Source organism: Anser cygnoides, chromosome Z (genome assembly GCF_040182565.1).
Source record: "Anser cygnoides isolate HZ-2024a breed goose chromosome Z, Taihu_goose_T2T_genome, whole genome shotgun sequence".
NCBI lineage: Eukaryota > Metazoa > Chordata > Aves > Anseriformes > Anatidae > Anser > Anser cygnoides.
This window is the reverse complement of record NC_089912.1, coordinates 42,721,150-42,978,539: the sequence shown is the minus strand read 5'-3', so window position 1 is coordinate 42,978,539 and position 257,390 is coordinate 42,721,150. Positions and strand designations below refer to the sequence as shown.

The 257,390-nt window shown below is 39.0% G+C and overlaps 2 protein-coding genes and 2 long non-coding RNA genes across 15 annotated transcripts in view; 3 read left to right on the top strand and 1 right to left on the bottom strand.

Annotated features, from left to right (window-relative positions):
• The window catches only part of LOC125184934 (uncharacterized), a 10,939-nt gene extending 3,497 nt beyond the window's left edge, over positions 1-7,442 (top strand). Inside the window, exons 2-3 of the long non-coding RNA XR_007169605.2 lie at positions 1,458-1,626; positions 2,839-7,442. This is a non-coding gene — a long non-coding RNA (uncharacterized lncRNA). The remainder of the gene's footprint in view (positions 1-1,457; positions 1,627-2,838) is intronic.
• A 23,209-nt stretch (positions 7,443-30,651) lies between these two features.
• Positions 30,652-76,556, bottom strand: SLC28A3 (solute carrier family 28 member 3). 2 transcript variants are annotated; one of them, XM_013195789.3, is made up of 18 exons: positions 76,249-76,556; positions 69,037-69,138; positions 64,302-64,384; positions 60,000-60,091; positions 58,337-58,526; positions 55,656-55,800; positions 53,889-54,002; positions 52,282-52,359; positions 46,758-46,838; positions 45,602-45,682; positions 44,420-44,545; positions 43,110-43,240; positions 41,614-41,782; positions 39,635-39,832; positions 36,813-36,894; positions 35,903-36,001; positions 34,047-34,170; positions 30,652-32,308 (listed from the first exon to the last, which is right to left on the bottom strand). In XM_013195789.3, exons 1-18 carry the CDS (start codon positions 76,303-76,305, stop codon positions 32,194-32,196), a joined length of 2,067 nt encoding a protein of 688 aa, XP_013051243.3. In that variant the 5' UTR covers positions 76,306-76,556; the 3' UTR covers positions 30,652-32,193. The 2 variants fall into 2 exon arrangements, with proteins under 2 accessions (XP_013051243.3, XP_047936518.2); XM_048080561.2 differs by lacking the exon at positions 69,037-69,138.
• On the top strand, positions 56,714-138,611 carry LOC125184935 (uncharacterized). 2 transcript variants are annotated; one of them, XR_010827990.1, is made up of 6 exons: positions 56,714-56,752; positions 58,380-58,521; positions 85,955-86,050; positions 129,402-129,481; positions 137,146-137,310; positions 138,475-138,611. It is a non-coding gene; the product is annotated as an uncharacterized lncRNA (long non-coding RNA). The 2 variants fall into 2 exon arrangements; XR_010827989.1 differs by lacking the exon at positions 85,955-86,050.
• Positions 138,612-169,455: 30,844 nt separating this feature from the next.
• The window catches only part of NTRK2 (neurotrophic receptor tyrosine kinase 2), a 202,410-nt gene continuing 114,475 nt past the window's right edge, over positions 169,456-257,390 (top strand). For 4 of the 10 annotated variants that reach the window (XM_048080553.2, XM_048080555.2, XM_048080558.2 and 1 more), the window contains exons 1-12: positions 169,456-169,821; positions 187,060-187,134; positions 187,372-187,443; positions 193,421-193,489; positions 197,152-197,306; positions 211,279-211,415; positions 214,417-214,549; positions 216,114-216,413; positions 221,357-221,389; positions 225,988-226,088; positions 227,580-227,679; positions 249,650-249,721. In XM_048080553.2, coding sequence (XP_047936510.1) covers positions 169,601-169,821; positions 187,060-187,134; positions 187,372-187,443; positions 193,421-193,489; positions 197,152-197,306; positions 211,279-211,415; positions 214,417-214,549; positions 216,114-216,413; positions 221,357-221,389; positions 225,988-226,088; positions 227,580-227,679; positions 249,650-249,721 — 1,468 coding nt within the window. In that variant the 5' untranslated portion in view covers positions 169,456-169,600. Of the gene's footprint in view, positions 169,822-184,919; positions 185,028-186,147; positions 186,167-187,059; positions 187,135-187,371; positions 187,444-193,420; positions 193,490-197,151; positions 197,307-211,278; positions 211,416-214,416; positions 214,550-216,113; positions 216,414-221,356; positions 221,390-225,987; positions 226,089-227,579; positions 227,680-249,649; positions 249,722-257,390 lie in introns of those variants that run through there. The other 6 variants (XM_048080554.2, XM_048080556.2, XM_048080560.2 and 3 more) reach the window with 3 other exon arrangements.

Below are 257,390 nucleotides of genomic sequence, written 5' to 3'. Positions count from 1 at the left end.
CCTAGTTCTCACCAACAAGGAGGGGCTGGTGGGAAACGTGAAGCTCGAAGGGCAGCCTTGGCTGCGGTGACCGTGAAATGGTGCAGTTTGGGATCCAGAGGGCAGTGAGGAGGGAGCACAGCAAGCTCATTACTCCGGATTTTGAGAGAGCAGACTTTGGCCTATTCAGGGATCTGCTTGTAGAGTACCATGGAACAAACTTGTGGAGGGAAGAGGGGCTCAAGAAAGCTGATTAATTAATATTCAAGGATCACCTTCTTGAAGCTCACGAGGGATGCATCCCAAAGAAGAAGCCAGGCAAAAATGCCATGAGGCCTGCATGGATGAATGAGGAGCTCCTGGAACACAAAATCAAACCAAAACAAGCAAACAAACAAAATGGTTATCTTGTGCTTGAATTTTTAAGAGTAAGATGGAATTTTTATTACATTCCAGGAACAATTTACATATTAGGTAAAAGACAAGGCAGATAGTTTAATTCTGGCAGACACATGAATGGTAATAAAGTAAGGGTGTTCTAATTAAATTACAAATCCTGTGTTTAAAGACCTTAATTAAAGAAAGAAATGATTGTAACATTCACTTTTCAAAGCAGTCTATTATACAAAAAAGTAACTGGAAACAGTCAATGTCAAAATTGTCCCTGCTACAGAACGCCGTTGCAGCTTTGGGCTTCTGGAGCTTTTTTTTTTTTTTTTTTTTTTTTTTCCCTTTCTTTAGAGGTTGAGCTGTGTCCCTGCTGCATAGTGTGGTTTGCATAGGGTTAGGCATGCCCGGTGGGTGAAGCTAGGGATGGAGAAAGCCTTCTGCTCTCTGTACCCAAAGAGTCTCAAGAATCATTGTGGAGAATAGAAAGGAGAAGAAAAGCACGAGTTACACAGAGATAGTCAAGCAAGATATTGCATGCTGTCTTTTCTCAGCAACTTCACAGGAAAAGGCTCTTCTTGGCAGGTGCATTGAAGTGGCATTATGCCACTCACTGCTGGGCATAACAAATTTACTAGGTCATTCCTACCATAGAAAAGTGGATTAGGATGGTTCACTGGGATAATGCTGGATTTTTTGGCAGGAAATATGAGGTCTGTGGCAGAACTGATGCATCAAATATTTGCTTGATTACACCTTTTAATTCTTAGGTTACACCTCTTTAATTCTTAGGTTACACCTCTTTAATTCTTCACATTCTATGAAGAATCTCTCTCTCTCTCTCTCTCTGTCTCTCTCTCTCTCTCTCTCTTCTCTTACACAAATAAAATGTTGAGTTTTATAAAAACTGGATGAAATATCAGAACTCCTCCTTTCTCCCTTCATACATTCCTGCTGTGAACATGCCACTCTCTCTGGACCATAGTGCAGGACCTCGGCCTCAACAAGTCTCCTGATCCCCAGTTAGTCTCTGCGCCTGAGCTATTATTCACACTTAGTCCTACATCCAGCCATCTCTTCTCCCATGACAGGTTACAGCTGGGACATGAGCTCCTGCTCTTTGGCTTCCGTCCCTGCATCCTGTTCTTCTGCCTCCAGTGACTCCTGCTGCTGGTTTTTCCCTGCTGCCATTGACTTAGGTGATCTTCATCCTCCTGTGTCCCGCACCAAAAGAAACAGTCTAGCAGGTTCAGATGTCAGGTATGCAAGAGAACTGATGCTCCAGCTTTCTGTCTTGTGATGATCTCTGTGGTGCCAGATAAGTAACTCTGGATCATTTTCAGAGTATAATCACATGGAAGGTCATTCTTCACATCTATTAATTTTCTCAAAAGGATCTAGAAGATCCCAGCCATCCTTAAGATCACCCCCTGTTATCTCCCAAATTACTGAAAGGGCCTCAGAGGACATCAAAGTCTTAATTCTCAGGCAAAAGCCTATATATGTTCTTTAGACAGGAAAGGGGCTGAGCTACATGATAGAATCTTGTTTGTAAAAACTTGGCTTAGAAGTCACAGCAGCGAAAGATATGGGAAAGATATGGGAAAATGTATATTCTAGAAACTCTTGCAAGAGCCAGCTGTCAAATTTTGTTGTGTTGTGCTTGAATATGCTTTGTTGCCATTGTTCTTTTTGGATCAGTGCAATAACATACTGTATAATCCTAAAAAGAACTACTTTACTAAAATTAATTTCTCTCATTTTTCCCATGCAGTCCTGCTTCAGATTATACTGAGGAAAAGTACAACTATCATAACAACAGTAATTGAAAAAAAAAAAAAAGGTTTTTAGATATCAAACTTTAAAACTCTATGAATTCTTTGGATTTATTTTTTTCCCTAGAGTTGTCAAAGCTTTCCTAAATACTAAATGAGCTGTAAAACAAAACTATATGAATCCCACTTACACAATGGTTAACAGTGATTCAGAAGACAATTCAGGAACATAATATAGATCTCTATTCTAAAATTATTTCAGAATTAGTTAGCTGCTGGAACACTTAAAGACAAGTTATAGTTCTTGTCCAAACTCTTAACATGATTTGGGAAAAGTTCTGCTTTAATTTCAGAAGAAGAGTAATTTAGTGATCCTTAAGTAGAGATATTTCAGTGGACCATGAGGGTTAAAACGAATCTTTTTCTTCTTTCCTTTCTTTTTCTTTAACAGATTAGAGAACACCTGGGTTTGGATTTGCATAAATTGAAAATTAAAGATCCATAGGGCTGTGTTTGTCATTAATGTTTATTTTTTCAACTTCAGTGCATCTGAAGAAGTAAGAGATGTCTCACCTTCATTATACTTGGTGAAACAGCAACTTTGACATCCTGACATCAGTATATGTAAAAAAAAATACAAATCTGCCTCCAATGTACTATAATCATCTGCAGGTAATTTTTGTCTTTCTTTTTACAGAAGAGAAATGAAGAGCCTATGAATGATTGCACCTTCAGATGAACTCATCACCTGCACCTGCCTTTATTTGAATGTGCAATATAAAATTTAAATTAATTCATATTTGGGTGAATATATTGTGTATATATAGCTATTTACATACTTATATAAAAATCAGTGATTGCTTTCATCCTATTTCTCCACTTTATGCTTATGATTGACTGGCAGGCTGCTAATCAAGACCCTGAGAGTGTGGGGCCCCTGTTTTCTTTTGGCAGTGTAGGCCTCACCCCTTTCCAACAGCTTGGCTTGAAAAGTCAAACAGATAAACAAAACTCAAACACAAAAATGAAGCATACAGAGAGTGAAAGAAAGGACAGGTTACCTGGAAGGAATACAGAGTCATTGTCTGAGCATCCAGGGATGAAGTTATGAAAGCTAAAGCCCAAATGCAAATGAATCTGGCCTGGGATGTCCAGGGCAACAAGAAAGGTGTATGTACACACCTAAATGACAAAAGGAAGACTAGGGAATACTTAAGCAAATTGGACATGCATAAGTCTGTGGTCCCTGATGGGATGAACCCACGTGTGCTGAGGGAGCTGGCAGATGTTATTGTGAGGCCACTCTCAATAATCTTTGACTGATTAGGGCAACTGGGAAGAGTGCCTGAAGACAAGGAATTGTCACTCCTATCTTCAAGAAGGACAAGAAGGAGGACCCAGGGAACTACAGGCTGGTCAGCCTCACCTTGATCCCTGGGAAGGTGATAGAACAGCTAATCCTGAAACTCTTTGCAGGCACATGAAGAAGAAAATCATCAGGACTAGTCAGCACAGATTCACCAAGGGGAAGCCATCGCTTGACCAACCTTCTACAATGAAATGACCAGCCTGATGGATGAGGGGAGAGCAGTGGGTATAGTCTTCCTGCACTTCAGTAAGGCCTTTGACACTGTTCCCCATAAGATGCTCATAGACAAGCTCTTGATATATGGATTGGATGGGTAAACAGTGTGATGAATTGAAAACTGGCTGAACAGCCAGGCCCAGAGTGTGCTGATCAAAGTCTAGTTGGAGGCCAGTAACTTGCAGTGTACCCCAAGGAGTTAATACTAGGCCCAGTCCTGTTTAACACCTTCATTAATAATCTGGATGATGAGGCCCACATCAAATTTGCAGGTGACACAAAACTGGGTTCAGTGGTTGGTACACCAGAGGGTCACGCTGCCATCCAGAAGGACCTGGACAGGCTGGAGAAGTGGGCTGACAGAAACCTAATGCAGTTCAATAATGCTTTCCATCTGGGTGACCCCCTTCATGCTGGGGGCAACCCGGATGGCAAGTGGCCTGGCAGGAAAGGCCCTGGGGATCCTGGTGGACAGCAAGTTGAACATGATTCAGCAGTGTGTCCCTGCTGCAAAGGAGGCTAATGGTATCCTTAGCTGCATTAGGCAAAGTACTGCCAGCAGGTCAAGAGAGGTGAGCCTTCCCCTCTGCTAAGCACTGGTGAGGATATCACTAGAGTACTGTATCCAGTTCTGGGCTCCCCAGTACAGGGGAGAGATGGAGCTACTGGAGAAAGTCCAATGAAGGGTCACAAAGACAACTAAAGGACAGAAGTACTTCTCTTGTGAGGAGAGGCTGAAAGGGCTGGGACTGCTCAGATCGGAGAAGAAGAGGCTCAGGGAGGGTATCATCTATGTATCAATATCAATACCTGAAGGGTGGTCGCACAGAGGATGGAGCCAGGCTCTTTCCAGCGGAGCCCACTGACAGGACAAGAGACAACAGGCACAAACTGAAACATGGGAGGCTCCTCCTGAACATCAGGAAGCACTTCTGGGAAGTTGGATTAGAAGATCTTTGAAGGTACCTTCCAAATGAACTATTCTATCTATTTCTTTACTGTGAGTGTGACCGAGCACTGGCAACAGGCTGCCCATGGAGGTTGTGGGATCTCCCTCCCTGGAGATAGTAAAAAGCTGTCTGACATGCACCTGGGCAATCTGCTCTAGGTGTCCCTGCTTGAGCAGGGGTGGGACCAGATGGCCTCCAGAGCTACCTTACAAGCTAAACCATTCTGTGATTCTTTGATTCTGTGAAATGCAGATAAACTGATACTGCTACACCAGGGTTCCTAGGCTCCACTCCTTCAGAACAAAAGCGGTTTGCAAAGTATCACTTCACCCACTTCAAGCCCTGCCATGGATATGCGCTAATGGCCAGTGATCAAACACCTTACAGACCTTATATTTCTACTATAGCCTGTCTCTTTAGGTGTTTCCTTCTTTGCTGGTTATGAAAGAACTATGATTTCATACAAATTAATTTTCTTTATGAGCAGACTCCCACTATCTTCAACCTTAGAAACTCCTGTATCAGATTACAAAGGTCCTCCAACAACCAGCTGTGTTTAATTGCAGCCAGCCCAGATCTCATTTTTTCTATTGAGTGGTTTGATTTCCTCAGACTTACTACCAGTCGGCTGGACAGGCAGCAGGGCTTAATGTTTTTCAGTTACTAGCTTTACATTATGGTGAAGTTGCAAAACACAATCTTTAATAAAGATAGTGCTCAGAAAGCTAACCTAAGGTTTTTGTTTATACTCTAAGTATAAATTAATCCATTAGTGAAGATAAGGAGGATTTGGCTGTAGCAAGGAAATAAAATTGCTTGTAAAAGATGTTATATCCCCTAGGATAGATACTTGAAGATGCACTTCAGAGAGAAATCATAGAGAACTCACAGTTACAGAAATATTTTTCCTTCTTTTCAGTCTGACAAGCAAAGGAAAAAATTGGTACCATTTTACTTTGGGAGATTTACCTTACTTCCCACAGTAAAAGTTCATTTTTGAATTTTAGAACCAGCAGGAAAAGTCAAGCTAGTTTCATCTGGGAGATTTTAACAAGTTGAGAGATTAGCCCAGAATAGTTCAAAAGCTGAAGCAGTTAATGGTTGAAGTAAGGCACAAGTTCAGCCTAGCTCGCTGGTGCAATGCAACACCCTCGCTGTTGTGTTTGGGGCTCACTGCATTTCTCTTTTGGTGAACAAGCAGTTGATGGTGCACTGCTAACATATAGCCTTTTAAACAAAAGTTTTGTGGGGAGATTATACTACCTTTACTTTCAGAAAAATTGGGAGCTTGTGGAAAATGCACTTCATAAAACGAAGACCTGAAACTCGAGCTGTCTTTTTTAACAGATACTCTTATTTCATGGAAGGATTTTTCAATATAGTAGCATTTATAATGTGCCTTTGGCTTGTCCATTTGTGATCTATTCCCATCAATACCTGCCACCTGTATAGATTGCACAATGAATATTTTAGAGAGAAAATTTACTTAGGAGTTTAATCCCTGGGTAGTAAATATTAATTAGGCACTTAAATTATTGTTTTTAAACAGCTTTTGTGATATGGAGGGCATGTTTTCCTGTCAGCTGCTCCACATTTATTTTAAGCATATTAAACTACCTCAGGAATATTCAGTGCATGAAAACCTTTTTATGTTTGAGTGGATTAAATATACAAGTCCAAATTAATGCTACAAATTATATTTACATAATTCATTCTCCACAAAGGAGAATTTGTTTTGCATGTGTAGCTGTTAATATATGCAATTGAAGATGAAAACACAACACAATATTGTTGCCCACATTGCTAATTTGGACTAAGCAGAGTTTACAGACCATTTCAGCCCCTTACTTGCTTGGTTGCTGGATCTTTCTTTCTGTAGCTGTGTTTCACAATTAAGCAGCATGTACATGTGTTCCCAAATAAAAAGGGCCTTGCTAAGTAAACTCAAATAGGACTTGCTGTGGTTCTTAAGAACATAATAATGTTTAAAAAGCTATTATTAGTATTTTGGTATTAGCATAAATAGGAAAAAGCAACTGGGGAGAAGTAAAGTAATTGAACAGAAGGCTAGACACTAATGTTTTTGCTTGTTGATATGAAACATCTGCAGGAAAAACTAAGCTGAGATAAAATACTATTCAGTATTGGGCTTTGATTTAAAAAGACAAAAAGTTTTACAGACTTAACAAGGGCATCCAGTCATTAATCTAACATTGAAATCAATGGAAGTTATGTGGCTAAATCCCTTTGCCATTCTGAAGCCCCAAATCCCTTTGTAATTTCCAACACCTGAAACCACTTGTACATTTGGCACGGTTAATGTTGTCAATTTGTTTTGCAAAATAGAACACCCTTATTACCCTAATACTTGATTTTAGAAAATGTGCCACGTATCATTCTAATTACCAATGATGGTCATAAAAGCCATAAGTGTAAAGTATACAGGCACTTTATATGACATCTGAAGGCCTTATCTTAAATGATTTGTATTTGTTTAGTTGTTCTCAAGAAATCAGACTCCCTTTTTTCCCCTGTTGTTCACTATTAGCTTTATCAATGAACAGAAACATTGAAATTGTCTTCTTCTTCTTACTTTAACTTCTTTGTTTATTAAGGAGGAGGAGAAACCTAATCCAAAAGCACCTACAAGAACCTGCCTGGCAGTCAGATAAAACAGTGGAAGGCCAGGCATTATTTGAGTGTTTCTGAAAGTGGTCTTTAAGCTGAAGCGTATTTTTGTCCCTTTGTTGACCTCTGTCTTTTTCAACACAACGTAAGTACACAAATAGAATAATTTGAATAGAAAATTATGCCGTGCTATTACAGATTTGTTTCCTGTTAACTCACACAGACAGATAAATCAAACTATGGCTTAACATGTATATAGTTAAAAGTTCTTGAACTGTAATTATTACTACTATTATTATTTGTTACCCCAGCAACCCCTGCTAGAGCTTTCATTCTCCTGTATTGCATTGCTCCAGTGATGGCACAGTTTTATTATTATTGCTAACTCTTTATCTGTAATTTCTGACTTCATTGAAAAAAAAAAAAAACGAAAAAAAAAAAGAGTGCCTTCCCCTCCCGAAAATAATAAAGTCACCTATAAAAACATAATAAAAGAAAATTAATTTAGGAAAACTCATTGCTTAGCATTGGTCAATCCAATCTCAAAAAAGAAATGAACTGAAACTGGTGTAGACACATCTGAGTATAAGCTATGGATCATCAGTCTAAATAATGAGAAGGTCAGAGCAGATACACGCTAGTACCCTGACAAAAAAATTTCCATCCTTGAATGCCCTTCCACAACATTTGAGAAAGTCAGGTCACCAGGCCACCATAGTCCTTCCTTGCTGCCCTACTTATCCACTGGTCCCAGTAGGGAATTATTATCAGGTTTCAGCATACACTTCCACCCATGACTGTTTTTTTTTTGTTTGTTTTGTTTGTTTGTTTGTTTTTAAAACAGCCACAGCAATGACACTGATGAAATGTGCTGACATTGGCAGCTTGGGGTCATCTCAAAAAAGACACTGTTAAATACAAAGTAGATATATTTATAGCCAGAGCTTATTTGGAGAATATTCAGCAATGCCTGCCTTAAGTCAGACTCTCTTTCCTCCAAGAAATGGCATAGTGGAAGATCATTCAGACCTTTCTAAATTTGGAGGAACTATCAGCAGCAGATGCACCTTGTCCAAGCATGTTTCAGTTTAATTCTTTTGAGGTGACCAAGAATATCTGAGGGTGTTTGTGCTGGGTTCATGCAATGCATGCCTACCCCTTACCCTGGCAGTCCCATGTGAGCATGGTATGGATTTTACAATGTTGGAGCTTGGTCATGTGGCTACTGCGCTAGAACTTGTACCATGACTTCTGGAGGGACCAAAGCAGCTTTATGCTTCTGTCCATTCCCCTTAGTCATCGAGAGGGTGATGGTTCTTGCCTTTCAAATAGAGATCATGGCTATGGAAACCAAGTCAAGGAAATTCACACCAGAGACAGAAGACAAAACCATTAGTACTGTATCTGGCTAGGATGGAGTTAATTTTCTTAGCAGCGGCCTGTACAGTGCTGTGTTTTAGATTTGTGACCAAAACAATGCTGAAAGTACACCAGTGCTTATATCTGCTGCTGAACAGTGTTTGGGCAGCATCAAGGCTTCCTGTTTCTCACTCTGTTGACTCAGTTGGTAGATCAGGGGGTGCGCAAGAGTATGGGAGGGAGCACAACCAGACAGATGACTTGCAGAAACCAAAGAATTATTCTATGCCATTAAACAGCATGCTCAGCAAGGAAACAGAGAGGATGAGGTTTCGGTGGGTTAGCCATCTTTTGCTGGCTCAGCATTTGGCTTCCTAGGGCAAGTGGTGAATGAATGCCTTTGCATCTCTTGTTTTACTCTTTTCTTTCACTTTTTCATTGTGTATTAAATGCTTTTTGTCTCAGCCCAATATTCTTTTGCTTTTACTCTTTCCTATTCCCTCATCCCAGTAGGGGAGGTGGAGTGAGTGGCTGTGTGGTGCTTAGCTGCCTACTAGGGTTAACATACATAATAATAATTCAGTTAAACTCAGTAATATATGATATTAAAAAGCTGAAAATTCTGTTATTGCTGAGCTGAGTACACTAATAACACCATGAGTTATGAGAAATATATAGACTTTAAACTCTCTGATATTACTCACCTTGAGTGATTCTATTTAAATCCTGCCTTTTTTTTTCATGTTAATTACATAGAAATCATCAAGTCTTGCTCATAAATACTTACAATATGAGTGTACAAGAGTGGCGTGTTGTTTTCAAAGATTTTAATGATGTTGACTGCGATAATTTTCAAGTAATGACTGCAGGACAGTCAAGGAACATGACTCCTTCTGTAAAGGTTTTCTCTGGCAACAGAAAGGATTGAGAACTCATGTCTGCTATGTAGAGCTGTGTGGAGGTTCCTAAGCTGAGACCAGACTTGGAAGCTCTAGATGATAATGTCAAGTGGTGTGTCATCACCACAGTCAAGTCAGATTGTTTCTACTTGAATTTGAGCATGCAAGTCAGCCCAGCCCAGGTGTGAGCAGTGGCATCGTGGTAGCTGGTGTGTGTTACTGAGAAGTAGAGACTGACACATCCTGGAGCCTTCATAAACTTAGGAGTTCTGTGATTCCTCCATGCTGACTCATACAAGAGCACATTTCTTCTTTGGGCATGAAGCAGGAGGCACCAGAGGCCTACCTGCAGCTGAGTGACACAGGCTGCAACCTCACTGCAAAGCAGATGACTTACAAAACAGCCAAAAACCTCTCAAAGTTTAAAATCTTGCCTAGATAGCAAGATACCACAGCTTGAGAGCTACAGTGAAGCTGCCTGAGAAGGTTTTAGCTGGAACAGGAAGAAGGGGAGGACTTAGGTCAGCAGTGTAGTAAATGCCCTGTTTAACTCTATGGTAAAGGTAATTGCAGGAATACAATTATGTGGGAAGTTTTCTTCCAGGTCAGCTGAAGAGATATGAAATCAGAAAGTATATCTGAGTCAGTAAATGTGAAGCATTGTGAGCATGTTTTGTTAAAGTCTAGTACTAGGAAAAGTACTAACATGGGGCTATCACACAAAGTGCTCCTGCTTTTTGTCATTCCTCATGAGAAAGATCTGTATGGTTCTTCTCCTTCACTCCTGTCTTGGAGGACAGTTTGACTTAAACTGGAGCTGTTCAAGCCCTTATTTAACAAGCTGTAAACAATAAGCACATCCATTACACGCTTAGAGCTTAAAAGGAGCCTGTTGGACATAAGCTGGTTATCAGCCAAATCATGTTTTTGTACAACTTGTGCTGTCTCTCAAACCATACAGAAAATACAGGCTGTGCTCTGAGTGCCATTCAGTTCTCTGATCCCCTGCATCCTGCTGATGCTCTCTCTCTCTTTCTCTGCACTGAAATATCGGATGGCTCCCACTCTCAGTAAAACTGCTGGCAGTCGGCCATTTGGAACAGACAGCCACAACATGCAAAAAAGAGGCTTGCCCAGCTTGTCGTTTAATGGATTTCACTGCACAAAGAGTGATCAAAAGCAGGAATTTTCCTGGGCAGTGGAGTATTTTAAAGAGGTGCCCTTGTCTGGGGTGAATGCTGTTTGTTGAATAATCTCTGTGTCTCCCAATCCCACCTCAGTTTGTTAGTTTACTAAAAAGAGCTGCCCCTGCACTACGATTGCTTCAAAATTTTTAAACTTCAGCCAGAGTGCTCCTGCTGTTTGACGAAAGAACATACACACAAAGGACAAGCTATCCGTCTTACAGTTTTCATAACGCAGTGTGAGCAATGTCAGTATTGGTACTGGAGGCTGTTTACAGTGGTGTCAGGAGTAGCAGAAATGAGGAAATCTATAAACACTGGACCCTCAGGAAACAATCGGAGGTTTGCTCTTTGATCTGTGCAGGGTCATCCTCCAGTCTTTCTGCAGGAGCACGTGGGTACTAAAAGAAAGTAAATTCACCAGGAAAAAATGAGTTCAGCATAAGGGCTACTTAAATCATTGCTCAAGAAACCACAGCTATAAAGCTAATGGAAAGTTTGTGTTAGGATGAAGCAAGAATGTTCAGGTGCAAAAGTGTGGATTTCCTGAACCTCATCACCAAGCTCAGCTCAACAAACATGATAATTTAAAAGCAATGCAAATGAACTAACTTGTCACCAACAGACCTAGTTTAAGGTGTAATCACTCCCATTCTTAAGGCCATGTCTTTCTTTTCATTTGCCAAACATAGGAGCTACATTACACAACCAACACTTTCTATTCCAGATCTGTGAATTTATTCAGGCTAGAGAAATATGACCATGAAAAAAAGAAATAAGCTGAATCTCCCAAGCATCTCAACCCCTCACAAAACACACCTTTTTTTTTTCTTTTTTTTTTTGGGGGGGGGGGGGGAGGTAGGAAACGGGGGACTCTGTGGATCCAGATTCTTGTACCTTTAGCAGATGTTTTCAAATTAAGGAGTTAAACTAAATAAACAATTTATTTTTTCCCCCCTACCCCTATATTTTTTCAACCAAAACATTTTTTATCTGAGGTGTGGATCAGCTCTTGTTTGGAAGCTCCTACTGAAACTTTTTGATGTTCCATGGCAAGTCAAAATAAACTGTGGAGCTCAAGACCCTGAGTAAAAGTGTACAACAACTTAAAGTTTTATTTAAAGCAAATACGCAAAAAGGGCTGGGCCTCAAAATAGAACATAGATATGGCACAGATATACTACAAAATAATGAGGAAGGCTTAATGGAAGGATTTTGCTAAAGTAATATTGTTCTAACAAATGACTTAGCTATGTGTGTCTACAACTGTTTTTCCTTACTCTGCTGCTGTTGGTTAATATCCCTGTTAAAAATCCTCAGCTCTTGCATCTGATCCTGACATGTCCTCATCCCGATAAGCCCGCTAGGGAACCTCTCTAGCCCCCTTCTTAGCTGCTCTGGTTGGACAATTGACAGTAACATCGGCATGTTCTGCTTCCCTCCTAGTACTGCAGCCCAAGTGTGAGAAGCTCACAATTTTATTTATTTGTTTGTTTGTTTATTTTGTTGTTGTTGTTCTTTTGAAGTATTGTGTTTATGTAGCCCAACAAGTGGGAGAAATAACACACTATAGAATTAGTAAAACTTTACAGGACATTCTCCAGCTCCGGTAATGTTTATAAGTACTTTTATTTCCTGAGATGTAGGTTGTTATATAAATGGCAACTATTATTGATCCATCTCAAATTGTGATTTGTGAAAAATCAAACCTCAGGACACATTATTTTGGTAAAGTGATGAATCTTCTATTTCACTGCTTTTACAGATAAAAAGATCCACAGTACAGAGTACGTTGTACATTACCATTTAAGGGAACGACACTGGAAAATGGAGAACAGGCAAGGAAAAATATCTGGAATGTACATTTAGAAATAATAAAATAACTTCAATTTAAATTCAAGATAATGGAAAGTAACTTTAAACAAACAAAAAGATAAAGCCTGTAGGCAGCTCTGTGAAGGTATATGCTTGGAAAATGACTACCCTGATGCACATAAAAACATTAATGGATGCCTTAACAACCTCCAAATGCCCACATGCCCAGATACACAAAGGGTTGTCTTAGAAAAAGCATTCACTGAGGAGGCCATTAATTCTCTAAATAATGGAAAAACAGCTGGCTTGGATGGTTTCCCAAATAAATTCTATAAAGCCTTTAAAGGAACTTGGGGATCCATTTTGTTTGCAACATTCAGCATGGACTTTGAGCATGGTGAAGAGCCAAGACATTTGGCAGAATTCTTGTTGAGTCTGCACTTATCCAACAGCCTTTCATCTTTTTGCAAAGGCATTTCCAAAGGACTTAAGCCTATATTTCCTGCTACAGAAAATCATGATCATAATCTTGTTAACAGAGATTATTTGATTATTAATAACTTATTTATGGCTTTATCATATTAATGAGAGAAAGTAACAGAAGGTTCATTACTCATGAAGTATAAAAAGGATTTAGTTTCCTTAGCTTTTAAGCAGTGATAATAGGCCTCTACATCTAGAGCAACAAATCACATTAGTATTTTGAAGGAAACATTGATTCTAAATACCAGGGAGACAGGAATTAGTCAAAGCTCACTTTTTCCCTCCTAAAAAGCTATTTCTTTCTCTCTCTCTCTCTCTTTCTCTCTCTCTCTCTCTCTGCTAGGAAAGCATTTCTTTCAACAAATTCATGTGCTTGAAAAATGTTTGGAAAAGTTTCAAAATCATCAATATAGGCTGTCCAAAATGCAAAATGCAAGTCTTTTTCACTAGGGTGCAAAATGCAAGATAGATATAGCAGCAGTTTTCATAGATTGTTCAAGCATATCAGAGAAATGCTTTAACTGATGTGAAACATTTTTTTCTTCAACTGGAGGGAAGGACACTCAGACCAAATCCTTTCACTATATTTCTCTGTTACCTGTTTGCAAAGATGTTCCTTATACCCTGAGACAATCAGCTCCTTCTGGCCTTGGACTGAGAATGAGATCTATGGATGGTCCATAGCAAGCGACTGAAGATTTTCTTTGCACTTTGTGCAGACCAAGATTATCCCAAGATTTTTTTAATCTGGACCTCTGTCTGCCTTTTTTTTTTTTTCTCTCACAGGGAAGTATAAACACAACAAGAGATTAATGCAGAGGGGAAAAAAAAATCCATTTGTGTAATTGGAGCTTGTACTTTATTTTCCTTGGGTTTTGAATTATTTAATATCCTGATAGTTTCTTATATGATTTTCATTTTCACTTCACCATCAGATGAGTTCTATCAATTTCATTCTCATACTCTTTCTTCAACCCTCCTGTCGCTCTGACCACTTTGTTTTCTTTTCTGTTTCTTCTTCCTGCTCATTGTCTTTTCCCTAATTCTTTTATCCCCTTCCATTCCTCTCTCTCACTATTATCTCTTTCTTGACCCCTAACTTCTCTCTTCTGCTTTTATTTCTTTTCCTGTCCTCTGGCTCTAACTTTACTTCTTTGTGCTTCAGCTCACAGTTTTCTCTTCTCGTCACACTATCCCATGTTATTCTCCCTTGGTGAGGTATAAATCTTCATGGTAGTTATCCATTTGTTTCCATTTTCTTTTTACTTTTTTCCCCCTCTAGTTATCAGTGTATTACAAGAGAAGCAAAATTACAAGTGACAAATACCCACGTTTCACACACCTTTAATACACTTTTTTCTTTTAATATTACCTATAGCTGTTTTTCTTTTTAATAATACTTGTACCTTTCTAAATATTTGAGACTGCCTGGTAGGTGGCAACTTAACTCAGTGGTTGCAGAATATTTGTGCCTAAGAATATGCATCTTATACGAACACTGAAAAAGTATGATCTAGGTGATTATGAAGAAAGCCTTACAAATACCTACGGAATCAGGCCAAATGCAGCAAGATCAACCTGTACCACCAGCAGATAGCATGAAATAGAAACTATGTCTCCTGAATTTGTGAGCTCTGATGCTTGAAGAAAATTATTTGTATCAATATTCTTATATTTCTTTTTACCAAGTGTTTAACATTCAGTTAATATCCTTTTTCTACAGTCGAAACCCCCATGCATATCTCATATTGCATTTTTATGATCTTTGCATAAAAAGGTCCCTTAGCTTCCTTGTCAAACAGAATTGAAAGTAAAAGCAGAAAGAGCAAAAACAAACTATAGTAGCAAGACTGAACTGGCCTGTAGAGAACATATGTACAGCTCACACCAGAGGGAAGAGGGACAAGCATGTCTTCTTAAAACATGACAAAAGCCACCAACCCATGAACTGCACTACCAGTGAGGCTAGCTATATGCCGACAGCCTCTCAAGATTTCGGTGTGGCAAGGCACTTGAGAGTCACCCTTCTGCTTACCACATCATCAAATCCTCAATATGCTTTTGCATTGCTATAGCTCCCAGAAAAGATTTTTCTCTTTTAATAAAACACAATCAGCTGCTGAAAAGTTGCAATTTAATAAAACTAACGGAGATTAAAAAGGAAAAGCTTAGTTTTTCAGAGCTTGATATAATTCTTTGAGATTCTCCAGGGAGAAAGAATAAAAATGTAAGTTATTACAAATTATAAACGACAGATAAATTGATCAATATTCTAAGTATACAAATCTATTACTTCATTATCTTACAATGATGCATTGCACCTCAGGTACTATGAGTCTAATCCAAAACATCACAAGAACTGGTGGGACTTCACCTTCATACTCTGCTTGCATTTGAAACAAACCCTAAATTTCTGTGACCCTTTGATGGGGCAGTGGACTGGAAAACTTGCTAATGTTCATCATGGTGACACCCCCCTTCCCCCTCTGCTCCCCGTCTCCCCCAGCCACCCCATTGTTGATAGGTATTAGTTGCATAGATTTTTAATCATATCTTTACAGGGGAGCTAAACAAGTAAACAAGTACTCCGTACTTAACAGCACTCAGAAGTTGGCACTAGGAAAACAGGAGGAGGAGGAAATTCATTAGTGAGCTGAGGAAGGACCACTACCAAGAGACAAGTGTGGCTACCTGGCTGTTAAGGATGTTAGCCGAGGAAGGGCTAATGAGTACTTAGTTGTCTGAAAGGCTGAACTGTGCGCTGGACTTGTGAGAAGGGACTAGAAAATAGAAGGCAGTTAATCAGGGCTCAGAAAAAGTAGGGATTCAAACTGTACATAGCTGAGTCAGGAGGACACGAGTGGAACAACAGCTTGAAGTTCACTGTGGAAGGGGAACAGGTGGAGATGGGTAAAAAAAAGAAGGAAGTTTCAGAAAGTGGCAGGAGTTTCTCAAGGAAATGAGTTTTGCCTTCTTTTCAGAGAGTGATGAGTATGGAAATGAGTATTAAATCAGCCAGGGTAGCAACAGGCCAAGCAAGCCTCTATGAGTCTAGACAAGTTGGAAAGACTATTTAGCTGTTGTTGAAGCTGAGGGTTTTCTAGTGATGAGTGTTTTCAATAATAGCTCTCTGGGTTCACGAATGATTACTGCGGGAAACCTACTTGATGAAAAATGAGTGCACTTAATATTCTATCATTTTCTCTCAGATGTTGCATTTTTCAATTCTCTGATGACTGGAAAGTCTGAGCTTGGAAAACTAACAATGAAATACCAGGAAGCACAAAGTGAGATCACTCTGACATTGATGCTGGCATACAGATACAAACCAGTCTCAAGCATTTCTGGAGCATTCCTCATAACAGCACATAAAGCCTAGCTGTGCGTTGCTGTGGTAGACCAAAAGAAAATTCTGTGAAGTAGTAGTGTTAAAAGAGGAAAGATTAATTCTACCTTTGAAGAACATTCCCAGTAGTTTCTCTCTCTGTATTTCATGTAGTAATATTTTTGGAAACTACGGAACACTAGAACTGGGGAAAACATCAGACAACAAAATTAAATATATACAAGCACGATAGATTCACAATGAGAGATGGAACAAATTTTCAACATTGATGTGAACTATTACACATTTTCTGGATGTATATGCCATTAAAAATTGTCTGAATGCTAATTTTTAAAATGCAAACTTTTGTTCCTGTTGCCATAATTTTATTTCAATAAATTGAAATTGCCAGTTGTCACTGTTGTGGTTTAACTCTAGGAGGCATCAGAGACCCACAGAGCCACTTGCTCCCTGTCCCAAATGGGATGGCAGAGAGAACTGGAGAGGTAAAAAGTGATAAAACTCATGTGTTAAGAAAAAGACAATGTAAAGCAAAAGTTTGCACACAAATTAAAGTGAAATAAGGAATTAATTCACTACCTCCCATTGGAAGGTAGATGTTTAGCTATTTGCAGGAAAGCACTGCTCGTCATATATAGCTGTTACTTGGGAAAAAAAATGTAACCTTGAATGCCCACCACCGCCCTCCTTCTTCCTCTCAGCTTTTATTGCTGAGCATGGCATCACATGGTATGGGATGTGCCGTTGGTCCATTTGGATCAGCTGCCCTGGCTGTGTCCCCTTCCAGACTTGTGTGCACCCCCAGCCTCCTCGCTGGTGGAACAGCGTGAAAAACAGAGGAGAGCTTGACTCTGTGCAAGCACTGCTCTGCGACAGCAAAAACATCAGGGTATTATCAACACTGTTTTCATCACAAATCCCAAACATAAAACCATAGCTTTTTTTTTTCTTTTTTTCTTTTTTTTTTTTTTAATGAAGAAAATTAGCTCTCTATCAGCCCAAACTAGTACAATCTCCCCCAGTTATGCCACAGCAATTTTGTCATGCTCAGGTCCCACGCTATCTAATATATCCTTATTAACTACCCCGGCCCCTTCTCATCCTTTGATATGTACACAGCTATCATTCCCTCAATGGTGGCCACCCTTGTTAAATGCCTATAAAATAACAATAAAATGCCCACTGTGCTCTTTTAGTCCATGTCTGGTTTCTGTCTGTTACAGTGGTCCCTCAGGACAGGAGAGCCAGTGTGTTGCATGGAGTTACTGGGTGACAAAGCCAGCTTAGGTCAGGTCATTGCCGCATTTGCACTGCTTCTTGTAAGGTTCATCCTTTATTGGATTACGTGGTTCCTGCTACAGTACTTCCTATAACGTACAATTCAGACAGTTTAAAGGCATATCCATTACAGTCTCCACCCCTGGTCCATCTGGACCAGGCTATAGGGTTTAACATTTCAAGGAACTCCTCCTCTTGCCCCTCCTGCTTGTCCACAGTCCCTTTGGGTTGCACCTGCTCTGCTATGGCCCATCCCCATGCCACAGTTCCTTCAGAGGTATACCTGCTGCCTTGTGGGCCTGTCCAAATCCACAGATGCGTAGAGGTGTACCTGCTTCTGCCTGTAATTATCCATGAACACTGTCCCTTCAAGGGTGTACCTGCTCTGGAGTGGGCTTATTCATGGCCACAGACATTTTGGGGTATCCATGCTCCCATGTGGACTCATCCACATCTCTGACTTGTGTTCACTATGGAGACCCAGCCTGTCCAGTACAGCAGCACAGGAACAGCAGCAATGCCTTGTCTGTCTACCAGCCCAAGTACATGGCCAGCACTGCTATCAAAATGTTCCTAGGCACAGCAAAATAAGATGATAAGCAGATCAGCAAACAGCAAAAGCAAAAAGCAGCTGCTAACCAGAACTAGACTCTAATATAAAGCAAGGCAAGCAAGACCAATGGCAGACATAGGAACCTTGCCAATTAGTAGCTACAGAGCTGTAACAGCTATAAAATTTGGTCTAGCACACTCCAGTCAAGTTATCATTATCTTGAACCCCTTGTGCCTCACACTGAGTGTCGTAAAAGACTTTTGTAGTTTGACCCCAGAAGGCAGCTAGCACCGCACAGACACTTGCTCAGTCCCCTGCACTGGGATGGGGGAGAGACTCAGAAGGGTAAAAGTGAGAAAACTCATGGGCCAAGATTAAGACAGTTTAATAGGTAAAGCAAAATCTGTGGGAATGAGCAAAGCAAAAATAAGGAATTCATTCACTACTTTCCATTGGCAGGCAGATGCTCAGCCATTTCCAGGAAAGCACTACTCGTAATGCATAACTGTTGCTTGAGAAGAGAAATACTGTAACTCCAGATGTCCTCCCTTCTCTTTTTTTTTTTTTCTGCCAGCTTTTATTGCTGAGCATGACGCCATATGGTACAAGCATTCCCTATGGTCTGTTTGGGTCAGCTGTGCTGGTGTGTCCCCTCCCAACATCTTGTGCACCCCCAGGCTCCTCACTGGCAGGACAGCACAAGGAGCAGAAAAGACCATGCTGCAGTGCAAGCACTGCTCTGCAGCAGCTAAAAACATGGGTGTGTTACTGCCACTGTTTTTATCACAAATCCAGAACACAACACTATAGAGGTTGCAATGAAGAAAATTAACTCTACCCCAGACAAAATGAGTCATTAATCAACCTCTTGAATGTCAAATGTGTGACATATGTATATTTCTTAGCACTAGGGAGTCCAAACACAGAACAGGAAAAATCACAGTTGCAGCATTAAAAAGTCTTAGCCAAAACAGAAAAGAACAAAGCATGTTCCTGTTTCAGAAAATAGTACTGGCATGGAAATTCTGCAGGCAGCACTTTTAAGTTTTTAAACTTCAGCTGTTTTGTGTTTCATATTTTAGCTCCACCTTCCAGGTTTTCTTAAACATTTTCATCTTTTACCTCTGTGTTGGTGAGAAATGGCAGATCGTTTTGTGTACACCTGGAGAACACGGTACTGAAAGCCCTGTTTGGGCTTTGGCAGTCTGCAGTTCACAGGCCAGCCTTTGTTCACCAACCTGTGCCAAAGGCGGCGGCTTGGCAAGCTGCTTCACAAGAGAATCAGAAGAGAGGGGAAGGGCGGAAAAGAGGTTGGAAAAGCTCAAAAAGGTGGCTCGGAATCAAGTGAGCATCTGCCACAAACATCTGCCTCAAACTCTGTCAAGTAACAGGTGGCATCCTTCATGCCCAGAGAGGTGCGGGTCCTGCATGCCCCTTCACCTTCTCACTCCTTAGGGGAGTACTGTGGCATGTATGCTTTCACAGCATATGTCACGACACATGTCAGTATGTCACCAATGCCTTATGTATTTCTTCATTGTCACAACACAAACAGCATGAGGGGTAGATTTTTCAGATCTTTAGTAAAAGTTTGGGAACAGCCTCAAAAAACCATACTTTTGGGGTGCTAGTGGTTAGGATCCAGCAATCTGGAGATTTCACCTTTTTTTTTTTTTTTAAGCTGTTAGCATTTGCCATAGGATTCCACTGAACAGATAATTTGAAACAACTGTTAAGATAATGTAAGCAGATGAATACTAGAGAGGAAGGTACACAATTTTAAAACAAACAAACAAACAAACTAACAAACAAAACACCTGACTGACTTCAGAGCCCACTATGGCTCAGAAGCGCATGTACTTTGCAGAGTCTGCTCTGAAGAGCTTACCAGTAGCTGGTACACAGTCAGTTTTGAGGGGGCTCAGTTCCAATTTCAACATCAGAAAAGAAATTCTTACAGTGTTTAAGACGCTGGATGCTGACCTCTCTGGACATTTTAGGTACAGGTGTCGGGATGCAAACAGCTTGATACGGAACATGTGGAGGCTCTCTGTAAGCATTACATGCTTGAAAAGCTGTCCCCAAAACAGCCCCAAACTGCTTACCTGACTTGTTCATAGCAGCAGGGCAGCTCTAGGTTTGGTCACCTCTTTTGTTGCTGGAACCTCTCCTTGTGTGGGTGGAACCAAGGGGCAGCACAAGCACCTCATAAAAATCCCGTGAGGCAGCACTCACTGCGCCTGGTAGAAATGGGTACAGGAATGGAAACAAAGACTGCCTTTGTTGATGTTTCTTTCCTTCTTCGGAGTTTCCAAGGAATATCTTATCTACTCAACAATACACAGTAGCCAAAGTGGCTAAAATGAAAAATAATAAACTTTGCCCCTAAAAGATCTTAGAGTTTGTATGAGAGGAATGAGCAAAACAGAGGTGATAATTACACGAGCTAAAAGTCACAGGCTGGTTCTCATAGCTCATTTTTTATTAAATAATAGTCAGATAAGGTTGTTTTGTATTTCTGATTAGACAGGGAGGTAGCACAAGGTAATAGCCCAGTAATATTTCCATTAGTGCCATTTCTGATGTTCCTGACTCTTTTTAACAGAGAGCAATTGGAGTTTATTTGTTTACCTGTTTTGTTTTTATCTCCAGCCTGCTGGGCCATCCAGAACAGTTTCATAGCCTGAACCTGTTCCATAGGATGCGCAATGACATATAATATGGAAACTTATACTGTCATTGTAAGGCACAGCTATAGGACAAGACTTACCTTGTGTACTCCAACAAGGTGAGCAACCATCCCCAAGTTACGTTTAAGCAGGAAAGCAATTTTTTTCACTTGCAATAAAGGAAAGGTGGCTGCATGTGAGGATAATTCTGCAACAAAGAGGTTGCTGAAAATATTCATTTGTAGCCCATACAACTGCTTTTGTAGTCTGGTGTTTGATGTTTTGCTGACTTTGCTTGCAGAAGAAGTCACAACTGCAGCTGTAAGACTGCTCTCCATTTCACTTGGGTGTAACTGGCTCTGTTCTGTGTGCAGGAGTGCTCCATCAGTGGCAGCTCCAGCCCTTCTGCCACTGAGATCAGAGGAGTGCTGGTGGCACCACCTAGGTTGGTTTATGATGGAGATCCAGCACAGACCCACCACACACCTAGCAGAAACAGAGACCTCACAGGCTGTTCCTTAGAACCCAGGTAGAGCAGAGTGTGAAGATTACATTACAGAACTGATATATTCTTTCACTCTTGATCATTATCAAACTGCCTATTTATAGGCTAAGCAACACAATGCAAATGAACTAACAAAGCTGCTGTTTCGTAACCCGTTACAAATGCTTTTTTGTGAGAAATTTGTCCTTGCTGCCCCTTTTTAGCCCCACTGGAGCTAGTGGAGCAGAGCCAGTCACACACAGTTTCAACCTTGGTCCATTTAGGCTTGTGATGAACAGGCTAATGCTAACACTAAACAAAAATCTCCCCCAAAACATTCTGACTGATGCTGGAGTGATAGAAGAGTCTCTTCAGAAAATATGTCTATATAAAACTCAAGTACCAACCCACTGAGAGGCAGCTGGATGCCTGCAGCAGAAACAAAGCCCCACAGGCCCATCTGTGACAGCAAATGGAAACTTCAGCTCTCATTGGAGTCCAGTGGTGGAGCTGGCTGACACAGACTTAGCTGTGGTACAATAAACATGGGGCTGAGCAGCAAAAGGAAGGGATTATTCCATTGCATTGTATTGTTTTATATGCATTGAGGACTACACCACACAAGTAGAATAAAAGTGCAATACATTCATACTCTTTCTTAGGAAAATAAGCTAGGTTTTATTTGGACTGTGCTCTGTATTATATCATTAATGGCTCCTTAATTTTTACTGCCTTTAATTTATCCAAGATAGCACCACTATGATTACTGTTCTGTGCACCTGTCTCTGTTGTTGCCTTTATCCCTACATGTGTTTTTTTCTTATTATTCCATAAAAATTGAATCAAAAGCTCTCCCTAGGTGCTTAGTATATTTGTTTGTACAATGCAGAATAAAATGGAGATTACTGCCAGTTCATGGTCCCTATGAAAGTAATACACTCAGAATTATACCTACTGTGTTTTCGAATATGTTTCACTGCAGTCAGTGCTGTCAAACAAGGCATTCATGATCAACATAGACTCATTTTGTCATGCAGGAAAAAGAAGGCTAGAAGTGGTTTGTGCTGGGGCATATAAATACAAGAGGCTTTTCCAAGAATCTTAAATGAGATCGTTTTTGGAGAAAGATCAGTAATAGTTCCCAATATGACCAAAATATTTCCTGGGTCAGTTTTACCAAGACCTCAGGATTCATCCTTGTCTCCCTGCAATGTCTATATTGGTAAAGGAAATCAGCAAAAGGAAGCCTTTTTGTCATTTGAAAAATGGTGTCCTCAATGTCCCCTCTGAAAAATAAACAAGGGAAAGGATTGCCAATTCATTCTGCCCTTGGGCAGTACTACAGGTCTGATACAACTGGAACTTTCTTCGGTAGATTCAGGCCTGTTAGATAAGAATTTTTTCATCATTGTGCAAAGTGCACAGTGAAAAGTCACGTAAGTCCTAGGAGTCAAGATGGTTCTCTCTTTGATGGCTAATGAGTAATTACCAGACTGGATTTGCACAGAAATAGCTAGAACAGCTATACACGAACAGGTGCAAGACACAAAAGAAATCCAGTTCACTCTCTGCCATTGCCTCATACAGCTTTAGTGGAGTCAAATACTCTGGAAAATATTTTTGCCACATAACTAACCACACATAAGTAAACATATACAAAGAGCAGAAGCCATTTCTTTTTCCTGATATCAGTGTTGTAGGATTTTTCTGGTGTAGGATTATTGAAAATGTTTGTAGAGACCAAAGACATCGTCTTAGAAAATAAATAAATCTAGAAGTAACTGAAAGCACCTTCCTGTTGCTATTTTAGGGACTGTTTAGAGTAAGAAGTGGATGAGGGTGACTTCTAATGCAGTAACAAGTTCTGCACTGTTTTAGTGTTGTACTGAACCCTCCCAGAACTGCCAAGGAATGAACATTTCTGTAGACAGAACAGCGGTGATTAGTTAAAGAATTGTATTTTTCTAGTTCAGAAAGGCTCAGACGGGGAGAAGAAAGCACTTCCATTTGGTGCTAATATTTTGAAGGAAATTTAGGCTGCAAGCTTCACAGAAGGGAAAAGTATCACTATTTTGTCTTGTGTATCCCTGGAAAGAAAGGAATATATAGAAAATGCTATAGTGACTTACACCAACACTATCCTCTTTTCCTTTTTGTCTTTACTTCACAGCCTTATTTAGCAACTTTTTCAGTGGAAACAGGCAAGCTAAAGTGTGAAGGATGTGAAAGCACCTTTTGGAACCACCTGAAAGTACCTGTGGAGAATATACTGCCTTTCGTGCCCAAGTGGAAATGCTTTTATGAGAAATGTTCCTGAAAAGAGAGCCTTTTTGAAGCAGGGCATCACTGGTAAGAACTTCGCCCTGCCCCCCCCCGAACTTCAGTTAATGGTGATAAACATACATTATAGATTTTACAGAATGCCTGTAAATGAAGATAAGCTGATGTAAGAAAGCCAAAAAACTTGGCTTGTCTCAACAGCATGCTGTTTTTGGCTTTGAGCCTTTCATTTTTTTCAGGAGTGTTCTGTGGAGGGTTCCGTTGAGGTTTCTGAAGGCTGTGTGATCACATTCCCTTGCCTTTCCTCAGTGTTCCTGTTAACACTGTCACAGCTCTGAGAGATGAGAACAGCCCAAAGTAAGTAGCACGTGCTTTGCTGTCTCGTATTATTTGATGAAACATTTCTCAACTGGAGTGAAAGTAATGGAGAGACCCTCCTGATGTGGCTTTTGAGAAGACTATACCCATCCAGTTTCTTTTAAGGAGACTCTTAAATGCTGTACAAGCTCTTGCAGCTCACTGCGAGCAGGCTACTCTTCCACAAAGTGGATTACTTCGCCATATTTAGCAGTGAGTTTTAAGCTCTTGAGTAGTGGTTCTAGTATCTCTGGAAGGCAAGGAAGGCTCTTTGTGCTTCCCTCTTCCCTGTAAATAAGAGTGTGCCAGGCATTGCAACCAATGGCACTCCAGAAGCAGCCATTCACTTGAGTTACAACTCATAAGAACACATCTTGTCATTGCTTTCTCCACAGTACATCATTTCTCTCTCCCTTCCAAGGGCACGATTTTCTAGGGCCGCTAATCACGGAGCATACCATGTTTCATGCCTTTTTCCTTAACCCACCTCACGGCAGTGAGCTGACTCCTTCTGCTCCCCCTGGCCCCTACACTGCATCTAAGGAAATGTCCACCTCGTGGAGCGTGTGAAAAGCCTTCTTGTGAGAGCAGTTTAGCAAGCCCCAAGGCAGATGACATGCTGAGAGCTAGGCTGGTGGTGGAGGAGCAGTGCTGGTGGTAGAGTTATTGGTGCTACTATTCTGGGTTATGCATGAGATGTGTAGACAGTCAGAAGCCTTTAGCCTCCATATTATCTGCAGCTAAGTAGCATGGGGATATTGGAGCAGGGTGCACATCTAACATCCCCACAACATCATCACTTGCAAGTTTTTGCAGCACCTATTTCTTCACTTATTCTGTAATTCATTCTGCTACTTTCATTAAGGTTACTGTCAACAGTCATTAACACCTTCCACCACAACTACAAAGGTAACGAGAGATTTGAGGGGATCAGCAAGGAGCATTTTAGGAAAAGATAATTTTCAGAGAGCTATTCAAGGTGCCCACAGTGGCCCCCTAAAAACAAACTACCTCAGCCAAAATGCGCCGTATTTTTATATTACCCCAAAATGGAGTGCAGCTAATTAAAATATTTATTCTGCCATTTTGAGCAAGAAACAACAATTGCACCCTATATGTCCAAATGAAAATGCTAGATATTTGTACCCTCACATGGTGGGTGGTTTTTGTTTTGTTTTGTTTTGTTTTTGTGAAGGGCTTTCACTGATTGCTTTCTGCCACCTAGTGATCTGAGAAGTGAAAAATTCAAGTGTCCTCTGTGGTGTTGTTGGAAATAAAAAGAAAGGTGACCAAGAGTTAAACCAGCAGGTGCACAAAGCACTATGTGAAAGGCGTTATTGTAAAGCCATGGAGAAGTCAGAGAAGAAAGAATGAAAGGAGAGAAGCAAGAGGCTTGGGAATAAAAATAGCTGGATGAGCATGTAAGCAGTCTGACCTGAAATCTCAGTCTGGGCTCTGACGTGGTTTTATCTTGGTAGCTAAGTTAGCACAAGGAGAGAGCTGATAGTGCTGGTTTTGCTCTCAGGCAGTTCTGCAAGTTTTCCTAGGTGATTTCAGGTTAAGCCAGATATGCAGTGAGTTACATGAGGTACATATATAGTACAGAGTACCTCATTTGACCTCAGCTTGAGTTGTTCACAAGAATAGTGTTTAACTGCATTGACAAATTCTTCTTCCTTCATGGGGAAGTACATGAAACATATAAATCACTCAAGATAAAAAGAGGCATTTGAGTTTTTTTCATGTGTAATAATTAGTGTAAAATAGCCAATTAGAATGAATTATTGTCCAGTGGGAGTTTTTTAGGAAAATTCAGGCCAGCACTTACGGATACTTAGAATAAAGGGGATTATAGATGTAATAAAGCCGCTAGGGATGTTAGCTGGGACAGTGTGATGTAAGAACAGTCAGTTGGTATGGGCACCAATTCGTTTGTGTCCCTGCTATATGACCTTTAGTGTTTCTTTAGAAGGGGAAAATGACATTAGTGTGGACTTATCCACAGTATTCCTCATTTACTTTAACCAAAGCTGTTCTGTTTAGGAAAAGCATCAGATTGGTAGAGTTGTAGTTGTTTCGATCCATACGTAAGAACCTCTAACAGAAACCAGCCAAGTAGTGTATAGTTTCCAGCACAGAAACACTGTAGAGAGATCCTGGGTGTGTTGTCCCACAGCTGCAAAGGTTCTGCTCTCCCATTTCTGCTATCTGACCATTTTTCCTGTAGTGTTTGCTAAGAACAGCCCGAGGCTGCTGTTTCATTTTGCAGATCAGGAACAGAGACATTACAGAGTTGAGAAACTTTTCCAAGGACACATGGTGCTTGTGGCAGAACTGGCAGCTGGACACAAATCCACATTTATTCCCCTAAGCATAGGTCTGCTCTCCCTATCAGGGAGACTCCAGGTGTTGTTACGCTGCTGAGGTAGGAACATTTCCCTAGGATTTAGAAAACAGACAGGACACAGGTATAATATTTCTTAAATAGAGTTAATCCTGGCAACATGCAAGTTTATGCAAGTAAATGCACAAGATTTTCTCATTTCACCTGGACCAGCCTGGTCCTGAACTCCAGCCCTCACTTGCCACCAGGGAACATACAGCAATCTCGTGAAGGGTTCTCAACCCTCCCTGACATTTCTAGCCACCTGAAACCAAAGGCAGAAATGAATATAACAAAAAGAAAATATCTGTTTTCACTATGGCAACCCATCCGTTCTGATCAATGCCTTTTGAGCTAGTACACTGGTTGCTATAGTGAATCTCTATGCCATAGCAACGAGAAAATGTTTTGATTTTTTTTTTCTGTAAGTCGATCATGAAGTAGTTTTGAACTAAAGAGTAAGAAGGTTTTCCCCAGTTTGTTTTCCTGAATATTCTCAGGTTTCAGAATCAGAGCTCCATGAAGCAAACAGAAGCATGGGTACAGATGCACTGATCACTATCACAATGCTGTCATAATTGAAGTACTTCCATCAGCCTGTGAATGGATACAACTTTGAAACTAGGTTGAAATCAGAACCAAATCCCAGGAAACAAATTACTGCCTTGTTTACATTGGTATAAATGTATAGCAAATTTCAGTGAAGATCCCTCAAGCTTAGACTGATATAAATGAGAGAAGAATTTGATTCAGCATCTCAAATGTTAAAGGTTTGTACTCTGCCATTTGTTTTTATGTTTGATATCAGGTAACAGCTGAGAATGCTAGCAGGCTTATTTATTCCATGCATCTGCTTGCAAAGCAGGAGCAGTGCTACATGGATTAACAGTGCTCCCAAACCCTCTGTGAGGCTGGGGCCTCAGTCCAGCTTCCCCTGAGCACACCCACCTGTGCCACCAGCTGCCAGGTAGGGCTCTGTGCTGCCCATGCCAGGGTAGGGAGCTCCTCTTGCCTTGGACACAGGTTTGTCTTCTAGCATTGCTGTTGGGGCTAAGGTTCAGAGTTGCCACTGGCTACACGCGCATGGTAAACAGTGCATCTTGCTTATGTGGCTTTAAAGTTACCTGTGTCTATGCCAGATTTGCAGGCGATCCATTCCCAAAATGTGGAAACCATGGATTTATGGCTCTGCTTAGTGGGAAGCAGTCTGATCTGTATAGGAAATCCTGTTTCATAGAATCACAGAGTGGTTTGGGTTAGAAGGGACCTTAAAGATTACCCAGTTCAAACCCCCCTACCATGGGCAGGGACACCTCCCACCAGACCAGGTTGCCCAAAGCCTCATCCAGCCTGGCCTTGAACACCTCCAGGGATGGGGCATCCAGAACCTCTCTGGGCAGCCTGTTCCCATGCTTCATCACCCTCATAGGTCACATCTAATCTGAATCTACCCTCTTTTATATTAAAACCATGAGCTCGTACCCTGTCAATACACATCCTGATGAAGAGTCCCTCCCCAGCTTTTCTGTAGGTTCCCTTTAGGTACTGGAAGGCCGCTGTAAGGTCTCCCGGAGCCTTCTCTTCTCCAGGCTGAACAACCCCAACTCCCTCAGCCTGTCTTCATAGGAGAGGTGCTCCAGCCCTCTGATCACCTTCCTGGACCTACTCTGAACTCATTCCAGCAGGTCCATGTCTTTCTTATGCTGGGGCCCCAGAACTGAACGCAGCACTCCACAGCTGGTCTCATGAGAGTGGAAGAGATGAGGAGAATCACCTCCCTCAGCCTGCTAGCTACACTTATTTTGATGCAGCCCAGGATACAGTTGGCTTTCTGGGCTGCATTCATTCACTGTCAGCTGAAGCAGAGTTTCTCAACCACTAGCACTTCCAAATCCTTCTCTACAGGGCTGCCCTCAATCCATCCGTCACCCAGTCTGTACTTCCTCTAGGCTGTCAGCTAGATACTCTGGACTATCTAGCTAGACTATCAGTGGTGTCATCCACAAACTTGCTGAGGGTGCACTCATTCTGTTGAAAAAAAGAACTAGAATTAATATTCTGCCTCTTTAGGAAATTTCTCTCTCTCTACTCCTACCTTTTCTCAGAAAGAGGTGGTGATAATGCTGGACCTCCTCTGGAGAACACTTGCTAGTCTCCATTATTTGCTGCCCTGTGATTTGCCTCTTTGACACAATTATTCACATGTTCACAAACAAATGTAGGTTGTAAGTGCTGTTGTGACGTTAGAGTTTGAGAAAGCTTTTGTTTCTAAAAGTGTTCTTGTTTTTTCCAACAGCCTTTCAACCAAAGAAAATAGAAATACTCCTGTTCCACACTGGCCTTGCTCCATTTACATATTTCAATACTTTCCTAGTTTGAGGCCAGAGAAGATTTGTCTTTTGATAAACAAGCTTTCTTTGATTGTATATGCTCTGAGCGTTTTCATGGCTACATGGTGTTCCCAGAATTACTGCACACTGAACTGCATAAAACATTTCCTGGAATTATTACCTGTAATTTTTAGTGACTAGCTAACACCCTGTGAATGCTTCAGTACAAAGTTCTGTACAAAGGCTTTTGGATACACAGTGACATCCAGTGGGGAGCTTCTGAGAGAGACAGATTGAGTCACATCACCTGTGCTTCTTCGGCTTGTCATCTGCATTAGCTACAGGGAATTGTATACTGCCATGTCAGTAACCGCAAAGCAGGTTAAGCTCTCCTTTTTTTTTTTTTTTTTCAAGACCTTGGAAACAGGGATGCCACTACATTGCTTGTCCATTGCTTAATCTAATATTTCCTGAAATTTCATGCAGGTCTTTGTATCTATACAAGCATACAGTGCTAGCAAATTTTGTTGTTGGAAATATATTCCTGGGCACTGATAGCCCAGGGTCCAAGGTGCCAGGTTAACCCAGGACCAGTGAAATGTATAGCTCTCTTTTTGTGCCGACAGAGGCTGAATTCCAAACACCATCACAAGGAAGGAGGGAAAATAGCCACCTGAAAGCACGGTGGTACTTACGAGTCCTGCTCTGCTCTCTCTGCTTCCTTTGCTACATTTAGGATGCAACATGACATCTGTATCATCTTCTGACTAAGCCATCAGCAAAACAAGTAGGCAATCTGTTTGACCAGATGTAGGTAGAGCAATGTCACATATCCTCTGCTGAAATTACCTTCCATGTAATCCTACTACAGAGGAGTCATTAAAAAGAACAGAAACACACCACATCTCTCCTGTAGTAGGAAGGCTGCTGCCCCAAGCCATGAGAGGCTTTTTTAGAATTTCATGCATGGTCACCTTTACTCCTGAGAGAACGCCTTTTAAACAGCTTACAGTTCCAAGAATAGGAAGAGCAGCTATTTCAAAAGGCTAATATGAAATAGAGCATGCTGGGGAGAAGCAAGGAGGGAGACTGCCAGTGATGTCTCATAAATGGGGGAATTCTGCCCAACAGTGAGAGTTAATATTTCTGATTCATTTCTCCTGAAAGAATATATTTCTGTATTTCAGATCAGATAGCTTTAAAGTGATTTGAAAGCTATGCCCTGCTATATTAATGATGCTCATTGAAAGGACCAAAACCACGTGGTGTCTTTACGACAGGCTTGCATCAATTTGAGCATAATCTGCAATAATCAGGGTTGGAAATTTTCTATAAAAGCATTGAAAACTAAAGTTGTCATGCAGTCTCCTAATGAAGCCAAAGAAAAGCACCTAACAATATGAAATCAGTATTAAAATTCAGAAGTAGTAGTAATATTGGCATTTATAATTTTTGGATGATTAAATTAATAAAACAAGTTTTACAGGAAGCAAGCATCTTTAATGATAAATCCAAATAAATGCCCACTGAAAATAGCTACATTGATAGCTAAGTTTATCAGTCTGGTTTTCCCAGAACAGACTCTGCAATAATTAATGGAAGGGTGAGAAAGTAGTTATTGTTTTATCAGAATAGACTGGTTTGTCTTCTTCTATACCAGTTTTACTCTGGAGGGTATGTCAGGACTTTCTGACATTCCTGTACTTTAGTTCTTAGCTTGTTTTTTTTCAAGCCTATGGCATTAACAATGTTATAGGATAGGAATACATATCACAATATTTTGCAAAACAATCTACATAAAACTTTTCAGTTTTTAAGTTCATGAAAGGATTAGAGATTAGAAAATTAACAGACTTTCCTTTTTAACGGAAATTCTTCACATGGGACCAATTAACACTTCATTCAACAGATGGATCTCAAAAACACATTATTATGAAAACTCAAAACATATTTTATTACCTACATACAGCTTATCTTTCTCTTTTTTTTTTTTTGTGATATTTACACAAAAACACCGTGCTCTGCATGGAAAGAAGTAAAGAGGATAGTTCAGCTGTTTAAAGACAGAACAAAAAAAGAAAAGAGGGGTATAACAAGTAAATCTTATGTCCTATAATAATAATAATAAAGAATATAATGAGTAAATCTTACGTTCCTTCAGATGGTGGGAACTCTCCTTTCAGACAGCATCAGAAAGACCCCAGGTGAACCTCTCCATGGATGGGAACCATGCAGCCTGCTATGGGAAAACTCACCTGGGGTCCATCCAGTGCTGCATGAAACCAGGGTTCCCAGCATCTGAAGGGACGTAAGATTTACTCTCTACCAATATTCCTGTTTGTTTGTTTGTTTCCCTATCTTATTAAAACAGCTGTTCCATTATGCAATTTGTTGCAGGACCTATGTTACTGAGAGTTGGAAACAAACCTGTATCCTCTACCCTGTTGCAGAAGACGTAACTGGATAACAAAAAAATAAGACACTGCTCAACAGACTTACTTTGTTTGATAGCACATCCTTCTATTCATGGTCTGGTATTCGTGATCCCCAAATGTTGCTTTCACAGGGAGCAGTCAGACTCTGACCAGATTTTAGCCATGTTCAGTTAGCAGCACAGCTCTGTTGTTTCTGGTAGGAATACTGCAGTGAGTACCCACTTGGTGGCTACAGGATCAACCTTCAGAATTGTTAGCAACAAAGACTGAGATGAGTTGGTAGGGGAAACTTTCCTTGGAATTTGGACATTTTGATTCTGATGAGTTACCTCTCAACAGGGACCAACACCCTGAATCCAGGTACAGAGTGGACACCTCCTGCCCTTAGCGCATGCATTAGTTCTCCCCTCTGCCTGGGTGCGGAAAGAGGGGGTCTGAAGCACATGGCGGCTCGTCCCTGATCTGTGTACTTTGGTAACCAAGGTGGTGAGGTTCACTGCATGTTAGCAGCTCAGTTCACGTGTAGCCATAGTTACCAGAAGAAATATACAGAGATTTCTGAGAACAGTCATTTATCTTGGTGCTGTAAAATCATTTCTTAGGTATCAAAAAGAGCAGAAATACTAGTAGGATGGCAATTCTAAACATTATTTCCACTTCATAACTTTCTGTAATTGGAAGTCAAATCCTGAATCTGATTTCCTTCTTGCCTAGAGCAGCTTTATCCCATGGAGTCATCTGTTTCAAGGTGAAAATGAAAGCAGAAGATGCAGGCTCAGAAATTTTCTCCGCCTTTCTGATCTCTAACAGGAGAAGAGATCTGCAGCAAGAGGTCTCTTGCTTTTATGCCAGTTTAAATTTGAAGTAATTCCATGCACATCATAGGAATTGGGCTTGCAAGAGACAGGAAACAGAGGTCAATTTTTTTGTTTTGTTTCGTGTTTTTTTTTTTGTACTTGTTGTGGAAAAGGAAGTTTTTAATTACTTTTCTGCCAAGAAACAAAGCTCTTAGTTATGATTTATCCCACCCCAAGTCAGGGTTTAATCCAAGTGCAATTAAAAGCAGGTTGATTCAGTATTTCGCAACATCCTTCCCAGGAACTCAGGTGGTAGTTTCCTCCAAGGAAGCTCTCTTGAGTATTGTTTGCACTGGGAAGAAAGGGGAAAGCAGAATTCAGATTTACTCCTTTTCTCTTTTGTCTGTGGGTATATGTATGTATATATACATATGAACATACCCTTTTTTCCAAAGCAACTGTAAATGTGTTAAAACTATCACGAGAAGTGAAACTTAGAGACACCTTTCTGAATGCCAGCCAAGTGGCATCACCAGGTGTTCTCTGATTTTACTGGGCTGATATTTGGTTTTCTGTGTGAAGTCCTTGTGCCTCAGGTGTATCTTCCTAGATAACTGAAATGATCGAGGGCTTCATTTCAATACTCAAGGTTTTTGTATTTTCAAAGCATTTGCTCGACATTGATTCTGGTGAAAACAGAGCAAGCTATAATCTTCATTGTACCCTGGCAACGTTAAAATGTGTGTGATGAGAAAAAGTATGATGGATGAAGAAACCTGAATGAAGGTACATATCCAGGATCATGCATGATGTTCACTCTGCAGAAAAGTTTGTGTCACTGTGGTACAAGTTAAGTTAAACTCATTTGAAACATCAAGTTGCAAGAATATACATTTCCTTGCTGTGATAGGCATGTGCTGATGTTCTGACACAAGGTGGTAATATTGATACCAATATGAAGAATTTTTGTTAATTGACTTTTTACGAATATTTGAAATCTGAAATGTTTCCACAAAAATAAGGCCACCTTAAATATTGTATATACCCATATTCAAAGCTACATTTTATGTCAAGGAAGAAATATGTTTCAAAAGAATAATACAGCAAAAAAATCACCTGCAGTTAGAATTGTAATTTTGATTCCTACTGTATTTAACATCATAAGGAATTTAAAGTAGCCACTGTGGGAAGTGAAGGAAGATCTAGTGAAATCGCCCCATCTGGGGATTTTGTTTAGAGAATTCTTGCAGGTTAGATTGCAGCAACCTCACTATTATGTTTATATTATACCTTTTTATTGTAGACAAATGTTTAATCTTAGAGCATTGTCTTTGCTCACAAAATGTGAAAAGAAGGATTAATTCCTTGATTTTCAGTAGAATGGAAAAGAGATCAAATATAGTATTTTTTTCCTAAAGCAGTTATGTGTGGAAAAAAACACCACATATTATCTGAAATTTAAAAGGTTCTTGCCATAAACTAAAGACAAAGACATTTGCTTCTTTGTGAGACAGTGTAAAGTATGTCTGAATATATTCCTTATTTAATACTCTTATTTCTTCTCCATATATCTGGATAGACAATTATAAAATATAATTTGAATATTTTCCTACTTCAAATGTGTATAAATTTTTCTGCATAAACAGTCACCATTGTTACTAGCTTTAGCTGGGTTTAGCAGATTTGGAGAAAGATATTTTGAGTTCTCAGTAGGTTCTGTTTGTATTTTCCATGTAGCAGAGACAAATGCCAAAGAAAATGAAAGCTTTTCGAACAGCACTAAAATATTCTTTTCTTTAAAAGGTGTGAGGTCACAGAAAATACCTACTAGAGATTTTTTTTTAAAAAAAGGCTTTTAGAATTAGACTGAAAAAGGGTAAAAAGTTCCTCATTACGTCCTCTTGGCACTGGGACAGAGGGGTCTCAACTCCCCTGGCCCCCTTTTTCTCAGCCCCGCAGGGCTCGTGTCTGGGAGATGGGAATGGAAGGGGGTATTGGCAGGGGGCAGTGGTACAGGACAGGAGCAGGGCTGACAACCACCTGCAGCACAGCCTGCCCTGCTTGTGGGGGGCACTAAGGACACTCATTACCTGGTGAAGAGCTGCTGGCAGCATTTGACTACCTCTGTGCTGTTGGCCGGAAAACTTGTGGCGTTGAAGGCATTTGGTAATAAAATGTGGCAGGGAACTTCCACACCAGGGACAGTCAGCATTCCTGTGGAGTAAGTAACAATTTTTCTAATGAGCAATGAGTAAGATAAGTTTTGGGATATCGGTTGCTGGGGCAAGGTTGGATGAAACATTCCGGTGGATTTGAAATCACCCTCTGAGATGTTTCTGTAAAATGGTGCAAGATTAAAACCCTCAAAATGTGGGCTTTGAAAAAAAAAAAAATCTGAATCATTTTATAGAATCGGATTAAGGAATTATCACCTTTTTTTTTTTTTTTTTTTTAACCTATAGAAGTTAAACTGTGGTAATCCACTACACTCAGACAATTTTGACTTCTTACCTCTTTTAATGCTTCTAAAAAGGTATGCTAATGCCTTTCTCACTGCTGGGCCAGTGTTCCTTCAATAAATAAAATGATAAATAAAATGGAAGTATGGTACATTTATAGTAGTGCAAGTAAACACATGAGCTTATCTTCTGTCTTAAATCAATATAGTTAAGGTCTTATCTCTGTTTTGCTAGATGTTCTCCAAATTCTCCTACAAATTTTAATATCACTATTCATTATAGGGATGGAGACACAAACACATCAAAATGACAGGCCCCTCTTGTACTTAGTGTTGGGAAGCTTGGCCACATTTTTAATATGTTTGTATCTTAAACATGATAGTAGACATTGCTTTGATCTTTTAACTTCTTCTGGGTAAGATGAAAGCATTTGCCATGCCAGGAGTGGGTGGAATGTAATTGTCTTTCCACGGCAGATTTTATTGTTTTGTAAAGATTTCCCAGTGGCTATTCATGATTTTATTCTTAAGGCCAAGGTTGTGAAATGACACCTTTTAGGAACACTTCCTGACTTTTCAGTTATACAGAATAGTGTAATGCATTAAATTATTATGGAGGGCTGTGTGACCAACAAACTTTCAAGTTTGCTAGATCTATAACCTTCAGAAAATAGTGCAGGATTATCATTACAACATGTATGTTTTTGTTGCTGCAGTGAATACAAAGGGATAGGGAAGCTGGGGTTCATACAGTCACTTTTTTTTAGCTACATAAAGTACCAAGTTCATTTTTCACTGGAGGAATATCAGTGTTTGCACTTTTGTCATACAATCCTGCATATCATGTGCTCCAAAAAGAAAGCTGGGAAAGTTAAATACTGGGGGTAAATTTTGCCTGCTGAATCATATCTGAGCATATCTCCTGAATGACTATGTTCTTTTTCATTTCCTCCCTAAAACGGCTGTTTCCTTGTGCTTCTTCATTCAGCTTGAAGGTGAGACTTTGAAATCAAGGATCTGCTGCTGAGTTCCACTTTAAGATGGTTTCATTAACTGAAATGCACTGTGGGAATACTGTCAGCATAAAATATCCTTTTATCACTAAGGCCAAAAACTGTTCAGCTTCCCCCTTACTCCTTCTGTCTTGCATTCTACTTTCATTCTACTTCATTTCTGCTCTGTAATTACTTCAATATTTCTGTAGCCAGCAGTGTGTAAGAGGGACTGTGTCACATCTATAACTTGCAATTATCTCTTCTTTGCACGTCAGGCATTATACATAGACTAACAAAAAAGATAGAAAGGAAGAAATAATATGATTTTGAATATATATTCCAATTTTCAGCAACTTTTTGAATACTGGCTTTTAATCTTGTCAAACCAAAAATACTAGTTTTATGTAACAGGATTTTCTCTGCTGCATTTATCACACAGATACACTGCCACCGTGTGGACACTCACACTATGACATGCTAAACTTCACAGTACCTGCAATACAGGCTGTCATGAAACAGGCAACAGTTCCAGCAATCAAAGCCCTGAAAGCACCACCGGCTATTTCCTTTCTTTTTGAGGGAGCAAGGCTTGCTAGGAAGAAAAATAAAATGTTTATAATCCATAAATACATATAGATATAAAGAAAATGAGCCTGACAATTCTCCCTTCATGAGAGGAAAGCCCCAACCTGTAGCTCTAACCATGAGAAACAAGGATGGAAAATGAGACATTTTAGTGAGGCATTTGAAAGCCTCGTGGCAAGGTTTGCTTGCTCCATTAAGATGGCGTGTGCCAAAAGGTAATTTCTGTTTCCCTTGGCAATTCACAGGTCTGTGCCAGCTCAAAGCAGCTTTCAGAAGTGAAACCCAGGCAAGGCACTGGGGTCTGGCCTTGTGGCTCTTCCACACTGCCCTGCTACTGGAACTGCAGAACCCACCTGGTATCCCAGGGTAAAGGGATCTGACACCAATTCTGTCTGTCTGGTGAGAAACCCAAATGACTTTTTAATTTTCCTAGAGATCCGAAAAGTCTATTTTAAATTATTATTTTTTTTTCATACATGTAGCATTTCTAGAGAAAACAGCTTATTTTATCTTTCAAACTAGTGGGCTACAGCGATGGTTTGCTTACCCCAAAGCCCAAGATTTGCCATAGCTGCAGCAGTTGGCAGCACGAGATCTGGACAGGAAGACCTGTGGTCAGGGCTTGGTCCCCTCCCCTTGCTCTCAGCCCATCTCCCAGTACCTGTGCCCCAACGCTTGCATCCCCTCGGGAGCCCTCCCATGCCCAGCTAGGTACTGAGTCTTGGCAAAGCTGCTGCTCAGCCCCCAGTGTTGCTAAGCTTCACCCACAGCCTGTCCTTCTGCTTGCTAAATAAATTATTTGTGAGAGGTATTCTTACTCAGGCTTCCTATTACCAGTCCCAGAGAGCCAAAGTTGGCAAATCCACAAAGCGCATAGGTGGCAATTGTTTCAGAGTGGACCTGAAAAGCAAACACACATGGTTGAGTGAATTGAGACAACCCATGCTGTTTTAGAGGTCTGGAAGCATGGCATTGTGGCCCACTGCTCTGAGTAATGAAATCACTCCGTTTCGCTTGGTTGCTACCCCAGTGTGTAGCTTTGAGCAAAGTAAGCTCATTCTCCTCTTGAAGGTGTCCATGCTTTCATACCCAAGGACTCAGACTGTGTGACAGTTATATTTTTCATGTACATTGCTGTGCCTTGCTGAATTGAGTACTAGTAATTAAAGACAAAAAAAATTTCTTATCTCACTAGTGGCAATTCAGCTATTGTTTTTTTTCAGGGTGTGAGCCAGAGCTTTAACTCAGCTTGCTGTTCATAGCTGGCCTGCCTTTATAACACTCTGTTCAAACCTCAAGTTTTTGTATGTATTCCTGAATTCCTTGTCCCTAGAACAAGCAGAGGGTTCCATGTGCCCAGCTGCTCTGTGCATGCTCCACTCTGTGCACAGAAAAAGAAAAGGGAAATGTGTCTCCTCTGGAGTGGGTGCTTTGGTGTGATAACAGGCAGAGGGAGTTTATGATTTTGGAATCCCCAGTAGCAGTATATTTGCTTCCTGATTTCAGCCACTTTCCTTCCATTGGGCAACACCAACTTATTCTGGACCTCAGAGCACAATATGGGTTACCCTTCATCTGCCCCCATGGAGGGACATCCCTACCCCCCACAGGACACAGAATGGCTTTGGGTGAAATCAGGTTATAAACCTAGAGACAGATGTAGTTCAGACATTTTGGGAAGAGATGCAACATCTCTCAGCAAATGGATTTTTGCCCCCAGGCAGCTTGAACTCCTACTTTCTGTATTTTAGGTGCAAACTGAACACAGCTGAGTGAGTGTTCTGGTAGGTTTCCTATTTATCAGACATTTCTCTGTTTCCCTTCCTGTTTTATGAAAACCAATTTGCAGACTTTTTCAATCAGTCTGTACATATGCAGGAAAATGCTTTTCAAGTGTGCACTCTACCTGCTTTTCCTAGAAAAGGCTTTGTGTATGATGATTTCCCTGCTTTCACTTGGATTCTCCTAGCTCAGAAAACAAGAATACTTGTTATTACTGACTCAGGTGAGGTAGCTGAGAAGACTGATTGTTTTCTCTGATGGAATATCTGTGACTGGATGTACTAGAGAGTTCTGGAACCGAACAGACATTAAAAATGGAAGCCAGGCTACTCTCAGATGGACTCTTGTGCCATAGCTAAAATGGTTATTTGGCAATTTTAACGAGTGTTATGAATCAAAATTATTTTTGCATCTCAGAGCTTTTTACCACACAAGCTAATACAGCTCTTTGTAGGTATTGAAAGTGAGCAAAGAAGTCCTATACTACATTTCACTGATGAAAAAAAGTTAAAATACAGGTGATGAGATCTGACTCAGAAAAGCTGACTTCAAGATTAAAAAAAAATATCTAAGCATTTATTTAGTTGAGAGCCATATTCCCCTCGTAGAACATGACATGACTATAGCGGAGCTGATCAAAGATCTGTCTAGCTCAAGGTCCTACCACTAGCAATGGGTACTTTTGCAAGAGTGTATTTGAACAGACTTCCTGTCTTTCTACCTCCATTTGTAAAATATATTTCAGTAGTAAGGAATGCAAGTGGTCAGGAACACTGTTTTGGTTTGTACATAGGGCAGGTATCCACATCATCATACTAGATAAAATGAAGATTACAGGCTGCACATAAGGATGCTTCCTAAGTAGGGGTCCTCTATAATGACAACTTATCTTGATTTGAATAGCAAAGGCCAATGCAGTTACAAATCTAAGTATCATGGTGCTTAGAGTGAGAACAAATTTGGCACAGAGTCTGCATGGGGAGGCCAGATGGGGTAGAAACCAGGACTGCCAAGCGGAGATGCAAGAGTCACAGCTGAAAAAGTCAGCCTTGATCACTGTGTGTTCTTTGCCCTCATGCACACACCTGAGATGCCCTTTGTGTTGCCATCCTCAGTGAGCTTTCTTCCTCACTGAACTGTAGTAGAAATTAGGTATCCTGTTGGATGAATCCAGGTGGATGTGTGAAGGACAGCTGGGCTCAGGCTTCAGATGGAAGTCCTTGTTTATACTAACCTTCATTGGCAATTGAAACAAAGTGGCTGGACTCAGTGTGGCAGGGGAGGTGTATGCCATGTAATACATATTTTGCCTTCTGCACAGAGGACTATAACCTCCATCACAAGTGTGCCATGGACAACGGAGTGTCAATAATATCTTAAAAGATATCTTAAATAATATCTTAAAAGCTAGAGCTACCTGGATGCCTTTCCAGAAATATGAGGCTTGGGTAAACCTCTGTGGACAGCAGTATCTGCCAGTTCTTGCCCAGGATTTTCATAGGAGAGTATCTCATAGGGAAGTTCTAGCTAAGAATGAGTTAAGAAGAAACTAAATTTGAAGACAGCCTTGGTCATTAGTGCAGTGTTCTGCGGGACGGTGCATGTTCCTCAAAACTCCCCTTACCGAAGTCTGTATCTTTCTTTGCTATGTTTGTTAGAGATATCTAGGGTGATGACAGTCACGGCAGCCTCACAAGGCAATGCTGTATTTTAATAATTAAACTCTTGCTGAAAACTGTTGCTGAAAGATACATTTTCATATGCTGCCATTATCCCTCTGTGACCATATTATAATGCCAGCTGAGTCACAGAAAAGAATTAGATCCAAAAAGTCTCCAGAATAAAAAATGTTACTTACAGTCATATACTGTTTCACATTATTAATGTACATGCTCCCACCCTTTTCTCGGTTGTTAATCAGTTTTGAGAGGCGTTCGTAAGCCACAAATTCATTGAAGAAAGTTTTGTAACCTAGAAGTCCACCAACAATAAAGCTGTCTTCCCAATCTACTCCCATCATGAAGGAGAATGGCATGAAGATATATGAACAAATGCTCTGCAAAATATATAAGGTAAAGCTGGTCAAACGAGATGATTGGTCAAAGAACAATGGCATTTGATAAACTCTTTAAATTTAAAATAAGGATAGTTTTATTTCAGCACAGGAACTTTGGTCTTGACCTCTTACCGCCAACACATCCGTGAGACCGGGAATTTTTAACAGGCAGGTATGCCTGAGCAATTTGAAAAGGACCAACAGAAAATCTAGATCTAACAAAGTAGTCCAGTATATTCTGAATTTTACACTTAAAAGAAAACAAAAGTTTCCTTGCCTTTTTTCCTTCAGATTGGACAGAGTGTTTGAAGCAAACTGAGGATTGAGTTAAAAGAGCGATAAGAGAAAAGAGAAATCCAGTTCATGTGCTAATTAAATCAAGTGTATCAATGACCAGGCTTTAACAATCATGTTATTGGACTGCAACTGATGTAAACAAAGGGCTTGACTCTGCAGAAAAGCTGTATTCCTAAGATAATTAGAGCTATATGTTTTTTTTTCCTAGCATAAAACTTATGCAAGATAAATAAATAGCATATCCCACTATAGGCTATTTTTATATATGAAAGAAAATACATCCAGTGGTGAAAAGGTTTGGTCAGATGGTCTCTTGTGAATTTAACTGAAGTGTTTGAGCAATTACTATTCCTCATTGTTTTCTCTGCCCCCAGAAAGAATGATCCCACACAAACTTTTTCCTTTCCTGTTCAGCACAGAAATACTCAGCAAGTCAGTATGCCCACAACACAGTCCCACAAAATCAGCCCAAACTTAAGGACCCCACCTGGACCTACTCCAACAATGGAACCAAACACAACAGATGTTAGTGTTTCTCAAAAGGAATGGCTGAATGCAACATGTCTTTGGGTTGCATCTCCTTGTGGGTTACCAATTCAACCAAATCCTGTTCCATCTAGCAGTTATCAAAATACCACCCTTTCAGTGAATACGGCTGAGGTATGCATAAATGTGCCTTTCCTCTGCTGTAGGTGTCTCGTGTGGTGGCAGCTGAGTAGGGTAGCATCTTAATATTGCTGAATCCATATCTTCTATGAGTGTTTATACACTTCTCCAACACCTGCATTACAGTGTTATAGCCGTGTTTCACACTGCCCTTTTATCAGGAGGTTGCAAAACAAATAGCTCAAATCCACTGAAACAAGATTGTTTGATTGGGTCAAAAATGATGTATTAACCTAAGGTAAAAAACAAGTTCTGTTTAAAGCTGTTTGCTCAGCTGAGTGATTTGGGTGCAGATTTAAAATTTAATTGTGCTGAAAACTGAGCAATATTGAGTAAGCATGGGTTCAGACAAGTTCAGCCTTGTCCCATTGTCCTTATCTAGATGAAGTTAGTGAGCATTAAGGACTTGATGTGGCTATCTGAAGCTAAAGACACTTTAATGTTTAGCAGAAAGAGGAAAGAGATGTTAATGGCTTAGCAAGTGTCAGATCTGAGATGTTGCCAAGTCAGAGGAGGTGGGCATTAACATACAATGCTTGGAAAAAGTACTCTGCTGGTTATCAAGAACAACCCAGAGGGAAACTGTACCTGGACTAATGGATACAGAAATACTTACATGGCAACATGTAAGTAAACTTTGGCTGTAAATGGCTGTAAAGACATTTTTTTGAAGTACATGCACACAAAAACATAGAGTTTTAGATCATATTTAAAAGAAAAAAATAGACAAACAACAACAGCAAACCACGCAGATGCTTGATTTGAGAAAGGCAAGTTATGTATGCATATAGGCTGAATTAAGGACCTGAAGACCATACCTCGAAATTCAGCTGTGGATAGTCAAACAGATTGCCCACCCAAGAGAGGGCTGAATCAATGAAAGCCAGCAGGGCAAGGAAGGAGATCAGGTTCACAGCGATGTTTGCCACCAGAAGAATGGAGCTAGATGCACCTTGACTGGCTGCCTCCAGCAGGTTCTTTGATTCACTTTATCAGTGAAAACAAAACCAGTGTGTGAATCATAGAATCATTAAGTTTGGAAAAGACCTCCAAGATCATCTAGTCCAACCTTCCCCCAACCACCAATATCACCCACTAAACCATGTCCCTAAGCACCAGGTCCAACATTTCCTTAAACACCCCCAGGGACGGTGACTCCACCACCCCTCTGGGCAACCCATTCCAATGCCTAACTACCCTTTCTGAGAAGAAAGTTCTCCTAATATCCAACCTGAACCTCCCCTGGCCTGGCACAACTTGAGGCCATTCACTCTTGTCCTAAAAACATTTGTTTTGTGACATTTTGTTACAAAATATGAACAGTTTGTAATTCGAGAATAAATAATGGAACTAAAGGTAACATTGATGTGATTAGAAATTCCATAACCATAGAATCACAGAATGGTTTGGGTTGGACGGGACCCTAAAGATCATCCAGTTCCAACTCCCCTTCAGGGACGCCTTCCACTAGACAAGGTTGCTAAAAGCCCCATCCAACCTGGCTTTAAACACTTCAAGGGATGGGGAATCACTGCTTCTCTAGGCAAACTGTTCCAGTGCCTCTCCCATATTACCACTCCCATAGTAAAGAATTTATTCTGAATATCTAATCTAAATCTACTCTCTAATGACCAGGTGGAGTAGGTTCTGGCCTGTATACTCTTGGGAGCCACTAGGAGGGTGTGCCTTTAGTTCCCTGAGGACAAATTCTGGCACAGTTGGGGCAGGGATGGAGTGGTCAGGCAGGCTCTGGATCAGACCCCTGTGCTGCAACTGCCTGACACACTGCTGGGATGGGGGAGTGGGCACTGCTCTTCTTCAGGCAGCCCTTGCAGAGATGCCCCAGGCTGATCAGGAGCAGCTTCTCACAAGCCTTTCTACTTTGTCTGTCATTTCTGAGGCAAGCAAGTCTCCCTGCAGATGAGCAATATTTGCTGCTGTCATCACTGAAAGCATCAGTTTCTCCACCTTTGTTTTTGTTTGCTTGTATTTACAGATTTGTTGCAAAGCAAGGAGCAACTAGGAAAATCTTTTGGTGGTTCACATTGGGCAGGAATTTCTTTTGCTCTTTGAAGAGTTTATTGTCCAGCCCTGTTCCATGACAGCTCTATGCCTGTCCCAGTGAATGCTGGTCCCTTCATACAGGTGTAGCAGGGCATGCTGCACTTGAATACAGAAACAATTAGCTTAGTGTACAGTGGTGTGTCATTAATTACCTGCACACCTACCATATGCTGCCCCCAAACCTTAGTTATTCTTCTGAATCTCATTCTTGCATGAGTATCACTATTAACTAGAGTCTAGATCAGCTTACCTTTTTGCCATTTTAAGATCACTCTTCAAAGTTACTTGAGGCTTTTCAGTTTCTGGCCAGAATAGTTTGGAGGTGGCTAATGATGCTGGTGCTGACATGACGGAAGCAGTCAGTAGGTGGGAGGCAGAAATCTAGAATTTCAGGCGACAGAAAATATGCTGTGGTAACTGCATCATGAACATCATAAGCAAACATAAAAAGCAATAAAAATCATTAAAAGTTTGGATAATTTTCTACAGGGGGTCATTAAAAAGATCACATTACTCAAAGGGAAAAAAGAAAATGATCGATATAGGACAGAGCTAATGGGAGAAAGGAAGAATCTAAGAAGTTGAAAGTAAGGAGTAATTGCTCCAAGAGTTAAGCTGCTTCTCCCCTGTCTAATGGCAAAGCAAAAATCAAAAGAAAGAAACAAGCAAACAAAAAAAAACAGATCCATGGAGTAGACCAAAAAAAAAGCCAGGTCTGGGGTGTAACAATAGCAGAGCGGATGACTGAGAGCCAGCCTTCCACCTACGGACACCCCTAAGTTATGCCCCTTGATGGCAGAAATTTGTTTTTGTCTCTTGAAGTTGTGATTTATTAAAAAAAAAAATACAGGACCTAACATAAATTCCTCTACTACTCTTTCACCTCTTTATCCACAAGTTTTTACACAAAACTCCCTCTTTGCTAACTTTTGCAGTATTTCCATCTCTCCTCTTCTTGTTTTACTTTGTCTTTTCAGCCAACCCTGCCTTTCTTGCCTCTGCCTCTCCACTGTATTTTATGCAGATATTGAATGTTTATTAACCATCTCCTGATGACTCTGATCATAAATCATATATTCAACTCTGTTTTTCTGTCTAACCTTGTGCTATCAGCCCTTTGGCAGACAAGACATTTACTACTTGTGTTTGCACAGCTTTACTAGAACCTCAGTCACAAGTGGACTCTTTAGGCTTGTATGCCTAGCATCCATTCCTGAAGGACATAATCGATATCACTGCTGCAGGCATTGATCAGTAAGCACATTCCATGCTGGTTCACCTGGACTGTAGTAAAGTACACAAATCAGTAATCTCCTTGCAGCTATGGCAAGAAGGCTCTGTACTACTTAGGTAGAAGTTCATGATACTTAAGATCAGATCTTGGTGTCTTTTTCTACCATCAGGAGACAGGGAATTTTTTGTGGTTAATTCCTTAAAAAAATAAATAAATAAAATAATAATCCAGGAATGACTCGTGGATACCTGCCAGCATTTTAGTTAGGCTTCTATACTTGCATGATTTAAGACAATGTATTTTTCAGTTCTTCTTCCCTTTCTTACCCCAAAAGAAATATATGCTCCTAAGACACTTCCAGCAATAGTGGAGAATCCTGCTGTCATGACTGCATGGAGTTCAGATTTGGTGATGTATGGTAAATAGGGCCGTACCAGGAGAGGAGACTCTGTCTGGAAGTGAAAAACAACCAACAAATGAAGAACATCCTAATAAATCTTCAGAGGTTTCTCTTATTAACAGGTCAGGAAAATTGGTGGCTGCCTTGCACATTCCTAGGTGTTTTTGGTGAGTTAATCTTTGTGCTAATGAATGCTGTGAATATTGATAAGATTTTGATTTTTTTTCCCCGAGAGGGAAAATTGTACCAACATCCATCTTGTCTGAAGACAGTTCTTGCTGTTTTAATGTCTCCCCCCAAACCTAGTGAAATTGCCAGGAAATCCCAACCCAGTTTTGAGTGAGTTAGAAACAGCCATGGGTCTGAGCTGCAGTTAAACCTGTACGTCATGTGAAACATGCATACCAGCCAGTATTTATGGGCAGGTTAAAGCTCTGAATCCCTCTGGCATGCGTGTGAGCACATTCTGAGGGCAATATTGTATGGACGTACTAGTTTAAGTCTGGAAGAAGTACAAAACAGTGAGGCACTGCTGCAAAATAACTATCATGTGTTAGCGTTGTTTCTGTACTTGGACACTACTCGGTGATCTTTTCCCATTGCTTTGAAGACGGGGACAGACACTGCTGTAGTGTTGTTTTACTGGATTTTCCCATTAAGTGGGAAATTAGACTGTCCCATGCTTTCCTGTCTAAGGCCTTGCAAAGCCAAGCCTGGATCTTAGTTTTTCTGAATTATCTGTCTCTCTGCCTTTGCCTACCTCATGTATACTCTTTTCATCCTATTTGCCTTCTCCTTATTTGAAAAAAAAATATTTTTTTTCATAGCCTTGGAGTAGTCTTGTAGTCATTTCAAGGGAGATCTATCACCTAGATTTAAGCTTAAATTTCTGTTGGGAACAGATTCCCCACACCTGCCCCACTGGGTATCACTGCCAACACTTAGCGGAATTCAGTCTTTCTGGAAATCAGCCACCATTCCTTCTGTACTGGAGTCCTTACTTCATATGAAATGAGGATTATTTTTACACAAAGATGCTTGCTGAGCAGCCATATTTCACAATATTCAGTTCTCCTGTGCTGCCATGTTTTTCCATGCTTCAACTCACCTGTCCCACAAATATGTTACCAGCAGCTACAAAAGACTCAACAGGAGTTGTCCCCATAAAAACGTGCATTATCCAGCCAACCTAAAATGATTAAAATAGAAAAAAGGAGACATTGGTCTGCCTAATCCATGTACTTCTTGAATTAATCATGTCAATGTCAGAGTTCAGAGACACCTTAAAATACTTCCTGAGTTAATGATTCCAACACCAAGATATTGTCCATTCATGTAATAGTAGCGTGCTTAAATAAGACAGAGGAGGAATAATTTAACAGAATTGAGAGTACAATACTGAAAGACCCCAGGTTCCTCCTTGGCACTTACACTAAGTTACTAGAAGCAGATATTTTAACGTGTCCTTATTATTTATGTACCTGTCCAAAGGGACTTTGATCATATACAGGGAAAAAATGTAAAATGTAAAATTTTAAGGCTAAAAATACATCTTAGAAATTTTAGCACATGGTATTTCAGCTAGGTTAGGTTTGTGGTGATAATGTAACAATCCTGGGAATGAGAAGGTCAAAGGACTTTTGAAGTTTATCTAAAAATATGCTTTAACCACCACCATACAAAAAGATCTTTTCCCTCATCTGCTAAGTTCTTTGGGCAGACAGGGCAGAAAGACTACTTGTAGACTTGCTATTATGCTATTGGACGCTGACACTGGATCTAGGACCTGACTGAAATGAACACTTCAAGAATGAGGTGAGGAAACATCTTCTGATCTTATTCAGAGACACAAGTCCTCCAGGGATCTGTGACAGGGAACTGCTTGCAGTTCCTACTGCAATGCTTAGCAGCAGGCAGCAATCCACCGGCTGTGATCTAACTTCAATCTTGCATTTTGGGGGGTGGACATGGGGCAGGTGGAAAGGAGGATTTAGGCAAGTACGGCATCAGAGGAATGCCGAAGTTAGCCATGCAAGCCTAACAACTACTGTGATATAAACAATAAGACCAGGCTGGGGGAGGAAAGTGTGCTAGGTGATGTCAGTTAGGATTTTGTGGTTGTAACATTCAAAACTATTTCCAGGTTAAAAATAAACTACCTCCCATATGTCCATCCCTGAACAGCTTGGACAGAGCCAGCGTTACATGTGTTTAAGAGGTGTCCTGTACTAGGCAAATGAGAACCTACTGGTGACAATTCCTACCTTTCCAACGAGCCACTGCATGATTCCGAGGTGATATAGCATAGACATTACTGTGCTGAAGAAAACCACAATTGGCAGGACCTGATTTAGAAACACAAAATCATTAACACTTCGAGAGTGGTTTTCCTGTCCTTGATTCTGTAGGCCATTTAATTTTTGAAAAAGAGGCTCATGTTTTTTAAGATACACTTAGAGGTCTTGAAAACTCATCATTAAGCTTACACTTATGCTGTAAAAATTTTGACCTTCTAGACTTGTTGTGTATGTTTGTGCTGGAATTGTTTTTTAATGTATCTGAGTAGTTCTCTGATAGGACTGCAACAGTTTTGAAACTGTCTGATTTAACATGATACACATTTGTTTATGGCCATGTTTGAGACAGCTCAAACAATTAGTGGGCACTGGCATCTACAAAGACTTGGATAAGTACATCTGCAGACTTTGAAAACCATGAAATATGTACAGTGGGACTGTAGCATAGAATTCAGAACTCATCTTCTGTGTGTGTGTTTAAAAACAAAAAACAACAACAACAACAAAAAACATAAAACTTTTTTAGAGTGCTATATAAGCATTGGGACAGAAATCCCTCAGAACATGGAGAGATTCTGATGGAGATTGTAACTGACTTATTTCCCAGGATCAAGGACAGCTTCCTTATAAAGCTCAAACAACGTAGCTGCTTCCTAATAACACACTATAGCAAAATCCTGTTTCCTTTGTTACTCGGTGCTATTGATAACATTATATGACAGTGTAATGACAATGGGGCACATTCAAGAACTCTGTAATTGTAAATGCAGACACAGTCTACCTAAAAACAAATTCACAGGTGTACACTTTTTAAATACAGGGAGTCTATAAGTATCTCTCCTTCAGTTGAGACTGAAGGAAGAATATTTTCCTTAAATATGACTTAAAAGAATTCCAACAATGCCTAACCCATTGTGTGACAGGTTATTAACTGTGTTAGTTTTTCATACTGAATAAAACTAGTATCACTTGATTTTCAAGTATGTTAAGCATGAAGGATCTCAGCATTTCTATGATTGTATATAACAGGAAGAAAAATCCCCCAGAAAGGTCCAGAATTAGGCATACAAGTTTGTTATAGCTAAAACAGCACCATTAGAAATAATATGCTTTTATGTATGTTCAACCAAGGTCATAATAATCATAAACAAAAGAAGTGAACAGAACGAGAAAGAACAAAATGCATTGTTTGTTCAGAACTTTCTGGTAAATTAATGCTGTTCCTTTCTAGAAGAGAGTTAATACCAACAACAATTTTGATAAAACTCTGGAGACTCAGCTTAGATGATCAAATGTCAGCTGTATATATTGGATGGTAAAATCATAAGTCAAGTGTCTTTCACTCTGAATGGATGAGAAGTGCTCTCAGTGGCTACCATGGTATGCACATTTCTAGCTGAAGGAGTGAGGAGACAATGTTCTACCTGTGCTGGGTGACAGCCAGCATCCCTCTGCCTCACTTCTTGTGCACTTTCCTAAGAAAATAACTTAGATAACTCTAAAACATGCTTTTCCATTTTTGAGTTAAAGGCAGTTCTGGATGTACCATTAGTCTTTATGAAACAGGGAATTTTTTTTCCAGTTTTGATAATATCTGCCTTCACTGCATAAAGAAATTGGGGACTACTTTGTAAGTAAACTCTCCTGCCTGAATTCGCAATGACTTAATGTGGTACCTATTATGTTATGTCTTCATCAGAAAATAGTAGCACCTATTTAACAGGTAAATAATTGCTGCAATGTTCTGTCACAACCAGGCTAGCATTTATCTAGGTCATAACAAAGTCACAAGGAAAAAAGTATCCTCAAACCATTACTCTAAAATAAGCAGAATGGAAATAAACTACTCGCAACCCATTGCATAGCAGTGGGTTTTCAATTGCACTGTCTGCAGACATGAACACAATGAAAAACACTTAACAATTTAACAACTGAAAACAAAACAAAAAGAACAAAAAAACAAACCACCTGAACTGTTTTGCAGAAAGGCACCCTGCAGTACTAATACACTGAAATGTTAAGTCAGTGGTTTTGAAACTTGGGAGAAAGGACAGAAGAACCTCAAGAAAACTCCTCTGGTCCCATGTCTGTATGGTTCCTATCTCCCTGAGAGTGAGAGAAGGAGAAATGTCACTTTCAGTCTGGACCTATGTGGGACTGCATATTGCAGGTTGGATGAGAGTGGGAGAATGGAGAGGGCAGGAACATCCTCTCCCTCATAGCATCATAGAATCATTGAGGTTGGAAAAAACCTCCAAGATCATCTAGTCCAACTGTCCACCTACCACTAATATTACCCATTAAACCATGTCCCTAAGCACCATGTCCAACCTTTCCTTAAACACCCCCAGGGATGGTGACATCACCACCTCCCTGGGCAACCTATTCCAATGCCTGACTGCCCTTTCTGAGAAGAAATGTTTCCTAATTTCCAACCTAAACCTCCCCTGGAGCAACTTGAGCCCATTCCTTCTTGTCCTATAGCAAGATATCTGTGAGAGGAGGCCGAACCCCTCCTCTTTGTTGCAGTGCCCAAACAAGGAGAATAAAAGTCACGGCATCAATAACATCAGATGGTTCCTTCTCATGGCCTTAGGGATTGAGCAGCCTCCACAAGGAGGCATGGAATCTAAGAACAACTTCCCTCTCTAACTATGGGACATCTACACACATTGTGTATGTGGGAATACCTGTATGGCAAGGGGAGGCAGTGGTGCAATATCATTTGTAATTAGCTGTGTTTCATTTGTTGGTTAAATGAGAAATGTATTTAATGAATAAATTTAATGACCACCCTGAAAAATCCCATTATATTTCCATTGAGAACTGATATGAAAGAGCTCTTTAGAATTACATTTATATGGCTTACTAATCTAACTAGAAATCTAGGCTTAGAAATCTAACTCCCTGCTTCTTGAAGCAAACCTTGCCTTTTGTAGTCAACAGAGTAGATGACTCAAGGTATTGTCCAACTACTTGACTACTCAGGTGTGCTAAAGTTAAGAGAAACTTTGTGTGATCGCACTCATCAGACTTAGTAATAGATCTAAAAGAGTGTTTCTGCTAGTTCAAAGTATCTTTTCTTACAGTAAAACAATGTGCATTAGCTTGTTTATATGGGCAAGTTTTTTTCAGAACTCTGAAACTCTGCATCTGCATACGCAAACATGCATTTGAAATAACCCAGTTTATGCATGCAAATGCATGCCTTTGTGACTATTAGTGTTTTTGTGACTAAAAGGCTCAAAGGCTGTAGAGGAACTTGTCAGAATGCCCAGTGGATGCCCGTGGGAGATGTGTCTACTCTGGGAACTGCATGCATCTAAGACAGCAGAAAATTGAGGTGTCCCTGCATATTCCTAAGGATGCAGTATGGATATGATTGGGCTCTGATAGCTTTCTGCAAAGACTGTACTATTACTTGTTTACTCTCTCTCTCTTGAGCTAAGCCAAGATTGAGAGGTTTCATTTTTTGAAGACACTTCGGAATAATCATGGGTCAAAATCTGGTCAGCTCAGCACTATATGCAGATTTGACAAAATATTTGAAAGACACAAAAGTATTTTTGACCATCTTAATGTCTAAAAAACTGACACGTGTTTCAAGAGATAATAGGCTGGCTGTCACTCATGAACATTGTAGAAAGACAGAAATCTCTTTCTACAGAAGTAGTGGATGGAGGATGTTTTGTCATGCTGTGTGCTTATCTGCCACTATGTTTACTGTATATATTCCTATACCAAGACATATGCAGCTCTGAAAATCATTGTGTTTTTTTTTTTGTTTTTTTTTTGTTTGTTTGTTTGTTTGTTTTTCAGTGTGAAAATGCCTTTTTTGTGCTTGTTATCATCTTCTAGAAATTCCACATACAGTAAAACTGGTTGCTGTTTGTGTGCATGGAAGCAAACTTTTGACAGTCTGGTCAATAGTTATGGCTTTAGTCAGCAAAATGTTTTGCATCATCTCAGAAGCATTATAAAATTAACTTGAAAAATCATATTCAGAATGCACCGTGCAGAAACACAGGAAAAATAGCATTTGGGATGGGGTTAGGGATAAAATCATTTCACCCCCAAAATATGTAACCTTGAATGCAAGTTGCCATTTGAGTGTTTAATAGAGTACAGGTGAGAGAAGACCGAAAAGGGAACCAGAAGGAAGAGAAAATACTGTAATTAAAATGTAATTTCTATTCCTTGCTGAAATGCTTTTTTTTTTCCCTGTTAAATTATTATGAGTATTCTTAGTAACAGCGTATTTTATAGGTAACACCTTTTTTATTTTTATTTTTATTTTTTATTTTTAAGAAGTGATAGTGCTAAGTGTGAAATGTATCTAGTTTGGAATACCACATTCAGGCAAGAAAGAAGATAAAAATTTTGTAAGCCCATGGTCAGATGTCTGAAGTTCCTGACAGTAGTCTCTGTCTGATCAGAGGAATGGTCCCTAATAGAGTCCTTATACATTTTGCATTGTTTTTGTTGTTGTTGATGTTGTTTTGAACATATAAATGTTCTTGATTCCAGACTAGTAAGTGTCATGGCACGGACTCTATGTGGGAACAAAACCAGACAGCATGCTGTTACATGTTAAAGAACATAGAGCTGTATTACAACAGTTTCCCTACAAATTCTAAGGGAGAGCAGGGGAATCTCCATGGGATCACATGAATGCCAGACATGACTCAATGCAATTCTTTGTGCTTATGCATGGGCCCCTTCTACTAGGTATAAGGATAAAACTAGGCTCTCCACTTCTACAGGGGCAATGTCTGAGAGGCAGTGGTCTACGCAGCACTTTAGAATAGGACAACATAACAACATAACATAATATAGCACCTTTACTTGTGGAGGGGTGGGAAAGATAGGCTTGAGATAATATTTGTTTCAGCAAGACCAGGGAGGAGCCTTTTAACCTATTCCTTGTAGAAACATATCCCAAAGTCTTGTATACTTGTGATATATGTTGCTGTAACTGGACTAAACAAGTGTAACCTCACTCAGCGCCTGGCAATAAATGAAGGGCTTTATCACACAATCACAAAATCACAGAATGGTTTGGGTTGGAAGGGACCATAAAGATCATCCAGTTCCAACCCCGCTGCCATGGGCAGGGACACCTCCTACTAGACCAGCTTTCTCAAAGCCCCTTCTAATCTGGCTTTAAACACTCCCAGGGGTGGGACATCATCAGCTTCTCCGGGCAACCTGTTCCTGTGCCTCACCACCCTCAGATTAAAGAATTTCTTCCAAATATCTGTTCTAAATCTACCCTGTTTTAGTTTAAAACCATTACTCCTTCTCCTATCACTACAATCCCTGATATGCGAGGTTTCCAAAATTTCTATTCAGAGTAGAATAAGGAAGAGTTTTCTTCTTAGCTGATCTGTTTGGTTACTGCACTGGTATCACAAGATATATATTTCCCAAGCATACTCCTCCTTTCTCTGTTGCCTATCCGTCTGTACAGTATATATAAAAGCTTCCTTACCTTAAAAGCAAATAAATGATCTGTATACTTTTCACCGAACACAAACTTAGCACCTGTGTCAGAGTACTCCAGAAAAGTCTACAACCAGAAAGCAAAGGAAATTAGTCATAGGCTCCATGTCCATGATAAAAAATATGCAAATATTGCTAGTCCATGTTCATGATAAAAAATATGCAAATATTGCTAGTCTTCCTGCAGCTATCTGGTGAGGTCTGAGGAGCTTGTGCTCTGCTCTTTATGAGTCCAGGCTTAACTGACTGTGTCTGGCTGAATCAAGGGTCTCTGCTCTGTTCCTCTATGAATGCAGATTATTTCAAACTGTGTAGATGAAAAGCACAGGGCAAGCTTTCCTGTCGTACCCAACAAAATAAAGGCAATAAACTACAATAAAATAAAAATGTATTTTTTAATCCTGATATTGTGGTGTATTTCTACACTCCCTTAATGTTAATATGTACAATAAATTACAGTTTAAATTTAATGGTTGAACTAATGAGTTGTAAAAATAGTAGCCAAAAGCTGTCATAAAAGAAGCTTTTTCTTTTTAATTTTGGTATTGTGGTGCAGTTTTATATTCCTGATGACAACATATGCTATTAATGATTCTGTTTAAAATGGAAATGTAATAGCCAGAGTAACGAGTTATGCGAGGAGCAGCTGTAAACGATACGGAGCTAACAAAAGGGGGCACTAGACCCACTTCAGTCGAAATTGGAAGGGGAGGCTGAGAATGTGGTGACAAAGCCCGGATGACTCCTGCTGCTTACAGATTAGCAGTCAGACAGACGTCAGACCTGTGCCTTCACTCTCTCACAGAAACGGTACATTCTGCACTGTCTTGATTTAAATGCACTTAATTATCTGTACTGTGAAGAACAGTTGTGTGAGTAGTATCCCTGGGGTGGAAAGTCTGAATGTCCTTCAGTGGGTACGCTCTGACCTGCTTTTTGGATTTATCTTAATTATTACCTTTCAGCAATGGACGTTTTAAACAAGAAATTGTGCCTGCAGACTGCTGTAGAGACACCTGTGGCAGGATCTTGTCACCTCCCTAAAGATCCCTTACTGCATGCAGCGAGCTGTTTTGTCTGGTCCCAACTGTGGATTTTGCCACTTCTACTTGAATTTAGTTTTTTACGTGTTGTGAGAACTATGAAATGCCACTGTGACCACGACCTGTGCTATTCTGAGGATAATGATTGTTCTGCCTTGCTAAATCCCAAGGCTTTTAATCACAGCATTATTATCAGAAGAATGTTTTGGAGTTGGACTAAGTCTAAGAGTTTCTATAAGTGTCACAGAAGAATAGTTTTTCTGTGTGTTTGGAGGGATGCAAGTTATGATTTTAATCCAAGGAAAGTAGAGACACTAACAGAGTTACTCTGGTCATTACTTATCAAGCTGTCCCACAAGGTCTTGTGCTAATTGGGCAAAACAGAAGTGAGAAGATTGAATTCAGGTTGTTAATTACCACTCTGAGATCTCAGTTTTTCTCAGCTGGGGAAACATCCCAGGGCAAATGGATCATTGCATTGCCTGACTGCTATGTAAGAATCTTAAGACAGAAAATGATATAAAAAAATAAATGTTTTTGTCAAGTAGTTTACCTGGATCTGAATTCCTAGCCAGTTAAATACATCAAACCCCACTTTGGTCCTCAGAATAAGAATTCCAAGAATAAACTGCATTGCTATTCCCGAAAATACAGGTCTCCAAGCAACCTAGATGGACAGAAAAATAAAAATAATAAAAAAGAAAGAGAAAAACCACTTGTTATTTAAATATATAATATACTTTAGATGTTTGTTAAAATAATGTAAGGATTGTCTGGCTTACTTCAGGGTAGCAGCAGCTGCCAAAACATGTTCAAGGGGGCTCAAAGGGTCTGAGATGTGGTTGTCTCTATCTGAGCTAGATGCTGAAAACCTGTCTAGATAAGTAAGAACATGTCCATTTCACAATTACAAATGCAAGTAAACAAGGAGAAAGAAAAGGAGAAACTGTTCTTCCTGTGTTACAGCTTAAAGATGTATGAAATATACATGATGGCAGCAGACAAGTGTTACTTTGACATGATTCTTCTTTTTTTTTTTTTTTTTTTTAACTGGAGTGGAAACGTCAGAAAAAAAAAGTAACTAACCATAGGGAATCTTCACATATCTGGACTGGGAATAAAGTGATTTTACTATTTTTAAAGTAATTTCAACCATATTCATCTTCCCCAGCTTTAAACAGCTTGGCTAGTTGAGAGCTACTTAGTGTTGGCTATTGCAACTCATATGGTATAAAGATAGTTTGATTGAAAAACTGTGGCAGTATGTGACCAGTCCCTCCTTACTATACTTCAGATTTCTGTTCTGCTGCCTCAGTAAACATCTTTGTTTTATGAACACCGAATCTATAGCTGATAACTTACAAGGCAAAGAGCTGAGATGGCACTTACTAATTTAGTCAGATGATATTTGAATAACACAAGCCAATTAGGTGTAACAAGAACCCCTGGGAAAGCACAAAGCATTTGGACCATACAAGTTTTAACATCAGCTGGAGGCAGTAGCAGTTGTAAAGGATGGGGAGTGGCAGGGCCACCAGTCCATGCTGAGGGAGCTATATCTGTGAAGCAAATCCTCAGCACAAATGTAGGAGTGTTAAAAAAATGGTGAAACGTGATGACCCGGATAGTAGATTAATACACAACCAGTAAAAGCAGACACTATATGGTTGGCATACACACAGGGATAAAAGCTGAGGTGAGAGGTGTGGTGGCTGAATTAACCCCGTTGTAGTATCAAATCAGTGCAGAGTATTAAGGTGGACATCTCAGCTGGAAAATTAAAATAAATGGCATCAACAAGCCTATGGGAACACGTTAATGAAATCTGAGGGACTGAGCTTGGCATTTGCAGTGGGAATCAAACTTACGAGGCAGTAAGAACCACAGAAGAGGAGCCCATCTCCAGTTCCACTCAATTTGAGTTGATATGACAATAATGTATTCATACAAGCTCCTGTGACATCTTGGGAGCTGTGGTGAGCCTGCTCTGGCTGAGGCATGGAGTAAAATGCCTAGCCTTGCCATGATGCTCTGGGAGCAAATGCATCCCCATCCACAGAAGTGCTACTACAAAGGACAGGATGTAGCCTCCCAGAAAAGTGAGAGCCAGCTGCCGGTACAGCCCCGTGTGTGCTTCCCAAGATGTCAGATCAGAATGGCTTTTTTCAGAAGTAAAACATGTCACTGTGCTCTGACAAGTTTAAATTTTGATGTTCATAGGATTTAAGATACTTTTACTGAACTCGGCATTACGGTAGGGAAATAATTTTGAGACATTAAACTCAAAATACAAAAGTTATAAAATAGACTAGATACTCACCCTGGTTGGGTATTTGGAGAAGATAAACATCAAGACAACATACATCACAAGCCCACCAAAGGAGATCATCTGGCGGGATCCCTGTTTCGCTGTGTCAAAGATGAGCCAGAGGATGATAGTTATGATAAGAGCTGCACACAGCACCCTGCAAGAGAAAAAAGTGTCAGGCGTGACATTGTGAAGGAGACCAGACATTCCTGCTCCCCTTGTCCCCTGTACATTTACAGCTGTCTGTGAACGAGAACTCTGAGCACGTTTTAAGCTGAAATGTTTAGCAGTACATAAGCAGGAAACCATATTTACTTGTGCTACTCATGCTACTCTAACAGCAACATCCCTTGCTGGCATCTAGAATTGTTCTCCGACCCTGTCCCCAAAGTCAAAGTGTGGGGAAAAAACAATAAAACACAAGTGACTTTTGTCTGAGCATTATTTCTGTTAAATGAAATTAAAATTTCTTCTCACTCTATCCTCCTTTTCCCTTCATGTCATCTCTCTTGATTCATTTCTTAGATCTGGGCAGGTCAGCCTGATCGTGTGGTTTTCATTTCATTTCATTTCAAAATGAATTGTGCAGTTTAACTGATGGGCCTATGAAATTCGCTTACTTTGCAACTGGCTGTAATCTGTTTAAAAAATAACTTTTAGTCATAGCAATTTTAACCATCTTAGAAATAACAAGAGCACTGGCCACATCTGTGTTCAGTGTTTCTATGGTCCCCACTAACATAGAACTGTGTCTGGCTTCCTGTCCTGGTTTCAGTTAGGACAGAGTTAATTTTCCTCCTAGTAGCTGGTAGGGTGCTATGTTTTGGATTAGGATGAGAAGAGCGCTGATAACATGCTGATGTTTTAATTGTTGCAGAGCAGTGTTTACACCAGGCCAAGGACTTTTCGGCTTCTCGCTCTGTCCTGCCAGCGGGCAGGCTGGGGGTGCAGCAGGAGCTGGGAGGGGACAGACCCAGGACAGCTGACCCAAACTGGCCAAAGGGGTATTCCATACCATCTGACGTCATGCTAAACAATATATAGGGGTGGCTGGCCGGGGTGGGGGGGCCGGCTGCTCAAGGGATAGGCTGGGCATCGGTCAGCGGATGGTGAGCAATTGTATTGTGCATCACTTGTTTTCTTACACATTATTATTATTAATACTGTTATTATTGTTGTTTTGTTGTTGTTGTTGTTTTATTGTTGTTGTTGTGTTGTTGTTGTTGTTATTATTTTCCTGTCTTAATAAACTGTCTTTATCTCAACTCACAGGCTTCACTTTCCTGTTTCTCTCCCCCATCCCAGAGAGGGAGTGGGTAGGGTGAGCGAACGGCCGCGTGGTGTTTAGCTGCCGACCGCGTTAAACCACAACACTTCTGTATTAGGGTAACTATCCCAATGACAGTCTGAGAGACAAGGAAATACATCATCCCGTTTACAGAGAGGAAGATTAAACAGGGTCCCAGTTCTTTCATGTTACCTATGTCTAGCTGTTGTTTAGCTTCCAGTGATACCAGTGGTACCTAGATACCCAAATTTTGGTTTTAGACCTAGATCAAAAACACTGCAAACTAGCTTCACAAAACGTTTTGTCCATTGCAATGCTAAATAACACTTTCTGCACCCGAGAGATTTTCTGTCTCCTGTTGGAATCTGTGACCTACAGTTAAGCACTTAATCTGACACACGCCATTTACAGATTGCAGCCTGCATAATAATACAGCACTTACTGACCCTGACTTGTTCCATCTGCCCATCAGAGTTCTCCTGGTCTTTGTGCTCCTCCTCTCCCCAGAGATGCTGCCAAATTGTCTAACGTAGGTACTAGTGTGCAATTGCTCTCTAATGTGACTTGGAAGCAGAAGCACTACAATCTTTATAGCATCTTTCTTTGAAATTCCTGCTCCTGGGGTAAAACCATATAAAAATCTTAAGAAAACGATTCATTCAGGTTCATTTTCCTGAACCCAGAATGACTCCTCCTTAGAGCTTTTTCTCCCTCTGAGAGAAAGTGATGTAGTTGAGAGTGAAGGTGACTGACCACTTTCATTTTCTTTTTAAGGAATTTTTTTTTGGCCTATGGAAACTCTGTGGGCCTCCTTTCACACTCCATTTACCCAGGAATAAGTTAAATATTCCTGATAACTGCTAAGGAATATTTGGAATAAAAAGCAACCATATCTAAATATCTACCATTTGTCTAACTGGATAAATGTCTACAATCCCAAATAAGATTGTATGACCTTATTACAACACCAAATGTAGCTGTTTTGACTCCTGAAGATTAAAGTAAAAAAGCTTAGAGGTCAATGCTATGGGGGTATGTGAACAAGTAGTGCTTAGATAACAAACTTCAGTTCTCTGAACAGCCGACAATGGCACATTTTGGCTTGTAGAATGAATGCAGCAGACATTATCTTTCTGTAAAGATTCTTGACACCTGACTACTGCATTAAAATATTAAGGGTGTGCCTGACATCTCCAAACTGGAAAAAAAAAATAAATAAATAAACAAAAAAACCTGTAAGTATCATTTGGTATTATTGCATTTTCTTTATGACTGATCCATCTTGGCTTATGAGCTTATGATCCATCATCCCATGGCTTATGGGTCAAAAGCTTAAAGAAAGATTTAAAGGTAAATTGACTAACACTTTATTCTTTTATATAAATAGGTAGTCATTCATATTTACCATTTCAGCCAAAACCACTGTTTCTCCAAATATCTTTCTCCAGGGGAAAAAAATGCAGCAACTCTGTCTTCATACTTTGCTACTAAAAAATCCCAGCAGATGAAGACGACAGCTAGGACAGTAATGATGAGGAGAGGAAGGGCCCTCTGAAAATTCAAGCTGCAGGCCGCAATAACTACTGCCAAGTAAGCTGTCACGGAAACAAAAACACACGTCAGTCTGGTCTCTTTTGAAACACAATCAGATCTTAAATTCAGTGTTAAGGACGTGGTTAAACTCAGGCCTCTGCTTATCTTTTGAGTGCCTTGAGTGCTTTTCTGACTCTTGGCCTAACTATTGAGAAATTCAGCTTTCATAAATAGTGTTGTTACTTATGGTCATTGATATGAAACTGCATTGCTGGAAAATGGTGGAATTGTTCTTTGGTAACTTTCTTTTGTGGAAGCAGAATATACATACCTCAGCCAGGTCAACTTCATATAAATTACATTAATCATTTTGGAAAATCAAACACATCTATATAGCCGCTTTTTTCCTGTGTAAAAATAGTGAATTGAAGAAAATAGATCTTGTTTCCTCTTTCACAAGAGGACGAGTTTATCCAATAAAACTTGAAGAAACATTTAAAAACATTTGCCAGTTGCCTGATTTGATGGCCCTCTGAAGTAACTGGGAAGCTTAAAAGCAGTTTATGTATTTATTTCATAAAGTAGTTATTAATCATTTGTTATTTGGCAGTTTCAATGCTTATACATGCTGGCTATGGAAAAAGTGCTTTTAAATACTAATCTGATTTTGTCTATGACAAATAAGAAAGAACTACTGATTTTTTTAAGGCAAGTTTTTTTTTATGGAATTAATGTATGAACCCCTGACATATTCTTAGAACTCACCTCCTTTCTTGAGCCAGGATACTTCTGTACTATTACAAAGCAAGAAGAGCTGATGCTAGTTGGAAAGGATATTCTGTATGTGAGTCTCTTATATAACCACTTTACATTATGCTGATACCTATCAAATGGGCATGTTTTAGGTCTACATGTTCTCACTAAGTGTTCAAAAGGAAGATCTTAAAAATAAACTTTGTGAAGTGGAAGAAAACAAACCAACCTACTGGATAATTAGGAAAGTAACAAACAAGAATAATTGAATGACATTGCACTACATGCTGACATACAAGACAACATTGCTTAAAGCAGACGTTTGCTGTAGGTATTGAGTGATATGGGTCAGAGCAGAAAGCTTTCATTTGTAGCCTGCTGACTTACGTTCCATCCAGGTTGTTCCCTGACTCTTTTTACAGTGATTTCATCGATTTGAGCAAGTTTCTAACACTGTAATTTAACTAGCTTCTTGAAGAGGGATATTAATTGAGTAGACATGGAGATTGAACTACCCTTTTATCCCCTGAAAAACAGTTAGTCAGAGTTAAAACATGCTAGAGGAGCAGTGTAGCAAAGTTTGTGGTTTTGTTGTGTTCGGGAACGAGTGGAGGTTTGAAATCTGGAACTTCCTCTGGGACTAAATTCACTTTTACCTCTTTTCGAATGCATTTTTTAAGATAGTCAAGAGTTTTTGTATCAAATAGAAGAAAATCATAATCTACAACCTTGTACAGGTAAATAAGTAAGGCTTCAGCAACACTAAGTGAAATATACTGTACCTGATATTAATATTCCATAGATCACATAGTTGATTCTGGTTTTATGTTTCTTGTAAAAATCACAGGCTTTATCATATTTCTTTTCTAAAGGCCTAGGAAAATGTGAAAAACAAACAGAACAGAAACTTGAGCTATAGATTAAAAAAGTAGTTTCCACAGGAACATCAGGTTAAATTGACAAAAATTTCTCTGCTGGACTATTCTTCACCAGAGTAAGAAATAAATTTGGAACCCTAAGTGCCAAATAAAATCATTTTGATATCTGCAAAACTTTTTTGGGAGGGAATTCTCGTTTGATGTTAAACAAGTAAAAAGGAAAATTTGGCAGGTATCTGAAGGGCCAAAGTCAGCAGGCCAGTTCTGCCAGCCTCCACAGTACAGTTCTTCTGTGAGGAGGCCTGTTTTACAAGGTTAGTGCAGACTAGGTAGGTAGATAAAGATTCTGTGTCCATTACTAGACCCACAAAAGTTGTTAGTACAGTCAGCCCAGCACTGCTGTGTGGAGGAGAAGTGTTGCTATAGTTGCAAAGGCCCAAGGTAATAGGTTAGAGGAGGTTTGAAGGAAGGCTGAAAAAATAATTGTGTGACATTCCTATGAAAATATAACATTCCTAGAAATAAATAATTTTAAAGAGTTTGTGTGTCTTAAAGCATGTAGCTTCAATCTGCACTTGTGGATGCAAAAACCAGTATCAATCTAAAACATTATAGTGTTCACAGATGCTTCTGGATTTGAAAATTTATTTACACTAACCTTTAATCTAAGACTCATCAGTTCATAGAAGGTAAAATATTTTTTAATATTTGAATGTCCTTTCCTAGTGTCTATTCTTCCCCTTATAAAATACTTCTTTTTTTTTCTTATTTTTTTCTTATTTTTTTCTCATTTCACCAAGAGTAACACAAAGTGATTTCATGAGAAAGGCTGAGATTTAGGGAAATAGCAGTTAAGGGAATTAATTCAGCACAGATTTCCAATGTTAAATACACTGATGATGTGGGTGTATTTTAGTTACATAAGCTTTAGCTAAATAAGTGCCTCAGTATTGTTCAAGCTGAAAAAGAAATCACAGCTATAGCTTATGTCTCTCTAAAGTGGTGCCTCATAGCCTTAACGTCTACAAAGACGGTGATGTGTTTAGAGTAGCTAATAATCCAGACTGTACTTGTTGGGAAACTAATTGTAGCTGGAGTCAGATGCATGCTGAAATTCAGCATGAATACCCTACTTTTCTGCACTTCAAGAAAAAAAAAAAAAAGGAGAAAAACAAGGAACATTAACTTAATTTACATTAGCACTCAGTAGAGAATGAAAATACGTGTTCAGTTCAAAGAGTAACAGGACCTCTGAGATATCTTGATAGCTTTTTATATTTCAGGTTTTCTTTGTTTATTTGTTTGTTTGTTTTCCTAGGAATTCCTGTTACTTCACAAATAATAATTCTTTGCTTTTACTTTTTAGAACATTAGGTTAGCCACTCAATCTCAGCAGAGATTAGATATAACAGGAAAAGAAAAAAAAAAAAGTAGAAATGAAAGACACTGGCATAAAAAAGCCAGAGTGACTTTATCAAGTTTATTGTTCTTCCGTCAAGAAAAAAAAAAGAAAAAAAGAAAGGAAAAAATAGTTGCTATTATCTGTTACTATGTCTTTTGAGTCCTTTAAAAGACATAAAAGGCATTTAAAATCATTATTTTAAGATTACAATTCTTTATAATTTCTTATTTAATCTAACATCTTTCCCTCCTTCGTTATTTTAGTTTTTAGTGGTTATCATGTTGGTATCAGCATATCTTAAAAATTCAGGCATATATGTTATAAATATACAGCTCTGTTCTGAACGGGGACAGAAAAAATCATCTTCTTAATGAAGTTTGGTTACTTTACTAAATAAACACTGTTTGTTAAAGACTGACCCTAGGGGCTTAAAGTGCAGCACACTGCTGTTGGCTTTTACTTAATAGAAGATGTTGAAAAAGCAGATGTCATTTAAGCACATTTAAAAGAGAACTTTAATGTGAAACATTTTTGTATACCAAAACTATTTTGGCTTTCATTTTGCATCTCAGAAGTCCTTGTTCTGGTCTGCACATACTCTCCAAGTGAATGCTACCACCTTGTGCACATTGCATATCATTGTTATCCAGACTGATCTTTCAAAGGTTTTGTGTCTCGGATCACAAGCTGTTCAGTTGAAAGAAATGGATGCATTTGAAATTAAGGGGCACTTTGTGAATACTTCTTTTAACCAGACACAAGGAATACATTAAATCACATTAGGGCATGCTTTTAGGGCTACCTTGCCCTTGTCAGGTGCTCAATGTAAAAATAAACTTAAACCCCAAGAACAAATCCAACAACACAGGACAAGCAGTAGCCTGAATATAATTAAAATAGAGCAAAGTGCTCTTCAGCTTCCAGTATGCAAAAAGCTTTTGCAGCTCAAGGCCATGATACCTTCTACTATTGGAAGAACAAGGGGACCTAGGAAACAATAAAACCCTGTGAGTTAAACCTGTTAGCCCTTGGGTCTCCACAGGAGTACAAATAAACCAAAATAAATGACAAACATACAGTATTTGTCAGAGGGCTGGAGCACCTCTCCTGTGAAGGAAGGCTGATAGATCTGGGGGTGTTCAGTCTGAAGAAGAGAAGGCGGTGACCTTATTGCAGCTTTTCAGTAACGAAAGGGGGCTTATAAAATGATGGAGAGGAACTTTTTGCTCAGTCAGATAATGACGGGACAAGGTTTTAAATGGTTTTAAACTAAAAGAGGGGAGATTTAGATTAGAGGTTAGGAGGAAATTTTTCACTCAGAGGGTGGTGAGGCACTGGAAAAGGTTGCCCAGAGAAGCTGTGGATGCCCCATCCCTGGAAGTGTTCAAGACCTTGGATGAGGCCCTGGGCAACCTGATCTACTGGGTGGCATCTCTGCCCATGGCAGGGGAGTTGGAAGTTGATTATCTTTAAGGTCCCTTCCAACCTGAGCCATTCTATGAAAATGACTATTTCATCTCTTACCCACCTCTGCCTCTCTCAAGGCAGAGGCTGAGGTCTGAAGAGGGCAGACCTTGTACATGCACTTCTGTGCCAACATTTGCCTGTGCAATTAATTTACTTCTGGGTAGACACCAGATACTTGCCACTGGTGACTCTTAGTAAGTCGTTCTGGTGTTTGATCTACTAAATATCACCTTTTGTTTTGGTAGAGAAGACCCAAAGTGTTTTAAACAAGAAATTGTTTCATGTTATGTACTGCTACAGGAATGGCAAAATCGCCAAATAACATAGAATAGAAACGAGAGAAAATTCAAGTGATATCTAAAGACTTTTGCTGGCTCTTTGAAACAGTATTTTAATAATATGATGTCAACAGCAAACCTTATTGTATTAAGAAGTCTTTAAAGTTCTCTCAGTACAACTCAGAAGCATAAATGAAGTCACCAAAATTACTGCTTCTGTATATAAGTGTATCATTTCTACAAGCATGAGATCATTTCAAGTAGTTCAGTGTGAGTTAGACAAACTCCTATTTAGGATATCCAGCAAGTCAGTTCCTAGAATATGCTGATAGAAACATAGGTTCAAAGCTGAAATGGCGTAATGTATAATAGAGTGCAGAAATAGAAATCAGCAGAAAAATTAAGTATGACTTCTATGAGGATTTATATGAAGTTTCAATACGACAGAAAAATATTAAAATGTTAAAGTAAAATTTTATGTATTCTATCTTAAATTTTTGAGTTTCTTATACAGGGTTTGTAGTTTTTGACAAAATACTAATCCCCAAGTAAAATGTGTACTTTCACTATGTAGTCATTTAGTGTTACTGCTAATGAAGTGTAAAATTTCTAACAGATCAAAATGTCTTTTTTTTTTTTTTAACATCTATTCTACTCATAATTTGCAGTGGGGTAAATAGGTAAATAGCTTTGTAAACTGAAGTAGTGAATCTGACAATAGTGAATCTTCCACTTCCTGCAAGAGCATACTGTTTAAGGCCTCTTTTAAAAATGCCCTTACAGAAATATTGGACATACAGCTAATTTTAAAAAGAAATAAAATTGCTCCTTTAATTTGCAAGGTTTTAGAAGTGTTCCATAATCATGTCAGTTGAAAGGTATAATCTTTTAAAATACAATGTGTTTCTGTATTACCCAAATTGTGATACAAAAGTCTGTGTTGCACAGGGACACAGCTGTAAAATTTTGAGCTGTTGCTCCAGATGTAGAAACAATGGCTGCTGACTGCTTAGGCTGGAATAAAGTGAATAGAACACTTACTCATCCAAAAGACATTACCCTTTTAAGTGTGGTTGTTCCTCAGCTGCTGAGTCGTGTTTGTTTTCATGCAGATCACTCTCAATATTGATGTGTTCATCCTTCTGGAAAACAGATCAGTACCAATGCTGTGAGAAGGGTGCATGCTTGTTAAGTAACGTGAAAAACACAAATCCCCGCAGGCAGATGGCTGAAGCAGTCACAAGACTTCCTTCTGCATTGTGAGCACAGCTCCAACTCTCCTTTCTGCCACCAACGCTGTGATAACTAGCAGGCAAATGCACTAGTTAGACCATGACTGCCAACTCACCAGTGTTCTGAGTTACAAACTTTTCCAAGACTTTCACACAATTTTGAAAGAAGAAATAAAGGACAAAAACCCTCTAGTGTTACTTGGAGTTAAAGAGGCACCTGTACAAATTGTGTTGCATACCTACTGAAGAGTGAATGCTAGGGGTGGAGATAGTATGGTTGCCTACTAACCAGATCACAGAATCGCAGAATGGCTGAGGTTGGAAGGGAGAAGGGACCTCTGAAGATCATCTAGTCCAATCCTCCCGCCAAGCAGGATGACCTACAGCATATTTCTAAGGATGGCACCCAGGAGGGTTTTGGGTATCTTCAGAGAAGGTGATGCCACAACTTCTCTGGACAACCTGTGACAGTGCTCTGTCACCCTCAAGTGCTGAGATCGCTCAACACTTCCCATTAGTGACTGCTTGTTTTTGTTACTTCTCTATTTGCCAAACCTTAATATAGATGAATGGAAATTTTATTTATGGAGAATGGTTAAATTTTAGGGGTTAGCATTTAAAACAATTAGCTAAGCCAATTAATTTACTCCTTAGAAAAGCAACAGAAACTTGAAATTTGTCCTGACAGCACAATCTCATCAGAGATACACCTTTTTGCTCCATGTAAGTCTGTCTCCTAATAACATACATATTTTGAACAACCACAGTGTGATCTCAGCTACAAATTCAATAAATTTTGCATGTTTTGCTTTTGGCTAGCTGTGCTGTGCATGGGGCAGGCCGGCGGGGTCTCACAGCTTTTGCATGCAGGGTAGCCTGGGGCTCTGTGTCCTGGCATGGCCTGAGATGCTGGGGGCCTGCTGTTTCCAGGCCCACGCGCAGGCAAGCATGGTGCCTGTGGCAGTCTGGATTCACATGGCTTGCAAAAACAGGCACTTGTACTGATACCTTGCCTTCGCCTTGAAGCTTATTTCACTACGGCCAGTGGGCCTAGCATAAACTCCAGGATGTATTCCTGTTTCGTACCTGGATCTCCCTTTGTAGGAAAACATCCATTTTTCCCCCTATCCTTAATTAATTACTTTAGGTTACTAATCTTACCTTGAAGTATATATTTGCAGTCTAACATGGCAGTTTCTTATCAGGAACACTACAAAGCTCTTCTCTTAATCTCTCATTTTGAGCACTTGCATCTTCTGCATAGTTCCCATTTCTCTGCCAAAACCACAGCAAATTTTGTTCCAGTGCTGCGCCAAGCATAGGGCTCTCTCTGTCATGCTTGGTGGCTTTCCTCATGGCATCTGGGAGCTACATGGCTTCCCTGATGTTCCCTACATGGCTGCTGGGCAGTGGCACTATGCTGCTCGGAGGCGCACCAGGTGCCAGTCCCACCCGTGTGTACCTCGGTGCTCACGGCAGGCCACGTTCAGGCTCTGTGGTGGGGCCTGCAGTCAGCGGGGACCCAGGTGAGCCCTGGAGCATTTGAAGGCGGCACAGCAACTCCATTGCTGTGTGCCTTGCTGCTGTCCTGCTTCTGGTTTTAACACCCAGTCAGAGCAGCATGACCAGTCATGTGCTCCACGCTGGAGACTACCACAAAAGCAAGCAGTGCTTTCCTTCCATGCTGGGTGATGTGCTACCCTCTAGGGAGGAAAAAATCCAATGCAGCTTGGAGCAGTGGCAGGCTGCGTGGAAATTTACCTTTCCTATGTCACAATTATTTATGCCAGCCCTGTTCCCCAGGCTGCTTTTTGTATACCAGAGCATGCCCTGGAGCATGACCCTGCCTTTGGCCTGGCTTTTCTGCCCATGCTGGGGCCTCCATTGAGAGTCCTGGCAAGCCCACTGTTTCTAGCAAGAAACTTGAAACAAAACAGCTCACGGGCACAAGACAAAGGACAGATGCATGGCCTGTAATTAAAATGGTATGTAGGAGTACATATGTTGAAATTGCTATTCATTCCCTTACAACAAATCCCACTGAAACACAGATAGGAATCTCTCGGTCCTCTTAACTGAAATTTCTAGGGCAGGATGGGTGGGACTCGTAACTGTGTGGAGCTGCACTCTTAAGTTACATTAATTTCTTTCTCTCTTTGGTATCAACTATGAAATAGAGCAAATCTGAAAATGCAGATGTTGCTGCCTGCTGAATTGCTATTGTTTTGGTAGCTGGGAGCACTCCTCCCGGTAGCTATAGAAGATGGACTTCTCACCTGAGGGACAGTGAGTGCAGAGGGTATCGGTTGATTGGTGGATTGATTTTTCCCTGGGCTTCAAGTTATATTGCATGCCAATGCTTCTCACAGATTTTTGATTATGTAAATAGAAAAAGCTCAGGCCTATGTTATAGATCAGGAGTGAATTGTCCTCTGGGTTGAGGAGCCGTGCATCCAGTTTTGCAGATGACTGCACTCCCCATGGCACCTTGTCCACTCTCCAAGCTGTAGCATGATGCTGATGTTCCACATGTCCCTCCTCCATCCCTACCACCATCACCAACCTACCTGCTTTGTGTTATCCAGGCCAGACTGTGCTCCCTTGTCCCTTTTCCCCATGCCGTGTTGTCCTCCCCAGGCAAGGAGGATCACATACTACCTACACCCTGGCCCTTTAAATCTGTGGAATACACTGGTGCCATAAAGTTTCCGGGCGATGAAAGCTGGGAAGGAGTATTTGTCTTGAGAATGTCACCTATTTTTTTCTACTATTGATTCAATATTTTTTAATTTTGTTTCATTGTAAAAAGCATCAATCCATATCTTTTCATGTTGTTTACAAGGTATTTAAATAGGTCTAGAATATTATTATGTTATTACTTTATTGTCACAAATTATTTCCTAAGTCTACATTAAAAAGTGTTACGAAAATCTGAAATCAAAGAAGTTTAGAAAAAAAAATCAAAGTATTTAGAAAATCTGAAATCAAACCACTTTGTATCTAACTCCATGCAAAGGCACGAGGAAAAGGGAGAATGGATCCAAACCATTTTCTTTCTTTTTCTTTGGCCAAACATAAAGCCAGATCTGGCTCCTGGGGAGGTGTTGGTCCTTGTTGAGGCTCACCAAAGCGCTGTATGGAGGATATAGACTTCAACCACCAGGGGCATAGCAAAGTCAGTCTGCAGAGTCCCCAGATAAACTCTTCTGCCTCAAGGCATGGTGTGTCTTGAGAACGTGTCAGTGAGGGTATGTGTATATGTAGTATATTTGTACAAAGTACTGGCTGAATGTTTTCAGCTGAACCTTTTCAGTTGGAAAGCAGCTTTTTTTGACTTAAAATTGAGCTTTCATTGACTGCCACAAATTTTCTGAAATTTTCAGCAGTTTCCAACAGTTCTGAAAGTCCTCTTTTCTTTTGATAATTTCCTTCTTGATGACTTTTTTGAAGAGGCAGATTGTCTACCACATTCCTCTCCTAGGATCCAGTTTCCAGGTCTGCATATCAGAATTGCATGAGTGATCCCTTCCATCACTGTAAATTTGGAATCACTAAAGCTTTGAGGAGCACAGAGGAGGAAAACATGCCTTTGCTGCCTCTGTTCATATGAAAAACCCAGTGGAAGATTAATACCCAGCATCAGGAAACCTTTGCTTCTTATGTGTGGCTTCAAGTACCATAAACAAACTTGATAAGTAGGTATGATTACAACACAGTTACTTAATGTTTTTAACAAAAAATTCAGAATAGCAGATTATTTTCTAAGTGTGGATGTGGAAATACTAGTATATGACACTAGAAAAATACCTGATTTTGGCAAAAAAGCTCTATGTGTTTGTTTTTTTTTTTTTTTAACGTTACTCCAGCCTTTATAGTGTGGCCCACATACAATGTGGGCTTAGACAAACCTACTAGTAAAAGAAGTCAAAATAGACATGTTTTTGAAGTCATTTCTATTGTATTCTCATCTTTTTGTTTGTTTGGTTGGTTGATTTTCTTTGGTCTATCACAAGTCAGAGCTGTTGCCTCCAGTTTGAGTTTTTTTGAAATTTCCCCTTTTTCTAAAATTTCCCTTATTTTGGATGAGTAGGTATTTAACAATATCTATGACACCCTATATGACTGAAAGATAGTATCACTAAAAACAGTGTTTCCAGGTAGTCTCTTTCAACATCTCAGGAGAAAATACTTCCAGTTCAGCATCTTGTCTCCAGTATTCCCTCTGACTACCATTTCTGATGCCAGTTGTATATTTTGTATGAAGCCATTTTGACATTAGAAAACTTTTTTTTTTCTTGGATCCTACATGTCCTTATCGATTTTCTATTTTTTTTTATTTCTATTTTTCTGTTTTGTTAATTTATTTCTGAGAACAGAACTGGCTTCCCTGTAAGTTTATGAATTTTAAATCAAATTAATGTTTTGTTAAAATATCTGTATTGGATGTGCTATCACAGCAACTCACATTGAATTTGTGGTTTATGAATTTACATAAGGTTGTTCTAGTACCTGTGTTTATTTTACCTCTCAAAGGAAAAAGAAGAAAAAAGTAAAAAACATACCTTATTATTAAGTACACTTTTGTCCCTTTGTGAATTCTTGATTTTCTGTGAACTGTCTCCAATACTGTCCTGATTGATAATGTCCATGTCTTCGGTGTTATTCTGGGATACAAGACCGGAAATCATCTCAGTTCACATCAAAAGCTGAAAGCTTTTCTTGTGTAGAGTGAGAACTGATTTATCCTGATGCTTGCACTTCCGTGTTTTACTTTAGTCTTACAGAAGAGCCCAAAACTCAGTGTACAAAACTAATGTGTTCAAGCCCCCACACTGCTGCACAAAGCTTTGTTGGTCATGGGTGGAGCTTGGCTAATGTGAATCTGCTGTTTTCTTGATTGAAACTAACATCTTCTGACAGTGCTGCCCTTTGCCCTAGGAGTGGTTTAGAAGGCTTACAAAGATTTGTCCATTCTTCCCACCAATTCTAAAATGGCCTATTTGGGCCTCCCCCTGATGTTAGTACCTTTGTTCAAGACAATGCCATCTGGTAATCTATATGTAGTAAATGTGTACGTTGTTTTAACATGTATTATTATTGTTTCTGAAATAAACTCTCGGAGTGTCTTTATAGACAGCAGTTAGATTTACTACATAAGTTCTCTGTGGTATGCCTTTTATAGAATCATAGAATAGTTTGTGTTGGAAGGGACCTTAAAGATCACCCAGTTCCATCCCCTGCCATGGGCAGGGACACCTCCCACCAGACCAGGTTGCCCAAAGCCCCATCCAGCCTGGCCTCAAACACCTCCAGGGATGGGGCATCCACAGCTTCTCTGGGCAACCTGTTCCTCACCAGCCTCAGAGTAAAGAACTTCTTCCCAATATCTAATCTAAATCTACCCTTTTTTTTAGTTTAAAACCACTACTCCTTGTCCTGAGACTCCACTCTCTGACAAAGAGTCCCTCCCCAGCTTTCCTGCAGGCCCCTTTTAGATACTGGAAGGCCCGTTTTAGGTACTGGAAGACCTTCAGGTTTTCCTGGAGACTTCTCTTCTCCAGACAGAATGACCCCAACTCTCTCAGCCTGTCTTCATAAGAGGTGCTCCCGAACTTTGTCTTCGTGGCCACAGGCCACATCTTCTGTAGCCTGTTATGACCACAGATCCAGCAACATGCCAAGTCAATTCTGAACTTAGTCAATCTGCATTGACATAAGGAAGAAGGAAGTTAAAAACAAATTAGAACAAGTTGGATGGGAAAATCCTCTTCCCTCTAGGCTACGCTGAAAAGGTTACAGACTTGATCCATTTACTTTGAATGTTGGCAAATGAGAACAGTGTTATACAACTTGCACATTCTGTTGTACTTTACTCATTGGAGTTTCCTGTTTGCAAAATATTTGATTAAATGGCAAGGGCATGGATTTATCTTGTACTTGTGCTCCTTCAATGTCTGTTTGCTTCCCTGTAGACAAGCTGTTTATTCGACTAGTCTTTTTGAATAACTGCATTCTTTGAGCTTCCCTCCTACCTTCTCCTGGGGTTTTGAGGGATAATTGGTTTTATAGAGAGTACTTCTAGCACTTGCTTTTGGTTGCACTTTTAACAAAGGCATCCACTCAAGAGTAGATTGTTTTCCACCCTTCTAGGTAGTGATTTAAACAAAATGGTTGTCAGAGAATCCAAACAGATGCTTTAACTGTTTTACATTTAAGGGTGGATCATTACTTCCGCTCTGGAGATTAGGGCGCTTAAGCAACTCAGTGCAAAACAGATGCTTCAAAAGCAAACATTTTAATTTACCATGTTGGATTAGGTGGATTTTGTGGATTGCTTTCAGTCAATTGAAATGAAGTCACATGATTTATAGTTCAAAACTTTTAAATTCTTTTAATATTCAGTGCAGCTTAAGACCATTAATCTGAGCTGTTCCAACATCTACTGTCTGATTAACCAGTGTCATCATTCTGAAGACGTTTAAATGAATGTTAAATACTGAAATAAAAGGGGGAATTTTTTTGATCCATAATCATAGTTTTAATAATTTTCTGTCAGATTATGAAATTCAGCATACAGGATCGAAAGTGTTATCCCAGAATGATGAATATCCATTATCCATGCCTTAAGCTGAGGTTAAACAAATCGCAAAGACAGGAGATAAGATAAATAAAAGACAAAATAAAAAATGTGTAGTGCCAGATTTAAATTTAACTGGCTAAATTTTCATGAGATATTTTGAAACAGGCTGTAAATTAGGCTCACCAACCTCTTAGTATGTTAGTTTTCTTTAAAAGCTTAAGTTGTCTGTCTTCTACCAGTAGGACAGTCAGATGGTATTTGAAATGCAGTATAAAAAAGTTACAATGATAGACTGGCAGAAGCTGGCTGTACAAAAGAAATAGAACAAGTAAGTGTATGAGGACCAGAAAGCAAAATTCAGAAAAACTGAAAGAGTGAAGATAACAAAGTATACATAGCCCCTGTAGCTGTGGCATTCAAAACATCTGTTGATGGCAAGCAGGAACACAAAGAGGATGACAAAGACAAGAATCTTAAATATATTTACTTAGCCTCAGTACAAAAGACGGTAGAGGTATGACTGGCTTTTACTATTTCCTGCAAGAGACAGGGTGGTATATCATAGTAGGAAAACACTTTTTAAAATAAATAAATAAATAAATGCAAGCATGGCTTTGGAAACAAATTTAGAAAATGTGAGAAAGGACCACATAGTTTCCTGCCTGTGTCTGATGATGTTATACAGTGCAATGCCTTCATAATTTTCAAGGAAAATTATAACAGGGATGCCCATAAAATAGGATATTCTTCACAGCGCATATACTCTTTGTTAGGCAACCAGACTTGAGTATCTAGGATGCTGTGGAGAATGCTGTTAAATACTAAGAGAAATAAACGTCATTTTTATAGATATATTGTTTGAATGGAATGGAGTATGAAAGCTGCATTTGTTAGGGCAGCACCTTATGCAGCATGCATAAAAGGCAGAGTTATATCTGAGATCCTTCCTCAGGTGAGCTCCTTAACAGCATGGTGTGGTAGGCTACAAAAACTGGTTCTGACTGCTTAATGCATCATAACACTGTCAGTCAGAGGCTAGTGAACAATAAATATTTATTACCTGTTATCTGCCCTTTGCATTGTATTTAGTTTATTTTTTTAACTCCCAATTCCTCCCTGAGTCAGGGCATTTTTTTTGTCCCACTTCCTCTTACCATTCCTTTATGAGCCATCTCTTTTCATCCCTTGAGGGTTGTGTGACTTCTTGTTTAATGTCATTATTAGCAGAGATCTGAATCATCAGAACTAAACAAATAAAACCATTGCATCTTAAATGCAGGCTAAACACAAGCTAGGCAAATGCTAACATCTGAGTGTTAACGTTACTGTCGGTGTAGCTGGATTTGTGAGCAGAAAATCCAGTGGGAAGTTGCAGTGAACCTTTAGCCAGTGCCATCAGAGGGAAGTTAACTGAATCAGATTGAAAGCAAGAGACACTGTAGCGTCTATGTACATTATGACATTATTGTAGATATAGACACAATATATTACATTGATGTGTACACGCTTAGCATGGACAGTCTTCTGGATAATAATGAGACTATGAGGATAATGTATCTGTTGATGATTCAGGTTCCTTAAATTGCATGACATATTTAAGGGAACAAAACAATTAAAAACCTGAATCTGATGGTTTAAACAATGCAGCAATCTGTTTATTCTAGCTATGAGTTTGCATCCAATGCAGGTAACTTTTCCATGTAGGCCTAATGTTTGCACTGGGGTTTTATCCTGGGTACATTGCCTTGGAGTGTTTGGGCAGACTGATAGTGTGGCTAGAGCTATGTGTCTTCTTAAAATCAATACAAGAAACTTACACATTGTAATGCACCCAAATGGCTGCTAGTAAATGAGCCCTAAAATCAGTGAGAGGGAGAGATACAGTGGAGCTGTACATTTGGGATTTGCCGTCTGTTTTCCTTTGAGAGCATTACAAGTTGTGAATGTGAGAAAAATCTCAAATAATTTTCTTCAGACAGGATCTTCTGTGAAGCTATTTTATTCACGATTGCAATGGTGGGCGTCCTGCCAATTAGGAGCGCATTACAGTAAACAAATCATAACCTTTTATTCCCTATTACCCGACACCTGATCACCTCCCCTGTTTCGTCATTGGCTGAGTACTACAGGTTCACAAGCTACTCGACGTTCCTCTATACCATATATGTACAATTTTTCTTTTTTTTTCAAGCCTTTAATTTCTCCCTTTCCCCCCCTTTTTTTCCCCTTTCTTATGTTTTGAGAACCTGTGATCTTTGTTTTACTGTTCCCACACTGCTCATCCTGTTTTTCTCAAGCTTCCACCTTATTTTGGAACAGTGAGGCCTTCTACTGTCCACTTATCTACTTAGCATTTCTCCTTATTATGACTACACAACTAGCTTAGAATATAGAAAAGTAATTCTCTACTGCAAAAACACAACTTAGTTTCTCACATGAATGAGGAAAGAAAGTTGCTTCTGAGTCTCCCACGTACTGGCTATATCACAAGGCAATAAAATAGGAACTGCAGTTTTTGCAGCTATACCTATGGTTCCAGTGGAATCCATGAAGCATACAGAAGAGATAGCTGATATTTTGCAGGATCAAGCATTGTAAGAAATGTAATTGATGGAATTAGTAGAACTTTATGCTACACGGATGCATCTCTGAAGGTTAACATTAGATAACTGATTTTTAAGGTCTACTGTAGTTTGGTTGAAAAAGTTTTACACTCCTGTAATGTAGTGGAAATTCAATTATAACATTAAAGGATGTATATTTAAATATCAAGAGCCAATGTAAAATTAAAAAAAGCTCAAATAGTTATCCCCTTTGAACATTTGCATGCCTAGTTGAAAGACACATTACTTTATGTTAACAACCTCTTCATCCCGTTAAGAGTCCCCCTACATCATCAGGCAAAAGGCCAATCATTCTTGGCATAATAAAGCTCAAATATAATCCATTCGACAGCACTTGTTAGTATTTAACCGCTTTGTAATAACATCAAGAGCTGTTTTCTTAACATATTTACTTTATAAAACAAACTACCTAACTGGGGTTTACTTTGTCCCTGATTTTTTCTATCACTTTGCAAGTTAATCATTAAACAGCTCAGGTACATCTGAAGGTACTTTTGGAGTGCAACCCCTCATTGGTACTTAAAAATGGCTTAAATGAGTTTATTTTGAGAACACTTTTTGGTTTTGTGCTGTAGGGAAGATACTTAATACTAGAAGATACTATATCAAGGAGGAAGAAAAGTACTGCTTGTCCAAGAAAAGATCAAATACAAGAAAACAGGAAAAAAAATAGATGTGTTTCTTCTACACAGTGGCTTCTACTGTGAAGTGTTTTTTGTTTGTTCATTTGCTTTTGTTTTTCTTTATGGAGGAAGTTATCTATTTTCTTCTGTGCTTACTTTGCCAAGAGAGTGATTTATATGTTGAGTCAGAGATAGCATAAATGTAAATGTTAACTTCTTCTGGTGTTCCAATAAAAAAATAAAAAATAACCAGAAAACCTGACTCAAGTCCCAGATTTCATTAATGGCTAGTCTCAGTAATTTTACGTTTAGATTATTTAAATCAAATGAGATGTCCATGCTCCTGCAAACCTCTGCTGCAAGCGGGAGAGGAACTCCTGGGGTCTCTGCATATTGTCCAGGTGAGGCAGCTGTCCAAGGCAGGAAATTAACCAGTCACTGCTCTGTGCTCCACAGAGACTGCTGAGGAATTAGATGTTTTCCAGTTTGTGCCATTCAAGAGCATTTGGCACTGAGCTTCTGCAGCTGGAGGGGATGCTTCTCTCCTCTGTGAATCTGTATGCACAGATTTCGGAAGCTGACTTAGGCACCTGCTTTGTGTGCAAGCAAAGCCTGGATGAAGTTCTCACTTAACTCAATCATTTGCACTGAAAGAGACACAAGTTCATATTGCTTGTATATCTGCTCTGAATCAGAGATGCAACGAGGGCACTGTGATTACCCAGGAGAATGCCCTAACCACTGGGCTATCACATTTTAAGAGAGTTATCACTCTGTCTCCTCTTGAAGCTGTCCCACTTAGCGTGAATTATTAACTATTGACTGGAGTAGGGACTTGACCCTAGCTCCTTTACATTCCGCAAATATTCCCCAGCTGGCAGGTTATCAAATCAGTCTCTTGTATGTGTGTCTCTATAGCCCAATGAATATTTAATTATTAGGACAGAGTGCTTGTATATTTATTGGTGTTAGAAAATATTCTGCATGCTTAGCTTCTGCAAACATTTTTCTGCATTATTTGAATAGCATTGGCTGATATTCATATGTGCTGTCCTTCCTGTTAGCTGAGCTCTGTGACAGTGTAAGGATTGAAGGCTGCAGGATGACATTAAGGGATGCATTACCACTGGAGCATGCATCAGAGCACCAGGCTCTCCCCTGCCCATCCTGCTTTCACTAACAAAGCATGGCAAACTGGCCAGGCTGTGGATTCGTGTTGTTTGTTCCTACTCTGATTCCTTTGAAGGTGCAGGGATGCCAAGCACTGAGAAACAATAACTGACTGGTTAATAGGTTTTTGTTTGTTTGTTTGCTTTTTGGTGCTTCAGCTTTTGAAATCTGCAATGTTTAAATATTTGTTAACATTCCCTCATGCACATAATATGAAGAACCTTCTGTGTTGGCTCCTTACCTCCACTCTGTGTTCTTCTCCAGAGCAGAACACACAGTTACATTTATCTTAATTGTGGAAGAAAGAAGATATGCCCCACTCTGATAGTATGATTATTTTTCCCATGTTATGTATATACATTGCTTTGATGAGATGTATGTCTGCTACATAATTTTGATCTCCTCTTCAACAGAACTGTAAATTAAGTATCCTCAGGAAAAAGCAGCAATTGATACAACAGATAGGAAAACAGGATGAGTTAGTTGTGAGACCTGTCAGCTTACCAAATATTACTGAGTAGGGAGACTTTTCAGAGATATCAGTATACCAGATAGCAGATGAAGGGAGTGAGACGAGCTTATTCCTGAATGTGTCAATTGTGGCTTTTTGTATAAGAGCATTGTACTTTGGCAGGATATCAGTGCAAAGCATATAAGGTGTTGTAGACTATCTGCAGGCAGAGAGCAGAAATTGCTCTTTCTTTACTCTGGGGTAAGCCTTGTTCATTGTTTTTAAGTCCTTTCTCTTCCCTGCAAAGCAAAGGAAACCACGCTTACCTGGATGGCCAAATTGCGCATTCCTGTGTGATCACGGGTGGTCTCCTTCAGCTCCATGTGCCTAGCATGGACAGGAGAATTCAAGGTGTGTGCTGAAAGCTACTTGTAGCACAGGGCAACAGCAGCCACCATCCGGTTAATCCATCCACGAGGTGTTCTACTGCCACTCGAAGTCTGGTTGACTGGAGGGACTCTCGGGTCGCTAGCTCCACCTTCTTGCTCCCTTGGACTGCCCCTTCTGACCTGTGTGAGAAACTCAATTCAAAGTTTCTTGGGACCAGAAGGGAGGATTTCTGCATGCCCCCAAAAGCTGTTATCTTTCTGGGTGATTCCCCAAAGCAAATATATATTACATGACTTCTGGCTTTCCTTGTTTGCTTGGGGGAGTAAAAAGTGAATGGAAAATTTTCTCCACCCAGGTCTTTGAGACGTCAGCACAGTTTTTTTGTTTGTTTGTTTGTTTGTTTGTTTGTTTTTTAAGAGCTATTTTCAAGTCAACTTTTTTGATGTTATTATGGCTCTGTTTTCATAGTGGTTACGTATTTCATCTAGCAACAGAAAACATGAGGAAAGGAGCAGCAACTCCAGGACCTTCAACAAGTATCTGTTATGCACTTTTAGTTTGCATGCCAAATCTTAAGGCACAGGGTCATTTGGTTATCTGTCCTGACATTACTCACCTTTAACTGAAGTTTACTTTTTTTTTTACAGGTTTTCAGGATTGTTAGTTCCAGTATGGAAAAGTTACGCTCTTAGAACTGCTAGATGGGTCTCCTAAACGTGTTTTTAGTCACCTATGGGCTTCTCGACAGCTCATTCTCTACAAGTTGACTGAAAATAGTAGAGCTATTACTGACACTAATCTCTGACAAAATTTTGAGAAAAACAATTTTTTCTTTGAAATGCAGCAACATATATTTATGTACTCATTAGGTTCCTAAATTCCTAACTTTCTGCATGGACATTGAAAATGTTGAGTTTTTCCTTTTCCTGTGAAAAAGCAAAAAATGATGTCCTGTTTTAGGAATAAAGACACAATTGACTAGCATGAATAAATATATTTTTGGGAAAGAACAGTTGTCTGAAAATAAGGTGATGCATCTTTCTGAGGAATCATCTAATCATGTTTTAATTACATTATGTATCATATACTTGCAGTATATGGTCTCTGAATCTAAGTACTGCTTAAGAAGAAGACTTTTTTTTTTTTCTGTGCTTCAGTATGAAATGCATAACTTTGAACACTGAAAAACAGAACATATAATTAAGATTTTTTTCTGATGTCTCAGATTTTGAAATCATCACGTTTGTTCCTATTTGTATTTGCTCTGTGAATACAGCAATTTCTGTGACTAATTGCCTCTCTGTTTGCACACTATCTGCCAGCAAAAATAGCTGCAAATATCTTTAACAAGTTTGGTATAATTGCTTGCTGATTACCATGTACCTCAGCTGTTTCTCTCTTCCTTTCTGCCTTCTATCTTCCTGCCAGTTTTGGAAGTACTTTTACTGTCAGAGGGAAAATGCCAGAGGAAACATGACATTGAGTCATTTTCAGATCCAGACCCTTCAGTCCTAGAATTTTTATTCTGCACTTGCATGATTGGAAGAAAGTTCTACAGAAGTATCTATACCAAGACACAAACTGACTTGATCATTTCAGTGCATAGTTTCCTCCTCTGAAATATATTTTATATTAGTGAACTCACAGGATACTGAAAGCAGTGTTGCTGTACACAAAGCACTGTGTCTTAAACACAAGGTGGGAACTGATGGGCACCTTTTGCTAAGATCAGCATGCAGTCTACTAAATATTAGGCTTATAGCAAACTCTTTCCCATTTCTGATTAGTTTAAATACTTAAATGAAGACATGGACTTTCAAGAACTGTCTGAAAGAAATCACATCCTGCCATTTCAGTTGATAACATTGAGCTTGAACATCTGTTTTCCAAACTCATGTGATTCGTCCAGATAAAAGATGGCATTGAAGACCTGGATTCTTAAATTTTAGGGTGTTATACAGCATTAGACAAACAGCTCTATCCTTGTAATCCATGTTGCCAAAATTATACCCACTAGTAATAGAAACATTTACGTCTGAGGAACTGCTTTTTAAAAACAGCACTAAGAAACTTCAAGTTCAGACCATATTCTTCTGTGTAGATTACAGGCAATAGAAATACATTCTAACATAGTTTGTATTCAAGACTCCATTTCTCTTACTTATAGGGAGACCAATCAAAAAGCCTAACCTTGCTCAGTGTTACATATAAACGGGACTTATGTTTTTTCCTACTTGGCTAATACATGGAGGAAGTTCATTCTCCTGTGAAGACATAAACGTAATTTTCTTTGATGCTTCTCACTTCATTTTTAGCGGTAGAAATTTGTGAATTTATTGAAATAATGCTTCTCTTTTGCTTAGCAGGCCTCAGAAATTAGGAAATAAAAGCATTTGGTTGTGATAAAAAATGGTCTGAAAAAGGAGCTCAGTTGCACAATTTACATAACGGAAAGTAGAATTTGTATGTGGAATGAGAAAACTTTCATTTCAATGAATTGTGTCTTTATAACTTTGCAAGCAGCAGGCACAATGGGCTGCTGTTACTTTTTCACACATATGACTGAAACCCAGAAAAAAAGCTTGAGAAAAAAAATTATATTGTTGAAAATTTTGTAGATCCTTTCCTCAAAACATGAGAGATTTTCAGTCATTACATGAAAGCTTATTAAGGAAGCAGATAGCATGAACTTCTCCATGCCCTATGTGCACTCCCTCTGCTCTTCCACCACCAGCTCACCTCTTCCCCCCACCCCCCACCCCCCACAAAAAAAAAAAAAGCTTTTCCTTGAATCCTTGAGTTCTAATACAGGTAAAGAAAAGCAGAGGCCTTCCTAGCAGGACAGGCTTTCAGCTGAGCTTTATACTTTGTAATACAGAAGAATGTACTTCTCAGTAGCATAATGTAATAAAGGTTGATATAAATGGATACCCTACAGGCAGTGGTAGCTGTGCTGACAGCAGACATCAATGTTTCCCATATTTCCCATATACAGACATTTGATTAGTAAAAAAAAAAAAAAGGGAGTATTATGGCAAATAAATAAAACTTTCAGTTAAAAAGAGGAAATCTTGTAGCCCCAGTGCTAAACAACTGCCATGAAATCCTAGTCATAAGGAATAGCAGGCATAACTTTAGCTTTGTCATGCTTCATGTAAGAACACAGCAATGCTCAATCTACTCTGAAACTGTTATGAAGCCTGGCTACACCAGGCAGGGTTTTTTGGGTAATACATAAGAACCTTAATCAACAGCACAGCTTAGTGTATATACAGCAGGAAAATACATAGAAATATGACTCTTAATTATTTGCTAGATATATAAATAGGATGAGCAGGAGTATGAAGAAATGGGTGAGATATCTAAAAAGAGTGGCATCATTCTGTTGTTTTTTTCACTGCTGAACTACAGGAAACAAATTCATAGATAGGACATACAATTTTTCAAAAAAATAATTTCTGCATGCTTGACCATATTGATAACTGCACTAAATTTATTTAGCTGTATTTTCTAGAATATTCCCCCAAGATTTCAAAAACTTTGGGATAATTCAATTTCAAATAATATCTTTTACTGTCCTGAGTGAGCAGTATGTAACTTCAAACCAAAAATGGGCTAGATCATGAGGTGGGCAGAGCAGCTTCAGTCTTGATCTAATGACAAAACCCAGGTAGATTTTCCAGATATGCTGTTATTCTGGCAATCAATGACCATGATTGTCTGTGCAAAGTCTTTGACAAGGCTGTTGAAATCTCTGTGACAAAAGACAGAAAAAATCAAAATAGTTTGAGGAAGACTTTGGGGAAGAGTCAGAGTGGAACTGTAGACAGACAAGTAATTTTAAGATTATTCCATATTGCTTTATAGGTTTTGCCTCTCAAAGGAAGGATAAATGAACCAATAAATGTTTCACACATAAATACTTTCACACATAAATGGTTGGCAAGTAGAAAATGAATTGCTTTACTTTTTCTTGTATATCCCAACTTTTATTAAAGCAGTCCTGCTTATCACCGTACTAACTTCTCTGAGTGAAAAAGGTCTTTTCCACATTTGGAAAGACTTGGACAAAAATACACTCTATGCTAATATTTACAATCTCCAAGTTGCTGGTGTTTGCACTGTGGCCAACTCAATTATTATAAACATGTTCATTTAGGTTACCAATGTAAAAATATCAACAATATAATGACAATAATGGACGAAGTAATGACTGTTGTCTGGGAAAGGAACACAATATTATATGTGTAAAATCTTACCTCAACACATGCTTTTCCTGGACAACCTGACTTTGGGACTCATTAAAGGGGAACATTCTTTTAAAAATTGCCAGCTATTGGTCCTGCATTCTTTGGGGAAAGTTAGAAAGTAAAAAGTTCTTTCCAATATAAAAATAGTTTTCAAAAAATCAGAACAGTGTCAAGTTTATTGAAGTGTTTACACTAAAGAAAAGCCATTTAAAGAAAAAATCTTTTACATCTATACAAAGTAACAATACCTGATATTGAAGAAACACTATGTTTTTTTGCAGCCAATTCTGTAAAAGTGTACATTATTCATACCTCAGAAAGAATTGGTATTGATGGAAGTGTTATGTTGCTTCATCTGAAATCTTTTGCTAAGGAAGAAAAGAAATTACTAAACTTTTTGGAAAATGACAGAACATATTTCTGAAATCTGAATTTAGATGAGGAAAAGTGAATTTTTGATCTAGAAACTGTGAACTTTTTTACCCAGAAAAAGCAGCAAATTTACCATTCTGTCCTGGAAAACAGAAGAATGAGGAAAACCACAAGATAAAGGCTGGACAGTCCAGAGTGTCTAACTTCTGAGACGTGACATCTGGACTGTCTGGAATACTTTGAATGTGTTTGCTTGGTAGATAAATGGCAGGGTAAAAGCACCAGCTTTTTCAGAATAATTTTAACTTTTTGTTGGATGGACTTTATGAAAATATGCTACTCCCACAGTTGTGCAGTGGCTGGATGGCCAGGTACAACCTTCTCCTCTCCCAGCTTGTGCTGGGAGGTCAGTCTTTGGCCCACACTAGTCACAGCTTCATGGCATATAATTCTCCACTCCAGCTCCGTCTCCCACCTCTCCCTTTGAGATATTTTTGAATGGTGTGAATACTTGGGCAGAATAACTCTTGAGAAAATGATTTAGTTCCTAGGTTTAGGGTTTCTAAAACCCTAAAAGTAGAAATGCAACATTTTCATGTTTCCCATTTGTCCTAAAACTCCCCATTACAAAAGATGAAGAGTAATGTAAAGGAAATTCATGTTTAGCTAAATTAATGAATCTGTGAGGAAAGATTACTTGGGAGGAAATTAAAGGTATTTTGAAGACTTTTTTTTTTTTTTTTTTTTTTTTTTTTTTTATGTTGTGACAAATACCTATGTAAGTCTAAATGGCAGGAATCCTACAGCTGTTGATTCTCAGAGGTTAACAGCAACTTAAAGAGAACTCAAGGACATAACCCCAAAAAGAGTGGGCTTTCAGAGAAACAGAAAAAGGTCATTGTGTGTGACATATTAATCAAGAAACATGGGTTAAGTAAAAGAGAGTAACATTACATAGATACTTTCGCAGGACATTCATGTGACATGTGAATACAGAATGTAAATTGAAAAAAAAATCTATACACTTAAATAGGAAATGCTATCTTTTCAAATAGGCATGTGTGCAGACTCACTGGTAGATATTTGCTTTGTAATAATTTAGGTTTTGTGTTCAGTGAAATGAAACACTGCAGAGAATTGATGAATGGGCCGGTCACTGCTGTTACGAAAATTAGACCTCTGAGGTAGAAAGTGTATTAAAGGTAAGTAGTGCAAGCATGTTGCACTCTTTGTGAAGGCAGGTGTGGCAAAACCCATGGAAATTAATTTATAATTGTGGTATAAGGAAGATTTTTTTTCTTGTAGTAACAGTTGTTGTGGTGTAGCTGGGATGTGCAAGGGCTGTGAATACAAGGGCTGTGCCTTTGTGCATACCTGGAGTGCTTAGTCAGGGGAACTCCCCAGATTGTCTTTGTATAAAACAGATGGTGAACTGTTTGCAACAAATTACTTGACTGAACTCCTACTTTGATTTCTTACAAAGCACCTGCTTAATTGGTCCTGCTGCTATCCATATGCTGGGTTCCCATTTGGGTCAGGACTTCTGGCAGATCCTGTTGGGCAGAGACCAGTGGATAAGCACTATGAGCCTGTTGGGGTGCATTAGCCAACACCCTGACTGGAGAAACTGAATGATTCTGTGGGCTTCCCCCAGGCAGTTCCTGCTGCAGAGGAAGGAGCTGACCACAATTTGCATAGATAAAAGAATGTAAAGTCAGTAGAAACTGTACTTGCATTTGCAGGAATGGTAACTACAGGAATGGTAATGTAAGATAGTATTTTGTGCATGAATAAGATAGGCTATGCTCTGCAGATAGTTTAAAATAAACGATAGCAAAGGATCATGCACTTGCTGAAGTAGTCATCCTGTTAGCAGGACCTAGCACGACACTTACAATCCTAGAAGGATTACTAGAGCTGTAAGATCCCACCTGAGCTACCTTATGGGGACTCTCATCTGATCCAGTGACAATGCTATTGCAACACTTGCAGTGTGGAGCCCTGCATCATCTGTGCAGTTACTGACAGCCCTTTTCGGGAGATTTAGATCTCCACATGAGCAATATCCTATGTAAAAGATTCCAATGTATGTATTTTTAATTAGCACTCTGTCGGTGAAGCTTTTTTTATCCATGTATTGGTCCACCTATTTTTTCTTACTCTCAGTTCAACAGGCTTATGTTTTCAAAATGCCAAAGCTCTGGATTGTGCCCTAATTTGCTGCTCAGACCAGGATGCCCAACTTCCATTCCTCCAGCCTCAGAGCCTCTTTTCTAGCATAACAAATGTGGTAGGAAAAAGGGTGTTGGGATGCATTATACCCTAACTATTTTTCATCTACTATACTACTATGATAAATACTTTCCATCTAGGGCATCTAACTAGGCCTATGCAAGGACAGGAATGGTGTGTGTGTGCTTTCAAGAGGAAGTAGAGAAAGATTTTGGGCTTAATCAGGCTAAAGGACCACAATAATGCAAGCTCTTTTGGGGCAAATTACTTACCCACTAGCTGTGTGTGTTATTTTGTTGTAGTTGTTGAGGGCTTTTTGTTGTTGTTGTTTTGTTTTTTGTTTTCCTCCCCATAGATTTTCATTAAGCAATCCTGCTTTAATTATGTACCACAGACTTGGTGGAATGAACTAATTTGAAACAGAACAAGCATATACTGTGGTTTTGAATAAATATTCTGTAGGTCTACAGCAAGAACAAAACTTCAAAAATGAGCCTTGTGTGGACATCAAGTCTTGAAGACAAATGGGGTTGAATATCACCTATTTGCTTGAAGTGACTGGGCTAAATCTGTGCCCCATGTTGGTTCCCCAGGCGAACCAGAGATGATGTAGTGTCTCTCTGCTTGATGCAATGGAATCACAAAGTGTGATTCTATTAAAGGTCATCTCCTGAGTGCTGAAGGCAACTTAAAAGGAATAGAAACATCAAAACCTTTTAAAAGAAAGAACCCTCCTCTTTGAATATCAGGAAGTCGATTCACTGAAATTCTTACACGATTAAACATCCTTTAGTGTTTTCCATATTTGTGTATTTTACATTTTTTGACCAGATGCAAAACTTGAAGTGAAATATCCTTCAGAAAGAAAATAATTCCCTAGGTTGTGGAATACTACACCAGCCAAGGGCAACATATGCACTCAGTTTGAACTCCAGGGAGTATTTTTTTAAAACTCAGATGCCTGGGGGGAGAGAGGCACCACTTAAAATGTTCTTTTGAATTTTTAATGGATATTTAGAAGTTCAGGCCTTTGCCACAGCTGAGATAAAAAGGCCAGCAATGGCTAAACACCACTGTTAACATACTGCTGTTAACACAGCTGAAGCTATTATCAACCAGATAATAGGATGGGTTTGGCCTTTCGGGAAGGGTTTGGCCTAGAGCACTGTTTGGGAAAGCTGCAGGTTGCCCTAGCGTCACAGCAGTGCTACCTAGACCAGTTCTGCCAGCTGAAATGAAACTTTTATTGGAGACCGGAGGCTGTGCATGCCGTGCATTATCCCTGCAGGACACTTTCACCTGTATCCCGTTTTTGTCTGGGAAATAGTTAAGCCTGTTTTCCAAGACACCAAATCTGGAATTATGCCTAAGACTAAAAGCATATCTATTCCAAGCATAGTTTACTATAAGGAGTTGCAACCCCCTCTCTGTTAAGTATTTCAGGATATACATCTTTAAGCTCCAAGAGACACAAAACTACAGCTTGCCTGTCAAGGCAAAGGATTTAGCAGAACATAAGTGCATTTGGACAACCAACATTATAATCACCCTGAGGATTCCTCCTTTTGGCAACAGATCCTGTGTTACCACAGCTAATCTGTTCATGGGTATTTTAGATTTGAAGTCCCTTTTTTGCAGATTTTGTTTTACTCTGCTTCAAAAAATATCCAAAGCTCCTGCCTTCCATGTTTATTGTAATGTTTCAATACTGCAGGGCATGTGTACTGATGGCTCATTAGTACCCCTTCAGCTAAATATTTGCTGGCCTAGTGATTTTTTTGAATTGCTTTTGCTAGCAGTATATTTAAAAAATCTATTTCATAAAATGGACACAACATAACCTGACATTTTTTCCTTATGTTCCTGACAGACAAAACCATCATCTCTCCCACTTCACCATATTACATGTAATTTTTCTGCCAGCTTTTTCAACAACAGAGCTCCCTCTAGCTGATTTATGCTACCTAGATTCAAGGATTGATGGTGCATGACACTATTGCTGCACAAGAATTAGCTAGACCTTTCTGATCTAACTTACACAGGAAACACTTTTGTAATTTGCTGACACATATCGCACAAAACCTCTAGATAGGAAAATCTCCTGTTCGTTTTAGTTCATTTTAGTCTTCTGATCCCACATCCTAATGTAGTTACTTTTAATTTTGGCATGTCTCCTTGCAGGTTGCAGTTTCTTTGCATGTCTTTAAATTCAGTGTTTTGGGCTGTATAAATCTACTGGTATCCTTGAGGATTACTGATAATAAAAAAGTCATTTTGAAGAATTGAGAGAGGAAGGAGAGTACTGGAAGAAAGGCTCAAATCCTTGCAGGCACTATTTCCAAGCCTGAATCTTGTATCGAAACATACCACAGAGAAAGCTGGGGACATATTTTGGAGTAATATGCTGCTTAAAATAAGTATTGGGGGAAAAACGGAATTATTTGCCGTTGGACTAAAAATAAAGGAATAATTTAAAAGTGTGAAGGAATCATAACCATGCAGCTGAGCAAGATGTTCTTGTTAAATATGGAATTGGGTGTAGAACATAATGAAATAAAATATATTTTGTGCCAGAAGAGTATCAAATGATACTTGGATAGTGAATTCCACATCACAAACAAACAAACAAAAAATCATGAAGAAAATCACAGAATCACATTATATCCCGAGTTGGAAGGGACCCACAAGGATCATCAAGTCCAACTCCTGGCTCCATGCTAGAAACACTGTAAAAGTACTTGTTCATTCCTTTTCCATTCTTGCTTTCATTTTTGGCCTTTTCTCACAGGAGCAAATTGCCAATTGACACCCTCTGGAGTAGCTAACTACCATCTAAGTCAATGCCTTCATCAGAAAAGCTGACTCTTCTGGCCACACATAACCAGTAAGCTAAATGCATGACACATCTGTTTCTGAATTTCTGTCTAACTCCTCTAGGGGCAGCTCTAATTATTTGTGATGGATTATTCATTTTACAAAGCTTTACACTTAAGTACTTTAAAGCATATTTGAAAATTCCACTGGAAGCAAATTACCTTGCAGAGCTGCCGTGCACCAGCTGTACACGAGATTAATTGTTAGGCAGCACCAGACCACAGTGTGTGGGAATTGTATTACAGTCCCTGCAGTGATTGATGTAAAGAACTATGAAAGGTCAGGTGCACTCCCCCCCCCCCTTACCCTCCTTTCTTTCTTGGAAGGGAGAAAAAACTCCAATAAATTATCTCATTCTAAGCAGTGGAATAATATTTGCTGGTAGCAGAAATACAGTATATGTGTGGTGCATGCCAGAGAGGCCACACACCAGAGACTGTCAGAGCAGGAAGCCTCTGTTTATCCTAAAGTGACATTGTTAGTAAGCACTGATATTTCGAGCTGTCCTTGAGGTTTGAAAAATGAATATAAGCATTATCTTTACTATTACTTGTATGCCATTACTCATACATATGCCCTCACTCTGACCAAGTAACAGAACAAAAATATCTTGTCCATGCGTATGAATAGATATAATGGTTAGTGCACATTTAAATCAGCTTTCCTGCCAAGAATCGAAGTCTGACTTGCTGGCTTTGACAGTGCTGGCTTCTCCTGCTGCCTGGGAGGGCACCCAGATGGAGAGGTCATCCCTAGTCCTGGTGCCTCTGCCAAGGCACAGCAGCAGCCAACTCCCTGGCCACCTCCTGTACTGCTGGCACCGAAATGCCCCTGCTGCAAGGTCCAGGCGTCTCCTAGTTGGGATAACTGTAATTGTCCCCTCACCGGCACTTATATTAAACTAATCCTTAGCTTGTTTATATGTCTAGTCTTCCCAAGTAAGGATTTTCTGTCTTTGGCAGTATAAGGATCAGCAAGCTCAGCCAAGGCCAGTAATGCCAATTGCTGTAGTACTAGTATTTTATGCACAGAGAATAATCTAACCCACACCTGCCTATAAAATTATCTCCTTGTTTAGTGTCTTGAATCACCTTATTCATTAACTTCCACACCATACTGAGGCTTTTAGTTTTCACCTTTAAGCCTCACACAGTATTCAAGCTATTTATTTTATGAACTCATCCTTACTATGTCTGAGTGTCTTCTTTAATCTCCAGTTTAATTTAGTATAATTTTCCCCTACATTCCTTTGGTTTTACTAATGTTTTCCTTTAGTCCTTTCTTTCATCTCTTTCTCTGCCTATCAACTTCCTATATCCTTCCCTGAAGCCTTCTAAGCTTCCAAAAATCACACTGTTTCTCTCCACAAGCAGTTCCCTTCAAATCTCTCTCGTGACTGTTTGGACAGAAAACTTCCCTGCACCTTTTTTTCTTGCTGACAATCATTTGCCCTCAGTTCTCTCATGATATTTATTTATGCTGCTGATACAGGCATTTACAGTATAACATTTAACATAGCTACAGGATGTGCCTATTTATTTTAGTTTGTTTTATTTTGTTTTATTTTATTCCTTGCACTTCTTTAACTGCTTAAAATAACACAGTGAAAATGCAAGTAGAAATATTGAAAATGAGAAGACATCCAATCTGGGTCCTTATTATGTATGAGATGGGTCAGGTCAGAAGGGTGATAAAAAAAAAAAAAAAAAAAAAAAAAAAAGTCAGCTGTCTGATTGAAGGGTTTTCTTCACTGAAAATCACAGATTTTTGAGAAAAAAGCGTGGGTTCAGTTAGAGCTAGTTGAAACTGGCCTGTGAGCCCAAATGCTGAGGAGGGGAAAGGTGTTTGGTGCCAGTGAGCTGGAGGGCCAGGCAAGCAGCAGAGTCTCACTCCCATGGCAAGCGCAGAGGAAAGATGTGCTAAGCCCCAGGAACTGGTCCTGCCTTAGAGTGGTCGCTGGCAAATAGGGGGCTCCTCCACGCTCCAGGTGTTGTAGGACCATGTTGCACTTTGGTCAGGGCATTATCCAAATTAATGCCAGCCCTTGTGGGCTACTGGAAACGTCCCCACACCTTTAAATGTGCTTTCTTCTGAAGACCTTGCCAGCACAACTAAGTGCTGAATAAAGAGAGAGGGTTCAGGTTTAATTTTGGGGCATGCCAGGAAATGGAATAGGCCTTACAGTCACACAAGCAACAGCATGAGGAGGATGCCACTCCCATCCTGGGTGCACTTGTTTATATCTCATGCAGCTCTGCTATTTCTTGGAGGATAGCTGCATTTGCCTGTGCATTCAGATTCTTTAACTTTTTGACACGGTACCAGAGAGACTCGTATGTGAGCATCCATGACTGATGTACATTAACGTGCACATCTCTGCATGAAGCTGCAGACACGAGTCTGCACTGCGAACAGATGTGTTGGGCACTTGGTGGCAGTATTTGCATTGGGTTTTTGCACCAGTAACTCCATTAGCCATGCAGTTTCCGCTGCAGCCTGGGAAGAGCTGTGGGCATTTTTGGCTGAGTGAAGGAAAAGAAAGGAAAAGAGAGAATTACAGAAGAGGAGGAGAAGGACAGTAAATATGATTCATTATTTTTCCTACTGCCATTGTCTTCATACACATATTTGCTTTAAATAGTCCTTTTTTTTTTTTTTTTTTTTTTTTTCCATTTGTTGACTTGCTATCTCAGGAACTCTTATTGACCCTTTCTGCTAAATCTCAAGACATAAGTTATGCGAATTGTTCTTTGAAATCTATCATAGTGCAGCTGATAATATTGTTTGGGGTTATATTGATTACAAATTAACATAGGGTTCTTGTGACAGCATTATCCTCCAATAATGATTGCCTTCCAGGTGGTACAATGCTTCAGCAGCAGCTGGAATGTTTGGCCGCTTGCTGGTGCTGCAAAATATCTCTGAGCAGATGAATAGGTGGGAGTGGTCCCCAAGTGCAATGAGGGGCAGCCTCCTTTACAGCTGACCTGCTGCTGGTGATACCTTTGGAAATGGTTCCCTGGGGATGCCAGGCCTGTGCAGATAACTGAAATAATCCCTTGCTAATACTGCACACAGGTGGCAGAGATAAATGTGGCAATGAGCCATTTGAGGGGTTGCAGATGCACCCTAGCTCAGAACTAAGGACTGAGACCATGAAGAATATGTACATTATGGCATACATATAACAATATTTATATTCAATCCCTTCTGTGTTCTGAAACCTGTAGGCTGTGGCATATTTTCAGCCCTACCCTAATATCAAATAAGACTGGTGGAAATACTTTATTTTTATAAATATTTTAAATAAATACTTTATTTTTATATATATTTTAAATACATTTGAGCAGCAGATGCAAATGTTTGTGGTGCAAATAGCAAAATATACATTCTGGTGGTCTGGTAAAAATGTGTAACGCCAAGCATTTATTTGGGGAAAATATTTGCTTTCTTAATGCAATTTTGCTTCAGTGAGTTACAACAAGAACAAGAATAATGGTTGTGTTTTCTTTATTTTTCTTCAAAATTTTGCTTCTGTCCTGTTTGTTATGTTTAAACTCATCCTTTGGTTTCATGAGATCGTTTTCACAGCCTTAAGTGTGCAATGATACCATGTTATAGTATGGCTTCCCTCATGTTGCTCATAATTATTGTTTTTTTTCCTAAAAAATTTTAGAAACTGGAGGAAAATCACACAAGATAAAGCTCAATCCATGTCAAATGCTAAAAGAGTTCCTAAGATGGTGTAAATCAGTGTAGCTGTGACATTGCTTATTTTTAGTGACTGTGGTCTGATCCACTGAGTACTTACTGTAAGGATGAAGATAGGGAATATTCATGTCCAGTTGATCCATCTTTCCACCTGTTTTCATTTGAAAAGCTGAGAACAGAGCTTTCCCTCTCTCACTGTGTGGGAGACTCCCTCTCCTTGTTGTAGTTGATGTCTTTATCTAGCTGAATTATTCCTCTGTTCCCTTGAAATGGTCTGTAATAAATTAATAATTTATGCTAAGTGAAGTAATACTGTTGGGAGTTTAGAGTTGAACTAATCAAAATTCAGAAGTTGTGGGCCCCATTGAAAACATTTTCTGAAATCACTATGGCTCCAGGAGATATTAAGATGTGCATGCATGTGTGTGTGTTTGGGGAGAGAGAGGAGAGCTTTAGCCCCTTTTACTTTCCCAAAGGAATGACTAGCAATGACAGGATTTAGGAAGACAGCAATGCACAGAGTAGACTTGGGCTGCAGCAGAACCCTTTGAAAACTGAAATTCTTCTCCAAGGAAATGTCTAAAACTGTTCTCTGTGCTTGGAAAAAGTAAATAGACTTTCCAGCATTTCCAGTGGGATAAAGAATTTGAGGACCTTTATTTAGAAGAGAAGTAATTTATTTAGGGTATAGTTTACTTTCTTTCCTTCTTTTCTTCTTTCCTTCTCTCTTTCTTCCTTCTTTCCTTCCTTCCTTTGTTTCTTTAATTTTTATTTTCCCTTTGGAATCTAAGTTCTGAAGCTCTTGGCTTGGCTATGTCTCTACCAGGAATAAGGTTAGCTGTTCTTCTCAAAACCTATGATTGTCCATCTCCCATTACCTAGAAAAATAATCATATGCAACCCCAGAACTGCAGCTCGTGGCAGCTCCAGCATATCAGGTTGTCCCCTGACCTAGGTGACAATAGCCTGGGAAGTATAAAACCCTGCCTCTTTTGTTGGACTGTGATCATGGAATATTTCAGTTTTCACAAGTACATTTTAAAATATTTTATGAAGATCCATTTCAAATAGAAGCTTCTAAACAGCTGTGTTCAATAGGCACATCAAATATTGGAGGCACTGGAAGGACAATATAATAACAGCAGCCCCCATTGTTTCCCTGCGCACCGTTTTTGGAGAGTGGATTATTGCTTCATACTGGAGCTTTAATGACAGTGGTCACTGCGAGACAAACCTCTGTAGTTTACTAAGAACCCATTCCACATTTATTCTCTGGTATCTCATTCAATCTTTTCTTGCTATCCTTCCAAGTGATAAACCAAACCTGTGTTGCAGTGGGCTACGTTTAAAGCTAAGTTGTGTGCTACTACAACTTCTGAGCTGGCCTGCAGATTCTGAGATAAAGGTACATTGTAAGGATCTGAAAAAAAATAAAGGGGGGTGGGTGGGGGGTGATAGGGATAGCTGGGTAATGTGTATGTTGAGGGTGGCTATAAATTCTGTTAATATTTTAGTGATTTTAAAAAAATTATTCAACTCCTTCATTTCTCTTAAAGTATCAATCTGTTTATTTAACTAACTAAAAAAAAAAAAGACTTCTGATCAAAGAAAATCCAAACCTCCTCAATGAAGAAAAAATAAAAATTAAAAAATCAACTGTTCTAGTAGCTAGAGGACAGACCAGTAGGTGGTGCTCCAGAGTATGCAAAGCTATTTTCAGCTTGCTAGAGCAGAAAGATCTTTCACTTTTATGTGTTAGGAACAGATACTTAGAGGGAACGTCCCATTATCTCCCTGAGTACAAAGATGATGATTTGAGTTGCAAAGATGCTCATGATATGGAGCTCCCATTAATTTAATCTAAAGCTGCAAAACTCAGACATCAAAAGTGAAGCTTGCTGACTGCAACTTTTCAAATATTTGGGGGGGATGGAGTTGTGTTCTCCTGTGTATTTGAATAACTTGATTTATTCATGCTCAGTTTGTCTGTAGTAACTCTAGGAAATACAGAAATAATACTATAAAATTGAGTTTTGTAGATTTTCTTTCATATTAGGTGTTTAAAAGAGCTGTAGTGTGGTTGAAAGTCTGCCCCAAATGTGGAGATGTTCCTAAACTGTAAAATTCTGATCTGAAAGAGGACTAAGGATTAATCGTACATAGTTCAAGAGACTTTCTTACCAGACTTTTCTGTTGCTTTTGTTTTCTGTTTGCTTTTTTGAACTTTACAGTGATCATTTTAAAATTTAGATATGGATTTGATTTCTATTCCAGGTCAAGAATGATTGGCTCTGTAAGTTTGTTTTTGGCTCTGGTTGTGTATTTTAGTCCAATGATAATAGTTAAGGTAAGCAATACTTAAGGTAAATTCAAGTCTTCGCTGCCATCATCTGCCCCAAGCAGCACTATTTTTGATGATGAAAGTTTTGAAATTTTTAATCTTCAATAAGTAATTTTAAAAAGAGGTTATTGAATCTGTACTCAATCCACCAGTTTATTTATGCATATGATCAATAATGGAGCTCATAAAGACATCAACAATAAAAATGTTTACTCTTGGCTTAGACTTGAGAGGGAGGAGCTACAGATAGTAAGACAGAATATTTCAGATATTAAAATCAAAGAAATATGCAAGTCTTTCTATACAGGGTAAATAGGTAATTGTATTGAAATATGAGCATTGTGTTGGGTTTTGGTTCCTTCACCTATTATGAGATGCTTCTTATTCCAGCTGAAGTCTCAGTGATCTTGATGTGTTTAGTTATCATGGGTTTACTTACGAAGTAAGGCTGTTTCATACTAGCAAGATTGTTCCAGATTTTCCTGCAATTAGGGCCATAATCTGCTTTACTGTTTCCATAGCTTCAGTGTAAAAGAGGGGCTGCTTCATCCCTGTTGGTTCTATGGAGTTGCCCTTGTTCTCGTAGAAGAGATTCTCTGAACTCTTCAAAAACATAAGAAGCATGGATTGTTCTACAACAAATTGTGAAAAAATAACAATACCCCAGAATAAGCTTCTGTCCAGCTGTGGTTCCATAAGCTGGTAAATAATACTTTGAGTTCTTATACACAAGTCAAAAAATAATGCATTTTTTAACACAAAGCACTGAAACAATATAAATTCACTTACCTTGTACAAAGTGATTTTAATGCATATTGTCTGGGGTGTTAAGGACCAATTTTATTTTGGATCAAGTATAATTTATCATACTTCTCTAACTTTCTGTTGGATCAAGATTGCTTATCATCATTAATCTGATAAAAATGTGATTATGTGTACACACCTGATTCAAATCAAATGCATAATATCTGGTAATTCAGTAGTGAAAATCTTCAGTTTTACTGCCTCTGAAACTTCATTTGATTTTATGAAGAGATGATCACTTTTGTGTGCACAAGCATCAGCTGAAGACATTACTGCTTGCTCCCTCTGGTTGTCTTTCTTGGCTGGTTTGAAATTTCCACCTCCTACAGTCGTGGTTGGTTAAAGGGATGCTGGAATACCCCCTAATCCATATCATGCAAAATAAACTAAGTTAATTCAAACCATTGTATGAACTGTTTAAATTAGTGCAGCTGGATTTGCGGGGAGTGGATTAAGCATCAGTCACACACACATTTTTCTGCCAGGGTGGCAACCTCCATCAGACAAGCAGTTGCTAACAGCTGGGGAGTAGAGAAGGGGAAATATCCAAGTAGCACATCTGTGAAGAGCAAGGGTCTCTCCCCAGCCATTGTCTTTAATTGAAAGACTTAGCACCTCATTAAAATCATGTTGTAAGTGAGCTAAAACTGAGTATGTCTGAAATGAGATAGTAGAGTAATTACTGCAATGTTCACATCAAATTGTTCTTGAAGAATAGTTTTTTTTTAGTGCTCTTCTTGGCATAGTATATAGGAGGATGTTGAAGAGCTGATCTGATGCCACTTGAAGAGTTCAAGAGATTTGAATTGATTGAGAATTCAAATCAATAAACATAAACACCTGGAAGTCAAAGGTGTGGTGCACGAATGGAATATCAAACCCAGAGCTGAAGCTCCTGTTTCCTTTTGTAGTCCATAAGGACAATTCCTGCTTCAGAGCAGTGCTCCAGAAAGTTTGTATACCTAGCAGCCAATAGGAAATACCTGAAAACAGGAGTGTGCTGCAATCCTTTTTCCTGTTACTGGAGGAATTGCTGAGAGCCATCTTACTTAGACATTACTCAGTGCTGTTTAAAGATTCTTCAACAGGGAAAGCTTGGGTTGTATAGGTCCTTAACATGTGTGCCTAGACTACATGGCTGTCTACATGCAAAGAATTCTTGTCTCCTGATCACAGTTTGTGACTGAGTAGAAAGTATAAAATTTCTTGGGTCAGAAAGAGACAACTTACTTGTTAAAATGGTAGGAGAAGGGTCCATACTTTTAGGCTTCTCTTTATGTTTTCTGTTGACCTGGTGGTTAGTGTTTTTGTGGCTTGAACCTTCTCAGACTGAGGAGAGCTAGAAACTCAAGCTGTCTCACCTACGTGACTGCTTTATTCACTGTGATATTACGTAATATGAAGGGACCTCTTTTTTGAAAGAAAGCAGTTAGCAAACTTTGTTCAGAGTCTGTTTGTAAGAAATGTACTCACAGCATCCTACTGTGTAGGGCTCATAAAAGAACTTAAATATTGCTTCACTTATTTTATCCCTTTAGGGGAATTAAACACCTGTCTATTCAGTCTAAATATTTCTGATCAAGTTTAGAAACAGAACCACTGGTGTTTTGCAAAGTCTCAGGTCAAACAGGAGATGACTGGTTGATATACATTTCTTCATCTCATTTTTCCAACTGCAAGCTGAATATATTCACTCCAGACCCTGGATACAAATCATGCTTAAGCGTATCTATAAGACAGATAACCCAGCAAGGAGTTTAATGTCACCTTATTCTAGTGTGTGGGTATCTTGTCCCAAAGATAGACTTGCTGCTAACCTTCTTTTTTTTTTTTTTTTTTTTTAATTTTCTTCCCATGGGCCTCTCTCGTTTGATTTTTAGTCCACTGGTTTCTCATTTGATATTTATTTGCATTTTTTATAGTTGTATATTGTCCATATCTACACCATTTCTGGTCTCAAAAAAAAAAAAAAACACTGCCTTAAACTTCTAAATTTATGTTTGCCAGTAGTTTTCAAAGTTGGAGGCAAATTCATTACAGCCCTAAAAATATATCTTTACAAAAACATAATTATTAGAGATGTGCAGATGATACTGATAAACCATTGCAAAATAAATATGAATAATGTTGTAGAGTATGTATAAATAATAGGGAAGGAACTGTATTTCAATTATTAATAGATTATTGCCATCAGTAAACTAGGGTATCAATCTCACATGCTTAATATAAATTACATCCATTAGGTCCTTCTTTCCTCAAGCACATAAATCTTTACAATCTGAGCATATACCAGTTTTTAAATCCATAAATGTATTATGTAGTAGTTCTCTTTGAGGAGCTAATGCTTTGTTCAATATTCTGTTAAAATGTCTCAAATGAAGCAAATGGGCTTCTAGAGTCTTATTTATGGAGGCTCAGGAGAACAAAACATAAAACATGAAAGTAAAAACACTTGCAAGCTCAGAGACTCCAGCACCATATTCTTCTTCTAACCAAACAGATAAACTGACTTTGAGTTTCTGAATTCGTTTCATTCACTGGTTTGTGTGACCTTTAAGAAAAAAGAAATCCCAAATTACCTCTAATTAATTCCTCCCCCCTCCCCCCCTTTTCCTTAGAGGTATTATTTTAGTCAAAATTGATACTGTATATAGAAGGGCCAAGTCAAGATGACACAGATTTCACCTTACAAGGTAACACCAGCCTATAAGCTGATAGCTGAATACATACACTGTATGGGAATGTATTCAGCTGGGGTGAAGACAAAGTTATGATGGAGATATGTCACCTCTGTAAATGCTTGGTGTACCTGTGTGTTGTGTGGTGACAGTAGAGATGATGCCACTTTTGGCATAAACATGACCGCAGGATAAAAGTTACACATGACAGAGCAACAGGAGCTTGGAAGTGAGTTGTGCACAGCATGAGATGTTATTATTTATGGAAAATAGAGTGGATTTTCTGAACAAATTAGTTTCTTTCTTATATAGGTCTGTGTAATACAGGCTCTCTTTGATTGCTCTGACATGTCAAAGATAAGAAATACGTACTAGCGGTGAACTTCCCTACTGGTGCATGTGAGTATTAAATCACATGTTGTGCTTCCTGAAGCAGTAACATCAGAATTTCCAGGAAGGAGGTAGTCTAATGCATAACTCTCACTGAACAGCCTGCAGCAGTTGTATGGAAAGTTTCTGGCAGCCTATGTTGCTGTCCGTTCTTCCCAGCTGGTGCCTCAGGGGCTGAGGAAAGTGGTTGTGTGCAACTTCTCCTGCAGCAGCAGCTGCAGTGCCTCACATAACTCAGGGCTGGGTCAGGTCTGGAGAAGAGGAAACTCAGGGGAGACCTTATTGCTCTCTACAGCTACCTGAAAGGAGGTTGTGGGGAGCTGGGTGTAGGCCTCTTCTTGCAGGTAACTAGTGATAGGACTAGAGGGAATGGCTTCAAGTTGCCCCAGGGGAGGTTTAGTTTGGAAATTAGGAGATATTTCTTCTCAGAAAAAGCAGTCAGGCATTGGAACTTGGGGGCATCACTGTCCCTGGGGTTGTTTAAGGAAAGGTTGGACATGGTGCTTATGGACATGGTTTAGTGGGTAACATTGGTAGTAGGGTGATGGTTGGACCAGATGGTCTTGGAGGTCTCTTCCAATCTTAATGAGTCTATGATTCTATTTGTTTACTTGGCCGCTCGTTGCCATCTCAGTGTAGTGTTTGGTGGTGTGGTAAACCAAAAATTAACTCTGTTAGAATAAGAAATTATTTTTCTGTCAAGTTGATTGCCTGATCTGGTTTGCCACACAGTTGCTTGTGCTGGAAGAGCACAACTGGTAGAGCTGGGATGAAAACAAGAGGGCTGGTGTGGGGAAGAGGGATGGGAGCAACCAGGTAAGGTGGCTTACCCTCTTCACATGAATATTGAATCCTGATGTAAGAGCTGGGAGAATGCAGAAGAGCACAACCCCATTGCCTGGGCCATTTGCACAATGCCAGGCAGTGCTACAGGCAATATCCCATTTGCCCCTCTGATTATTTTGTAATGGCTCTAAGTGGGATATTAGCAGGTGCTTTGTGCCATGATACACCAAAATACAGAGCTGCTAGAAGGAACAAAGTTGTTTACAGCAAGCACATGATATCATTCAGCTGTAAGTTTGGATAAAATAAGTGACACAAGGCTCTGCAAAAAATCTTAGTCAGATAGCCCCATTTTTGTTTTCTTCAGCATGAGATTTCCTACAGTCATTTTATATTCTGTGAACATGGTGTAAATTTTCAGATACCACTGAACTTCAGCAATGATGACTGTAGATGTATCTGACTGGAAAATTGCCCAATGGGCTGCTGCAGACACATAATTGACCATTTAACCTCTGGATCATATCTCAGCTGTGATAAAAGCTTGATGACATTGGATTCTTTTAGGAACTTACATGGCTGTCATCTGCTTCCTACAAATGCATGAAACGGAAAGTATTAATGCAGTGTTGGACTACTTCTGATTATTTTTTAAGCTATCACATTGCTTATTCCTCCCCATATACGCCTTCACCTCTAAACTGTGCTCACAAATATGCCACAGAGTGCCTACATAAAACTAAAGAATTTCTCTAAAATAGTCTTAATAAAAGCTTACAGATCTGATACCTACATTCAATCAATCAAAATGATACTATACCATGGAAGTTAATGGGAAAACTGGTATTTATGGAAGTCTTGAAGAAGAAAATGTAACCCTACGTTTATTCGCACTTATTCAGATCAAGAATAAATGAAACTTAATAATAACAATTGTACCTTGTATTTATTAGATGTTCAAATGACCAAAAGGGTAAATAAGTAACACATGTTAATATACAAATACTTCACATAAAAGAAAATGGGCACGTATAATATAAATTCAAAAGATCAAAATAATAATTCAACCAAAACATGACTCAGTTGAAATCAGTGGGGATTTTGCTTTTATTTCAGTAAGACTGTAATTTAGCCAAATTAAGATATTTAAAATATATGCCAAGAGAATTAAAATACATTATATATATATATGCCTTAATTTCTTGTATGTTTTCCATATTTCTTTTCTAAACTAATTAAGTCTGTAGACTCTATGACCTTCAGCATCTATAAGATTGACTATATAGGAAGACTAATGTGGTTTTAAGCATTTAGATGTCTGCATTTTAAAGTTTGGTTTATAATAGTAATTTGATCTCCTTAGTAATTTGTTCTCCTTCTATGATAAGATCACCCACTTAGCGGATGAAGGGAAGTCAGTGGATATAATATTTCTGTATTTTAATAAGGCCTTTGATACTGTCCCTCATGACATCTTTCTGGACAAATTGTCTGCCTGTGAGATAAACAGGTTCATGCTATGCTGGGTGATGAACTAGCTTGATGGTAGGTTGTAGTGAATGGGGCTACATCTGGCTGATGGTCAGTCATAGTGGTGTTCTGCAGGTCCCAGTTCTAGGTCTGGTTCTGTTCAGATCATTTTCGTCAATGATCTGGATGCAGGAGTGGAGTGCATCCTCAGCAAGTTTGCTGATGATACTGACCTGGGAAGTGCTCTTGACTTCCTGGAGGGATGAGAGGCCTTGCAGAGGTGTCTAGATAGACTGGAGCACTGGGCAATCATTAACGGTCTAAAGTTCAACAAAGGTGAAGGGCTGGTTGCTGCCCTTGGGATGGAGTAATGATAGGCACAAGTTCAGACTGGGAGGTGAGTGACTGGAGAGCAGCTCAGCAGGAAGGAATCTGGGGGTGCTGGTGGCAGAAGGTTCAGCATGAGCCAGCAGTGTGCCCTGGCAGCCAAGACAGCAAAACACATTTTGGGGTGCGTTAAACACAGCATAGCCAGCTGGTCAAATGAGGTAATTCTCCTGCTATATTTAGCACTGGTGCATCCTCACCTTGAGTATTACACAATATAAAAAGAAAGGTCCTTGAATGCATCAGAGGAGGGCAGCAGAGCTGGTAAAGGGGCTGGAAGGCATGTCCTATGTGGAGAGGCTGAGGAAACTTGGCTTGTCCAGTTTAGAGAAAAGGAGGCTGAGAGGTGACCTCTTTGCTCTCTGCAACTTCCTGAGGAGGAGAAGCAGAGAAGGAGGTGCTTGTCTCTGCTCTTGGTAACCAATGAGAGGATGCACAGTAATGGCACAAATATGTTCCAAGGGAAGATCAGACTAGATTTTAGGAAAAATTTCTTTTCTGTGAGGGTGGTCAAACACTGGAACAGGCTGGAGGGTATAGTCTACGAGGAGAGGCTGAGGACACTTGGTTTGTCTAGTCTGTAGAAAAGGAGGCTGAGAGGTGGCCTCATGGCTCCACAACTCCCTGAGGAGGGGAAGTGCAGAGGGAGGTGCTGGTCTCTGCTTCCTGGGAACCAGGGATGGAACGCAGGAGAATGGCTCGGAGCTGTGCCAGGGGAGGATCAGACCGAGCATCAGGGAAGATTTCTTTACCATAGTGGTGGTCAGACACTAGGACAGGCTTCCTAGGGAGGTGGTTGATGCCCTGTCCCTGTCAGTGTTCAAGAGGCATTTGGACAACGCCCTCAATAATGTGTTGCAATGTTTTGTTAGCCCTGAAGTGGTCAGACAGTTGGACTTCATGGTCTTTGTAGGTGCCTTCCAACTGAACTATTCTGTTTTATTCTAAATAGAGAGAAGAGCTCCAAATTTCTGTTTCCGTATTTACAAAAATAATTATTCCTAGTTTAGAAACTCAGATTTAGCCAGTGTATAATAAAGACATAATTTGCAAATCAGTATTGTGTTAGAATACTTCTGCTGAAATGGGTGATACAATTCTTCCTGGCTCAAGTGGGAATAGGATGCGTTCTTCTATAATTAGACATTAATAGGATACTAGCCTTTTGTAAAAAAACTATGGTTTCTTCATCTAGAGACAATTACTTATTTGCCACAAGGAAAAAAGACTGCAGCTAAGACTTCTAGCAGGGTTATTTGTGGAGCTATAGACATACACAGAGAAAAGTAGCAATAGGTGACCAAAACTGTGTATTGCTGAAGTCCTGTTGAATTTGAGCAGTGTTTTTTGGCCATTGCCATACATATCTTGTTTTGGTAGTTTCTCATAGTTGGACTACAGCTGTGCAAAAATCTTGTGCTGGTCCTCTGCACGGATCTAGATTTCAATCTATAATAGATACATTGCTTTCAGAAATATATGAAGACCAAAACAGAAGGTGTAGGGGAAGTTATACTGAATTCCCAAAGAGTGGCAAAAGCCTATGAACAGCAGCTGCAGCCTGAGCTGCAAAGTCAGCATGGTAGACCGTGGGAAACAGGAGTGTCCAAAGTGTGTTACTTTCTGCACATCTTGGTCTAACTCTCATTTGCCTCCAGAAGGGTCAGTTCATCTTCTGGGCAGCTGGTAAAAGCACACATCTATCTGCACAGCCAGAATGAAGATCTAGTACTACTAAAAAGCACCGCTGGAAAACAATTTAGATCCCTCATCTGGCTCTGCAGTTGCTGGTGGGCTAATCCTAGCAGGAAGGGAAGGTCATGACTACTGCTGGCAGAAATATCTGGGACTGGGGTTAGCTAGCTCTGGAAAGAGTGCTGGTTCTTGACAGGTTAATCTGAATTTATTTGGTGTTGCTGCATTCTTGTTCTTAGCTGGCACTGATGTGTAGGGTTTACTTCCACCCAGGCACCAGCACTCTCACGTCTCTGATCCAGGGCTATGTCATCTCTTCTTTTCTCTGTATCAGTTATTGGTAGGACTTTTCTTAGTTAACTAAGTGCTGAAACAAACAAAAGCCTGACAGGTCCACTCTGCTTACTTTGGACCTCTGAAAAGGTTAAAAGCATACTAATCCAGATCAAGTACTATATATTACTTGAATAGCACAAAGGACCAAATGCTTACCATGTGGAACATGAGGTGTGAAGAATTGCTTGTTTCATAAGAAATCAGCACCAGACTGCTCTGACTAAAGTGGGAGAGCTGTTATAATAGGAAATGGGGCATAGCGAAGGTCTCTGATGCTGAACTCTACTAATATAGCTGTGGATGGCAATAATGCTAGATTTAGGAGGAGGCAATGTTTAAAAAAAAAAATGCTAGCAGTTTTTCACATTTTCCATGGGAAAGCTTTTTTTTTTTTTTTCATTTGGCTCCAATTGTAGATGTGCAAAAGTGAAGAATGTATGAACAACTATTTATTCTTTAAAAGGGAGGTACAATTTCAGGCTTTATTTTTTTTTCAATGGCTGGCAATGGTTATAATGTCACTATCTTAAAAACAATATGAACAGTTTCTTAAGTGTTGAAGGGGAAAAATATTCCTAATCATTGTGTTACTTCTGTGAATGAACATGAGAAAAAAACAATTGAAACTGGAGAACTTTTAACAAATAAGTTTTTTAAAATTTTAAAGAAGGATAAGTTTTGTGAGAGCACTATCAAATCCCCTCTATATAGAAATCCCAGCAGTCTGCAGTCACAAGACAGAAATAAATTATACTTGTATCTCTGCAGATACCACATTATGTTCCATAACAGCAGTTTAATTTGATCTAAGAAAGCTAGCCAGTAATCTGTAAAGTGGAAGCTTAACAGAATGCTTTAGAAATCATGTATGACAAAACTATTTCTCTTTATGAAGCTTATATGAAATATAGACAGGTGTAGTTGCCTTCTTAGAACTGAAATAGAATATGTCAAACTCTCTAAAAGAGCTGTGTCAAAAGAGATGAAAGTTTGGTTACACTCTGATTTACGAATCATGAAAACTAAATTAATTAACAGAATTTGGGAATAGCCAGAAATTTATGGATAGCCTGTGTTTACAGAAGATGTTCCATCAGTTGTCATTTTCCTTCATTATAAATTGATTATGTATTGAAAATCTGTGAAAAAAAATTCAGTTTTTTAGAAAGAACAAATTTCTAGATTTGGTGTGTAGAACTCACTTGCTTGAGCCTTAGTATTTTAAATGTGTTAACAATTATGCTTTTGAAATGAATGGATTTTTAATGCTTGCTGAAGTGCTTTGATGAATCAGGGCCAATGTGTCCTAAATACTTTTCATTTAGAAGAGAAAATTCCTCCCTTCCCTCCTTCCCTCCTTCCCTCCTTCCTTCCTTCCTTCCTTCCTTCCTTCCTTCCTTCCTTCCTTCCTTCCTTCCTTCCTTCCTTCCTTCCTTCCTTCCTTCCTTCCTTCCTTCCTTCCTTCCTTCCTTCCTTCCTTCCTTCCTTCCTTCCTTCCTTCCTTCCTTCCTTCCTTCCTTCCTTCCTTCCTTCCTTCCTTCCTTCCTTCCTTCCTTCCTTCCTTCCTTCCTTCCTTCCTTCCTTCCTTCCCTCCTTCCTTCCTTCCTTCCTTCCTCTCTCCCTCCTCCCTTCCCTCCCTTCCCTCCCTTCCCTCCCTTCCCTCCCTTCCCTCCCTTCCCTCCCTTCCCTTCCTTCCCTTCCTTCCCTTCCTTCCCTTGTTGTTGTTGTTATGGAAGCTGTAATTTCCAGTGGGTTGGCTGCTGCTCCAGGAGAAGCTGAGATCATCTTTGCAGTTAGGGTGGAAAGTAGAAATACTCAGAGGGCTCACAGCACAGCCTCTGATACAGAGCTGTAAATGCTTCTTAGGCTTTGCAATTGTATGCTATTTGTAGGTCTTGAAGGGCAAAGTCTTGAGCTGTTTTTATATCCTAAAACTGTAAATCATATGGAAGGAATAGAAAGGGAGAGAATCTAATCTGTAAAGTAATAAAGCAAAAAGCAATTCTGATGTCTTCAACCTTTGCCAGTGTTGAAATATCCACTGAAAAGGCAACTTTAGTCTATGGCATCCCTTTTGTATTTGCTCAGGAAAAAAAAAAAAAAAAAAAGCTACAATACACCATCAGCAGCAAGATGAATTTCAAACAATTAAACTTCAGATCATGAGGGGAGCTAAGTATGTCGAATGTTGGTAAAATGAGAAATGAAGCTCAGTGTCCCTAATGCTTTCTGAAGAAAGCTCTGGCTAAATAATCTATTTCCCTCTCCCTGGCAAAGGCTTCATACTTGGATTTCAGAAACTTTTAAGATAGTAGTCTTAATGTCATATTGTATCACCTCTGACTGGATTGAGGAAGGTGAACTTTAGATTTTAGCATCTTCTGGAATTGCACCTATCAGGAACAGATGTAAATTCACTTATACTGAGACTGGAATTGCTGGAAATCTAGGGGTCAGTGAAAGACGATAGTGAACTTTGCAGATACTGTGTTATTTTTTGCTGAAATTTTATCTGTGTCTGGTTTCTTTAATTGGAGGGTAACTTACTAATGCGATAATGCAGGTTACTTAGCTCACTGATAGTGAAATGCCTCCTGTAGTTCAGGGAAGAACAGGAGGATTTCTCTGTTTGAAATTCATCTGGTACCACAAGTGTACATTAATTATGATTTCATTATTCTTTCAGATAAATAATGCAAGCTCTTTAACAAAGCATTTCCTTAATAACCACATTAGAAATTGAACCACATACACCAATAAAAGCAATGCTGTGTTTAATTTTTACTATCTTTGAATCAATAAGAAAAATGGTATGAGATTAAAACGTTTTAAAGAAAGCTAAGAAAGTTAATGTTTTAAGTGAAGAATTATCTTGGCAAAGTCCTAATTTGTGAAGTAATTTGCATATATTCAGCATGTTGTCACTGAGAGGAAATTAGCTGCCATTGAAATACGGCAATGAATAATACTGAAAACAGAGTGGCACAATCATGAATTCACCTTTAAATCAGAATCTCATCTAATACATGGAGGTTATTTTTAAATGTAATCTCACATGTTGTAAAATTATTTGTAAATGGGATAAGATTTAGCCCAAAATCTCAATTTCTTGAGTGCGGGAACATCAAGACCCTCATGCTGCTGATGGTAAGACAAATATGAATTTCACTGGCTTCAGTTTTGCCATTTAATATAGGAAATAGAATAGTTTGACTCTTAAAGGGTGCAGATTGATGCATTTCCAATGAAGACATCAGATCACTGTTTTGCACCAGCTGGGGATCTAATGTACAGACTTCTGTAACAAGTAGGAGAGTTAGGTTGCAAGTGAGGAGAGCCTGTCAGTCAATAAAGCTGCATTACCCCACTGTGAAGGAGAAGAGAACAAACTGTTTGTGCCTAGTGTCTCCTTATTCCTTTCTTCTAGCTCTCAATATCTGATAAGTGGAAAATAATATATACATATATATTTGTTCATAGATGAACTAATACCAAGAGTAAATCTTAGAATCATAGATTTCATAGAATCACAGAGCATCTTGTCTTTATAACAGACTGTGCATTAAAAGACTGCTCCCATTCACGGGTTCATTTGTATTTTTCTTTAAAATTGGTAACAGTAACCTCTATACCTCAGCCAGGCAGTGTGAATTAGTGAGCAAATTACAGAACAGTCATTTCCTCACAATGAGTAGACAAAGCTCTTTAAAAAAATCCCTCACTTTTTTTTTTTTTTCCTCCCCCCTCAGGAAGGAAACCAAAGGACAAGGTGTGTTCCTAACCAGTAATAGCAGTGTTACAAGAATTTTTGCCTTTGAGTCAAAAACTGCTTTTTGGATACATGCAAAGATGAGTCAGTCAAAGAAGTCATGAGATTTCTGCAAAGAATTTTTATTAACATAAAAATGGCTATGGAGAAACAGCTAAGACCCACAAATTTCATTCTTGTGCTTTACAGGATACACTTAAACCCCAAATCCTCTTTCTTTGCCTCCCTTTGCAGTTCTTTTAGTTGTGGGCACACAGATATTTTCCCTTCTTATCTGAGGGTGTGACTACTTTCTAAAAGAAGGTGTGCTATTATTGGAGGGGATGCAGCCATTCTAGATCTAAATTTGCGTAGCAGCAACATAATGTGTCAGCTGAAACTTGAGCAGCTGCTAGAAATCTGAAAACATGTTCATGGTCCCTAGTAGACCAGTATCATAGTTGCTGCTTTATTATAGACGTCTCCTTTAGGGAGAGTTTTCTCTGCTGCCACTCAAAGGATGAAGGTCCAGGGACAGCCACACAACACAATGCTGGAAGCACACGGGTCTTTCATTCAGTATTAGGCAAAAAGATATCAAAACAATTGCATTTAAAAAGTAATAGGCAAACTAAGACTGTACATAACTCTGCCATGTAGAATAGTTAGAGAGTTGGTGAATCAGGTTCAGCAGTTACTGCTTTACTCAAGTATCACTGATAATTCAGGCCAAAGACTTGCTTGAAGAGCTTGAAGGCTCTTTGCATGTTTTTTTTTTTTTTTTTTTTACAGAGCTACTTGCACTGCCTTGATATAATTATTTATATGATGAGGTACAAAGATGCTGATCTCTTTACTATCTGAAAACAATTGTCAGGTCTTTCACAGCTGGAAATTAGTTTTTATTTGGCATATTGCTAGTTAGGCACATTGTTTGCAGATTCTGCAAGTTGCACTCTTTCAAAGTGTTCGTGAATACTTTTGCTGACTTTGTAACATCAACTGGTAAGAACATAACAGTCAGAGAGATCATTTTGTGCATATTGGTCAACTGTCTTTATTTCCAAACATGATGAGAATAGTATCTCATTGCACACCACCTTTTGACAGGATGTCAGTGACCTCCAAGCACAATACTTGCAATTGTGGTGTTTCTGTCTTTGTCCAAGTGAAACAAATCAATGCAAGGCCAGTTAAATTACCCCAGGAAACCTTGCTGAATCTGCAAATTTCAGATTTGTATTGAATTAATGAAAGCCAAAGGGGATTCACATTTTACAGCATTTCTGTTTTAAAGGATCCTAGCTAACAGTGTTCACAAACATCAGATTTTATCAGTTGTTAATGCATAAAAGATAAAATAGATGCATAAATCCTCAACAGTTTATACACACTGTATTAAATGTAAAAGTGTTATTTTCAGACTCCAGGAGATGTTTTGCAAGAGTAATGGTGGGATTTAGGAGGCCATTAAAGGTTAAATTAGGTTGCATTAAAGGTTAAAGTAATTGGGAGTGATGCCCAAATAGCCATTTTAACTCCAGTCCTGTTCCATGTACTGAACTATCACGATTACGGATGCACAAATAACGTAACACACACCCTCAGTCTAGTCGTGTTCCATGAACTACCATGCAGTTTTTTTGTGTTCAATGAAAACTACCATGGCTAGACTAATGAGCAGTGCAATTTATTAAAGCAACCGATACATAGGTTCTTTGGATTGCTGGTGATAAATCCACTGTCTACAAAGCATGTGCAAATACCAAAGGTATGAGTAATACAGCCTGGCTACAAATATGTTAAAAGATATGAAGCAACTCTATCGAGATTTCTAAGATTCCCGGGGAGGCATTTGGTACAATCAAGTGTTCAAATCTTACCCAAAGACATCCCAATGTTGGGGGAAGAGAGGCTCAGCCCATCAACTGATCCCAGAAGGCAGAAGATATCTTTTGAGATGGTATCTTCACTTTCCTGATGATATCTTCCCTAACATCCTCTCTCCCTTAAGCAAATATATATCATTTTTTATCAGTCAGGTGAAGCTTGAGTGACTCTAGTCAAACATACCGTTATTACGATTGGTGCTAAATTCTCTTGCTTTGCTTGTAAAGGTATAGACTAGAAAAAAATAAAAACGCAAGCTCAATGAGGCATTGTTACACCTTGGAGGTGGATAGCCTTTGGGATGGAGGTGTATTTTGATATTATGATGATATTATAATGAACAAGTTTACCAAAAGGACAGCATTTTTTCGCAGCAAAAACATGGCTGGCGGTTGGCCCAGGGTAGCAAATATGCAGCTTATTGATTCCGATGTACCTGTAAGTTCCCGTCGTGTTACAGAGCCTGGTTGTTGTGTCTCTACTCCTCTCTACCCTCCTAGTTCCTCTTAGAGTCAGCACACTAAATTTCCCCCGTGTGGTCGACATCTAAGGTTGGAGGCACTGGGAATTTCTGTAGAATGCAGCTACACTCTGCCCTGGAAGCTTGTCCAATGCTGTACCTTTTCTTTAAAATGTGAATATAAGCTTTATTTCTAAGTCATCTCAAGCAATTATTCCACACCACCATAATCTTTTTGATAGAAATTAAACTTTCAAGACGCGGAAGTTTATTAAAAAAATAATTTCTAGAGAAGGTGAACAGCAATTAGGCTTCTAAATAGCAGATGTGTTGGTAAAAATCTTTTTTCTTCAACTGCGGGAGAAGTAGGTACCTGATAGGGACAGGACCTTCCTGTATGATCACCAATTCAGCTCACTGATGAAAAGCAAATCGTATTTCTGATAGCCTCCTTGCAAACTTAATGCCAGCTGTGCTTGGTAAAGAGAGATCACCAGGAGCATTATATTAATGTTTGTTGTTATTTGCAGGACTTTTTTTAGAGTTACTGACTGTTGACCTACCTATAATCTGTATAATCAGCTGCTTCTTTAACAATTAACAAAACCCACGAGGACTGGCTATTGTTCATCACTGACTTATCTCTTCCATAGCAGTTCTGCTTCCAGAGCAGGTCTGAGACATATTCCTACAGAAAAACACTCATACCATCTTATTAGTAGGTAAGATGACTCCAGTTTTCTATCCATTACAGTTCATAGGCACAAAGTTTAGCCAGATACTAATATTAGTCAAAACAGTGCTCTAAAGAAGCAGCGTTTGCAGAACAAGATTCCTTTCTCCTTTTTCCGGTCTTTTGTCTATTGCACTCTCAAAGCTGTCTGAGAAATAAGATGGAAGATAAGATGCTTTCACGTGTGATTATGTTGCAGACTTGATTCATTTGCAGTGACAATGAAGCCTAATCTCTAAAGCACCTGCAAGAAGACTGCATACTGTTCCTTTGGCTCTATATATTTCACATTTTCTTTTAATTGTATGCTTTACTGTCATCCTGCATTTACCTTTTTTTTTTTTTCTCTTTTTTTCCTGTCCTTACTAACACTATTTCATCTTTACTTTATGCTTGACAAGATAATTTTTATTTTATTTTATCCTTTTCCTATGGGCTCTCCTGGGTTTCTTGTACCCTTCCATTTATTTTCTATTAGTTTATTGTAACCACTATCTGTAGTACTGGTCTCAGATTTCTAGAAGCTATTACTCTCTTATGGACAGGACTCTTCATTGATTGTTCTGAACATAACATGTTTCAGTGATAAGATTGATGGACATGAAATCCCAAGATGACAAATTGACAAGGCTTTTAAACTGAGGCACTGCATAGCTTTGTATTTTTATTTTTTTTAATACAGCAATTTGAACACAGTTATAGAGTTCATAATTTAAAAATGGAAAAAAAAAGTATTAATAGTTACATATGCATTGTGCTTTGCAGGAGTTTTCTTAAGCACCTGCTTTGTAATACAATATAAATATACGTTACTATTTTGGAAATGAGTAAGAGCTATGTTACTGCAGTAGTGCACTGGCATGATCCCTTCTTCTACATCACGTAGAAAGGAGGTGAGGTGTTTCAAATGACAGCTCAAGCAGAACCACCAGACTTTCAAGTAAGTGTGGCTTTTAATGGATTGGAAGACAGTGGAAGTTTTTGAAATGGAAATTCAACAGAATACAAATTAGCCATCTTTTTTCTAAGGCAGAAGAAGTACAGGTAAATGGAAGAGGACATCACTTTTGCTTCCCTGAACTGATTTGCTGTGTTGAGCCCTGCTCTGCCTTTGAACTAGAAACTCAAACAAGGATCAGATTCACATGCTGAGGGGCTGTCACCTTCCCTCTGTAGCGGGAAGAAGGCAGACAGAATTCAGAATTCAGTGTTGACAAATGCATAACCTTCAAAGGAAAACACTTAACTTCCATATTTTAGCTCCTATATTTTACTAACTTCTTTATAGACATGGGTCAAGGAACAGAGCATCTGTTTGGAGAGCCCAACAAAACACAAAGGAAAAAGCAAGACAGAAAAAATGTGAGGATCGGAATAGGAAGCACAATAATACTGATCTGTATAGTCGTATATCTTCACCTGCATCTAGCAGTAGTTTCTACACTTTCTGTCACAGTTTTGGTCGGTATCAAATTCCTAACTGGTAAAGACTTCTCTTTTCCACAGGTGCAATATAATGAGCTCATGGAATTCATCACTACCTGAAGTAACTGAGGGTAGTAATTCAGCATGTTTAAAAATGAGACTAGGAAGTTAAGACCTCAAAATTTGGAGTCGTCACAACTGTGGGCATTTAGAAAGGAACAGATTTGTTAAATAGAGGCTCTAGATTTTAAGCTGAGTTCTGTTAGAGCTTAGATGAATACAGCTGTAGAGGACTTTTGATACATTGCCTCTTCTGTGGCATTCTTGTGTGTTCCTCAGAAGCATTGCTGGTCAGATTCAGAAATGGAAAGCTGGATTAGAGGGATTGCAGGTCTCACTGTGAAACAATTCTTATCATTTTAAAATGATAATCCAGCTCTGCAGCCTCATGCAAGTGCCCTGGCCTATTATACCTCAGCAGTAATCAAATTGCCCAACTTCCCTCTCTTGCCTTACTGTGTTTTTAGACTTGGAATTGATTTTGTTGGCTGCTTTGTAAAATACAAATAATTTACTTCTGAGTGAAGATGGCTAATACGTAGGAAACAAACTCCAAATTATGTTGTCTCATACATGGTGGATTGTAATTTGTTATGCAATTACAATAAACAGAATTTTCTATTTCTGATGCTTATGAATAATTGATAGCAGACACTAACAATAATAAACCAGACAGAAGATTTATCATATTACAAAGGCAGTAAGTTTACCACATCAGCTAACAAGTGGCAGATGAAAACTACAGCTTTGTGTTTACATTTACCTATAGGCTTGTGATATAGAGACAAAATAAGGAAATGTGACTTTTGGCCTTTGTTATTTCTATGAGTCAGAGAATAGCTACATAATAAAATGCAGCTGAGAAAGTGCATCTAAGTACACATCCCCATCTTGCTGTTCTATGGAGCTTATGAGTTCAGACACAACAGAGAGTTAATCACCTTCCCAGCTAGACCTGGTTCAGGTGAGTACACAGCTCATCATACACATCAGCTAATATCCAAACAGGCAAAGTTTTCACTTAACAGAGTGTGCAACACCTAAGGGAAAGCCATTGATAGCACTGGAGCTGAAAATATAAGATTGTTGTTAATACTGCATTCATGGTGCCCAATGTAGCTCAGGGGTCAGTTCTGCAAAGCTGTGTCTGAATCCATAATACAAAAGCATCCCAGTAGTTTACAGGTTAAGAGGGTATGCTGTTGACTGAGGAGAATGATATAGAACTGTGTTGAGATGCATCCCTTATGATATGAACTCCATGTGTGAATTAAGCTTGTCTTCTGCCTAAGAACCCAGAAGTCCTTTTCTTCAGCACAAACCCCTGTGCCAACATTTATAATTGGGACCATACTAGACAGTACATGGAGGTTTTCATTTAATACTGTGCTATGTATTAGAGGGGAGTTTTTTTGTTTTAAAAGTAAAAAAAACACAGTGAGACTTAAACTGCCAGATCTGTGAGATTAAGCTGCCAGATCTAAAATGCCTGAGCCATATGGTGCACAAGATGAAAACTGACATTTTTATTTTCCTGAGTAGTCTTGAAAAGTAAATGCATAACAGATGCAAAGTATCAAGGTGCTTGAAGACCATTTTCAGAGTCACAGTGCAAAGCGGTTTAAAGCTCGGCAGTGCAGTCCAGAAAGCTAATATTTACACTGCTCAGGAGTCACATGGGAGCAGAATTGCTGAATCTGGTCTTCAACATAATTTTCCGTCTAGTATATTTCTCACTTTCATGAGAAGGCATTGAGCAGGACTCTGGAGGAGTCAGGTGTATCTTTCCATAGTTAACTGAGCCTATGTGCTACATGCTAGGAGCTTTAGCCTATTCTACAAACTGAGTAAAAACAAACTCTCATGGACTGCAAACTGTGTAAATTTTATAACAGAAGCCTGTTGGTATATAATACTGCATCTGGAATCTTCTTTATATTTAGGACACTAACAATCAAGATCTGTATGCATGTTCTTCAGGAAGTAGTCCATTTTTTGTTTTTACTTACCATCAAACTTTGTGTACAAGCTTGTTTAGCTATGAGAACATGGTCTGATTCTCCCACGTCTTCACTGATTTAAACTTGTCTTAGCTGCACTGAAGCCAATAAGATAAATTTCTTTTTCAATTCCCTTGCAATGCATAGGACAAGGTAGGTAAAAGTTTTGCTTCTGAAAGTTTAAAACCTTCAGAGTGTATTTGTTCAGTTTTCTGCTTATTAGATTTCTGAGAAAAGATTTTAAAATAGCACTTTTTCTTTTCTTTCCTTTTTTTTTTTTTTTTCTTTTTTCTTGGAACATTGACAATTAGAAAGATCCTGAAAATTTTGGGAGAAAAACTGGCTTTATTACTCATCTTTTATCTTAGTCAAACACAAAGTATGTTCTGATTAGTATTAAAAAAAAAAAAACACAAGCTTTTGCCCAAGAAGTATAGAGTCGGATTTGCATAATACTTAGGATCTGTGTATGAGCACATAGAATATTTTTTTGAAAGAGAAATGGATTTCTGGAGGATACCTGAACAGAGGATTGGGATGCCACTGATTCCTCTGTTCAGTTCAAAGACTGGGCCTAAGAGATTTACACCCCTCGTTCTTAATGCCAGATCCTACAAAGATCAGACCCCTGCCCCTAGGAGTTTTGGCTGCTGGGGCCCGGGGCTAGCTCAGAGCCCATAATGATATGGGAAGAGATTCCCAGACGCCCTGTGGGCAGGCATTGGTAGAAGCCCACCCCTGTTTTCTGGGTCAGCTTAATCTGATGCTGGGGGCTGGCGCTGCCCCAGTGCCCCCTGGCTGCTCCTCTGCCTGGCTGGGGTGGTGGGGCTGACCTAGGGTGAGGCCCTGCTCTGCCTCTCCCTGTGGCTCCTGGCCCCCAGAGAGCAGCCAGGAGGTGCCACATGAAACACCAGCATTGTTAACAAATACCCCCAAGCCCCATAATAGTGCCAGTTGGAAGGCAAGAGCTTCCAAGCCAGCGGTACTGCATGCATCAGGCAGACCTCACTGCTGACCTGAACATTAAAGACCAACCAGCTTTAGTGGCTTTTGGTTTCACACACTACAAGTTGATCTTCCAGACCGGCTGCAATGAGAAGTCAGCTCATGAGAGTAAAGACTCCATACAGGAGGAAGCAAAACAAAATTAGTACTCAGAGCTGATGCTCGAGGCTCAGAGCACCTACTTCCCGATGGGATTATTGTAATATCCTCCACATGGAGTTAACCCTGAAGCTCCTATGCAAGTTACAGCTGGTGCAAAGTGTCCCAACAGGCAAGGAAAGAGGCCTTACGCCATTTAGTGGGGGGTAAACTTGCAAATCAGCCCAAAGGGTGATTTGCTTTGTTTAGACAAATGCTGTGGCATTATGAACAGGGAGGAAATGCAGAGCACCTTCATGATGCAGTCGTGCTCCCAGCAATCCATAAAGGCCTAACCCCAGCATTAGATTACCAGATGCTCAGGGGTTCACTAATCCTTTAGCTATTACATCTGCATTCCAGGGTTTTCATAAGAAATGCTGTGGCTGAACCCTTTAAGCGCCTCTTGAAACAATGACCGACTTCGGAGATTCTCTCTCTCCTTCCATCCAGAACAGAAGGGAATTGTCCCCATGGGATACCCCCTCACTACAAAAGATGTAGGGTAACCTCCCACTTAAATCCTTACAAGTTCTTGGGAATGGGGGGAGTGTGCATGGTGGGTTAGAGAGGAAATCTGTCCTGACCACTGCAACACCAGATGGGTTCCTCTTTGCTTTCAGGCCCTCCACAAATGTACTTTTTGCTTAGATTTTGTGAACTGTAGCACATAAAATGTATCTTCAGGTGTGTTGTTTCATATTCTAAGCAAAATTAAGGTGCACCCAGATAGCTGGAAGTCTTGATATCCTGCTTTAGGCCCAGATATGTACTTGCTGTAGTGAGAGAAGCATCAATCTTTTTGCTAAACTAATGGCAGGAAGTATAGTGCTTCAGGTGTTGTTGTTTTTCCCTTAGATAGCAGAAGCAAGCTAAGTCATAATATCAACTTGGAGCATTTCCCATGTAACTGAAATAGCTGCAGTATTTTCTGTATCTTCCAACGTGATATTGTTCAGAACTGAGGTAATTCTGCCCTGATCCCTTTCTCTCACACATTGTGTATGCGTTTGATGTCTGAACTGCAATCATCATCTGCTATTATCTGTCTGCCATATCTCATTCCTTGTTAGTGAAATTTTATTGTATTCACCTATAGTTGAAAGGCAAAGGCATTAATAATCAGAAGTACCATGTTCTTCTTAAAAAGTCCCATCCTGTGAAATGATTGCTCTGATTGATAGCCTAAATTGCAAGCCACTGTTTCTTTTCTCTCTTTGGCTGGACTGTATCAATGAAAAGTCCTGAGACAGCTGAGTAGATCTTGATTCTATCAAAGAGAGATTATAGGGAACTTTCTGAAAAAAAATAAAAAATCAACAGAGGAAATGGGTAATTATGGCTGATAAGTAAACTCAGGAAAATGTGAAGCCTTTGCACTAGTTCCCACCCTCTTTTTGCAGAAGTAAGCATATTTGTCTATGTGAGATACATTCCATTCCTGTATTTGAAGATGTCCTGAGCCATCTTTTTAAGGGACGAAAAGAGATGTGATATAGATAAATTATTTGCCCTCCTTTGTAAAAAATTAATTGATCTTGATAAATTAAATTAAGAACTAAGGAAAGTTTCTTGCTCCCCATTCCCAAGTTTTAACTGCAATTTCCACGAAGACATAACTGCTGCACTTAGAAAGTAGTTTAGTACTGTAGTAGAGAATAACACCAAATAAAGTGATAAAGTGCTATCACACCAAGTTGCATGTGTGTGCGTGAAACCTCAGGGTTTTTCTCTTTGTCAAGAAGCACGGGATTTATGTACAAGTCAGACACTTGGTGTGAGGGAACCTGGGCTGGGACAGCACTGTGACATGGTTTTGGATTCTTATAGTTTGCTAATGTGACAAATCAAATGTCTCCATTCTCACTTATGAAGGAATTATTAGGAAGATCTTTTACTAAATATGGAACATGAAATAAAACGAGGACATATGAATAAGTAGCAACATAGTGACTGTGAAAGTAGACGTAACTTCATAGATAGTGTAATATAGATAGGTAACTTAGATAACTGCAGATAGATAACTTAGACAGATAACCTAGATAACTTCATAACTTCAGTTACTGCATCTATTCCTATGATAAAATCTATCTATAAAAGCATGGAAATAATTGTCATGTTTTGCATTTAAAAACTGGATTCAGGCTCTATTTTCACTCCTATTGTATTTACACATACATTTTTACATGAAGTGAGGAACTAAGTTCAATGCCCTGAGTAATGTGACTTCTTAGGCCAGAAATTAATTTCGTAACTACATCTTAAACACTTTTCCACAGAAATTAAAAATATTTGAGTCGTTGAACACCAATATTTGGAAACTACAGAGAGCTGTGATTCTATAAGAAGTTACAAATCACTCCAAGATGCACCAAAATACCATTACTTAGTATTTAACCAGAATTAGCTTTATTCTATGAAACACTAAAAAGAATGTGGTCTGATAGAGAAATGAATTCTGAAAAATCTTAAACTAGTGTGTCTCTCTTAATGAATCTTTTTATTTTGTTACTTTTTCCCACCTACATATTTTCCAAACACGATTGATATGTCTGTTTTTGTTCCATTTTTTTCTATGACTTAAGTGCTGTAATTCAGTATGCAATTAAGTACTAGAGTCAGTGCTCAGTTCCATCAGTTTCCAAGAGGGTGGATGAAAACACACACATGTTATATCTTTGTGATAAGGCATATGAAACCCTAAGTTTACCTCTGAAAGTAAAACAGAGGCTTGAAAATATACTATCTAAAGCAACATCAAAACACAGGAGGTGATTTTAAGTTTATAAAATAAAAGTGTGGTGAAAATGGAGACATTTCCAAAGGGTTGTTTTATCCACTTTGTGCTCTGAGTGGTAGGATATGAAAGTTCATTAACTAGATGATCTTGTTGGCCTCCCAGATACTGCCACTGAAGCCTACTACAGCCAGTACAATTACTATTGCAATGACAACTATAGGAAGAAACATCTATATGCAGATGTGGCAACTTCCAGTCAGCAAATGCACTGAACTGGGCCAAAACCCAGTTATCCTTCATTTTTCGTGCTTTGTGCAACTGAGAAACTAGCCTTTAATCTCACTGTTGAACATTTTAAAGGCGATGGTTCTACACTTCAAGGCAGCTGTGGGAAGGGCAATTCATTTGACATACATTGATGATGTATTATAAGGTGGGTACATCCTCTGTTTAACATATATCTCACATACTCTGTGTTACAAAACTCACTTAAGTAAAAAAAGAAAAAAAAAAAGAAAAAAAGAAAAAGAAAAAAAAAGCTTTGGATGTACAGAATGGATGTATCACTGTTCAAAGGTAGAAGCAGGTGAAATATCCTCTTCAAGAAATATGATTTCATAGCTAAATATTTCCATAGTTTTTTTGTTGAAAATGAAATGTTTGTCATTTGGGGAACACCGAGAACTTTAGCAGACTTAGGAAGTACTGAAAGGGATGGGAACTGTTTTCTGTCCCTTGTTGACTGTGTAAGCATATGTCACTGCGTCTCAGGATGTCTCCATTCTGCTTGTTGTTGCAGCATTTATTTATTGTCCTAAATATTCTTCATGTCACTCTGTGTGTAAATGGTGAAACATCCAAATTCTTTCTTGGTGATAGAAAACCATGTTGGAGAGTGCCTTTGTATAACAGTGGAGGAGGAAAGAGATGAGACAGCAAACTGGTGATAACATTAACTGCATTGAGTGGTTTGGAGCTACCTGATCCAGTCTGCCTAATTGCTCATACACCTGACCAAAGCTTTGTCTGTCTCTACTTGCATTAGTGGTAGAACTGCTGTCCTTTGAGATTCCTAAATGTAGCAGTCAAAATGGTTTGATTTTGTCTTCACTCCCAGATGCAGAATATTTAGCAAAGGTTCAAACATACCACCATATTTTTGAGAAATGTGTTAGCATTCTTGAATACAGACCTTTCAGTTATCTGAATTTTAAAAGCTATATTTCCCCCAGGAATTTAAGATTTATTCACACATCATCACTGTACATGGTGATAACACACAGAATATATATATTTCATTGTATAGGAATTACACTGGAAGCTGAAAATAGGTTTCATAGTATTGTAACAGAGAATACTATACACAGCAAGTATATGTTCAACATAAAACCTAACTTTATTTTAGTGAGGGAGTAGTGAAAAATCAAGGTAAATGGTGAAATTGGAGTCTGATGTTATCTTATGTAATATACTATTTCTTTCAGCAACAATGAAGTTATGTTCTTACAGCAAGTAATTGATAATACTATGGTTAAGTGCTTAACAACACCAGAAGGTCATATGAATAATTCTACTCTTTTTACTACCTTAAAGCATCTATAGTTCTTGATATACATACAGCTCTTGACTCACAGTAAAGTGAATGGATAATTTGCGTAAGACTAATCTTTCCGTGTTTTCATTTTTCTCCCTACTTTAGAATTCTCTCGTCCTCAGAGTGCAGCTATCAGTACCTCTGAAATAACAAAAACATTGACAATCTGTTTCTTCATTAGAATACATTGTTCTTATGTCTAGAGGGAGTTTCAAATTCTGGGAATCACTTAAGTATAGACCCTAGTTCTGCAAGCTTAGTGTTTAGAGTGTAACAGTACTCATTCCAAAGAATTTTGCATGGATTAGATGAATTCTTGAAACACGTCTAAGAATCACTCATATGCATGCAATTGAAATACCACTGACAAACACTGAAAATGAACGGAATGTGTTTTAGCAACAATGTTTATGATATTATCAACAAACAAGAGGGTGGGTTTTTCTTGAGAGCTCATGGTTTGAAAGTCAAAACCTTCTGGATAAAACAAGACATGTTCTTGGCAGTTTTATTCTTTTATAGAAGTTAAGTGAAACACCCACAAAGTTCTCCACACTTTGATGTATTTTTCTGTACTAACCATTAAAAAGTTGGATTTGTTGAAAGCTTTTTGTAATGAAAGACAATTGGCTATATAGACCTAGCTCTTGAGAAAGCTGAAATCTTGAACCCATTTTATTTGAAAGTGCCAAGATTCGTCAGTAAGTTCTACTAGAACATTCATGCGTAACTGATAGAAAGCAGTGGTATATTTGGGTAACAGGCTAGGAAGACACCATATTAAAGTCTTCCTGAAAAATCATCCTAAAATCATATGGGGCTCCTAGGGATCAATTGATTGACTAATCAAAAGACTCTCCACTGCAAGCATCAAAAAGCAAAATAAAAGATGCTGATTAACTGCAATGTACAGAAAGAGGTATTTCAGTTTTTCATAAGTATAATGTAAAATGAAAGAACTTTCTCTAACAGTGTCTTGGAGACAGAGTATGGGAAGATAGTTTTGACTGCAAACTGAAAATCACTTATCACTTAGGAATGCTAAGCAATTTTTGTTTTCAGGTGGTCATATTAAGTGTTTCCTTATTGAAATCACAGGCATTAAGCTCTCATATAAGTTTGGTGGTTGTTGTTATTAATATCAATACTAATACTAATATTAAAAAGCCTCAGGCGAATTGAGATTATAATTCATGTGAATTCTATAATACCAATGTGGTGGCAAGAAATTCACTGTGTAAAGAAGCAGTTTGTTCTTGAAACACAACTAGATAATTATTTCCATGGAAAATCATGGAAGCATTAATAAGAAAAAGAAAACTGTTTTCCAAATGTTGTTTTTTAAGTGGATGGTAGCTACCAAAAGGTCCTTTGATGGTCAAGCCATTCCAGGAGATACTAAAACCCTACAAAACATCAAAAATGTGATTCTTATGATTTTACTTTTAAGTATATTGAAGAGATACTTATGATGTGCTGACCTTTTCCTAACTTCATGCAAAGGAATTCACATCCAGTGCTTTACATAGTTCTGTAAAGTAGGATACTCAGTCAGTGATTCATTATGGTATTTTTGTCACGTTTATTTTCATCACATATAGGAAAGCTACCAAGGCTGAATTGGATGACTCTGCTAAAAGATTGTTTATATACCCTTAAGGAAACAATCTGCTGTCAAAGATGGTCAATTGTTTTTATTAACTGCCAAATATAAACCTTAAACTGCATCAAGTTAACTGTCATGGAACCACTGCTATAATCAAATGGCCCTGAAGATCTTGCTACTTTAGCATTATCTACTAACAAATTAGCAAAATACCTTCACAGCCATTTCAAGCCATTGATGTGCATTGAATTGCTATTAACCAGCTGTGGTAGCAAGCCGGGAGAAGACTTCTTGCTCCCAGAAGAAATCAAACTTCATGTTACATTTTTGAAGGCAGTTTTTTCAACCCACCTCCAGTCCAGCCTGGCTAGGACTAATACAAGTGCCTGCCAGGATCCAGATCTCTGTGGAAGTTGTCATGAGCAGAACTAATTTTCATTAGATGACAATAATGAACAAACTAAGCCATTTTTCACCTAGCCTGCTCCCTGCTCCAGGCTGTGGCTCCACTCTGTTTGGCTTCAGGTTGTATGTCACCATTCACAGCAAGAAATGAACTCCCATCCCACAGTGCTGCAACCACCAGTCTCCCACTAGTGATGTTCTGTTGAGTGAAAAGTTGGATGTGTTCAGCACATTCTTAACCCTTATGAGGATTCAGAAAACAGGAATCTCTGCTTTTCCAATGCTGGTTTTCTAAATGAATAGCTACAGGCCAAATAGGTTATCTGTGTTCCAGTTAGAGAATGAGTTAATGTCAGCTACTTTACCAACATCACCCTTGGAAGGCAATCAGATAAAATAGGCATGGTTACCCTACTATACATAATGTAACTGTACAGGTGCTTTGTTAGTCTTTTGAATGCCAGTTAAGGAGGGCTACGCAGAAAACAGATCTCTGGGAACTAATGTGTCATTCTGAAAATACAGCCTTTTTAAACCTAGAGGTGGAGGAAGTTTGGCAGCTTATATGTAGGGAGGGTGTATTATTTAGGTGATTATTTTGGTGTCAGTTCAATTACCAAAGCCATTATAATAGCTCAGTATGAGGTCTTCATAAAGCACTATTTTTCTCACTGTTGACTAGAAGAGTTTGCTTTGGTCTGCATGGAAGGAGGAGGATTGATGATGTTACCTAATTGGCCACCTAATTTCTGACAATCAATTTTTAGTTCTTGCGTTGTGAAGCAGTGATTTTTCTCTATTTAAACAGTTATGATCAAACATATTCATGTGATTATTGTAAAGTACTTGATGTTAGTATTTAGGTTAGGGCTGGAATTTCTTTTTTCACAAAGCTGTGTCATTCTTAAATACCATCTGTGTGCCCTACACAGTAGGAGGAGCCAAGAAAATTCGAAAACTTTTATCTGCAAGAGCTGAGCTGGGACTGTTTTTGGAAACTATTTTATTTTTAATGGTCTTTCAAGAAGTTCTGATGAGCACAGAAAAACTGTTCATTTATCTTCTGAACCATGCATGACTTGCTGTGGATGGTTAAATTCTTAAGGTTCTCTACCTTCAGAAATCGTATAGAATTTAAACAGTTGGGATATCCAGTAAACATGATTGCTTTCAGTACTGAAAATGCCAGATCATCCCTTCAGTTCCAGTATTTTATCTGGAATTTCCTTCTCCTTTGAATTTCTAACCTGGAAGACAAAAGTCAAACACTAGGGTCATTTCTGTGGCCTGCAGTAAAGTGGCTGCAAGTTTAATCTCTTCAGAACTACTTTAACACTCGCAATTAGAATTTTTGGCAAATGCTTTCTGGACAATGTGAGAATATTCATATTTAATTTGAACAACAAAGATGCAGGAATACTTGTAAAAATACCAGCAGAAGCATAAATTTAGCAACTGCAAAGTCAGTTGTGTACATCAAACGCTGAAGGAATCCAGAATGGATTAGGCTGCTTTAAGGCCCTGAACTGCTCCTCATGGCAGGAATTTTCCACAGGGGATCCTGTCACCATCACAACCATGACAGTGGAGGAGACTCACCAACAGCCATGTCACAAGATGCTGTTGGCATCTGGCCCACTATGTGAGATAACGTTTTATTGAAGTGAAGAAGAAAGGGCTGCTACAACACAGAACACTTCCCTTATCTACCTTTTTTCTTGTCACAAACTGACTTGCATGCAAATAACGTGTTATATAAGGGCTCATAAGTGACTTTGAAATTCCTCTGCCTTCCTATCTTAGGCTCTAGTTTTGTGCTTTGCTTTTAGCTAGCATGATAAACAATTTTATTACATGTACTCTGTTGAATACATTGGTTTACCACCTGTAGATTTACCGTTAAAGAATATGTGTTGCTAATTAGCAGTGACTTACTTTGCTTGTTAGAAAAGTTAATTTTTTTTTTTTTCTAATTCATTTTCAGGATGCTGACAGGTGTGGGAGAAGTAACGCTATGCATTGTTCCTGGTGGTGGTTGCTGCTGTAAATGTGTTTATTCTGAATTGATAAATTTATCTGATCAGAAGATTTATTTTTTTTCCTGACAGAATTCTGTATTATTTATCATCTTAGTGGTCGTAGCGACCCCCCTCTCCCTCCAAAAAAAAGCCACTGCATATCTTAACACATTGTGTCAGCAATTGTTAAACAATTTTGTACACTTTTTCCATTTCTTTCAAAACGATGGTGCACTGCTTTGTCTCTGGTTAGAGATATCCATTATTTTAACTATTAGCTGATCTGCCTTGTGTGGCCTCTCCTGAGCTGCCTTTTTTTTTTTTTTCCCAGCATCAGTTTTAGGCAAAGCACAACAGAAGAGGACAGGGGTGGACGTGGGTGCCATGACAGCCCCAAAGAAGGGCCTGATAAGCTAGTGTGATCTGGGTGACCCAGGCCATTCTGCTGTGGGATGAAGACAGAAGGTCAGATGACATGAAGGGTTAGATGTACTTGCCAGCTGAAGTGCAAAAGACTAGTTTCTGGTCAATGAATATCATTTGTTGCATGAAATACCCTACATGTATGCACATGGGAATGAAAACAGAAAAGATTCATGGGTGTTTTTGAATGTGAACAACCATAATGCAGTGACAACCTTCTGGTCTAAATCTCATTAACAACTCCAGCGAGGCTAATGAGATCATTATAAAAGAAAGGTAGATAAGAACTTGATCAGATGGCATAAAGAGCTGCCTAAGCAAGAGTAGAGAGTTCAAGTCTATAAAGCAAAATATTTTTGTCTGAACAAACACTAAATTTTCAGAAAAAATGATGTGTTCAACACTAAAAGTTGAGGAAACCGAGCATCCGCAAGGAGAAGCATATTGAAATCTGCAACAATATCTGCTTTCTTGCATTAAACAGAAACATTTAAAACAAGAACATTCCCAGCTAATAATTTATGCCTCAACAGTTGGTAAAAATATGACATAATTCCATCTGCAATAAAACAATCTGAAAACAGAAAGTTAAAAAAGACCATAAAATAAAAGTAGACTGTGAGGATTTAAAGTATAAACATTATTCTCACGCCAGCAGCATTGCTGGAACTACAAAGCAATGAAAACTGCTTCTAGATGACTTTACTTCCTGTCGCGAGTTCACTTGCTTTATTTTACATACCGTTAACTTCGTGTAGCTATTAACTGTGTGAACCTATAGTACAAGTTCTTTCTTTTTGTGAGGTCCATAAAATTGTATATGGTCAACATAGCATCTGCTCCATTCTGCCCAATGTCATGTTAGTTAATACTTTATCCCTCTTTCCCTTTCTGTCAAACAGTGGTGTTTTGGTGTTTGGAAGCAACTGCTTCCCTTGTCTCATCAAGTAACTTGACCCCATAATCTCTAACAAAGCAGACTGATGTAAAACTGTTTCAGCAACAAATGTGGTGTCGTGTTATTAATGCTTTGGATACTGTTGTCCATTGTATAGTTTCTGGTACCTTGCCTGAGCTGGATAATATATTCACCTAGGAACAGTTTGTGGTGAGAGGATAGTTCATGCAGTTTGGTATTACACTGATTAGTTCATATGCTTGTCCCGTTTGTATTACTAAGGCTTTGAAGATGTTTCTAACGGGAATGCATTCTTACAGTGTAGGTAGAAATATGAAAAGCTAGTAGCAAAGTTTCAAAATGTCTAGAGATAATTTCTGAGATCTTCTAGAGTATCTAGATAGTCAAAAGATTTTAAAATCATGTTGTATAGATGATAGATGGATACCTGACTGCAAGGTACTGCAAACACCTTCTTGGCCACCATTCTTGAAAATCTTGAATCTTTTATACTTGAATTTGGTTCCATCAATTTTTATTTAATATTTTAGTATTTTTATGAAATTTTCTTCTGTGGTCACATCTTGTCTCATCAGCCTCTGTTCTCCTTTTATCAAGCATGACAATTAAGCAAGAGAAAACAGCCTGAATGTTTTGTAGTAATAAATGGACATAAGTTGCTCTAAACAAATATGTGTCGCTATAAGTCATTTCTCATCATCCTTCAGCACTGAAAGTATGCAGCTTCATTTGACATTATATTTTCACAAGCTGCCTAAATCCATTACAGATGCAGCTCTTGGAGAAATAGAATCTCTTATTCTTCCTAGACAGGTCTCAGATATTTTAGAAATAACATAACCTAACAAGCACAAATATATTTAGCAGATGAGTCTAAACAAAAGGGTGGTATCTTCCATTCCTATGGAAAATTTGTTATGGGTGGTGGGAACTGCAGAAATGATACCTTTTTTCATTTGTCTTCTTGTTGATTCCAGTGACAGGATACTTCCTAAAAGATCTCAGTATAACTAAGAATGACAGAGCCAAATGTTTAGATATATAAGGCATTTTGTTGAATTACTGAGCTCACCATTAAAACAATTGATGTTGCTTTGGGAGGACATATCTTTTCGTATTTCTTACATGATCAAACAAGATTATGTCTTGTTTTCAGGGTATCTGCTTTGACATTCAATTGCTTACTATGCTACTCAGAAACCACATTTCAACCATGCCCAAACTAGGAATTAATCCTCCACCGCCTGTCCTTTTCTTTGTCTTATTCTTGACAAGGGACAACAAGGAAACATCACAGCAGAAAGCAGTGACAACACTCTTAAGATCAAGACATGATCTTATGGGCATGATCAATGGTTTGCCAATAAAGAAGGTCCCATATTGAAAGCAATTTTTATAAAGTGATATATCCACTGGTATGGGTTCAATGAGAATATGTAGTGATGACACATTCTGAGCAACAGCCCTGCCTTAAGTCCAGACCAGGGGTAAGTAAACAAACTTGCAGCCAAGAGTGAGCACTTCTGAAAGACTCACAGGATGAGGGAGAGTGGACCCTTTTCTCTGATAGGAGCCAGAGGAGGAGTCTCCCCCTGCCCTGGAAGTGCCCTTGCACAATAGATATGGTGTTCTAAAATAAGAGAGAGGAGACTCCGGGAGAACTAGTAAAGACCTCAGAAAGACCAACCGTAGGAACTCAGAGAGGCTGACCACACAAAGTTGGCTCAGTCTCCCAACTGCATCAAAACGAGTTGCACAAAGAAGGCACAAAAGGTGTTAGTCATTGGAGACTCCTCTCTGAGAGGCACTGAGGCTCCCATTTGCCATCTGGACAATCTCTACAGAGAGGTTTGCTGCTTGTCTGGGGCTCATATTCATGGTATTATGAAAAGGCTACCAAGTCTGGTGGGTTCCAAAGACTACTACCCCTTCCTACTTTGTCAAGTAGGATCAAACGATGCTCTCATAAGGAAACTCCAAAATAGCAAAAAGGATTTTATGTCCCCTGGAAAGATGTTGAAGGGATCAGGAGTGCAAGTAGTGTTCTCCTCTGTCCTCCCAGTTGATAATTGGGACCCAGGAAGAAGGAGACAAACGGGCTGAATGAATGATTGGCTGTGAGGCTGGTGCCATGCCCAAGGCTTTGGGTTCTACAATCTTGGACACACTTTTGAAGGACTGGGCATGCTGATGTCAGATGGAGTGCAGCTGACCAGTTTGGGCAAGAATGTTCTGGGCAGTAAGCTGGCTGGCATATCAGGAGGGCTTTAAACTGGGTGCAGTGGGGGAAGGGGATGTATCTCTGAGTGGAGAAAGCATACCTGAGAACACTGTCACCCTAAGTAACAACAGGAAAATACTTGTGAATTGTCCCAATGCAATCAGGAAGGGTTCTGGAAATGTGATATGACTGATAACCCAGCTGAAGTGCCTCTACACCAGCGCATGCAGCATGGGAAACAAGCAAAAGGAATTGGAAACCATGGTGCAATTAGGCAGATATGACCTGATTGCTGTCACGGAAATGTGGTGGGATGAATCACATAACTGGAACATTGAAATAGAGGGCTACAAACTCTTCAGAAGGGATAGACAAAAGGAAAGGAGGGGATGTTGCCCTTTACATTAGCGAAGGGATTGATTGTAAAGAGTTGCCTCTGAGAAAGAAGCACAGACAGCTTGAGAGCTTATGGGTGAGAGTTAAAAAACACATCAATAAAGGACAAGTTGTTGTTGGGGTCTCCTGATCAAGGGGAAAAGGGAAACATCACTCCCATTTTAAAAAAGGGTTGAAAGGAGGACCCAGGGAACTAAGCAGATTGGTGAGCCTCTCCTCTGTGCCTGGCAAGATCCTGGAAGCAATGTCAAGGCACATGAAAAACAAAGAGGTGATCTGAGACAGCCAGCATGGCTTCACCAAGGGCAATTCATGCCTGACCAATCTGGTAGCCTTCTATGATGGTGTGACTGCATCAGTTGACAAAGGAAGACTGACTAATGTCATCTACCTGGAGTTCTGTAAGGTCTTTCGCAGAGTCCCACATGACATCCTGATCTCCAAATTGGAGAGATATGAACTTGATGGGTGGACTGTTCATGGACAAGGAACTGGTTTGAAGGCCGCACCCAGAGAGTGGTGGTCAATGGCTCTATGTCCAAGTGGAGGCTGGTGACAAGTGGTGTACCTCAGAGATCTGTTCTGGGACTGGTGCTGTTTAATATCTTCATCAGTGACATAACCAGTGGGATCGAGTGCACCCTCAGCAAATTTGCAGATGACATCAAGCTGAGTTGTGTGATTGATACAACAGAAGGAAGGGATGCCATCCAAAGGGACGTGGACAAACTTGAGACATAAACCTAATGAGGTTCAACAAATCAAAGTGCAAGTGCAAGTGCAAAGTGCAATCCCAGACATGAGTATAGAAGAACTCATTGAGAGCAGCCCTACAAAGAGAGACTTGGGGTTCTGGTGGGTGAAAAGCTTGACATGAGCCAGCAGTGTGTGCTTGCAGCCCAGAAGGCCAACTGCATCCTGGGCTGCATCAGCAGAGGAGTGGCCAGCAGGTGGAGGGAGGTGATTGTCCCCCTCTACTTTGTCCTTGTGAGGCCCCACTTGGAGTGCTGCATCCAGGTCTGGAGCCCCCAGCACAAGAAGGATGTGGGGCTGTTAGAGTGGGTCCAGAGGAGGGCCACAAAGATGATCGAGGGACTGGAGCACCTCTCCTGTGAGGAAAGGCTGAGAGAGCTGGTGATGTTCAGCCTACAGAGGAGAGGTTCTGGAGTGACCTCATTGTAACCTTTCGTTACTTAAAGGGGGCTTATAAAATAGATGGAGAGCAACTCTTTGCTCAAAAAGATAGTGACAGGACAAGGGGGAATGGTTTCAAGCTAAAATAAGGGAGATTTAGATTAGAGATTAGGAGAAAATTCTTCACTCAGAAGGTGGTGAGGCACTGGAACAGGTTTTCCAGAGAGGTTGTGGATGCCCCATCCCTGGAGGTGTTCAAGGCCAGGTTGGAAGAGGCTCTGAGCAACCTTATCTAGTGGGTGACATCCCTGTCTATGGCAGAGGGGTTGGAAGTTGATGATCTTTGAGGTCCTTTGGACTTAATTTGCTCAATTTCATTTTAAGGTTGGATTGCATCCTGGTCTGTAATGCAGAGCAATCTTGGACCCAGAAACCTTCACTTGTGTTTCTGCCTTCATTGGGTGTGCATGTATGAACAAAGAGAAACAATTATTGGGTCCTGTCACTTCCAGCCAAGCATACCTGCTGTGCTCTTCCAGAAAAAATACAACCTGTTAAGGACACTTAGGCTTGAATATAGCTCACTTGACTGTTTACTGAATTCTGAGCATGAGTTTATTTTAAATTTTGTCAGAAGGAAGATGTTCAACTGGAGGCATACAACCTACCTTTACTTTTTCTTAGTATCTGAGAGAATAAAAATCATAATTTACACAAAAAGAGAGAAAGTATTCTCTCCTTCGTTATCTCAAAGTGAGATCTGACAAAAGCTTGGAAAGTTTCTATAAGCTTCTTGCTAAGAGCAAAAGGCAAAGATTAAGGGCAAAGAGGTGCTAGTGGTTTAGTTATCCCTTGCAGTAAATTTTCTTCACTAACTATGTCTGTTGTTGCTGAGCTGCTGAGTTTCACAAATATACTTTAAGCAATATAATTTTCTTTTTCTTTTTCTTTTTTTCTTTTTCTTTTTCTTTTTCTTTTTCTTTTTCTTTTTCTTTTTCTTTTTCTTTTTCTTTTTCTTTTTCTTTTTCTTTTTCTTTTTCTTTTTCTTTTTCTTTTTCTTTTTCTTTTTCTTTTTCTTTTTCTTTTTCTTTTTCTTTTTCTTTTTCTTTTTCTTTTTCTTTTTCTTTTTCTTTTTCTTTTTCTTTTTCTTTTTCTTTTTCTTTTTCTTTTTCTTTTTCTTTTTCTTTTTCTTTTTCCTTTTCCTTTTCCTTTTCCTTTTCCTTTCTCTTTCTCTTTCTCTTTTTCTTTCTCTTTTTCTTTCTCTTTTTCTTTCTCTTTCTCTTTTTCTTTCTCTTTCTCTTTTTCTTTCTCTTTCTCTTTTTCTTCCTCTTTCTCTTTTTCTTTCTCTTTCTCTTTTTCTTTCTCTTTTTTTTTCTTGTTCTTTCTTTTTCTTTTTTTCTGCATGTAGTGTCTTGAACTTTGTAAAGGTTATTTATTAAATCCAAATATAATTTTAAATCTACTCCTCATTATTTATATGCTTAACATACTTTTAGAGTATAAGCATTTCCTTAGAATAACTTCAACAAAATAACTCTTTTGTTTATAAAGGTATGTGTGTGTTTCCCTCTCCCTTCAGCCTTTTTTAAGACTTGCGTATGTATCTCTGAGGCATGGAGCTTATCTTAGCCTAAGGGAAAATATTTTCCTTCAAGCTTCTCCTGAAAATCTTGACAGCAAATCACTGACACTCCTGGAAAAGAGGGATCACCTGGAGGGTAAGAATTCACAGAATTCAGTAGGAAAACTTTTCCCTCCATTCACTGCCCACACTTGCACTGCTCCCAAAGTCTGTGGGGATTAAACAGCCAGAGGTTATCCAGAATCTCTTCCAATGGTACAAAGCCACTGGGGAAGCTCTATCCTGTTCTAAGGGAAAGGGGAGTGATAATCTCCAAAGTCAGTCATCACTTTAGGAGACACTTTAGCGATCCGCAGCTGTAGTGTTTCTTATGAAAACCCTGGAATGCAGATGTAATAGCTAATGGATTAGTGAACCCCTGAGCATCTGGTAATCTAATGCTGGGGTTAGGCCTTTTGGATCACTGGGAGCACAAATGTACAATAAAAAATTGCTCTGAATTTCCTCTGTGCTGACAAAACACTGTTTCCAAAATTTGCTGAAGTCAGGAACAGATCATCAGAAAATGATGCTTTGGGTGGATCCCACTGAGAAACCAGAGTCTTTCCTGATATGAGAACTCTCCCCTCTCAGGTTATTAAACACAAGTTCTCTCTTTAGAGATTTTTTTTTTTCTTTTTTCTTAATTGTCCATCCATGTGCAAACAGTTTTTTGTGACTTTTGGTTATTTGTGTCAGTATGTAGGAACATTTTCCTTCTGTAAAAAAATATTTTCTTTGCCCAGGTGCTGCTTAGAGCACCACATATTTGGACCTCTTCTCTTTTGTACCTGTCTTAATTACATGCTCTTCCCATCAGTAAGAGGTCCTGTATGACCTTGTTGCAGGAGATCACAAATAAACAGATTATCTGAACTTCACACAATAATATCAATCTTTCATTTTACTGGAAGCTAAAGATGGGAAAGGATTGCAAAATCCTAAAGAACATGAAGGCAACATCACAAATTAACCTGAAAGCTCTAAAAATATATTTCTGAAAATTTTTAGTACCTTATTCAATACACGGACTACCCCCTTGTGAAGAAGAGGTGTATTTGTATTTTCTAAGCTTCATATAGGTTTGTACCCCAAGACACAAATATACTAGTGAAGGTCTGAGGTGGTACAATGAGAAAAGAAGCTTGGGAAAAGCCCTGACTGCTTTACTCCAGCCACAAAATCTCTCTTTTTTATTCCTACACTGTTTATTTCCCCCTGTTCTTAATCTAGGCCTATCATAAAATGGCAGAGGAAAATAAAGGAATAGTGTCTTTGGCAAAATGTGAATAATCAAAATTTAAAATGTACCTTTATGCAAATTTTACACATATGAATATGTGATGTAAACTCATACTCTATACAAATAGGTTTGTGATTCATAGAAGCCTTACATATTGAGAGTTTGGGGGATCGACAAGATAATGTTAGGACATATCACAGTGATTTCTCAGTCAAATGTGTTTTGGGCGTGCCCTAGGGGAAGATCCAACTTCACTGTTTCAAATTAAATTAGATATACTAACTTAGCGCTCCTTACAGACACTTGTATTATACAGACTCTCCATCAGTTCCATTATGATGTGTTACATATTTTAGGACTGTGATAAATGTGATGTTGCTAGAAAGAAAGGAGATAGCTAAACATCTGTTATACATTTGTGTTTCAGGTGTGAGCATGAAAATAAAGCTTAATTTTTCATATTTCACCCTGTGTACTGGGCATTCTATTCTCATTATATTGTACTCTGTATCTTAAAACTGTAACTCCACTGTTTCTTCACATTCAAATCTGATTCTAATCTCATGCTGCCCTAAATTAGGTGTTACCCCTTTAAAATCAAGGATCTAGATCCTGATCTGATAGTGTGTAATCTGAAGAAAGTCTCTGCAGTTCAGTAGAGGTACTTTGAATTTCCTTATTCAACAGAGGTACTTTGAATTTTCTTAAGGTAACTGTAACCAAAACCTGATCAAACTTCACAAGTATGTAAAGCTGATATAAATGACATCGGAAACAAATCTGTGCCATTTGTTCTGGCAAATAGCTCATGTATCCATGCTTGCTTTTAAATATGATCAGTAATATTCTAATCACAGTCAGTCATCTTGAATAATTAGCTGAATGCTGAATGAATAATAAATGCTTGAAGCACTTCCCAGCTGATACTTACATTTAATTTCTTTTTCTTATTTCATATTCCTGACACTTCCTGTTTCCATGGAGAAATCCCAGTGTGTGCTAGACTAGACACCAATAACAATACTTAGGGACTCTAAGGACAATCCTTCCATTTTGAGAGAACGGTAAGTAAGAACTTATATGTACATTAATGAAAGAAATATAATCTCCAGTACTAATTCAGTTTCTCTTCCACCAGCTGTAATAATGATAAGTGGAGCGTGCAATTTCTCACTGTTGCATAAAAGCTATTCACTCTCAATTGGCATGTCAAGTTCATTGCAATACTTGCATAATCAAATTTCCCTCCATATGAGAAAATATTTCTCTACACTTTCTCTACAAGCTAGAGTTGCTTCCTTGATGTTTTCAGACTTATGTAAGATCAAAGGCGGACTTTTGCAGACAAGAGGGTGTGTTTGCTATAAAGACCTTCACTACAGATGTTTTGATATGATCTCCATTTGAAGGGCTCTCTGGCTTTACTGTGTACAACTGCTCTTCTTCCACCTAGCTTTGTGTTCAGCTGGGTGGAGAGGGGGTTTGTGGACGGACTATATGTAGCCCTCCTGGGGAATATTTATCATTACTAGAGACTTTCTTTTTGATTCAGTGAGAGCTTTGGACTGAAAAGAATACTTCATCCAATTGATAAAAAGTGTCACCTGCTCTCACTCACCTTGGGTTTATGGCTTACTTATGGTGGTTTAATGAAGCTATTCCTGGTCTAATACTGGGCTTGAAATGTAATTGAAAAATGCACATCAGGGAGAGCCACCTCAATAATCTACATTTAGTGAAAATCATATAGTATTGAAAACCTCCTTTACTAAGCCCAATTCCATGCAGACTCAAGGTTACATCTAATGTTATTTGTGCATTTAATCAATGATCTTGAATACTATGACTACAAGCCATATTTTCTATTTATTTTTATTATATCATAATCTATCTTTCAACTGCAAGCATCCAGATTTCCTGTCTCCCTCTCTCTTTTTTTTTTTTTTTAACAGGCAGCAATACATTGATCACTGAAATTAGGCAGAAGTAAGACTACTCAGTTGTGATTTATTTACGCTTGGGTGTATTTTCAGTTACTCAGAGGAACTACAAATGTTAAATCTTTATAGTTATGGTAACTACACATTGAATTATAGATGACTGTTCATTGGGTAGTGTAATATAGAGGATTCCATCAGTGTGTGAAGCTGAGGTAGTGACTGTCAGAATACCAGAGTCTCCATAGATCCCATATATGATCTACACACAAAATCAGAATGGTTTATTAAATTAAAGCATTTCAATGTCCAAATACTACATCAAGTGTTCTTTGATGTTATATATTTAAAAGCAGATTAGAAAGTCTACAATAGTGATGCTAATAGTAGGTGGAGAAAATACAACAGCCATTAGGTTACTAGAAAGTTTTTACTTCTAAGCTGGAAGTCCCTATTACAAAAAAAAAAAAAAGTGCAAAATATATCGTTTTATAAAGTGCTCTGCTGTTAGTATTTGATTATTCAAATATACCCAGTAAAAAAAGTGATTAGTTCCTTTATCTCTTCATTATTAAAACAAACTGGAACTAGTTTCAACTTTCACTAGGGAAATATTCAGCATAATTAAAATGAATGTATTCCATTATCTTATCACTTTGCTACTGCTAGCAGTTGTAAGGAAATTTATCAAGCTGATGAATTGATAACATCCTCCTTCTTTAGATAAGAGAATGCTATTCAGTTCTCAGCCATCTTCCCCTTAAAGGCTGGAGTGGGATTTTTCTCTTCTATTCTTAACTACACAAACTCATGTATATGATTTCCCTGAAAAATGCCTTTATTCTGAATCTCTAACATAGATTTAAAAAAAATATATACAGTTATGTCAAATATAAAATTATGTAAGTTAACTCATGAGGAGGAGAATTGATTTTGTGAGAACCAAGTAGGTGGCAGAAAGAGAATCTGTGTTTATGCGTTTGTACAGTTTCCTGAATCCCTTGATTTTTTTACAAGTGATTGACTACTTGTGTCATGACTAATGGAAATGGTGATGAATAATGTGCATTTACTTAGACATGTTCATACTGAAAGATCTCAAAACAAAGAGGAAGCAAAGATAGCAGGGTAAAATAACAGCTGTTGTCTGATGGAAATTATTTGTAATTCTTCAAGTTAAAAGATCCTTTATATTTTAATTACAGCACTAGGCTATAAAGGAATGCAGAAAATAAGTTTCAATCTGATTAATCTATCATGATAAATTTTATTGTTTCTTATTTTGAGTCAATAAAATCCCAAAAATATCACTTTAAATCTTTTTCTCAGCTGAATATTAATTAATAACTCAAAAAGATGTGTTGAAGTCTGATCTAAAGTTAAAGAAGAAAAGGCTACTACTTTTTCAGGTGACAAAAAGAAAAGAAATGAAAAATAAAAAAGTGTTTAAAAGTGACTACTTACACACTCATCACTAATAAGGAATAAGGCTTGTATAATAAGTGAAAATAGTCTTTTAGCTAACAAGAAAATCCCTATTTATGAGTGATATAATGTGTGAGGTAAACCTAAAAAATCCACGTCCAAATGAAAATTGTGTGTGTTTGAGTTCTTTGCTTTCAGAACATGTAGAATACTTTTCCTTCATTGAATTTCTATGGCTGCAAGTTGTAAAATTCACTCAGTGAAATAACTGAAGGAGCTGACTGTGTGAAGAGCTTGCTTTTTAAATGCACTATTTTGCTCACATGTGAAGGAGGTTGATTGACTAACAGCAATGTAGTAAAGCAGACATAAAAATTACAAGCATACTATCATCATTTTGTGAGATGATGAAAGATATAGTTAGGATCTAATGTTTACATGAACCCACAACCTCCTCTAGCAATGCCAGAAATATTTTCATTTGCTGCTAACCAATTCACTATTATACAATGCAGTATATTATTCTTATCTAAAGACTGGATTTACTACTGTTTTACTTCTGCTATCAATTATTTTTGGGTTTAAGACTATTGCCTTACCCTGGAAAAGATTAACATTTTTGTAGCTATGAATTATTTTTCAAAAATAAAGGACTAACAGTCATAGAGAAGCTATCTGCTGCTCAAGACAGTGGCAAGACAAGAGCTTTCGCACTATATCTTGCTTTTGTTCCTAGCCAGGAAAATTTAGGGGAAAAATAATTAATTAAATGAATGAATGAATAAGTAAATAAATAAATGTTATGTGGGCGTATATATATATTCAAATATATATCTTAATGAGTGGAATGTATTCTGCTCTTCGCTGTCTTTCTTTGTGTTCAAAAAGAGTTAAACTTTTTCATCCAAACTTCATTTATGGAAAAAAAATATTCCTGGAAAATTTCAGCCAGAAAAACTTATGTATGAATAATAGCATACATCCTGTAAGTCTGGTTTCCTGTGGATTTGTGTCTTAGTTTTTGCTTTTCTAGGAAGATGCAGTCAGTAACTGCTGTTTTTTTTTCTGAAGCTATGGAATTTGTATTATGGATTCTCAGGCATCCAGTAAGTGTTGAATTTATGTTGAAGCATTTTTCTCATTTGAAATGATGAAAAAATCTACATGCTAAGTAGAAAAGCAACTAAGTCTCTTTTATTTATTTTATTTTATTTTATTTTATTTTATTTTATTTTATTTTATTTTATTTTATTTTATTTTATTTTATTTTATTTTATTTTATTTTATTTTATTTTATTGTTTTATTTCAATTTAATTTAATTTAATTTAATTTAATTTAATTTTGTTTGGTCTGAATTTTGGGGTAGACCTGTATGTGCCAGGAGTTGGACTCAATGATCCTTATGGGTCCCTTCCAACTCAGGAGATTCTCTTATTCTATGATTTTTTTATTTTATTTTATTTTATTTTATTTTATTTTATTTTATTTTATTTTATTTTATTTTATTTTATTTTATTTTATTTTATTTTATTTTATTTTATTTTATTTATTTTATTTTATTTTATTTTATTTTATTTTATTTATTTTATTTTATTTTATTTTATTTTATTTTATTTTATTTTATTTTATTTTATTTTATTTTATTTTTATTTTATTTTATTTTATTCTATTTTATTTTATTTTATTTATTTTGCTGGAGCTTAAAAGAATGCTTTTCCCTCCATCAGTTTGGCTGAAACTAGCCGTTAGGTTCAAGTGTCATTGTTTATGTAAAGGAGCTCAACAATTTGCTGATCACAGTAACTCTCATATCAGCAGGGCATGGTTGTATAGCCCTCATCTCTACAGGAAAACAGGAAAAAACATTAAACAAAGATGAAAAACTGTATGCAGTCTAAAGGAAAAACTATATGCAGTCTAAAGGAAAAACTATATGCAGTCTAAAGCGTGGTACTGCTTCTGTGGTAATTGGATTCTGATTACAGTGGATTTCAGAGAAGAAGCTCTACTAACCTCATGAAGTTCCTCATGTTGAACACTTCTATAAGTGACAGCAAAACCTAGACCTTACGGTAGACCTCAGTGGTTACCCAATACTGGAAGAAGGATAGATTTTGTACAAAAGTGGAAAAGGAATTCCTTTGGAGATTTTATTAATTCAATGTCAAATCAGAGTTTGCTAATTTGGCAAAGTTGTCCAAGATGACATATGGGAAATACAGCATAAGAATATTGCTTCAGTTTCAGTCATGTAAAGATGAGAGTACCCATACAAACAGATGCAATTTTTGAAGATCATGGAATTACTGTGAAACATTAGAAAGCAAAAATAGAAAAAATATCATTCCTTAGGAGGAAAAAACAACCTTATAATATTGGGACTATCTGCTGTCATGGAATATTACCACTGAAAGTAATAAAATCTGGTTCCAGTTTTGGCTCTACAGCACAAATGACTTACAGGTATTGCAAAATGAGTATTTTGCAATTAGAATGGCACGGTAAAGTTCTGGCAGAGCTGTTTACCAATGAATCTAAATGCTCTGGAAAAATGATGTTTTTTCCAATCTTGCCAAAGTTTCAGGGAAGATCTTGTGGAGGAACAGTGCAAACTGCTTTGACATGTTCGGAGAAGAATATTAATTAGTTTGTTTGTTTTGGGATTTTAATTTTTATTTGTGTGTGTGTGTGTAAACATTTTTACAGTGCCCTGGCTGCTCACTTATGAGGCTGTTGGTTCCAGACCTCTTTGTGCTGGAAATTTTTCCTAAAACTGCCTTTGGTCTTGTCTCTATTGGCTTTTTTTTGTTGTTGTTGTTCAGCTACCTCAGTGATGGAAATAGGACAGATGACATCTTATTCACATTTACCCCAGACACAGCATTTCCAGACCTACCACTTGGGGACTATTCTCAATTAACTGTTCAATTCTTCAGGGAGATACCATGGCAAAGACAAACAAATAGATAGGTTTACTCAGTTTATGGTAACTCTAGAAATAGTAAAATTCAGAAAAGGGTAGTGTAAAGCCTGTCATTCTTGCTACCATCCTCTTAACACCTGGACAAGAATCAGAATCCCTCACTTGAGCATGGTTTGTCTTGCAAACCATGAAGACTTTCTTTCCTGTAGTGACTTTTCTTTTAGCCTTTCACATGGAAATGTGCTTTCTTGGCCCAGTACACATTTTTACTTTTGAATTCCTTGTAAAGGTATGAGGCATTGTGGATTTTAAAGGAGCATGTGGCATTTAGTTACCATATCTGTGCCCCAATCTACCACTGAGAAATTAGAAAGATCTCATTTCTACCTCAGTACTTCACTACAAGTTGCAATATCTGAGGGTAGCTGCCTATGTTCCACCTTTCAGATGCACAACACAGCTCTGACTGTATGCCTGACTCCTTGTATTCTGACACATGTAGTGGTGCAGTTGTTTTTAACTTTGAACTTGTACTTTAGAATTCACGTGTTATGTTAAGAACAGTTGTCTAAATAATTGTTCTCCTAAACTGAGGGAAATAGACTGTTTTTGTTCTGTTTTATTTATTTATTTATTTAAAGTGCTGTTCATCAGTTCTACCATGGACATCTGATGTTAAAAGGTGAGATGTTAGGTAGTCACTGTAAACTCGAAGTACAGTAGCTAATGATAAAATATCATCACCTTCAGCATGCAATTCACCTAGTCTTTCGACTGTTTTTTTTTTTTTTTTTTTTTTTCAGATTGGCTTAGATTAATTTAGGTGGGTAGAGGGGCTTGTTCCCCTCTGTTGAATGTTAACGGAGCCTGGTTGGCAACACTACGTCAGATATCAAACTTTGATGCCTAAGTTTAAGATGAATCCCACCTGTGTTTAGACTTCATCAGAGTGAAATTATTCAAGATCCGCAATAATTTATTTGCAGATGCTTCCTTCGATATGGAGAAGTTTTGTGTTTCCTTTCTAGCTAAAAGGTCTTTGAAATCCTTCTGATCTTATTGGAGCAGCGTTGTTATGCTCTGCTTTATTTATTTTTTTTCTTATACACAGTAAGTTACAGGTGGATTGTTGTATTACTGACTGCTATGGTGACTGATTCTTTAGGTGCACAAAGATAAAACCAGCATGTAAACAACATTATCAGGATTACACATGAAGACCTACCAAGGATCAGTAGTTCACATCCTGAAGTGACTGAGAGGTATTTGATCTGGCTGAAATGCTCTCTACTCATGCTTTCTATTGAATACAACTGAGTAAGAGATCTGTGAAAGAGAAAAATACCATTAGCTGCACTTGTAGGTGAGAAGGGCTAGGCAAAGAAAAATAGCCTTTTAAGACAGACTTTCTTTTCAGCTTTCCTCTGCCTCTCCTTCCTTCTGGCCTTTCATGTGGCTATCCTCCTTTTCAGCTGTCTTTCCATCAATGCCTTCAACATTGTGTGGATGAGTAATTGGCTGTTGTAACAGGCTGTTGGTTTCTCTGGAAACATTTGAAAGTGGCAGATGATACGGCCAAAGACATCCCCTAAGTAAGACTGTGAAACAGAAGGAAAGGTAGGCAATATTACCTTTACGCCAACTATATATTCTTGTGTGCTAGGGGTATCCCCAGATACCTCTGTATCTCTTCCCTGATAAAGCTTTCATGGAAAATAGACAGGGTTGGGTGGGAGACATCAGCACAAGGCTAAATGCCAGTCTGATAGCAAACCTTATACCTGTTAGAGTTCTATTTTTTTTTCATCAGGTGTTTTTTAGACATCCCACTCATCCTGCTTAATATCATCTTAAATATTTGTTTTAATTTGATGTCTATTCTGTATCACATGTTTTTGCTTCAACACTGTAATATCTCCAGAGAAAAGAGAAAAAAAATCTCACATTCCAGAATTGTTAAGTGATGTCTGTTTTAATTAAAAATTACTGTTGTTCAGATTGGAATAGACTGTGGAAATAGATGAAATAACCCAAAGGATCTCAGGTTAAGCCTAGCACAAATATTCTGGGAGTCACAAATTGTCTATTTTTCTGTCATACATAATGCAAATTGTGTTACCCATGCATGTTGGAGGTTTGAGACTGTCAAGGTTCATTGTAGTGCATATCTACACAGCTAAACAGCTGTAAAGACCAGCAGGATTAAAAAAAAAAAAAAAAAGAGGCAAAAAGAGGTACACTAATAAAGAGACCTCTGTATTTTTTCTGGTTTGAGCTCTCTGCTCAAAGCAGAGTCACCTACAGCAGGCTGGTCAGGGCTAGTGCTGAATACCTCTAGTGATGCAGATATCACAATGTCCATGGAAAACCTGTTCCAGTGTTCGTGCACCTTCACAGCAGAGAAGAATTTTTTGTATCTAAATGGAATTTTCTTTATTTCAGTTTATGCCCATTGACTTTGGTCCTGTCACAGTGAAGAGTCTGGATATGTCTGCATTGCTTATATCTATGAAGCATTTAAACACATTGACAAGATCCTCCTGAGCCTCCTCTTCCCTCAGCCTCTCCACATACGAAAGATGTTGCAGTTTCTGAAACATATTTATGGTACTTAATGGACTTGTTGCAGTATGTTTATGTCTGTCTTGTACTACAACCCTGTATATTTAGCAGTTCACACAATCCACCTTGCTGTTTACTTATCTAGCCTGTATTTCATTATTTTGCTTGTGAAGTTGCTCTGTGAGACAGTGTCAGAAGCCTTAAATTCTCCATGACTGAAGGTCAAGTCTTGACTAATGTCAGGATAAACAACATCCATTGTTCTCTCATTCATCAAGCTAAACATTTTATACTATGAAAGGTTTTTGTAATATCAGTTTGGTCAGGCATTATTTTCCTTTTGTAAATCCATACTGATCATTCAAAGTCACCTTCTTGTCCTCCATATGTTTGGAAATGGTGTCTAGGAGGATTTGCTCCTAGTGCTCCTTTGCTTCTTTGCTCCTTTGCTTTCCCAGTGAATGAAGTGAGGCTGACAGACATTTGCTTTCTTCCACTTCTCCCCTGCTTTCTGTATTCTTTCCAAGGTAATCAAGAGTAACCTTGCAGTAACATAGGCCAGGTCCCTCAGCACTTGTGACAGCATCCCATAAGGTCCCACAGGCTTGTTTATGTTCAGTCTATTTACATGTTTCCTAACTTTAGCTTAAAGTAAGTCTTCTGTGTTCAACAGAAGTTTATCATTAAAGGCCAATGTGAAGGAGGATTGAATACCTTGGCATTTTCCATGATCTTTGTCACCATTTATACCCTATCACTTTCAGCAGCAGGCCCACACTTTCTCCGGTCCTCCATTTGCTGCTGACATACCCATAGAAATCCTTCTTGGTGGCCTCCTTATCCCCTCCAGATTCAACTGCAGGTGGACTTTGGTGTTCCTAATCCCATACTTTCAAGCTCATTATTTCTACTGAGTTACCTGGCTCTACTTCCATGTCTTGAATGTTTCCTTTTATGTCCCAGTTTTGGCAGGACCTCACCTGTCCAGGTACATTCTACTGCCTTTTCTTTAATTCCTACAATTTGGGATGGACTTTTCTTGAGTTTGGAGGATGTGATCCTTGGAAATCAATAAACCCTCCTTAACCACTCTTTCTCCAATACTGCATCACATAGGATTCTTTTAAGCAAGTGTCTGAACAGGTAAATGTCTACTCTCTTGAAGCCCCCTGTTGTGATCCTGCTTTTTGTCTTGTTTTCTTCTTCCAGGATCCTGAACACTGTCATCTCACAGTCACTGAAGCCAAGACTGCCTCCAGCCTGTACATCCTCGCTCAGTTCTTTCATGATTGTAAACAGAGCATCTCCCTTTGTCAGCTCCTGCATCACCTGGCAGTAAATTGTCAACACTGCAGTCCAGAATCCTCCTGTCTGCTTGTGTCCTGCTCTGTTCTCCCTTCAGTGGACAACAGAGATTGCTGGTCAACCACAACCAGCTGTCTGAAGTCCTCAGTGAGGACTAGGGCCTGTGAATGTGAGGATTTTCCCAGACATATCTCACTGTATGTAAGAACATCTTCTATCGTGGTTTTCCTGCATGTCATCTTAATTAGAAAAAAAGACTCAGAAATATAAACTCTATTTCAATTTCTCTGATCTCACAGATATAGCATAAGTTTCAGTGGAGGGGCAGGTCAACAGCACCTGTCCTATTCCTCTACTGAAATACAAGATAACTTCTCTGTAGCTTTACTTCCAAGGTTAGGAAGACCTGAAGAGTCAAACTCATTAATTTATACACTGCTTTCTGTGACACATGTAACATTTTTTCTCCCCACTCATTAAAAGAGAAGAGTAAAAGATTCCTTTTTTTTTTTATGACTTCCACATGAATGTAGCAATTCTTCATATAAGGATGAAAAGTGGAAAATATCTAAAATTGCTTTTTCTTGTTTCTGGCAGGTAATAACTGTTACATTCCGAAGGCTAGGAGTTATCAAGGTAAAATCTGCTTCATGCAAGATGAGGGGATGCTCACTGAAACATTAAATAACTAAAGATTTTTAAGTCCCCTAACTGCAAGCCATGAGTCTATTTGAGCAGAATCTGAGAATTAAAAGCACCAATCAGATTTTCTTTTTCAAAAATACTTAATTTGACATTTTATCAGTGTTGTCAAAGTCAAAAGACAAGCAGAGTATCTTTGATGCCATTCGTTAATACTCAAAACAAAACAAAACAAACAAACAAAAAAACCCAGACTGATTAACATTCAGGGTATCCAGAAATTGCCCTATTTTTGATCTCTGGCATGTACATCATCCCTGTGGCACACGAACAAACATTTATACCAATACTTTTGAGGAGAAATGGGATATACTTGTGTAACTAATATTAAGTTTTGGCTCATATGTTGCAAAAGCACAGTAAATTGAAAGCAGTACCAAGCAGCAGGTAGGACAAAGAACAAGTTTGCAGTTAGCTTCTTTGTTTGTTTGCTTCATGTTTTCTTCAGTCTAATGAACTCTGTGATTTGTGAAATTGTACTTATGCTACAGATAACTCATATTCAAGCTGGGAGATTTTTTTAATCTCAAGTTTGAAAGAAATAAGTCATTTATCAGTCCGGAACTACTTGCAGAACTACATGTAATGAGTTACATGTGTAGCAATGATTTACCAGCTCATGGCTGCTTTTATCATGGCTTCTTTTAAGTCTGTATTTCTTTATTGTGTACACGATTTTGTGACTTCTTTAGTTTAGTACAGTTTACAGTTTAGTTTAGTTCTTTAGTACAGCAAAATGTACTTTATGAGGTTTGTGATAGACTAAAGGAAATCTCATGCAGGCATCAAGCTCCAAAACTAAAAATCAAACAAATGAACAACAAAATGAAGGCTAGCTAGGGAATTTATAATAAGCTGCAACACCTCTATTTATTTCAATCTAACCAGGTTGTTGTTGATAAGAATATTTGTTATCAAATGGTGTTTATGGAAAGATACAATGATCTTGGCCAATTTTTCTGTGTTTCTACAACAATCCAATCAATCCAGCACAGATGCTGGCAGATTTAGCAGTTATTAAAAGGGCTGTGTAGGTATTGGGTTATCTACTCTGTTCATTTCATTTAGTCTAATTATGGGGACATTATTTGAAGGTTTGCTTTCCTCAGGCCTTTTCAAATAGAGTAAGTAAGGGTGTTTAGTCCTGGTGTGTTTTGACTCCAAATGAAAAACACCAACTGTACTTCAGAAAAAAGCTCAAATTTTGTAAGACTAGGTTCATCAAAAGGTAATAAAGAAGTGAAATAAAATTTAAATTATGAGAAGACAAGAGAAACTAAAATTCTCTAAAACTGCTGTCAGTTTGTATGACCATTAGAATGGCTGTCCCATGTAATTCATGAGCTCTTGGCCTTTCTCAAGTGGCAAAATTCCTATTTACAATGAAGGAAGATAGATTTAGCCCTAACAGGCTCATCAGAAGAACGTTAACTTGTTTTATATTTACTGGTTTAAAGAGAGAAGCATTACACTTGCGCAAATATCTCAACAATTTCTAAAATTACACGTACAAGGCCAATTGAAATTAATTTTTCATCAGATTATGTGTGGCTATCATTCCCTTAGGGCTGTTAGAAAACAGAAAATTTTAAACTGTAATACTGTTAAACTGAGGAATATCAGAACCTGCAGAAACAATTTCTGTGTCTCTGTGTCATGATAACTAGATGGGAAACAGTAAGGTCTAGTTTTTGCAGATTAATTTTTTTTATTTAACTTGTGAATCACTATAAGGGCAAATAGAATGTTAGGAAATATATATTTTAAATATATACATATATATTTAATATATATATATTTAATGTTTACTGATAAATGAAGTTGTTTTGAAATTGTAATATTATGGGCAAAATTGTGAAAAGTGAGAGTAACATTTCACTTCTGTGCTCCTTGTCAGAGTAACAAGCTACAAAAGTCCTTGGGTTAGAGAGAAGTTCTCTTACTCTACTACCCTCTCCACCTCCAAGTCTTGAGAGTTCAAAAAAACCCACTGACTCCTTTTCTCTAGTTACTCACATGATAGTTGTGCTCCATGTTAGCAATACCACAACAGTGGGCAGCTTTCACATTCCATATCTGACCACCATAAAGATATTTTTTGTTGTATTTTTATTTTCTGCAGCTGAAGAACTTGAAGTGCTTTTAGACGTTACCTGGTAGTGTGCAAGCATTTCAGGGATTAGCCTGTGTTTGCTTAGCTGTAGTACAGAAGTCAGTAATATGATGTTTAAAACCATGGTTCAGAGACAATTGATACTCTACTGACGGATCATTGGCATTACTGGCATTGCTAGTCAGTTGAGGGAAGTGATTGTCCTGCTCTACTCTGCACTGGTGCGGCCTCACCTTGAGTACTGTGTGCAGTTCTGGGCACCACAGTACAAAAAGGACATTGAACTGTTGGAAAGTGTCCAGAGGAGGGCAACGAAGATGGTGAAGGGCCTAGAGGGGAAGACATATGAGGAGCGGATGAGGTCACTGGGCCTGTTCAGCCTGGAGAAGAGGAGGCTGAGGGGGGACCTCATCGCAGTCTACAACATCCTCACGAGTGGGAGCGGAGAGGCAGGTGACCTATTCTCTGTAAACACCAGTGATAGGACCCACGGGAACAGTGTTAAGCTGAGGCAGGGGAAGTTTAGGCTAGACATCAGGAAGATGTTCTTCACTGAGACGGTGGTTGCACACTGGAACAGGCTCCCCAGTGAAGTAGTCACTGCACCAAGCCTGTCTGAATTTAAGAAGCGATTGGACTGTGCACTTAGTCACATGTCTAAAATTTTGGGTAGACCTGTGCTGTGCCAGGAGTTGGACTTGATGATCCTTATGGGTCCCTTCCAACTCGGGATATTCTATGATTCTATGATGCTATGATCATTTAGCAATTTAAATTTTATGTGGGTTAGGCATGATCATATGACCACATTTCTTTCTTTCCTTTCGTTTCAGGTTTTGTCATTTTTATGGTTTTATCATTTTTGGGTTTATAAAAACCCAAATCAACCATGGAGAAATTCAATGTCAGGCATAGGCTTAGGTTTTGTGTTAGTACAGCTACTCTGACTGTGAAGCAGATTTCGAATAAGAGAAACTCATCAAGTGAGATTTGAGACTGAATATATCAGTGTTTTAGTAGGTAGAAATCAATCAGATCTGTTGGTGTGAAGTCAAAGTATTTGTGAGAGATGTATGGTTAGTTTTGATGTTCAGAAAAAGAGAGGAACTGAGAGAGAATATTTGTTGGTTTGGTTGGGTTTGTTAGCTTATGAAGAAAGTCTCGTTAGTGTCGAACAGCAGCATTTTCCTGTACTTACAATACACCCAAATTAGTTAATTGATTCCCACTTGAAAAGCAACCTGTTAATTTTGGAATACGATTCTATGCAAGCCATATTTTGGAATAAGATTTTGGAAAAAGATTCTATGCAAGCATTGGCAACATGCTTCTCTATGGGGTTCCTGGTAAAGAGACTTATGATACTGTAAGTTGCTATCTGAGTGATTACAAAGTCATTTCAGAGGACTAGAACAAAATAAGAAAATAAACTGGATAAAGAACACCGTTACTGATGTTTGCAAGTGTGTAAGCTGTTTAGAAAACCCCACAAAACCACTTGGCATGCCATAGGTCTTTGTAAGAAGCACTACTGTTATTAAATAGTCTGGCAGTAACCACTTCTGCAGTTCACAATATATGCTGTTTTTTTCAGGCAGAGGAGGCAACTCTGGCCTCCTACAATGCCTATGAGTAAGCCAGATGATCTCAGTGCACAAAACTAGTAGAAGAGAGTGGACGGGAGGAAGGTGGTTTTAGTTTGCTTTTAGTTTCTCACTGCTCTAGTCTGTTAGTAATAGGCAATAAATTTTACTAATCTCCTTATTCTGAGTCTGCTTTGCCCATCACGATAACTGTCAAGAGATCTCCCTGTCCTTATCTCAAACCTTGAGCCCTTTGCATTGTATTTTCTCCCCCCTTCCCTTTGAGGAGGGGAAGTGAGAGAGTGGTTGTGGTGGAGCTTGTCTGCCCACCCAAGCAAAACCACCACACAGGTCCACCTCCTGCTTGTGCTGGAGGCCCCAAACCTGGATGCAGCACTCCAAGTGGGGCAACACAAGGACAAAGCAGAGGGGGACAATCACCTCCCTTGACCTCTGTTGATGCTGCCCAGAATGCAGTTGGCCTTCTGGGCTGCAAGCACATACTGCTGGCTCATGTCGAACCTTTCATCCACCAGAACCCCCAAGTCTCTCTCTGTAGACCTGATCTCAATGAGTTCTTCCAGTTCTCATGTCTGGGATTGCCCTGCACCAGGTGCAGCACCTTGTACTATGACTTGTATCTCATCAGGTTAATGTGGGCCCACTTCTCAAGTTTGTCCAGGTCCCTTTGGATGGCATCCCTTCCTTCCGTTGTGTCAACCATACCACTCAGCTTGGTATCCTCAAATTTGCTGAGGGTGCTCTCAATCCCACTGACTATGTCACTGATGAAGACATTAAAGAGTACCAGCCTCAGAACAGATCCCTGAGGGACACCACTTGTCACCGGCCTCCACTTGGACATAGAGCCATTGACCACCACTCTCTGGGTGCGGCCTTCAAGCCAGTTCCTTATCCACTGAACAGTTCACCCATCAAGTTCATATCTCTCCAATTTGGAGATCAGGATGTCATGTGGGACTCTGTGAAAGACCTTACAGAACTCCAGGTAGATGACATTAGTCAGTCTTCCTTTGTCAACTGATGCAGTCACACCATCATAGAAGGCTACCAGATTGGTCAGGCATGAATTGCCCTTGGTGAAGCCATGCTGGCTGTCTCAGATCACCTCTTTGTTTTTCGTGTGCCTTGACATGACCTCCAGGAGGATGCACAAGGTTGATTCATTAGCCGTTTAGTGTTTGCATTTTTAATTTTTAGAATATTCTATATGTTTTAGATGCTACTTTAGTATAATGGCAATATAATAGTTACGTTAAGTCAAATTTTATTATTACTATGTGTTTACTTTATTTTTGTGATAACAGATTCCTTTCCTAATCAATGAGACATGTATCTGTTGAGATGTGCTTTGTTAGATGCACTAGCCAACTTCATTGCTGAAATGTTGATTTTTTTTTTTCCTTTAAAGCTATTTGAATTTCTTAATGTTTCTTACTAATTTAATGGCAATACAAATTAAACAGTACAGAGTACTCATTATATGAGACACTTTTCAGTGCAGTGTTCTAAAGGCTATGGATCATTAAAAATATTGCATAATTTATGTGACTATATAGTAAAATCACAATTACTGTGCACTTGTAGTACTGGGCGGAGCTGCAATGTTAAATATAATAATCTGTTCACTCACCAGAAAGGGTCAGTCCTATGCTTAACATTCTACAGCATGTTATTGCCCTGCATGATGAAGGAACTCTTAATTTTCTATTGTCCCTACTACCTCAGGCCTGGAAGATTAATTTCTTACACTAACTTTCTAAAAATAAGCTTCCATTACAGAAAGCATGGTACTGTGTTAGAAAGATGTCTTCTTGTGCATATGTTTTATCTTATCAGATTTCTATTCAAGATATTGAATTAATCTGTGTGTAACATAATAAGTTTTGAAGGGTTCTCAATCTGGAAACTGGTGGATCACATTAGAACTAATGACGGAATAAGAGGAAGGGAATTCAGATAGATAAACCAGTGTTACTGGCATGTCAGAGATGTAGTTTTGATGTGTTTTGTCTGTGAGAGAATACTAGCAAGTATAGGACCACATTTCTTTATACAACACTTGGCAGTCATGTTTCGAAATGTCTTTGAGCAAAAAAGCATACTTCTAGTATTGTCTTACCTTATTGTTATGAGAGCCAGAGGGCACAATCTAAATAAGGACCCAGCCATGAGGAGTCATGGAGGAACAGCAAAATAAAATAATCCCACTTCTGAAGATCTGCAGTCCTGCATTGGACTTTTAAATTCTTCAGTTGCATTATAGAGGAAGACATAATGAAGCTGGAGATGGAGCAGGAAGGAATAAGGAATTGCAGAAGGGCAGGGTCCACTTATTGAAAAGGTTCAGTATTAGTTTACAACGTGAAAATGTCATTGACTTCCAGAAAAGATTTGTGTGAGTAAACCTGCAAGTTCATTGGTTTCTAAGACTATCTTGTTTATCTACGTGCTTCTGTTTGGTTCTGTCACATGATTTTTCATTGTAGTATGAATACAACAAATGGAAAGGCACCTGGAATCTATAGGCAGGCTGTATTTCAGTATAAATGTATCCTGCTATAAAGTTCTACCTATGTTTTAGAGATCCCATTTTTTTTTGTCTAGAATATGCAATCAAAATCAGGAGTAGAGCAAATGTTAAGAAAACAGATCTCCAAGATAATTGCATATACTTAAAGTACCTGTTAAATAACTTCCTATAAAATAATTTTTAATGTGTTATACTTAAAAATATCAGGAATAATTAGTATGTAAATACTGAGTAAAGATGACACTAGAATATTTTTGAGTATAATTCTAAATGAAAGCCACTACCTAGAAACACCATAAGATGTCTTCACTGAATTCTTGCTTCAGAAACCTTTCAAAGTGTGCCTAGAAAGACAACTTCAGCCATTCTCATCTGTTTACTCTACTACAGAAAACCTGAACTCTCATTCTTGGGTTTCTATGCATATCTAACTGTAATTGCATTGTCATCACATGCCTACAAATATTTTTCCCTGGCCACTTTCAGTGTCTTCTGTGTACAAACGAAAAGCTGCACTCTCCTTCACTTTTAGGAGTTAGGTTTAAATATAGCTTGTTTTAATTATAAACTTTTTTTTTTCTATTGCATTCTTATGTGCTAAAAATTCTGCTGGAAATTCTTACAGCTGTAACCCACAGATAAAGTCTCCAATCCCCATATAAATAGCAGCGTGTAATGGAATCCAGGAAAAGATCAGTCTCTCTCTCTCTCTCTCTTTTTTTTTTTTTCATTTCACCAGAAAGAAAAAAAATCAGTATAAAAAAAAGGTCAGTATAAATCCTTCATTTCTCTCTTTTCCCTTCATAAATGTACTCCTGGAAGGTAACTTACGACTGCACTATATCCTGAAGTTCTCACATTTAAGTGGCAAAAGTCCTGGGTTAGTCCTCAAGAGGCTGTGACTTCCTCTCTTCAGGTTTAGAAACTTCATCTCAGCTACAAAAGGCCCTTGTTATAAAGTGTCTCAGTAAACTCAAAGGGATGAAAGAGGTGAGGAGAAGTAGGCCATAAGTAAGGGGAACACATTTATTTAACTATCCCACTAACAAAGACAGAGCCTATCTCATCACAACAAGTAAGTTTTTGGTATTCAGAGCTGAAGAAAAAGACGACCTGGGGAAGAAGGTCATCACCACTGCCTTATTCTTTCCAGATTTCCTTGGCATATCAGGAATGGCAAAAATACAGATCTAAAAATACAAACATAAACCATGCTTAATCCCATTCCACTTAAAAAAATTCTAGCTCTGTGGTGTTGTGCTCATGTATTGTACCATATTTTTGCTTTGTTGAAAGGGTGAAAAATGGAACCCCTTCACTTGCTTTTCCTAAGTGTGATTGTATAATTATCTGAATCCCCAAATATTTCTGTGTCTGCAAGCAGTAATTCGCTCTGTCCTCAGATCCAGTGATGATGTGAGTTCTTCTGTCTGACCCATTAAAGTGCCTAGGACTGATTCCCAGAGCTGACATTACCAGTCAGGATCAGCCTGTAAATCAAGCAGGTCTAAAACATATTGAAGGCATGGTGCCTTCACCAGAGCCTGTTCATTTTAGAGTGAGAGAAAGCGAGGGATTTAACAACAGAGAGATTTTGAGGAAAGCACAAGAATCCCCAAGGAGAAGTAGAGGCCGCAGATGCTCTGGAGACAAAACTACACATTTGAAACCAATATAAAGTTTAGGTTCCCTACCCAGGAAGTTCAATATACTTCAATATATTTGTTATAAACTCCCTTCCAGAGCTTTTGACTCTATTTTGGTTTCTAATTTAAATCCAATAAATTAAGGATTGAAGGGCACAGCCTCTTTTTTATTTGCTTTTTCTTTTTCTTTTCTCTTTTTCTTTCTTTTGTTTTTCTTTTCCTCTTTTCTTTTTTTTTCCCTATTTTCCCTTTTCCCTTCTTCTTCTTTTTTTTTTTTTCATTTTTTCGTTTTTCATTTTTCTTGTCTCTCAAAGCTAAAATGGTTTATGCAGTTGAAATAGTAAGATGTGGTATACGGCTAAGTATTTAGCAATTCCTGAGACAGCAGGTGCTTGGCAAAGCATCTGTCACTCTATCTGTCAAAACTTGCTTGGAGAGTGTCTTGCCACCAATGATAGCTGGTTGTGGAATGAACAGCAGTCAGTGGTGGGATGGATAAAGAGGTCTTACAGATTACTGCATATCATTTGATCTGTCACCATTTGGAAACCCCACAAATTCATGTTTAGAATTTTATATTTACCTGACTGTCCATATCCTGACTGTCCTTTCTAATTTGTTATGCACTGATCTGAATGGAGCCTGTGATATCCTTAACTGTTTTTCTCTGAAAATATATAAATACATAACAGGTTATAAATATTTTCTACAGTGCAGCTCTTAAATGTGTACATGGTGAAAACTGGAGTCCTTGTGATGCTAACACAGACTTCCTGGACATGTTCTAGATACACAGCCTGGAGGGGCTCACCCCAAGTTTCCTGTGTTGTACCTTGTGGGCTGAATCAGGAAGTGAGTCTCTGAAGTGTGCTGCTGAGGGCTGCCTCTGATAACTGAAGCCACAGGTTTTATTTTTCTGGCTTTGTCTGTACAGCTGAATCATGGAGCTTATTCTTCCTCCCAGCTGTGAGGTCTTATTTCCTGTGACTCCTTAACTCCAGGTCCAGTGCACAGGATGTGGCAATGCAATGCAGAACAACATGGAGAACATAAAAACCCCTGCTCCCCTGAGCTCTGGCCAGCATTTAGCCCATTGACTCTGCAAATCAGATGACTTGTGCTGGAGCCGAAAATAAGACTGCTGTGGAAAGACAAGAAGCCTCTCACTCCATCTTAGGGAGGATGATGAAGTCATAAACATACCCAGGGGAAATGAGATTATTTCTATATGTTAAGGATGGTGCTTGGCTCAGGCCTGAACTTTGTATCTTCCTTCAGATCATGTAGATCACCTCTGGTAAGCATGATGCCAGACATGACGGTTGTAGAGAAACAAGTTTGTGACTGGCTTCTAATCTTGGTATTAAAGAATAATTTTACTGTAAAACATAAACCACCTTGGGTCAGATGGAGACTGTCCAAGAGACCTATGTGCTTAATTTCTGTCAGTCTTTGAAGCTATTACAAGAGGAGCAGGATATAAATCTATGTTTATTAAGGCAGTATCTCTCCGTGTTCTACACTTCCACAGACTGGAGGCAGTGTGTTACTATGAACATTGACAAGTAATTTCAGTGAAGCACAGAAAAAAATCTTGGTTGTAAAAACTGCCTGAAGGACATTTGATTGTATCCAACCCAAACTTATTTAATGCATATTCACATCCATAACTTGAGAAGTAGGAACCTCTTTAGCTTAAGGATTAACTTATCTCTTCGTGACTGGGATGGATCCAGCCACTTTAGAAAGGGAAGTATTGATATTTTGGCTTTATTTCCTGTAATTGCCAAAGATAAATTCTTGTTTCATTGTTTGTAACAAATGTTATAGGTATTTCAGCACAACTGTCCTGTACTGTGCTTGATAAGCCTAAATTACTGGCAACAGCAGACAGAGCAAATAGATCTGTAAAGACCTGAACAAAGCAGAGGACTTTTTTTTTTTTTTTTTTCCTTCAGATATAAAGACAGCTACCATGAACTTATATGAACCCTAAACTAATTGTTTTTAAAAGCTAGGTGTCTGTTTCAGCTATACAAATGCATGTGCTTTCACTAATGCAGAATTTTTCTTTGGAATGGATATAAAGGTGCATCTGTACCACTGTATGCCTATTCTTGAGGGGAAGCCTGTGTGCGTAGTACTGGCAAGGCTAGGTGTTGCAAAAAATGCAGTACAGACTATGGAAATATGGAAATAGTTACCATGTTCTATCCAAATCTAGTGTAGGATTTTCATAATACATTTTAATAGAACCCCTTTATAGTTGTTAAGAAAGGTGGCAGCAGAAGGGATACAGTAGGTGTTTCTAAGTACTGCTATTGGCTCTACAGCTGTATTTAAAACCTTTTACTACGTCCTGACTAGAGTAAACATAGATCTGTGGCCTTGCCTGTGGATGCTACTGCTGAGGATGGCCTTGTTGCACTTTAGCATTCAGATCCTGGGCTAATGGGAATCAAGCCTCACTTCTGCAAACTTGCTTGCTGCTGAAACTACCGGGGATTAGCAACCACATCTTTTTCCTTAGTCATAACTTTATGACAGCATAAAACTCTGCCCACCTCACACACTATTATCTGATCTTCCTTAGGTGACTAGTTTGTACTTGGGTCTTGATGTTCCTTAGAAGTAAACTATGACCACAATAACTGATTTCAGGGGTTAAATCAAAGCTACACCTGATTCTTTTCCGAAGGGAGTTACATAAGCAAGAAACTCAAGCCACGTTTCTTTAGATGAAAGTTAGTTTTCCACCCCAAGCTCTGGTCTTAAGCTTGCCTGAATCATAGTAACTCTCAACCAGTCCTGTGGTATGTAAAGCAAAGTAGACTGAGTTTGCCATGATACTAAGCTTTCTTTAAAGCATCTGTTTTATTATTAATATACTTTTAATAGCATCTGTCCTATTGTTTTACAGACTGACTACAACTTAAGTTAATGCTCAGACATTAGAAGCTTGCCTTTTAAATTTTTAACAAGAATAAAAATGTACACAGAACATGGACTTCGTTGAACACTCTGGACCTCATGTGAAAACAAGCTAATACTGTTTCACACTTTGGTTTAAATATTTTATTGGATGTCACAGATGCTTCTGATTTATATTTTTTTGCAACAACTGTTCCCTAAGTGTTCTACATGCCAGGTGAATGATCTTTCTGAGGTTTCTAATAAACAGATCAACTTTTAATGCAAGTGAAAGATAGTGGGAAAATAAAGGTGGAAATGCATTCATTTGCAGTTAAGTACACACAGACACATACACATAAACAAAACAAGCAACCAATCAACCTACCAAACTAACAAACAAAACGCTAGAGGGAAATGGAAGGAAGAAAAATAAAGGAAAGTAAAGTCACCTCCATGGCTTGAAATTCTATCTATCATTGTTTCCTGCAGAAAACTGTAGTGAACTAGTGGAGTAAAAACTGTCAAAAAAATCTGGTTGGATACTCAGCTTTTGGGAATCTCTAGGCTTTCTTGACTGGACTCATCACTGGGCTGTGACTGAAATGTAGAACTGGAAAGGAGGTTACCTTGTAGTGTGATTTTGACTTTTAGATGTTTTATACTGTGTTAGAGTTGTGCAGTTGAAGAAAATAAAATACTGCTCTTCTCTTTAAAACATGATTGCGTACTTGTTACTCATCATTTTCTTTATTTCAACTTTATTTGTTAAATCCTGTAACTGAAAAGAATTTGGCTTGGCAGAACACTAACTTGGAGTTACTCAAGTGACTACAGAGTCAAAATCCTTTTTGAAAATGTAAATCTCTTAAAACATTCTACATGCCAGATGTACATTATGGTTTATGAAAATTCCTTGTGTTTATTTTCTTTCAAATAAGTACTAACGATTTTCTAGAACTTTTAATAAAATCTTAAGCAACTTCTCTTTAACTCCTTTGAGCAACTGTAGAAATCTAGAGCTTAAAGTATATGATATCATGTTGGGAATTTCTGTTCCTGCCCTCCTTCCTTTTAGTTCATTCACCTAATCCTGAACCGGCGGCACAGAATTACAGAGTACCTCAGGATATAGAGAGGTCTAACAGCAGCTGCTGATCAAGAGATGGCTCAAGATGAACCTAACTCTTCTTTTATGGTGCAACCCTGAAGGGATGCACCAAATGACATGGGTGTGAGTCTGATGTTCCCAATCAATGTGTTGAAGTACCAGTTATCCTTTACTACCCCCATTAAAAAAAAAAAAAGCTAATTTGTGCACTTACGAACTCATCCCATAATTATAGATACAAGGCTACATCAGGCCTTACATGTTAAAGTAAGTATTGACTAGAGAAAGACAGTGAGCAGAAGCTAAATGTTCTGCATTTTGGCAATCAATTTTTTCTCTGCATGTACATAAGGTAGATCCAGGAAACTGAAACAAGTAAGCTAGTGATTTAATGAGCTGCTCTAGTAAATTTATCCTCTAAAAACAACTAAAGAAATACACTTATTCCCTTCAGAAATTAGAATCTGTATCCCAATCAGAACATAGGATGACTATGAAAAAAGGCAAAGTATGGCAGAGAAATAGTGCTTTTGGCCATTACAGTGAAGCACATTTACTAACACAAATTAGATTGCTTAACATTGTTTCTTTCTTTTTCTTTCTTTCTTTCTTTCTTTCTTTCTTTCTTTCTCTCTTTCTTTCTTTCTTTCTTTCTTTCTTTCTTTCTTTCTTTCTCTTTCTTTCTTTCTTTCTTTCTTTCTTTCTTTCTTTCTTTCTTTCTTTCTTTCTTTCTTTCTTTCTTTCTTTCTTTCTTTCTTTCTTTCTTTCTTTCTTTCTTTCTTTCCTTTCTTTCTTTCTTTCTTTCTTTCTTTCTTTCTTTCTTTCTTTCTTTCTTTCCTCTTTTTCTCATTAATGAGCAGTGTTCAGAGATCAAGAATTGTTTTACACTGCTGTTGAATCAAGCTGGAAGAAGGAGAACTTCTGAGCTGGGACTTGCAGCAGCTTCCAAGGTTGAGTCATAGTCACCAGAATGTCCATTCTCCACATCTTCTGGGAATCAGAATCAAAAAAGCTTTGTCACAGACATCAGCCCTGCTGGGAAGACCTGCTTTAAAAGGAGAAATAAGAGAGATCAGGGGATGATCAACCAATAGTAGTACAGACAGTTAAAAAAGTAACTGACTGTGGACACTGCTGAGAACAGACAGTATTATTCACCCATTTGCTATCATTGTTAAACAAAATGCCTAGAAATACAGAAGAAAAGAATCAATAGAAGCACATCAGCTATGCTCAGCTTTATCTTGGAAAATGAATAAACATATCATATTACTGAAGAGTGGTGATATGAGAGGAGTGCAAGGACTTTAGGGGGCATACAGAAGCTTTCCTATTTATGATGAAGGAGTTGTGGTCACTGCTAACCCTTAGTATAGAGTGTAGCAGTCTGGTGCAATTCACTTCTTGCCATTAAATACCAATGTGATTTTTTGTTTGATTGACTGATTTTTTTTTTCCTGAAGAATAAGTAATTGTATGTTGTGAGGTGTTTTTTTTTTGGGGGGGGGGGGGGGGAGGTGTTTTTATTTATTTTTTCCTTGTTTGTTTTTACACTACGGTTGGAATCCCAATAGCTTTCTTGCACTTTCCCTTAATGATGAGAGCTTGTATCTGTGCCAAGCAATTTGTGATATCATTTGTAAGACTGGATGCTGTCCAGAATGTGCTACACTAATGCCTCATCTCAAGAATGCCAGCAGTACAGTGACTTCCTTTTAATTAATTATGATGTCAGCTTTGTACAGGAGGCCAACTCCCTGCCTGTGAGCCAAACCTTCAGGTTTCTGATCCAGGAAGGGCAATCACACCATGCACAGGCTAGCAATATTTGGTATAGTTATAAAAATTTCCATGACTTTGCTCTCTCAAGATAGAAATCTGATCAACATTTGCGGGAACTTGTATTTCTTGTTACAAGGTCTGGACTCCATAAGATGATGGTGCACACAAAGCATGTCAAAGTGTCATCAGAAAACCCATTCTGTTGAATGAGATTTGAATTGCCCCAAAGAATTTCAAAGCGTTTGAAGGGGAATGGGATACAGAGAGGGAGAAAATGTTTAACAGAGCATTCAGAAATGGTGTTAATTTCTTAGACTTTAGGTGTGCCCTGTGGGAGGGATTAAAAAAAAAAAAAAGTCTATCTCTCCCCTTGAAATTTTTAAGAGAATCTCACTGTCTTCAGTAAATTTTGTATCTGATTCTGGGTCTCTGAAGTTCAATTCTGATTCTGCAAAAGTAGGTGAAAATTTTCTTGTCACTTTCAACACAGTCAGATTTTCCATTATGAAGAGTAATTAAGAATATTAATTCCATGTTTTTGCAAACCACACCTCTCTTTCATCTACTGGGAGGAATTATAGGTAACTATTTCTGTGGGAAAATAAAAGTTTTAATTTAATTCATGGTACAAAATGATGTTTTTATAAAATAATTTGCAAAAGGAGTAAATGTTAAAGAAAAGAAAAACAGAACACACTTCAGGTTACAGTGACCCAGCTGTTTCTGGCTTTCTCTGAACTCACTGCACTGCCTCGGGTAGTGATTTAGCATCGTGTTTTGGTGTGTTAATAATCTCTCTGAGTTTGGGAATAGGGACCACCGGATCTCTGGGCACACGTGGGGAATGCTTATTATCTTGGTGACACTTTCTGAGAGAAGCAATCACATGGACCCCACTGGTGCTGCTTTTGTCACCCAGTGTTTGGTGTCACAACTGAAGGTTATGAACATGAGCTCTCAGGAGTGTCTGAGTTCAGTGTCTTAGGTTATTGCCTTGCATTACTAGGGATAAATTCCACAGCATCTCTTCAGCCTCACAGGAAATATAATCAAATGGCTAACACTTCTGCATATTTTTCTGATACCTGTGTCTCATTAAGATCCTAGAACTCCCCTCTGGTACGAGGCAACACACACCCAGCGTCTTTCAGATGATGAATGATTTACAAAGTCTAGGATTACTCCAAGGCATGCATTTTATATTCACACCTATCTTTGCCTACAGGTCTGTAAATGGCATATAGCCAACATCTTCTTTCAGAAACCCTGCAACAAAACCTGTTCCTATTTTTAGATACAACTTTTGTCCAGAAAGTGCCTTCATTTTGAGACTGAAGTAAAAGGTCTTCTGCCAAGATCATGCCTTCCTGCAGAATGTCCCTCAAATTACATTGTATCTTTTTTTTTTTTCATTTGCATGCTATGCAAAAAAAATTTCAAAACCTTGTGTTGGAACTCTCTGATGACAACTGCCATAAACACATAATTAAGACAGGTACAATATCATTCCTGTAGTTTGTTATGGTGATTATAACATAGTTTCATTTAGAAAATACAGCATGTAATCTTTCCACTACCTAAAGGGGGCCTACAGGAAAGCTGGGGGGACTGTTCATCAGAGAGTGTAGTGACAGGACGAGGGGTAATGGTTTCAAACTGAAAGAGGGTAGATTTAGATAAGACATAAGAAAGAAGTTCTTTACTTGGAGGGTGGTGTTACCCAGAGAAGCTGTGGATGCCCCATCCCTGGAGGTGTTCAAGGCCAGGCTGGATGGGGCTTTGGGCAGCCTGGTCTGGTGGGAGGTGTCCCTTGCCCATGGCAGGGGGTTGGAATTGGGTGAGTTTTAACGTCCCTTCCAACCCAAACCATTCCATGACTCTGATTCTGTAATATTGTCTGGTGCTCTGTTTCAGTAAAAGAAGATGTTTTTATGAACAAAACCTTTGCCTTGAGATGAGCTGGATTTGCACCTGTTTCTTCATTTAGCTGTCATTGCTTCTGCTTGTTTTTAGAGGAGTTAGCATGGCACGAAAGTAGGATAATTCATTGACCAGTCAGGCCTTTTGTCTCACTATATCTTTTGTGATGAGCAGAGTTTTTAGCGCCATTATTGTCAGACAAAGAGATACTGACACTGTCGATAAAGGCAGCTTTGAAGGCTCAGCACACTCTGACTTACACCAGTGCCCCAGGCCCCTATTAAGAACCTTCCAGTGTTAACCTTTTGCTTAAAGCTGGCACACTACTCTTGTTGTTCGCATTGTTTTCGTTTAAGCAGGAGTAAAAACGCTGCTGTATTGAAGCAATTACTTTGCATTTCTCAGTGTTGTCACACTCTACAGTCAAAATGCATGCAAAACCTCAAAAGAATCCACTACTTTGTACTGAGATTCAGCTTAAAGGTCAAATGCTGAATTATGTGCCAGCAACAGCCCACTGGGCAACTTTCCAGTCAAGTACATTTTCTTTCAGTTTCTGAAGTCCAGCAGAGCCAATGTACACCACAAAAGTAAAAAGCTAAGGGATGCTCTGGGATGTAAGATTTTGTCTTCTATGAAGGGAAGGTAGTCAAGAAATGACACAGGAAACGAAGTAGACTTTATGGAGATATTTATTTTTTCTGTGATTTTTTTCCCCTTCCAATGCAGAGAGAAAGGAAATTTTTAATTGCGGGAAACGTTCTGATAGTTGTCTCATTTGGCAAAATGGAAAACATCTCAGCTGTTGATTGGACCCAACTCTGTATTTATATAACCATGGAAATGATCTGAAAAAGAAGTGGTAGGCACAGGTTTGAAAATTAGGATATTGGGTATTATGAATTTGGGCAGCAGTAGGGTTGGAGCATTAGGATACCAGTGGAAGTCCATTTCCAATGGTGGAGTTTCTAGTGTTTTATTTAATGTGATTTAATATACCAAATATTGGTGTTTCCAACTTTTTTTTTTCTCCTGGGAGACTGTTCCATGTCCTAACAATTATCACTGAGGTAAAAGGTCTTTTTGCTCTTCCCTGTCCACACCAACTGAATGCTTTCTAGTAGCACACGTGAGCCAGCTCTGTGTTCCAGTCTCTTTGCAGTTCCTCAGAGATACTTTTGATTTAATGAAGTCCCCTTATGTTGGGGCTCAATTAGGAGGCATTTCCAAGGTTTTTGTTCATTTGTTTTTGTTTGTTTATTGGTTGGTTTGTTTTTCCCCAGAATCATCCTTACCCAACATTTGCTGTGTAGCAATTTGCTGAGTAGCAATTGAACAGTGTCCTCAGTGTAACTGAGTTGCCTGTGTAGATACTGCTTAGGATTTGCATATATGATTGTGTTAATGCACACAGTGGCTTGATGAAACCATATCTTAGGAAGAGGAAGAACTTCCATGCATTTAATAACAACCTATTTTTACATTGTTGTACAAATTTTTAAACAAGACCTTGGTCTTTATGTGCCTCTGTGAATTCTGAGGAATCAACCCATATATTCAAGAACAGGATGTTAATTCAAAAGCAAGAACAGTCAAAACACATTTTCATGGATGCTGCTTTGTTCACAGAAGCATGTGATTTTTGTTTTGTCAGCTTTAAAGTGTTTGCATTCTTGTACTTATGATTTGCATTTCTAGGTCACCAGAAATAACATACTTAGTGTTAGTAAATTGATCTTAGACAATTTTTACAAATGACTAGCTGGACCAGTGGCTTCTGGGGTAGTGCTGCCAGACTAATTCTCTCAACGTGATAAATATATTATTTGTTATATGTAGGCTTGGAATATAAATGTTTATATATTTGTGAAAAATAATATGTTGGAATTCTAATATTAAACAAAAATGGTTTATGTATTTATCATAAAAACAATCTATTAATAATTGAATAACACACTCATTTTATTATTACATCATGTATACATCATCTGTGTTATTGCTGTTTACATTTACTCCTCATTTATCTTACCTTAAGAATTAAATACAAATTTTAGAAATCCAAGTGCAACTAAAGAATAAAAGGTAAAGAACTTCTTTTAACATCTGGTCAACAAAACAAAACAAAACAAGAAAATAAACAAACAAACAAAAAAACATAGACTTTCCTACAAGAGTTGAAACCACAAAACAATAAAAAGAGCTCCACTTAAACACATCACCATATTAATGATCATATTCATCTGCTTTTCAAAATGGTGACTCTTTTTTTTATTCCCACATGTGGCTGAGTCTATGTTGGCCTGCCAAATCAAACAAGCTCCTGAAGCACCATCTCCAGATCTGAGCTTTAAAGATAATGACCTGACAAGATCTTTTGGCATTCAGCTGTATCATATGTGTTGTGTAAACGTAGCCCCAGATTTTTGTTAGTTTTCTCACTACATAAAAAGTTACACTGAAGCTATAGTGAACTTTCACTTACCCAGATTTATCAAACCACAGTAATTACCACCCATGTACTTCAGTCCTTTGACCCCCTCTCTGTGGTCAATTAATAAATTGACAATGTGTTAGGCTATTTCACACTGGAATTGAGTAAGGATGACAAGGAGAGGGCCCTACATCAGTGGTTTCATTTCAAAGTACACTTAAATACCATCAAATCCACAATCAATGGCAACACACATACATGTTTAACAAAGCTTTTAACCTTTTAACCATCAGGCCATCTTCCTTTCAGGAAATATTGCTCCTGGTTCAAACAGCAAAGAAAGGGATTGTGTACATTGTACAGGCTCTTATGACTGGAATCTGTGGAAGAGTGAATCCCTGGGAAACTCTTCAACTACCCCATCCCACCTCTGGTTAAAAAAAATGCAGGTACTACAGTGCAAGGTCCATCCTATGAAACAAATACAGACAAGATGCACTCTGATAAATTGTGATGGGACGAAAGACTAAACTGGATTTCAGTGACTCCTCTTGAGCCTCCCTAGAAGAGATAATGTGGATATATGTGCAACATGAAGTAGAAAGTCGAACCTATTTCCTTAAAAAGGGCTGGAAAAAATCACATCTCTTTTTGACCATAAGCACCATAGCCTCCAGTCCTAGTCTTGCAAATAGCAGCAGTGAGGCCAGACATACCTGTCCCAGACCTGGTGGAAACCCTATAGCTGCAGCAAGGTAAAGACTGGCTCAGCAGTTGTGGTTGCCAAAAAAGATAGTACATCCAACTGTATGTAAGGTGTACCTGCATTAAAGGGTGACACCAGAACATAATCTAGATTTGGCCATGTGTGAACCATGACTAGAGAAAATTATTCTTAGCTATACCTGGGTAATCCCTGGCTGACATGACTGCACAAAACTCTGATGAGGCACAATCCTATGCCAAGAAGCATACTGCATTCGAGGTGTCTAGTCCCAAGTGCAGGGGCTATAAGGAAAATATTACATCACAAGAAATGTTAGATTTTGCATACTAGCCAGGACAGTACAAGAAAAGAAAGGGTTTCTGTGGTGGATAAAGAAATCAAACAGGACTGGGCTACAAGGACATGGACTTCAGGGCTAGATTCTGGACATGGGTTTCAGAACTGACTTGGCTTCCTGAGGATACATAATGTCTTCAGCCACTGATCAGGAGAGGTTGAAGAGTTTGTATAGCTGGGATTCAGCAGGGAAAATGCAATCAATTACTCCAAAATCATAGGAAGACCGAGATTATATACCAAAGGCAAAAACTGGGTTGAATTCTACAGAGGTGGATCTTGGAAAACAGACATCTACTGTTGTTGCTGAACAGCCACACAGCTGGCCAAGTAGTTCCTCTACATGTAGACATGATGAAGAGACAATCTTCTGCTTGAATCATGATGTTACTGGCTACCGGTCAATGAACTAAATGTTGTAGGTATGCAAACACTATTGGAATATGATGCACCTGAATTTGTGGGGGATTTTTCTTACTGTTTTTATGACGAATGTTCTTCCTAGCCTTTTATATTTTATTGACCGAAATAAAAGATGGCTAAGACTTGTAAAAAAAAATTCTTTTGTCTGGGAATTATGATCCACGAGTCAAGGTACTATTGTTTGTAGTGCCTGTAGCCTCTAAATATTTACAGGCACATCAGCTGAGATTTCCTCAATGGGTCGTTCAAAGACTGAACTCTCTCCAGGATCTGCATCCACTTAAATGTACCTATCTGGAAAACAGTCTTCCAAATCTAGATAATCACCCAAAGATCTCTTGCAGTCAATGGAGAAACAGGTACTTTCAGGACATGATCCATCTGAACTACTTAGACATCTACTATATGGTCACTAATGGTGTCCCCCAGGGCTCTGTACTGTGGCCAGTTCTCCTCAATATATTTATCAATGATCTAGATGAGGTGACTGAGTGTGCCCTCAGTAACTCTGCAGGTGACACCAAGTTAGGCGAGAGTGTTAATCTGCTTGAGGGTAGGAGGGCTCTGCAGAGGAATCTGGATAGCCTGGACAGATGCGCTGTGGCCTCCTGTATGAGGTTCAGAAAGGCTAAGTGCCAGGTCCTGCACTTGGGGTACAACAACCCCATGCAATGCAACAGGCTGTCAGAAAAGTGGCTGGAAAAGCTGCACAGTGAAAAGGGACCTGGGTGTATTGGTCAGTAGGCAGCTGAATATTAGCCAGCAGTGTGCTCAGGTGGCCAACAGCATTCTGGCTTGTATCAGAAATAGTGTGTCCAGTAGGAGTAGGGAAGTCATTTCCTTGAGAACTGTGTTCAGTTTTGGGCCCCTCAATTCTAGAAAGACATTGAGGTGCTGGAGTGTGTCCAAAGACGGGCAACAAAACTGGTGAAGTATCTAGAGAACAAGTCTTATGAAGAGCAGTTGAAGAAACTGGGGTTATTTAGCCTAGAGAAAAGGAGGCTTAAGGGAGACCTTATCACACTCTACATCTACCTCAAAGCAGGTTGTAGGGGGATAGGGATCAGTCTCTTGTCCCAAGCAACAAGTGATATGACAAGAGGAAATTGCCTCAAGTTGCACCAGGGGAGGTTTAGACTGGATATTAGGAAAAAAATATTCACTGAAAGGGTTGTGGGGTGTTGGAACAGACTGCCCAGGGAAGTGGTGGACTCACCATGCCTGGAGGTATTCAAAAGACGTGCAGATGTGGTGCTTAGGGACATAGTTTAATAGTAGTGCTAGGTTAATGGTTGGACTAGATGATCTTGGAGGTCTTTTCCAACCAGAATGATTATATGATTCTATGAAATGTGTCAGGCACCGTCCATTTCGTCCTGTTAAATACAAAAGGAACATAGAGTGATGCTGTAAATGTCTGCATGTAATAAGATGAATCCTGTTGCTACAGCCAACCTCTGTTACTGAGGAAAATGTATCTAAGTCAGAAGATGACCATTCTTCAGGAGAGGTCTTCACAATGGCACAGCTAGAAAATGCTACTGTTTGATGTTTGATATTAATAGGCTTTAAGACCTTTGTCTTTCTTTTAGCTTCTTTTCTAGGTGCCCGACCAAATTCTAACAAAATCAGAGAATTCATGCTGCAGAGGCAAAACAAGAATGTACAGTACCCAGTGGTATTTGTGATGAGTAAGTTAGGCCCATGTAATGCAGACTTCATCTCCTAGGTATGGGGAGCAGTGCATCAACATTAGATGTCCCCCTTTCCCTGTTGCAGGGGGAGTTTATTTCATCTGCTTTTTCCGTAGCTGGGATGGACTGAAAACCCTGAAACAACTGGAGAGACAGAAAGATATGTGTCTGGCAGGCATGTGAAAGCTGCTAATGTTGTGTCACTGGAATTGGAAATAACTCCAGAAGTCTACCCAAACATCTGTACTTAGCCAAAAACTTTGGGGGAAGGCCTATGGTGCAAGTGAGGTGTGATACATGACAGTTGAAATCCAGGGAAAAAGAGAAGCCATAAAGAAGTACTTCTGCCAGAAACAGATCCTGAAGACGTGGCTCATGTAAAAGGCAAATAAATGTACAAACATCTGAAAAGAGGAGGTGTAGAATGAATGATGAAACTGCAAATAATGGAGCAAACCCAAGTTTAAATACATCATATTGGTACCCTCAATAGAAGGTCCTGATCTGCCTTTGCACCTTGCTGCTGGTAGAAGGGTTGTTAAAATCTACAGATTTCTTTTGGAATGAGGGAACCATCCTAAGACACAGGGACCCAGCCAAAGAGCTGGAGCAGCTGAATCACTGAGTGCAAGGTAGTGCTTGGAAGGGTAATTGGGGCTGGCTTGTGGCGTGTTCTCAGAAATCTGCTGAGTTAAGTCTGCTGGTGGGCAAAGGAAGTCTATAGCCATTACTTATACAAAATTACAGCGTAACCCAAAGACCAATGAACTTAGGTAGACATTGATTATGGACAAGATTTGGATCATGTCGCTAGAAAAAACTCAGTTAACTAGAATGCAGACTTTGATTTGAGGTTTTGAAAGTGTTTAATAAACTATGGTAAAGGAAAGCAAATCTTCAGTTTGTGTTGACAGTGGTGAGCAAGAAAGAACCACCCCTTTCATTCCTTTTTTTTCTTCTGTAATTCTTGCATGAAATGCTTAACATAAAAATATGTTTAGTGAAAGTTCATGCATCAACGCTCAATGTAGAAAAAAAAAGCTACAGGGAATATAACCAAGTATGTTGGGCTCGAATGGAGTACATTAATGAGAATTTTCATACATCTAAAAAAGATAATCTCTACAAAAAGCTCTAGCAAATTCCACTGAAAGTAGGTATAAAACTTCTGCATTATCAGTTCAGGCTAACAGACAGAACAGAAGGCCAAGGTAAAAAAGTAAAATTTGAACAGCATTTAACTCTAGAGTACTAAGCTGTGCAGGATAGATAAGCTAAAGTTATGGCAATAGGAAACTTTTATTAACTTTAAATTGTAAGTTGAATTCACCTTAAATGAATGTGAATCCTCTTAGCAGTCAACAGGCCCTGCTTCCTGTGCAGAACTGTAGGTACTGTGCTTCACAGAATAAACTCTGCTGATAGGGGGAGGCAGCTGTACTGTGCTTTAGCAAGCAATTTAGAGAAGGTACCAAAAATACTGAGATTAATTCATGCTCGCACTTACAAAACCTAAATGTTCTCAGATTATGTACTTTTATGATACTCTCAGTGAATAGACGGTAGCTATCAACTCTTCCATGTTTTCAGATGTTGAAAAACACAAGGAAACTTTGTTTGAACTTCAGAAAAACTGTCACCAAGTGGAGCCTGGACACTGACAGCATGAAGAACCAATATTATCTGAATCTTAGGAAAAGGACTAAGAAGTGATGACGATGGTACAGCTCAAAATGTCTCCTGTACTGTGTGGTTGCTGTGGGAAACCAAGTGGAAGTACCATAGAAACCTGCAGAACATTAGCATTATGTAAGGGAATCCCTTATTCCCTGTGACAAAATCTAGGCGTTGTTGGAAGGAAAAGGATCCAGAGGAGATGGGGAGAAGGCACAATGTCTTGGTGGTCAGCAAAGGCTGGGGAGCCACAGAGAATAATCAGCAAGGGTGTGGTCTTATCCATAGCTGATGGAGAGAGAGAAACAGCAGGGTAGAAAAGGTATTAACCAAAAGGATATTCATAGATTCCATTGCAGATTAAATCCTGAAATCAAAATTGAAAGGGACCAAAAAAGCCGCCATCAGAGTGGCTTAGCAGCAAACTTGTCAATACATTTTCTTATGTCAGGCTAGAGGTTGGCACAGAAATTATCAGCATCAAGAGATGATTTTATAAGCAGGGAAGGAGACAACCATTTTTGGAGAGCAGAATATTTTACTGTTCTGTAAGAGAAGTTGGTGGGTCTTTTATAACAATAGTTCTGTTTCCCTCTTTCTTGGTCTTAAAAATAGTGAATATCATGTAATTTCTTTAACTTAACGAAAGAAAAAATTAAGCAGCAGCAGAAGAAAAAAAAAAAGAAAAAAAAAAAAGAGTGCTGCCATACTTTCAGATCAAGGAGATTAGAATTACCAAACTATTCATAGTACATTATCCATAACCTTAGTGGAAGAATTACCTCCATTCACCTCTGTGGTGCAGGCCATCAGGATCTCTCAGTCCTAAACCAATCAGTCAGAAACTATTGATTTCTGACCTTCTAGGTATCTACTAGTTTGACTGCTTATTTCTGTTCATGGCTGTTGTCTATGCTAGTGTGTGAAGAGGCACGTTCAGACACCATCTGTCGATTTGGAACAGGGTTACTATGTCCCTCCTGTGCCATCAGCAATAAGTGCAATTGTAGATACAGTATTTTCCCTTGGAGTAACAGCCTCTGGAAGGAGATGTGACCCCAGTTCAAATGAGAAAGTAGCATGGCCATGTCAAGCATATCTGCATCATAAATTAAATGATTTCTATCTTGAGCAACAAACTATTTCCTTCTTCAGGTTGGTGTACCATATATAGCCTAGAAGGTAAGGAGTTAAAAATCGTGTTCTACCCTTACAGTCTTGAGTGATACACATTCATGGTATGTAGTCTGTTTGAATGGGTGACAACAAACAATGTCAGTAGTAGTTAGTCAGTAATTTGTGATACCAACTGAAGTTAACTTGAAATGTTGCTACAGCTAAGTTTTCAGGTCATTTTTGAAACTTTCAATTAGTATAACAAAGACTGGGGGGTTGCTTGTTTATTTTTTTACTGCTTACACTAATTGCTGTAAAAGAGGATGCAGAATTTCATCAGTTTATCATGTCCCCCAGATCCTTACTATTTGGGCTGTTTTTAAACTGGGAGAAAATTGTCAACTTGTTTTCAGATTTTTATTATGTTTGCAATTTCCACCTGTTGAACCCTTGTAATCAGAAAGACAAGCAAGTCTTCCATAGCAAAATATGTGTGTGCAAACAGGCATAAGGAAAGTCAGCTGGATTATCTGAGGGAAAAATGATTTCTGTGAACTGAGCAAGTCCATACATTTGATAAAAAGTTGAATGAATAGCATTTGACACAACCAGCAAATGCAGTGTTAGAGCTGCTTTGGCATTCCTGTTGCTGACATCTCATAGGTGAAAACACCATTAACATTTGCTGTCAGAGGTGTCCAGAAGGCAGTTTAACGGTTATATGTAGAATCAATCAGCTGTCCTGCTTGGCTGTCTGCAGAGTGACTCAGAAAAGTGGTGGACAAAATAGAGTGAAGTAGGGGTAGGAACTTACAGTGATCCAGACAGTAGGCAGCTCCTGTGAAGTCCCATCAGCCAGAGAAAGAAAGAGTGCTGCCTTGGACTTCTGCAGAAAATGGAAGTTCATGCCTTTTACTGCCTCCTCCACTAATGCTAGCTTAGTTTTGTAAATGAGGAGAATCCTTCCCTCTACCCCATGATGTGATTGCTTTGTGATGAAAAGCATGTAGCGCTACCCTTTGTAGCACACTGCAAATAATTGAAACATGGAGTTACCAGGAGCTCTGTGATTCATACCTCTGGCCATCAGACAGAAACTGACTACAGTCCAAGAGGCTGGGTTAAGTGCCTTGCTTTCATTATTAGGTCACTGGCAAGGCCACTGAAACCCCACATCTTTGAAACTTTGTGGGGATATGAAAAGTGGCACGCTGCAGTGTGAAGAGTGCTCCTAGCAGAGCGATTGCACTTGTGAGGAGGCCCCAGCAAGCCATTACCAGCTGGACTCAACCATTAGGCCTTCAGGCTCTCATTTAATTCCTTACTTGTTATAAATATTGTAGGTACAGTTAACTTTTCCTTTCCCCTTCCATCCTTCTTCCCTTCCTCACAAAACAAAATGGTGTGCTAATTTTCTTGATCACAAGGTGGCAGGATTCATCTTCACTTTAAAGTCAATAAGCACTGATCAACTGCTTGAAGCAGAGAAGGAGAAAATGCTTGCATTATTCAGGAGTGCAAAATCAGCGATGATCAAATATCTGGATAAACCTGTGAACAGGTGGAATACTGTAAATAGTAAAAGCTGGGCTAGGGCACTTACAGACTGCCTTGTGCTTTGAGGAAGTTCTGAAGGAGTTGTGTGGAAGCTGATTTTTGTCACAGGGGTAAAGGATGTGGGGACTTTGGGAAGAGGGACAAGTACATCTCCACATACATACTAGCCTGGCAGATGTTCAATATGCTTGCTCTGGGTCATGGTATGAATGTGTCTCGCTGACCACAGGTTCATTTTGAATGCAAGAAATTATTCATGTGGAAAGTTGCATTAGAATTAGCATATTTCTCTGGAAAACAAAGGGTTTCTGATAAAATCCAGAGTTCCTATGAGCTCTCCTCTGACAGCTAGGAATTGCCAAACAATAAGCAAAATGTAAACAGCTAAGATGCAAAGCTTCTATGCAGTTTTGGTGTTGGTATGTAAGACTGGTCTTTATGTGTGTATGCCTTTGGACGAGAAAGGATACCTCAGTACACACACAATTCATGCCCTCACCTTTCCCCAGGCTCTGTGGTACAGTTCCTTATTCTTCCACCTAAATAACAGTACTCTCACATAGATTCTTTGAGTTTCAGCTCTTGCCTCTTTTCTACAAGTCTGTTCTTGCACTTTTACAAATATTTACTGTAATTTCTATGCTGTGATATACAAAGATATACACTGCATGAGTTAAGGTTTTGGGGTGATCAAGCTCCATTTCAGGTAACAGTAATTTCAAGAAAACACTCTATTTCAGCATCTTCTGGTTTTGCTTCTAACATATTCAGAAAAATGTGCTCTCATAACTTGAAATGTGGTAGTTAAAAAATGGACAAAGAAATGTGTATTGCAAGGGAACTTGCAATCTCTGCAAAGCTGTTTACTTGTTTTCACCTACCAATGGCAAATTTGACTCTGCTTCACCTGCTCTGGGGAGACGCTTTCCTCACTGCTCTAACCAGGCTCAATTGTTTGAGATTCCAGTGTTCTCCGTGGTTATCTATTTGTTATGCTTACCGTACAAAAGTTTTCATAATGTCTAACATATATCTTCTTTGCAGTAAATCAAGTCTGTTAGTTTTTGTTGTGTCTCACAGACAATGAAAGAAATCATCACCTATCACTTTGCACAGCCCTTTACATATTTCAGGAGTGTTATTGCACCTCCCTTCAGTATTTTGCACACTGAACAAAGACAGTTCTTTCAATCCTAGCTCAGACTTTGTATTTTTTAGGCTTCTGACCACACTCTATAGCCTTGTTGTACTTAAAAGTCTTTGTTCTAGTTTTAACACCTCTGGAATGATGTGTGCTCTCACAGAACTACCAGAAAGCTACTTTTCTCTGGTGGCTTAGTTGCACTTCTCCTTTAAGTAATAGTTCATAGGAAGTATTTAAGCAGTTCTTTGCTACTTTCTTTATGAGAAAAAGCATAGGAGAGTGGTGTTACCTTTATAAATAAAAACCTTCACGTGGAAATAAAGTTACAATTTATCACATCAATTCTTTGTGCAGCTCACCTTTTTTAAATCTAGAATTAAAAGACTCCAAGCATCTAGCTGTGCTTAGTGAAAGAACTGCTCCTTCCCCCAGTACTGCAGGCCAGCCATGGTATTTCTAGGTGGAGCACTCCCTAGCTTTCACTGTGCGTACTTTCCATCTCTATTCCAGCCCACCAACCTATTTTGATAAAATGCTAAGTTGGGAGCGGGGAATATATATTTAATGGAATTTGGTATTTTACCAATGCACTTTGACATCTGGTCATTTTCAATATCAGCAATCTATGTTGGTAAGTCCCAACCCTTCCAGGAAAGGATTATCACACAGCTCAGCAATGCTCTTGTGGAAATCCAAACCAATACCTTCTATAACAGGTGATAAGACTGTTTTCTAGTATGTGCTATAGTATCATTTAACATTTACCTGCAGCTTTACAAGTTCGAGGTCTTACCTACAGAACTTCACTCTTCCAACATTATTGAATGACATAATGAGCCAGTTTGATTGAACTGCATGGTTTTATCTGAAACTTTGAGAACTTTTCAATTTCCTAGAATCTTAGAAAACAGACTTGAAATGTCTGTGAAGTAATAAGGTCCAATATGTGCCTATATGTGATTAGATAAGCATAAGCTTATTGTCATAAAATCACCAGGAGTATTACAATAAGTATTTCCTGTCTTTAAGAGCTGATGTCTTTGTATTCATCCAGAAGAGATAGGGAAATAGACATATTTTTTGAAGTTGTAAACAGATTTGTGCGAACACTAATTTAGGTTTTGCAGCCACTTTCAAAAAGATTTGGAAACTTTACTTCTGTCCTGCATTAGAGACCTTTCCCAAGCTTTTGCGAAAATGGAATCATATTGCCATTCGTGCCAGTAATCTTTCTGCTCTTTTCCTCTTAAGCATTTTTCTCCAAATCCTTTAAAAATCCCATCCTACTGGGATTGTACCTAGAAGATTGTCCCTTGAAATGATCATCTTACTTGCTACACTTCTATGAACATTTCTCGTTAGAAAAAAAATGACACTTTAAATTAATGCCTTTTTCACCAGTGTTGTGTTACTTGTAGACAAAATGTCTTGTACTTGAGTAATATCTTCTATGGTCCTTTCATGTTCTTATGCTGCATTATGTGGCTTTCTTATTTCCTGGGACTCTCTTGATCATGTTTTATTTAGAAATGACAGAATGCTGGACTTGGCAAGGGAGAGATACATTCCAAATAGGATACAAGTATTTATATAATAATCCTACATACATTTCTAATAAATTTGTCCTAAATATGGTAACATGATTGACAATATTTTCGTTTATGTTTCTTTATCTAATTTTCACTCATTGCCCTATAGAGAGGCGTGAATCAGAGTTACAGCTAGGTATGGCTATGGCTTTGTTAGCAAGATGTTATTTAAGAGCAAACCCAACCCTGCCTGTGACTATGAATGCAAGGCCTATGAACGTACCCTGTAAGAATTGGATTTTTTCTGTAGCCTGAGAAATGCAAAAAGAACGGAGTGTTCATTCAATTAATAAGTGCCATATCAAATTGATTCCTGAGCACTTTCTAAACAGCGTATTGACTACCTGTTCTGTACTTTTGTAACAAAAATTCTGTAGCCATTCTTTCTTGAATTCAGCAGCGGAGCTCTGAATTACTCATTCTGAAATACCAAGCTCGGGTAGTTTCATCAGAATGCGCCATCACCACCTTTGGATGTAATGGTATAGAGGCAAGTGAGCACTCTGCCAACACGAAGCAAGGTCTGCCCGTTATTTATCGGGACAGGAAGAGCACCACTTCAGACATGAGAAGAACGACATCGTTGTCATTCGGCCCAATTTCCCCCATCACTCTCTCTGTAAACCTGCGGTGCACACGCCTGGGTCAGCCCTGCCCGAAAACACCGACCCTCAGCTCCGAGAGCCGGCCTCCCCCAGCCGCCCCGAGGCGGGGGGCACCCCGATGGGCTGCGGGGGCTACCGCCTGCCTCAGGGCTCTGACCTTATTCAGCCGTGCCCGTGTGCGGGGGGATCGCGGTGCGGGCTGGCGGCCCCGGGGCGCTGCACGGCGGCGGCGGGACGCGCGGTGGCGCCTGCGGAGCGCGCAGCGCCGGGCACTGCGGCGGGCTGCGGGGCACCGAAACCGCTGCGGAAAACCCGCAGCCGGGGGGAAGAGAGCGCAAAACCGGCTCTCCAGACCGCGGAGATGCTGCGGGATGGACGAGGCTGCCCGGGGAAACAGCGGGGCGTCGGGGGGCCGCTCATCCGCAGCCTCGCGGGGGTCTTAGAGCGGCCCCTTTTATCGCCCCACCGAGAGGGGTGCCGCCGTCCCCCGCCCTGGAGGGGATGCCCGGTGCCCCTCGGCGAGGTGACCCTGTCCTGGGGCACACGGGGCCGCGGAGCGGAGCCCCCCACGGCGCCCGGCGGAGCGGGGAGCCCGCACTGACGGCGGGGCGCTCCTCATCCGCGGGGGTGTGAGTGCGTGTGCGCGACTGTCCGTGTGCGTGTGTACGCGTGTGCGAGTCTGTGTTTATGTGCGTGCGTGAGTGAAGGCTCAGGCGCAGACTGCCTATTGGTATCTAATCTTCGGCACCCTCCCTTCTCTCCCTCCTCTCCACCCCCCCCTCCTCCCTCCCCTGTCGCTTTTTTTTTTTTTTTTTGGATTTCAGGCTCATTTTGTGGAGTTTCTGCCCCTCTCTGCGTCAGCCCCACGTCACTTTGCCGGCAGCTCCCCGGCTTGGGCTGGAGCAGGAGCCGGGGCTGCTTTATTATCAGCTGGAGGGAGGAGGAGACGGTGCGTAAAGCGGCGAGCACGGCGCCCCGAGCCCCGCCGCCGCCGCCGCCGCGGGCTGCGCCCTCCCTCCCCGCCCTCCCTCCCTCTTTCCCTCCCTCCCTCTCTCCGTCCCTCCCTCCCTCCCTCTCTCCATCCCTCCCGCGGGCAGCGGCCGCCCGAGCCCCCGCAGGTAGGAGCGCAGCCTCCGCCACCTGCCCCTGCCGCTCCGCGCGTTTTGCAGCATCATCGGGAGCCGCCGCGGGGGCAGGCGGCGCCGCTGCCCACCCGCGGGGCCGGGGCAGGTGCCGAGCCGTGCCGGCTCCCTCCTGAGTCCCGCCGGCCCTCGTAGCCCCCGGTCGGGCACGGCGGCGGCTGCGGCTGCGGCGCGCCCATGTGAGCCCCGGCCGCGGGGTGCCGGCCCGCGGCGCGGAAGGCTGCGCACCCTCCGCAGCATCCCGAGGAGGCCGTCGGGCAGCGCTGGGGTGATGGGGGGAGGCACGGTATCCAGCCGGCGGAGGCCGGGCCCCGGCCTGGCGAGGCTGTGGGGCTTGTGCTGCCTGGTGCTGGGCTGCTGGCGGGGCGCTCTGGGCTGCCCCGCGTCCTGCCGCTGCAGCTCCTGGCGGATCTGGTGCGCCGAGCCGGTGCCGGGCATCTCCTCCTTCCCCGTGCCGCAGCGGAGCGCCGAGGGCGACAATGTCACCGAGATGTGAGTACGGCACGGCCGGGATGGGGGGCTGCTGGCTGGGGGGACGGCGGGCAGCTTCCCTGCGAGGGAGGGCACTCGCTCCGCGGGCAGCCGCGGGGGCCGGGAGCCTGAGAGCGCGGCCGTGATTTAGCCCCATCTCCGTGGGCTCGGCCTCACGGAGATGCCCTTGCGAGGCCGGCGGGACGACCCATCCCGCCGGCCCCCGGTGCGGCTTCCCAGGAGCGCGGGGAGGGCGCGGGGGTCGCCGCCGGCCGCGGAGCATCCGCGGGGCGGGCGCTGGGCTGCGGCCTCCGGCCTCTGCCTCACCTCTGCGGCGGCAGCGGGTTTTTAATTAATCCATCGATTTCAGTTTCGCGGCCACGGTTTATTCCTGCTGGTTTCGATGGGTGGCTTTCACCCCCGTCACTGGTCTCTCCTTTTTTCAATTCCCTTTTTCAAGTGGAAAAAAAAAAAAAAAAAAAAAAAAGGAAAAGAGAAAGGTAGGGATGCGGCACATTCTGATGGAAGGGAAAGGGAGAGCAAACTATCTTCCTTGCCCTGGCCATAGGCATGCAAGCCTGCTTTGCCCTTCTCCATAAGGTGCCTTGAAGGAGAAAATGCTGAGCCTGTGGGGAAATGAGACTTTTGCTCTGAGTGCTGGAGGATTAGGAAACCCTCACTATTAGCGAGGAAGGTGCAAAAAGTTTTTTGTTTTTTTCTCTCACGGTCGTGTTTTTTCCATCCTTGTTTGCCTGCAGCTGATAGTCGGTGAGGGAGTTGTGTAGTGATTCATGTTCAATCCTAAATCCTTTAACAGCCTCTGTACTCTGTGGCATCCACATAGGTTGCCTGAGAAAAGGTGCAAAGACTCTTGCTGAGCAAAAATTTCGGCTACTGGGCGTACAGGACCTGGAGAAAAAGCCTTCTAAAGCTGTTTTGTCTATCTTCCCCAGCCGCTGCTGTTTCTGGATTGTTACCCACAACATTTCTATTGTAAAAAAATCCAGAATATTTTTGCCCCAAATCCATACAGTTTTCTTACTGTTTAATTTCTATTTCCTTCTCTTCTATCATCTTCTTCTATTCCCTTCTTGTCTTTCATCTTTCTTTAGAAACAATACAAAAATGCCATGAAATATTGTGTGATATTAGCTTAATTCTAGAACCCCTGGGCTACCTTTCTGCAGTTTGTTGTAGTCAGCTTGCTGCATTTCCCTGTGTGTGCCTGGCGAAAAAGCTGGCGAAAAAGCTGGTGGCATTCATTTCTACTACTCACATACGGCCTACATTTGGCAGATTTTTAGGACCTATGAGAATGGAACAACCTTTCTGAGTTGTTACGGCAGTTATTGTTTCAGATGTTTGTTTAATATTCTGTGGATTGCTTCATTAAAAAGAATTGCTTCAAGCTATGCATCTCTGCTCATCTTCATAGGCTTTGCTAGCCTTATTATCTAGTACTTCCAATTTGGAGGTAATGTAGCAATTTCCCCCTAGAATTTAAACCGTTTAAAAGGCCAGAGGAATAAATGCATATGTAAATATGCACTCCAGCCACAATCAACTTAAAACATGTCTAGTCATTTTGGATTGGTGCTTTTCGTTTTCATTCTGCCCTATGTTTTTGTCAGCATCGCTGTCTTTACAGTTTTTCTCAATTTTTACTGTATCATTCTGTGACATTGCATGTTGTTGTGTTTGGTGTTCTAAAAATAATTTTGAGTCATGGATTTCTCAGGAGATGCTCTTGCACATATTTAAGATGGTCTTTTCTAGCATACTTTTGACATAAAACATGAAGGCCCTTTAATTTGCAGACATAAATTAAAAGTTGGACTGCAGTAACTGTCACATTATTTCATTGCGGGAACTTAGCAAGCAGTGAGTATGTAAAGAAGCAGTTCTTCCATGGTATATAAAGATCACGAAGATATGCTTTTAACACTACATCTTTCTTTATTCTATCTAAGAAACCAGTTTAAGAGGCTGAATCTTTGCATTTTACTTAGGAAGCTTCAGGCCTGATTTTTCTTTTATGCGCTCTGTAGATACAGGAACACAATTCTGTTGGTCTCTGGTGGAATTACTCTTGGTATAAATGAGAGTGAGAAGAGCATAAGACACTTAATTTCTAGTAATTTATTCCCTTGTATTTCCTGCATGCCTGTTGAGACCAATCCTTCATTTATTGCTTATGCCCTCCTCTTGACTGGAGAGGATCCTGTGATCCTAGGCAAAACATCTACTGACTCCAAGGGCACATGAGCTGAGTAAAGATCCTCACCTGAGCTGTGTGTGGTGGGATTTCTGTGGTAACTGAACAGTCAGGGTGGGCATGTGGCAGCCATGGTTGCTGGCTGTGGGCTGGGTGGATGGTACCGAGCAGGCAGGATGCAAGTGGGCAGCAAGGGTTTCCCCTTGGCTCTGAGAGGTAGGAGAGAGGTGGCGTGATGCTGGTGGGAATAACAGACCTGCGGTCCCATGCATCGGGCAGCCTCCACTGCCTGGTACATGGGAGCTTCCGCACTATTTTGGGCCACAATGTAAATGGTGGTTTAGAGCTTAATAAATCCTCTCTTCCCAGTCCAGCTATTACTTTATTTCTGGTAGGATCTGCATCCAAATCTACAGAAATCAGCAGAAAGACTTCCAGAGCACTCCTGCATTAGCCCTGTGAGGCCCAGCTGCTGAAACTTGGTGTGGGAGGGCATAGGAGTATTTCTGCCTGGTGCTTTTCTTAGTCATCTTCCTCATTCTTTCCCTTCCTTGTTATTTTGCACAGTTTTCTCATTCTGGTGAATAAAAGGCAGATTAATAAAAATCCCTGTCTCTAGTGAGATTTTAGATTTGTACAGTTGGTTAGGGTGCTGACATGGGCTGGCCTTGATCTGGAAAGCATGTGCCAGTGCTAAAATCGCTCATCGTAACAGAGCTCAATTATATAACTGTTTGGTACTAGTGATGCTATTAGAGATAAATGGAACTCCACAGCAAGGCCCTGCATTAAAGTCACGGTTATCAGTCATTGAGGCTCACACTAAGAGCTAAGGAGCAAGAGTGGTGAGAGCAAAATGAGTATATAAGCATTGTTAAATCCAGGCACTATGGCAAGTAAGTAGTTCTTAGTGAGATCACTTGAGCAAGAATATTAATAGGATAGTAAATGAGTCACTTCAGAAATGTTCAGGACTTTTTGTAAAAGGACTGGTCTAATACTTTCTCATTGAATAAAATGTATTGTTAGTATATCTCTGTGTCTATGACACTTCATAGACCTTGATTTCAAAGTGTCTTCTTGCACTGTTAGTATATTCCTGGCATAGTTTTTCAGCTCTGGTATCAAGTCATTAGTATGTTGACTTATGTTTATTCAGGTGAAGGGGGTTTGAAATTAGTGAGTGTATTTCAGGAAGAGCTGCTTGCCAACAAATAGGTGACTTCTTAGCTCTTGCCTAGTAAAAGAGAGAGGTGATTGTGTATTGCGTACGTTTCAAAACCACAAAGTAAATTACTAATGCAGTTATATAAAGCACTCTAGAATTGTTAATAAATAAGACAGGATAAGTAATTTATAGAGTAAATTATTTAACAAGTCATGTGAGCTTGCTCTAAAAAAAAAGGCATGTTGAAATTCATATGAAGATCAGTGCTGTTGGTATTTTGGGTCTCTTTCATTTTAGATTTCTAGGCTGTTGTAGATTAAATATAGTGTAAAACTATCTTCAAGGCTTCTCAACCCCCAGCCCCTTCTTCTTCAAAGGAACTTTAGACTATGCAGCAATACATGGCTTGGCTGGTTTGCAAAGCTATTTCTGGTGACTTGGAATTATATAGTAAAATACAAGGCATGAGGCTACAAATTATTAAAGGGGGTAGGGGCAGTGGTGATAAAAAAGCTCATTTTAAGAATTTGTCTTATTTGTCTTTTTTTTTTTTTTTTTCCTTTCTATATACTTTTAAAGATCTGGGTAGCAGGTTAAGGTGAGTTGAAAGTAAGCATTAGAAAAATCTTTTTTAAAATTTTTTTTCATTTTCCAGGGTTTAAAAATACTTCAGACATTACAAAATAAAGGATTTTGTATATGCTGGATGTTTTTGCTCCCAGCAATCTTCATTATGCCTTGTTTTAGTCCTCGTCCTTCCAGTCGGTAAGGACTGATGGGCTCCTCGGGGGCTGACAGGGGCTGTCTCCGGCAGGCTGGGGTGAACCAGCTTTTCCTGGAGGAATGCAGCATCCTTCAGGTGGTGCTCAGTGTTGTGTAGGAGTGGGCTGGCAAAACACTGCCTCTTGTTCTATGTCTTTGGTCACTTGAGTTGTAAGAGAGGGTTGGGATTTATATATGAAAATGAAGGCCGTTTGTAAGAATTCGAGGCTTTGGTGTTAGATATGTTGTTTTCAAGAAGCTTGTGCTTCCTTCCCTACTAACAAGAAAACAGAGGGTTGGGCAGTCCACCCTGCAATATCTTTAGGGTGACATTTTCTGGATTTCTCTCTCTCTTTTTTTTTTTAATTCCAGAAGTGTAAGGGAGAAGGCAGCTTAGTAAGATTCTAGACCTCAAATCACAGTAAAATAAAAACTTTTACATAACTAAACAAGATCCTTATTTCTCCATTTTGGATTTTGCTTTCAAGTAAGAGGGAAAAAAAATGTTCTTTTTGTATTGCAGTTCCCTCTTTCCCCTGTTTGTCATCTCTCACTGCAGCAATGTCTAACAACACGTCAGTGAAGTTGACTAGCAGAATATCCTTGCCCAAGCTGGATGAGCGTAGCCAGTAATGAAGAGTAATAAATGATGAAAAATGAAGCAGAGAACTCTAGAAACCCTAAAAACCCTCTCACTGCTTATTGATGTTAAATGTATATTTAGCTTGTTATGCCTGAAAAGCCTCTCTTTGAAAACTGTCCTTTAAAAAGTGGAGCACTGATTGTATTAATTCATCATTTATGTGCATTTCAAATGGAGAAATAAATTAGTAGAGGTTTGAAAGCCATATGCCCGTACTGCTCTGTTACTGCACGCTGTGTTTGCTAAGATCTTTTTATACAAATGTATGTAGGCACAGAGCTGCTATTGAAATAAAATATATTGGGCATACACCTTAATTCAATTTTTGATTGTGAGCCTGTATTTTCAGAAACCACACAAAGCAAACCAAGCTTAAACCCCACTGAAATATGTATACAGAGATATTGTTTCTTATATAGCTACTATTAACATAACATTGAAAAACCATAATGCACTTACGGGAAAGGAGCCACGCCATGGAAATTCTGTTGTGAATATGCAATTTTTTAAAATATTCCTGGAAGAAAATGAACTGCACTGAATGTTGATTATTGACAGAAGTTATAGCTGAAACTGTTAAACATATTTCATAGCAATTCAGCTGTTCTTGTTTCTGGCCTGGGTTGTCATTGGTAGGATATGTTCTTGAAGATCGGGTTTCAGGTCAATATTTTTGGTTCCTCGTCAAGGCCTCAAGAAATGAGACTTTTTGCAGAATTAAGATAGAGCAAGACAGGCCCAAGGCCCAAGGCATTTTTAGAGGCATTTTAAAAGATTGTAATCTTTGAACAGTGTGACTCGAACCAGCCTTTTGGTAAGCCTCCTGATCATGACCCAGCAAGGTCCTTTCACTTGATGCCTTTTATTTTAGGGGAAAATTGAGGCTTGCTTTCTGAACTTGTTAAAGTCAATGGCAAAACTTGACAGAGTTGGCATTTCACCAATGCAAAGTAGTTTAGAGGACATAACTAAGGCATGAAAATAACCGGTTCAAACATTTTCCTGCCTGATTTACTTTTGGAAGAGAGGTGGCCTGTTGCTCCGTTGCTTGATGTATGCTTGTCTGGGATTTTTCTTGGCTTCCCTGCATTTTCCTACTGTGTGAAGACTACATATGTTGAGTCAATAGGAAGTTGAGAATGAGTATTTTAGAGACTTTTTTTTTGAAATTGTACTAATTCCATATTGAACTGAACCTGCACAGTACTTCCCCATGCAAAAGAGTGGCAGCTACAGTCGCAACAAAAGCATATACCGGATCCACAGAGAATACATGGTCCACTATATACATCTGCCTGATGTTTAAATAGAAGAAGGACAATGCATTAATCAAAGTTAGCCCATTGCTGAAACATTAAAACAGTGAAATGGTGACACATCTGGGCTTCCTGTGGAAGAGTCCCATGATGGAGCTCTATTTGGGGCCACGCGAGTTATCTGTTTTACCTTGTGGTTTGACTGTTGGGACAAAAGAAATCTCCCAGTTTTAGATTTAAATGAATTTATTTTTACCTTTTTTGTTTCTGAACCATACATATAAAAATAATCAGGGCCATATTCAGCAGATACTCTGTGAAATGCATATTACACAATCGGATGCTGTATCCCACATGAAGCGTGCATAGGACGTGACTTTTCCCATTCTTTTGCAACAACTGTCTGATTTTCTAAATGCCAGACGGCACAGCGAGCATGTGCGGATAAATCAAGTGCGCATACTGGGCATGTCAGACTTATGGGCATGCACTGGGAGACTTCACAGCATGTGCTGCAAGTGTCACGCACTGGACTTGCTCAGCATGTCTGGGACTGTCCCAGGCCTCAGCACTTAAAATCTGGCAACTCCTTTCAGACTGTGCAGCAAAGGCACTTAAAGCAGCTGGCTTCTCTTCTGCCAGCAGCGGAGAGCCCGCTTCTTCCAGGAAGTGATTCAGGAGGCTAAATTAGATTCCTACTGCAAATTACCTGATGGAGGCCTCCCCTTCCACTCTCAGTAAGAAAACCTGGGGGACTTAGTTCAGTAAGGTGAGCGGAAATGCAAGAGCTTTCCTCCAGTGAGCAGCGTTAGGCTGTGGAGTGAGTTGTTTGTGCGGTCCAAGCAAACGTCTTCAGTAGAACACGTTGGGGCTGTCTTGGCTCGAAGAACCAAGCGTTGAACTTGGCGTTGGTCAGAACCTGGGTCTTGCACATCAGCATCACAACTGCTGTCCTGTGTGGCATACAGATGTGGATTTGCCTTGATTCTTCCTGTCTGAGTCACCTTACTTGGCCTGGAGTGTTTAAATGTACTTCTGAGCCAGAGAGCAGGACAGCCTATTTAGCTAAGCGACCATGACGCTCATTTGTGCAGTGAGATGTCTGGGTCCTGCTCTCCTGAGTGTTCAGTGATGGCAGAAATGAGAGCCACATGAACAGGTAGGGTTGAGGCAGCCCTCTCTCAGAGTGCTTTATGGTGCTTTATGGTGTCTTTTGAGACACTGGGTCACATTCCCTCAGGAAGAGGTAAGAATTGAACCTGGTACTCTTGGACCATGGTGAACAGCTGTATTCAGCATTTCTCACAAACCTGTGGTCTTCTACCTCACACAGAGAGGCTTTTATTTTTATTTTTAAATCAGTGGAACCTATTTGGTGAATATGGGTCTAGTTTTGGAGGGTGAGATTGCATTTTATTTTGGGTAGACAGGTGAACAGGCTATTGCTTATTCATCTCCTATTTCTCCCTCCAGACTTGCGTCTTCCTAATTTCTAAAAACTGGTTTTGGAACTCATTATGCATACAATGATCTTTACCTGGTAAACACACGTACAGTTCTCTCCTGCTGGGAGCTGTTCTGTTGACTTCAGTGGGAGTAAGTAGTGTACTTAGGCTTATGCTGAAGTATTTTACAGTTTAAAGTGGAAGGAATTTAAGTATCTCTTCAGTATTGTGTATTGCATACATACTGACACATGTACACAAAACTTCAAAATTTTCAGGTCAGATGCACATAGATTTACAAACATTTTGATTTGGCACAAATCTCAAATCTGCATGTGACGTTCTTTGTTTTTTTTTTTTTCCTTTTTTTTTTTTTCCAACTCTAGACATCACTGCAGATCCTGGACCATGTTTATGTTCACTAGCTGTCTTGTTGCCTGGAGCTTTTGTCATCTGGGGGATGTGGACTTAGGTGTCACAGCTGCAGAAATAGATACCCCTTGTCTTGGAGTTGGGAGTGGGTGGAAGAAAGATTATGTTGATCTTCCCTGCCCTGAGCATTTTTCCCAACCCTCCATGGCATTCCTGTTTGCATGGAGATGGGGCACTTGTTCCTTCTGCTTTCTTGGTCTGGTTGTATGAACAATTTTTGCCTGCTGTAGAGTACTTCTGGATCTTCATATGACTTTTAATGGGCAATTTACTATAAGGCAGTTTTGCTCTTCACAGTGGGTGTCTGAATTGAAAGGCTTAGGAGATGAGAGACCTACAGAATTGGAGATATCATTGAAGTATCTGCCCTATGTTGTGTAGTTGAACTTCATATATCCTGGGGATTGGTTAAGTTGCAAAAGGTATGTAAACTGAAGGAGTGCTGAAAGGTGTGTGCAGCAGTGTGGTTTGGTTACAAGAGCCTTAAGGATAAACAGCTTGGCAGATGAGAAAAATATTACTCTACTCTTAAGCAGTGGCAGGGGCAAAAACTGTGAAGGTAAATGAAGAATGCTGTGAAGTTAGTAGTGGAGAAGGAGAAGGTGAGTTTGTAGAAATGGTGAAATAGTTTGAAGACCACTATAGCAAAAAAAACCCAAACACATCACCTTCTGAAAGAGGTATATGCAGGGTGAGAGTATAGTTTGAAGGGAAAATAGTAGAGAAGCTGGTCAAAGACTAGAAATGTATTAAAATGGAAAATTGTCACTTACAAAAGAATAGATTTTCCTAAAGTATAACAATAAACATGTCCATGAACGCGTTTTAAGTCAAGTTGATCTCACTTTTGAAAAGGCAATATGTATATGTCAAGCAGCAGAATGAAGAGCAATACAAATAGAAACCTGAAGGAAAGACACAGAACATGGGTCTGCATGTACTGTTGCATGGGAGGATTTCCCCCAAATCATATTGGCCAAATACATGAACGTGGAAGGTTATGGAAAAAGTGGCAGCAATGTGTTAGTCAGCATGAGTATTAGAAATATTTTGGATACTGACAAATGTTCAGAAAGTGTAAAAAACACATGATTATGCTAATATATTCAGTGCAAGTAAGAAACTACTTACATTAAGTGAAGAGCAGGATTCCTCGAGTGAAGAGAAAGCGGTGTTTTTAGGAATGCTAATGGAAGAAACTATAAATTCAGTAGATTGGCCAATTAAGTGAAAAGAAATGGACAGGACAGAGAATAGAATGAAAATAAATGTGATAAAAGAAAGAGAAATAGGAAACTATAAATGTGGAATAGCAAAAAGTGCCCCTGGAAGATTGTGGCAGAGAAGTAATTTGAATGCTTTTGAAATGTACTCTGTGAAATGCATTGGCTAAATACAAACAGTAAGATTGATGTTGACATACAGAAGGTGGCAACCTGTTTTGAGCCTAGAAGAGGGAGGTAAACATCAAGTAAGTTGGTATAATGGAAATTCAGAAAGACAATCTGTATCCCTTTTGAAAGGGAAAAGGGGTTGCAGACAAAAAGAAGAGAGATTATGACTGTATGTAGATTCTCAAAATTTAAAATCAGAGCAAGGACAATTTTTTGGGGGGCTTATGGAAAGGGGAATATTGTTTGAGATGTCAGGAGTCAAATTATTCAGCAAATTTAAAGCATTGACAGAATACAGGTGGATTTTCCTGAATAGATGGCTTCAAGTTCTGTAGTTTCACTTCATCATTTGGAAGTACTACCTTTTGATCTGTATTTGGTGCAAGATGTATTGCACACAGTGAGTGGTACAATGGAAAGCATACCAGGTATGGTCATATGTCTTGATGATCCGGTAAATATCAGAAAAGATTGAACAGAATATGTGACATTTCAAGAGCCAGTAATTTAAAATTGAATAAAGCCACGTGTCAAACAGTGGAAATAATATATGTGGGAGGATGGCTGACCTCAGAGGGAATTTCAGAGGGACTTTCTTATGTTGAATTAAAAAGACTCGGGGAATACTGAACATGTCAAAACTTGAAGACAGGAAAAGGACCTGAACTGTTGTGAAGCAGACTGATTTATGTCAACAAGTACTTATCTAACTGAAGGATGTGCAACTTACTTAAGACATCCCTCCACAAAGTCACTGCCTGAACTTGGATGCCTGGGAAGAAAAGAATTCAAAGGTTTTGACATCAACCAAAATGCTTTAATGTTTTCATTCACTGAGAGAACTAAGAAGACACATCTAAAGGATGGTTAGGAGCAATCTTACTGTGCTGTTACGGAATGATGTTTTTCCGTTTTCATTTTGCATCCAGGCCAGTAACAGCTACAGAGGTAGTGTGTACAAGTGCTGAAAAAGAGAGCAATTGTGTTACTATTCTTTGAAAAGTCACTACAGTAGGTGATTTTGTGGCAAAAAGAATTGTCACATATATTTGTTTGCATTTATATGTCCCTTCAAGATGCTTTTTCTTACTATCAAGTCAAAAAAGAAGAAGAAGAAAAAAAAGCTTGTTTACTCTTATGTGTGTTTCCTTTAGAGAGCTAACACAGAACCACATTCACTACTCTTCTTCTGTATGTTTATATAATGTGTTATTTTTAGTGTACATGTTATAAAGGACCTGTATAGCAGTTTAAGCCTCTTGACAGTCTGCAGAGACGATTTCTTGTGCAGTAGGTAAAATGTACTTTGTAGATAAGTGTAAAGTCAGTGATTAAGATACGCTTTTTGATTTAATAGCTTATTGTCTGTCCAGTTTCATACTTCTTTTTGAGTATATTAACAAATACCAGCATTTACAAAACATCTTTGCTAAGGATAAGCTAGACTGTAGCTGTCAACTGACCTCGAGAAATGTCAAAAATTGATGCCTTGGTGAAATATCAACTGTATGAACTTCATGGAGCTCAGTGGGGAGGACAGGTCTCTGAATAGTGATCCTGATGGAGAAAATATTTAAATAAGCTCTGCATTCATTTTGGGAAAGTAGTTCTGAATGTGGAGCTTGTCAAGGGCATGAATCTTAAATCTGGATAGCTGCATGAGGTGTCTTGAGAGTTGGCTAGATTTGGTAGTGTGCTATTTTGAAGAGAAGAAAACAAACACCTTGAAGCCAAACCAGAGACATAAGTAAGCCCAAGGGTGCATTACGTTTCATTTTCCTTGCCTCTAAATATAGTAACTGTTTCCTTAAACTCTGCATTGCAGACATATTCATTTATTTTTACTTTTGCCTTCATGTTTGCATTCTGTAAAGAGTGAACGAAGGCTGGCTGGTAAACTGTGGGTTTTCCATTTCCCAAGCAGTTGTAGTCATAAGCAAGAGTATGGATCCGCCCCTGCAGCACCAGAACCAGACTGAGATCACCACCGTCTTCTTCCTTTCTCCTACTTTAAGTTGGTGAAATGACACTAATTGTTCAGGATATCAGGAGAGATTGGAGAAGTAATTCCCAATGGCAACTGCTTGCTACCTGTTGGATACTACTGATTGGATAATCATAGTATTTTGGCATGGAGCAAATGTGTGAGTGCCGCTGTCTCCTGGCAGGTGGTGCAGCCACATGTCCAGAACAAGGAATTCTTCAAGCTAACTGTTCTCACTGACCTTCGCCATGAGACATCTAGTTCAGATAGCCCCGAACAGTGTGTTATCTGAATGTGGGATATGTGGAGTGAAGAGTTTGTGTGTATGCCTCTCAAAAAATGTGTGTTCCAGTGACTGCCAAGGAAGATCCCAGAGTTAATTCTGTCAGTTCTAGAGTGCCTGTGCTGGCATGTGGAGAGCAACCTCCTTTAGGGCTACTAAGATGGTGAAGGGCCTAGACGGGAAGACATATGAGGAGCATCTGAGGTGCCTTGGTTTGCTCAGCCCAGAGCAGAGGAAGCTGAGGGGAGGTCTCATGGCGGCCTGCAGCTCCCTCACGAGGGGAGCGGAGGGGCAGGTGTTGAGCTCTGCTCTCTGGGGACAGCGACAGGACCCGAGGGAACGGCATGGAGCTGGGACAGGGGAGGGTCAGGCTGGGTACTAGGGAACCTCCGTAGGTTCCACCCACAGAGAGGGTGGTCAGGCACTGGGACAGGCTCCCCAGGGCAGTGGTCACAGCACCGAGCCTGCCAGAGTTTAAGAAGTGTTTGGACTGTGCTCTTAGTCATATGGTCTGAATATTTGGGTAGACCTGTGTGGTGCCAGGAGTGGGACTTGATGATCCTTATTGGTCCCTTCCTACTTGGGATATTCTATGATTTTATGATTTAGTCTTCTCTGGCTAATGGCCAAATACTCTAGATGAGACCAAAAATTACCCTAAAGGATGACTTAAGGAACCTGGGATAGTCACAATTGATTTTCCACTCTTTGTGGTATACAGGGTGATTCACAGTAAAAACAACAACAATAACAACAACAAAAAGAACAGTACTTGCTCACAATTTGTCAGGAGACACCAAAGAGGCAAGGAGTCGAGCACCTGTTTGTACAACTGCTGAATTCTGTGTAAGTCCATGGTGCCAATTGGATGCTGTGCCTCTTTCCTGAGTTAGGACACACTTTTTCAGCTGTCAAAGTTCTGTTTCTTGATATTGGCCTAATGAAATCTGGCACAGATGATACCAGATGAGGACAGCAATACAGTATAAATAATTGGAATAAGATTGAGCCTGTGTATCTGTAGAGAAATTTCTTCTTGTAGGTGTCTGTATTATACTCATTGAATGCTGTTAGAGTTTCTCTCCTAGGGGGAGTGTGGTCCTACATATAAAGATTTCTTGCTTGAGTAGAGATTATGTCATTGGTCCCTACATCTGTCTGAAACCTGGCATTCCTGATATGCAGCATTGTATAGCTCTATGCTTCATTTTCAAACTATGCGAGTTCACACCCCTCGAGCATTATTTTAAGTTTGGTTTGAGAGGGGCTGCAAATGAAACCCATTTGAATCTGCCAAGTTTCATCAAGTATTGTGTCAAGCTTACAAAATTTTGCATGATTTTGATGCATAACCATAAATCAGCCCAGGTGTGCCAAAAATGTCTGTAAGTTTTAGCTTGCCTTTTGATGAACTTGGTTTGACATTTGATTTTGTAAGAAAATACAGCACTAGGGAACTTTGCAGTGTTTAATTGTGGATGTTACATACAGCTCTCACAGTAGTGTATACTAGGGACATACGTGACCTGTCATTAAATGGTAATTCATCTACTGGCAGTTCAATGTTTGGAGTGTGCTGCCTTCTCCCTAAAGATTTAGTGAAAAAATAACTCAGAGTATAAAGTTTTCCCAAAGCTCAGAAACATTTCATTTCACTAGGGAATGTTTATTAATTTTCAATTTTTTTTTTCAAAATTTTTTTCCCCAGCTGTATGAACCAGCAGTAAACATATAATTGATTTATTTTTTAGAGTGTTAAGAAAATATGTTTCCCATAAAGGGAGCTTTCTGGCAACAGAAATACTTCTGGAGCTGAATTACAATGTTTGCTTGCATCTATGTTGTCAAGACTAGGGTGCAGTAAATTTTTCCAGCATGAACTTGTAGCTCCAAATGAAAGAGTGTACGTTAATGTACATTAGTAAAGAGGAAATAGGGTAAATTAGATAAGATAGGGACACAGAATTCTGCTGACCTTTTTTTTTTTTTTTTTTTAGGTTAAGGAAGAATGTTTTGAAAGACATTTGAAAGTTAGAGTGAGATACTTTTTTGAGGTTTTAAAGCACGAAAGAAGCTCAGTTGTTCTAAAGTGCAGAATATGCTTTCTTTTTATGCTCTCATAGTTCAGTGGGGTTGCTTTTCCGGCTTTGTACAAACTTAATCTACAGTCTTTCACATATGTAAGGAGCAGAAGAGAAGACCACCCTCTTAAAAAAGAACATGGAAGAGTTAACTCTTTCACAATGAGATTTTAAATTATCCTTTCAATAATGTTACAGAAACCGTGAAGCATGAGTGCGTGGCATTGTTCAATAGCTGTTGAAGTACGCTGAGATGAACATGTTATTATAGATTGCAGTGTGCAGTCAGTAGGTGTATGATTCTGAATGCCTTTATTAGAATTAATCAGTAGTTTACCAAGAGGAGATGAAATTGATGGTCTAAAAACAAATACTGTTTACTGATGACTCACTGAAGGAGAGACAGAATGCTATAGCATAATCAAGTGAATAGTATTGTAGACAGCTGAGGGTTTGGTTTGAGGTAGTAATTGGTATTTGTGAGCTGCTGTGTGTGATCTGATTGGATGTTATCCAGCTAGGTTTTGGCGGTGCTGCACTTTTCTGTGGTGCACAGGGGGAGCTTCCAAGCCCCTCATGTGACTTCAGCCAGCCATGAGTCAGGATGTTTTTCTTCTGTGCTACGATAAAACCTTCAGTTAAAGAACAGGGTGGATGTTCTTAAGGGCAGGCAGGCAAATTACATTTCTCAGCGTCGCCCACTGCAAGTCAGAGCTTTTAGAGTATTAATGTTTGATGATAAGTAACATCAAGGTAGAGTAGTTGTGAAGAAGGTAAAAATAGAATTCAGTTAGGGAAGAGGTTTTATTTCAAATCTGCCTCTAAATTAAACAGAAGAACAACTTCCCCTGAAAGTGTAGAGTTAGTCACTGTACTTTTTCCTTTCTTACTGCTATGAAATAGCTGCAAAGGCTTAACTTAAAACAGGCTTGTTAAGCAAGTAAGGAAGCATAAGAGAACCTGCTCATGGTAAATTACATCTGTCCATTCTTTCTGCAAGGATTTTCAAATGTGTGAAATATTCTTTACTGTCATATTCTGGACTGAGAGCGTTTAACAAATGTATTGCATAGCAGCTATTGTTCTGAGCTAGTTACACTCAGCTGGATGTAACTGGGTAACCCAGTGTTCTGTGTTCCTACCTGAAGTGCAGTTATGGATAATTGATGGTCCTTTTTGGTTCTTTGGTCTTTTCAGTTAGTGAGAAGGTGGCATCTTAAATCATCCACCACATTCACCATAATTCACCACATTCACTGCAACCATCTCAGAGAAAAGTATGGTTGTCTGTTGCACACCCCCCCCCCCCCCCTTATTTTTTTCTTTTAAGGGTCGCAATAAGAGAAAGATAGAAAAGAGAAAATACTATACATTTATGTTGCTTCTTCCTCCCAGATGTGATCTTTTTTTTTTTTTTTTTTTTTAGATTCTGTGATCGTGCTCAGATCTTCATTTGATGTAAGCTGTGTTGGTAGCTTCATTGACTTCAGCAGAGCTGAGCTGTTTTACACTGGCTGAGGTTTACCACAGAATGTAATACACTAATATATTTTTATGTGACACTGTAAGTTATATCAAAGTTCTGTAGCTCCTCCACTGTAGTGGGAGGTTCTGGGTAAATGTTTTTATGATTAAAATTGCAATGTCAGATTTCGATGTGTAATAACTGTGTTTAAGTAATGGATCTGTGTTATGGCAGTGTATGTCAGAACTCTTCCAATGGCTTAATCTTCAGGTAGTGCAACTGGTTTCTCAGTTCATTTTCTTTTACTTTTCTGAGTCTCTTCTCCCTGTGTTTCTCTGTCAATTTTCCCTTATTCCAGCTCATTTGTGTTTTTCCTATATCCATCTCATCAGGGTTCTTATCGGTTGAACACTGAAGACAGGATGAAGAAGATATCTTTGTTGACTCTTGAATAGCTGCATTTTAGTGTGATAAGATCCAAGCGACAGAGAAGATTATAATTAAACAATGAGCTGTTCTTTGGGTCAGGTTCAGATGCAGCAAATTCATCCACATGCAGGACTCTTGGGTGGGATAGTCTTTAATAAACTACTTTGGTTGGCAAAATACATAAATTTACCACCCAATAACAATAAAAAAATAGATTAATAAACCCTAAGAGATCAGATTGCTTTTAAAATTCAAAGGAAGTACGTACTAAATTCAAAGTAAGTCATTGTCCTGTGATGGCTCTTATTCTTATCCTATGAAGATCTGCAGAGCTGTCAGTGTCATACGATGCAGGGGTAATGTGTTTTGTCCAGTGTCATGCATTGACTTTTTATTGCTTTTCTTTTCTCAAGAGACAATGTATGCCAGTCGGGGAAATTTTTTTGCTTTTCCTGGCACTTGGAGAGAGTGTAGCCCAAGTCACCTTTGCAACTTGGAAGTGGCCCAGCCCAGCTCTTGGGATTCTCAATCTTCTGTTGGGATGTGGCCACACAGTTTCTTTTATGTACTAGTTGAAATACATTAGTTTTTTTGTGGGAAAGCAATCCACCTTCCTTTCTAATTCACCAGAATTCTCTTTGAATATGATAAATGCTTAGAGTGAAAACAAGTTTTATTCTAGCAAAGAAAACTCCCCCTTTTTAGGAAAACCTGTGGCTTGATTATTTCTGGATGCTTCTGAAAGTACAAGTGCATCTCTACGTTTGTGACTGGAGTTATCTATTGAAATGCATGGACTCTTTAGCAAGGTGATTTCTTACATCAAGCTTACTTTTCAGCCAATAATGTTTAGCTGAGTTGCAGTTTCTGCTTATTCCTTCTTCCTAGACAGCATGATTTGCACTGTGAATTTTGTTTTTCTTGCTGCAGTAGAGGTAACAGATTATATCATTCCCCATGCAACTTTTTAATTTCCACTCCACAGGATGCCACTGCTCATTCGTAGATCTCACATGGTAATAATGCAAAGGACCAGCCTGCATGCCCACATCCTTTTTGGGCTTAGGCCCAAAGGATATTCTTTTTATGTGAGTGGATTCACAGTGCTTTGTTCTACTATGATAGTTTCTCTTCTCTTAAATTCCACTTGCATATGTAGTTCCATGAAGTGCATCTGCCATTGTCTTTGTTTTCCTATTGCTACACCTTGTAAATAGAACTCAGACTGCTTTGGTGCTGAGAGGAAATCAGTTTAACAAGTAATTAGGCTAACAACATGAGAGAAGGGCAGTCCACCCCAAATGTAAGTGGGAGTAACTCCACTGCCACCATTAAGACTGACTCTTGCTGTTGTAAAATCCATGATGTAGGGAAGCAGTGTCATGGAAAACAGTAGCATGGTAATGCAGCTTTTTTTACTGTGTCTTCAGGGTGACTTCCTTCCTCGATGAGCAAAGCTTCATTTCCCCTCTGTAAAACTCAACTCTTTCTCCTTCAGCCCTGTCCCACAAAGTACCATTTAAATGATGGAGAAGATTTTAAGGATCACTTTTGCATTGCAGATGCTCCGGTTAGAGCTTAGTGTCAGTTGTGACAGGGGAGCAACTGCTGCCACATTTCAGGCTTCAGTGCTTGCCCCCTGAACAATCAAAGCCATGGAAGGAACCATTTTCATACTTTTCCTGTCTTGCTTTTTCAACAGTTACATCGCAAACCAGCAAAAATTAGAAAGCATTAATGACAATGAAGTTGGATTTTATGTTGGACTTAAAAATCTGTAAGTACACAGAGTAAATATTTTTTAAGGCTATTTCTTCTTTATTTCTCTGACAGAAGAATGTAGGGACCCCCTCAGAGAGTGGGTCTGACTTTATATGTTACAAAGGACAATTGTAGACATTACAGTTCATCCATGTAGAGATTTCATCCACATTCTTATTTTTGCCATTATTGTCATTATTCTTAGCAATGTATTGTAAACAAACTGTTCTAACAGTTTTATCTATTTTTATAGGACTGTGGTGAATTCAGGCTTACGGTTTGTGTCCCGTCAGGCATTTACGAAAAACGTCAACCTACAATACATGTGAGTAAGGAGAGCATCTACATTTTAAATCAAAAGTGCCCAACTCTTGTTAATTTTTTTCTCTCTTTTACCATTTCCTTAATATAAAATGTTTTAACAAAACAGACTTATAATGGCCTTCTGTCATTAATCAACCTCAAATAGGGTAAGGAACTGGCAGAGCATTCGACATGTATGATAAGGAACTGGCAGATCACAAGAACATAATGTGGGCTGGTAAAAAGACTGTCTAGCTCATTATCCTGTCACTAACAAAGGTCTCTGGCTGTGTCTTTTTTGGGGAGCAGCATAGCAATGTCCTGAACTGAAGTAGTGCTGAGGGCATGATGTCCACATTAAATGCATCACACTCAGTGATGTGGGTTTGACTGGTTTTAGTCTGATTCAATGGGCTGAATGTGTTTTGTGCTTTAGCAGCTGCAGTGCAGTAAGTGCATGCATGGGGCATATCTTCAAGTGTGACTTGACCAGCGTGTATGCTCAGAGACTGTGCGCTTAAGTCCTGTAAGTGACAGAAGATTCACTTCAGAAGTTCACTCATGATCTGAACAAGTACATCTAAAGCAGAATATAAGAATGAGGTTACTTTCACAGCCAACTGCAATTTGCAGTTCAGGAAACAGAGCTGGTGTCTGTGCAGCTTTTCAACTGTGTTTTTCTAGTTTACTTACACTTCAGATTTGGCAAAGGCTGAATTCGGCTTTTTTTTTTTTAATATATAAAACTACAGAGAAAAATGATCACCTAAAAAGAAAGATTTTTTTTTTTGTCTTTGTATGTGTGTGTAAGTAGATGTCCCTGAAGGACTGTAGTTCTGTTTGGTGAGACAGACACAGAGTAGTTCACTTTGCTACTTACATTTTGTGGATCTGGTCCTACAAGATGTTGAGATCATGTGTAGGACTCAGTTCCTCATGGGTAGTCTGTTTTAGCCAAATATGCAAATGTATATTTCAGTCAATCCATCTTCGTTAGATATGTTTAGCATTTACTTAAACCTTTGTTTTTGTTAGGTCCTAATGAGATCAAGATGACATAAGGCCAAGCCTCAGGCTTCCAAGATGCTTCCTTGTTATATGGAAGGACTTTTGAACTGAGCTCAGGGCTTTGTTAATAAAATAGAATCACTTTCTGCACCTGTGTTTTCCAAAGAATAGCAATTAATTTATGGAGGGAAGTGGATGTGAATATCTGTATCTGCCTAAACAGTAATTGCTGCCCTTAATGTGGAACAGTCAGTAGAAGAGAGTGAAACAGACATTGCTGGCCTATGATGCTTACATATTACTTCATAGAGTCATGAATAAAGTAAAGAGCTTTTACTATAATCAGTTGGTGATATAAAGAAATATCTTCCAGGAGCAAATTCGTTTGTTTAGTTGTGTGACAATTACTCAGTGGATTATGATTGTAAAAGATAAAATTCCATAAAGCCAAATGCATGTGCACTGACTGAGGAAATATGGAATGAAAACTTACTGGCCAAGAGGTACAGCTGCAGACAAAGGTTTAGTGGCTATGCTGGGACAGAATCTCAGCTTTATGCACCAGAACAGTCTGGGATCAAAAGGAATTTTTTGTTAGATTTTTCCCATTACTTTAGCTGCTGGGAAGGCATGTATCCAAATACTGTGTAGAGATTAGGACACTAAATCTACCTGTCTAGAAAGATATTACAGGGAAGAGCAGCAGAGGACTTTGTAAAGCAAATCATTTAAGAAAACTAAGAAACAGAGCATGTTCAGTACAATAGGAGAAGATTGTAAGGGAATATACATCTTCATATCTTTAAAAAGAGAGTGATTATGATGAACAGAGCAATCAGTTTGCTCCATGACCATGAGTGTAGGATGATAAATAATGAGTTTAATTTGCAGCAAGGGAGATGGATGTTTCAAAGACCTTCCCAGCTGTATGGGCAAGTAGGTACTGCAAAAGGTAATGGAGAAGGCATGTGAACAAGGTGTCTTTACAATGCTTCAGACACAGGAAGAGCTTCAGCTCTTCACACAGGCAAACATGGAATGCATTTCTATTGGTAATCACAATTTATTAGATCATGGAACTGCCTGTTGGAAAAAAATTAGGCTGACTGATATCTGTTAGAGTGATGTATGTGGAATCCTGATTCAGAATGATTACATTGTGAACCAGGAACTTATTCAGTCTCATATTATTTTCTGTTTTGGTGGGAAATTAGTAATGTTAGCAGAAACAAGATAAGTCCTGATAAGACGGAAAATATTAAGTGACAACACCACAGGATTTCTTTACCACCTGCTTTATATACACGTGACAAAGCAGTAAGTGTGCAGACATTTTTTATTGAGGCTGATCTATTATCCCTGCAAAAAAATCATTAGTTTATTTTCTCTGGGATGTCATGATGCACACTAAAATGTTTGTAAAAGCCCCAGTGAATAAGTGCTTGTTGTCATCAGCCTTAAAACTTCTGTTGACAGCACTGAGAATGAGGCGTAGCCCCCATTTTGGTTGGGACAGTGAAGACTATTAAGATCTGCAATCATTTTACTTTGCAAGAGTAACCTGTACAGGTCTTTGAGAAGTCTTGCACTTTATTTTAAAACAGTAGTATGTTATTTCCTATAAAGAAAACAAAAACTACAAACATTTTCCTAAAGAAAGAGGTAGCTCTATAAACTTTAATTTTTCTGGTGACACTATTGCAGTTTTCTCTTTCTTAGATGAAAAGTCTTTTGATATAGCTAAGGAGCTTTATGATATAAAAGTACCATTTATATTCTGAATCATATAAAAATATCAGATTGTAAGGAACTTATTAACACACGTTTCCCTAAGCCCTTTTTTGTCATTATATTATTTTCTTGGCCAAACTTCTGTAGCCCAAATATCTTTCTAGAGTTATGTATGATGAAAAGACTTGAGTTATAATATAAAAAACAGGAAGAGAATGCTTTAATAGGTGTTACTTAAATGGAATTAATAGTCTTGCTCATCTAAGTCTGGTATTCTCATTGACCTTAGACTCAAATTAGTCAACAGTCACATTTAACAAGCTATTAAACAGTCCTAGTTTGGTAGTGCAGTAGTTTATAAGTTTATCTGCTGCTAACGGTAATTTTAATGGACTTGTTTAACACATATACATTGTGTTCTGTCAGTGCCTTTAAAACATAGAAACAGGTTTCACAGAAAGTGTCTTTTTCCTAAAATGTTAAAAAAGAGCAATAATTATGTGCCCGACTGTCTATAATTGCATTGATGAATCATAGATTTGCGTGCAATGTATACATACAACTCTAGGTGTTAAGATATGTTTGTATGTCTGCAAATTTTAGGAAAAGCAGACAAATGAAACCGTTTGAGACCTAGCTGCAGATTTTCCCAAGTGTGCACAAAGCAGGGTTGGCTCCAGCCATAGGCAGATCATACAGCTGCCTGTGGAGGGAGACTGAGTGTAGCAGAATGGCCGTTTCTTCACGTCTTCTCCCTGGTTTTCCTTTTGTCTGTTCCCTCTCCTTCTTGTCTCACCTTGCCAGGAGTGTTATAGGCAGTATAGTGGCTCAATGACATTGCAATGAAGATCTGCACCAGTGTTACCAGCTGTGTGGATATTTATGCAGCTTCTCAGGCTGCTCTTGCATTGCCTGAATTGCCACAACTTTTCTTTAATTGTATAAGGGCTAGCTAGTCTGAAGTGAGCTTGATATTTGTATGTAAAATACAGTTGTGCTTTTGACTGAACTCTGGTCCTGTTTTTAGGTGTAGCCAGACTCTGCACTCCAGAGGACTTTTTTTTTTTTTTTTTTTTTGAGTCTTTAGGACCCCAGACAGACCTTCTCTGGGCTGCTCATGATGATCTTTTTGTGTGTAGCTGAACTGGGGAACTAATTTATATTCTCCTTCCATGGAAGTGGAGTGAAGTCCTTAACTGCTCCATAATAAGCCTGGTACTGATTTTTTTACTTAACATGAATTAAAGAGACCACAGAAGGTATCTTTATAATCAATATAAAGTGCTCAGATTACGAAAAAAAGAACCAACCCTAAAACAGTAAATTTACTGTCAAAGTGTTATTTAAAATGCTAAATCTATAATGGTGTCTGAACAATTTCTGTTGAATTACTTGTCAATTTAAGACACTAAACTACATGGAAGAAAAGACTACAGTCTTGGAATTACTAAATGTATCAAGCCATGACCAATAATAGGGGCACAAGGTTTACTTCTGTTACTCTTTGTACCACTTCTTACGTTTTTTTTTCTGGTATGTATCAAGTACAACTGGTAAAAGTCTGAAAATACAACTAAAGCTATTGAGATACTTTTTTTTTTTTTTTTCAAAACTGGATTTGTTAAACAGTTTGTACGACATGAAATGGCTTCAGCTAGAGATTTTCCTGAGGAATCCATTGTATGATGGATGGATCCTCTTGGTATGGATGTACAGGATCGTCTGCTTTGTGTGAACCCAGAGTCAAACCTGGTCCTCATGTGATCTAGAATATATTGCCTCCCACTAAAGCAGTGAACTGCCTGTGCACCTGCCTGTTGGAAAGGCATGTGCTGCTTAGCAGTGCCAGAACTAGAAGGGTTTTCCTGCATGCCGAGTGAAGAGCTGCCCATGGAATGGTGAGATTTAATGTGGTTCATGTTGCCTCAGTGCTAGAGAGAAAGCTCAAGGCCACATGAAGATTTAACTTTTTTTCTTTCAGCCTCAAAACTTAAAGTTTCTGCTTACTAGGGAAAAGATCATAGTGACATTTTTTACTTAAACATGACTTCCGTCATATGTGCAAATTGTACATTAATTTTGATATACCTGATAAGAGTCCACCTGCATCTGCCGTAGGACAGGCAAATTCACATGACAAAGAAATAATAGCTCACCTATTTTGTTGTTTGACATTAGAACCACACAATTTCTAAACTTCAGGCTGTTGTTTGCTAGAAGGAATCAACAAAGAAGTATGGTAAATAAAATCTCATAAAAATTCTCTTCTGAATGTTTGTTGAACATTCTACAAACATTCTCGTGTCCTTGTAATTTCTCAGAAAATTATCTTGTACTCAGAAATCAAGAACTGAAAGTTTGGGAAGTAAACACTGTGTTCTTTAGTCAGGAAAAAAAAAAAGGTCTAATCTTTGGTTTTAAATGTAATGCAACTATAACTATGAAGCCCCTTTGGCGCCTTTATAATACCACATAAAACTCGTGGTATTTTGGCTCAGAACACTGATTTACACTGTAGTGCTGGCAGTTTTACAGCTTACTGCTCTTACTGTCTTTAATTGATGGACTGATAAGACTATAGAAAAACAACATTATTTTGGGTTGGGGTGGAGAAAGCAATTTTGTAAGCCTGGGAGGGGAGGAGTATTTCTGATTCAGATGAACATTTCTTTGCATAATGGGAGAGGACCTTTCACTTAATTACCACTGGAAACCGTAAGTGCTTAATTGACATAAAAAAAGCCCAATATAGGCATTTTACAGTTTTCCTTTTGATCTTCCATGTGGGTGCATATTGTACATGCAATTTGAAAAGAATAACTAAAAGGCTCAGACGTGGATGTGTGCTAGCATGTGAGAAGGGCTTATATGAGTACAGAGTATGGTGCAGCATCAAAGAAAGGGATACACCCATTTCACTTATGAATAAATTGAGCATGTAATTAACACCTGGACTTGACAAAATACTTTTGAAACACAATTAAATCTGCTGCTTTTCTGCAATGAACAGAAGTGCTAAAAGTGAAAATATTGACCCCTGCTGAGTTTGATTTTGAATGTATTTGACTTCAGATACAGACTAAATTCAAATGCTTGAAACCAATCGAACCATAGAGACTTAGCACCATTTCTTTCCAACTGTAGTCAAAGAAGTGAGGGCTTTTTAGAGCTGGTTTGAGTTCTTGGTCATTTAAAGAGACACAAACTCCAGTTTAAGAAGAAGCAATCTTAATTAATGCAATCTTTCTCTTTTCCCGTAGCAATTTATCCAGAAACAAGCTCTCAAGTTTGTCCAAGAAACCTTTTCGCCATCTTGGTTTGTCTGATCTGTAAGTTACCGCTTCTTAAAATAAAGCTTATTTGTGGCTAGAATGAAAAAACAAGGCTTTGAAGTTTGCTCTGTTGAAGGTAGACATCCATCAATGATCAGGAATGAAGTTGAGATTCAAAGAAAGCAGCAATGCCAGAGACGTAAATACAGAGATTCATTCCAGGGCTTCAGGGAGGTCAGGTGTATGTTTTAAAACAAATTTTCAGGTTCAAATAGCCTCTTCCCTTCAGCTTTAAAATATTCTTATTATGAGATTGCTTCACACAAAATGACTGGTGTTTGTATTAAATATTTAAGCTAGTAAAAACACTGCTATCTCCAAATCTTCAAATGAAGTCTCTGTCTTAAATTCTTATATTGTATTGGCCCCACAGTTGGCTATCATTGTGGTAGGCTATTGAAGAATATTTTTACTTTCTCTTTGAGTTACATTGTACCTTATAAAATCATTTGGTAATGAAGCATTGACAAACATATAATTTTTGATTGTTTCAGTATTATATTTTTATTCTCTGCTATTTCAAGCAGATATTCTGTATTAGTGTACACTCCACAATTTTGTACTTAAAGAATAAAAAAAAGGGAGAAAAGGATGTAACACGCCTATATGGCAGGTATTGTTGTATTTGTTTCTTTTGTTAAATTTGGGGATTGCAGAAAAGGTAGAGTCTACAAAAGACTTTGCAACTGGGGGTATTGACACAGATCATAAGGAAGGCAGAAGCTGTCTTTTGTATAATGCTTTGATTAATGGTTATCCTCAGCGATTTCTCTGAGAAAATTTCTAAGGCCTGGAGTTGTGTTTCTATGAAAAAAAAAGTCATCTTGTGCAGTCTTTGCTAACACATGGGACTGCAGAGAGCATGCAGAATCTGGGGCAGGGTTGAGGCTGCAGAACAGAGAGAGGCTGCTCTCCTGGAGCTCAAAGCAGGGTCAAGAATTTGCCTGAATGCCAGTCCAAGAATTGCAGCACCAGCCTAGGAATTCTGAACCTCTTCTGGTGGATTTCAGCCTGTAAGAAATGAAGTAAGTAAATCCCAGAGCATCAAAAAGAGGTTATGCCCCTTAGGTATGTTTTGTTGATAATTAAGTTTGTATAATCGCTTTCTTTACAGCCCAGGGAACATTGCTGGCTGGAATTTTCTTTCGTAACTTGGCTGTTGCTGCATACACTGATGGAAAGACTAGGCAGTTGCAGAGCACTCCCAATGCTGTATGTCCTGCATAGGCCTGTTGTTGCTGAAGTCCCTTATCTAATCTCTGCCAGAAGCCACTGTTAGTGTGTGTTTGTCTGTAACTTCTATGTTTTGTAGTTGTCATGACCTCAAAGAAAAAGAATGAAAGACTTAGACTAATGTACAGTGTGCATTGATTAGGCTTTTCCTAATGTATCTAATCAGCTAGTGAAGAAATGGGGTCATCTTTGCCCCACTCCGTGTGTGGAACTGTAAGGGTGGGTATTCTGTAGCTTAGGAAGTATGCAAAAAAGGAAGTGACTACAATTTTGAAGGCATACTCTGATCCCAGTCCAAGGTGCTTCCTTGGACTTAGTCTGCTGCCATTAACAAGTTTATTCCAAAGCACAGATCAAACCATGCTTGAACCTCTCCATCTCAGCTGAACAGTTTCTTTTAGGTTGTCAGTGAAGTGAGAGCTTGCAGAGATTTTGAAGGAGAACAAAGTCAGTGTTGCTTTGTTTGTAACTGTTAAGTGAGATGATGCAAGAAATGTAAGGCAAAGAAAAAGGGGGGAAAAAGTAGAGTATGAAAGATGGAAAAGCATTGGTAAGACTATTATCAGTTGAACTATTCTGTTGATAAATAGGTAATACACAGGTGGAAAGTCAGAATGAGGAGGGTTAAGAGCGTTGGAAGGGGAATATGAGAGGGAATGATGCCATAAATAGCCACTGAGGAGCTGGCTCTAAATCTGGAAAACAAGTATCCTGTTGTTAGCACACTTGTAAATAAAAACATAAATGGATGAAAAGTTCAGGCTAGGGTGAAGAAGGAGATATTCACCAGATACTGTAGAGAAGGAGATGCTGCTTTGAAAGGCTTCTTCTTTTAGAACAAGCTGTAGCTGCAGCTGTAAAATTACAGCAAACAAGATAAAGACGTAATTTCCCTCTACTGGGTCAGATTCTTTCTTTCATACAAGCATATGTGGAGGGTCATCATAACTCTGTCCAGCATGCTGCCTATGATATGCCTAGCTCCTCTGATGGGTTTAGTACAAAATAAAACAGTGGAAGAAAAGGACTGCTCAGCCACTGGTTAAGGGAAAATTTTCTTTTAAAGAAAAGTTAAACGATGAAACAGAAGATGAGAAGTAAATCTTGCTGTTTGGAAAATGCATATTGTAGGTTTTGGCTCAAGGGATCCTAATACTCATATTCTTGTGTTGCGCAAGCAACCCTTATCCATACAGTAGTGCTGTGGAAGTCCAGCTGATGACTGCTGTGAATAAAAATTACTCTTAAAAGATTTGCAAAGATGATCCCTGCAGCTTTTTATCCTCAAAGAAGTACAGATGACTTCTGGGGTAACAGGTTACAGCTCTGAGAACCTGAGCTTTTCATGATTTGCACACTTCACATCCTCAGGAGACACCCTCCTGTATTTACAAGCACAGATATGGTGAACAACTTGAGGTCGTTTCTGTACATCAGAAATACCTGTGAAATTCTGTTAAGAACAATTGTGCTCCTTTTAATGAGATACCTCAAACAGTCACTCACAGAGACTTTATTGGATCTCATCTGTGACATCACTGTGACTGTCATCTGTGATCTGTGCCTGTAGGAGAAAAAATCATACCAGGTCACTTCTTCTGTAGTTATTGATATGTTTCTGTTCAAATTTCAGTTTGGCTGTATTGCATTATATTGTTGTGTAGAATTTAGTAAGTTTGCTAACCTGTGGTTTTATTTCTGTACAGCATACTTCATACCTAGATTATTCTAAACATTTCTGTTTCAGGGCTATTTTTCAGTTAGTGTTTCATCATAACATCTCTTAGGGTTTTTACTGTGAGTTTTTCTGGTGGTGTAATGGATGTACCTTTAAGGTTAGGTAAATTGCTTTGTTATGATTAGAGTTCTTTAGAGTTTGCCTCTAATACATGACTGACTCTCCAAGGAATTTACCTACTTCACCTAAGAGCATTAAACCCTGTCTGATGTGGTCTTTCTGAGGTAGCTGAGTGGAGTGCCAACCATAGAATCACTTGGGTTGAAAAAGACCTCTAAGATCATCAAGTCAAAGAAATTCTGGTCTCTGCTTAAGTGTTATGAAATAAAATGGAACTTTTGATGGAAAGTCTAATTCTCTATGTGCTCCTGATTTTCACCGGTGGATTGGAGATAGTAGTTGAACCCCCTGTGTGATCTCTCAGATCTATGGCAGTCTGGATTCTCAGTGCAATTAGGGCTTCATTCTCTGCAAGACAACAGTTACCTACTTGAAGTTTGCATTGCAGTGAGGTCTTTGGTCCTTACTTTTCTTAACTAATAAGTTCAATTTCTACTTTGACCCAGCTGAGAGCTTTGAGCTCTCTTGCCTCTCAGTTTTTTCTACATGCATGATACATTCTGCATTCTAAATATATATATATATACATTTTTTTTCTTTTTTCTTATTTTTTTTTCTTTTTCTGTAGGATATTGGTGGACAATCCATTCAAGTGTTCCTGTGAAATTATGTGGATCAAGAAATTTCAAGAGACCAAGTTTTACACAGAAACTCAGGATTTATATTGTTTAGATGACAACAACAAGAGGACAGCTTTGATGGATATGAAGGTCCCAAACTGCGGTAATATTCTTTTAAAATAAATTTACTGCTAAGTAATTGTAAGACAGGAAAAACAAACTTCTTTTACAAGATAACATTCAGGATGATGACAGCACTACTAAAGGAAAAGGCTTTAGGGGAGTTATTAACCAGTCGGTGACTGTCTTTCATCCCATATGGAATAACTCTGGGAGCTTCACTTACAGCTTTTTTTTTCCCTTGATCCTTTAAAAATGTACTATTATTCAAGTGCAGGAAAACAGAACATGAATTATAGATAACACACAAGAATTATATAAAAAGTATGTGCCTTTGTTAAACTAAATAATAATGCTTCCAAGCTGAACAGACACAAAATTCTTCTTCCTTCATTTTTTAAGCTATTTGAGGTTAATGTAATCTTTACTTTTCTTCAAAATTACAAACTCTTGTACTAGACAGAAGAGGAAAATTCAGAAAAACTGACTGCTAACAGCAACAAATTAGGGAATAGCTCTGCTACACAGATAAAAGTCTACTGAGTTCACTCATATAACTTATGCAAGAGTCATTGCAAGCTTAGGTCTGTAATATTTTGCAACATATTGTTTTCAGTTAGCTTATGTGGATTTTGAGATAGTGGGAAAATATCACAACAAGGCCTTCCCTGTGTTTTGCTTCCTGTATATGGGACAGCTGGAAAGTGGTTTCACCCACCATATGAAGAGATATCTTTTCTTCTGTGGGTGAGGGACAGAGTCTGGGTGTTTCTGACACGACATGGGACCTGCTGAAGTCTGGAGTTTTTGCTTTCCACTATCCATTGAGCATCCTTTTCTTGACTGTGTGTTTGGAGGGTACAGCACCCTCTGATAGCAGCCACCAGCAAGGAACAGCTATGGCAGAGACGTGCTGCAGACCTTAACACATGCTGCCTTCAGTGGTGGTAATGTGTGTCATGGACGTATACCATTCCATTAATCTTGTGTCCTGCATCCTGCTAGGGCCAGGTGTCTTGGCATATTCAGGACAAAAATCATGATAGTGTCTGATGGGATGAAAAATAACATGCAACTTGTTCAGGGGGTCTTGTGTGCTACAGGGTCTGCTTTACCTGAAATGGGAGATGATACCAACTCCAGCTAAATAGAACCAAGCCCCAGTCTCAGTTGGATGGAACAGAAGGTAGATTAATCTGCTGGATATAGAAAGGTCTCCTGGTGGATTGAAATCAATTGGTATGAAATAGGAACCCCAGCATAGTCTCTCATAACATTGTTGGCTGGCATATCTAGAAGCTGCCAGGCAGATAGGATTTTCCTCTGAAAACTTTGGTGGTAAATACCCAGGATTAAGCCTATTAGACATTATTTCTTTCTCCTGGTTCTTGACCATCTGCAGTCACAATAGATTTGGCACTGACCTGTTGATACTCTGTAGACGTATGTATGCACATGTGCACATCATGTGGGCACATCTTGACTAAAATACCTGACATGAGAAGGAAATGTAGTACTTCCAAACAGAGGAGGAAAAGAGAAAGAAATGTGAGAATATATGACATTCAGATGTGAAATTTGCATATGGCAAATTTTGCATTCTGCTGAAGATTTGTATGGATATCCACAGAGGCCTGCAAATGATTCACACTCTTGGCTTAATGTTGGTTTGCAGGGTGTGAATTTCGCTAGATCTTATACACCTGTATTTTTCCTTTATTTTCCTTTCTCTTTTTTTTTAAAAAAAGACAACTTAATTTACCTTTTTTTTTTCCAATATGAACAAATGCAGGACATAGGTTTTTAGTAAAGGTGACAACACTGCCATTTCTCAGGCAGAGAATAGGGAATCCCAGGTGAGGAGCAATGACCATCTTCATGACCATGGCCTGTGCTCTGAAAGGTCCACTGCATGGCTGTTGGTTTCAGTATCTCTGCAGATAATTTTTTTGTGTTTAAAAGCACAAGACAATTAAAAAAAAATAAAGCTACTGGTGTAGTTAGTTTATTTAATTTCTAGCACTGTTTGAGATGCTAGTAAGTAAAACTGAAATAGACGAAGAATTGAGCTTTTGACATATGTTATTTACAGTCATTGCTTTTTTTTCTTTTTCTTTTTTCTTTTTTTCCCTGTGAACTACATGACCCTTCTAGCTCCTTTGATGTCAAGAGAATTTTTTTTAGGCATGTAGATTTTGAATTTTGTTAATAAAACATTTTCTAGTTTTCTCCACTAATAAAAGGATTTCATCCCTTTGCTCTGGTTTGTTAATTTTTTTTTGATTTAGGAACTGATAGGACATCTCGCCACTGTGGGCTGTTAATAAACCTCTTGCTGGGAAGTTGGAAGAGACCACTGTGGTTTCTTGATCACAAGGCTCTGGTTTGTAGATAATTGATGTGAAAATTAGCAAAGTTCTGTGGTACTTTACTTATTGTTTATATGGTGGAAATGTTCATTAACGTGCTGATTAAAGGTTGGTTGCAATTTAGATGCCATCAAGTTTTTGATTTCTTTTCTTGAGGTTTCAAATCAGGTATGCTGACTCACTAGAAGATCATTTCCAGCTGCAGTATTAAGTGTCCATCAGTTGTTGTGATGTTCACAGCATTATTTTTTCAACTGCATTTGAAATATGGTTATGTATGATGAAAATGTTTGGATACTTTTCAGTTTTAAAGTCAGACTTAATTACTATATGGAAAGTTTTTATCTACTACTACCACAGTAGTTTTAGTAAAGCTTTTGGTGTAGAGATTGAGTAGTGATTAGTTCTTCCGTTTTTGCTGCATTTGCTGGTTGTCCATATAACATTGACAGCATTGCTGCCTAGACCATCCTTTTGTTTTGTTTTGTTTTGGGTTGGGTTGTTTCCACCTGGTAAATTGTGTTAGAAAATCTAGAATGCGAAGTAAATAAGTAAATATTTGGGTCTCATTACTAGTTCTGTAAGTGATGGTTGCAGTTGCCACTGGTGTGTTAAGTCTGTAGAAACAAGACATGTTCTATGTGTAGGGTAAACTCACTTGAAAGTCTATCAGTTTGCACATCACCTGGAGCTCACTGAATGCTAGGGAGACAAAAACAGGTTCTTTGAGACTGATTATTAAGGTGTTGGTTGCTCTTGCTGGTAAATCATTCAATCATTTGGCTATTACTGTTGAATTCACTGACACTGGAGATGTCTTTTTTTTTCTTGTGTTTTTGGGGGAGGCATGGCTTCTACAGCTGTATTTGCATTCCCATATGGATTTTTTGTTGCTCTGTATCTCAGTCTGGTTATGTTATTTTGCCTTATGTGGCCAGTTTAGTTAATCAGATAGATTGTTTTATATATGCTGGTGTGGGGCTTGATCTGGCTTTCAGTTTTGTTTATTCTACCAGCATTGTGTGCTTATTTATCATATGTTGTCTCTGCAGATGTTTTCTGTCTGTCATTGGTCATACATGCTAGCTAAAGTATACCGAACGAAGTGGCAAATTATTCTCATGTACCAATTTGTTGTACATATAGCAAACGTGCAGACTGGCTATTTGTTTATATATGCAGAAATTTCGTCTGACCTAAGACATGCTTTTATGACTGCTAAATTTTTTTCTGTCTCTTCCCTTGTGCATGAGGTACTGTAAGGGGTGGGTGTTGATCTTAGTTTAGTGCTGCTTCTTGTAAGTAACTAACAGAATTTTAGAAGTCATTGCTGTAATATAGAGTTACAACATACAGAAATGGGTTGTCCATTTCTTGCTCTGTTGGGAAAGCCATGACATTTTTACAGGCAACTCTTCGGATGATTATAAATGGACTGGACTGGGTCTGGCTTCATTTCAGCCTCTTTTTGGGGGTAGATTTTTGTCCTAGAGGTAAATAAGTAAAAGAAATATCAGATTGGAGGCAGGCAGTTATAAATTCTAAGGGGGGAAAAAGGCAAACTGAAGGATTGACAGGTTTATTTCTTCGAATTTACAGAAAAGATTTGTAGTATTTGTGAGTCAATAAAATAAGCATTAGTTCTTAGGCAGTCACAGTACAATGCAGTCTAAAACCACAAGCAAAGGCATAATCCAGTGGGTGTTGACATCTTTTTCCATTATCAGCCAGAATTCACAGATAAGAGTATCAGGAAGAGAACATTACAGGCAGAATGAAGTGAGTTTAAAAAAAGCCTTAAACATTCTCCATGTTTACCTTTTAGAATATTCATGGGCTCTCCAGCCTGTGTTGTTTATTTTGGCTCAAGAAGTAGATGTTATGCATGATGTATGGTGGCAAACTGTTCTTATTTTCTCTGTAAGAGTTTTAATTCTTATCTATGATCATGGACTGCATTTTTTTTTATAAGTGTTTTGACAGTAGTAGGGTTTCACTGTTGCTCCAAAGTTAAGTTAGAATTTTCCTAACTTAATTAAAATAATTTTCCTTATTCTAGCTTTTCAGGGAAAATAAGCAATGATTTATGGGTATTTGAAAAGGCAACAGGAATCTCATTTTCAAAGACATGTACATAACTTGTGAGCGTGCAGACTTTGATCTGCTCATGAAGTGACCATTAACTTTCATACAGATGTCTAGACATATGCTATGCAAATCAGGGCTTCTGAATGATGTTAGTTGAATATATGCAGTGTATGTGAACATGTCATTTTCAAAAAAAGCAGAATTTCATTTTGTAATACTGATTTAATTTCTTCATGAACTTGAATGAAGTAAGTTTATAATACAAAGCTGGTTAGAAATATAAAGTGGTAGAACAATACCTAAAGAAAAGAAATGTTTCTTGACCATTCAGGTATTGATCCTGAACTCAATGCATTGTACACATTTGCCAAGTTATTCGCTGTGCCTAACTTGGCACATCTGCATAAGTGTGGAGTACTGATCTAACGAGGGAGAACAGCAATATGGCTATTGGCTGTAGGTATTCCTACTTTGCTCTTGTGATGTAACTTGTGATGAAGACTGACAGCCATATTCCACAGAAAAGACTTTCTCACTTTAAAAATTGAGACAATTCATAAAGACATCACTTCAGTCATATGCAAACTTGGTATCAAAGTGAAACCCATAATTTTACTTATTTATGTCATTCTCTGAAAATGTTTCTGTTTCAGGGTCCTGCGTTCATCATGTTGCAATATTTGACACATTAGCATTATTTTCTAGACACACATGGAATTCTCCAGATAAACCTACAGGAATTGCAACCACGTTCCTTGCACTGAGCGAATAAGAAGCTGTTTGTTAAAGGTTTGCATAAGCTAGTTTAAACCTGATTAACTTGCATTACAAAGGCTGTTTAGCTCAGTTCATCTATTAAACTTGTGGCTGCTGTATTCACCCCAACTACACTGAATGTATTTGGTTTTCTTTTGAAAGTTGATGTGGATAAACTGAAGCTTAAATACCAGTTGAGAACAATTTTTCTGGACGTAATTTAATTTCCTTAATCTTTCAGGGAATTTTGTGAGAAAACATGGCTGGAGACGGTTAGCAAGGGAAGTGGTGATGAGATTAGCAGCCTCTACAGAATTATATAATCTGAAAATTCTTGCAGGCAAACTTGATATTAATACTGGGGACAAGGTCAGTTAAAGGGTTCGGGTGCTGCAAGATCCTTTCTTAATGAGTATCGTTCTGCTAGAACCCACACCAGACCTAGTGACACGGAAGGGCCTGGGCAGAAGTTCCAGAACTGAAATAGCTAGGGAAAGAAGCCTTGGACACATAGCTCATAGGCCTTCCATCTGGTCTGAAAACTCAGCGGCAAGCTTCAAAGCGTCTGTACAGGTTGAGTGCAGAAGATGGGTCTCTATCCATGTGAACGTGTTCTGGTACAGAGCAGGTGGTTTTTTGCCTGCCTAGCTTTCACGATGGCATTTGAAGCGCTGTCTGAAATGTACAGACAGCACGGCTGTGCACCCTGAACATTCTGCGGAGGTTGTGTTTGCTTCTGTAATCGTGAAGATGGGTTAGCAAGTTTTGTGTTCTTCGTGGTGGCACAGGCAGGCTCTACTTGCAGAATTTTGCTTCTAGTGATAATTTCAGTTAACCAGGGAGTGATGGAGTGCATAAAGGCAAAATAAGGGTGTGTTGGCTCTGGGAAAGCATACTTTAAATAATCATCGTCTTCCGGTAGAGGCTGTACTTGTTTAATTATTTTCTGTAAAAGTTCCCAGCTGAATGTGACAATCAGGCATGTCATGATTGGAGGCAGATGTCTTTTAATATTTTAACATATTTGGGTGGCTCAGTGAGCTGCCACATCACTCATTCTGCTTCCCTGCAGAAAGACATTCCTCCATAGGCTGACGAGGTGTGTGTTGTGAGTATCAGATCTGTCGCGGTACGGAAGAGAGCAGGACTTTTAAGAAGGTATACTGAGGCAGCAAGCACATCTAGTGAGAGGTAGTCTGAAATGAGCTTGTTCACTGTGCACATGCCTTCCAGCTGCTCATTAGGAAAGGCTAAAGGCATGGGAAAGTCCTAAACTCAGAGCAGAAGGACTCTTCTCAAGGCATTGTCAAGGATCCTCTACGTTTGGACCCAGTCTCTCTCAACGGTAGGAATTCATGCCTTTCCTTTCAAAAGGACATAACAAGAGTTCCTCCTTTTATTTGATTTTACTTTAAAGAAAAAGAAAAAGACAAAAAAAGAAAAAGAAAAAGAGAAAGAGAAAGAGAAAGAGAAAGAGAAAGAGAAAAAGAAAAAGAAAAAGAAAAAGAAAAAGAAAAAGAAAAAGAAAAAGAAAAAAAAAAAGAAAAAGAAAAAGAAAAAGAAAAAGAAAAAGAAAAAGAAAAAGAAAAAGAAAAAAAGAAATTAGTGGCTATTTGAGGGGATTTTGTAACCCTTCTCTGGATTCAGCAGAATCTAACCTACAAATTCAGGGATAATGTTCTCACCACCAACCTGTATAGTATTTGAGACTATTCTAGCTTAACCCTGTCAGACCTGTGCAAAATACCATAGTCAATATGGAAAATACCTACCAAGATTTGCTGTGCTTCTTGGAGAGCATATCTCTGTTCAGTGCTTTATTTAGTGGTTGTATATTCTCCTCAAGAGCTAAAGAGGTTTTTGTCTGGGACAGTTTCTTTAGTTTACATTGACACTCAGTGCATATACTGTGGAAATAAAATAGTGAAAAGGGCCATAAGCCAGAATTCCTTCTCCTTCTTTCACCTTACCTTTTAGATTAGTGCCTTTACTCTTCATTTTAATCTGATAGAAGTTCTGAATTGTGTTCTGCACCATAGCAAAATTACAGTGGAGAAATGCAGAGTAGTGCGTGATGGTTAGAGCAGCGAAGCAGAAAGATGCAGGCTTCTCTATCCTCTGGTTGCTAAAATAATGTTTTGTATGTGTTTCTCATTTCTTCTGATTCTGTATTTTGTTTGACTTATATATATATATTTCACTGAAAATGGCTGGGGTCATCTTAGAATAGCTTCTGTGAGATTTCTGCAATTATTTCTATGTATTGAACATTTTGATTCTGGGGTTGTAATGCAACAGGAAATTGAAACAATGATTTATGTTTCTTCATGTTTTGCATATAACCTTTTGGACTGTCCTTTTTACAGTGCTCTAAAGATGCAGTCAGGCTGATTTTTGGCCCTATGATTCTGCAGACTTTGGTGGAAATGTGCCCGCTTACCCCATGGCTGAAATTTGGCTTGGAGTTTGTTGGCTGCAGATAGCTGCTAAGTGAAACACAGGAGGTGAATCACATACCCAACAGCTCCTAGCTTTATAGCTGGAATTACTAGACAACTTTTTGTGTTGTTTTTTTTAAACCCATAAAAGGCCATAGGAAAAGACTTTTAGAATTTGTAGACATTCCTGTATTTTCAAACAAGGCAGAATTTTAATGGAATTATATGAGAAAACCTTATTTTTCTTATATCATGTATTGATAAAAACATGTTTAGAGACAGTAAAGTCTCTGAAACTTGCAGATCCATGTGCACAGTTCTTAACAAATTGCATTGTCAACCATCCTTTTTTCAGGTTCTAGACAGCACAAGTAGTGGGTGTTACTAAGCTGTAGTGTAGTGCTGTAATTAGTTGAATACTTTCTCCCTAGAGGGAAAAAGCAAAAGCAGGGGAGCCAAGAAACTTGAACTGTGTTTAAAACTTATGTGAAGTAAGCAGACTGGATTTGGGACACTGTATCTTATGAATCATAGAAGATATATTATAAATCAGTGTTTCTGCCTTTACATGCTTCAGTCTGATAGATGGTTGCTGGCCTTAGCATTAATTTAATCATTCTGGGTCTGATACATTTATTAAAAAAAATGATTAGGGATTTAAGATAAGGATTAATGTGGCCTTATGGAAATTCAGATGCAGTTGACTAGTTATGAGGAAAAAATGTCTTTTTTTTCTTGAAAACTCTTTGTTCTTACCACAGAACAGGTTGACCTGCAAAAATGTGCCAAACTAAAAAGAGATGTCATGGGCCACATTAAAAACCACTTAGTGACAAGGCATTATGGCTAGACTCGTGGGAGTTTGTCGACAGGCTGATGAAAATCAGGGGTTTAATGTGCAGAGGAGGGCATAAATGAATGTAATATTGAATTTATAGTGTTCTCTCAGGTACTCATTTCTTCATCATGTCATTTTTTAGGTATTAGTGATGGTAACTGACCATATTGAGAAAACTTTTTGATTAAGGTTTTCAGGCAGCTGAAGAAATCTCAGAATTGAATGGATGAAAAAGGAAACTGAAAAACTCAATCTGGAAATAATTTTGTAAAAATTTTTGTAACTGTTAAGATAGTTAAACAATGAAGCAACATCTTGGGTGTAATGGTAAAATCATTTCTCCTTGCTTACAACACTGTTCTTCTAGAAGTTGCTGTAGTACATTGGCTAGAATATGAACTTGGTGCTGAGAGTTGAGCTGCTGACCATAATCTGCATTAATACTCAGTTGCTTCTTAATTAGGTCATACACTTCCTTTCACAGATGCAGTGACTGTTTGGCTCTACCAAAACTAGTGTAACTTTTCTGTAGAAAGTAGTAAGTAGCAGCATGAGGTCCTTGAAAGCTGTAGGAATTTAGACATGTTCTTTTTATTAATTGCCATTAACAGTTGTGTAGTCAAATGTTGTTGTAACCTTATAAGATTTTAGCCAAAATATTTGGTTTTGTGATTGTTGAAGTCCCAGCTGTGCACTCTGAATATATGAGTTATTCCCTAGTTATTCTTCACAGTTCCACTATAACAGGGCCTCAGGCCATTGATTTGCACTGATTTGAAGGTAACTAGGTCCCCCTTTCTTAAGGGAGGGTTTGTTCCCTCTGAAGCCTGACATGATACTTAGGGAGACTCACTGGGCATAAATGAGTCCCTCCTGCTTGCCTCTGTTTTGCCCCATTGGTCTGGGGTGAGTGGAAGTAACTACTTATTCAAATCCAGTTACTTATTCCCTGGAATAAAATGTTATCAATTTCAATATGAAAACAGATTTTCTCTGGCTATTGTATGCCTATACATAATGAAACACATAGATTTTAGTGTACCCTTGCTATCCATCCATTAAACTCAACATTACAATTTTAAATCCTCAATAGCAAGTTCTGTTCTCCTATTTTTTGAGAGAATGGAAAGCTTTGAATAGATATTAAAAAGAAAAAGGGCATGAGAAAAACAAATAAAATAGAGTGATCTTAAGAAGATCATTCACAAACTTCTTTTCTGTCCTCTTAGAACACTTTAAGAGAAGTTTTACACTTAAACTTAGGACAGCACACAATGAATTTGAAATTCAGAAACAAATTTCAGATATGGTAAAAGGGAATGCTTTTGCATACAGTCTGGACAGTACATCTGTGAAACTCATTGCTGTAGAAAGCTATTAAGGCTAAGAACAGAGCAAACTTAAAAAAATAAATCAGATACTAGCAAGGTTATTACTGATATCCAGAATTATAATAATTAATGCTATCAAAGTTTGAAAGAAATACTATGTGTCAAGCTTTGGGGCATAGGCTAATCTCCGTCTGACAGATATCAGGATGAGACTTGTGGGAAGATGATGTCATGTCTACCTTGTGTGGGTTGTTGTGGTACAGTCTAAACTCACTGTGCTGGCAGTATACAAAACCATTTGAACCTGTCGTGTGGTTGCTTGCATTGATTGCTATATACAAAGTCCTTTTAAATGTGCATCTATTAACATAAGTGATATTCATCTAAAACACCGTGTTTAGCCAAAGTAAGTTAGGAATAAGTGCAGCATGGCTGAATATCTTTGTAGTACTGTAGGTGTCAAAATGCTACTGACTCTTATAAATGGTCTCACACTACTCTGAGTACACATACTGAGCATATGTATCTGTTAGGGAGTATTATATCTTTTTGTATGCATTTATTTGTAAGTACAGATTTTGCTCCTTGGTCTCACTGCTTTACTGGCAAGTCCAATATATCACCTTTTCTAGATCTGAGGTCTTATGTTGCTGTCTGTTTTCTCTAAACAGAGCCATCTCTCTCAACTAATGTGTATTTGCCTGTGGAGTAGTCTGAGTGCCACCTGAAAAAAAAGACAGAATGACATTGGTGAACAAAAGTTCACTAGCTCAAGATATGCAACCAACAAAAATGTATCCAAAGGCAATTTTTTTGTGTTTCCCCACCCTTTCATGACTGGGAAAGGAATAAAAGAAAACACATACAATTATGTGATTACACTATAAAATATAATACAATACAATATAATTAATATAATATAGCTGTTATAGTCTTATTTTTTTGCTGTAATGTTTTCTGCAAGACCCTGTAACTGGTTTTTAGTGTAACAATAAGAATCTACAGAATAAAAAGCATTTTTATTTTTTAATCTAGCAGGATTCAAGCATGATATAGCTGTCTTCCTCAGAGATATAACATGAGCATGGTACGTGCAGACTTTTGGGAAGTGGGAACAAGAACCAGTACCAGAGGAATTCAACTTCTGTTGTCTATCCTGTGAATAACACACAGCAGGACGAAGCTGTCTCAGAACTTAACAGCTATTAAAGCTGGGATCTAAGAGACCAAAGTTACCTTAATTTTTGCTTAAATGACAGGTTTCATGTGAAATGATATGCTATTAGGAACCATGTAGGCTTGAACAGTGAAGCATTGATCTATCATGTAGACCTTGTCTGTAGTACTTGTGCCAGGAAGAAGGGAGCCTGATAGTCTTTGCATATCCAGGTCTGGCAAAAGCAATTGGAAAGCTTTTCAGAGGTGGTGTGAAAGGGTAACTTTATAAAGCAAATGATCTCATTACTTCTCTCCTTGTTCCTTAACCAATGTAATTAATATCCAAATGTTCCCTAAGATTAGTTTTATTTCCTGCCCAACTAGTTGACAGACACTGCTGAGATTTGAATTCACAGCAGGCGAGAGCAGATGGCTACCTTCGGTAACAGATTACTGCATCAAGGCGTACAAACTGTCCAGCTTTGTCTCGATAAACTTCCACATATGATTTATAAAGTGAAAATAATAGAATAAATCCATGATGCCTATAATGAGAATCATATTACAGCTCTGCTTAAAGCACTAGAATTGCCTAAACAGTTATCATGTACTTGTGCTGATCTTCAAATCTTATCAGGCAAGAAAGCATTGCCTGGAAAATGATTAGTCTTCTCTTTGCTATTAGTTCCTCTCATTTCATTTTTATTGAACTAATAAAACTTAAATAGAGATTTCCAACACATATAGCTTCTATTGAACTTCTGGCAAACATATTAAAGTGTTGTACTTCACAGTAACAAGGCGGTTACTTGTTTGTTAGGGGCTTTTTACATAAGTAAAGAAGTCCCTCTGTAAAGTTTCATACTTGCAAGTCCATAATGCAAATTCTGTACTTGTAACTTGTATATATATGTATTAAAACAAACAAACAAACAAAAAAAGAAAGCCAACCAGCCAGTCAAACAAAAACAAACAAACAAACAAACAAACAAAAAACATTGTTTCAGGAAAGGAAAAGTAGTTGCAGGATCATGCATACACATCCAGCATAGGAGATAAACTAGGTTATTTGAGATCATAAATTGCAAGTAAAACTTGCATAGAACTGCTGATGAGAAATAGAATCATAGAATCATTAAGGTTGGAAAAGACCTCCAAGATCATCTGGTCCAACCATCACCCTACCACCAAACCATGTCCCTAAGCACCACATCCAACCTTTCCTTGAACACCCCCAGGGACAGTGACTCCACCAGCTCCCTGGGCAACCCGTTCTAACACCTGACTACTCTTTCTGAGAAGAAATGTCTCCTAATTTCCAACCTAAACCTCCCCTGGAGCAACTTGAGGCCATTCCCTCTAGTCCTATCACTAGTTACCTGTGAGAAGAGACTGACCCCCAGCTTCCACAGCTTCCTTTCAGTTAGCTGCAGAGAGCAATAAGGCATCCCCTGAGCCTCCTCTTCTCTGGACTAAACAACCCCAGTACCCTCAGCTGCTCCTCATAGGACTTGTGTTTCAACTTCTTCACCAGCTTTGTAGCCCTTCTCTGGACATGTTCCAGGGCCTTGATGTCCTTCTTGTAGTGAGGGGCCCAAAACTGAACAGAGTACTCCAGGTGCAGCCTCACCAGAGCAGAGCACAGGGGGACGATCACCTCCCTGGTCCTGCTGGCTACACTATTCCTGATACAAGCCAGGATGCTGTTGGCCTTCTTGGCCACCTGGGCACACTGCTGGCTCACGTTCAGGCAGGCATTGACCAACACCCCCAGATCCTTTTCCTCTGTACAGCTTTCCAGCCACTCTGCCCCAAGCCTGTAGCGCTGCATAGGGTTGTTGTGACTAAAGTGCAGGACCCGGCACTCAGCCACGTTGAACCTCATCCAATTGGCTTCTGCCCATTGACCCATCCTATCCAGGTCCCTCTGCAGGGCCTTCCTACCCTCCAGCATAAATTCATCATAAAAGAGGGCAAGGCTTTTTACAGTACATAGCAGCTCCACCTGAAGCTGCAGAATGACTTAAGAAAGAATTGATATTTCTAGCATGCTGCATCATTATTTGCTTTGTAAAGAAATGTGGCGTGTGGCCCTGTGTACTAGGTGTCTATTGGTATTGCTTACATTTTATTGAGGAGGGTCAGTCTATAATTCCTTGTGCATTTGGAAGCACTTGTATATTTATTCTTCTGGAAGCTCACATTGCTTTGGGTGCTGAAGACTGAGGTGCAGAGTGGTTTATAACTCTATGAGTTGGAGGGGGAGTCCTGTCTTCTGCAAAATTTGGGTTGTTTTCCTGGTGAGTGGTACCATTTCACCAGGTACCCTGGCTTTACTGAGAGCAATAGCTAAGCCTGCTGGGAAGCCTTGGAAAGCAGCTCTGTGCAATAGCCAACCCGCTCTTCTGCCCTTTCTCTCCTCTGTTTTGATATGTTCAGTGCTTTGTTTCCCTCATTTTGTACTTGAAGTTTTGGGTTTTGTGCTCTCTGTGAGCCATGTCTCTGTGTGAGAGGGAGGGCTGTAATCTCTTGTGTGGTGCTGGGGGCTAATGGTAATTTCCCGTTAGTGTTGTGGACAACAGTGAGAATACCGCAGTGTCAGTTACTTTCTGGAAAATTAAGATTTCTTTGCAACTGTAACAGAGACAGCTTAAATTTCCAGGTTTAAAGAATGAGGGGAAGGTTTTAGTGTTTTTTTTTTTTTTTTTTAAGTTAAAAGCTGAAGTTAGGATAAATTCTGTTTGCCCACCTGCAACAGTTTCTTATATAATTAGCTTAATGTGTTTTCATTTGCAGTAATGTTTATTCTGAAGATGTGAAGCAGAGGTGGCGCAGAAAAATGTTATGTAGCAGCTTAAAGATTGTAGTTTCCGAAGATGGTGTTTGTACTCTCTAATTCAACAGTAACTGACCACAGTGAATATCTAATTTAGTGTTGTTTTGGCTTGTATTTATGCAGTTTGCTTAGAACTGAGCAGTGTCCATTTCTGACACGTACAAAAGCATGTGTTTTTTGTTGTTGTTGTTTCTATCACAGACTTACCCTCAGCAAACTTAAGCAATTACAACATCACCGTGGTAGAAGGAAAGAGCATCACATTGTACTGTGATACTACTGGAGGGCCACCCCCTAATGTGTCCTGGGTGCTCACTAATTTTGTTTCAAACCATGAGGTAAGTTTCATATTCAAAGAAGTGATAATTCCTATACAAATATCTGCTGATGGATGGAACAAAGTTCATGTCCAGCTTTAGTTAACTTCTTATCAAAAAGATGAAATAGAAGATTGATTTTGGACTTTAATTTATTTACCAGTTTCTTTCAATCCAGGGCAGCTACTGCAGTGCTTTTGGAAAATGGCAAACACTTGTTACTTCAGATTTGTAAATGAGAGTGCAGTCATTTCTTGGGGTTAACATGGTGAATAAAGATACTGAAGCAAAAGTCCTTTCTCAGTATGACATATACCTATACAGAAAGAATATCTCTTACCTACCCAAGGCATGAAAAAAGCTTTAAGTTGTTAATTTATTATATTTTCAAGCCAAAACCTTCATGTCCATATTAACTGTTGGTTGGACAATTTTGTTTGTCAGTATTAATTGTTTTGTGTTTTGTTTCACTTTCTTTCAAGAAAACAAAGTAACTACAGAGAGTCAAGAAAGTTAAGGTGAAGGTTTTATTAAAAAGATTTTTTTTTTAATGAAGTATGTAGGTGTTACCTCAACAAAGCCAAAGAGAGTGAGAATTTTATTTTCTGAGAACTTTGTGTTATATGCCCTTTCCTTGGACTGTATGCACAATGGAGATAGACAGTTCATTCTGATGGAGTTGTTGATAAGAAGAAGTGTTTAACCAGGTGCAGCTGCTGACCCCTTAAATTGCCATAATTTTCATGGTGCAACGCCTTCTGTTATTTACAATTTCATGGCATTGGCTACCCTGTATTCATGAGGGTGCAGACAACCTAAAGCTTTCTGGTCTGTACAAAGTGTGGGATGTGTACTTCTAAAACTATTCCTGCAGTGTGAGAATGCAAGGACCTCTGGGGTGTCTTTACCTTTGTACTTTCCGCCCTGAGGTCATTATATTGGGCCGTATAGATAGGATTTGATTAGCGTGTCTCTCAGCTTCCATAAGAAAGAATTCTAGACAGCTCTAGTTTTATTTTTAAAATTTTCTCTAATCAGGAAAACTACCCAAAGGCACCAGTCATAAAGAACAAGAAATTAAAACAGTTTGGGGAACTTATGCCAAGTTGTGCTTTTTCTTTTTCTTCTTCTTTTCCTTTTTTTAGTTATGAGCCAAAACAAATGTGGGATGCTGTTCAAAAAGTGAGATCACTTCATTTTTTAACCCTCCTATCTTTCAAATGCCATGTTCAGTTTTCTTCAGGCTTTCCAGAAATACTCTGTCCTGGCATAACTTCATGTGTGAGATTTCGGTGGGTCTCATAATATAGGCTGGCTACAACCTTAGCTGTGGAGCACGGTAGTCTTTTCGGTAGCAGAAGAATGAGTGCTTTTTAAGCCTCATTCACAACTATCCTTCCCTTCTCCATGAGTGTTGTTTTTTTGGTTTCCTTTCTCTCACTTTCATATCTGTGTTGCTGACTCCCTTTTCTTCACCTCCTATGCTGCTTTTGCCTGCTTTTTCTCTCTTTCCCGTTTTACAAAGAGAAATGTTAACAGAAGTTAAAACTATACTCTAGTCCTACATTTCACCATATGATTATTTTTTATGCTGGTATATAAATTTGTTTATGTCAGTTAGATTTTTCTTGCTATAGGTTTCAGCCCTTAATCCACTACTGAAGGCCTCTGCTCTGAATCCAGCTTTAAGCACTTCTCACCTCTGAGAGCTGCATATAGAGAAATATGCAGTGGGCTTTTTGGCTTTTCCACACTGCCTGATTGATATCACAGATTGATATCAGTGTCACACTGATATCAATGTCACACTGATATCGATGGGGCATTTAAGTCAAGTGGGGTTTAGATGGGACCTCGAGGTTCAAACTTCTGGTCCTGTATGCAGGAGTGTCCCCACATATCCCCACTGACTGCTGCTGAAAGTCACTGTGGTTTTATACTTGCAGGGCATTATCTTTTTCTCTACTGTGCAACACTGAAGCATAAGTTAAAAAGTATTTAAGAAAAGTATTTCAAAAGGAGTTTTTTTAAAAAGGATACTAATCATTGTATGTTTTCTAAATATGTTTTGGTTCTTTTTCATTTTAAGAATGTAGTCTTGCATTTTATGAAAAATTCAAGTATGGAAATAGTAGTTATTTGGAGATCACATGAACGACCTGGTTTAAGAAAACAGTGTCTTTAACAACTAGCTTTGCTAGCTGTTTTTTTTTTTTTCTGTTTTGTTTTGTTTTGTTTTTTAATGATTCTGCCCTATTCACTTTATGCAGTGTAGCATAGCTGCATATTTAATATGGCATTTAAGGTTGTAAATGTGCCGTGAGCTTTCTAAGAATCACAAGAATCAAGAGTTCTAAGATTCATAATTCTTACCTTAATTAGCCTTAGTGCTCGAACACATAAAACATTTCTTGGACAGTAGCTTATAGGTATTAGAAGGGATGTAATTTCTCATAAATTGTTTACAAGAGGAAGAAGCTTTCAAGAGAAATTTGGCTAAGGAGGAGGGAGAAGACACACAGTTGTCACAATGCAGTACAGCTCAGAAGGGAGCAGTGGAAGAGATATCATGATTAATAGCAAAGAGACAAAGGGCAATAAAGAAGGACTGAACAGAATATACGGGAGGAGGAAAAATTCAAGCGGACTAGAGATGGACCATATAAGTAAGTCATGAAATGGAAGAAAGGGATAAGCAAGGGTGTAGATGAGTAAGAAGACATTTTTTTCTAGAGGGGGAAGTGTTTAGAAAAGGCAGAAACTGAAAGGAACAGGACAGAGAAATGGACAAGTGCAGTGTTTGCAGCAGGACTACACTTTTGGAACTTCGACCACCGATGGTTCTGTCTTTTGTGTCTGTTGGGTAAGGTGCCAAAGTAACATTTTGATTAATTACAGACCGATGGAGCTAAAGGGAAGGGAAAACGAAAAATGCTGTTGAGCTGTGGCCAATGATTCCCTGCCTCTCCCTTGTTTCTTTAGGCTTTAGTTGACACATTTATGTTTTTCTGATCATTTGTAGAGTGACACAAGTAAGAATCCTGCTTCGCTAACAATAAAGAACGTCTCATCCATGGACAGTGGGCTGTGGATTTCATGTGTGGCAGAGAACATTGTGGGAGAGGACCAAGCCTCTGCTGAGCTCACGGTATTCTGTACGTACACAGGCCTCCATGCAGCTCATGAGGCCAAACCACATTAGTAACAGCTATTTTGGTTACAAATATTTTGAGGGTGCACAGGTTGCAGAAACAGAAACATCTTTTAAGCACGTGAACTATCTACTGCTGTTAATAACGGGAATAGCTCAATCAGCAATTGCTGAATTTATCTTCTGCTCCAAGTTCTGTAAAAAAATACTTTTCTAAATGCTTCATCTTCCAGTTAGAACAACCTGTAAGCAACAGTCTGAGAGCCAAAGTACTCAGTGGCACTGTCAGTGTGGGAAGGTTTGTGATGGTGTGCATATATGTACACACTATCTTAGGAATTAAGAAGTGTGAATGCATCAAAAGGGTCATAGAGTTAGTTATAAAGAGACTACAAATATTAAAGGTTTTATTATCTAAATAAACAACTGGTTTGTTCAAAAAATAACACACTTGCGACATTTGTACTGCCAGATATAAATTTATTTGTCATAGCTTTGAATAATGTACTTATTTGTCAGGGCCAAGGAAGGGGGAAGGGACATGTAATATGGAGACACTGGCTTCTTAGATCTAAGATTCCAGCCTGAATTCATTTTGTGTGAACAAGACAGCATGTTTTCACAAGTTGCAGTCCTCTGTTCAACTGAAGATGGGAATGGAACGCTTTGTAGATGGCAAACTTTGTTCAGCATGTGCTCATGACAGAGAAAACTAGAAAAAACACTATAGATGTACCTCAAATGGTTTGTAGGTTGAAATTGGATATGTAATAGCTATGGGAAAGAACATAAACTAGAAATGTTTGAACAGTGTAAATGAGATTCTGAGCTTGGCACTGTTATGAGTGATAAAAGGGAGTGTAACTAGACAAAATTGGATGCAGTTAAGAATAAATATCAAGGAAAATTTCCCAATAGTGAAATAATGGGCAAGGTGTTGTAATAGTCTCCTGAGGGAAACAGAACAAGTCTGTAAACTTGAGGCATTTAGCAGTTTTGAACAAATAATGAGAAAATGTATAGTAGAAAATGGTCCTTCCCTGTCAGAAGAATCCAGGGAATGAAGTCATCTGTTCTGGCTTTGATTCTGTGAAGAAAATCATCTGAAAGTTTGGATTCCTGGCTGAGGATATTTCCAGTACTGCTTGCTTTGGGCCAACTTTTAAATATTTTCAATACTGTTCTGTTCTTTCAGCACTCCTCTGCACCATTTTTTTCAGCTAAAAGTAAAAAGTAAAGCTAAAATCACTCTCTCTCCCTTCTCAGTGATTCAGTAACTGAACTTCCCACACCTTGCAGGGTGTGGGATTTAAGTGGTGTTCAGTTTTTGTCTGAAACTGGTTTGTTTTGTTTCTTTCTGAAGAATGGCTTAATTTCAGTTGTGAATGTAGTACCCAAGGCAGAGCCAGTGAGTGTCCTGTGTGAGTGTCCTGCAAATAGGTATAATTCCTACAAATAACATGCTTTTGTACCTTTGAATGAAAAATACTTCCCTGATAACTTGAAGGGCTGGGGAAAATGGCTTGTTCAGGATATTCTGATGTTCTTCACTCTTTTTTCCAATATAGTTGCACCAAATATCACATTTATTGAATCTCCAACCCCGGACCACCACTGGTGTATTCCATTCACTGTGAAAGGGAACCCTAAGCCCACATTGCAGTGGTTCTATGAAGGGGCTATACTGAATGAGTCTGAATACATCTGTACTAAAATACATGTTATCAATCAAAGTGAATACCATGGCTGCCTTCAGCTGGACAACCCTACACACCTGAATAACGGTGCTTATACCTTACTGGCAAAGAATGAGTATGGAGAAGATGAAAAGCGGGTTGATGCTCATTTCATGTCAGTGCCTGGAGATGGTGAGTATAATTTATTTTTTTTTTCCCAGTATTAGTAGTTGCAAATTGATGGGATTGTGGAGACAGTGCACCTGGCCAGCTTAACAGATTTTCAGGAAATGTTTTATATGCTTTTATTTTTTTTTTTTTTCCTCTGAATGAGTGTTGTCAAAATCAGTTTTAAAATAATGCTTTCCTTTAACATTTTCTTCTTGTTTATTGCATCTCAAGGCAGGCCATGCTACTGCTCTCTAAATCCTTCTTTTGGGTAATTGTTCTCAGTGTCAGCTAAGGCTAGTGAAAGGTGGCTGCTTCTGAAATGTTTCCTCAAGCCTCAGTTCTGATCTAGAAAGCAACGAGTGCCCGTTCAATCACTCCACAGGTTTTCTACACTATGTGTGAATGCAGCTAGGTAGTGTATCCAAGGACACGGGGATGCCTACATTAGCACCTAGTGCCTTGTGGCAAAATCAGTAATGCAGTCCAGCGAGTTGACGATAATACCTTGTCTAGGACACCAGAGGGAGCTGGAGAGAAAACAGGTAGTCCAGAGGTAGGATGGTCAAAGTCTCAGGCCCTCTCAGGCATTTTGATGTCCAATTACCATTCATTTCAGTTAAGGCTGGGGATCTACATGCCTAGGAATATCCATGCTCAAGATGGTTGCTGTTAAATATCTGCATCTTCTGCTCTAGAGGCTCTGCCTCAGCCATTCTGAATGTATGAGAGCAGACTCAAGGTAGACTAACTCAGTGAACTGCAGGGACTCCTGTCAGTGATTGATGTTCACTGTGGTGTGGTAGTTCACCACATCGTCAAAACCATGTGTGAAGTGACTGTAAGGGTAAGAAAGTATACGTGCAAATGTATTGTTTCATGTAGAAAAACCTCTGAGTGTACCTTGCACAGCAAGAGTGGAAATACAGGCATGTTTTGGTGCAAATAATTGCACAATTGTATTTGAAAATATGAGCATATATCTACATTTGGTTTTTTAATCACAGGATATAAAAAGCCGTCTTTTCTGAAACAGCAATGTGCATTGCCAGTGTTATCTGAGAGAAAAAAAAAAAAAAGTGAATATTTAAATTCTCTCTCCTGCATTGCAGGCTAGAGACAGTAAAAATATGGTCTGTATTTAACATTTGCTCCTAACAGCTCAGTCTGCTATAGGGAGAAAGATGGCAGGTCTTTCTCTTTCCCACACTTAGAAAGAGAAGGTGAAGAGCTGTTACAGCCAGGCTGTATTTACTCCTGCTGTCCTTAGTGTTCCTCTCCTCTTTCTTCTCTGCAGTTCTTCCTTAAATAGACTCATTACAGGAACATGCCATGATTTCAGCTACTGGCATCCTCTGATACTGTGTTATAGCAGCTCAGCAATACAGTTCACCTCGTCCATGTTTTCTATGCAATGGAAGCTCTGCTACACTCTGGGTATTTAACATGAACCTGGCTTCATTTTCTCAGCAGAGTAACAGTTTCCCTAATACATTTATAAGAATTTATCATTTGTTGTCTTTGATCCAAAATCCTCTTTCTGTTCTGTTTTTCTTTTATTCTTTTTGCCTTTACACTGAAAATTTTCCAGTTGTGGCCTTTTAAATCACTAAATAGAACAGAAGGCATCCTCCCAATTAGGCAGACAAAGTTATTATTTGCTCCATCATTTTTATATTCATAAGGAATTTAAGTTTGCAGATAATCTGTGCTGTGTTCTTTAAACATTTCCCAAGTTCTGCGGTGGATTAAGCTTCACAAAAACAGTATAGAGGAAAGAGAACTACATACAGGCAGGATGTAACTGCATCAGAAATCAGTTCATGCATAGAGGATGGCACCAAACTAGTCTTAAAAATTAACAACAGGGGAAATTGCTTATCTAGTTAGCCTTCTCAGTGTTGTTCTTATTAGTGGAGCTTTTTCCTATAAGAGTCATGGCACTGAGCTTTAGAATATTTCACAACATTTTTCTCTCTTCCACTGAAGGTGACATAAAAGCAAATGTTAAAAAAACAGAATCCTCCATTATTATTATTATTATTATTATTGTTATTATTATTATTATTTAGTATTATAATTTAAAACACGGTTAGGATTCTTCTAAACACTCGAAAGGCTTCTTCAGTGCTGTCGTTACTGTGTAGTTTCTTCTTTTGGCCCACATGTTGTACAATGAAGCATAAAGATTAAGGTCCACACCCTGGTATTATGTTCATTTCCATGCCTTCATAACTGAATTAAATGCCTGTCCTGATGTTTCATGGGGTGGGGTATCCTCACTAGGCTTTGAACTGATTCTCTGGTTATTGCATCACTTATGAGCAAATGAACTGAATGTAAAAAACAAAACAAAACAAAACCAAAAAAAAACCACATATATATATAAACCCTCACCTATAAGTTATACATCTGTCTAAAATACAGCTAAGTCTGAAACGTGTTCTGTCGTCAACAGAGTAATACTTTACTTTCAAAGTTGCATCAAACATGATGACAAAGACAGAATTTGTGCTAAGATGTTCTCAACTTCCAGCATGCTTCTTGCAGATCATTTTTTGCAGACATAAATGAGAGGAAAACATATACCATAGTGGGATTTGGATTGAGTTAATGATATTATTGTTAGTATCATAAAATAAAAGTCTCTTTTAGATGCTAAAGTCTAGAAGAAGAAAGTTCAGATTCTGCGAGGTAGATTTTAAACCAGTTTTAGTCTGCTAAAATTCTTGAATTCCAGTGAAGCTGTTCCGGCTGACGATTATATGCTTATTTGAGATTACACTACAACAAACACTAGGCAAGAAACATCCAAGTTACATTCTGGGAGCTGTTCCCAAAGTTGATCCAAAACAACTAATGAGTGCTGGAGAGATTTTTACCAATAATAACTAAGCAAGCTCTGTCATCTACCAGCGCTGTACTCTAAAATTCAGCTGAAGGAATTCAAGTCACATAGTATATTGCAAAAGTAAAAGAAAATGTTAAATATGCCTTAAAAGTAGTATCTTGCTAATGTGGCATAACAACATGGGTCTGTTTTGGAAAAGTATGTTTTTGGATTGAGTCTTTTGCTGCTGCTGCTTTATTTTGGAAATGTCAACTTTATAAAGAAAGAAGTAAGCAAATCAAGTTGATGTACTTTATAAAGATGAGTGAATGGGATAAGATTCTTAATAGTTTATTTACACAGCAACCTGTTCTAACAGGGACCAAAACAACTACGCTGCTCTTTGTTTGCCTGAAAAAATAATTGCATGTAAACATGTAAAATTACTGTGGTGAAGTTTAATGTTAAAATAGCTTCAAGTGATGTTTTGATGATTGAGCAGATACGCTTTTATGAAGGCAATTCTAAATAGAAATTTGGGTTTGGTCCAAATTTCAAAAACGTGATTTTTGCCACTTCATTTGAAGTGAAGTATTTAGTTATGCAAAAGGTATTTGAATGGAGTCAATGACTTCCTAGTTTAAATGCCCCTGACAGGAATTAAGGGTTAAACTAGTTTGATGACTTTAGCCCATTCCAGTAAACAGTAACAAAAATATTGCCATGTTAGCAGGAAATAGAGGCCTGGGAGTTTTGTTGACGTTATTTTTCCTTCAGATTACAGAAGGTAAATTTGAAATACCATCTTTCATCAAATGGATGTTTTATAGTGGAAAAACTGAATCCATGAAAGTTTGTGAACTGAAAACCCTGGTCAGAAGTTGCTTGAGGACAGACAGTAGTAGTACAGGCTGTTTTCACTTGTTACTTATTTCTGCAGATTGACAATTCCCATGGGGTCTATTAGCCTATATCTCTGGATACCAGAATATCTTCAAATGCATTTAAAAGCAAACCTAATTATCTGCTGCCATTCTGCAGATAGTTTGCAACTCTTTGTTTTGTATTTTCAGCACAGATTCTCACGCTGTTGACATAAGCAGAAACAACTGTGTTCTGGTCATACTTGTCAGTGGCTTTATTCCAATGTAATGCCACTGGTGTGGAATTACTACACAGTACTAGAGTTATGCTTTTTGAAGTTTAATTCATCTTTAAAGGTTTTAACTATCTGCTAATTTTATTTAAAAAAAAAGAGTAAATATAAGGAAAAGATGGTTAGGAGTCTACTAGATAAGCTATACTATGCTATAAATACATTATAAACCAAGATGAATGGGTATGTTGAAATATAACACAAGTATCTTTCAGGATGTGTATAGTCTAATATCATGCTAATTTCAGTGGGCGTTCCGTGCATTATACTCACATATGTGCTCAGCCTTACATATGTGTGATAAATAGAAAGAGCTGCAAAGTGGAACTAGTAAAATTTAGAAAAGTGTAGACTAGATGTGTCCATTTGCCTCTGTAAAGGCTGCTTTATGGGAGACTCTTTTGGTACAAAGAACTCTGTGTTTCAGCTGTGCATCTGCTTTTTGGGAAGCATCCTTTCACAGAGTGAATGAGATCGGGCTGTGTAGGTCATTGCTACCTCTAGCCCTTAACTTGACAGCTCACAGTGTTCTAGCTGTAAACCACTTTGCTCTCGTAGTGCTTAAATTGCAAAATTTTTTGTCCAGGTAAAAGTCAGTGATGATAACTCCCACTGAAGTCTGCTTAAGGTCAGGATGAATCTTATCATTGATTCTCAACAAGAATAGTTATTGTTGCACTTTTTTCAGATACACATTAACAGCAGAGAGTACATGAAACCAAGTTCTAACTTGGGATACCTGTAAAATAATTGGAAATGTAATCTGATTAACAGGTAGTGTAATATATTGATGTTGTTTTGTGTTTGTGTAGGTACTGATAAATGCTATTGCAAATAACATGTCAACCCTTAAAAAAATCCTAAAGAAAGTCTTATTCTTTCAGCATTTACAATCTATTTACAAAGGCTTTTTCTTTTTCTTTTTTTTTTCTTCTTTTTTTTCTTTTATTTATTTATTTTTTTTCTCTTCTCCATGTACAGGTAGTGGCCCAATTGTGGATCCAGACGTTTATGGTATATATTTGATTTTCTTTTTCTTTTCTTTTAATGATAGAAATGAAGGAACTCAAACCACTAAAAGATTGAATGTCAGGCTCAGTTAAACTGAAATGGCACATGTTACAATACAATTCTAAAGGTACTTTGTGTTGTCGGTTCTTCTCCTGCCTTATATTATTTAAGATCGGTAAGGGCAATGTGATGCTTTACTTACCCTGCTGCTTTTGATTCACATTAGGAGAGGCATAAATCCGCTGCTACGAATGGTTGCAATTGGTTCTGTGGGATAACAGTAGTCTGATGTAGCTCACAGGCATGAGATTTTGTGAACCTTTCAGAGGCATTTCTTGGAGGAAAGGAAGTTCATGATTTCTCCTTATATAACTTAATTTATTTTTTCAGGAATGTTTTCATACTTGTTTAGTCACCAAAAATGTACCCCTAAATCCCACTTAGAAATGAGGTTGGCACAAGTAAGTTTTCCTGTAGGCAATTTATTCTTCTCTGTCCTCTCATTTGTACCTTCCTTTAATCTCTCTTACATAAGCAAAGCATCAGCTCAGTGATATCTGAGTGAGTGCCAGAAGATTTGATGACATGGTGTTCACATTAGTTTTTAGTTAGGCAAAATGTTTTAGGCTGTACCTAGTGGAAGCCAGCATGCATTAGAATAGAATCTGTGAACAGCAAAACAACCAACTAGTTTTATGTAGTACTTCTGGTACACTTCTGGTGAGCATGAAAAGTCCATTCTAACCAACATACCCCAACACCCTTTAGCTTCCAGTGGAAGCTTGATCCAGTTTGGAATACTTTCATTAGGATGAAATGGCCCATAAGTCAAGTTTTCTTTAAGCTGATTTAAATGTTATTGCTTTGATTCCATTCCATGTCATTAAACTTTAGCAAATGTGCAACTGAAGCACCATTTTGGTTTAAGTGCTTAGAAATACTAAAGCACAGCTTCCCCTCCCTCTCTTTCCAAATTATTATTTTTGAGGGGGATAGGAGTTGCAGAAGGTGATGGTGGTTTGCACAATTTCTTAATTCTGTTGTATTTATATAAGCATATATACATAAGTACATGAAGCTTTTGATTCTGAGCTGTTTGCCAAGGTCCTGGTGCATGTGTATGGCTTTAACCATGTGAGCACTGTGCTTCAAGTGACTTTGGTTGATTCTGTCAAAATGTGTGCCCAAAGTTGTGCAAGTGAATCACAACCAGCAAGATCTCATCCTGATGAAAGCAGTATTCCTTGTTATTTCTGGCTTTTCTTCCTGCTTTTTGAAATTGCTGTCTTTGATCTTTGCTTCAGTGACTCAGTGCTTGCTTTGAGAAACACTTTCCAGAGTGTTTCCCTAAATTATTCCAAATTCACAAGTCCAGTTGGTGAGATGAATATATGAGGCAGGCTGGAAAGCCGAGAAGCTCTTTCACTTCTGTGGAGAACCACAGCCTGCATAGCTGACAGGGGAACCCGCTGGGATTAGCTCCCCCTGGAGACCAAGCCTTTTCCACGACTCCTTTTCAGACCACTTGATCTCTGTGCTAATGTTTATCCACAACTCAGATGATGTTGGAAGGGAGGTTTAAAGCCCACTCGCTCCCCAGCTGTCCCTTGGGACTTGACCCTTCTGTGTCTTGCACTCCCTGTGAGGTGGTTTCCAAAGGCTTCCCATTAAGTGTTTTAAAAATACTGTGGGAAACAGAAGAACTGGGGAGGCAGCAGAAGCCTGCATGATGTTAGGTTCATTGGGGGGTTCCCTGCACATAGAGACTTACCTGCTGGTGGCGTGGAGCCGTCACTGGTCCCTCGTGGCTGGAAAAGGCAAGGAGGAGAGGCTGGAGTGGTCCTGTGCAGGAGGTACTGGTGGAGACAGAGCAACCTGCCCAGGGTTGTGCAGGAAACCAAATACAGAGCCAGATTCCTTGGCTGCTAGTTCATGTTTCCATGCCACCCTGCTTCTTCTAATGTGGTCATGAACATGGCAGAGACAACGTGCCCCGTAGCACTGAGCCCCCAGGAGGACTGTGCACAATGACGCCCCAGTGTTTATTGCGGTGTTCTCATCTGTATCCCAGCTGCTTTGCACCTTGTTTTTAAAGCAGCTACAGGATACTATCCAGCTAGAGATGTGCTTTACCTCAGTTGGCACAGTTATAGGTAACTGCATAAGGTGCTAGGCACCAGGGAATCTGGCCCTGAAGCAATACGAGTCCCACATAGTGTGAGTCAAGAGGCGTGACCCTGTCTGTATCAGAATGCTATGTGTCTATAGCATGATTGCATAATAAAGTGAACAAGAATTTTTTTAATTCAGAATTGCCTGGTTTTGGCTGGATGGCTGTTGTGCATGTTTTCCTTGCCTGGCTCACCCATTTCAAGAGGCTTTGAAAATCTGGCACTCATTCAAATGTAAATGTTTCACAGTTACACGGTGGGAAATGGCAATGCAACACCAGTGTACCGAAGTGACCTACTTTTTCTCTTGCCCATTTTAATATAAAACTGCATTCGGAGGACTCAAAAGCTAGACATGAAATATTCTGCATAGTTCTCATTAGTCCTTCAGGGTATGCTTCCCAGTAGCTTAGTACAGATGTGGACGTAAACAGAATTGCAAAGAGCAACTGCTTTTGCCCTCCACTATTTACAGGTAAATTTAAGAGCAAAAAAAATCCCTCTAGAAACTTTGTACTACAGAGAGCAATGAAGGTTCTCAATATGTTTTGTTTATTGGTCTTGTTATAAAGCTATTGCAAATAGGGTTGGTCAAAACTCTTAGTGAGTACTTAGTGAAGGTAGTTGTAAAGGAAACCCATTCTTGTAGGCTGAGATACTTGTTAAAAGCTGAATTCTGCACTGGTGAAGAGCTCATGTGCTGCCTACAAATGAAAAAGTTTCCTCTTTTGCTGTGGCAAAACCTGTAGTCAGAGTAGCGGCTGGTCTGCACAGCACTCTGCCTCAGTGTCCAGGCTGCTTGTGCAGGTGAGTCATTTGGGTAACGTTTATGCTGCCTGTAGTAAGGGATGCTGTTTGCTTTTCATTACTATTTTGACCTTGCTGCATAGGAAGCTATAGGCGTAGAGATACAAAGCTGAGTTGGAGAGTTCAAATGGTAAAAGACCAGGAAATTAAATTTTGTTTCCCATGAAAGCTCTGTATGTATTTTGGCTTGAAAAAAATCCTGTCCTTCAGCATGTGTGGTATAGAGCCAGAATAGACTACATGAGCTGATTAGACAACCTGACTGTACTGACTGTAGCACTGGTGGCAGAGGTAGCTGTGTGGGTTCATATACCAAAAATCTCCAGCCTGCTGAGTGCTTTGCAAAAGAAAATGTGTTTGTGCATGCATGAAGATCAAAAACCTGGTGCAGCTTGTTGCTAGCGTTGCCAGCTGAGCTCTCCAAAATGGCCTTGGGAGCTAGAGAAGGCAAATTCTACCAAGGTGCAGCCCTCCCTTCCTCGCCTTTCTAAGTAGCAAGGGTTAGTGCCTCTGTGGTTAGTGAGAACTATGCCTCTGCATTTTGCTTTTTCATATTTATGGCTTCAGTTTCATCAGTAGGCTTATAGCATTGTTTTTAATCAAAATGTGCAAAGAAATACAGGATTAATTGCTAATTTAAATTAAAATGCTAGAGGTGCATGAGTAATAGATGCAGTTATTGCCCTTATTTGTTTCTTTGATCTGCACACATTACAGTCATAAAATTGAAACATTATGTATATTTTCAGATGTAATCATAAAATACATTCAGTTTTTTATTTTAATATATGTATCTCTAAGTTCATATGCACACTTCAATTTTTTTTATCTCATTTGAATAAATTCAACAAAAAATCATGGACTGTAAATATGTTTCATTTTTAAATAATTATAAATAATTAAAGCCTGTTCATTCTTTTGATGGAGTAGTTCCAAATTCACCCTGTAGACCGGTCAGTTATCATTATTTTGATAAATCAAATTTCTTCATACTATCTTAGGCATGTAACTTTCTAAAGTTTTACCTTTATGACTTTATCATGCTAAACTTTAACCTCTATGCACACAACGGTATTTTTAAAATATTTTTTAAACTAAGAAAAACAGCTACTTCACGTTTTAGAGTAATAAGCCAGCTCAAAAGCCATATGCTAAATTCACCTCAGCTAAACAAAAGTCCCCAAGCTAGTTTTCTAAGACAGTCCTATATTTGGCTGAATACAAGGCTAGAGAAGTTCAGTATAGAGGACCATCTTTCATTTTTAATGAGAAGTCAGAAACACATAAAAATAGCTTTATGGATGGAGTTCTTTTTAACTCTAGGTTTCCCAATAGAGAGAGAGATTATGGTGTAGATTGCTTCTCTGTTAAGCCGCAGAGAGAAGCAGCTTCTGTTGTCAAGTCTCTCAGTCACAACACATTTGTTTAAAATTACCTGTCACAGAGATCTCCCACCAAGTGTACCAGGTACAATAGCAAGTATGTGCAGTTTTCAAAGAGTCCCAAGAGGTGTTGCTGACCTTGCTGTGCTACAGAGCTGAAATAATAAAGACAAGCATTTCCCTTCTGAGGTTACGAAATTATAAAAGCAACCTTTTTTTTTTTTTTTTTTCATTTCCTAAGAGTATGAAACCACACCTAATGATCTTGGAGACACCACAAATAACAGTAATCAAATCACTTCTACGGATGTTTCCAACAAAGAGAATGAAGATAGCATCACTGTAAGTATATACATTGTTTCCTGATCTGTAATCTTGGCAGACTTTCTGACTATGCAACTAATGAAACTGCAGAGATTGTAATGGGACCCTAAGCTACTAGAACACCAGAGCTATTACCATGTTGTGATCAAAACAGAAGAAAAAAAAAAAGAAAAAAAAAAAGAAAAATTAGAGCAGTGCACCCCACTCCTACCCTTCCATTGCCCAGTTTTTTGAAAGAGAGAATCACTTCTCTGACCAAGTAAAATTACTATTTAATTGGTTTTGTGTTTTTCTGAACAACTAGCTGTAATTTTTCAGGCCAAGACTCTGCTTCTAATTTTAGGCAAGGAGAGCAACTCTATATTTACAAAACAAAGGCATCCAAGGTAATTTAAAGATTGCTGTTTGAATTCCAGTCTTGAAGTCAGCTGCTCCTAACAGAGAGGATGTGCTGTAACAAACTTTCAGACTCTTTACCTATGCTTCTAAAACATGTTTTTGTCTAGTGCTTTGATCATGTGCAGGAGAACTTTAGCATAGGTAGCTAAATTGGTGGGTCTCCTTCTTTGCTGCCTTGCCTCTCACACTGTCCTGAGCTGAATTGCTGGAAACTGGCATTGGGTGGCTAGTCTGGTTAATATTACTGCCCCCACAGCTTCAGTTCCCTGGCACAGCAGCAGGCAATGCATGCAGAGTGTGTGCGTTATGAACCAGTGCACGGGCTGAGAGCTAGGGAGGAGGGGGAAAGGAGGCATTCAGGAGACATTCTCCTATGGCACAGGAATCAGAGGAAACCCGACCAGCATCTCCTTCCAGTGCTGATGGCTGGGGGGTGAGAAGTCCTGAGAGAGCAGTGGATGGGCTCCTGAAGCTTCTGTTTTTTTCTGTTCCTGTCTGTTAAATGCCATAACACTGACAAGCCTCTAGTCCCCCATCTCGAGGATCCCACCAGCCACTCTTCTCTGATAACAGAATAACTGAATGGCTGAGGATGAAAGGGACCTCTGGAAATTTGCTGCCCCTCTTCCCCTCCTGACTCAAACTGGGGTCAGCTAAATCAGGGCAGGTTTCACAGGACTGTGTCCAGTCTGGTTTTTAGTATCTCCAGGGATGGAGGCTCCACAGCCACTCTGGGCAACCTGTGCCTGTGTTTGATCACCCACACAGTAAAAAAGTTTTTTCTTATATGCTTTCCTTACATGCTTTCCTGTAACATGCCACTCTGTTGGAAGGGAAGGAAGAGATGTACATTCCCTCCCTGCCTTGAACAAGTAGGATGTTGAAAAAGTGATTCTCAGAGGTGTCTGCATCTCTGTCCTCTGTAAGATAGAAGGAAGGAAGAAACTTCAAGAAGTGGCTGTTTTCTCTACTCTTTGAACTGGGTGCAAATGTTTCCTGGTTGAAATGAATTTCTTTACCTAACTGTTTTAATCTGAATGTACGTTAAATATTTTGGAAGATAGATCATGAGAACAATACAAACACATCTATTCGTGTACTCTTTTTTAGGTGTATGTTGTGGTGGGAATTGCAGCACTGGTGTGCACTGGCTTAGTAATAATGCTTATTATTCTGAAGTTTGGAAGACACTCTAAGTTTGGAATGAAAGGTAAGCAGGGTTGCTTTTTATGTCTTAAATATGTCATAATTGTTGCGGGTTGAACAAACTTATACATTAGGCTTCTGCACCAAGAGCATTTGAGATAACCAGATAAAGAGCCATCACAGTTAGTGTTTCATTTATTCATCAGGTAAGTAAGGGCAGAGACAAATGTGGGTGGTAATACAGAATTTTGGATCAAGTCCTTCTGGGCCTCTTTTTTTTCTCTCTTATGACAAATCCCATTTCTTTCCCTCCTGCTTGCACAGCCCAGTGGGAAACTTCCTGGACTAAAATACTATCTGAGTGTAGTGTGTTGTTCAGTGTAGGGAGAAAGAAGATAGGAACTTAAAATTTATTTTGAAATGAATTAGATTACAAATATTTGATGAGAATCTATGCTGTACATCAGAGGTACTTCAGACCATACTTCAAATGTTGCTTTAGGGTGATAGATGCAAGGAAAACAATAGCAAGAATGGAAGGTGCAATTGCAGTGCCTCCTGTCTTACTGGCACTTTCTGACGGATGCATTTTCTTGAGCTTCTGTGCATATCTTGGTAAGTGGCAGCAGGAGAGAGTGGCAAGTGTGTGTGTCCCTTTTGGGAAGGGGTTATCATACTGCATAATCAGTAAGTTTGACTTCAGTAGGTTTTTAGTTGCAAAATTGTCTATCTAGCTCATATTTTATTAAGGGTATGCTTTTGGGATAATGACTACATAAAATTCTGAAAGGGCAGCAACCAGTACAGAGTTTATTTATTCTCTAAATATGACTAGTGATGGTTATCAATAGCAGTGATACGAGATCACAGTTCACATACAGTCCTTCAAAAACAAATCACAGGCATGGTATGTCTGGTAGTGGTGAGCTACAAATAAATATTTCGTTAGAAAGGAATGACCTTCAGTTGTGCCTGATGTGAACCTCAAACTTCTTCAAAGTTTGCATTTACATGTGAGCATTCACGTATGGATCTATCCATAGTCCAAAGTCCCAGAAACACTCTCTCGATTTATCATCATTAGAATTGAATTATTGAATCGATACTAAAGCAATATTTAAAACTTGAGATTAGAACGCCATATCAATATGTAAGACCTAGACTAATAATAAAATATTACCTGCTTTGAAAAGTCTGCAGCATAAATATATATTGTCATATGCCTTTGAATTAAGTGACAGCAAAATTAGCCTCAACTTAGCATATAGACATTATTTTATAATTGAAATTTAATAAACACTCTTAGTAGGGAAGTGGGAGAGAATAAAAATCCAGATTGCTTTGGAAAATATCTATAAAACATGATTAAAAAATCTTGTCAAATCTTCCCCAAAATGTGAATGAATATTTTGCATTCATAAGAAGGAAATTCCTGAGTTGCCTTCAGGCAGAGATGTAGAAAAGGCAGTGCTTCATTTTTCTGTTGCCTTGTGAAAAAACAATATGGCCACCTCAGACACCCTCTCATTAAATATCTCCCCACCCTTCTTCAGAAACTACTTTAGAAAAAAAGAAAACAAACCAACAACAACAAAAAAAGCCCCGATCACTCAGTAAATGGAGAACTTAAACTGGCACTCAGTGGTGTTTCTCATGTAACCATGTACATGACGAGGGAAAAAACATTCCACTGAAAATCAGAAAAAGAAGTGTGCAAATAGGCATCAGTGCTGTATGTCCAGTAGGAAATATCTTTATGTAATGGATGAAATTTTCATCCCTTTTGGGTTCATGGCAGGCAACTGCATTGTCTTGAAGACTTTGTTTTATGCCTCATATTTTTTAATGGTAGTTTATCCCATCTTTTGCATGGGCATTATCTATCCCCTACTTGGACTGTGTCCTGGCTGAATAATTCTGTTGCTTACAGAGCTTGAAAATGTTTGGAGTTTGGGACTAACAGTGTCTAGTCCCCCCAGAAAGAGATGTCGAGCAGGTGATTGTTGTTTGAGCTATGCTGCGTAAGCACTGGCTGTACCTGGAAGCTCTATGCATGCTGAGCAGACACAGAGACTGCCACAGAGCTCACGTGCCCCCCTTGCCTTCTCCCCATGACTATACATGTGCAGAAAAGAATCCAGTTTATGTGACAGGTCCTCTGGAGGCTTCCAGTACATTGGCTGTACCGATCAGTTTCTTACCAAAAGAAGTTGAAGAGCTGTGTGGAAATAACTTACTCTCTCTTTGGCTTCTCTTCATTTTGTATATCTAGGGTAAGGTGACAGTCTGGGATATGTTCATTCCTAAGCTGTAGTAGTAGAGTGCTTTTGCAGATAAAGATGACAAGGAAGTCAGCTCACCTATTCACCACCAGTAATAAAACTAAAATATTTTGTTTGTGGTGTTCTGGATTCTAGCTGGCGTCGGGTAGCACCATATGAGGCAATTCTTTTAATGCTTGCCTTGCTCCTTTTCACTTGTCTTTTAGAGCTCAGTGAAGTAGCATGTTCTGATGATTAATTTCAGGAACAGTATCAGTATAGAGCTGGTCTGTGAGCTGTGCACAAACAGACTTAAAATAGGGTTAGTATGAATAAAGATACTGTTCTGTGGGTAAGCTCTCATGTTGTGCTAGACTTCCAGACAGTATTGCAAAATTCATTGAAGTAACTGGTGAAACCTATTTCTCTCTTTTGCTCTGCTTGTGTGTATTTTAATCACTTTTTATATGGGGTCTGTTGTTAACGGCTTTGTGTGAAAAAATCCTCTTGGTTTCTTCAATCTGGAGGTGAGGTTTTTAGACTCTTGCAAGATGCAGAAACATAAATGGTGAATTCTTCAGTTAATTTCTTAAGTGTATTCATTAAGATTTGTGGGTTGCTCTTATGAAACACCTTGGCTTGCTTGCCTGCTGGAGGATATGAAAGTGCTTATGGTGGGAGTTCACTTAAGGCTGCCAAGACATCTCTTATCATTTTGTGTATATGTCTGACTCCATCTAACCAGTTTATGAAACTGCAAACTAACAGGGGAACAGGAGAGGAGAGGGCAGGAGAAAGTTTTTGATTTCCCTTAGAGTATTTCCAGAAGAATAATTCTAGTCTTGTTTTATTCTATTTCCACTGTTGAAAAAAATGTGAATGTAAATAACAGCTAATTGCAAAATAAACAACTTTATATTTTGCAAATGTTAATACAGCAACATGCCACTGTGCATGGATGGAAATACAGAGCAAACTCATGTAAGGTAGATCAGTGGATAAAGTTTGAAACAGCATAATTCAGTTAAAAGGGTGAATATATTTCTGTCAATTTGAACTGCATAAAATTTTAGCACAAGGTGTTCATATTCCAGCAAAAGGACAACATTTATAGTGCAACTAACATGCTAGGAGCACTGCAAGTGGGTGGTTGCAGACCAGAATGTTATCACAGCTGTTTTTAGAAACTGTAGAGTTTCTGTAGGTTTTACCAAAACCAGAAAGGAGGGAGAACTCACTCCTCCCCAAAGCAGCCCCATAACAAACTAACAAATAGAATCTGACAGAAGAAGAGGGAAACAAATGTGTACTTAATCCCACTGGGGCTAGTGAGGCTTTTTTGAATGTTTGTATGAAGCTTCTGTCAATGCTTTGAGCTTTGTGTGGTAGTGCAATGCAAAGTAATATAACAAACTAAGTCTGAAGTTCCCATCATGCTTGGCCAGTGCCAGCTGTCTTCTCCCATCTGTGAGTTTAAGGATCACCCTTTGAATGGTGCTTGCCTTTCCTTAAACTCTCTCTGAACTGCCTACCATGCCCTAAATGGAGCTGCTGGCTGTCGATGATTTGCCCCTTTTGCAGTCTTTTGAGAGTGTGCAGCTCGCAATACAGAAATCTGTCTTTCTCTGACCAGACATCAAGTGGGTTGATTAAAAAAAAAAAAAAAAAAGTATTCCTTTTGGGACAAATGACCCCAAAATACTACTGTACCCTCAGGCCCTTCATAGCTGCTTGTTATGACTTTTGTGTGGAAGTTTACAACTAGGACTATCAGTCAGGATGCAGTACTTTTTAACCAAGCTGATTAAAAGTTAGGAACAAACCCATGGATCTTGCCTGCCAAAGTCAAACCCAGATATTTCCTCCTACTTCTAGATAGCTTTTTCTTTCAATTGATTTCAGTAACTTTTGTTCTAGACCGTGAAGCTCCTTGAAAACTTTGTAATTAAACTAAACTGGTTATTCCAATATGAGCACGTTCCATAGTGGTGGATTTGTTTTCTTTGTGTGTCATTCACTATATTGTTTTTGTTTGTAAAATCTTATTAAGTATGAGCTTTGTTGCTAAAGGCAGTGTAGGAGAAGGCAGACTGGAACTCATCTTCGATTGTAGAATATTTTTCAATTGTCTTACAGTATTATCATTTAGGTAAGAAATGCCTTTGTGCTTAGTAATATTGCCTTTGTGCTTAGTAATATTGTCACTCTGCTCTTGTGGTAACAGTTTCTGTGTCCATGAATGTGTCCACAATGCCTTAAAGTCTTTAATTATTGTGTGCCCTAGTAATTGTATTCATATGACTTTAAATATAATGCTGTCCGAGTTAGAGTAGAGTGGTATCTTGTTCAGTTTGAACATAATGATTTGTTGAGGCTTCTGCATATTTTTTTTTGGATGCAACTTACTGCCAGCAGGATAAATTTGTCTTATTTTTTCTCTCTTATTTGTCTGTAGGCATATACCAAATGGTCAGTATGTTCTCTGCTTTAATACATTTTTATTTTGCTCCATGTTGTTATGGCAAATAAGGTGATTGCATGAGATTTTGAAACAAACCCTCTTCATTCAGACTGGAGTGTTGAAGAGCTCAGATTTTGGAGAGTTCAGATCAGTCCCAGCAAGTGGTTTGAAGTACCGGTATGGGAAAAGGGAGAGATATTCTATTTAATTCATGCATTTCTGCATGTCTTGCTTAAACAATTGGGTTGCTTACAAAGAGAAGAATGACATACAATTAGAATAGAAAACCCTTTATGCCTTTTAGTTCTAAACTAAATGCAAAATAAAAGCTTTGCTTCTTCAGCAATGGCCTGCAGTTTGGCAGACTTGATCTACTATTCAAATAGGTAATAAGGTTCCTATGAGGGCTTCCTTGACATTTTTACCTTGTTTGCCAGACAACTAAGAGGAGCTTTGCTCAAAAGGTAGGATCAGTTTGTAGCATGGGGGCACACTTACTGCTTGACCTTCATCGAGTCACTGAATACTGAACTTTTTGGCTTTCCATTTGTACCTGTAGAAGTATTGTGTTGTACATACCCTAATGCCAGTTTGGTGGGTGTCAATCCTTTAATGTCTTTACAACATTTCATTATTTAGTCAGTGAGTAGAATATAAAAGAGCTATTAACTCATGTGCGTCAGTGTTGTATGATAAGATGTAGAAAAAAATGAATGTGCTCAAATATGCAATATTTTTAGTGTGTAGACATGTAAAGACAATGGTGATATTGCTCATCTGAACCAGACACAAGAAGTTATTTTAATTGTTTGACATTGGCATTCCAATCACTATAGTCATGGGCAAATGACACAAACTGTCTGTATCAGGTGCATCACTTGTTTAATGGGGGCAGTAGTATTTATGTATCACGTGGACATTTGGAAGATAAATTTGTTATTGTTTGTGAGTGTCTTATGTTAAGCAAATTACCTTACAAGCAGCTGTAAGTACTGCAAGCACTTCAAAGACTGAGAGTTCTTATGAACTGATCCATGCAAGTCATTCTGTATAAAGGGTTTTATGAAGATCTGAAAACATTTAAGCCTTCATTCTCTTTGTTCCAATAAGGAAAAGAGTAGTCTCTTAAAACATTGCTCTGGGGCCGTGTCACCCTTTCAGAACATACTATAAGGCATTTCTAGCTATCCATTGTTTATTTATATAAAATTTGGTCTCTAGATATCAGATTTCTATTTCTGTCTGCTACTAGTTTTTCTGAGTCTGATGCTAAAGTGCAGGATTTAAAAGAGGAACATAGTTCCAGTTGTGAAGCAGGAACAAGCCAGTGAGTGACATACCAAATATATAAAAAAGGACTCAGGGAGTCATCTCAAATCTGAAGGTGGGACATTTTTAATGATAAGATGGGGCATTTGACTATGATTGCCTTTAGTTACAAAATTCACACTTAGTTATAATGACTGAGGCAGAAAATGAGTTGTTAACTTTTTGGCAGCTTTTAATGGTTCAGACTGCTATGGATCTTGTTAACACAGGAAAATTATCTGGGGTCTCATATTTCTTACTAATAAAATATACATGTAAAGTAAGTTTAAACAAGTGCTTGCTGTATTCCCCTCTCTCCCTCTCCCAAAAAGAAGCATATGAACGGGTGGTGCGATGAAGAACTACACATGTATATGGTAAGAGAGAAGTAAGATGAACTGGAGAACTAGGGAGATGCTGAATACAAAAAGGACAAGTTAGGAAAGAAATGGAAAGATACCAAAGAGAAATTAGACTAATAATGGATGCAGTGGAAGTGAACAGAGCTAAAAGTCATAATATACAGGGCTCTATCTATCTTGATGTGGACTGAGGCCTATAAGGATAGCACAGCTCCTAAAAGAAAGCTTGATCAAGGCAACGGCCAAAGAGAAGAGTCAGACTCAATGGTGTAAATTGAAGAGTGTTTTGACCCTGTGTTCAGTGTGCATCCATGTTGCCACATAAGTCCTTACTTTACAGAGCTGGGGTTTTTCTTTCAGTTTCTTTTGTGCAAAGGGTGAACACTTTCATGCGCCTTTATGAACTTTTGACTATATGCAGATCATGCTGTTTCAGAAGTGCATTGGTTTGTGAGGGGAAATTGTGGTCTAGCCCATGAAGAATTTTAGAGAGAAAGAAGACTGGATGTAGGAGGAAATAAGAGGATGAGAGGAATGGGAGGTAGGAGAGAATGTTGTTCTTAATCTTAATAATTGAATGTTTATCTGTAATCAGATTGAGAGCAGGCACAAAAATAGATTGGAAGAAGTATCCAGATATTTTGAGAGATCAGAAAGAAAGAAAAGGAGCAAAGAACAGCAAAGCCAGCCTATTTTATTTTATTTATTTTATTTTATTTTGAGTGGCCCCAAGTCTCCAATACTTTAAGTTCTATGTAGTACAAATTTCATACGTGCTTCATGGAGATCACCATTTGAGAAATGCTGCGAATATACGATGATAGAAAACTAGATGCTAAAAATCCAAGAAGTTCTTAAACAACATAGGTGGGAACGTGAAAAGCAGATAAATATAAAGTATTCCTGGTAGAAATGAGATCCTTTGTGTCATCTCAATCTGGGAAAAAGGCTAATTTTGGAGGGGCTGCTGGCATAGGTGTTGTTAGAGCAGTTCTTTTGCTGCTCCTGGTGGCTGATCCACCTTGTACTGACACATCTTGGAACAGCTGGCACTGACAGTCACTCTTGAGAGTGTCTGGTCCAACACCCCCCATCCTCAAAGCAGAGTGAGCTACAGCAGGGTGCTAAGGGCTGTGTCCAGCTGGGATTGAAGATCTCTCAGGATGGAAACTCCACATCTCTGGTCAACATGTGCGAGTGTCTAGTCACCCTTACAGTACACTTTTTTTTCCCTTATTTTTAAATGAAATTTCCTCTGTTTCAGTTTGTGCCCATTGCTACTTGTTCTGTCACTAGCCGTGCTGACTCACTGCTGAGGAACAAAAAAAGGGGAAAATAAAGGTGGCATGTGGACAAAACCACTTCCAAGTGGTGTTGTGTTGGCTTAATTGAACTGAAGACAGGGAAATACCAAACATTTACGGTAGAATGCATGCTTTTTCCAGTACAGTGACATCTTTTTCATCAGAATTACTTGAGTCATGTATGTGAGTCTCCCCTGAGATCACCACTTGTAATTGCCAGTGGCGATTACAAATTTATGTTGCTTAGGAATTAGTTACACAGTTTTTACAGTACCTGTGAGATTTTATGTAAGTTTCCATCCGTTTGCATTCCTCAGCTTTCAAAGACTGATGTAGGATTCCTTCTGTGATAGAGCTGCATTAATTTCTGTTTCAGGTTCTAAGTTTGAACTTTTTTTTTTCCCTTTCTTTTTTTTTTCTTTTTCTCTCTCTTTTTTTTTTTTTTCGCTTGGGAAACCTTGTGCTTGTCCTGAATAGTATAAAATGTTCTAATTATCTGGTTCATAATGTTGTGTTTTTAAATGCCTGGCTATGTTAACTACTTATGAATTCTGTTAACGGATGCTGAAATCTTAGTACAGTTGGAGGGCCCTTTTTTGTTTTGTTCCTGTAAAAGCTTTCAGTATTGAGTTTCACACCACAGGGAAAGATTCACCATGGTCTCAGAGTCTGTCTAGCACAGAGCACTGTGCTGTAGTTCTCCTCACAGCTGTTGTTGTTCTTCTTCCTGCAGTGGAAAAGTAGCATGGATGAAATCACAAAAAATTGAGTCTCATAGAAGTATCTTCCAGGTAAATGTGTGTCTAGAAAAGCCCTGCAAGCTAAAACTGCTCAGAGATTACATGAGATTTTTAAAGTTTTCTGATTGTTATTTGAACTTTCTCCAAACCAGGAAAACTGCTTGTTCTTTCTTGTCTGATTTTGCAAAAACACAGGAGTAGTCTTTTATCAACAGCTTCCTTTAATGCATCTGAAAATGCCTTTGTTTTGTTTGTACATTCTCATTGCATTGCACTCCTTGGACCAGAATATTTGGAAAAAGCATCAAAAATAGATTTTTTTTTCAATATTTGTGACTTCTTTTTTTGGAATGAATAAGAAACAATGCAAAACCATTGTTGCAGCAGTGCTGTGGCTGCTTAGGAAAAAATCAAGAAGTACAAAAGTTCACAGGAATTAAGAAAAATGAAGACAAAAGGTAGTCAAGCTACTCAAATATGTAGCAAAAAGAACACTTTAGGTTTTGTTTCAATTCTGGGCAAAAGTTCAAATAAGATTGCTTTATTTGAATGAATGGCTCCTTTTTATATCTCTTTTTCACAAACGCACACTCACCCCCCACACCCACCCACCCATGCATGTTTATCTTCACCAAGGATATCTACAGCCTAGGAGCAGCTCTGTGTATTAGCTGTTTACACAGCCCCACTACTGCAACCTGTGAATTCCCCAAGGTGTTTTCTTTATGGGTAGCTGAACACATGTTCTCCAAGTGACTCACAGCCATTCTCAGTTGTTCTCTTCCTGGGGATACTATACCTCCCCAGTGCTTCTTCACTTGTGTGACGTAGGTATGCCTCCTTGCTTCACATGGGTACTGTTTTAGCCCTTCACATTTATTTACTTAAGACGTTAGGGCTATATGCCGTCACCAGTATGGATGATATTCCACTTCAGGGATCAGAAAAATCTTTATACATAATGCCTTTTTTTTCCCTCCATAAATGAATGATGAGGTCAAATAGGAATGGTTTTCCTATTTCCAAGTAGATTTTTGTGCTGCCCCCAAAACCCATTTTATCCTAACTCCTTCTCTGTATCCTACCTAAAAATCAGAATTGCCTTTTTAAACAAGTGTCCCTCATTCACCCTTCTTTTTGCCCTCTGCCCTGCTTTGTCCCTTTTAACACTGTTCATGCTGCCAGAGTCAGAAACCAGGAAGAACTGACACTTCCAGTATGGAAATGAAAAGCTGGATCTAGCAAAATGAGATTAGTCTTATTTCTCTGAGATTTTTTAAAAACAAAAGGAGGAGTTGGGATTTTTTCTGTTTTGCATTATTCTGTTTGATTTTTGGAGCTTCCTAAAGAAAGCAGTGGTGGGAGTGAGGAAAGTAATGAGTCCTTCATCATGAAGTAAAATGGACAAAGTAACTGTTTAGGAACAATTACTAGTTTTAGATTAGTTTTATTCTTAGCATTAAAGGTTAATACCACTGTTATTTCTTTAACTGCATGGTATAGCTGTATGCCCTGGGGCACAAAGTGGAATAATGCACATGGAAGAAGTATTCGTAAAAAGTCCTGCAGGCATCCCTGACGGATTACAGAGCATTTGTCATGACTTCTTCCTGGCACTTTGGCCAGCTCATCTGACTGGGGTCCTCCTGCCTCCACCCGCTCTTCTCTTTCTTGTCCACTCTGAATATTGAATGTGTAATAATACAGAGCTGGCATGGATAAGAACTTGGAACTGAACCTTTTTTTCTCATATTTGTTTTGTATTTTAAACACATCTTCCCCATGGATTTCTCCATCACTTTAGTGAGTAACACTAGTGCCCCTAAATTAGTCTCCAGCCGCATCATGAAGACTTAACCCTCTATGGCACTTTTAGGTACGAGAAATTTTAACTTTGTTTCTGGTCAGAAAACATGGTGAGGAATGTAAACTTGGAGAGAAAAACTCTTAAAATCAGTGAGTTGAGTTACAAGAGCCTTCTGTTTCAGCTGGCAGTGCTCAGACACATGAGCTGGTGGCCATGGCTGAAACCTGGGATGGCTAAGGGCTTTCGAGAATGTTTTGCGGCCTAGTCTCTGTATGTTTGTGCTGTTTAAAAAAGTTGCACTGCTGTGATTTGCAGCAATAGGCAGCAGCAGGAATGTACCTCACAGAAATACTCCTTTTTCCACACTGATGTCTGAACCAGAATTTCTTGGCTTCAGTTAGTTTATGTAGAGAGGACCATTGTAGTGTTCCCGTCTGCATTCTCTGGAGCTGCACTGTTACCTGCCCTTTCCCTACGACATGTGGAGATGAGTGCTAAAAGCAGCCTGTGTTTTAAGTCCTCAGCTGGCTCTGATTGCAGTTGTTTATTTTTTGAGTATCTCTCACACCATAGCTACCTGAGCATCAAACTAAATGGGCAGCCAACTTCTGTGTTTGTGTCTACACCAGTAAATATTTCTGACCAGAGCCCTCCTCTTGGGAGATTCCTGAGAGCTCTCACAGCCCTCAATCACTTCAGAGACTAGTAGATAGTGTCCTGCTACATTTCTCTCTTTCTGTGCTTCTGAGTGCCAGCTTGCTGGCTAAGCAGGTTGTAGCTGCTTCTCGTGGTGTCTGAAACTTGTGATTTGCAGCTGCTCTTGCATTGGCCTCTGCCTGCATGCTCCAGGCAAATATCAATGCAGGCTCTGCTACTGCCATCTGAAGAATCCATGCAACCTGCCACTGATACAGTTAACCCCAAGGGCTCTGTGGGGGCAGGTTGTGAGACAGCCAAATGGCACAGAGGATGTGAGTTTGAGTGACACAAATATTAAGCAGGAAGTCATCACCTCTGGCACGTGAAGGTTTTGGGCTGCAAAGGTATTCTGCATAAATGTGTCTGTGCACTTGCTTTGTGTTTATGTGGTCTCTTAGGCATGCATTTTTGGCCCCTGTTGGAGGCAGGGCAATAGAAGTTCATTTGGTTGGACTGACATGGCTGTTCTTGCGTTCTTAGTTATATTTGTCTCACCCAGGCAGGTTGGCAAGGGAAAAAAACTTTCCTTATCTCTGTCTCTTAAGCATCCTGTTGGTCTCGTGAAGTAAAGTATATAGTAAGTACACCTGACTTTATTTTGGCAAAGGTATAGTTTGGAATTTCTTAGACTTGATTTAGGGTAAAATCCCCTTGTACTTAACCAGAAGATCTAGCATGAGTGAGAGGAACTGGAGGAAACATTTTTTCTTTCTGTTCTTGGAAAAGCAGCCTGTACCTGAGTCTTGCACATGGCATATGCCACAGGGCAGGTGGGATGCACAAGAGGAGCACAATAGCAAATAGCAACCCACAGAGAAAATGAGGAGCATTTGTTCCTTCAGGCTGTTGGACCATGCTGTCCTGAGGCTACTTGCGAAAGTTTGAATCCCCTGTTTTTTCCCTGTGGTGCGTTAAGACAGCTCCTGAGCTTAGGTCAGAGTCTGTGTGTTCCTGCAAGACGCGCATAGCCTGGAAGCATCAGTGGCATGGTTCTGGCCCCAAGATACCAAATTCATATGAGGAGTTGATATTCCCGAGAGAAGTACAGGACTGTCTTATTCTGCCTTCCAGTACCTTCCTTCTCCAGCAGCAATCCAGAGCACACTGATGTCGCCTGTGGCACTCTGGGCTCACAGCCTTACCCTCTGGTGCCAAAGGGAGAGGAATTTCTACCATGTGTTTGCAGTCATTTATGCAATTGGCTGACCCATCTGTGTACTTTCAAAAATGTTCATGCCACAATATACATTCATTATTAATCACAATGACATTGCCTAGCATTTAAGTGCTTAGATACAACGATGGTAACTTTTGCAAACCTTGATTTGCTCCCAGAAGGCAAGACAACACTTTTGCTAAGTACAAGCTATGCTTCCACAAACAGGTGCTTTCACGGCGTAAGTCTGAGCACTGTTCTCACTGACCGCTACATGTACGAAAATGTGTTTTTTTTTTATGTGCACTACTGCATACACCAACTGGCAATGGAACAGCAATCTCCTATTTTGTGCACACTAAATTCATTCCTGTCATTTATTACTTGCCTTTTAACTACAAGGCATAGAGCTTCTGAGAATTTCCTAGTACCTCTTCCAGCTGTCCTAACCTTCAAGTTTAGTTAAAATTAGATATTTCAAAGTCAGCTAGTTGCATACCCTATGTTTTTCCAAGCCATTCCATTGCAGCTGACTACTGATAACCTTTCTCCTCTGTCACAGTACTGAAAAATCCTTCAGGATAGTGAGCAATGTTGTGGAAATGCTTCATTTTAAATGTTTTCTTTCAGTTCAACAACTTGGTCACTAGTTTGTTTTGTTTTAGTGCAAGGGGAAAAAAAAAGAAACCTCAGTGTTACAGTGGAGACTTCAGAGTTTATTGTTTTTTACTGTCACCTAGTCAAAGAGCTGTCTTGTTAATGTTTAAAACTGAAGTCCTGTCCTTGTTCTTTTTTTAGGGGGGGAGGGGGTGGACTCAGTGAAGGAGGAGAGGAAATGGGCTGCACAGAATGCATGATTGGTATCTAAAGATGTTGGTATGCTGACAGCATCCTTCTTTAAAAAAAAAAAAAAAAAAGGTCAGTGAGCCTGGCTCTTTTTTACACAATGACCCCATTATACTAGCCTGCCAGTAACTGAATGTAGATGGGAATTGGGCTCATTTATATTGATGGGGGTTAGTATTTCTTTAGGGAGAGAAGTGCAGCAGGCAGAGGTCCTGCGGTTGGCTGTGTCAGCTTCCATGTACATCTAGGAAAGTATCTTTGTAGTAACATGGGAAACTAAATCCTCCCAGAGAATAGGTGGAACTTAATCTTGGCCTTTAGCTCCTCAATTAACCTTGGCACTGTAACACACTGGGCTCTGGATGAGGGAGGCATCTTAGAGTGGTTCTGAAATAGCTTATTAAATCAGGGATAAAATATCAATGTTATGCTGGAGCACTGCTTCCAGCCAACATGGCAGAACTGACAAAGGAAGTAATAGGAAAGAGACCTAGCTAATAAGGTCTCTACTGAACCTGCTCTGGACAAGATATGGACCGGGACCAACTCTCCTTCTTGAGCCTTGGCTACAAAACAGTTATGGAGGAGGGAGTTTGAGGAATGGAAGTTTCAGAGGGTGCCCTCCACTGCACTTCAGTTGTGCCTGGCTGCGTTGGCTCGTGTGTGTAGAAAGTATAAAAGGTACAGCAAAGGTATTTTGCTGATGCCAGTGAGAAAACTTCAAGTGTCTAGTGGTAAGTATGAACACAGGTAGTAGCCTGAACTGATGAATCCTTTTTATACATACTGAGGCATCCATGTATATTCATGTTCGTGTTCATATATGCCTACACATTCCTAGTTTGGTATATAACCTGTCAGCTAGACACACATAAATTTCTTCCTAAATGTGGCTGAAGATAATTTTCTGCTTTCTTTAACAGAAGTTTACGGTGTTTGAATATTTTTTTGCTTCCAGTATACTCATAGGTTAGTCACTTAAAACACAAATACATCAAATTTTGAAATAACTCAGGGCTTCACTGCCCAAGATTCACCTTTTAAAATGTAGTCGTATGTCTGACACATTTCTGTTGTTTCATTTAATTAAAAAGGCTGCTAATCTTGATAAACATATCTAAAATGTTAAAGATGGAAAAACAAAGTGAATTAGAATGAATTTTGCATAAATTTGCATAACTCCTGCAGCCAAACTGAACAGATTTGTTTTACCTTTTCTGCAAAATAACGTTTTGAAGTTCTCTGTGTATATTTTAGTCTGTCTTCAGCAGAAGTACAGTTGGTTGGAGGTTCTTTGTACTAGCATCACCTTGACCATTAATTTTATGAAAATAATTACATTTTCTTCTTTATGAGGCTTACTGTAAGGAATTCAAGGCTTGTTTTATAAAGAAATTCAAGGGTTGTTTTATAAAGAAATACAATGTGTGGCAGAACAAATCAGAACAAATAGCTCATGCAAAACTCCTAGCACAGAAGGTGAATGATATGTTAGGTAAGGCTAGCAAGAAATGCAGTTATGGATCAGGACTACCCTAGAGTAAGGTCCTCAATCCAGACCAGGAAGATTGTTGCCAGAGGGCTGATAAACCACGCAAACAGACTAGCTGAACCTTCTGCAGTTCCTACACTGAGATCAATGAGAAATATAGGTAGTAGTCTGAGGGACAGAGGAAATTATTAAAAAAAAGAAAAAGAAAAAGAAAGGCAAGATCAAAGCCTATCTTCTTGAAGTGAGAAATGATAAAGAGCAGAGGAGGAGCTGAAAACAGGCGTAAGGGAATCTAGGAGGGGAGATCTCTGGGGCAAGTGAGAAGACTAGAAATGCTGAGCAGATAGTATGTTTCTTAAACTGGTAGGGGAAAAAAAGAACAGTTTGTTTAGTTAACATTGTAGTATAACCAAGGGAAAACAAGCAGAGAAGTGAAAAATCACAACCTTTTTCATTTTCATACTAGAAGGATTGATTATATCCTGAGTAGAAAGAAGAGGGGGAAAGGATTAACATGGGTGTCAGAAGTTGTGGGAAAGTTGTAAAGACTGAAGAAGCAGTATTTAATTATGATGCAGAAAGTGGGACTAACTTCCATTGTCAGGAAAAATGGCAGAAATGGGTAGTGTGAGTTCTTGTCCATCTGGAAGGTTGTGGGTGTTCTCAACCTGGCTTTGCAAGGGTGGCCTGTGACATCATTGAGAGGGAATAAAAAAGGTGGGAAAGTGGATGCAGAAAGAAAAGATCTGATAATCCTATCCAATGAAAGGAAGAGAAAAGGCAGTAAAGGGGGAGAATAGAGACCTGTGGAGAGTATCATCTCTGATGAGTTCTCAGTCAGAGAAAGGGCAGAGGATGTGTCCTATCACAACAGTGTAAGAGCTTGTTCCAGGTCAGGTTAGTATTGGGAATGCATCCTTTACAGGTATCTTGCAAAGGCTACCAAACCTAGTTCAGTCACAGTAACTGTCCAGCTGGTGCCAGAAGCTTTTCTGAGCTCTGTAGCACCACAGTGAAAGCCTGGCAAGCTGGATTTTCTCCCCTCTCAAACTGCTGCCAACCTGAAATCAAGATCTAGCAATTAGTGAAATTGTATGGCTGAGAGGTTGGTTTGTTAATTGGAAACGTGATACCTGAAGGTATGTATGTTTCAGAATAATATCATGGGACCAGGGGAAAAGAGCTGTCCTTCTATTGGGGCAGATGTCCTGCTCCTTAGCTAACAGTGTCTTGCAGTCAGCTGTCTTCTGCTCTGCCCCACTGTGTGTCCATGTGATCATGAATTCCTGCACACTTTAAAGAAGACAAAACAAAACAAAACATTAAACCTCAGTTTGAGATGAACTGGGCCCAGACCAGTGGCACTGAAAATTGGACAGGCAGGGCCAAGAAATAAGTTTTCTCATGTCACAGCCACTGCAGGTAAGATGAGAAAGATTATTCTGCAAAACTCTCTAAACAGTACAGTGGCAGTCAGCCTGGCCCCTAGCCAGGACACCTCTGTTGGCAAAGGCTTACTTAATCTGACCTGTGCTACTCCCATGTGGTCACAAGATCAGATGTGAACACATCAAAGAATACAGTAACAAATTCAGTCAGTGGCCAGGCTTTCTCTGGATATTTCAGGCAATACAGTGACTTTTAGTGTGTGCAAGTAAAATCACAACTGAAGTTTGCAAGTAAAATCACAACTACATTGTTGTAGCCTGGCTGCCACATTCTATTGCTTTTTCAGCATGGGAAGCACCATAGTTGGAAACAGAAGCACCAGGTTATTGCAGAATAACCATTGTGATCAACTTCTCACACTTGTAGCATACATGGAGGAGAATGAGAATTTTGCCCTTGGTCTGTACATTGCAGACTAATGTGTAGAATGGTATGCAATTGTTTTCTAAAAAATCATTAGAGGTCTACTCTGATGTTAAGTGACTCTGGAAGTTATAGCCAAGATTGTGAACTTTTTTTGACAAGGGACCATCTCACTGCATTTTATTCCTCCTTGATTTTTTATTAAGTCTATGCCCGAGCCATGGGACTGAACACGACTGTGTAACCAACAGTTGGAAGGTTTGTGGTGTTTTTGAAATGTAAAGGGAATAAGATTCTGTTTTTATCAGAAAGAATTAATTCTTAGGTCCTAAAGACCAGTGGATATGGCATTTGTATTCTGGCCAATTCATGATACTGAAACATGTCATTTTTCATTGCCTATATTTTTATAGATCAGACAATGGTAGGGGGAAAACATAAACTGAACAATTCTCTGTCTGCATAGCACCATGTAATTTCTGGTGTAAAACTGTCCATTGCCAGATTCTTGCTAAAATTGTTGTGTGGTCACACTGCAATTTTGTAGCAAGACTGAAGATACATGGGTTTCTGGTTTTGTTATAGTGTAGGTTTTCACATTTTCTTTTGATCTGTATAGTCTGTCATTGCAATCCACAGTTTATGTCTTTCTCTCCTTCTTAAATGAGTGTCCTTATTCCCCAGCTCACCTGTTCTTTACCTGTAAACTTTTAATCTTTTTTGGATGTTTGTTCATTAGCATAAAAAAATATAAATTTCCATTGTGAGCAGACCTGTTATATTTCAGAGTTTAGGGCAAAGCATATAATCTGCTTTTGACTGTGATTTTGCAATACTGAAGTTTTAGTGACCTATATATTTTGTATAAGGCAATTGTTAACATTTTATTTTACAACAGTAATCATTAAGTATTGATGTTTCAGTATTACGCTAGTGGGTTTTGCTATCCTATTACTATAGAAGATACCTGACTTTAATACTGGTAGTAGTAATTCTCAGCTTTTGAAAATGCTCCAATATTGTTCTTGAAAAAGAGGGTATTAGATGGTTAAAGTTAAGGAAGATATCTGATCTCTAGAAAGCGTAAATGCTGGTAATTAAGTGGGCAGCTAAAAGAGAAACTAATCACATGGACATTTTGAAACCAGCCCACTTCCTACACCCACGAGCTCACTGTCTTAAATGGCACTAGGCACTCCTCTGTGCAGATACAACCTATAGACTTCTGCCAGTGCATTGCTGCATGGCAGTGGGGAAGGAAGTTGTTGCATTTATTCCTTCCTATGTTGGGTGGTAAACAGAAAAATCTTTTCATCTTTGGACCTTGTTTGTGTACCTACCTCTGCTGAGTACCTATCTCTGAGAAAATGTCTATAATCAATGATCATTAAGTTGTTTGGTGGCTCTCTTCAAGTTCTCTTTGCTCGATCACATTAAAAAATTTCTTGGCTTAATATTTTTCCAGACTCTTAACATGGTAGATTTGTTGAATAAAGGCTTTTTGAAATCAAAAAAGCAGTTCTGTAACCTTAATAACAGAAGTTATTACTTCTCTGAAGAAGTACATCAATAGATAGAGAGTGATTTGCGGTAGGACTGCTAGTTGAGCCAAGAAGGAAAGAGGAGGCTTCCCCTGCGTTGCAGTAAGTAGCTGGACCTACCCAAATGAAAGATGATGGAGATAACTTGTAGGAAAGGAGGCCTTAGCAGAAAAATCACACAGTGTATTGAGGTGGAAATAGTCAGAAGGAGGACGTAGTGAAAATTTTTATCTTCTCTGTTAGGTTTATGTGGCAAGGTTTTGATAGCGGCGGGCTGCAGGGGTGGTCTCTGTGCGAAGAATACAGCAGCTGCCCCATGTCAGATAAGGGCTGGTTTCAGCTGGCTCCAAAAGGAACCAACCTCTGGCCAGAGCCAAGCCAATAAGCAATGTTGTTTGCACCTCTGTGAGAGCAGATTTAAGAAAGGGGAAAAAAAAAAAACAAAACCTGCTGCATAACAGCAGCTGAGAGAGTCAGGCATCCGAAACAGCCCTGCAGCTCCCAAGGTCAGTGCAGCAGGAGGGCAGGAGGTGCTCCAGGCAGGCAGCAGCAGTTCCCCTGCAGCCTGTGGAGAGGCCCCTGGTGGAGCAGGCTGTCCCCCTGCAGCCCATGGGTCCCACACGGAGCAGATCTCCACGCTGCAGCCCCCCCGTGGAGGAGCCCCCGGTGGAGCAGGTGGAGGTGGCCTGGAGGAGGCTGCGGCCCATGGAGAGCCCCCGCAGGAGCAGGCCCCGGGCCGGAGCTGCAGTCCGTGGAGAGGAGCCCACGCAGGATCAGTTTGCTCCTGATGGATGGACCATAAAGTTGCAAGGATTTTTCCTGCCATATAAATCACTATTTTTCATGTAATATTATTCCATTCTATTGTGTGGAGAACATTTAAAAAACAAAGCAAAACAAAACCAAAACCAACACCTTTTTTAAGGGCCATATGGATATTCCTTATAAAAAGTGGGCTCAAATGCCTTTCAATTCTAGGAAAGATCCAAAGACTGAATAATCCTATTCTACATCAGTGGGTACTGAGGAAAGCGTAGGTAGTAGCACCAGCAATCAATAGCATTTTTTGGTTGCTCACAGTAATAAACATAATACAAATACACACACATATATGTATACATATAAAACATACGTAGCATATGTTATACAGCACACATAGTGTAACATACAGAAAAAAAGGACACCTTCTGAGTTGTTGTCTGGATGTATTTCGTATTGTCTGTAATGAATTTGCAGTTTCTCTTTATGAATAGTTTGTAAATGCTCTATTTTTGAGGATGCCTAAAGAAAGATTTACTTGGATATGTAAAAAACTGGAATTAGGAGCATGCAGTGGGTGTTCATTAATGATTCAGGATGGTTGGTTTCAGTTTTTCCTCCTTCCTTTCACAAGGCAAAATCTGATCAATACTTTCCTTTCAAGGTCATAACTGCTGCTTGGTCTCTGTCCTTCTTATAACCCTTCCCCAGCCATATGAGTGTTCTGGAGGATTTAATTACTAGTGTAATCGAGGTTGTCATCAATAACTCTTAGCATTGTCAAGCTCAGACATAAAGCCGTATTATTACAGGAGAGGGCTCAGCTCTGATGAAAGTACAGGGGAGCTGTGCTGATGAATAGCTTTGGGTCACACCGGTTGGCAGTCATGAATGATGCTTTTCCCTTCTCTTCTTGTCCACGGTAACCCTATGGTTGTGTTATGGACAGGAAAGTATGTGCATCTGTGAAACAATGGTATAACTTATTTCAGGTATTTGATTCTGCAAGATTTGCAAAATTGGGCTGAGTTTGAGAAAATAATGTTTCTCTTTATGTGAGGGGAAGGGTGCTTCCACTACATTGGTGATATCCTTCGTAATGTATTTTGGCAATTTGTTTTCCAGAACAACGTGTGAAAAGTATGTTTAAAAACATATTATTAGTTCATTATTTTTTTCCTTCTTTAGAAAATGGTTCAGTGTAGACTAAATAGACCTACTGAGTAACTAACCTCACATCCTAAAGTGATGTTGTAAATCCTGAGGGGAGTCCCAGGTTCATTATTTTAATTGCAAGAAAGGCCACAGTGTTCCTCTAATGGGGGGTGGAAAGCTTTCTCCCTGTAACATACCTTGCCTGTTTAAAAAAATACCATAAACAGTCACCCACAAATACAGCAGAATATCTTAATTGTACTTTTGTTTGAACTCTCATTAGAGCTTTCTGAATAGGCTGCTAAAATACGGATTTGATACTTTGTCAAGAGGCAAGCAGGGCTGCCTATCCTTATATACTTCAGTTTGCAGGTAGACATCATATTGCTAAACATTATCTGCTTTTTAAAAAATAAATTCTGTGGTGTGAAAGTGATATTTAAGATCTGTTGACTTGATCAGAATGAGCTGGATGTATCTGTAGTAGTACAGTGTACTACTACAGTGTACTGTACCACTACAAATACATCCAGCTCATTCTGGTAACTGCACAGATGTTAATGAATGTGAAGATCCCACAACCTGCATCAGTGGCACTAATGCTGGTAGTTACATCTGTGAGTGTCCTCCAGATTTTGAGCTGAATCCTACCTGCGTTGGCTGTATTGATACACGATCTGGCAACTGTTACCTGGACATTAAAACTCATGGAGATAATGGTGGCACTTTCTGCAGCAACAAGATTGGAGTAGATGTTTCTAAGGCCTTCTGTTGCTGCTCTCTGGACCAAAAAAGTTGGTCCAGTATAATTTTTATGTTGGCTGAAAAATAGCAGATAAAATGTAAGGCATCATCTCTTCAATCTTCAGCTTTTTAGGAAAATCTAGACAGGGTAAAGGTCTGCAGTCAAGAGACAACTCCTGAGGTATCATAATAATTTCAGGAGTGAGCTCCTAGAGGTCAGCTGTATTGTAAAACATTATGAACGCAATTAATCATACTTGTTGAACACAATGTTTCCAAATTTGCTGTGTGTTGTAATCCCTAATCAGTCAAAGAATGTACATAGTTCATTTTACTCATTCTACTGACATCGTATTTAATGTCGCTCAAATCAGTTTTATACATACCCTATTGATTTTATGCTGTTCATAAAATGCTGGTAATAGAAAATCTATTTCTATTGCATTTTTGTGTGGGACTAGTAACTTAAAGTTAATATAATTTCCAAGGAGAAAGCTGTTCAGTGACTCATGTGAAGCATGTTGGAAGGTATTTCTGTATACATGCATATATAATTGTGCAACTACACAAATTTTCAAGCAATATAATTTAAATGGATGATTAAAATTGAGTCCTGCCATTTGGCTGGTGATTCCTTTTTTTTTAATTTATTTATTTTATTTTTGTATGTCTGTCCCTGCATTGAATTCATAACATATGTCCAGGTCTACTGGCTGCAGATGTGTAGTCTTTGCATATGAAATACATGTTTTCATGTTGCAAAGAATACTTAGCACAGGTATCTGAAAAATTGGGACAGAAAGGCTTGAATTTTGAGCTACCAATGACTATAACAGACAGAGAACACCTGTTATGCTGAATTATAGGAACAGAAAGAGAAATCCAGGTCCTCTGGCACTACAGACCTGGGAGAAACTTTAGGCAATGCAAGTTGGTTAGACATTAATTTCAGTGCTAGGAGTAGGGCCAGGTACTAAACAAGTTGGTGATAGATCTTTTGAGAATTCTTTAATGCAGTGAATTACTGACTTGGCTATTAATGAATCAGATTAGTTCTGCATATGATCCCCAGCTAAAGCAAAAGCCCCAGTGGAAAACCATAAAATGTAAGCAAAAATGTGATCTATGCAATATGACTAAGGATTGACCCTTGACTTCAGTAGGAGCTATCTGAATGTTATGTTCATTTTTGCAGACCAAAGATATGCACCAAGAAGAATATGGCCAGTGACTGAGGAATATGTCCTCGCTACTGATCATAATGCATGATACTATAGTGCTTTTATACATATTTTTAAGCTATGCAGTTTTCTAATGCTCTAAAACACATGCACAAGCTGTGTCAAGTAGAATCCAGTCCAAAAAAATACCAGTTAATAGTGACAGTCCTTCTCATTGTATAGACCATTAACAGTGAAAAATGTGAATGGGGAACAGCTAGAAGTATCATGCAGTGGATATTTTGCTGCAGAGTAGGATGGAAAATAATGCAATTGGTGAAGAAATGTGAATATAAAATATAGTAGAATTGGCAATTGCAAACCAAGCCCTTGACAATTGCATTAATGGTAATGCATTCCATTCCAGTTCATGGTGAAGTAAAAGGAGTTGGTCTGGTAGATCAAATATGGCTTTCGTTGCAAGACTGCGACAATGAAGGTGAGATGATAAAGCTATTTAGACTCCTAATCTATAAACGTCAAAGACTATATTGTTTCTACATACACCTAGTGAATTTACAGAATTATTTCTTCTTAGAACAGATGTGATTGTAAAATACTGCAGTTGTTCTGAGTTTAATTTTCAGGATATATATGCCCTGTATTTATATAATCTATACATTTTTGGTGTAAAAAATATACATGAAGTCAAAATTGTAAAGAATTATTGATGAATCGTTAGTTCTGAATTCCTTCTGAATTTGGGAAATTCTTTTTGTTTAAATGCCAGGATTTTTAACAGGCCTTGAAAAAGGTTTTATTCTATTGAAATATTTGATAAATTGGGATGGATTAAATAGTAGGATGAGAATGCGACTTGCTGTCTTTTTTCATTATCATTATTTTTCATTTTCACTTCTTATGTTCATTAGAAATACATTTTGAAGTAGAGCTTGATAAGAATCCATTTGGTGTAAGCAAACCCAGCTTCTATATCTGGGGAAAAGGCCGAAATACCACGTTTAAGACTAGTGTCTTTAGATGAGTGTTTTTTTTTGTTTTTTTTTTTTTTTAGTTTGCTAACATGTTTTCAATCATCGTCTTCTTTTCCAGTCCAGACAAGAATAAAATCACAAGAGCTCTCAAGTAGCTGTTAATACGTTTTTCAGAGATAATGTCAAAAACTGTTTTCTGTTCCATCAGTATTGGTTCATGGCACCAAGCCTAAATAATTAGGACAGGCCAAATACCAAGATTTTGTGTCCTCCATTAACAAAATTGGTACGACTATTTTGAAAGTTAATTAACCGGTTGCAATACAAGTGCATTTCATGTAACTGACTCACCCCTTCCATTCCATTGTACTTCAGGTAATCAGAAATAATTCAATTCTGTATTATCTGTTACGTAGTCTCCCTGGAAAGTAGGTATAGTATGTAGTTTGTGTGTACTGTATAATTTCGTCACGTCTGTGGCAAAGTACAGCAGCATTTGAGACTATGAATGTGCCATCAAAGCAAATAGGACGAGGGTATTCTTTCGCCCAGAGGGAAAGGTGTACATAATGCTCATATATTTAAAAGTCTTTTCTCCATACTCCCTCAAAAAGGTGGCCTCATCCATACTCTGTATTGTCAATAATTCCTGATCCATGCTTTGAACCATAGTGGGACATTGACTAGGAGAGTTCTATTTATCTTAGGCCAAAAAGGTGCTGTAATTAAGTATAGATGAAATAATTGTGGCTAAAAAAGAAGATACACACTAAAAGAAGATTTTAGGCCTTTTGTTATTTTTCTTATTTACAAACATAGATATGTCCTGAGCAAGTTTTTGGCTTGTAACTGCTGTTTGGATCTTTTTTTTTTGTGTTGGCTCCCCATCTGAATTCACTTGATTACTCTGTTCTAGTGGAGTCAGTTGTGTTCTAATTTATACCAGCCTTTCCCTACAAAATTTATGATAGAAATACCTCTTGGAGTGGGTTTCTTTGGTTGGGTAGCAGGACACAAGGCTGGTCCACATGTGCAGAAAGACTGATTTTGTTGCTGTTTCCACAGCTTGGAAAGTTAGGTTCATGGCGCATCAGCGGTAGCAGATAAATAGGATCCAAAAAGGATATATAGCATGTATAGCATGATGTGTAGCGAATGTGGATGAGAAACCCAACAGGTCCAGTTGCAGGAACAGAACATCAAAAAAAGACAGTCTTATTCACTTACTTGCTAATAGACTCTGCTGGCAGTTAAGGCAATAAGGTACCATTATAGACTCATGTCTAATTTATTTCATGTTAACTAAGTTTATAATTACATTGTATCAGTTAGTAAAGCTGTTTACTTTCTCCCATACAAAAGTGGCTGAGTCTTCAGATGGGGCTTTTTTGCTTTACTTTAGGTGCAATTAGCCTGGTAAATACAGTAAGTATTTAATTCTGTCAGAAAGGTGCCAGAGGTAGTATTTATAAATACAAAGAGTAGGAGCTTCCCTTTTTCCCCAAGACAATCTTGCAGTACCATTCTCCCCTTTGTTCTTTGTTGCATCTTGTGAAGAGTGCTCCTTTGAATGGAGACCCATTTTGTGCCCATGTAAAGCTGAGAACAGAACAAAGCAAACAAAGGACAAACAGGTGTAAGAACACATTATTTTCACTTTGGTTCCAAGCAACCGTTCTTCAGGAGGCTCGGACTGCTTTATGTAGTACTGAGCTGTGCAGTGTTTTTCCTTTAAAATACTCTCCACCTTCAGTGTCTGGGAGGAACTGTCCTGAACAGTCCTGTGACCTGAACAGTCACAGACAAGCAGCGTCCTTAAGTGTGATTCCAACTTAATGCGGTACCTGTGGAGACAGGAAAGTTCCTGTAGCATTATAAGTGGTGCAGGACCTTAATGTATATGCTTGAGAAATGTGTGCCAGACTTTGGGATGGCTTTTCTGGGCTATAAATACAGACTGAGGTTCACAAGGAACAGTCCTGTATGTTATCCTTCTCTGCCCTCAAAGCCCCTGTGATGCTTGGAGGAGGACAAATGTGCATAAGGTTCAGTGGAAAACGACTGTCAGTTTGTCTCCTCCCTGCCCTGTAGCATAAGGATTTGTGATAAGAGTTAAAGATATTTGTTTTCTCCTTGTGGGAACTGTGTCTTCATTTTTCTACCAGGAGAGGATTTGTGGGGTGGAATTCTTGAACCAAGGTTGTATCAAAGCGTGGCAGTAATCTCTTCCCCTGAGGCCTTCAGGTCTGCAAGGGATGAAGGAAGAAAAGATGCACAGAAATGATGTAGAAGTGTTCGTGAAGCAAAACAATGACTAGGCTAGCTAGAATTTGGCTGTTTGCTCTCAGTCCATTATCCTAATCATTGACCGTGCTACTTCTCAATAGCATTTGCACAGATCAGATTTTATAAGGAAGATCATTAACTGCCACATGGAAGTTCCTGAATGGTAATAAATGTAAGGAGAGATAGTTGAGATTAATGGAGTAAAAGAAAGAGAACTGTTTTACTAGATGCAGCCAGTGATTAGCATATATGTCTTGTAAGAAGCATTCAGACTTCAGTCTCAAGCTAAAATATCATAGAAAGGAAACTGGAGAATTGTTCAATAACAACTCTGAGGCCTGTAATGATCAAAGAAGTTGAAATTATTGTAAGGCAACAGTAAGCAAAATAATCCCGTTATAAATGAATATACATGATAGAGTTCCGTAACTCTTACTGTACTAGAATAAGCAACATTTTTCCCTTATTCTATATATAACCTGCCTTGCCAGTTTAAGTCAAAAGGCCGTGTAGTGAAAATGTGGAATATCTATTTATCCTTGGAATTATGCAAACTTAAGTGATGGTAGAGTTGGCTTCAGTATTCAGGTAGAGTCAGACAATGGTTTTGAAGTTGACTGATTCTGTTTTTCAAAGGGGTAAGACATCATTATGTTGTGTCCTTCATGTTCTCTGATCTTTCTTTTTTGTGGCTGTACACTGACACTTGTCAAAAGTGCATCTGTGTAGTAGCATTTCTGTATTTTATATGCATACCAACGAGTATATTAAACAGAAATGCAGGGGATGTCATAACATAAACAGCCTTTTTTCTTAACAGCTTTGACTTTTCAAGTACTTGCAGGAAGCTTGGAGAAAATGTTCCTTGATGTATTGATTGATCTCTCAGGCATGCAGTGTTTCGTGCAAATGAAGTGTAAAATAACCTACAGACATCTATGTTTTAAAACATGTGCAGATAGTAATTGTTACGCCCTTTCCTGAGAAGTGGGTTTCTATTAATGTGCATTTTCTGAGGTTCTTTGGGGAGCTGCTGTTTCTGCAGAGTTTTTGAGTCTGAAAGGTTGCTTATTCACATTCTCTTTTTAGTTTAACCTGCACCTGAATTAAAAGCTGAGCAAAATAAATGCACTGACTAGCTCTGAGCACTGGTGTTTTGAGCCTCAGGTTTTAATGTCCGTGACTGTCACTAATCAATAGCAAGCAAAGCAACCACAGCATCAGAAGCAGAGATGTAAAAGGAGATGCCTGTTAGATATTGTGCTGGAAGACATAAGGGTAATGATTCTCTTTGAGAAAGATGCAGTATTTTCTTCTTAAGAGTGCTGACTGCAAATGTTTCATTTTCTACTGGCTGCTTGGAAAATAAGCACACCTTCCAATGTATCATACAAGGAAATAAAATAAAAATTCCAATTCAGATAAAGGGAAAAACAGATTAAAATATTAACTGATCCTTGTTGGCAATGTAGAAGAATCTTAGCCCCAAATATTTTTGGGCTCTAAAATTTGGAGTAGACAAGTCAAGTTTTACTATCTCTTGGTCCTAACTCATTTCACACAGAACAGCTTTATAGGGTCCTTTAGTAAAGTACATATAATTCTGTTTGACCCCCTTACTCATTTTATGAACTTGTAGATTAATTAAGTAGATTGAATGCTGCCTACAACACTAATGTTAATGGCTCCAATTTTATTAAGCCCATTTAAAAATCTTATACAGGTGGCAGCATCCATAAAATGACAAACTATATATCCTTATCTGTGGAGCATAAATTGTAGATTTATGTAGATTTACATTGTAGAAAAGCTAGTGATAGAGGAAAAGAAATCTTTTCATAACATTGTAGTTATTTGAAGAATTACAAAGGAGAGCAAACACTCTTTAAGTTTTGGTTTACTATAAATATTCCTGATGTTAATATGATATATTGATATATCGGTGAGGCCGCACCTCGAGTACTGTGTTCAGTTTTGGGCCCCTCACTACAAGAAGGTCATCGAGGTGCTCGAGCATGTCCAGAGAAGGGCAAAAAAGATGGTGAGGGGTCTGGAGAACAAGTCTTATGAGGAGCAGCTGAGGGAGCTGGGATTGTTCAGCCTGGAGAAGAGGAGGCTCAGGGGCGACCTCATCGCTCTCTACAGGTACCTTAAAGGAGGCTGTAGTGAGGTGGGGATTGATCTATTCTCTCATGTGCCCAGTGATAGGATGAGGGGGAATGGTCTAAAGTTGTGCCAGGGGAGATTTATGTTGGATATTAGGAAAAACTTCTTTTCCGAAAGGGTTGTTAGGCATTGGAATAGGTTGCCCAGGGAAGTGGTTGAGTCACTATCCCTGGAGATCTTCAAAAGACGTTTAGATTTAAAGCTTAGTGATATGGTTTAGTGGAGGACTTGTTAGTGTTAGGTCAGAGGTTGGACTAGGTGATCTTGGAGGTCTCTTCCAACCTAGATGATTCTGTGATTCTGTGATTATTGCATACTGACTTCCTATTTTTGTAAGCAGACAGAGTAAGAGTGTCAAGACTCTTTATCTTGACGTACAACTTCATGGGGTAGGCTGATTAATCTCTTCTGGTCCTGGTTTTGCCAATTATTAAGTAAAATAAGTCACTGGAAAATATTACCTGGAAAAAAGTACTAATGTGAGATTGAGATCCTCATTTTCTGGAATTCCTGGCCCTCTAGTAAGATAGAGTGTGTCCCTCTCTGTATGTTTAGCTTTTAGGTTTTCCTTTGTTTGTCTTCTATTCACGCTTTTATCTTTAGGTAAAAAGAATAATAGATAGGTACATCATTACAGCTCTTAATGATGTAAGTGAAAAGTACTATTTTAGTGTCTCATGGAGTAAAAGCGGTGTTTAGAAATAAAGAAAAAGTTGTGTTATACATTTATGTTACAGCTGTGCTCTGAAACACAAGGTAGTATTGAGCGTAGTGCATACAAAATTCTGAAGGAAAAGTATGGATTTCTTCAAAGTATTTTATCTTCTGCTGCTGCACAGGCATTACTCTAATGAGGCAAGACTATTCTTCTCTGTGCAATAAACATTCTACAGAAATCTCTCCAGAAGCCTTTCCTTGTTTTCCAATAAAAATGAGGTGACATTTTGTCCTCATTTTGCCACTGCATTTACCTCGCGGCTGTTTGAAGCAGTGGCTCGGATCCAAGAAAGCAAATAAGACTAGGAATTAATTATTTCATTTAATTTTCTATTTGAAATCAGAAACTGACATACTTGATAAGAACACCTTTTTAGGTAATCCAGCTACATCCTCTCTTTACTTTCTTATTTACACTCAGCAATTTGAGTTTTCTCCCTATAAATCACTGTTCATTTTAAAAGACCAGAGATATATGTCATGTTATTCTTGATTGCCTCCAAGATGGGAAAAGTAAAAGTAATAGATTTTTTTTTCAAAATACTCTGTTTGGATCAAAGCCTCAGGTAACATTCTGCTTCGGATAAACCATATGTACTTGGTGAAGAGAGTAATTGTAACAAGACATAGGAACTTTTAATTGAACAACTTTTCTTTCACTTGTGCCTTCCCTTGAGCACCTGGGTTTACATATGTGATCTCTGAATTTATGCAACTCCAGATATTTATAGGCATATTTGGAGAGTGGGATATGAGTAAATGAAACTTGGTTGTAAATTCAGGTAAGTCATCATTACAGGAAACTTTTATTTACTCTGGCAGAGTTTAGATCAAGTTTGTAATGATCAAGAAAGTTTGCCTGCAGACCTCCAATTTATGTACAGCTCATCAGAATGTATCTTTTCATATCCAATTAGAGTACAAAGAATCTTAGGCAACTAAAATTTATACTATTGCTTTGTGGAGAAATTCAAAAAAGACCATGTCATAACATTTTTTTTCCGACTGATGTAGGTGAAGGCTTGTAGAGAACATGACCTGTGACATGATCAAGGTTTTTCAGGGCAGGTAGAAATTGAGCTGATGGATGTGTGACTATCTCCATAACAGTGATATTCCCAAATTTGACAGTGAAGTGCGTTAGATATTTTGATGCCATTAACTTCTCAAATTGTGTGCTGGTTAAAGGAGGAAGAAGTGGTTTCTTTGCATATAAAAAGCAAGGTGTTTATGACTGGTTCTTCTTTCAGAATGAGTTGAGTATGTATAAATATATGGATTTTTTGCTGTTATGCTTTTCTTTTTGTGAACCATGTGATTTTTAGTATAATGAATAGAAAAGCTAAAACCAAATGGTCTTAAAGGCGTTTTATCCAGCTCTCAATGAGAGTAAACTCTTAGGAAGTTACAGACCAGCTAGCATCTGAGTGACATATTTACAAAGCTCATGAGATAGTTGGCTGTCATACTTCCAGAAAGCAAATTGTGGGATAAAAAATATATTAAAAATCCTCATTGTTGGCTCAGCTGGATCTATATTAATAACATAAACCATGCTACCCTTTATTTAGCACATGCTCTTGGGGGAGAGCAATTAAATTTTGTGTCCCCAAAATAGTATATTGCAAAATCACTGTTTGTTTTAGGACTAATAATGAATACAAATTTGTTTTAAGACTAATAATGAATTCAGAACTCTCTGAATGGTAATCTGATATTGAACTAAAGTATCAGTGTGTTATGCTTTAAACTACTTTGTATTTTCTTCATTATGTTCGAGAGAGAGACAGATACATAATGTTCCCTTAAAGGATGAATGAAGTTCTGTCACTCTTTGTACAGGGAAGATGGATAGCTTTTTTCTCTTTTCCACTTTTGAGTTTTTTTATTTTTATTCTTCTGTGTACTTTCCTCTGCAACTCTGAGTGGCAGCTTACATAACAACAGTGTTTTTTAACACTAATATTAAACTCAGAATCCAGTGCCCCGACAGCAACTCAAGCC

What these genes read in the sequence shown, in the direction of transcription:
- SLC28A3 (XM_013195789.3), bottom strand. Translation starts at nt 76,305, where the DNA reads ATGGAGCTGAAGGAGACCACCCGTGATCACACAGGAATGCGCAATTTG. An exon ending in CTATGGAATATTAATATCAG is followed by an intron (nt 58,527 to 59,999) that starts GTACAGTATATT and finishes TTTCCGTGACAG; the next exon opens with CTTACTTGGCAGTAGTTATT. An exon ending in GAGCATATATTTCTTTTGGG is followed by an intron (nt 43,241 to 44,419) that starts GTAAGAAAGGGA and finishes CTGAAATTCTAG; the next exon opens with ATTTCTGCCTCCCACCTACT.